General features: G+C 52.7%; 10 protein-coding genes, 1 long non-coding RNA gene and 2 pseudogenes across 19 annotated transcripts in view; 8 read left to right on the top strand and 5 right to left on the bottom strand.

The window, feature by feature from the left end:
• Positions 1–8,334, bottom strand: part of DTNB (dystrobrevin beta) — a gene marked incomplete at its 3' end in the record, with an annotated part of 83,331 nt that extends 74,997 nt beyond the window's left edge. Inside the window, exons 1-2 of the mRNA XM_079298277.1 lie at positions 8,271–8,334; positions 7,339–7,417 (exon numbers count right to left, since the gene is read on the bottom strand). The remainder of the gene's footprint in view (positions 1–7,338; positions 7,418–8,270) is intronic.
• The window catches only part of OST4 (oligosaccharyltransferase complex subunit 4, non-catalytic), a 220,721-nt gene extending 155,259 nt beyond the window's left edge, over positions 1–65,462 (top strand). Inside the window, exon 4 of the mRNA XM_079298346.1 lies at positions 65,453–65,462. The gene's annotated coding sequence lies outside the window, so the exon portion shown is untranslated. The remainder of the gene's footprint in view (positions 1–65,452) is intronic.
• On the bottom strand, positions 17,520–72,050 carry ASXL2 (ASXL transcriptional regulator 2). The gene is made up of 16 exons (XM_079298269.1): positions 71,460–72,050; positions 56,157–56,239; positions 47,374–47,482; positions 46,319–46,460; positions 35,864–35,976; positions 33,068–33,197; positions 31,074–31,214; positions 27,963–28,126; positions 27,821–27,865; positions 27,684–27,728; positions 27,531–27,620; positions 26,467–26,563; positions 25,233–25,338; positions 23,888–24,030; positions 22,980–23,398; positions 17,520–19,670 (listed from the first exon to the last, which is right to left on the bottom strand). Exons 1-16 carry the CDS (start codon positions 71,649–71,651, stop codon positions 17,523–17,525), a joined length of 4,167 nt encoding a protein of 1,388 aa, XP_079154395.1. The 5' UTR covers positions 71,652–72,050; the 3' UTR covers positions 17,520–17,522.
• A 9,738-nt stretch (positions 72,051–81,788) lies between these two features.
• On the bottom strand, positions 81,789–82,629 carry LOC306798419. Of its 2 annotated transcripts, none has more exons than XR_013773338.1 (3): positions 82,364–82,629; positions 82,182–82,261; positions 81,789–82,078 (listed from the first exon to the last, which is right to left on the bottom strand). It is a non-coding gene; the product is annotated as an uncharacterized lncRNA (long non-coding RNA). The 2 variants fall into 2 exon arrangements; XR_013773339.1 differs by having other exon boundaries at positions 82,222–82,261.
• Positions 82,630–84,578: 1,949 nt separating this feature from the next.
• KIF3C (kinesin family member 3C) lies at positions 84,579–95,872 on the bottom strand. Of its 2 annotated transcripts, none has more exons than XM_079297555.1 (8): positions 94,272–95,872; positions 89,355–89,456; positions 88,828–88,950; positions 88,519–88,637; positions 86,992–87,141; positions 86,241–86,349; positions 85,353–85,525; positions 84,579–84,682 (listed from the first exon to the last, which is right to left on the bottom strand). In XM_079297555.1, the coding sequence occupies exons 1-8, from the start codon at positions 95,682–95,684 to the stop codon at positions 84,589–84,591; spliced, it is 2,283 nt and encodes a 760-aa protein (XP_079153681.1). In that variant the 5' UTR covers positions 95,685–95,872; the 3' UTR covers positions 84,579–84,588. The 2 variants fall into 2 exon arrangements, with proteins under 2 accessions (XP_079153681.1, XP_079153682.1); XM_079297556.1 differs by having other exon boundaries at positions 87,025–87,141; positions 94,272–95,870.
• Positions 95,873–106,939: 11,067 nt separating this feature from the next.
• RAB10 (RAB10, member RAS oncogene family) lies at positions 106,940–145,518 on the top strand. The gene is made up of 6 exons (XM_079298342.1): positions 106,940–107,449; positions 133,535–133,595; positions 139,271–139,409; positions 142,714–142,803; positions 143,852–143,953; positions 145,093–145,518. The coding sequence occupies exons 1-6, from the start codon at positions 107,323–107,325 to the stop codon at positions 145,174–145,176; spliced, it is 603 nt and encodes a 200-aa protein (XP_079154468.1). The 5' UTR covers positions 106,940–107,322; the 3' UTR covers positions 145,177–145,518.
• A 5,820-nt stretch (positions 145,519–151,338) lies between these two features.
• Positions 151,339–159,022, top strand: GAREM2 (GRB2 associated regulator of MAPK1 subtype 2; the record flags this gene model as incomplete). The annotated part of the gene is made up of 6 exons (XM_079298307.1): positions 151,339–151,450; positions 152,713–152,853; positions 154,832–154,962; positions 156,038–157,144; positions 157,665–157,828; positions 157,905–159,022. The coding sequence occupies 6 exons, from the start codon at positions 151,339–151,341 to the stop codon at positions 158,755–158,757; spliced, it is 2,508 nt and encodes an 835-aa protein (XP_079154433.1). The 3' UTR covers positions 158,758–159,022.
• Positions 159,023–159,743: 721 nt separating this feature from the next.
• Positions 159,744–180,103, bottom strand: HADHA (hydroxyacyl-CoA dehydrogenase trifunctional multienzyme complex subunit alpha). Its single transcript, XM_079298310.1, has 18 exons — positions 180,002–180,103; positions 178,825–178,958; positions 177,614–177,752; positions 176,602–176,721; positions 176,417–176,519; positions 172,077–172,199; positions 171,419–171,537; positions 170,667–170,723; positions 167,975–168,084; positions 167,159–167,293; positions 166,206–166,377; positions 165,787–165,873; positions 164,280–164,420; positions 163,169–163,237; positions 162,760–162,955; positions 162,317–162,431; positions 161,377–161,522; positions 159,744–160,251 (listed from the first exon to the last, which is right to left on the bottom strand). The coding sequence occupies exons 2-18, from the start codon at positions 178,911–178,913 to the stop codon at positions 160,106–160,108; spliced, it is 2,067 nt and encodes a 688-aa protein (XP_079154436.1). The 5' UTR covers positions 178,914–178,958; positions 180,002–180,103; the 3' UTR covers positions 159,744–160,105.
• Positions 180,104–184,867: 4,764 nt separating this feature from the next.
• HADHB (hydroxyacyl-CoA dehydrogenase trifunctional multienzyme complex subunit beta) lies at positions 184,868–198,475 on the top strand. 3 transcript variants are annotated; one of them, XM_079298322.1, is made up of 16 exons: positions 184,868–185,006; positions 186,633–186,891; positions 187,218–187,259; positions 188,130–188,226; positions 189,199–189,243; positions 189,851–189,950; positions 191,031–191,118; positions 191,842–192,029; positions 193,539–193,719; positions 194,943–195,064; positions 196,044–196,123; positions 196,202–196,249; positions 196,544–196,631; positions 196,706–196,780; positions 197,466–197,630; positions 197,912–198,475. In XM_079298322.1, the coding sequence occupies exons 2-16, from the start codon at positions 186,825–186,827 to the stop codon at positions 197,945–197,947; spliced, it is 1,422 nt and encodes a 473-aa protein (XP_079154448.1). In that variant the 5' UTR covers positions 184,868–185,006; positions 186,633–186,824; the 3' UTR covers positions 197,948–198,475. The 3 variants fall into 3 exon arrangements, with proteins under 3 accessions (XP_079154448.1, XP_079154450.1, XP_079154449.1); XM_079298324.1 differs by having other exon boundaries at positions 184,870–184,994; XM_079298323.1 differs by having other exon boundaries at positions 185,001–185,080.
• A 1,353-nt stretch (positions 198,476–199,828) lies between these two features.
• LOC306798854 (sterile alpha motif domain-containing protein 12-like) lies at positions 199,829–203,380 on the top strand. Its single transcript, XM_079299173.1, has 4 exons — positions 199,829–199,863; positions 200,163–200,261; positions 200,726–200,957; positions 203,269–203,380. The coding sequence occupies exons 2-4, from the start codon at positions 200,202–200,204 to the stop codon at positions 203,271–203,273; spliced, it is 297 nt and encodes a 98-aa protein (XP_079155299.1). The 5' UTR covers positions 199,829–199,863; positions 200,163–200,201; the 3' UTR covers positions 203,274–203,380.
• A 3,323-nt stretch (positions 203,381–206,703) lies between these two features.
• On the top strand, positions 206,704–220,763 carry LOC306798326 (interferon-induced very large GTPase 1-like). 3 transcript variants are annotated; one of them, XM_079298301.1, is made up of 3 exons: positions 206,704–206,723; positions 208,956–209,143; positions 212,545–220,763. In XM_079298301.1, exon 3 carries the CDS (start codon positions 212,547–212,549, stop codon positions 219,852–219,854), a length of 7,308 nt encoding a protein of 2,435 aa, XP_079154427.1. In that variant the 5' UTR covers positions 206,704–206,723; positions 208,956–209,143; positions 212,545–212,546; the 3' UTR covers positions 219,855–220,763. The 3 variants fall into 3 exon arrangements, with proteins under 3 accessions (XP_079154427.1, XP_079154426.1, XP_079154425.1); XM_079298300.1 differs by lacking the exon at positions 206,704–206,723 and adding an exon at positions 207,016–207,108; XM_079298299.1 differs by lacking the exon at positions 206,704–206,723 and adding an exon at positions 207,598–207,710.
• Positions 220,764–233,356: 12,593 nt separating this feature from the next.
• Positions 233,357–244,082, top strand: LOC306798325 (interferon-induced very large GTPase 1 pseudogene; annotated as a pseudogene). Its single transcript, XR_013777910.1, has 2 exons — positions 233,357–233,484; positions 236,594–244,082. The product of XR_013777910.1 is annotated as an interferon-induced very large GTPase 1 pseudogene (transcript).
• Positions 244,083–250,643: 6,561 nt separating this feature from the next.
• Positions 250,644–278,354, top strand: LOC306798278 (interferon-induced very large GTPase 1 pseudogene; annotated as a pseudogene). The gene is made up of 3 exons (XR_013777908.1): positions 250,644–250,724; positions 271,227–271,414; positions 272,677–278,354. The product of XR_013777908.1 is annotated as an interferon-induced very large GTPase 1 pseudogene (transcript).
• Positions 278,355–279,629: the final 1,275 nt, after the last annotated feature.

Here is a 279,629-nt window from a genome sequence, read left to right as displayed (position 1 = left end):
CTGTGCCCCCTGCCTGTGCCCCCCTGCCTGTGCCACCCCTGCCTGTGCCCCCCTGCCTGTGCCCCCCCTGCCTGAGCCATCCCTGCCTGTGTCCCCCTGCCTGAGCCATCCCTGCCTGTGTCCCCCTGCCTGTGCCTTCCTGCCTGTGCCCCCCTGCCTGTGCCACCCCTGCCTGTGCCCTGCCAGTGCTCCAGGGCTCAAGCCAATCCCAACCTGTCCCTGCCTGTCCCCAGCCTGTCCCTGCCTGTCCCCAGGCTGTCCCCAGGCTCAGCCTGTCCCTGCCTGTCCCCAGGCTGTCCCCTGCCTGTCCCCAGGCTGTCCTGTCCCTGCCTGTCCCTGCCTGTCCCCAGGCTGTCCCCTGCCTGTCCCCAGGCTCAGCCTGTCCCTGCCTGTCCCCAGCCTGTCCCTGCCTGTCCCCAGCCTCTCTCTGCCTGTCCCTGCCTGTCCCCAGCCTGTCCCTGCCTGTCCCCAGCCTGTCCCTGGCTGTCCCCTGCCTGTCTCTGCCTGTCCCTGCCTGTCCCCAGCCTGTCTCTGCCTGTCCCCAGCCTGTCCCCAGGCTGTCCCCTGCCTGTCCCCAGGCTCAGCCTGTCCCTGCCTGTCCCCAGGCTGTCTCTGCCTGTCCCTGCCTGTCCCCAGCCTGTCCCCAGGCTCAGCCTGTCCCTGCCTGTCCCCAGCCTGTCCCTGCCTGTCCCCAGCCTGTCCCAGGCTGTCCCTGCCTGTCCCCAGCCTGTCCCCTGCCTGTCCCCAGCCTGTCCCTGCCTGTCCCCAGCCTGTCCCTGCCTGTCCCCAGGCCAATACTACAGGACCTTTGTTAGCAGGTTTCGCTCTTCTTGGAGCTCATCAGCTGTAGGTAACGGCCCCAGGGCAGCACAGCTGGGGTGCCACAGGCACCCAGCACTCACTGGGCTGATTCTGCACTCCCCACTCCTCCTCCAAGGAGCACCCCAGGGAGATCCCCACCCTGGGGTCTGAGAGCCATTTCCAGCCTCACCTGCAGGCAGGAACAGAGAAAGGCTCATTCAGCAATGACTGAATCTGACTTGGTTCACATTCTTGGTGTTGCACATCATTAGCAGAAATAATATCTGATAGCACTGATTCAGCTGCATGAGGGTAAAACTGTGCCCACACCTATTTCTGGTCAGAAATAACCTTAATTAAAATAATCCAGAAAAGCAGTTAGGGCCATGGGCTGACCTGAGCTGTGCCTGGCACAGGGAAGGGGTTCAGTGACTTTTTGCATTTCTCTGAGCAGAAGGAACAGCTGTTCCTGCTGTTCCAAGGGAAAGCTCTGCTCCCCTGTCAGTTCACTCACTCTTAAAAATGTGGCTTTAATAAAGAACAGAACTGGGATGAAGATACTGAATAAAAATTGAGGGCATACCTGTGCTGGCAGAAAAAGTGTCCACCTGCCTTGGCTCTTCCTTGCTTTGGGCTTCTCAACTCACCTGGCTTCAACTGACATTTGATTGAAATCATCTAAAATAATTTCTGAGCTGTCATAAATGTTTTGTTATAGTACAAAATTGAACTGTTGATACAAAGGTGCTTATATTAGTTCATCTCAGACTTCAATAAAATATGAAATATTTTCCCCTCTCTTTCCTAATTTGAACAAGGACCCCACAATGACTGACTGAATCCCCTCCTCTCCCTCTGCCTATCCAAAATATCTGATGCTCTTACTCATTTCTTTGTTCTTCTGGTTCATCTTCTGAATCCCTTTCCTCAGCAGCCAAACATAATTAATCAAAGATACTCCTTTGTTCCCCTGTGCCTTTTCCTAGAAGAGGAGAGACCCAGAAATTATTTCAGGGGGACACATCTGACCCTTGCAAGAGACAAAACAAACCTTTCAACTAGACTGGAAACATCTTTTAAAGCACATTTCAACTATTTCTGACAATTCCTTTAATTTATCTTGAACATTTTAAACTCTGTTCCCATCATTTATAGGATAAGTAACTGAAGTAAAAAGCAACAGTGCACAAAAGTGTGAAAAATACCCTAAAATGTTGTTTCTGCATCTCCAGCAAGTACAGGAGCATCTCTGGGAAGCACCACACACCTTCCAGCAGCAGCTCCCCCAAAACCATAAGGTCTGGATGTTCTCACACATCCTGGACTCAGATGGTTGTACAAGATCTTTACAAACCAAAACTGACTCCTCAGAGGGTGTAAGGAAAAACCCACTTGGTTAAGAGCCAGGAAATGGCCTGGAACTTCCCAGTGATTGCAACTCTAAATAACTCAATGGTTCCTTTATTTTTTCCTCCATAAACTCAAAGGATCCAAAGCTGCTCTGGAAGATTCTGCAAAAACCTGTCCAAAAATGCAGGAAGCTTCATTAAAAATGAACAGGCACAGGCACCAGCACAGGATGGATCCATGGTGGGGTCACTGGGTGAGGACCAACAAGGCCAAGAGCTGAGTCCTGCACTGGGGACACACCAACCCCATGGGATGATCCAGGATGGGAAGGGAGCTGGGGAAGGGGCTGAGCCCCAGCAGAGGCTGAGGGAGCTGGAAAGGGGCTCAGCCTGGAGAAAAGGAGCCTCAGGGGCACCTTGTGGCTCTGCACAACTCCCTGCCAGGAGGGGACAGCCAGGGGGGGTCGGGCTGTGCTGCCAGGGAACAGGGACAGGACAAGGGAAATGGGCTCAGGCTGGGCCAGGGCAGGCTCAGCTTGGACAGCAGCAGGAATTTCTCCATGGAAAGGGTGCTCAGGCCTTGGCAGGGGCTGCCCAGGGAGCTTTGGGGTGCCCATCCCTGGGGGTGCATGTGGCACTCAGGGCTCTGGGCTGGGACAGGGAGGGATCAGGCACAGCTGGGAATTAAAGGATGTTTACAACCAAAACCATTCTGTGATTCCAGGCAAATCCCCAGGGTAAGCCCAGTAACCTCACCTGCCCACCTGGTCAGAAACTGATAAAGCTTGTACTGGGTTCAAGTTCAACAAAGATGGAACAAGTAACAATATTTAACCAGAGGTTTCTTTGAAACCCTTCCAGAACAATTACCACAGGTTGTGTCAACACAACAGAACCAATTCCAGCAGAGTTCCAAACCCCCTGAGTTTGTGACCTCACATCTGTGAGTGCCCAGAACACAGAGCAGACCCAGCCCTGGGGAACCTGCAGCTCAGGGTAAGGATGGTGAGGGTGACAGTGGCACTGCAGGTCCCAGCCCCTCTGCCAAGGTGTTATTTTAAGCTCCCAGCTGTAAATCTCCATTTCCAATCCCCAGGGAATCACTCAGGAGCTCTGAGGGACAGCACTGAGTGTCTCAGCACAGCTTCTGGCACAGGCAGGTGCAGAGCAGCCAGGACACTCAGTGCCCACCACACTCAGGAGTAACCACAGAACCAAACTCTCATCTTCCTTTACTGCCCCAAAGCCTGAGGGGCAGGAAAAAAAAAAGAAATGGGTTTTTACAACCTGCCTGTTGCTCTGCAGGCTGAAGTTAATGTCTGTCTGTGGGATTTACCAGGAGCCTGAAAACAAGAGCAAATCCAGCAGCTGGAATAACTTCCTTGAAATAAAGCAGTGCTGCTGTTGGCTGAGATAAATGAAATGTCACAGGAGGGTTTTTGAGCAGTAAGAAGATGGAAATAATCTAATTAAGAGCTTACCCCTCCCTCTCAGGAAGGAAAGATTTTTTTTGTGGAGGGGATTGCTGAGCCCCCAGTGCTTCCAAGAGAAGCTGGCAAAGCTTTCCCTGCCCTTTTCCCCATTAACCCAGCCTGGGGGATGGAGCAGCAGCAGGTAGCACACACCTGGCAGCACACCTGGGGAGCAGGGAAATTCCAGAGGGGCACTGAGAAACACCTGCAAACACCTGCAAACAGGAACTGCCCTCCCCACCACAACTGACTCCAGCACCAAACAGCTGGCTCAGCTTTCACTCATTCATTTCACCTCCTCCATCACCTCACCATGGCAGATCTTCCTCAGCAGCTTCACAGGTCTAAAGGAAAAGAATGCCAAGTTTGTGAAGTGTTAGATGTTGCTGAAAGGGTGCAGGAGTAGAGGCAGGGACTGCCATGAATCTGCATTTCAAAGTCTCTGTGTCAGTGCCCCAGGCCATGGGAGCTGAACAGCCACAGGGTGTGATCAGTGCAGCTCTGTCTGAGCTCCAGACACCCACAGCACCTTCTCCCTGCTCCTCACTGCTCTGGGGCTTTCCTTCCAAAGAACAGCAGCCTGAAGGAAAAGTCCAACTGATGCCACTGCCTTCTGTAAAACTGACAGTTTTAATCCCATGGGTTTGTCACTTTCTGCTTCAAAAAATAAACGAAAATAAAATAATTAGGGCCTCAGCTCCCTCCCTGTTTGCTCCATGCCAGGACAGCCCTGTGCTCCCCATCTCAAATCACAGAACCACTGAGGCTCTTGGTCACCCACCAATCCAACCTTTGACCTAAAGAAAATTAAAAGTTGCACTGACAAACTGAAAAACATCTCACCTTGCACACAGTGCTTAAGTTACTACAATTTTAAGTTTTGTAACCACAGCAGATCCTTTAGACATCCAGCTCTTTTCAAATGCAGTGATGAATTGGCACCTGCTGCCATAATTCCATTTGTTTCCACAGAAACACCTGGCCCAATATAATGTGCTGGCTGCTGGGGAATTTTAAGGTCTCCTCCTGTTTCCTCCAGATCTGGGCTGCCCAAAGCTCCTCATTACGTAATTTTTTAATAAATCTCTATTGCTTAAGCACAGCTGAGAAGTTAAAACCCACAGGACTAGGAAAGACCCATGAAACTATTTAAACTTAGGTACAGTTTTTGAACAGAAATCTGTTTAAACACTACACCAGAGACAATAAAATCATGGTTTTCTCTCCCTGGCACCAGAGGGAAAACCATGAATGTAATAAAAATATGAAGGATTCCAATCCTTATCACCTGAATCACCTTATGTGAATCCCTCCTTAGGCTCTCTAAAGCTCCTCCAGAGCAGCCCACGCAGGCAGGCTGAGCATGGAGCTCAGGCTGCTTCAGGCACTGCAAACACACCTTTCCATTCCAAAATGCCTCCTGCCCTCCCCAAAAACTGGCACAGCATCCACACCTCACAGCTCAGCACATCCACCTTGGCTTGAAGGGCTGCACAGCTGCTGACACCCACCAGGGCTGGAAAAAGGATAAAATCTACCAGGGCTGCCCAAAGGATAAAATCCACCCAGGGCTGGAAAAAGGATAAAATCCACCCAGGGCTGCCCAAAGGATAAAATCCACCCAGGGCTGCCCAAAGGATAAAATCTACCAGGGCTGGAAAAAGGATAAAATCTACCAGGGCTGGATAAAGGATAAAATCCACCAGGGCTGGATAAAGGATAAAATCCACCCAGGGCTGGAAAAAGGATAAAATCCACCAGGGCTGCCCAAAGGATAAAATCCACCAGGGCTGCCCAAAGGATAAAATCCACCAGGGCTGGAAAAAGGATAAAATCCACCCAGGGCTGGAAAAAGGATAAAATCCACCAGGGCTGCCCAAAGAATAAAATCCACCAGGGCTGGAAAAAGGATAAAATCCACCCAGGGCTGGAAAAAGGATAAAATCCACCAGGGCTGGAAAAAGGATAAAATCCACCAGGGCTGGAAAAAGGATAAAATCCACCAGGGCTGGAAAAAGGATAAAATCCACCCAGGGCTGCAGAGGACTCCAAACCCTCACTCCCCCTTGACCTGTGCTGTGTCTGATGTCATTGAACTGCTGGGAAAGTGAAGTTTTTTGTTGGATCCCAGAAATGTGGAGTTTTTGAGCTTTCCTGGCTGTCAGGCACTGACTCCCTGGAGAACATTGCTTTTGACCTGAGGCATCTTCTAAATTTTAATAATAAAGTTAAAATCATGGGTGTGTAGTTAAATAAAAAGTGTGCACTTACAGTAAAGAGCATTGAATTTAAAGTTTTTATAGAAGAGTAATAGGTGTAAGACAAAATAGAGGATTTGGGGTGGTGTCTTTTTCAGTATTCATCTTAATTCTTCATGAATTTCAAGGAGTAGGTTCTGGTTAGTTAGTCAGTGTCACACTTAAAGCTAAACAATTTAATAGAGAATTAACACTTACATTATTTATACTTTTAACATAATAACTGAATTTCTACCACTCTAAGCTAATTCTTCCTCCATTTTCCTCACTTCTATCAGTAGCTAGAAGTGCTGTCAAGCACTCTGCACTTTCTAATAAAAATCAGTAAACAACCAAGCCCAAACACAAGAAAACCCATTTATTTTGTGTATTTGTTAATCCTAGCTCTGAGTGAAGGCAGAAGAAACTAAGACAAACCACTAATTAGATGCTACAAAACTCCCACTGCTGGTACAGCTTTTCTGTTGCTGCAAAAGTTCTTTTTCTTGCACTGTGGCTCCTTCCTAAGCCCTGCACCAGGCAGCACTCCCTAAAACATGTATTGCTGTTGGTGAGAGGTGCACCAGAGCCCTGCCTGCAGCAGGGCAACACAGCCAACATTGAAGCCATTTCTGTGCCTAAACCCAGCCTGCTCCCAGGGCAGGAGTGTGGGACAGTGCTGCCAGGGCTGCTCATTCCCCAGCAGCTGCACTGAACACTGGGGGTGTCCCAGGGAGCTCACAGGAGCTCTGGATGTGTCCCCTCAACCACAGGAGTGTCAGCAACCAGCCCAGCAGCAGGTCTGGGATGTCCCAAACATGCAGAACAAGACAAGAATCCAGTGTGTGATGATGGGAATGAGCAGAAACCCAAGGAGGATTTAACAGGATAATATGCTCAAGGAAAAGAGACACCTCTGCAGCAGCATCCTGCACACAGGGAAGCATTTCAGGGCCAAAGGAAACCTGGAAATGAAACTTGGGACCTTTTGAACCACTGGATCAGGCACCTGGGATGGTTTGTCACTGAGCAGCTGCAGCAGACAGAGCAGAGAATGACCAAAGGTTTGAGTGGGAAGGGACCTAAAGCTCATGCAGAGGTACCCCTGGATCCTGGGCACCCTGGGACAGTGGAAGGTGTCCCTGCCCATGGCAGGGGCTGGAATTTAATGTTGATTCAAGTCCTTTCCCACCCAAAGTATTCTGTAATTCTATGATTCACCTCCCCAGACAACGGATGTGTTACACAACAAACATAATTGTGGAGGAAGTCTAAACACATGATCCCATCTTTTTACATGATTCTCTTGTTTCATATGTCCAACACATCCCAGAAAACACAGAAGCCACTGCTTCACAACACAAGTTTGTCATAAATGAAAAATGTCAGTATCAGCTTTGTGAGTGTAGAAAATAGCAAATGAATACAAAATACAAGACTAAGGTCAACACCACAGTGCATCTCAACAGATCCCATTACCTGAATCACACTGGGAAGTCTCTCAGGGCAACTTCCACTTTCCTGGCTCACTTCCTTCTTCAGACATTTAAACCACAGCCTAAGGAGATGTGAAAAACACCAATGAGCTTCTCCTCCAGCAGCTGTTCCCCACAGAAAAGTCACATTGCCTCATTTGAGAGCCACAACACGGGGCTGCTCCTGCCCTGGCTGCTGCTCCTGTTCACCCCAGAGCTGTGGAACTGCACATCCAGCTCTGCCTTAACTCCAGAGCTGTGGAACTGCACATCCAGCTCTGCCTTAACTCCAGAGCACTGGAACTGCACATCCCAGCTCTGCCTTAACTCCAGAGCACTGGAGCTGCACATCCAGCTCTGCCTTAACTCCAGAGCACTGGAGCTGCACATCCCAGCTCTGCCTTAACTCCAGAGCACTGGAGCTGCACATCCAGCTCTGCCTTAACTCCAGAGCTCTGGAACTGCACATCCCAGCTCTGCCTTAACTCCAGAGCTGTGGAACTGCACATCCAGCTCTGCCTTAACTCCAGAGCACTGGAGCTGCACATCCCAACTCTGCCTTAACTCCAGAGCACTGGAACTGCACATCCCAACTCTGCCTTAACTCCAGAGCTCTGGAACTGCACATCCCAACTCTGCCTTAACTCCAGAGCACTGGAACTGCACATCCCAGCTCTGCCTTAACTCCAGAGCTCTGGAACTGCACATCCCAGCTCTGCCTTAACTCCAGAGCACTGGAACTGCACATCCCAACTCTGCCTTAACTCCAGAGCTGTGGAACTGCACATCCCAACTCTTAACTCCAGAGCACTGGAACTGCACATCCAGCTCTGCCTTAACTCCAGAGCACTGGAGCTGCACATCCCAACTCTTAACTCCAGAGCACTGGAACTGCACATCCAGCTCTGCCTTAGCTCCAGAGCTGTGGAACTGCACATCCCAACTCTTAACTCCAGAGCACTGGAGCTGCACATCCCGGCTCTCCGTTAACTCCGTAGCACTGGAGCTGCACATCCCGGCTCTCCGTTAACTCCGCAGCAATGGAGCCTACTCGCCGGCTCCCTGCCAGCAGCTGTTCTGCGGCAGGGAGGAACACGGGGGCATGGCCAGAGCAGCAGCCCCACGCCCAGCCCGGTGCCCGCGGCCCCGCCGCTGCGGGCCGTACCTGAGCCGCTGCCGGGGCCGCCGCAGCTCCGGTGCGGCCGGGCCGCCTCAGCCGCCTCAGCCGCCGCCGCGCTCCAACGGTCCCGGCCGCCGCCGCGCGGCGCCTCAGCCAATCAGGGCCCGCCTCCGCCGGGGGCGCGCGGCCCGGCCCCGCCCCCTCGCGCCCCGCAGCCAATCGGCGGCCGGCGCCGCCTGGCGCGCTCCCGCCTCCGCCCTAGCGCGCGCGCGCCGCGCTGCGCTCACCCCGGGGCGCGGCGGCACCGCGCAGGCGCAGCGCGCGCCGCTAGGGGGCGGCCACACCCCCCCGGCCGCCCTGAGGGGCTGGGGCCGCCTGAGGGGAGCGGGGCGGGCCGGGCGGTGAGGACAGAGCTGGGGGCTCCGTCTGCTACGGCTGTGCCCTCACAACCATCCCTCAGCACCGTGTGAGCCATGGCTGTGCCCTCACAACCATCCCTCAGCACCGTGTGAGCCATGGCTGTGCCCTCACAACCATCCCTCAGCACCGTGTGAGCCATGGCTGTGCCCTCACAGCCATCCCTCAGCAAAGTGTCAGCTGTGGCTGTGCCCTCACAGCCATCGCCCCATCGCCCAGGGCTGGAGCCCCTCTGGACCAGGGTGAGAGAGCTGGTGCTGGAGAGGAGAAGGGTCCAGGGAGAGCTCAGAGCCCCTGGCAGGGCCTGAAGGGGCTGCAGGAGAGCTCAGAGGGACTGGGGACAAGGCAGGGAGGGACAGGACCCAGGGAATGGCTCCCATGGGTGGGATCCTGGGCAGGAATTGTTCCCTGGCAGGGTGGGCAGGGCTGGCACAGGGTGCCCAGAGCAGCTGTGGCTGCCCCTGGATCCCTGGCAGTGCCCAAGGCCAGGCTGGACACTGGACTGGAGCAATGGGACAGTGGGAGGTGTCCCTGCCATGGCACTGGGGGGGTTTTAAGGTCCCTTCCCACCCAGAGCCCCCCAGGGTCGGTGTTTCCGTGGCCTGGAATGCAGCTTGTAGGGACTGTGCCCTGCAGGATGTGTCCCCTGCCCCAGGGGTGGCCGCTCCCAGCTGCTGCCATGTCCCACAGCTCCCCTGGCACAGCCACAGCGGCTGCTCCCAACCCCGGCTCCATCCGTGCCCACCCCTGGGGACGGCAGCGCTCTGTGGGCACTGGGGATGGCACTGGGGGTGGCAGGATGGGCTCCATTCCAGGCTCCGTTCCAGCTCTATTCCAGGCTCTATTCCAGCCCCGTTCCAGGCTCCGTTCCAGGCTCTGTTCCAGCCCCGTTCCAGGCTCTATTCCAGCCCCGTTCCAGGCTCTATTCCAGCCCCGTTCCAGGCTCTATTCCAGCCCCGTTCCAGGCTCTATTCCAGCCCCGTTCCAGCTCCGTTCCAGGCTCTATTCCAGCCCCGTTCCAGGCTCCGTTCCAGGCTCTATTCCAGCCCCGTTCCAGGCTCCGTTCCAGCCCCGTTCCAGGCTCTATTCCAGCCCCGTTCCAGGCTCTATTCCAGCCCCGTTCCAGGCTCTGTTCCAGCCCCGTTCCAGGCTCTGTTCCAGCCCCGTTCCAGGCTCTATTCCAGCCCCGTTCCAGGCTCTATTCCAGCCCCGTTCCAGGTTTTGTTCCAGCCCCGTTCCAGGCTCTATTCCAGCCCCGTTCCAGGCTCTGTTCCAGCCCCGTTCCAGGCTCTATTCCAGCTCTGTTTCATGCTCTATTCCAGCCCCGTTCCAGGCTCTATTCCAGCTCTGTTTCATGCTCTATTCCAGCCCCGTTCCAGGCTCCGTTCCAGCCCCGTTCCAGGCTCTATTCCAGCTCTGTTTCATGCTCTATTCCAGCCCCGTTCCAGGCTCTATTCCAGCCCCGTTCCAGGCTCTATTCCAGCCCCGTTCCGGCTCCGTGTCCCAGTGCAGTGTCCCCGCTCCTGCCCAGCGCTGCCTGTGCCCCAAGGGGAGGGGAATTCCCGGGAGAGGAGGGAGCGCTGCGGGTTTGCGGGGCAGGAGGGAGGGAAAGCTCTGTCAGGAACGGGAAATGCTTGGGGAAGCTGCCGCTGCTCATTCGCTCGCTTTGTCCCGGGTCCCCGAGCCGAGCCCGGGGCAGGCGGCGATTCCTGCCCGCTGCATTCCCATCCCAGCGCCTGCTGCAGGGAGAGCTGCTGCAGCTGGCAAACACCAGATGGTGCCGTGGCTTCAGTTTTTGTCTTTATGCCTCTGCCTCCCTCTGCTCTGCGGCTCTGCCCATCCTCCTTCTTCCCAAGGCTCCCAGGGGAATTCAGCCTGGCTGCAAAAAAGGGTTTTACTCACTGAACGACCAGATAGAGCTGTTAATTAGTCACACGGATTAAAAAAGAGAATAAATTAAAGTCTAGTGATGCCATCAAGATGCCACATGAGGGCTGGGGTGCATTATTCCCACTGGCAGGTCTCCAACCCCTTCCATACTTAAAATACAGAACTGTTGATCGTTTTAATGTATTCAGGGAAAAGAAATCCCAGGCTCTTGCACATTCCTCAGTGCTGCTGATTTTACCAAGCTAAGGGCATTCAGAGTTTCCCTGTCAGAAATCAGGTGAGTTGGTCACACACCTGTTTCCCTGAATCCCTCCTTTTAAGGGAAATCAAGTTCCTGTCACTTCATACAGATTTCTTCCTGTTTCTTTCTTTCCCCCAAATCTACAGGTCCATGCTCCTAAAGTGTCCCCAAGAAGTGAGGGAACTGCAGAATTTATTAAGGCTGAGTAATAAATCAACATTTTCCCCTTCAAATGTGCCAAAAGGAAATTTAACAGAGCTTGTAAAGCCAGGGAAGTGCATTTCCCTGTCAGGGGAAGGCAGAAGGAAATATCTGCAAACCATGAGCAGGGCTGAAGGCCACAGCCCCAATGGTTTTAGTGGGGAGAAGGTGGATCCTGATCATGGAGCACACGTGTGCCAGGGCTGGGCAACCACAGGATGGAGGATCCATCTCCAAACAGGGCTCAGGGGAGGAAGAGGAGCAGCACCCACGGGGGGGACACAGGGAAGGGTTTTGTCCTGAGGGTATTGATATTCCAGTGCCAGGTGGGAATGGGATCTCTCTCTGAGACACTGAGACTTTATATATATATGTATGTGTATATATATATATATTATATATGTATATGTATTATATAGATATATGTGTTATATAGATGATATATGTATTATATAGATATATAGATATGTATAGATAGCTAGCTATGTATGTATAAAATATAATGTATAAAATATATCTATCTCCACGTGTGTGCCCCAGGGATTGCCCCTGGGCTGCTTTCCATGCCCAGCAATCACCTCCCTGCCCTGGAGCAGCCTTTGATGCCCTCGCCAGCACCCTGCTGGCTCCAGCGTGGCTGTCACAGCCTGGCAGTGGCCCAGAGGGGGCTGGAGGTGCCCAGGAGTGGCTCTGTGGGCTCACCCTGGGCCCCCTCTGGACACCCCAGGAAATCCTGTGCAGGAGGCTCAGGGCAGCCCCCTTGCCATGGGACATTTCATGTTTTATCTCAGCCATGTACCCAAAGCAGGGAGCTGGTCCCTGTGGGTGCAGGCTGGCACTCCAGGGGCTGCAGTGCCCTCCTGCTCCCAGACTGGCACCAGTGCTGCAGGGCTGAGCTCCAGCTGGGATTTCCAGCACCTGCAGCTGGCTCTGCTCAGCCCCAGGGCTGCTCCCAGTGCCCAGGGACACAAACACAGCCCTGAGCTGGCCAGGGGAGAAACAGGCTGGACATCAGCAACAGCTTTGTCATGGAAACAACCATCAATTCCTGCAATGCTTTGCCTGGGGAGGTGGTGGAGTCACCACCCCTGGATGTGGCACCTGTGCTGTGCTTTAGTTGAGGTGTTGGGCCATGGGCTGGACTGGATGGTCTTGGAGGTCTCTTCCAACCTGGTGATTCTGATTGATCCTGTGATTGATCATGTGATTGATTCTGTGATTGATCCTGTGACTGATCCTGTCATTGATCCTGTCATTGAGCCTGTGATTGATTCTGTCATTGATCCTGTCATTGATCCTATGATTGATCCTGTGATTGATCCTGTGATTGATTGTATGATTGATCCTGTCATTGATCCTGTGATTGTGTTTGATCATGTGATTGATTCTGTGATTGATTTTGTGATTGATCCTGTGATTGATTCTGTGATTGATCCTGTGACTGATCCTGTCATTGATCCTGTCATTGATCCTTGTCATTGATCCTGTCATTGATCCTATGATTGATCCTGTGATTGATTCTGTGATTGATTCTGTGACTGATCCTGTCATTGATCCTGTGACTGATCCTTTGATCCTGTCATTGATCCTGTGATTGATCCTGTGACTGATCCTGTCATTGATCCTGTCATTGATCCTGTGACTGATCCTGTCATTGATCCTGTGTTTGATCCTGTCATTGATCCTGTCATTGATCCTGTCATTGATCCTGTCATTGATCCTTTGACTGATCCTGTGACTGATCCTGTCATTGATCCTGTCATTGATCCTGTCATTGATCCTGTGACTGATCCTGTCATTGATCCTGTCATTGATCCTTGTCATTGATCCTGTCATTGATCCTATGATTGATCCTGTGATTGATTCTGTGATTGATTCTGTGACTGATCCTGTCATTGATCCTGTGACTGATCCTTTGATCCTGTCATTGATCCTGTGACTGATCCTGTCATTGATCCTGTCATTGATCCTGTGACTGATCCTGTCATTGATCCTGTGTTTGATCCTGTGACTGATCCTGTCATTGATCCTGTCATTGATCCTGTGACTGATCCTGTCATTGATCCTGTGTTTGATCCTGTGACTGATCCTGTCATTGATCCTGTCATTGATCCTTTGACTGATCCTGTGACTGATCCTGTCATTGATCCTGTCATTGATCCTGTCATTGATCCTGTCATTGATCCTTTGACTGATCCTGTCATTGATCCTGTGACTGATCCTGTGACTGATCCTGTGACTGATCCTGTCCTTGATCCTGTGACTGATCCTGTCATTGATCCTGTCATTGATCCTGTGACTGATCCTGTCATTGATCCTGTCATTGATCCTGTGACTGATCCTGTCATTGATCCTGTCATTGATCCTGTCATTGATCCTTTGACTGATCCTGTCATTGATCCTGTGACTGATCCTGTGACTGATCCTGTCATTGATCCTGTCATTGATCCTGTGATTGATCCTGTCACTGATCCTGTCATTGATCCTGTCATTGATCCTGTGACTGATCCTGTCATTGATCCTGTGTTTGATCCTGTGACTGATCCTGTCATTGATCCTGTCATTGATCCTGTCATTGATCCTGTGATTGATCCTGTCACTGATCCTGTCATTGATCCTGTGATTGATCCTGTGATTGATCCTGTCACTGATCCTGTCATTGATCCTGTGTTTGATCCTGTGACTGATCCTGTCATTGATCCTGTCATTGATCCTGTGACTGATCCTGTGACTGATCCTGTGATTGATCCTGTGATTGATCCTGTCACTGATCCTGTCATTGATCCTGTGATTGATCCTGTGATTGATCCTGTCACTGATCCTGTCATTGATCCTGTGACTGATCCTGTCATTGATCCTGTGACTGATCCTGTCACTGATCCTGTCATTGATCCTGTGATTGATCCTGTCACTGATCCTGTCATTGATCCTGTGATTGATCCTGTGATTGATCCTGTCACTGATCCTGTCATTGATCCTGTGACTGATCCTGTCACTGATCCTGTCATTGATCCTGTGATTGATCCTGTCACTGATCCTGTGTTTGATCCTGTGACTGATCCTGTCATTGATCCTGTGACTGATCCTGTCATTGATCCTGTGATTGATCCTGTGATTGATCCTGTCACTGATCCTGTCATTGATCCTGTGACTGATCCTGTCATTGATCCTGTCATTGATCCTGTCATTGATCCTGTCATTGATCCTGTCACTGATCCTGACATTGATCCTGTGACTGTGCTGGTTCCCCCTCCTGGGTTTGCTGTGGCTCAGCAGGGGCTGTGGGGGCTCATCACTGTGGGCAGGATCCATCCCAGCTCCTGGCTCATCCTGCTCACCACAAAAACACAATTTATGGCTCTCAAACCTTCCCCAAACCCTTGTCCTGCCCTGCAGAGCTCCCACCCACTCCCCCCAGGCTCCTTTCCTTTGTTTTTGTGATTTTAAACATTATTACATCTCAGATCCAACCAGCTCAAATACTTTTTAATACATTGAAAATGTAAAATAAAGCATATACGAAGTACATACAGTATATATATACACATATTTCAAATACTTAAAATTCTTATGTAAAATATGATTTTTTTTTTCTATATTATTTGTGTAAAAATACATTTTCAAATGGTGTCACCTCGATTTTGCTGTACAGACCCTCAAGCCCAATCGAAGTCCCTTTTAAAAAGGCAAAAAGACAAAGGTTTAGGATTTTTGGAACTGTGTTTACAGGCCTGTTGTCCACACAGGAAAAGCCTCTGGGAAACAGTATTGGATTGCTTCTTTGTGAGAATTCCCATTTTTATTGCATTAATGGCAGGAACTGAAGCTTTTCAGCTGTGCTGCAGTAACCCCGAGGAACTGCCCCTGTCACCTCCTCAGACCCCTCCTTTGTCCTCTCTTCTCACATACTAAAATATATATTACTTCAAATATATTACTGTAAGCTCTGCCAGTCGCTCTGCACGTCCAGCAAACGTTTTAGCAATACCAACCCCCGGCAGCCAGGACTCTGCCCAGCCCTGCAGCTAATTAATTACCTGTGCTAATCAAAGGGATCCTGCCACACCCGCAGCCTCCCACATTCCTGCTGTGGGAAAGCACAGGCTCTGCTCTCCAGAGCTGCCCTAAAACTGCTCCCAATCCACCCAACCAGGATGATCCTCCCCAGGATCCCTCCCACTAACGACCTGACCCAGGACCTGCTGCTCCAGCAGCTGTTTGTGCAACCAAAAATATTAAAAAAAAAAATCCACCTCCCCAACCAGTGCAACTGCTTGGAATCTCCTCTTTTCCTGTAAATTCCCAGAGGGAAAGTAAAACTCCAAATTCCTTCCCTTGCTGCCCACTTGGCTCCAAACATGAACCTGCAGAGCGGTGCTGGCACCTCCTGACTGTGGGGCTGGGGATGGGAATTGGGCTCTAATTCCAGTTCTGTGTCCTGAAAAGGGAAACTGAAACCTCTTCCCTCACCAGGTTCCTTTCCCTGCCACAAACACTCCCACATCAGGCTTTGGAATCCTGGATTTTTGATGCTGCCGCTCCCTGCAGTGCTGTTCAATTCATTCCTGGGGGACCAAAGTCTGATGGATTAAATGTCACGACATCCCTTTATTATAAATCCCGTGTGGAGGGTGTGGGAAGGAGCCTCAGCAGTGGCACAGGCTGATCCCAGCCCAGAACTCTGAGAGCCCTCACCCCACACCCAGCTCAGCACTTGTGGAACTTCAGGGCTTTATCCCTATGCCAGGATGGTTACACCCAGCCCGTTCATCCTGAGCCATCTCCCCACACCCAGTGCCCTCTGCTCACCCTTGGAGATGTCAGGTGGGCACTGAGAGAATCGATTTCCTTAAAAGAAACAGAAGAAAAGTAGCCCAAGCCGAGTGTTGTTCCACGAAATGGAACTAAGGCACTGACAGGTGTGAACTCCCAAGGCACCAGCAGCACCCTGCCCTGGCAGTGCCAGCTGGGGCCACCAGGGATGGACGTGTCAGTCCAGGACTGGGGCAAGGAGCCTCCCTCCTTCCACAGGGGACAGCTCCTGCTCTCACCCCAAACCAGCCCAGCTTCACAAAAATGCAGGATTTCCTCTTCCCCAACAAGAGCTGGCGGTGGGAAGTGGCAGAACAGGCACAGGCTGGGGGTTCCTGGGCTACCACACGCCCACCACGGGTGTGAGATGCTCGTGGGGACAATTCTGTGCAATTCTTTAGATTTTAAAAATGGATTTCTAATCCCTAAATCCTCCTCACCACGGGATGCTCGAGCAGTGGTGTGGAATCACGACAGTGGGGTCACTGCTCTGCAGAAAATTTCAGATGGCAGAACCCAGAGCAGGTGATGCTGCAGCCCCTGAGGCAGGGAAGGAAATGCTCCTGCTACCACGGGATCAAGTCTGCAACTCCCTCTTCCTTGTCATCACCAAATAAATCAGGAATATCCTGTGCTGGAAAGGATCCCCAGGGATCCTCCAGTCCAGTCCTGACCTAACAATCCTCCCTGTGCCTCAGAGTGTTATCCAAAGGCTCCTGGAGCTCTGGCAGTCCCTTGGAAAATCACCCAGGGAATTCTTCCTGCTGCTCACCACCAGTGCTGGGCTCTGGGGAGAAGGGGAGGGGAGCAGTAGTACAAAGGAGAGGGGGAGGGAAGGCTGAGGAGCCCGTGCACCACTCAGCTGTGGGAATATTGCTTCAGCTTTAAAAGGCCTTTGGATTAAAAGTGAATTCAGTGCTTTTCCATCAAAAACATACATAGCTCTGTTCCCTGACCAGGATGCAGCAGGAGGGGAACAGCCCTCGAGTGACTCGTGCTCCATCAGCTCCTCGGCTCCCAGAACACGGGAACACTGTGCTTCGATTTCCTCCAGTGCAAGGGGAGGAATCAGGAACGGCAGGGAGCACAGCACCCCTCCCTCGGCTGGGCACAGCCCCATTTGGTATTTCAAACACAAAGAGCCACCCAGCAAGGCCCAGGCAGACACTGATTTGCCTTTCCCCACAGGCAGAAAAGAGAAAATCTCGGAGAGAAACCGGAGATGTCTGACGAGCTGGATCACCCCGGGGGAGAGCAGAGCCCAGCAAACGTGCTCAGAGCAGGCTGGGGTCACTGGAACTGCAGCACAAGTCGAACACTATCTCCTAAAAGACTGAAAAAATATCTTTCAACAAAATAACGTGGCGTATTTACATAACTCCGTAAGTGCAAACTCTTGTCACGATTCGCGTCGCGGGGCGCGATTTCGACTCCCTGTACAAGGTGCTCTTTCTTCAATGAAAGAAATGGGACTGTGCCTTGCTGGTTCCTGCCCTGCCTCCCCCCGTTACCGCACCACCAGGCAGGACACGCAGAGCTTGGAGGGCCCGATGCAGTCGTCGTGGCAGAAGGCGCCGCAGCCCTGGCACATGATCATGGCTTTCAACCTGCAGTAGCACTTGGCGGGCGGCTCCTCCCCGCCGGCGGCCTCGGCGAACGCCGGCACCGCCAGGCTCTGCCCGTGCCCGGCGCCGCCGCCCTGCCCGGCGGGGATGGCGGTGACGGTCACCGAGAAGGACATGACGCTGCCCATGGAGCTGCTCTCGGCCCCCAGCGAGCCCTGGCCCGCGCCGGCCGAGGTGGAGACGTTGATGGTGCCGCTGTAGCTGGGCGCCAGCAGCTTGGGGGGGCGCGGGGCGGGCAGCAGCGGGGGCTGCGCCGGCTCTGGGGACGGGCTGGGGGGCGCCAGGGGCTCCGCGCTGCCCTGGCCCTTGCCCCTCATGGCCTGGGCCATCTGCTCCTGCGCTGCCTGCAGCAGCTCCCGGGCCAGCGTGGAGCCGTCCAGCACCTTCTCCTTGCCCCCCATGCAGCCCCGCTCCCGCTCCGTCTCCCCCTGCCCGGCCCGCAGCTCCTCCGCCGCGCCGCGCTCCCGCTCGTCCCCGCAGCTCTCCTCATCCGTGTCGCCCTCGCTGCTGCCGCCCGTGTCCCCGCCGTGCCCCGGCTCCGCCCTGGCGCCCTCGGCGGGGCTGCTCAGCCCCAGCGAGAAGCCCCTCCTGGAGCTCTCGGGGCCGCGCCCGTAGGTGGACACGTTGAGCAGGTAGTGCCCGGACATGGCAGGCCTGCATGTCCTCCTGCCCGTGAAGCCCAGCATGAACCTCTGGCTGCTGGAGCTGCTTTCCGGGGAGAAACCTGAGTGCGGGAGGCTCAGCTGCGAGGGCTGAAGGGCGGGCAGCACGTTCTGCCTCTGCACCCTCTTGATGAGGGTCTGCAGGATCTGCTCCTGGGTGGATTTGCTCAGCGCCTCGTGGCACTGCTGCTGCTGCTCAGCACCGGGCTCCTTCCCCGAGGGCAGCACGGTCCTTGCGATGTGGGGCAGGGCTCTGCTCTGGCCGAGGCTGTTCCCGAGCGGCTGCGGGGGCAGAGCCGCTGCCCCCTGCTCCTCCGGAGCGGCCCCGGGCGCGGCTCTCACCTCCGCCTTGCTGAGCGCCCGGGGCAGGATCTGCTCCAGGGGGACGCTCTTGCCCTGGAGCAGCTGCGTGACCAAAGGGTTGTTGGCAGGAATGCTGGAGCTCGCCCTGGGCGCGGCCCCGCCGGGAGGGGATTTAAGGCTGGCGGCTACTGAGGAGCTGCTGGAGGCTGGCACGGGCACACCCAGAGCTCCAGCCGGGGCTGCGGGGCCCGAGGGGCAGCCCGGGGGAGAGGGAGATTTGCTTCTGGAAAGGTCACAGCCGCTCCCTGCTGTGGCCGCGGGTGTCCCTGGGGTCACTGTGGGTGTTGCTGGAGTCACCGTGGCTGTTCCTGGTGTCACTGTGGCTGTTCCTGGTGGCACAGTGGATGTTCCTGAGGTCCCCATGGCTGTTCCAGGGGTCACCATGGCTGTTCCAGGGGTCGCTGTGGCTGTCCCTGGTATCACCGTGGCTGTTCCTGGTGTCACCATGGGTGTTCCTGGTGTCACCGTGGCTGTCCCTGGTGTCACCGTGGGTGCTCCTGGGGTCACGGTGGCACAGCCAGCCCCGTTCCCAGCCCCAGGAGCCCCCCGGGCCGGGGCTGTCCCCGCCCTGTCCCCGCTGGCGGTCCCGGTGCCGCTCCCTATGGCCGGGGCAGCCACGGGGGCCGCTGGCTGTAGCTGTGCTCCAGCAGGAGGGCGAGCAGCTCCCGGCTCCGCCTGCCTGTGCGCTTGGGGGGCGCGGGGCAGGCACCCTCCGGGACCTCCCCCGCCTCCAGCTCCCGCCGTCTGCAGCGCGCTGGCTCCGGGGGCCGCCCCGCCCGGGGGTCTCCCCCCGCCCCCGCCCGGGCCCGGGCCCGGCACGGCTCCCCCGGCGGCGGCGGCGGCGGCCGCTGCCCGCTGAGCCTTGGCCTGCTGCGCTCTGGCCTTGATGTCCGCCAGGGTGCGGGCCCCTGTCCGGGCGGCGGGGCCCAGCGACAGGGGGCAGCGCGGCCGGGGGGAGAGCTGGCCCGCAGGAAAGGGCATCGGCGAGATTCGGGACACGGGGATCTGCAACAGAGCACAGAGGCACGGCTCAGACACCGAGCGCTGCCAGGCACGGGTCAGTGTCACTGTCAGTGTCAGTGTTAATGTGTCATTGTCACTGTCAGTGTCTGTGTTAGTGTGTCAGTGTCACTGTCAGTGTCAGTGTTAATGTGTCAGTGTCACTGTCAGTGTCAGTGTTAATGTGTCATTGTCACTGTCAGTGTCTGTGTTAGTGTGTCAGTGTCACTGTCAGTGTCAGTGTTAATGTGTCAGTGTCACTGTCAGTGTCAGTGTTAATGTGTCAGTGTCACTGTCAGTGTCAGTGTTAGTGTGTCAGTGTCACTGTCAGTGTCTGTGTTAATGTGTCAGTGTCACTGTCAGTGTCAGTGTTAATGTGTTAGTGTCACTGTCAGTGTCAGTGTTAATGTGTCAGTGTCACTGTCAGTGTCAGTGTTAATGTGTCAGTGTCACTGTCAGTGTCTGTGTTAGTGTGTCATTGTCACTGTCAGTGTCAGTGTTAGTGTGTCAGTGTCTGTGTTAATGTGTCGGTGTCACTGTCAGTGTTAGTGTGTTAGTGTGTCAGTGTCAGTGTGTTAGTGTGTTAGTGTATCAGTGTCACTGTCAGTGTCAGTGTGTCAGTGTCACTGTCAGTGTCTGTGTTAATGTGTCAGTGTCACTGTCAGTGTCAGTGTTAGTGTGTCAGTGTCACTGTCAGTGTCAGTGTGTCAGTGTCACTGTCAGTGTCTGTGTTAGTGTGTCAGTGTCTGTGTTAATGTGTCAGTGTCACTGTCAATGTCTATGTTAGTGTGTCAGTGTCACTGTCAGTGTCAGTGTTAATGTGTCAGTGTCACTGTCAGTGTCAGTGTTAGTATGTTAGTGTCTGTGTTAGTGTGTCAGTGTCACTGTCAGTGTTAGTGTGTTAGTGTGTCAGTGTCAGTGTTAGTGTGTTAGTGTGTCAGTGTCACTGTCAGTGTCAGTGTTAATGTGTCAGTGTCACTGTCAGTGTCTGTGTTAGTGTGTCAGTGTCACTGTCAGTGTCTGTTAGTGTGTCAGTGTCAGTGTGTTAGTGTGTCAGTGTATCAGTGTTAGTGTCAGTGTGTTAGTATTAGTGTCAGTGTTAATGTTAGTGTCAGTGTGTCAATGTTAGTGTGTTGGTGTTTGTTAGTGTCAGTGTTAGTGTCAGTGTTAGTGTGTCAGTGTCAGTGTGTTAGTGTGTTAGTGTGTCAGTGTTAGTGTGTTGGTTTTTGTTAGTGCTAGTGTTAGTGTCAGTGTTAGTGTGTTAGTTTTAGTGTCAGTGTCAGAGTCAGCGTTAGTGTTAATATTACTGTCAGTGTCAGTGTTAGTGTGTTAGTGTTACTCTTAGTGTCAGTGTTAGTGTTTGTTACTGTTAAGTGTCAGTGTTACTGTCAGTGTTAGTGTTACTGTCAGTGTTGGTGTCAGTGTTTGTTAGTGTTAGTGTGTCAGTGTTACTGTCAGTGTTAGTGTTACTGTTAGTGTCACTGTTAGTGTCAGTGTGTCAGTGTCAGTGTGTCAGTGTCAGTGTGTCAGTGTCAGTGTTAGTGTGTTACTGTCAGTGTTAGTGGGGTCAGTCTGACACAGCTGGCTGGTGTGGGGACAAACCCCTCTGGAGAAACCCCCCTCCTGTCCCTGCCTGGGGACCAGGGACGTGTCCCACCCTCAGACACCTCCAGGCAGCTCCAGGCTGGCCCCAACCCCAGCTGACCCCTTAAGGACCATCAGACACCATCACCCTCCCTGCAGGGCTGGCACACCCCTGGCCCTCTCAGTCACACTGTTCACATGTAACTTCTGTCCCTTTAGAGGTGTCACCATCCTGCTGGACCCAGCCTTGCTCACCCATCATTTGTCTCCTCAGAGCCTCTGTACAAAGCTGTAATAACCCTCTGAGCTGGAGGACAAATGCCAATAATCTGTTCTTTCCTTCTAAAGCATTTCCCCCAGTGTTCCAGCTGAATTTCCCCATGTTTGCTCTTCCCAACACACCTGCTGAGCCCTGCACTGAGCTTGGTGCTGACCTCTTCCCCTTGCAGAGATCTCAGGGATTTGAGCTTACATTTGTTTTCTATACCATAAAATCCTCACTGAATACCACTGAATTCTGATCAACCACTTCATTTTTGGGGAATGACACATCTTGGGGACATGTCTGTCCCCACTTTCCCCTGCTCTGCAAGGGAAACTATTCTCAGTCACCTTCAGCTCACCCTACTGTTATATTAAATCCCACCTTTACAGCCCTGGCAGCCCAACCCTCCATCCTTCAGGGTACCCCAGACCTCCTTTATGGGCAGTTCTGTGTCTCTGACAATTTCACTGCTTTCCTACCTTTGTGCTGTTCTTAACATGTGACAATAATGAGCTGTTTTTAAAGTTTTGAGTTTGCAGACTTTTAGTACAAAAGGATACGAATAGGGGAGCAGAATTCCTGGGGAATACAGGAATGAATCTTCTGCCTAAGGGCCCAGAGCAGCAGGTCCAGCAGCAGCTGCCTGGTCCTGACCTGGCTCTCAAATCCTGGGATGTTTCTGTGCTGCTGCCTCCCCCTGCCTGTTCCCTCTTCCCTTTCCCAGCTGGGTTCTTGCAAAGGATCTCTGGAGCTGAGGTGTTCCCCAAAATGCTCCTGCTCTGGCCCTGGAGCCTTCACCCCTCTGGCCCTGGCTGTCCCCTCTGGCAGCTCCTGCTCCCCTCTCTGTCCCCACAGCCCTGCAGCCTGGCACAGCAGGAGTGTCCCTGCCCATCACAGGGTGGGATCAGCTGGGTTTTGAGGTCCCTTCCAGCCCCATTTCTTTGGGGTTCAGAGCCCTGAGCAGCTCTGAGGTCCCATCCAGCCCCATTTTTTGGGTTCAGAGCCCTGGCAGTGGCTCTGAGGTCCCATCCAGCCCCATTTTTTGGGGTTCAGAGCCTTGGCAGTTGCTCTGAGGTCCCTTCCAGCCCCATTTTTTGGGGTTCAGAGCCCTGAGCAGCTCTGAGGTCCCATCCAGCCCCATTTTTTGGGGTTCAGAGCCCTGAGCAGCTCTGAGGTCCCATCCAGCCCCATTTTTTGGGTTCAGAGCCCTGGCAGTGGCTCTGAGGTCCCTTAAGCCCCATTTTTTGGGGTTCAGAGCCTTGGCAGTGGCTCTGAGGTCCCTTCCAGCCCCATTTTTTGGGGTTCAGAGCCCTGGGCAGCCCTGGCAGTGGCTCTGAGGTCCCATCCAGCCCCATTTTTTGGGGTTCAGAGCCCTGGGCAGCCCTGGCAGTGGCTCTGAGGTCCCATCCAGCCCCATTTTTTGGGGTTCAGAGCCCTGGCAGTGGCTCTGTCCCTGCTGGGCTCACCTTGAGCGGGGGCACGCGCGGCACCGCCGGCCCCGTGCCAGGAAAGGGCTGCTTCCGAAAGGCCTGGGGCTGCTGCTGCTGCTGCTGCTGCTGGCAGGGCTCAGCCACACGGGGCTTCTTCTCAGGGGTGCCTGGAGCCTCCTCCCTGCTCTCCACCTTCCTCTTGGGGGCTTCCACTCCGACCTCCATGGCCTGGGCTTTCTTCTCCGCCGCGTCGGGGGCGGCCGCGGGGCTCGGTGCCTCGGCCTCTCCTCCAGCTGCCTGGGGGCTCTTTGCTTTGCTGGGGGCACCCAGGGTGTCCTTGGCTGGCCCAGCCCTCCTCTGCTCCCCTGGCTGCTGCCTGCTGCCACCGAGGGGTTTTTGGGGCAGGTTTTCTGCGGGGGCTCTTGCCATGTGCTGCTCTGGGGATGCTTCTCTGGCTGCCACAGGCTGTGGCTCCTCTCTGGCTCTGGCTGTCCCAGGCTGTGGTTCCTCTCTGCCCCTGGCTGCCCCGGGCTGTGGCTCCTCTCTGGCTCTGGTTGCCCCGGGCTGTGGTTCCTCTCTGGCTCTGGTTGCCCCAGGCTGTGGTTCCTCTCTGCCCCTGGTTGCCCCAGGCTGTGGTTCCTCTCTGCCCCTGGTTGTCCCAGGCTGTGGTTCCTCTCTGGCTCTGGCTGTCCCAGGCTGTGGCTCCTCTCTGGCTCTGGTTGCCCCAGGCTGTGGTTCCTCTCTGGCTCTGGCTGTCCCAGGCTGTGGTTCCTCTCTGCCCCTGGTTGTCCCAGGCTGTGGTTCCTCTCTGGCTCTGGTTGCCCCGAGCTGTGGTTCCTCTCTGGCTCTGGCTGTCCCAGGCTGTGGTTCCTCTCTGGCTCTGGTTGCCCCGGGCTGTGGTTCCTCTCTGGCTCTGGTTGCCCCGGGCTGTGGTTCCTCTCTGCCCCTGGCTGCCCCGGGCTGGGGCTCCTCCCCGGGCCGTGTCCCGCCGGGCTGGGCCGGGGCCGTGCCCTGCCCCCGGGGCGGGGCGGGCTCCTCCTCGGGATGGGCTGTCAGTCGCCGCGACTCCTCGGGGCTCAGCCCGGAGCTGCAAGGAAACACAGCTTTGCTTTGGAAAACACCCCTGCAACATCCCATCCCCAGGGAAATGGAGGCAGGATTCCGTAAATAAACTCCCTGAATAAATGCCTCACATCCCCAGTTCTGTGCCACCATCACTTCCCCACTGACAGCCCTTCTATAGGAAGCAGAGATCAGCATCAAGGATTAAAACCAGCAAAATGCAACACATGAACACTGGGGAGCTGCAGACAGCAATTTTCCAGGCTGCAAATCCAAAGAGTTTGGCCAACAGTGAACATGAGACCCCAGCCCCCTCTGCAGCCCCAGCTGCCATGGTGACATTGGCAGGGACACTGAGAAGGGTCCCACCAGCTCTTCAACAGAACAGGGACTCCAATTCCAGTCATGTCTGGGAAAGTTACTCCTTTTGGATTAACTTCCTCCATCCCTCTCAATGATTTGTCAAATTGGGTTTTTTTCCCAGACATAACCCTGAGAAGGTCTGGTGAATCCTGGATTGGCTCTCACCAGACAAGTTCTCAGGAGCTGGAGGAGCTGAGTCCTGCTCTTGTTCATGTCCCCTCCACCCTGTCCTGCTGTCCCCTGTCCCCCTAATGCTCAAGGCTGGGGCTGTTGTCACCTTCCCACGAGCTCAGAGCTGGGGCAGGGGGCTGATGAAGCTCTTGATGAGCTGCACTGCCAGCCTGGTGTATCCCTGTGGCTGTTCCTACAGCCCCTGGCTCACCCTCAGCATCCCATGGAGTACCAGGAATAGCCTGGATGCTCTGCAGGGTTAAATCACCCTGCATGGATGGGAGGCACAGTGGCTGGCAGGGTGAGGACAAACAAAAACCTGCCACAGTGCAGGATCAGAAACTCCTGATCAGTAATTTCCATGTGTGTGCTCAGAAACCCCAAATCCTCCCTGAACATGACAGGATGGGAAAATCCTGAAGTGAGAGGAGGCACAGAACAAAAGCTGTGCAGATTGGGGGCTTTACCCAGGTGGGGTGGGATTGGAGATGTGGGAATGCAGGTGCTGAGCCTGGGGAGGGCTCCAAGCATGGAGGGGAGGAGAGGCAGGACACCTGCACTGGGTAAGGCAGGCAAACACCTCACACCTGGATCCTGCTGGCACTTCCCAGAAACCACAAACCCTCCTGAGGTTCAGGGCTGATGGAACCCAGTGTTCATGGCTGGGGGCCCAGAGCTGAGCTGAGCTCTCACCTCTGCCCATAGTAGCTCTCAAAGAAATGCTCCTTCCACAGCTCCACCTTCTTCTCCTTCTCCAGCTCCTGCCGGATCCGCAGCTGCATTTCTGGGGTGAACTCTCCTGTGGGGTGCCAAAGGCATCTCTGAGACAGGACAGGGGGTGATGGGGCACAGGACAAGGGGGAGCCCCAGGGACCCCAGTGCTGCACCTGCCTCAGCCCCACCCTGAGCCCCAGGGGCTGCTCCAGTGGGATGGGGCAGTGCAGGGAAGGGGCTGAGCCCCAGCAGAGGCTGAGGGAGCTGGAAAGGGGCTCAGCCTGGAGAAAAGGAGCCTCAGGGGCACCTTGTGGCTCTGCACAACTCCCTGCCAGGAGGGGACAGCCAGGGGGGATCAGGACCCTGACAGGGCAGAATTTTCCCCCAGTATCCCCCCTAAACATCCAAAGGGATGGCTCAAGGACTGAGCACCCCATGCTCTGCTCTGGAACTGAATTTCCTTTCTCTGCCCCCTCAGCACTGTCTGTGTTTAGGTGCCACAACTCCAGAATGCCCCAGCTCTAATGGTCAGATGTTAAACACATTTTCCCTTCTTTTCTCATCTTTTCCAGAGATTTGCTTTGTCAGTTCAGCACAGAACTCCTTGTACAGCCTCCAGTTCTGGGCTTGCCTTGGCTCCCACCCTGCTCAGTCTGCAGTGAGTGCCTGCAGAGCTCCAGAATTCCCTCTGTGCTTTCCAGAATTCTCTCTGAGCTTTCCAGAATCCCCTCTGTGCTTTCCAGGAATCCCCTCTGTGCTGTCCAGAACTCCCTCTGTGCTTTTCAGGAATCCCCTCTGAGCTTTTCAGGAATCCCCTCTGAGCTTTCCAGAATCTCCACTGTGCTTTCCAGGAATCTCCTCTGTGCTTTCCAGAATCTCCACTGTGCTTTCCAGGAATCCCCTCTGAGCTTTCCAGAATCCCCTCTGTGCTTTCCAGGAATCCCCTCTGTGCTTTCCAGGAATCCTCTCTGTGCTTTCCAGAATCCCCTCTGTGCTGTCCAGGAATCCCCTCTGTGCTGTCCAGAACTCCCTCTGTGCTTTTCAGGAATCCCCTCTGAGCTTTTCAGGAATCCCCTCTGTGCTTTCCAGGAATCCTCTCTGTGCTTTCCAGAATCTCCACTGTGCTTTCCAGGAATCCCCTCTGTGCTTTCCAGGAATCCCCTCTGTTTTCCCCAGCCCCTCCCCAGCAGTGAGGACTCAGGGGATGTTTTACCTTCTGACAGCCTCTCCTTCCAGCCCTGTGCAGCTGAGGTGAAGAACTCATTGTTGAGAGCAGAGCTGCTGAGCTTCATCAACCCATCAGCCCCGACCTGGGGGAGAGAGAGACAGCCCTGGGCAGCTGCTGGCCACACTCTGCTGGCCACACTCTGCTGGCCACAGCCCTGGGCAGCTGCTGGCCACACTCTGCTGGCCACACTCTGCTGGCCACAGCCCTGGGCAGCTGCTGGCCACACTCTGCTGGCCACAGCCCTGGGCACTGCTGGCAGGGCCAGTGTCCCTGGGCACAGAGCCAGTGCAGCAGTGCCCACAGCCCTGGAGTCACTCAGCACAGGGCCACTGGCCCCAGCCTGGCTGTGCTGGCCAAGGCTGAGGGGAGCAGATTTGTGTCCAGCTCAGGTTTGGTGTCCAGCCCTGGGTTTGGTCACATGGCCAGAATAAAGTGGGGTCACCTCAGTGGGTGACACTGAAAACTTGATACTGGGGGAGTTTATTTCTCCCAGAATTCTGGAGGATTTGGGAACACTCCTACCTCAGTGCCAGCCTGGCCTTGGGCACTGCCAGGGATCCAGGGGCAGCCACAGCTGCTCTGGGCACCCTGTGCCAGCCCTGCCCACCCTGCCAGGGAACAATTCCTGCCCAGGATCCCACCCATGGGAGCCATTCCCTGGGTCCTGTCCCTCCCTGCCTTGTCCCCAGTCCCTCTGAGCTCTCCTGCAGCCCCTTCAGGCCCTGCAAGGTCACAGTTTGGTCACCCTAAGCTGGATTTTGCTCAGGTGCCACAACAGGAAGGGGATCCCCATCTGGAGTTGATCCCTGCAGGTTTAGTGCTCAGGTGTGTGAGTGCTGTACCTGTCCCAGGTGTGTGAGTGCTGTACCTATCCCAGGTGAGTGCCCAGGTGTGTCAGTGCCCAGGTGAGTGCCCAGGTGTGTGAGTGCCCAGGTGTGTGAGTGCTGTATCTGTCCCAGGTGTGTCAGTGCCCAGGTGAGTGCCCAGGTGTGTCAGTGCCCAGGTGTGTCAGTGCCCAGGTGTGTGCCCAGGTGTGTGCAGGGCCATACCTGCCTGTCCACGTCGGGCAGCAGCAGCAGCAGGCGCTGCTGGCACTCGGGGGGCAGCAGGCTGAAGGTGTGTTTGTTGATCAGTGCCCAGGTGTGTCAGTGCCCAGGTGTGTCAGTGCCCAGGTGAGTGCCCAGGTGTGTGCAGGGCCATACCTGCCTGTCCACGTCGGGCAGCAGCAGCAGCAGGCGCTGCTGGCACTCGGGGGGCAGCAGGCTGAAGGTGTGTTTGTTGATCAGTGCCCAGGTGTGTCAGTGCCCAGGTGTGTGCCCAGGTGTGTGCAGGGCCATACCTGCCTGTCCACGTCGGGCAGCAGCAGCAGCAGGCGCTGCTGGCACTCGGGGGGCAGCAGGCTGAAGGTGTGTTTGTTGATCAGGTGAGTGCCCAGGTGTGTCAGTACCCAGGTGAGTGCCCAGGTGTGTGCAGGGCCATACCTGCCTGTCCACGTCGGGCAGCAGCAGCAGCAGGCGCTGCTGGCACTCGGGGGGCAGCAGGCTGAAGGTGTGTTTGTTGATCAGGGCTCTCAGGTTGGTGTTGACCAGGATGGAGTCGGGGGTCTCCACGTCGATGTCGGCGCAGCGTGCTCTCTTCAGCTGCCCTGCACACACAGCTCACCTTGCACTGCCTCTGGGGCTGCTCACCCTGCCCTCCCCAGCCCCTGCACCAGGCTGCACCACTTCATCCATCAGTGCCTTTTTCATTTCCTTCTGTCCTCACTCACAGCCAGCATTAAAGACAAGGAGGTGAATTTCTTGTTCAGACCTGGTGGTTTATTCAATCTTATCTAAACCACTGAGAGTTTTGTAACACTTCCAGCTGCCAGTGAGCCAAATGGAGCTCAATCCAGCTAGTGACCAGGTCTATTTAAAGCTCAACAGTCCAATAGAGAATTAACACCTATATTATTTATATTCTTGACCCAATAGCCAAGCTCCTGTGACCTGCAGTGCCAAAAATCCAACCAAAAATTACTACCTGAAATCATGGAGAATGAAGAAGAAAAGATGGAACAACACCCCAAATCCTCCATCTTGTCCCATACCTATTAACAGATTCTAAAACCTCAAATTCCAAACCCTTCACCATGTGAAATCACACATTTCTATTCTAACCACACACCAGTGATTTTAACTCCATCACTCAGATTTGGAAGCTTCTCCAAGGCCTCAGGTCACAAGCAGTGTTCCCCAGGGGGTCAGTGCCAGAAAGCACAGAAAGCTCAAAAATCCCAATTTTCCAAAATTGAGTGACAGAACTGGTATCACTGGTGTGTAGTTTGAATAGAAGTGTGTAATACCACATGGTGGAAAAGTTAGAATTTGGGGTTTTGGAATACAGCAATATACAGAAAGCAAGAAGAAGGTTTTGGGCCAGAGGTTTTGTCCTTCTCCACCTTCTTCTTCATGGGTCTGGGTGACACTTTTTTAATTGGATGGAAAATGACACACTGAGGGTCATAGATGTCTGGTTATTGGGTCAAAAGTAAAAATAATTTAGGTGTTGGTTCTTAATTGGACAATTAGGCTTTCAAAGACTTTGTAACAAGAGAGATCCATCTCCATTTTTAACTTGTTAGCTGCAAGTGCTGTAGCTCTCACTATAATATTGGTAAGAATTAATAAACATCTGAGTCTGAACATGAAATTCTGTCTCTTGTGCATTTAATCCTGACTCTGGCAGAGGAGAAAAATCAGATTTAAGTGTGATAACACCTGGTCACCCCTCAGCTGCCCCCTCTGGGGTCCCTGACCAGGGAAAGTCACAGTGCCACCATGGGGAGCTGGCCCATGGCTTGTGTTACTTCTGCCACCAACAGAGCCTGAGACACCCAGGAATGGGATATCCCATCATCCCATCCCTGCATCCCTGTATCCCAACCCTGTATCCCTGTATCCCATCCCTGTATCCTATCCCTGCATCCCATCCCTGGATCCCATCCCATCCCTGTATCCCATCCCTGGATCCCTGGATCCCATCCCTGTATCCCTGGATCCCATCCCTGTATCCCTGTATCCCATCCCTGTATCCCATTCCTGTATCCCTGTATCCCTGTACCCCTGTATCCCATCCCTGTATCCCTGTATCCCATCCCTGTATCCCTGTATCCCATCCCTGTATCCCTGTACCCCTGTACCCCTGTATCCCATCCCTGTATCCCTGTATCCCATCCCTGTATCCCTGTACCCCTGTACCCCTGTATCCCATCCCTGTATCCCTGTACCCCTGTACCCCTGTATCCCATCCCTGTATCCCTGTATCCCATCCCTGTATCCCTGTATCCCATCCCTGTATCCCATCCCTGTATCCCTGTATCCCTGTACCCCTGTATCCCATCCCTGTACCCCTGTATCCCATCCCTGTATCCCTGTACCCCTGTACCCCTGTATCCCATCCCTGTATCCCTGTATCCCTGTATCCCATCCCTGTATCCCTGTATCCCATCCCTGTATCCCTGTACCCCTGTACCCCTGTATCCCATCCCTGTACCCCTGTACCCCTGTATCCCATCCCTGTATCCCTGTATCCCATCCCTGTATCCCTGTATCCCTGTACCCCTGTATCCCATCCCTGTATCCCTGGATCCCTGGATCCCATCCCTGGATCCCTGTATCCCTGGATCCCATCCCTGTACCCCTGTATCCCATCCCTGTATCCCTGTACCCCTGTATCCCTGTATCCCATCCCTGTATCCCTGTACCCCTGTATCCCTGTATCCCACCCCTCTCCTGGGATCCTGCCCAGGAGGGTTCTCTCCCTGCAGCTCCTTCTGGCCACAGCCCTTTTCTGCTCTGACTCTCCAGTTGAGGGCAGTTTGCTCCTGGGGGTTTATTCTGGGCTGTCCTGCTCTGTCCTGCCTGTTTTCCACAGGGACACTGAGATGGAGAGCTCAGGATGAGGGAACAGCTAAAGGGGGATTTGGGATGGAGCTCAGGGAAAAGCCAGGGAATGGGCACAGCCCCAGAGCTCCAGGAGAGGTGAAAAAGGAAAAGAAATTCTTCCCTGGATCTCCACCCCTCAGACCCTGCTGGATTTGGCTCCCAGCCTTTTACTGGAGCTTTCTCAGCCCTCCTGTCCTTCCTGGTTCCTTTCACATTCTCCAGGATTGGGATTGTTGGGGTGTCCTGGCCAGCACCAGGAGCTGATTCCATGATCTTTGAGGGTTTCTTCCCCCTCAGGACATGCCATGACTTTGTAAGAATATCCTTAAATTCACCATGGTCAGTCCCAGCCCTGGAAAATGTAAAAGGAACCAGGAAGGACAGGAGGGCTGAGAAAGCTCCAGTAAAGGGCTGGGAGCCAAACCCAGCAGGGTCTGAAGGGTGGAGATCCAGGGAAGAATTTCTTTTCCTTTGTCATGTGTCTGAGTACATTAAAAACCTATAAATGCTGAGGGTGCTTTAGTGCTCTCCAACAGCTGGCAATGGCCAGGAGAGGCCCAGCTGATGATGGTCTGAAGATGGCTTTGTGCATCATTTATCAGCCCCTCCAGGGTCCCTCAGCAGTGGAACTGGAGCAGCCAGGGGCAGCAGGGAATCATCTCTTACGTGCATGGAGCCTGTCAGACCTCGGGAAGGGCTTCTTGGGCAGCCCTGGCAGGGAGTTCTCAAGCTTCACTGAGGGGTAGGAGCTGGATGTGGAGTTTGGGGGGCTGCTGGAATGCCCATCTGCCTGCTTCCCTTCCCAACCTGCAGGAAAGGGCACACTGGAGCAGGGGGAGGCACACAGGGATCCTGCAGCAGGATGTTCCTGTATGGAATGGGGGTTCTGCAGCTCCCAGAGCCACCCCTGCAGCCCAGCAATCCCAGCACAGACACTCCTGTGCTCCTGCAGTGCCTCCTGCCCAGCAGCTGCATGTGGGAGATCCCTTGGAGTCACCAGAACATCCCAAAGCAAAGGCATGCATACACACATCCATTTCCCAGTGAATCCCAGTTTATTTCCCACCCAATCCCAGCCAGGCATGCTCCCATTAACACTGCCAGGGCTAACAGAGCTCCTGGCAGAGCTCACTGGCAGGGAAATCTCTCCATCCCTCTCATGTCCCTGCTAAACTTCACCCTCTGCTGCAGCTTTGTCCTTGCCCACCCTGGGGAATTCCTCCTCCTCTTCCCAGTGCTCAGTTTCCCATCCTGGTTCCTCTCCCTCCCTTCCCTTCCTTACACAAGCTGTTCCAGCTCTGAATAAATCCCTGGAATTGTGGAATCAGTGCCTAGAATGTTGCTCCCTCCCCCATTCAATTTCTGCTCTGTGTCCCCACCTTCTGCTGTCCCTGCTGGGAGCTGAGGGGGGAAAAGGGAATTCATGGAGAAAACCCCACAGGAGGAACCTTCCAGGCTTGGCAGGGAGGGATTTACAGCCTGAGGGGGCTCCTGAACACACCAATCCCAGCTGGGAGCAGCTGAGGAGGAGCTCAAGGAAAAGGCTGAAGCAGGACAAGACCCTGAGCTGAGCTGAGCCTAAGGAAAGCACCCTGAGGCTGCAGTTCCAGAGCAGCAAGGGCAAAGCTCTGCAGGCCATGAACCCCAAACCCTGCCCAGCACAGGCTGAGGCTCAGGGCAGCTCCCAGCTGCTCCTGGAAAACCCTGCCTGGAAAACTGGCTGGAAGTAACTAACAAGAATTTGGGATACCATGGGAAATGTGGTGCTGCCCTGCTGGACCAGCCAGAGCAGAGCAGTGACCTCACTGATTTCTGACTCCACAAATTCTGGAAACCCCTCAAGGATCTTCCATATGAGGACATGGAACCCACCCTGCAGGATGAGGAGCCACTTTGGAAAACATAAATGCCAGGAGAAACTCCCAAATATAAACACCAGGAGAAATATCCAACCATAAACACCAGGAGAAATATCCAACCATAAACACCAGGACAAACCCCCAAATATAAACACCAAGAGAAATCCCCAAACATAAACACCAGGAGAAATCCCTAAACACGACCACCAGGAGGAATCCCCAAACACAGACACTAGGAGAAACAGAAATACCAGGAGAAACTCCCAAATATAAACACCAAGAGAAATCCCCAAACATAAATAGCAGGAGAAACTCCTAAATATAAACACCAAGAGAAATTTCCAAACAGAAATAGCAGGAGAACCCCAAAAAGAAATAACCAGAAAGTGCCAAACAGAAATAACAGAACCCCAAAAAGAAATAACCAGAAAGTGCCAAACAGAAATAGCAGAACCCCAAACAGAAATAAGCAGAAACTGCCAAACAGAAATAGCAGAACCCCAAACAGAAATAAGCAGAAAATCCCAAAGAGGAATAGCAGAAGGGCCCTGCAGGGGGTGCAGGTGCCTGGGACAGTCACAGGGCACTGGGAGCAGTTTTTGAGCAGCTGCACAGTGAGATCAGCCAGGACCCAGCCCAGGTGTGTCCTTACCTGGTGCAGCCTAGCAGAGGCTGCTGATTTCAGAGGCTGCTGCAGGAAGGGGCAGTTCCCATCCCAATACCCCAATACCCCAATACCCCAATACCCCAATACCCCAATATCCCACCATCCCAGAGCCCAGGGTCTCTCCCTGGCCATACCTGGCTTGCTGGCTGTGCTGGCCTTGGCCTTGAGCAGCATGTGCTGGCTGGAGGGCAGGGCCATCCCTGGGGCCATCCCTGCCCTGCACTGCTGCTGCTGCTGCTGCTTCTGCTGCTGCTGCTTCAGGGCCTGCAGGGACAGGGACAGGGACAGGGACATGGCATCAGCCAGCCCAGCCTGGCACACAGCCCTGGCACCCAAACCCAGCCCCACCTGCTCAGTGTGATCAAACTGTTATTAAACTGTTATTAACTGTTCACCTCTGCAGCCACAGGACACTGTCACTGTCACTGCCACTGCCACTGTCACTGGCCATCCCTCCTGTGCTGCCTCATGGATAAAAGGAGAAGCTCAGGGAAAGGATTCCAGGCTCAAGAAGGGATTACACAGAGAATTTCAAAGTAAAGCAGCACCCTGGAGCTCATCCCATCTCCATCTTCCCCACTGCCCCTTAGGGAAGGGCTTTAATTAGAAAATTAACAAAGATCCAAATGCTGAAGAGAACAAAACAAAAAACTTTGGTTCTGGAAAGATTTGAAGCAACATCAGGACTGGGTCCCAAAGGAACCTAGGGCTCTGACAGGTTTGGTTGAACTGCAAACCAAAGTTTGTGTTTGCAAGAACCAAAATCCAAAATCCAAACCCAGCTGACCTCAACAGCAGAAAAATGCCAAGAGATCAAGGATTCCATGGGAAGGGCTGCACTCCACAGGTTCTGAGGGATTTTCCAGCCCAGCCCATTTGGGAATTGAGGGATCTCCAGCAGGACGGGCCAGTTGCAATCCTGACCCTCCAAGTGAGGATTTTCCCAGAGGGTTTGAAGGAATGCAGCCTGCTGCTCTGCCCAGGCTGAGCTCTGCTGTGGGGATGAACCAAATCCTGCTTTCTGGAATTGCCCCATCCACATTCCCAGTCCTGGGGTTAAAGTGTGGGAGCACAGGGCGCACCCCTGGCCTCCTTGGGGGTCTCAAAATCCCCCTGGCAAGGGTCTCAAAGACTCTGAGTGAGACCCTGGTGTCACAGGTGCTGAATTCTAACCCCTGGGGGAAGTTGTCAGCACAAAGAGAATGGAAATAAGCTACCAAAATTTGTGAAGTGTAAATTAGATTGTTAGAACGTAGATAAATAGGTTTTTGGGAATGTTTATGATAAGGGACACGTGGCCAAGATGGAAAATTTGGGGGGTGGACACCTTTTCCTCCTTCTTCTCCATGTCATCCATGTTGGGTGACACGTTGGCACTCTTGGATTGGTTGGGGTCAGGGCTGGACCATTTAATAAAATTGTATTGGTAAAATTTTGTAAACATGTAATACATAGTACAAACTATATAAGATCAGCCCTGCCCTCAGCAGGCAGATCCCACCATGGATGCCAGGCTGAGCAGACCCTGCTGGCCAGGCAAAAGGTCCCTGAGATAAGAAGCAATAAACAATCCTTGGGAAAAGAGAAAACCATCTCCAGCAATCTCTCTTTGGCTGCTTCAGAGAAAACCAGGGTTTGAACCACCTCATGTCCCTCTGGGGTGACCTCAGGGCAAAGGAGAAACCCCAGACTGGGACATTAAAGGTTCTCCCTTAGAAACCCACAGCCCTTCCCTCTGGGAATGCTGGAGCTGCTGGAGAGGGGAGGGCTGAGCCCAACCAGCCCAGCAATGATGGAGGGCACAGACAAATCAAGGACAGGGAGTTGTTTTAATTCCCCTCACTCCCACTGTGTGCTCTCAGCCCCCATTCCCCCATCAGACCAAGGACAGGGAGTTGTTTTAATTCCCCCTCACTCACTGTGTGCTCTCATTCCCCATTCCCCCATCAGATCCAGGACAGGGGGTCCCTTTAATTCCCCCTCACTCACTGTGTGCTCTCATTCCCCCATCAGACCAAGGACAGGGGGTCCCTTTAATTCCCCCTCACTCACTGTGTGCTCTCATTCCCCATTCCCCCATCAGATCCAGGACAGGGGGTCCCTTTAATTCCCCCTCACTCACTGTGTGCTCTCATTCCCCATCAGATCCAGGACAGGGAGTTGTTTTAATTCCCCCTCACTCACTGTGTGCTCTCATTCCCCCATCAGATCCAGGACAGGGGCTCCCTTTAATCCCCCTCACTCACTGTGTGCTCTCATTCCCCCATCAGACCAAGGACAGGGAGTTGTTTTAATTCCCCTCACTCACTGTGTGCTCTCAGCCCCATTCCCCCATCAGATCCAGGACAGGGGGTCCCTTTAATTCCCCCTCACTCACTGTGTGCTCTCATTCCCCCATCAGATCAAGGACAGGGGGGTCCCTTTAATTCCCCTCACTCACTGTGTGCTCTCATTCCCCCATCAGATCCAGGACAGGGGGTCCCTTTAATCCCCCTCACTCACTGTGTGCTCTCATTCCCCATTCCCCCATCAGATCCAGGACAGGGGGTCCCTTTAATTCCCCCTCACTCACTGTGTGCTCTCATTCCCCCATCAGATCAAGGACAGGAGGTCCCTTTAATTCCCCTCACTCACTGTGTGCTCTCATTCCCCCATCAGATCAAGGACAGGGGGTCCCTTTAATTCCCCCTCACTCACTTTGTGCTCTCACCCCCATTCCCCCACCCCAATTCTGTTTTTAGCTCCTTTCTGGGTTCTGCTGCTCCCCTGCCATGGCAGGGACACCCCCCAGAGCCCCAGCTCAGGATTCAGGAATTCTCTGTCCCTGTGCCAGCTGATCCCTGGGAGGATCTACAGGATCTCTCCAAACACTGGGAATAAATGCCATTTTCAGCTGTCTAATCCCAGAGCTGTGATTCCAGACCCCTCACCTGCTTCAGAGCCTTCTTGCTGTGCTTCTGGGAGCAGGAGAGACCCTTGCCTGGCACGGATGGGGAGGGGCAGCCCGACTGGGGGGGGGCTGGGGGGGCCAGGCGGGGAGAGACTGCGGGACAAACACAGGGAAAGAAGAGAAATAGAGAGATATAAATATAATATAGAGATAGAAATAGAAATATAAATATAAATGTGGATAGAGATATAAATATAAATATAAATATAAATATAAATATAAATATAAATATAAATATAAATATAAATATAAATATAAATATAAATATAAATATAAATGTAGATATAGAGATAGAGATAGAGATAGAGATAGAGATAGAGATAGAGATAGAGATAGAGACAGAGATATAGATATAAATATAGATATAGGTATAGATATAGATATAAATATAGATATAGATATAAATATAGAGATATAGATAAAGATATAGTTATAGATATAGATAGAGATATAGATATAAATACACATATAAATATAAATATAAATATAGACATACATAGAGATATAGATATAGATATAGATATAGATATAGATATAGATATAGACACAGATACAGATATAGATATATAGATATAGATATAAATATAGAGATATAGAGATAGATATAGATATAGATATAGATATAGATATAGATATAGATATAGATATCAATACAAATATAAATATAGATATCAATACAGATATATATAAATATAGATATAGATATTAATATAAACATAGATATAAATATAAACATAGATATAAATATAAATATAAATATATAAATAAATTAAAATCAAAAATTAAAAATAAACGAATATATAAAGATTAAAATATTTAAATATAAATATATAAATATAATAATTATTTGGATATAAATGTAAAGATATATGTGGAAATAGAAATAGAAATGGAAATTATTATGTGGATATATAAACATGTATTGATATAAAAGTGAATATAAAGATAAATGTAGATAGAAATATAAGTACCAATATATCAATATATATTGTATATACATAATATATAATGTATATAATATACACATTATTATATGCTATATACATTATTATATACATATGTATATGTGTATATATATAATATGTATATAAATGTATATATGTATAATGTACATATAGATATATCAATATATACCAAATATACCAATATAAATATAGATAGATATGAATATAATTATAAATAAATGCATATAAATATAAAACATTTTATAAATAGATGACAGAACTATATTAATACATGAACACAAATATTTTATAAATATAAATACATATATAAATACATTAATGTAACACTATAGATATATAAATATAGAGATATAAATACACCTATAGAAACATAAATATATAAACGTATGAACACGAATTAAATATAAATATAAACATGTATTATATAAATATGAATATAGATATCAACAGATCAATATATCAACATATCAATATAGAGAGATATAAATATATGTATAAATATGCAATTATAAATTATTTTATTATATATTTAATAGTGGAAATATAGAAATGCAACAATATAGATATATGAATATAAATATATAACCATAAATATGAGAATATATCTATATATAACTGTGAATTAAGTCTAAATCTAAATCTAATTCTAAATCTAAATCTAAATCTAAATCTAAATATAAAAGGCTGGCAGCAGCTGGTGCCCAGGGTGAATCCCAGCCCAGGGACAGCCCAGGGACAGCCCAGAACAGCCCAGAACAGCCCAGGGACAGCCCAGGATAGCCCAGGGACAGCCCAGAATAGCCCAGGGACAGCCCAGAACAGCCCAGGATAGCCCAGGGACAGCCCAGGGACAGCCCAGGATAGCCCAGGGACAGCCCAGGGACAGCCCAGGGACAGCCCAGAACAGCCCAGGGACGCCCAGAACACCAGGGCAGGCCCAGCGATAGCCCAGAACAGCCCAGAATAGCCCAGGGACAGCCCAGGGACAACCCAGGGACAGCCCAGAACAGCCCAGGGACAGCCCAGAACAGCCCAGGGAAGCCAGGGACCAGCCCAGGGACAGCCCAGGATAGCCCAGAATAGCCCAGAACAGCCCAGGGACAGCACAAGAACAGCCCAGGGACAGCCCAGGGACAAGCCCAGGATAGCCCCAGAATAGCCCAGGGACAGCCCAGGGACAGCCCCAGGATAGCCCAGAATAGCCCAGGGACAGCCCAGGGACAGCCCAGGATAGCCCAGAATAGCCCAGGGACAGCCCGGGACAGCCCAGGGACAGCCCAGGGACAGCCCAGAATAGCCCCAGGGGACAGCCCAGGGACAGCCCAGGGACAGCCAGGGACAGCCCAGAACAGCCCAGAACAGCCCAGGGACAGCCCAGGATAGCCCAGGATAGCCCAGGATAGCCCAGGGACAGCCCAGGGACAGCCCAGGATAGCCCAGGGACAGCCCAGGGACAGCCCAGGATAGCCCAGAACAGCCCAGAACAGCCCAGGGACAGCCCAGGGACAGCCCAGGATAGCCCAGAACAGCCCAGAACAGCCCAGAACAGCCCAGGGACAGCCCAGAACAGCCCAGGGACAGCCCAGGGACAGCCCAGGATAGCCCAGGGACAGCCCAGGGACAGCCCAGAACAGCCCAGGATAGCCCAGAACAGCCCAGAATAGCCCAGGGACAGCCCAGAACAGCCCAGGGACAGCCCAGGATAGCCCAGGGACAGCCCAGAACAGCCCAGAACAGCCCAGGGACAGCCCAGAACAGCCCAGAACAGCCCAGGGACAGCCCAGAACAGCCCAGGATAGCCCAGAGACAGCCCAGAACAGCCCAGAATAGCCCAGGGACAGCCCAGGGACAGCCCAGAACAGCCCAGAACAGCCCAGAACAGCCCGGGACAGCCCAGAACAGCCCAGGGACAGCCCAGAACAGCCCAGGATAGCCCAGGGACAGCCCGGGACAGCCCAGAACAGCCCAGGGACAGCCCAGAATAGCCCAGGGACAGCCCAGGGACAGCCCAGAACAGCCCAGAACAGCCCAGGGTAGCCCAGGGACAGCCCAGGATAGCCCAGGGACAGCCCAGAACAGCCCAGGGACAGCCCAGAACAGCCCAGAACAGCCCAGGACAGCCCAGGGACAGCCCAGAACAGCCCAGGGACAGCCCAGGGACAGCCCAGGGACAGCCCAGAACAGCCCAGGGACAGCCCAGGGACAGCCCAGAATAGCCCAGAACAGCCCAGGGACAGCCCAGGATAGCCCAGGGACAGCCCAGGGACAGCCCAGAATAGCCCAGGGACAGCCCAGGGACAGCCCAGGGACAGCCCAGAACAGCCCAGGGACAGCCCAGGGACAGCCCAGGATAGCCCAGGACAGGCAGGTGGGTGCCAGGGCTGAGACAGGGCAGCAGCTCCAGCCCAGGCCAGAGGAGCCCTGCAGGGAATCTCCAATTCCAGGGGACTGAACCTTTACAGAGCCTCACTCAGGACACACAATTCATTGGGAATGGATGGGAATCAAGCTCAGCTGCTGGAAGCCCTTGAGTGGAGCTGTTGGAAAGCCCAGCCCAGGATCTGGGATCCCCCCAGCCCTGCCCACCCTGCCAGGGAACAATTCCTGCCCAAATCCCACCCAGCCCTGCCCATTCCCTGTGTCCTGTCCCTCCCTGCCTTGTCCCCAGTCCCTCTGAGCTCTCCTGCAGCCCCTTCAGGCCCTGCCAGGGGCTCTGAGCTCTCCCTGGATCCTTCTCTTAAAAAGAAAAAACACAGAGTCAGCAAATTCCTGAATTCAGGGGGTGACAAAACCCCAGGGATCAGGAGAAGCCAACAGGGAAGGTTTGGTGGAGGGGTGGCCCTGCCATGGGGGATAATCCAGAGTCACACTTCAGGCCATTAATTAACACTTCCTGAGCAATCAGCCCCCAAACTCCCTGGGATTCTCTGAACACTGAACACTGAGAATTCTGCATTCAAAAGAAAATCTGCTGTAAAAAGAGTTGCCTCAAAGTCCCTGAGAATTTCAACAAAAGGCTTCTGAAATCTGTTGGGCTGTTGCTTAAGAACAAAGAATGGGCAGAAATGATGCTGGCACAGAGGAGAGACCTGAGAGCTCCTGCCAGGGCCCCAAGGGGCTCCAGGACAGAGTGCAAACCAAAATTGTGCTCAGACAAATCCCAACACAGGGATGAAGAATCTGGGCAGGAGGGGAAGCAGCAAGATGGATTTCAGGGTTAATGCTCCCAGGGACACTGCAGGGAAGTGCTGCAAGCAGGATGGACCCAGGGATGCTCAGAGCTGCAGGAGGGAGCAGCTGGGGAGCTCAGCTCTGCTCCCAGAACTGCACAGGAGGGCAGGGATGGCCTCAGGCTGGGCAGGGCAGGGCCAGGATGGTATTGAAAATAAAAATCCCCAAAGGCAGAGGTGCAGGGAGAGCAGAGATGTTCCCAGCCTGAGTGCCCTGAACTGCCCTGGCAGCTCTGCACCCCCTGAGCCACCTCCTGACCCACTGCTGATCCCCTGGGTGTCCCTGCTCTGAGATGGATCTTGGACCAGCCCAACTGCAAATCAGCAAATCACTGGAACCCACAGAGACCTGGGATGGTTTGGGTGGGAAGGGAAACTCAAATCCCATCCTGTTCCATGGCAGGGCCACTTGCCACTGTCCCAGGCTGCCCCAAACCTCATCCAGCCTGTCCCCTGGGCACTGCCAGGGATGCAGTGGCTGTGCCCATGGCCATGGGTTCACCTGCTCCACCTCTGCAGCTCCACGTGGAAAAACTGCACTTCACTCACTTGGGCTCAAAGTAAAGTCAAGCTGAGCTAAAAATAAGAAATCCCCCCTCAACTGTGCAGTCATGAGCTTAAAATATCCTGATTTTAAGCAGGTAATGGGATCCAGATGTGTGATATCAAAGACTTGGAGGGAGGTCATTAAAACACACTTTGAGGAGCATGGAGATGTCTCAGGTTAATCAGAGACCTGGAAGGGTTTGGGTTGGAAGAGCCCATCCAGTGCCACCCCTGCCATGGGGACACCTCCCACTGTCCCAGGGGACTCCCAGCAAGGGACAGGACCCAGGGAACTGCCAGGGCGCAGGGCTGGGTGGGATCCTGGGCAGGAATTGTTCCCTGGCAGGGTGGGCAGGGCTGGCACAGGGTGCCCAGAGCAGCTGTGGCTGCCCTGGATCCCTGGCAGTGCCCAAGGCCAGGCTGGACACTGGGGTGGGACAGTGGGAGGTGTCTGGATAAGAATTAAATGATCTTTAAGGTCCCTTCACACCCAAACCACTGTGAGATCTCTGAGGAAAAAGAGAGAACCCCTGTGCTGCCAGAGCTCATCCTGTGCCTTGGTCTCACCACATTCCTGGGAACTCTCAGGTGTACCAAACCCAGCAGGAATCCCAGCACAGCCAGGGCAGCTGCTCCAGCAGAAGCCAAACCCTCCCCTGATGCTGCCAGCTGGGAAATGTCCCTCACTGAGGGGCTGCAGTGGCTGCCCCACTGCCCCAGCAGTCACAGGACAGCAGAGGATGAGCTGTGCTGTGTTTGCTCTGGAGCAGGAGCCCCTGGAGCCAGCCCAGCCTGCAGTGTGCCCTGGGACTGCCCCAGCTCTGAAACCCCTGGGTGTGACAGAGCAGCTCTTCCTGCTTCTCACACTTCTTCAGAACAAGCCCTTCCCTTTCTGAGTGTCACCCTGGCTGCCTGGGACACCACAAGTGCTGAAGTCACGTCTGCCCCTGAGCCACAGCCAGCCCTGAGCACAGAGAGTCCCTCAGAGCTCAGCAAATCCCAAATCAGCAAATCCCACATGGGTTTGGGTGGAAAGGACCCCTGAGCTCATCCAGTGCCACCCTGCCATGGCAGGGACACCTCCCCCTGTCCCAGCTGCTCCAGCCCTGTCCAGCCTGGCCCTGGGCACTGCCAGGGATGAGCTCAGACTGAATTCAGTTCCCTCTGTGCCACTGAGGGAGTAGATTGGAGCTGCCACTGGCAGAGCAGCTCCTCCTCCTGCAGTTGTTTGGAAAAAACTCTTCCTGGTTCACTCAGGAGCAGCAAGACCTGCTTGTGGAACTCCCAGCCAGCAGCACTCCCAGCTCACAGCCCAGACTGACTTCCATGAAATTGCAAAGGTGCAATAAAACCCCCTGGCAAGCCCAAAGGCTCCCAAATGCTCCCAAATGCTCTCACAGGCTGGGATGCTTCTGGAAGTCAGGAAACTTCTGTGGGCCATGTTCTGAGAGGGCAGGATTAACTATTAACTGATCCTGTAACTATTAACTAGTTCTTCAACTATTAAATAATTCACTGCCCATTGACTCATTGGAATGGAGGATGCCCAAGGCCAGGCTGGACACTGGGAGCAGCTGGGACAGTGGGAGGTGTCCCTGCCACGGCTGGGGTGGGTTTTGGGGTCCCTCCCACCCCAAACCCCTCCATACCTCTCTGAACTCCTGTCCTGGGAGATGACAAATCCACAGGGCACAGGGAGTGTGCCCAGGCTGTCAGTAAGGGCAGAGGTGCCTGGAGCAATAATTTCTGTTCTCCACTTCCAAAGATTTCATTTCCCACACATGGTGAAAACACAACCCAATCTGACAGGAAGGAAAGCCCTGCCAAGAAGCCCAAGTGAAAAGTGTAGCTCCTTGGGAGAGCTGCTCAGAGCCTCAGGAACCCAGGGGATGACAGAGCTGGAAACATGGAGAACCAAAGGAAGCAGTTCAAATAAAAACTGGGCTATGAACTGCTCAGAGTCCTTCAGAGGGGAAGTGTCTGGGCTGGGAGTGTCACTGCAGGTCAGGATTCTGCTGCTACTGAGGGGCAAAGCTGTTCTGAGCAACAAGAGCAGGAGAAATGAGAGAAACCCCAGAATCCCTGAGGCTGGAAAATCTCTCCCAGCCCATCCAGTCCCAGCTTGTCCCCATCCCAGAGCCCTGAGTGCCACATGCACCCCCAGGGATGGGCACCCCAAAGCTCCCTGGGCAGCCCCTGCCAAGGCCTGAGCACCCTTTCCATGGAGAAATTCCTGCTGCTGTCCAAGCTGAGCCTGCCCTGGCCCAGCCTGAGCCCATTTCCCTTGTCCTGTCCCTGTTCCCTGGCAGCACAGCCCAGAGCCTGATCCCACCCAGATGTTCTGGGTCACTTGGGGCAAACCCTGCAACACCACCAATGGTTCTGAGGACTCCTCATGTCCTCACTCAGCATTCTGCATTTCTCTGTAGATTTATTTATGTAGCTTATACACCAAGCTTCTGCTTTACATAACAGTTGCACAGGAAATTCAATCAAACTCAGAGCATTTATAACAAACAAATCCCATCAGAGACAAGATTTGCATGGAGCTGGTGCCACAAACATGAGACACAAACACTCCTGCTCCAAAGGAACTGGCAGCTTGGACAGCAGCAGGAATTTCTCCATGGAAAGGGTGCTCAGGGGCTGCCCAGGGAGCTTTGGGGTGCCCATCCCTGGGGGTGCATGTGGCACTCAGGGCTCTGGGATGGGGACAAGGAGGGATCAGGCACAGCTGGGACTGGATGGGCTGAAGAGAAGCTGCATTAATTAAAAAAGGGGAAAAGGACATTTGTGAATGTGTAGATCCCCAGTGAATTGCACAAGGGGGACCCCAGGAAGCAGCTTCCCCCCAGTCACACACAGGAATTGCTGCTTTTAGTAAAGCAATTCCTATTTTGATATTTCCACCCAGTCTCCAGCAGGAAGGAACAAAGTGTCAGAACCCAAACAGAATCCCTTTTTTTCTCTCAGAAGAGCAGGTGCCACCCTCCAGCTGTGACCTGGCACTTTGCTGGCTCCCAGGGTTTCCTCTGTGCCAAAGGATAATGCACAGATCTCCAGTTCAGAGCAGTGTTTCAGCCCTAATTCCCATTTTCCCATGGCAGGGAGCACAGAGCAGCCATAAATTCACTGCCACACTCCAGAGCTCTTGCTCTGGTCTATTTTAACCTCACCCAAATCTTCCAATCTGTTTTCAGTACCTGACTTTTTACAGACACTGAATCCAGAGATTCTGGACAATGAGCTGGTCAAAGCTCTGGGAGCCAGGAGGGATCCCCAGCTGTACAAAGATTCCAGCCAAGCTGATCCCTGGCTGATGGAGGATTAGCCATAATCTGCCCTGGCTCATTTTCCCTTAAAGTTGGCTTTTCAATCTCGTTTCCCCCCCCGCTATTTTTCTTTTTTAGCACAGAAACTCGGGTTGGTTTTTTGGGGGAGCCCCAGGACTGCAGCTGTGCTCCAAGAGCCACATCCCCCAATCCCTGCAGGATGGGCACTGCATCAACTCATCTTGAGCAGCTTTTCCATGAAGGGATTGTCCCCATGGTGAGCTGAAGCATTTCCACCCAAAACACCTTTTCTTTTAATCCCAAAAATGGTGTTTTTATCACCAAACTCCAGCCATGAGGGAAGCAGCTGCCTCACCCCCAGGTGGGACAGGACATGGGGTCTGTGTCACCCCCATGGCCAAGAGAGGCCCCAAATCCCTGCCTTACCTGCACAGGGCAGTGCCCAGAGCTGCTCCAGGACCATTCCTGCTGCTCCCAGCCCTGCTGGGCCCTGGGGCTGGGCAGAGGCACCCAGGGCTCTGTCCTCCCTCCCAAAATCAGAGGGGTGCTGTGTGCAGCCAGCACACTTGGCTTTTGCACATATAAGGAAGTGGCTGCTGCAAACACTTCCTGTTTTATTGGGGATGACACAGCCCTGGCAGGGAGGGCTGGGGCAGCTCCTGCCTGCCCCACTCTGGGATTTACCCCCATTCCCCCCTGGCACAGCCAAACCCTGCAGAGAGAGCCAGCTGTGCCCTGGCTTCCCACCAAATCCCTGGGATTTGGGATGTGCTGGCTCCCAAAGCACTGGGGATGCCCATCCCACACTCACAGCACAGCCCAGCCCAGCTGTGTTTGGGATGTTCTCCCTGACATTTAGGATTTTGTTAATGAGGAAAGAGGATTTTGTGTGCTGCATGTCCCTGCACTGGGGAATGTGGTGCCTCAGTGGTTAAGAACAGCAAACAAATGGACCAAATGAAAATAAAAGCAGCAGGAAAATGTCTCTTCCAACCTGGTGATTCTGTGAGTTCTGTGAATTAAATGTTACTTTTTGTAGATACTGGTATGTACACATTTGTATGTAGCAAGAGCAGGAAACTGCAGAGTTTGCTGGAGGAAATGGAAAGAACCCTTCAGGATTCATGGAGGAAATTAAACACTGGAAATGAAATTCATTCTAATCATAGAATCCCAGACTGGTTTGGGCTGGGAGGGACCTTAAATCCCATCCATTCCTCACCTCCCACTGTGCCAGGGGCTCCCAGCCCAATGTCCAGCCTGGCCCTGGGCACTGCCAGCACAACTCTGATGTCCATTCCAGCACTGAGAGCTGGAGCAACACTTGGTGAAAATTACCCCACATGTCACTGAGTGCCTGAAGATGGTTATTCACAGAGATCTGAATGTAAGAAATGCTTCAGGCAGAGATAGTTTGAGCTTTACAAAATCCCCAAACCCCTGAGAGTGGAAAATCCTTCCATGGCCACAGAGTCCCAGCTGTGCCTGATCCCTCCCTGTCCCAGCCCAGAGCCCTGAGTGTCACAGGAGAAACTCTCATTTTTTGTATTTTTACTTGCACACTGTCTTGTTTTGGGTACTTCTGGCAGCTGTTTCAGGGTAAGAATTCCATTCCATTCCATTCCATTCCATTCCATTCCATTCCATTCCATTCCATTCCATTCCATTCACCTGGGTTCTTCCTTCCTTTCCAGCTCTTATGTGATGTATAAAACTTTTATCTCAAATTTCTACATAAAGATCTCTCTAAAATATACATAAATTCCCTCACAGGCTTTTACCTAATATTGAAACATTGGAAATATAGGAAAAGAAGCCAGAATCCTCTTTATTGATGAAATATTTTGAGAGGATTTGTTAAAAATGAATATATTTCAACCTTATTGACTATATACTGGTAGAGGATTTATTAAAAATGAAAATATTTCAACCAGGCTGCCTGCAGCTCTCCTATCAAAGGACAGATTCAGAGTCAAGTTGAATTTCTGAGGTTCTTGTGACATTTTCCTGGTGCTTTCACAACTCCACAGAGCAGAGTGTGGGCAGGGCTGGCCCAGGTGAGCCCCTGGCAGGGTCTGGGACCCCTCAGCCTCACCCAGCAGTGCCACTGCAAACACCTCTGAAATCAGCTCCTGCCTCACCCAAGGAATTGTGTGCATGAGTGAGGGGAGCAGGAAAAGAGTGGATTAAAAGTGAACACTTCAACTAAATATCCAAATATTGAGGGGGAGCAGGCTGAAGCAGGGCAGAACTCAGACAGAAACCCTCCAGGAGCAGGGATGGCAGGGAAGGGATGTGGCAGAGCCTGGAGCACACCTGACCTGCAGGAGAGCCCAGGCCAGCTGGGACTGCTCTGAGCTGAGCTGCACAAAGCCCTGCAGCCCCCAGGGCAGGAACTCACCTTTCCTTTTCCACCTGCTCCTCCTGCCCTCCTTGCTGGCACTGCTGGAGCTGCTGTGCTGGGAGCTCTGCGAGTCTGAGTGCCCATCACTGCTCTCCTCAGAGCCCTCTGACAGCTCCTTCAGCCCATCTGGGATGTCCTTCTGCCAGGGGACACAGCACATCAGCCAGCTGCCACCAAACCCCCACAGCCACACGGGTTTTGGTCACCCAGCACCAATTGGGATCCTTTAATGCCCCACAGCTGCTTCAGTGCTGGCCCCAAACCCTCCTGGGCCTCCCTGCAAATGCTGAATGCACTGGCACATCCTCAGCTCTGTCCCCATTGTCACCTCCCAGGTGATTCCTCAGCTGCACCTCCCTGAATTCCCTGATCACCAACTCAAACTGAAGGGACAGGACCCAGGGAATGGCTCCCATGGGTGGGATCCTGGGCAGGAATTGTTCCCTGGCAGGGTGGGCAGGGCTGGCACAGGGTGCCCCTGGATCCCTGGCAGTGCCCAAGGCCAGGCTGGACACTGGGGTGGGACAGTGGGAGGTGTCCCCATGGCAGGGGTGGCACTGGGGGGGTTCCAGAAATAAATCCACAGCAGACCAGCAATGGTGTGAGCCAGCTTCCTTCTATATTTAAAGTACAGCTCATTTTTGAAGATGCCAACCAGCCAATTCCTCATTATTCCCTCTCTGACTGACTCTGAGGACAAGGTGATTTTTCATCTCTAGACACAAGCTTCATTAACATTTTAATTACTCTTTCCCTTCTGGGACAGTAATTACCATCAGCCAACTGCACTGTGGCTAAAGAGGAGCACCTGCAGCCCAGGGGGGAGGGACCAGCTCCCTTTTGGGATTCTCCTGGATAATTTGGACATTGGCAGGAACTTCTCCAAGGAAAGGGTGGGCAGGGAGGTCAGGAGTGCCCATCCCTGGAATTCCTGCCTGTGGGGGCTGGGACAGCTCAGAGTCAAGGATCCCTGTGGGTTTTTCCAGGCTCAGGGACTCTGGGATCCCACCCCACCCCATTTCTGCAGCAGTGCCCCCAGGGCTGGCACTCACCTTGAGGGTGTAGACCCCCATCCTTCCTGGGACCTTGTAGAAGATGCCCTCCTCTCCCCGGGAGTTGGTGTGCAGCATGGCATTCAGGCAGGCCAGGGGGGAGGTGCCACTGCAGGGACAGCCCAGAGAGTCCCCAAGCTGCTGGGGAGCCCCAGAGACCCCCAGGGACCCCCCACCCCACTGCCAAAGGGAACAGAGCCCCAGGGACCCCCAGGGACCCCCCACCCCATTGCTAAAGGGAACAGAGCCCCAGGGACCCCCAGGGACCCCCCACCCCACTGCCAAAGGGAACAGAGCCCCAGGGACCCCCAGGGACCCCCCACCCCATTGCTAAAGGGAACAGAGCCCCAGGGACCCCCAGGGACCCCCCACCCCACTGCCAAAGGGAACAGAGCCCCAGGGATCCCCCACCCCACTGCCAATGGGAACAGAGCCCCAGGGACCCCCCACCCCACTGCCAAAGGGAACAGAGCCCCAGGGACCCCACACCCCACTGCCAATGGGAACAGAGCCCCAGGGACCCCCCACCCCACTGCCAATGGGAACAGAGCCCCAGGGACCCCCAGGGACCCCCCACCCCACTGCCAAAGGGAACAGAGCCCCAGGGACCCCCCACCCCACTGCCAAAGGGAACAGAGCCCCAGGGACCCCACACCCCACTGCCAAAGGGAACAGAGCCCCAGGGACCCCCAGGGACCCCCCACCCCACTGCCAAAGGGAACAGAGCCTCAGGGACCCCCAGGGACCCCCCACCCCACTGCCAAAGGGAACAGAGCCCCAGGGACCCCCAGGGACCCCCCACCCCACTGCCAAAGGGAACAGAGCCCCAGGGACCCCCAGGGACCCCCCACCCCACTGCCAAAGGGAACAGAGCCCCAGGGACTCCCCACCCCACTGCCAAAGGGAACAGAGCCCCAGGGACTCCCCACCCCACTGCCAAAGGGAACAGAGCCCCAGGGACCCCCAGGGACCCCCCACCCCATTGCCAAAGGGAACAGAGCCTCAGGGACCCCCAGGGACCCCATTGCTGTGTGAGCAGAGGAACCATCCCATAGAACCATCCTGATCCCATGAGCATCCAGCCCTTAGGAACCCCCAAAATGCACATGGGAACTTCAAACTGGGCACAGGAACCCCAAATTTGGCACAGGAACCCCAAACTGGGCACAGGATTTCTGGTGCCCAACATCCCCAGCTACAAATACCCAATTTAAGAGACTTCTGAATTTACAGAATTCAGAATTTCACATCAATTGTATTTTTTTTTTTTTTTTACATTTTTGCCCAAACAAGGGGTTTTCATAACTTGCAAATAATTACTCTATTCTGAAAATGATCCTTTCCCACCCCACACTTTCCCTGGTGAGTTGGCAGGGTGGGCACATTCCTGATTGATTGATTTATTCCTGATTGATTTATTCCTGATTGATTTATTTATTCCTGATTGATTTATTCCTGACTTCTGGGGGAGGGAGGGAAGTGCAGGATCCCTTTTCTCTGGGATCCTCTGGATCATCCCTTCCCTCTGGGATCCATCTGGAATCCCTTTCCCCACCATGTCCTCCAAAGCCTCAGGAGGTTTAAAATTAGTATATTTTTTTTTTAATTAGTATTATTGGTTATTGAGAGGAAAAGCTGGCAGAGACACCTTCCAAATAAAAACTGAGGTGACTTTTCCAATCCTCCAAGCAAACCCTCCCCTCAGGATGCATTTGGATTCCCATCCCACTGGCATTTCTCTCTCTCCCAAGGTGATTTTGCTCTCCACTCCCTTTTCCCAGCCCAGCAGAGCCTGGGGTGGTTCTGCAGAACCAGGGAAGGGTCAGCAGGGCCAAGGGAAGCTCCAGACAAAGAAATCCCCAGGAATCATTTCCCACCTCACTGGGACTGAGACTCTGCTCTGGGGAGAATTTCCCATTTTCCCTTTGGAGCATCCCCCTATTCTGGGATTCAGGGGACAATTTCCCATTTTCCCTTGGAGCATCCCCCTGTTCTGGGATTCAGGTGACAATTTCCCATTTTCCCCTTTGGATCATCCCCCTATTCTGGGATTCAGGTGACAATTTCCCATTTTCCCTTTGGAGCATCCCCCTATTCTGGGATTCAGGGGACAATTTCCCATTTTCCCTTTGGATCATCCCCCTATTCTGGGATTCAGGGGACAATTTCCCATTTTCCCTTTGGAGCATCCCCCTGTACTGGGATTCAGGGGACAATTTCCCATTTTCCCTTTGGATCATCCCCCTATTCTGGGATTCAGGGGACAATTTCCCATTTTCCCTTTGGATCATCCCCCTATTCTGGGATTCAGGGGACAATTTCCCATTTTCCCTTTGGATCATCCTCCTGTTCTGGGATTCAGGGGACAATTTCCCATTTTCCCTTTGGATCATCCCCCTATTCTGGGATTCAGGTGACAATTTCCCATTTTCCCTTTGGATCATCCCCCTGTACTGGGATTCAGGGGACAATTTCCCATTTTCCCTTTGGATCATCCCCCTGTTCTGGGATTCAGGGGACAATTTCCCATTTTTCCCTTTGGATCATCCCCCTGTACTGGGATTCAGGGGACAATTTCCCATTTTTCCCTTTGGATCATCCCCCTATTCTGGGATTCAGGGGAGAATTTCCCATTTTTCCCTTTGACCATCCCCTTCCAAGGGGTGCATTCCCCATTCCCAGGGCTGGGAGAGGCAGAGCAGGGCAGGGTTAGGGAACATTTCCCCCCCATGCAGCACAAAGCCCCCATGCAGAGCCCCAGGAGGCAGCAGGACAGGGACACAGCCCAGCTGGGGGAGCAGAGTTACTCTGCCCTTACTCCAGGGTTACTCCCAGGAGCAGGGCAGCAGCAGGGCTTAGGGAATGGCAGGGGGAGCAGCTGGTCTTACCTTCTGCAGGTGGAGTGCAGCCCAAAAAAAAGGAGAGAAACACCCCTTTAACAACTTCAGCACAACAATGGAAGCAGCAGTGACCCACCCCGAGCCTCCCCCAGCCCACAGCCCCACCCAGGGTTTGGGGCAGGGGGCAGAACCTGCACTGGGAATGAATCCTGGGGAATCCACTCAGCCCTTACCCCCCCAGGGCACCCCAAACTCCTGGGGTTTCATGGGGCAGGAGCTTCCTCACCCCATGGGCTCCCCAAAAATGGGAATTATTGCACATCTGGAGTGTCCCCACAGCCCCAGGGGTCTGGGGGGCACAGCAGGAATTTGGGGGCTCCCAGAGCAGCAGATGGAGTTCAGGAGCTCCAAGGAGGAACCTGGGATGGGGGTGGGTGTGGAGGACACCACAAAGCTCCCAGAACACACAAACTGCACTAATTAACAGCTTTAATTAAAGCTCTGTCACACAACCAGATCTATCAGGGACTGAACGAAATCCCTCTCCAGCATTTCCACCCAGGGAATGGGACCCACAGCTCCTGATCCCACAACCTCCTTCCTCCCAGGCTTTTGGGGCCCAGAGTTAAAACTGAACCTCATTGCAAATTTTAACATTGAACTTTTTGGGATCCTCTCTGTATTTCTGCTACAGAACCACAAGCCAGCCTGTACTGAAGGCAAATCCCAAATCCAGCCATTTCTGGATTTTAATTTTTTTTTTTTAATTATTATTTTTGAGGCTCTGGTGTTTCCCAGCTCTGATGTTCCTCACCAACAGAGGAAGCACCAAAAATCAAGTTTTCTATGTGAGAATCTTTAACTGAGGCTGCTCTGTCACTCCCTGGGTAACTCTGAGTTTTGCTTAGGTCAAACTGACCATTCTCTTCATTTTTTAAAAAATTAAAACCACACACTCTTCTCCTTGCAACACTGACCATCCTCCTGGCACTGCAAGAAAACTTCTCTGTAATTTTATCCTGGAAAAACAGCAAAAACTGCCACCAGCAGGCTGGGCAGGGCTGACAGAAGGGGAATGAATATTTTGTCACTTTTGGATTTGATTCTTTGTAAGAGGGACAAGCCCAGAGCCACCTGAGGAGCCACACACAAGAAATAATTGTATTTAATCCTCCCTGCTAATGGCACAACCCAACTTCAAACCAACATTCTGCCCTACATTTATTTATTATTTATGGATTCTACCAATTCATCTCTGTGTTCTGAGTGGTTCAGAACAGCCTGGGATAGTGAAAGGGAATTTTTGGCTTCTGTGCTTTTTTTTTCCCCTTCAAGAAGTGGTTCAAAATTTGTTTTTTATGTCAGAAATCCTGGGGATATTTGAAGTGCAGCAGCCAGAGCACCCTGTCTGCTCATTGATTATTTTCCTTGGGCAAAACCAGCTCCTGTGTCTGGCCAAAGGATGGTGCTTTACATAAAATCCAAGGGATAAAAAAAGAGTATTATTGGTTATTGAGAGGAAAACCAGCAGAGATATCTCCCAAAAATCTCATTTCCATTGGATGCTCTTACACTGACCTGAACACACCCAGGGAGAGCAAAGAAATCCAACAAGAAATGAAAATTTCTGATTTCAAGGTGACTCCTCATCAGCCAGAAGTGATTCCCTGCTGCTGACTCAGCTATCCCACCAATCCCACACCCCACAAAAAATGGGATTTTAGCTCTGGGATGTCTGAGGAACTCACCCCCTCTGAGTCCTCACCTTTACAAATGTCACTAAAATCCTTTGGGTAAAATCCTGAACAAAAAAAAAAAAAAACCACCTCACCAAAGCCCTGCCCAAAACCCCAAACTGGCTGCACATGGCAGGAACCCCCAAAATCAGAAATTCCTGATCTCCTCCACATCCCACTGCAATTCCAGACCCCCCACACCAAACTTGGTGTTTCCAAGCCCTGGAGCTGCTCCTGAGACCCCCAAAAATCAGAAATCTTTAATTTCTTTCCACATCCCACTGCAATTCCAGACCCCCCACACCAGCCCTGGTGTTTCCAAGCCCTGGAGCTGCTCCTGAGACCCCCCAAAATCAGAAATTCCTGATTTTCTTCCATATCCCTCTGCAATTCCAAACCCTCCACTCCAAACTTGGTGTTTCCAAGCCCTGGAGCTGCTCCTGAGACCCCCAAAAATCAGAAATTCCTGATTTTCCTCACATCCCTCTGCAATTCCAAACCCTCCACTCCAAACCTGGTGTTTCCAAGCCCTGGAGCTGCTCCTGAGACCCCCCAAAATCAGAAATTCCAGATTTTCCTCCATATCCCACTGCAATTCCAGACCCTCCACACCAAACTTGGTGTTTCCAACCCCTGGAGCTGCTCCTGAGACCCCCCAAAATCAGAAATTCCTGATTTTCCTCCCCATCCCACTGCAATTCCAGACCCTCCACACCAAACCTGGTGCTCTGCCCCCACACCCTGGAGCTGCTCCTGTCTGAGACCCCAAAAAGGTTGAAGGAGGAGCTGCTTTGTGGGAATCCTGCATTTATCCCAAAATATTTATTTATCCCAAAATATTTCCTTCTTTAACCATTATTTGGGCAAAACCAGCTGTTCTGTTTGGCCAGAGGCTCCCAGGATGCTGCTCCCCATAAAATCCAAGGAAAAAATTGAATATTATTGGCTACTGAGAGGAAAAGGCAGCAGAGTTATCTTTGGTTTTGGCATTTGGTTTATTTAAAAGTCAACTGAGAACAGGCTCCCACAACTCCCAGTGGGAGGATTCAAACCCTCAAAAAAATAAAGGTTTTATTCAAGGTTTTCCTTTAATTAAAGCTGGTTTGTGTTAAGCCCATCTTGTCACAGGCTGTGACTGAGCAGAAGCCCAGCCCAGCACAAATCCTGGCACTGGCTGCAATTTAATTACTTCAAATGTGATAATCCTTCAGTTTCTCAACTAAAAAACCTTTATTACACCTAAAAAACCTTTATCACACCTAAAAATCCTTTATTACACCTAAATAAACCTTTATTACACCTAAAGAAACCTTTATTTCACCAATGTAATATTGAAAAGCAAAGATCTCCAGGCTGACCAGTGAGCTCCAGGCTGACTCTGAGCTGCTATTTGTGAATTTGGATTGACAATATTTAATTTATTTAGCACAGCCCCAGGCTGGCAAGGCTGAACCTCCCTTTGGTCCCTCCCCAGGAGCTGGGTGAGCCCATCTGGGTCCCTGTGAGGGGACAAATCCCACATTTCCAGAGGAGTAAATCCCCCATTTCCCAGAGGGACAAATCCCCCATTTCCCTGTGAGGGGAGAAGTCCCCCATTTCCCACAGGGACAAATCCCCCATTTCCCAAAGGGACAAATCTCCCATTTTCAGAGGAGTAAATCCCCCATTTCCCATAGGGGACAAATCCCCCATTTCCCTGTGAGGGGACAAGTCCCCCATTTCCCACAGGGGACAAATCCCCCATTTCCCACAGGGACAAATCCCCCATTTCCCAAAGGGACAAATCTCCCATTTTCAGAGGAGTAAATCCCCCATTTCCCATAGGGGACAAATCCCCCATTTCCCTGTGAGGGGACAAATCCCCCATTTCCCAAAGGGACAAATCCCCCATTTCCCACAGGGGACAAATCCCCCATTTCCCACAGGGACAAATCCCCCATTTCCCAGAGGGACAAATCCCCCATTTCCCACAGGGACAAATCCCCCATTTCCCACAGGGACAAATCCCCCATTTCCCACAGGGACAAATCCCCCATTTCCCACAGGGGAACAAATCCCCCATTTCCCAAAGGGACAAATCCTCCATTTCCCAAAGGGACAAATCCCCCATTTCCCAGAGGGGACAAATCCCCCATTTCCCAAAAGCACATGGATAGCATTTTAAACCCAATTAAATCAAATTTAGGGTGGCTGTTTAATTCCAAATCAGATAAACAGGCCCAGCCCATCCCCTCTTTTTCTCTGCTCTTAGAGAACAGAAATATTTGTATTTCACATGGGTTATTGCCCCTCACTCACCCCTGGCACAGCCAGCAGGGCCAGGGATTCAGAGTTCCAGGGATTCAGAGTTCCAGGAATTCAGAGTTCCAGGAATTCAGAGAGTTCCAGGAATTCAGAGAGTTCCAGGAATTCAGAGAGTTCCAGGAATTCAGAGTTCCAGGGATTCAGAGTTCCAGGAATTCAGAGAGTTCCAGGGATTCAGAGTTCCAGGAATTCAGAGAGTTCCAGGAATTCAGAGAGTTCCAGGAATTCAGAGAGTTCCAGGAATTCAGAGAGTTCCAGGAATTCAGAGTTCCAGGGATTCAGAGTTCCAGGGATTCAGAGAGTTCCAGAGCTGAATCCTGGAATTCAGGAACTCCAGAGCTGAATCCTGGAATTCAGGAACTCCAGAGCTGAATTCAGGAACTCCAGAGCTGAATTCTGGAATTCAAGAACTCCAGAGCTGAATCCTGGAATTCAGGAATTCCAGAGCTGAATTCTGGAACTCCAGAGCTGAATTCTGGAATTCAGGAACTCCAGAGCTGAATCCTGGAATTCAGGAATTCCAGAGCTGAATCCTGGAACTCCAGAGCTGAATTCAGGAATTCAGGAACTCCAGAGCTGAATTCAGAAACTCCAGAGCTGAATTCAGGAATCCAGGAACTCCAGAGCTGAATTCTGGAACTCAGGAACTCCAGAGCTGAATTCTGGAACTCCAGAGCTGAATTCAGGAATCCAGGAACTCCAGAGCTGAATTCTGGAACTCAGGAACTCCAGAGCTGAATTCAGGAACTCCAGAGCTGAATTCTGGAATCCAGGAACTCCAGAGCTGAATTCTGGAACTCAGGAACTCCAGAGCTGAATTCAGGAACTACAGAGCTGAATTCTGGAATTCAGGAACTCCAGAGCTGAATTCAGGAACTCCAGAGCTGAATTCTGGAATTCAGGAACTCCAGAGCTGAATCCTGGAATTCAGGAACTCCAGAGCTGAACTCAGGAACTCCAGAGCTGAATTCTGGAATTCAGGAACTCCAGAGCTGAATCCTGGAATTCAGGAACTCCAGAGCTGAACTCAGGAACTCCAGAGCTGAATTCAGGAACTCCAGAGCTGAATTCAGGAACTCCAGGAACTCCAGAGCTGAATTCTGGAACTCAGGAACTCCAGAGCTGAATTCTGGAATGCAGGCACTCCAGAGCTGAATTCAGGAACTCCAGAGCTGAATTCTGGAATTCAGGAATTCCAGAGCTGAATTCTGGAACTCCAGAGCTGAATTCTGGAACTCCAGAGCTGAATTCTGGAACTCCAGAGCTGAATTCTGGAATTCAGGAACTCCAGAGCTGAATTCTGGAATGCAGGCACTCCAGAGCTGAATTCTGGAACTCAGGAACTCCAGAGCTGAATTCAGGAACTCCAGAGCTGAATCCTGGAATTCAGGAATTCCACAGCTGGATTCTGGAATTCAGGAATTCCACAGCTGAATCCTGGAATTCAGCTGAGCAGCTCAGGAGCTGCCCCATGCCCACAGCAGATGGTTTTCTTGGAGCTGGCCCTGCTCTGCCCAGGATCAGGAATGTCCCTAAGGAATAATCACACAGCACCAGCAATCAAGTTTTCTATGTCAGAATCTTTAACTGAGCCTCCTCTGTTGCTTTTGTTCTGACCATTCACTTCACTTTAATAGAAAATAATTAAATTTTTGAATGTTTTCTTCCATCCCTGGATCCTGAAGCCCCTGAGCAGGGCTGGGTTATCCTAAAAAAGAGCTGGAGCCAGGTCCTGCACACCTGGGAATCAGGGATGAGCTTTCCCCAGCTCACTGGGGGCTGGTAAATGGGACCCAGACTCCAAACCTGCAACATTTCAGTCCCCAAAGTCCCCAAGAGCTAGGGGTTAACAGCAAACTAAACCACTGAGACACTCAGGGCTTTCCTGCTTCACTCAACTCACCTGATTTCCTTCAGCCCTTCTTTCTGGATGACTTGAAGGATCTCCTTATGGCTCATGGGTGTGTTGGGATATTTCTCCAGGACCTGCCAAGCAAGAGCAGATGGAGAGGAAATTTTGCATTTTGAATTTATATTTAACTGCATCAAAAGTTCAATTTAATGGCCTGGACTTCTCCAAGGATATGACCCAGGGAGAACTAGAGACCCTCAACCCCTCCCCAACACCCCTGCAGGAGCACAGAGGTCCCAGAGATTGGCTCAAGGATTCTCTCAGTGCAATTCCTGATTTTATTCCAGTGTGCAGCCCTCAGACAGCATCCCTGTCTGAGAATGAGATGCTCCCCAGGCAGGAACTGCTCAGACACATTTCCAAAACCCCAAATCTTCAGCCTGACACAGCACTGTGGCCCAAAGTACAGCTGAAGGAAATGAGGTTTGACACTGCTGGGGCTGTTTGAAACTCTCTGCACACGCAAAATCCCCAACTCTGGCCCATTAAAATGTTTTATTTTTTTGTTCAAGTGCCACAATGCCAGCCCTCCCCAGGTCTCTGGGTGCCTGTGCTCCCTCCCAGGAGCTGCAGGGGCTGGCAGCAGTGCAGCTGCAGCAGTGCAGGAGCTGCAGCAGGCAGATGCCACTCACCACATGTCACTGGGATATTTCAGGCCATATTTCGTGCTGGGGAGGGGGATGGGCAGGAAATGCCTCCTTTCCTGTCTTAATCATCAGCTTCTGACCCAAGCCAAGCACATCAAAGGCCAGGCCTGACTTAGGCTGAGCCCAGAGTGCTGGGCACAAAGCCACAGTGACTCTGCACAAGGACAGCAGCAGCTGTGCAGAACCAGAGCCCCCCAGGAACAGAGAGTTATCCCAAACCAGCCCTGTGCACAATCACAGCCCCCCCAGGAACAGAGAGTTATCCCAAACCAGCCCTGTGCACAATCACAGCCCCCCAGGAACAGAGAGTTATCCCAAACCAGCCCTGTGCACAATCACAGCCCCCCAGGAACAGAGAGTTATCCCAAACCAGCCCTGTGCACAATCACAGCCCCCCCAGGAACAGAGAGTTATCCCAAACCAGCCCTGTGCACAATCACAGCCCCCCCCAGGAACAGAGAGTTATCCCAAACCAGCCCTGTGCAGAACCAGAGCCCCCCAGGAACAGAGAGTTATCCCAAACCAGCCCTGTGCAGAGCCCAGAGCCCCCCCAGGAACAGAGAGTTATCCCAAACCAGCCCTGTGCAGAGCCCAGAGCCCCCCAGGAACAGAGAGTTATCCCAAACCAGCCCTGTGCAGAGCCCAGAGCCCCCCAGGAACAGAGAGTTATCCCAAACCAGCCCTGTGCACAATCACAGCCCCCCCAGGAACAGAGAGTTATCCCAAACCAGCCCTGTGCAGAACCAGAGCCCCCCAGGAACAGAGAGTTATCCCAAACCAGCCCTGTGCAGAACCAGAGCCCCCCAGGAACAGAGAGTTATCCCAAACCAGCCCTGTGCACAATCACAGCCCCCCAGGAACAGAGAGTTATCCCAAACCAGCCCTGTGCAGAACCAGAGCCCCCCAAGAACTCCAGGTGATCCCAACCCAGCCCTGTGCACAATCACAGCCCCCCCAGGTGACCCCAGCCCAGCCCTGTGCACAATCACAGCCCCCCAGGACCCTGCCCCTCACTGACCCCTCCAGGAACTCAGTTTATCCCAGCCCAGCTCCCCTGGGAAGGGCTTTGCAAGGCCCTGCTGAGCTGCAGCACCTTCAGAAAAAAACCCACATTCAGCTCTGGCCCCATCCTGGAAAATCTCTTGTTAAATGATGTTAAAGGCTGATTTTTACAGACTCACAGAGTGGTTTGGGTGGGCAGGGACACCTCCCACTGTCCCAGGTGAATCCAGCCTGCCCTTGGGATTTGCAGGGGTGCAGCCACAGCTGCTCTGTAGGATGCAGGTGGGATTTGTTTGCACTGCTGCAGCCTCAGGGGCCCATCCCAGCTCTGCTGTACCTTCACACAGCACAGCAGAAGCTCCAGAGGGACCTCAGCCAGGCCAGGGCAGGGTTGGGTTTGCATCCCTCCCTGACCTGTGTTCACTCCCACAGCCTGGAGCTGCAGCCCAGGGCTGGGAGCCCAGGGAAGGTCAGAAATCCAGCAATGCTGTGCACTTTGTCACCTGTGTCACCCCCTGATGAGCCCTGTGTGGCTCAGACTGGAGCAGCAGCAGCACAATTCATTATTTGTTATTTTTGGGGAACCCCAGCAGCCAGGGCAAAGAGGAAAAAAGCTGCTCCACTTCTGTCCCTCCTGTCCCAGGGAAGCCTTGCCATGTCCAGGGTGAGGCTGCACAGCTCAGGCCTCCTGCCAGCCCTGGGAGGGTCACTGGGGAAGATCAGCCAGCTGTGCCAGGTGTTCCTGCTCTCCAGGACATTCCTGGAAACACAGAACCCCTTAGACTGGAAAAGCCCTTGGAGATCACCAAGCCCAACTCATCCCCCAGCACTGCCCAGGCCACCACTGTCCCCAAGTGCCACATCCACAGGGTTTTTGAATCCTTCCAGGGATGGGACTCCACCCCTGCCCTGGGCAGAATTCCCTGCTGCAGGAGTGTTACAGACACAGAATCCCAGGGTCTCTGAGGCTGGAAAATCCCTCCCAGCCCATCCAGTCCCACCTTGTCCCCAGCTCAGAGCCCTGAGTGCCACATGCACCCCCAGGGATGGGCACCCCAAAGCTCCCTGGGCAGCCCCTGCCAAGGCCTGAGCACCCTTTCCATGGAGAAATTCCTGCTGCTGTCCAAGCTGAGCCTGCCCTGGCCCAGCCTGAGCCCATTTCCCTTGTCCTGTCCCTGTTCCCTGGCAGCACAGCCCGACCCCCCCTGGCTGTCCCCTCCTGGCAGGGAGTTGTGCAGAGCCACAAGGTGCCCCTGAGGCTCCTTTTCTCCAGGCTGAGCCCCTTTCCAGCTCCCTCAGCCCCTCCAGGGCTCTCTTGCCCCCTTAGAAACAGTTTCCCAAAGCACCCAAACCCCAGAGAGCAATGCCCAGAGCAGCACCAGGCTGCACTCCCTGACCCCGGAGCTCTTTCCCACCCAGTGGATCTGTGGCAGCCCAGCTGCTGTGTCCTGGCTCAGTGGGGCTTTGCTAAGCCAGGATCAAAACTGCCCGTGCTGAGCCCACCCAGCCCTGGGCACAGGCAGGAGAGGAGCAGCCCCAGAGGAGGGTGCACTCCCCTGAGAACAGCCTCAGCTCTGCTCTTCAGGAAATGTTTAATATCAGCTCTCAGATTAACAAAGCAGTTCACACCTCCAGCTGCAGCTACTCCTGCTGCCAGACAAGCTGATCCAGCAGAACCAGGAATGATTCAAGAGACTCTTAATGAAACAGATTCACCTTTAAAGCACAGATACACCTAAGGACCTTCTCCCCTCTCCTTTGCCCTTTTAATCCCATAGCACGTTTCACTTGAGTCATTTTTAATCACTGTGTGTAAATAAATAAAATCCACAGGACAGACTCTGAGAGGCAATTCAGCTCTGACCAACAAAAACACAAATCCTGGAATGGTTTGGGTGGGGAGGGACCCAAAAACCATCTCATTGCAAGCCCTGCTGCCCCTGTTTGCTGGTTCCAAAACCCAGGATGACCAGGAGAAAATCCATTTCCCCACTTTACACCTCACTAATGAGCTTGAAGGGCGTTCCCCAACTCAACGATTCCTCCCACCTCTTTTAATTATGGTTTGGCTGAACTCAAAGTCCACTTTCTGCTTCCAGACCAACCTATTGCAACACAGCCCAGAGAATCCTTCCTGCTCTGGCCCTGCTGCCCACTGCCATTCCCAAATTTTGGAACAGAGTGCAAGGATTCAGGAATTCCCAATGGAAAAAGCTGCACTTCCAGCAACTCCCTGTGGGACAAGGACTGGCCCATAGTGAGTGTTCTCCCAGCCTTGAGGGAAAATGTTCCCAGCAGGAGTCTGAGCTTGCTGCTGGAGGCAGAGGGGGACAAGCAGGTCCCAGGCAGCAGGAAGGATGGGCTGGGCAGGAGATGGGGCTGGAAGGTGCTGGAATCTGCTGGAACAGAGGCTGGGCAGTGTTAATGCAATAAAGCAGGCATTTATTAAAAGGCCTTTAAAGAATTCACCTTGGGCAGTGCAAGAGCCTGGCAAGGGCTACACTCAGGGTGGACCCTGAATCAGGAGTTTGCACATTTTTATAAGTTTTGGCTCATTTCCATATTGGGGTTCATTGTCCAGTTCCAGGTTCTGCAGTCCCCCCCTCCCAGATTCTCTCTCAATTCTCTGTGTTTGCACTTTTTGGGGCTGAAGCTGCAGAGCTGTCCTTGGTTCTGTTTGGTGTGTCTGAGCTGGGAGGAGAACTTGGAACACTTCATTTCTAGTTGAAAAGTACAGAATCTGGAAAATATGAAACTAAAACTTAAGGCAGCAGGGGGAGCATTTATGGCAAAGATTTATGCCAAGGTTGATGGCTGGGCAGGCTCAGGACACCTCAGGGATGTGACAGCAGGGCAAGGACTCAGTCAGGGAATGGAGCTGAAAGTGAGTGTGTGATTTGCAGCCAGCACAGCCCCTGACTGGGCAGCACTGGGCAGATCCCAGCTCTGCCCCTGGCAGCAGCAAGAGCTGCCCACACACACCACTGCATCCAGGAAAGCTCTGAGTGATCCAAGCTCTGCCCACGCTGATCTGGCACTGCACTGTGCCACTGCTCAGAATTAAAATGTGTGTTTGAAGTGGTTGGGCTTGTTTTTTACCAGCAATCAGCCCATCAGGGTTTAATCCAGAGATCTCCCAAGACTGGATATGAGCCTCAGAACATGAACAGCAAAAATGCACTTTGGAATTCCTCCTACTGGTTATTCCCTGGTGAAAAGAGGGATTTAAAACTCCTGTTATCAACACAAGCAGCACTCACACTCGGGTTCCTTCCTGGAAATAGAACTTAAAACTTCCTAAATCCAGAATCCACAGCAGCAGGGGGAGTTTCCACCTGGATCAGCACAAGCTCAGCAGAGACAGGCAGCAAAACCTGCTCATCTGGTTGCAGCACAGAGCCATTGCTCCCAGGAGCACAACTCCAGCTGCAGCTCCAGCAGGGATGCATCCCCTGCAACAGCAAGCTGCCAGAGAAGTGGGTCAGCTATAAAAAGCCCCAGTGGATGTGCAATTCCTGCTCACTCACCCTGGGGCAGCCAGAAAACACCAGGGGAGCCCTGGGGGGGAGGAAGGAGCTGACCCAGATCTGCTGCACTCATCCAATCAGCCAAATGCTGCCCCAGGATTTGGGCAGAAAGCAGGTCAGGGGGGATGGACAATCCTGTGTCAGCACAAGCCAGGGGCCACTGAGTGTCACAGGGCTCAGAGCCCATCCAGTGCCAGGGACAATCCCTCTGTGCCAGCTGCCCCAGGCTGGCCTTGGGCACTGCCACAGCTGCTCTGGGCACCCTGCAGGAAAAGAAAATGGGGAGAGGAGAAGTGCTTTAAAGTGGGTTAATTCTGTTATTGAATTTTTCTTTGTAGGCTACTTTGCTGTCCTCTTAATCCCAGCTTGCATCACAAAAATAAATAATTCTAGTAGATGCATTAGCAATTCAGTCAACACTAGACCCACTACATTAAATGAATGCACTAGCCAAAAAATCTCAAATTAACCACCCCAGGATAAAATTCCTTCCCTGTATCACATCTATCCCTGCCCCCTACATTGTATTTGTGATGTTTCATTTCAAATATCTGCCAGAAGGACACTGAAGTGCTTCTTCAAGCAGAAAATTTCTGTCTCAGTGGAAAACCTGTCCAAGCAAAAGCCACCATGACCATTCTGAAAGTGCCCTGAGCTCCCACCAAGCTCCAAACCTCTCAGCCAGTTCCAAGCCCAGCTCCAGAGGAGAATAAACAGCTCCAGAGAATCACAGGATATCCTGAGCTGGAAGGGACCCACAGGAATCCAGCACAGCTCCTCACTGTGAGTTACACCAGCACAGCTTTGCTGCCCAGGATGGATTTTGGTGGGAAAAATCAAGAGTGACCCCCTAGGAAACAACTCAAACTGCTGGTGTGGGAGGCACACCCCTGAATTGAGAGCAGCAGAGAAACTGGGATAGAACCTCTGAGCTGGGGCATCCCTTCAGGAATAATGGGATGAGGAGGGAGAGCTGGTGAGGACCTTTTAAAAAAAAAAATAAAAAACTTCATTTTACCACAGGGTTTGAGAAGGCTGAGGGGATCTAAAAGGTCCCAATTATCAATGAGAGATAATTATTAATTATAATTATTAATTCTTGCTGTCCATTCAGGCACCCCCACACAGCACAAGAATTCAGGATCCACACACAGCAAGCTGCAGCACTTTTTGTACACTGTCAAGCCTCCAGCTCCCAAGTGGTATTTTTAGAATTGAATTCATGTCTGATTCAAGCCCTGCAGCAGCACCTGCCTTCAGCCAGGGGAGCTGGCACAGGGCTGGAGCACATCACCATTCCCCAAATGCCAAATTCCTGGAAATGCAGCTGGAGAGCAGCAGGGAGGAGGTCAGAGTCCCAAAACTGCACAGAACTCTGCAAGAAATCCCCAAAAGCAGCCTTGCTGATCCCCTGCCTGGGCAGAGAGCCAGCCCAGGCCAGCAGCAGCTTCCAGGATTTCTGCAGGATAAGCTTGGCTGTGGCACAGCCAGCCCTGCCAAACTCAGACACGTTGCTTCCCTTCAGTCCCTGCCAGGATTGTCCAAATGTGCTCCTGGAGCTCCCTGATGGGGCTGAAGGGGCTCAGGAGCAGCTCAAAGCAGCATCAGCTCCTGTTTAATTCAGGAAATTGCTGCTGGAGCTTGCCAAGCAGCTTGACACCCTGGTGGGTGCTGGGGACAGAGAGAGGGCAGGGCTGGCACAATGAGGCTGGAAAATCCCCTGGGATCATCACCCTGTGACTGATCCCCAGCTCAGAGCCACCCCAGTCCCCCCTGAAGATAAAGGTGACCCCAAGACCCAGAGGCTCAGGAATCTGAGCTCAGGTGCCCATGGAGGAGCAGCCTGAGCAGGGCAGCTCCTCTGTCCCACATTCCTTCCTTCCCCCCCTGGAGCACAGCAAAATCCTCAGCAGCCATCCCTTCCCCTCAAAGCCAGAGGAACAACAGCTCAGGGATGGACAGCAGCCTGAACTGTCACAATATGTCACAATAAATGGCATTTGAAACACATCAGCTGCCTGGTTAAGGAAGTGCACTGTGTGTGGAGACTGTAAAGAAAACCAGTTTGGTATTGAACAACCCAAAACTGAACTGAGAAAAAGCTTCCTTGCAGAATTTCAGTTTGACAGCAAGAGCAGCAAGGGGCAGAAGGGAAGGGAAGCCCCTCAAATGCTCCCAGCACAAGGAAATAAGGAAAAGCAACACTTCAGGCACTGAAGAGCTGCTGTGCCTCCCCTGTGGGATGTGAATGAGTGTCCCAAAGCAGGAGGTCACACACACACACCTCAGCTCCTCTCCAGAGTTTATTTAGCAGGGGAAAAACCATCCCAGGTCACAGGTGAATGCAAATGTCCCTGCTTGAAGGATAAAGCCCTCAGTGCTGAGCAGGGACAGCTCTCCTGGCTGCCAAGTCTGGGCTCCAGCAAGAGCTGCAGGAGGGGAGCAGAGACACCCTGAACTGCTGTCCCTGTCCCTGGGAGGTTCTGCACAGCAGGGAAACACTGCTGGGCTGAGCTCAAGCTTTAAAACTGCCATTACTGAGCTCAGGGAGAGTTTAATCCTCAGTGAGCCCTTTACTCACCTGTCCCAATGGCAGCTCCAGCACCTCCAGGGATGGAGAAGGTGTCCATGGCAGGGCTGGAGTGAGATCAGCTTTGTGCTCAAGGGCTCCACACCCTGTGCCAGCCCTGCCCACCCTGCCAGGGAACAATTCCTGCCCAGGATCCCACCCATGGGAGCCATTCCCTGGGTCCTGTCCCTCCCTGCCTTGTCCCCAGTCCCTCTGAGCTCTCCTGCAGCCCCTTCAGGCCCTGCCAGGGGCTCTGAGCTCTCCCTGGACCCTTCTCCTCTCCTCTGAGCCCCCCCAGGTGCTGCTGCTGCTGGATCCATGCAGGGGTCTCACCTGGGCACAGGGGAAAACTGAACTGGGCCCTGTTATCCCAGGGGAAGCTAGCAGGGAGAATATTTATTGTTGCTTCTTGCAAGAGGTTGGAGAGCAAATTCCATCTTCCCCACATGGAAAGGAGGGAAGAAAACACAAAGTGCAGGACTGGACAGAAGGAATAGGATGATTTTTATCTTCTGAAATCCCTTTTGAACTCAGGATGCACTGAACCACAACTCAGGCTCCTGCAGGGACAGCACCATCAGCAGAACACCCCTGAGATGGACATGCAGTCACCAGAGGATCAATAACATGATGTTACAGCCAATACCCATGAGGGGCCTGGGAACAGCTCCAGGAGAACACACAGCCCCAGCCATGCTTCTGAAAATGAACTTTTCATGTACCCCTGCCAAGGCCTGAGCACCCTTTCCATGGAGAAATTCCTGCTGCTGTCCAAGCTGAGCCTGCCCTGGCCCAGCCTGAGCCCATTTCCCTTGTCCTGTCCCTGTTCCCTGGCAGCACAGCCCAGACCAGCCTGTCTGGGGAAAGGTGTCCCTGCCCATGGCAGGATGAGCTTTAAGGTCCCTCCAACACAAACCAATCTGGGATTTTATTCCTCCTCCCAGATTTCATCCCCCCTCAGCTGCACAGCTCTGCTCCCTGCAGAGCAGAGTTCTGGAGCACCCCCAGAAGGTGAGCAAAGGGCACCAATTCCCAAAGCTCCATTGCACTGCAGAGGCTGCTCAGCTGCCACTGTGTCCCACTGGGGACATTTGGGTCACAGCACCCCACTGGTGACAGCAGAGATGTCTGAGGGACACTACAGCATGGGACAGTGTCCCAGCTGCTCTTGGGCCTCTACTCTCACTGCTCCAGACACACCCAGGGCAGCAGAACACCTGACAATCCCAGGAAAAGAAAATGCAAATCTCCAGCACGTGGTTCTGTGTGTTTGGCAGTGCTGGGGAGCAGGGAGTGACCCCCAAGGGCACAGGATGGTCCCTGCTGAGCCTGGGCACTGCCCCACACCCACAGCAAGTCACACTTGGTGCCTCACAGCACCTCAGCCTGGGCTGAATTGAATTTCCCCCTTTTCAAAACTAAAAAAGCACCTGAGGACACATCCAAGCACATCTCCTGGAAGCTGCTCCACTCCTCTCAGACACCCAAGTGCTGTCCCTGCAGTGAGCAGGTGCTGCACAGGCAGGGGGGTGATCCCCAAAGTCCCTCCCAAAACAATCCTGGCACTTTATGTTCAGATTTGAGGCTTTGGGTCTCAAAGATTGCACTCCAAAAGCCTTGTCCTGCAATGCCCATGCAGCCTTGCAGAGCTGTGGGATGAGAGCACACCCTGTGCACAGAGAGCTGCACCAACCCCTCCTGCTCCAATGAAATCAATGGCACACACCAAGGCATGGCTGAGATCTGCAGTAAAATCCACACCTACAGCACACTGATGGTGTCAAACAAGCACAGGAATTGTTCCCTGGCAGGGTGGGCAGGGCTGGCACAGGGTGCCCAGAGCAGCTGTGGCTGCCCCTGGATCCCTGGCAGTGCCCAAGGCCAGGCTGGACACTGGGGACAGTGGGAGGTGTCCCCATGGCAGGGGTGGGATGGGATCAGATTTAAAATCCTTCCCAACCCAAAGTGTTCTGTGACTCCATGAATTCAGAGAATGTCTTTGGGATCCTTCATCAGCACTGAATTTCTCTCCTGGAAGACAGCAGTGCTGAGGAAGTGCCCAAAATTCCACCTGAGAGAGGCACTGGGGGCATTGCCCAGCTGGCACAGCCTCTGCTCCCTCCTCCCTGCTTCTCACACCCTGCCCTGCTCAGGAAACAACATTCCAGGATTTTCCAGCTGCACTCACACCCTGGGACAGGGGCTCCACTGCCAAGCCAAGAGCCAGGCCCTGGGGGGGCTTTTAAATGAGGTGTACTGCTAATTATAATTGTAACAGCAATTAAATGAGCCCCACCTCAGCCAGCACAGCCCCAAAGATGGGAAATGGATTTCACTGAGCTCCACAGCACCTGCACACCCACAGCTGCAGGGACAGCATCTGCAGCAACTCAGAACCCTTCAAGAGGTTAAAATTCCCAGCAGGAGAAAAGGAACTTGGAAATTAGTGTTTAAAAGGGCAGGCCAGTAATTGGATTATTGTGACTGGAAGGAGGATTTTGTAGTCTGCTGGTTTGCTCCAGCCATTAGAGGGGATTACACTCCCACCTCATCCTCCACAAGTTCTCTCCCACATAGGAACCATTTCTAAGCCTCCATTTCTCTGGTAGAGATGCCCAGGATGAGCTTAAAGCAGATTTCAGCTCACTGCAACTTCAAGGAGCTGAAGTGCAGGAGGCAGAGGATGAAGCTGAGCTCACACCTGCAAACCCTGGCTCTGCTGGGAGCTCACAGAACCCCAGGATCCCTGAGGCTGGAAAATCCCTCCAAGGCAACAAATCCCAGCTGTGCCTGATCCCTCCCTGTCCCAGCCCAGAGCCCTGAGTGCCACATGCACCCCCAGGGATGGGCACCCCAAAGCTCCCTGGGCAGCCCCTGCCAAGGCCTGAGCACCCTTTCCATGGAGAAATTCCTGCTGCTGTCCAAGCTGAGCCTGCCCTGGCCCAGCCTGAGCCCATTCCCCTTGTCCTGTCCCTGTTCCCTGGCAGCACAGCCCGACCCCCCCTGGCTGTCCCCTCCTGGCAGGGAGTTGTGCAGAGCCACAAGGTGCCCCTGAGGCTCCTTTTCTCCAGGCTGAGCCCCTTTCCAGCTCCCTCAGCCTCTGCTGGGGCTCAGCCCCTTCCCCAGCTCCGTTCCCTTCCCTGGACACGCTGCAGCCCCTCCAGGGCTCTCCTGTCAGGAGGGGCCCAGAGCTGGGAAGAACTTGAAAAAAATTCATGAGAAATACACCCAAGAGCTGCAGCTGCTGAGGGATCTGTGAGAGTGAGGAGTGAAGCAAAGTGCCCTTCTCCATGACTGTGTGACAGGCTGTGCCAAGCTCTGCTCACTCTGGCTCCCTGGCAGCACTGCCAAGGTAATTCCCAGCCAGTGCCTCAGCCCCCAGAGCTGTGGCCACCACCTGCCCTGCCCCTGTCCTTCAGAAACCTCTGCAAAGGCATTTTACACTTGTGACACACCAGCCCTCACCACAGCTCTGTGTCTGCCTTGGAAATTCATCCCTGGGAAGAGCCTGGGAACAGGGGTAGAGCAGTGATAATCCCCAGGGTTTTAAAAACCACAAAAAAAGTATCCAGGAAGCCTTTACCAGCTCATTCCACAAGCTGGCATTAACACCTGAATCTTCTGCAGCATCACCTTGTTCAACACCTCAGTGAGAAGTGAAAAACCCACTCCAGGTTCTCCAGAAACAGCCTGATGTGCTCCAGACTTTTCCCATGGGAACAGGAGGAGCTGGAGCTGCTGCAGAGCCCAGAGGAGGCAGCAGGGGTCAGAGGATGGAGCAGCTCTGCTGTGAGGAAAGGCTGAGAAAATGGGGATTGTTCACCTGGAGAAGAGAAGCTCCAGGGTGACCAAACTGTGACCTTCCAGTGCCTGAAGGAGCTGACAGGAAAGATGGAGACAAGGCAGGGAGGGACAGGACCCAGGGAATGGCTCCCATGGGTGGGATCCTGGGCAGGAATTGTTCCCTGGCAGGGTGGGCAGGGCTGGCACAGGGTGCCCAGAGCAGCTGTGGCTGCCCCTGGATCCCTGGCAGTGCCCAAGGCCAGGCTGGACACTGGGGACAGTGGGACAGTGGGAGGTGTCCCCATGGCAGGGGTGGCACTGGGGGGGATTTGGGGTCCTTCCCCCCAGACCATCCTGGCATTCCCCTCACAAAAGGGTCACCTCAGCCCTCTGTGTCCCTGGCTGACCCAGCCAAGGAGCATTTCCAGAGCCCAACCTCCCCCAGCTTCATGGCACTGCAGCAGGAAAGCCTTTCCTCAGGTCAGCCACGGGGATTTCCCCTGCAAAACCAACACCAGATCCCTTCACCTCAGCCCAGCCCAGCTCCCAGCTCCCTGCCTGCACACAAAGCAGCACAACAGCCTGGCTGGGGCTTGGGGACAGCACCTGTGGCACCAGCACAGGGCAGGGACACTCAGCTCTGCACTCCCTCCTTGGAGGAACGTGCACCCTGAGCTCTGAGCTGAACACAGGGAGAGGAAAAGCAGCAGCTCCAGGACCTGAGCACTCAGAACATGCCACAGAAGTGCTGTGGTTCCTGCCAGCAGGGGAACAGCAGGGCACCCTCACCCCCAGCACGGGGGGGCTGCACTGGACACTGGACACCACAGTGGTGACCATGGAATCACCCAGTGCCATGGCAGGGACCCCTCCCACTGTCCCCAGTGTCCAGCCTGGCCTTGGGCACTGCCAGGGATCCAGGGGCAGCCACAGCTGCTCTGGGCACCCTGTGCCAGCCCTGCCCACCCTGCCAGGGAACAATTCCTGCCCAGGATCCCACCCATGGGAGCCATTCCCTGGGTCCTGTCCCTCCCTGCCTTGTCCCCAGTCCCTCTGAGCTCTCCTGCAGCCCCTTCAGGCCCTGCCAGGGGCTCTGAGCTCTCCCTGGACCCTTCTCCTCTCCCCTGAGCCCCCCCAGCTCTCCCAGGCTGGCTCCAGAGCAGAGGGGCTCCAGCCCTGCAGCAGCTCTGCTGCCTCCTCTGGGCTCTGCAGCAGCTCCAGCTCCTTGTGCTGTTGGAATCCCCAGGGCTGGGGCAGCTCTGCAGGTGGGGCTCACCTGGGCACAGGGGCACAATCCCCCCTTTCCTGCTGCCCACACTGGGGGGGTGGGATGCAGCAGCACTGTACATCCCAGGCACATCCTAAGGCCAGTCCCAGCCCAGATCTCCAAGCCTGGGTTACCTGGGCACCCCCTGGCACAGCTCTGCATGCAGGATCCCAGCCCAGGCTGGCAGCAGCTCACAGTGCAGCCTGAACTCAAGCTGTGCTGTGAGCTGCCCACCCCCAGCAGCAGCAGCTCCCCCTCCTGCAGGTGGGTTTGGAGCTGCAGGGACCCCAGAGCCTGTCCCAGCACAGGCAGCAGCTCCCAGCTCTCTGCAGCTGCACAGGAAATGAGAAAAGGTTGTTTATCAACAGCAACTTCCTGCCCTCATGGGGACCCTTCTGTCACCTCACAGGGCTGTGCCAGCCCCACAGCTCCCCAGAGCAGCACAGCTGCCATCCCCTCACCCCCACAGCTCCCCCAGGCCCTGCCAGCACGGCCTCACTCCCACATCCCAGCTCTGAGCTGCTCCAATGGGTTCAGTTAATTCAAGGATAAATCACCTCCCCAGAACTGGAGGAGACCCAACCCCAAACTCCTGGCCAGGGGGACTGAAGCAGAACAAGAACAGATCAGCACCACAAATTAATTACAAAAACCAGTGGGTTTGGTGGTTTAGCTGCCTCAGCCACCTGTGAGCACCAGTGCAGAGGAAGCAGAGGAGGAGAAGAGTTACCCCAGGAAATCCAGCTGGGATGGCCTGAGGCTGCTCTGCTGGGAGCTGGGGAGGTTCCCAGGACAAGCTTGCCTGGAGTCACTCCTGTGAGGAGCAGCTGAGGGACTGGGGAAGGGGCTGAGCCCCAGCAGAGGCTGAGGGAGCTGGAAAGGGGCTCAGCCTGGAGAAAAGGAGCCTCAGGGGCACCTTGTGGCTCTGCACAACTCCCTGCCAGGAGGGGACAGCCAGGGGGGGTCGGGCTGTGCTGCCAGGGAACAGGGACAGGACAAGGGAAATGGGCTCAGGCTGGGCCAGGGCAGGCTCAGCTTGGACAGCAGCAGGAATTTCTCCATGGAAAGGGTGCTCAGGCCTTGGCAGGGGCTGCCCAGGGAGCTTTGGGGTGCCCATCCCTGGGGGTGCATGTGGCACTCAGGGCTCTGGGATGGGGACAAGCTGGGACTGGATGGGCTGGGAGGGATTTCCCAAGCTGGATGACTCTGATCCTGTGACCAGCACAGCCCCAGGCCCATCCCCTGCAGCCCTTGGGGTCACCCCAGAACCAGCTCAGGGCTCCCTGAGGGACCCTCCACACAGAGGAAACACCTGCAGACAAAAGGGGAGATTCCTGAGCTTGGGGACAGTTTCATGTCACCTCCCAAAAGCAGAACAAGGCACCTGAGAGCTCTGCCATTCCTCAGCACCGTTTTACAACTTTCCCTACAAACCCCAAGCAGCAGCAGAGAGCCCAGCCCAGCACACAACCTGGGACAACAGCCCAGCCACGATTTCAACCCCAAAACACAGAGAAACCCCGGGGAGGCTGGAGCTGGAGTTTGCCCAGAGTCCTGCAGCATTCCTGCTGAGCACACAGATTCCCAGAGCTGCCTTTTGGCAGGGGTTTGCTCCCTCTCCTGCTTTGTTCCCTGGCTCTGGGCAAGGTGCAGCCTGCACTGGGGAGAGGTCTCAGCTCTGCCGAGCAGGGTTTAGCCCTTAAGTGGATTCTGGAAGGGATCAGTGGATGGGCAGCAGCGCACAGAGGCTGGGACAGAGCTGATCCACCTTCCACCGAGATCCTGCCGCTGCTCTTCCAAAAGGAACTGTTAAAATCACACACCAAACCACGCTGAGAGCAATACCAAAGCGTCTGCCTGCAAGCTGGCAAGTTATTCCTTAAAAATCCCCAACTGCACTGCATCTCCTGAGCACTGCTGCTACCCTGATGCCTTTCAAGCTGCAAACACCAATGAATTTATTTATTAAAATATCCCATGCAAGTCTCAGCCGCAGGTTTCTATTTACATTTGCTTCCCAGCCAGACTTTCCAAGTCTTGTTTGAACAGATCCCGCTTGCAGGAGGGCCGGGAGAGCCGCAGCTCCTCCCTGTCTGGGTGAGGGGATTTATCCCGAGCTGAGCGTTCAGCAGGTCACACTTGTGGCACGGCGATGAGAGAGGCAACTCCGCTTCTGAACTTCCCTTTTCTGCACGCCGGGACAGCGAACACAAACCCCGGCACGGCGGGAGGGAACCCGGCTGATTAAAAACTCCTCTGTAGGAATTGGAACTGGCCCGAGCCGGGGCACCAGGGCAGCCCCAGCCTGAGGGAGAACAGCCCCGAAAGCACAGCGAACCCCCCGTCTGTCCCCCGCGGGCGGACTGACTTCCACCCGCAGATCCCACGCCCTTCCCAGGGCGATTCCTCCGGGAAAAAAAGCAGCGGCGAGAGCGGCGCGAACAAACCCGGCCCGACCCGCCCGCGGCCTCAGCCCGCCCCGCGCCCCCCCCCGCGCACCGTCCGGGCGGCCTCTGCCCAGGTCCTGCCCTTCTTCCTGCGGCTTTTCTCCCTCATGTCGGACGCGGCGGGACTCGGCGGCTCTTCCCGGGGTGTCCGGCGGCCCCTAAAGGCGGGCAGCGCCCAGCGCGGCGGCCCCTGCGCCCGCCGCCGCCGCCATGTTGGCTCGGGCTGCGCACGGGCCGCGGTCATGTGACCCCGCCGCGCGGGGGGCGGGGCCTGGGGAGCCACGCCCACGGCGCCTTCCCGCCTCTGGGAGCGGCCGGCAAAGATGGCGGCGGGGCCTGAGGGAGCAAAGATGGCGGCGGGGCCTGAGGGAGCAAAGATGGCGGCGGGGCCTGAGGAGAGCAAATATGGCGGAGGGGCCTGAGGAGAGCAAAGATGGCGGCGGGGCCTGAGGAGAGCAAAGATGGCGGAGGGGCCTGAGGAGAGCAAAGATGGCGGCGGGGCCTGAGGAGAGCAAAGATGGCGGCGGGGCCTGAGGAGAGCAAAGATGGCGGCGGGGCCTGAGGGAGGCAAAGATGGCGGCGGGGCCTGAGGAGAGCAAAGATGGCGGCGGGGCCTGAGGAGAGCAAAGATGGCGGCGGGGCCTGAGGGAGCAAAGATGGCGGCGGGGCCGCTCCACCATGACAGCGGTGTTGCTTTCTCTTCGTGATAACTGACGAATGATTCCTGTTCATGGTGTAAGGAAAATTAAACCACAAAAAGGAGACATAAACTTTATTTTTTTGCTTTATTCCAATAAAGGGACAGGCCATGGGCCATTCCCCTGGGATCTCTCAGATTTTTGGAGGACACAGCCTGTTTTTATCCCAATTTCCCGCTGCTTTTCCCTCTCTCTTTCCCCATGGGCTGAGGTACTCGAGAGGCACAGACTCCCAAACACCTGATATCTGACATTCCCTTCTAATGTACAACCCTTCCTTTTAATTTTTAATTCTTGTACAATTCATAGTTTCCCCCTCTGTTGCTTCTTTCATCTTCTGTTACCCAATTTCATTTACCAGCCAACCTACAGTTTGTTTGTAAAGGCAAATCTCTTTTTCCATTCATCAATCAGTGCAATCCCTCCCATTGTTTCTTTTATCTCTAGGTGCCAACTTTGTCTACCAACAGATCTACAACTTGTTTGTAAAGACAAATGTGACATTCCTCTCAAATTATAATTTGTCAGCCTTTTCTAATTAATACCTTAATCCGTATATAAATTATTTATCTTTTTGTGATAAATAGAGTTTAGGCTTTCACAAAATATTAAAACAGAAGCTATATATGTGTTATATAGAAGTATATATATATTATAGCATTGACTTTTGCAGAAATAATTATAGTTGTAAAATAATAAGTAATGCCTTCATAACTAACTGACAACAATAAAACAGCTAAAATTGATTAAAAATGCTTATAAAAATGGCTAGAATGTCTATATAATAAAATAATATTAAAAAAAACTAAAATGCAAGAAAAAATATACCACTGACCCTTCAACTGTTCAAACCACAAACCAGGGGCCATGTGGAAAAATAAAATACAAAATCTCATCTGCCCTGTAGCATGTACTCTAAGAAAACAAGATCAGAAGATGGATGAGGATAATTACTGGAACATATAAAGTTTAAAAAAATATATATAATTGTCATTAATATGTATTTGACCAATGCAATAATATATTAAAAAGAATTGTTATTGTTGAGTGTTTGCTTCTGACAGCTTGCCAAGCACCAGGGACACTTTTCACTGCTCCAAGCACAGACTCAGGATCTCCTCCTGCTCCCCAACAGCTGTGTTGTTGATGTTTGCCATAGAATAAATCAGATATTTGGTGTCTGATCCATTCTGTGCTTGCAGGTTTCTCTGCTGGAGTGGTGGCAGCCCCGGGGCTCAGGAAGAGTAGAATGTGGAGCCAGGAAAAGGCAGGAGAAGGGACACCTGCTACCAAAGGAGGTGCTGGGACAGGTCAGTGCTGCAATAACTGGTGTCATAAATGAGGAACAAAATCTCGATATTCACCAAAACTTCAGTGGGTTTATTTTATCCAGACAGAGCAAGCAGTGCTGGGGACACCTGGGGGCACTGCCCACTCCATCCCCCTGAGCTTTGCCTTGCAGCTCCCTTTATAGCACGGTTCCCTTGCAGCCATCAACAATTGTTATTTTTGTTGTCATAATTCTGCCAGGTGAGCAGTGGTGGTCGGTGTGTAAGGAAAATTAATCCACAAACACCAGAGGTTTATGTCCAAAAAGGAGACAGAGGAGTCCTTTTTGCTTTATTCCAATAAAGGGACAGGCCATGGGCCATTCCCCTGGGATCTCTCAGATTTTTGGAGGACACAGCCTCCTTTTTATCCCAATTTCCCGGCTGCTTTTCCCTCTCTCTTTCTCCATGGGCTGAGGTACTCGAGAGGCACAGACTCCCAAACACCTGATATCTGACATTCCCCTCTAATGTACAACCCTTCCTTTTAATTTTTAATTCTTGTACAATTCATAGTTTCCCCCTCTGTTGCTCCTTTCATCTTCTGTTACCCAATTTCATTTACCAGCCAACCTACAGTTTGTTGGTAAAGGCAAATCTCTTTTCCATTCATCAATCAGTGCAATCCCTCCCATTGTTTCTTTTATCTCTAGGTGCCAACTTTGTCTACCAACAGATCCACAACTTGTTTGTAAAGACAAATGTGACATTCCTCTGGGGTGGGGTCTCTGGCAATGTGTCACCCACAGAGAACCATCCTTGGTGGATAAATGGCAGGGGTCAGGCAGGCTGCTCTCAGGGATGGGCTGCCATGGATGCCACAGATCTGGAATCCGATTGTGCAGGGTCTGCTGGGCTGTGTGAGAGCCTTGCTCTGCACGCTGTCAGTGGATACAGCTTGTTTAGAAACAGAATATTCCTAGCAGGGGGATTTAACCCAGAATGATTTAATCATATATTTTCCTTTCTTTAGTGTCAGGCTTCATTTCAGACCTAAGTATTCAGGTTTATACAAACCCCAATATTTTATGATTAACACGAATCTTTTATCAATTATCACAGGGATTCCTCTTCCCTTCTGTGGGGTTTTCTCTATTCCCAGCGTCCAGTCACAAAAGTCATGGGATTGCCTGTGACCTAATTAAGAACCGGGCACTGATGATCCCCGTGGGGAAGGGCAGCAGATGAGCACAGTGTGACACAGGCAGAGCACACAGAAATCCCAATTCCTTCCTCCAACCCGCCTTTCCAGCGGCTGCTGTGCATCCCCTGGCACTCTGCCCCCAGCGCTGGCAGTGTTAGAAATAATGAAGAGATCAGGCCAGTTCCTAGCCTGGAGCAGAGCTCCTCCTTTCTTTTCATATTGATGGAGTTTTCCTTCTCTGCGCTGGGCTGGACACAACCATTTGTGGGATTTCGGTGGATGCAGATTTTGGCTTAGGGAGCCAGCAGTGGGGTGCAGTTTGCCCTGAGGACCCGGGTTCTCCCGATTATCGATACTTGCCGGCTGTTCATCGCCTGGGTGTTTCCTGCACGGGCAATCTCCACCGGAGCCACTTTATTTACTTGCTAATTTACCTTCTCCAGCTTTTCTTGGCAGCTGCAGTGTTGCAATGAAGAATCCCTGTTCCTCCCTCGGCAGCTTTATGTTCTAAAGTTTCCTTATTATTTTCTTTACTTATACAAACATGATTTATTTCACGTTAATTACAAACCATCGTGAATTATTTTATAACATATACCACAGGAGCAATCAAACTGCCCAGTGATGGGGAAGGAAAAGGAGCAGAGGGGATGGGAGGGGGCTCAGAATGCAGGGAGCAGCTGGGGATTCCTGCAGCTGGAGGCCAGCCCGTGCTGCTGGGAGGGTCATTCCCTGCAGCTGGGTTCCAGGAGCTGCAGCTGCAGGTTTCCTGCCCACCCTTCAAGGCCAGGCTCCCCGGGTTTCCCAGGGCAGCAGGGAGTCCATGGATGGCTTTTCCCACAGGCAATTGTGCCCAATCCCTTGGGGCTGGGGTGGGCTGGGACCACCAGAGCTGCCGGGCAACTGAGCTCAGCTCAGATCAGCTCAGCTCAGTTCATCACTCTCAGCTCAGCCCAGCTCAGCTCAGCCCAGCTCAGTTCATCACTCTCAGCTCAGCTCAGCTCAGTTCATAACTCTCAGCTCAGCCCAGCTCAGCTCAGCCCAGCCTAGGTCAGCCCAGCCCAGCTCAGCTCAGCTCAGTTCATCACTCTCAGCTCAGCTCAGCTCAGCTCAGTTCATCACTCCCAGCCCAGCTCAGCCCAGCTCAGCTCAGCTCAGCTCAGCTCAGTTCATCACTCTCAGCCCAGCTCAGTTCATCACTCTCAGCTCAGCTCAGCTCAGCTCAGCTCAGTTCATCACTCCCAGCCCAGCTCAGCTCAGCCCAGCTCAGCTCAGTTCATCACTCTCAGCTCAGCCCAGCCCAGCTCAGTTCATCACTCTCAGCTCAGCCCAGCCCAGCTCAGTTCATCACTCTCAGCTCAAGCCCAGCTCAGCTCAGCCCAGCTCAGCTCAGCTCAGTTCATCACTCTCAGCCCAGCTCAGTTCATCACTCTCAGCTCAGCTCAGTTCATCACTCTCAGCCCAGCTCAGTTCATCACTCTCAGCTCAGCTCAGTTCATCACTCCCAGCCCAGCTCAGCTCAGTTCATCACTCTCAGCCCAGCTCAGTTCATCACTCTCAGCTCAAGCCCAGCTCAGCTCAGCTCAGCTCAGCTCAGTTCATCACTCTCAGCCCAGCTCAGTTCATCACTCTCAGCTCAGCTCAGTTCATCACTCTCAGCTCAGCTCAGTTCATCACTCTCAGCTCAGCCCAGCTCAGCCCAGCCCAGCTCAGCTCAGTTCATCACTTTCAGCCCAGCTCAGCTCAGCCCAGCTCAGCCCAGCCCAGCTCAGCCCAGCCCAGCTCAGTTTACCACTCCCAGCCCCTGGATCCCTGGCAGTGCCCAAGGCCAGGCTGGACACTGGGGCTGGGACAGTGGGAGGTGTCCCCATGGCAGGGGTGGCACTGGGTGATTTTTAAGGTCCCTTCCAGCCCAAACCATGCCATGGTTCTTTGCCATTCCATGTCTCCATGATTCCCTGAGGATACCCACCCTGGAGCCTCCATGTAATTTAATTTATTCCCTCACCACTTGAAAGCAGAGCTGTGTCTGGAGCACTGGAGCAGCCCCTGGCAGTTGTGGGGCTCTTCCTGGGAAGGACACTGCTCCCTTCTCCCCACCCTTGGGAGTTCCCACACAGAATTCCCTGGCAGCAGGTGAGCCTGGTTTCCCAGGGGAGCTCTCAGGCTGTGCCTCTGCTCTGCCTCACCTTCCCCTGAGCCACTGCTGAGCTGCAGGAATGATCACATCTCTGGGACTGACTCTGCTGCTGTCATTTGGGAAAGTATTCCCAATAAAATTCAACCTGTTTTCATCCCAGGTTCAGTCTGCTCTCAGCCTGGCAGAGCTCTGACTGTTCTCTTCACAGAAGCACAGAATCCTGGAATAGTTTGGATTGGGAGGGACCTGAGAGCCCACCCAGAGCCACCCCTGCCATGGCAGGGACACCTCCAGTGCCCAGTGCTCCCAGCCCATCCACGTGGCCATGCCAGGGATCCAGTGACAGGATTCCCTGTTCAATTACAGTCTGAGCTACACCTGGAGGAAAAGCCTCTGAGAAAAACGTGGGGACAGAAGAGCCACTGGAGAGGAAAGGAGTGGAATTGTTGGCTGTTTGTGCTGCTACAGCAGTACAGGGGGAAGCCCACAGGGTGTCATGAGAGCGTCAGGGAACAACAAAACTCCCCAAAATAATCCCCAAAGCCTGTCTGCACCAAAGGCTTCCCACACAGCTTCTCTCTTGGGAAGTGCACATGGAGCACTCCTGGTGGCTGTGGCTCCCTTGTGCTTTCAAATCCACTCAGGAGTGAAAACATCTGGCCCTTTAGGAATTCTCTACAAGCAATAAATCCCAGAGCTCTTTGCAGAGATGATAATAAGCTTTAGCACTGCTTTAGCAACAGGAATCATGGAACATCCTGAGCTGGAAGGGACCCACAGGGATCATCCAGTCCAACACACAGACCCCCAGCAATCCCCCCTGGGCATCCGTGGCAGGGTTATCCAAACCCTCCTGGGGCTGTGCCCATTCCCTGGGAGCCTGGGCAGTGCCAGCACCCTCTGGGTGAGGGGAGAGCCCTTCCCTGAGGTCCAAAATAAACCAAGCTTCATCCAGGCTGGCCTTGGACACTTCCAGCACAGCTTTTCTGGGCAGCCTAAGGTATAAACTTCACATTCATGACAGAAAAATTACTGTGAATTGTACTAAGAATGGAACAAAAATTGTTGTAGTGAATTTATCCTGAATTTTCTAGATTTCAATTAAAAACTACTATTTTTTCTGAACTGTCTGCAGATAGGACAAAACCCTTCAAATCCTATTCCTCTAACCTGGTTCAAAATTCTCATAAAAGCTGTGATGTTCTGTAGGACTGCAAGGGAGGTTTTTCCAGGGAAACAAAGAGCTCTTGGATATGACAGGAGATCCCTCTCCCTGCTGCATCCAGGGAATGTCTCCAGCACTGAAAGCACAGCAGATGCTGAGGAGAAGCTGATGTGGGCCTGAGGAAGGAGCAAACAGCACAAAGCAACCCCTGGGTATTCCCTGCCTTGCAAATTTTATGAGCTTGGGCCATCAATATTCATGGCTGTAGGATCTGGGGCCATCCAGGCACACTCCAGGCACTCCTGCCAGGAGCTGAGGAACAGCAGGGACCCAGGAACCACTGCTGGGTGTGAGATTGATCCTCAGCAGGGACCCAGGAACCACTGCTGGGTGTGAGATTGATCCTCTGCAGGGACCCAGGAACCACTGCTGGGTGTGACTGATCCTCAGCAGGGACTCAGGAACCACTGCTGGGTGTGAGATTGATCCTCAGCAGGGACTCAGGAACCACTGCTGGGTGTGAGATTGATCCTCTGCAGGGACCCAGGAACCACTGCTGGGTGTGACTGATCCTCAGCAGGGACCCAGGAACCACTGCTGGGTGTGAGATTGATCCTCAGCAGGGACCCAGGAACCACTGCTGGGTGTGAGATTGATCCTCTGCAGGGACCCAGGAACCACTGCTGGGTGTGACTGATCCTCAGCAGGGACCCAGGAACCACTGCTGGGTGTGACTGATCCTCAGCAGGGACCCAGGAACCACTGCTGGGTGTGAGATTGATCCTCAGCAGGGACCCAGGAACCACTGCTGGGTGTGACTGATCCTCTGCAGGGACCCAGGAACCACTGCTGGGTGTGAGATTGATCCTCAGCAGGGACCCAGGAACCACTGCTGGGTGTGACTGATCCTCAGCAGGGACCCAGGAACCACTGCTGGGTGTGACTGATCCTCAGCAGGGACTCAGGAACCACTGCTGGGTGTGAGATTGATCCTCTGCAGGGACCCAGGAACCACTGCTGGGTGTGAGATTGATCCTCTGCAGGGACCCAGGAACCACTGCTGGGTGTGAGATTGATCCTCTGCAGGGACCCAGGAACCACTGCTGGGTGTGAGATTGATCCTCAGCAGGGACTCAGGAACCACTGCTGGGTGTGACTGATCCTCAGCAGGGACCCAGGAACCACTGCTGGGTGTGACTGATCCTCAGCAGGGACCCAGGAACCACTGCTGGGTGTGACTGATCCTCAGCAGGGACTCAGGAACCATTCCTGGCCATGATCCCAGCCCTGCAGCTGAGCTCTGGTGGGCCAGGGGATCCCAGTGGCCCCAGGGGATCCCAGTGGCCCCAGGGGATCCCAGTGGCCCCAGTGCCCATCAGACACTGCAGAATTTGCAAGGGAAGAGGATTGCTGGGGCCTGGATGATTTTTCCTGCCCTAAACTCACTCTACCCTCACAGGACACACCCTGGACTTTGCCAAATCTGGCATTGCAGAATGCCTTTGGCACCTACAGCTGGTGTGGAAATATCCATTTTTGGCTCCCTCTCCTCAGGGAGGGTGTCAGAGTTGCACCAAAATCCCTCATTCTAGCCCAGATTGTTCCCTCACACCTGCAGGGTCTGCTATTCCAGCAGAGCATGGAGGGATTTCCTTTGGAGCTGCCCATGTTGGTTGTTACCTTCACGAGTTCCCCTGCCAGGATTTTCAGATGAATCCATTCAGTCTTTTCAGGAGTGAAGTTAAATTGAGCAGACATCCCCTCAAGTTCCCCTTTCCCCATTTCAAAGTTATTCCTCATGTTTATCCAGTTCCTGTTGGACACTTGGATCTCTGAGATCTCAACCCCCTCACTGGCAGCTCTGGGGCCACTTTACCCAATTCCCTCTGCAGGAGTCAAACCTGGCCCAGCTGATCTGGTGACACCCAGAGTCCCTGAGAGACCTTTACTCTTTGCTTTTCTTGCTGCAGCCTCAGTCCCTTTTTGTGGCATTTATTGTGACTCACCTGATCACAAGTGACCTTTTCTATGACAACCAGAACAGAACAAATCTCAGCGTGCCTGGAACCACGGACAAGCCCTGGGAGAGCAGAGCCCAACCATTCCCCCAGCAGTGCCAAGGCCACCATGTCCCCAAGTGTCACCATGTCCCCAAGTGCCACATCCACACGGCTTTAACTCCCTCAGAGCTGGGAATGAAACTGCCAGGGGGCAGGGCTGGGTGGGATTTGGGCAGGAATTGTTCCCTGGCAGGGTGGGCAGGGCTGGCACAGGGTGCCCAGAGCAGCTGTGGCTGCCCCTGCATCCCTGGCAGTGCCCAAGGCCAGGCTGGACACTGGGAGCAGCTGGGACAGGGGGGGTGTCCCCATGGCAGGGGTGGCACTGGGTGGGATTTGGGGTCCCTTCCAACCCAACCCCACCCAACCCAACCCATTCTATGCCCTTCCAATGTTTCCTTACAGCTGTTTTAATGCCTAAGCCATGGGAATTTCCCCATTTGAAATGGCAAGGGGAAAATGCAGCACCCCATGGGAAATGACCTGGCCCTTCTCCCCTTTTCCAGTTCCCCTTTTCCAATTTCCCTTTTCCATTTCCCCTTTTCCAGTTCCCCTTTTCCAATTTCCCTTTCCCAGTTACCCTTTTCCAATTTCCCTTTTTCAGTTCCCCTTTTCCAGTTCCCCTTTTCCAATTTCCCTTTCCCAGTTCCCCTTTTCCAGCTCTCCTTTTCCAACTTCCCTTTTCAGCCCCCCTTTACCAGTTCCTCTTTCCAGTTCCCTCTTCCCATTCCTCTTTTCCAGTTCCCCTGTCCCTTCTCCGTGCCGTGTCCCCTCCCCGTGTCCCTGTCCCCCCCCCCCGTGTCCCTGTCCCCTCCCTGTGCCGTGTCCCCTCCCCGTGTCCCTGTCCCCCCCCCGTGCCGTGTCCCTGTCCCCCCCCCGTGCCGTGTCCGTGTCCCCTCCCCGTGCCCCTGTCCCCTCCCGTGTCCGTGTCCCCCCCCGTGTCCCTGTCCCCTCCCCGTGTCCCTGTCCCCCCCCCGTGCCGTGTCCCTGTCCCCCCCCCCGTGCCGTGTCCGTGTCCCCTCCCCGTGCCCCTGTCCCCTCCCCGTGTCCCTGTCCCCCCCCCGTGTCCGTGTCCCCTCCCCGTGTCCCTGTCCCCTCCCCGTGTCCGTGTCCCCCCCCCGTGTCCGTGTCCCCTCCCCGTGTCCGTGTCTCCCCCCATGCCGTGTCCCCTCCCCGTGTCCCTGTCCCCCCCCCGTGTCCGTGTCCCCGTGTCCCCTCCCCGTGTCCCTGTCCCCCCCCCCGTGTCCGTGTCCCCCCCCCGTGTCCGTGTCCCCGTGTCCCCCCCCCCCGTGTCCGTGTCCCCCCCCGTGTCCGTGTCCCCCCCCCCTCTCCTGGACCCCATCCCGGGGCAGAATCCCGGTTGTTTCCCGAGTCTCCGCCGCAGGGCCAAGGGCCGGGCTCAGGACGCTGCCGGGGGTCGCTGCTCACTCTTTATTGTGTCGCTGCCCCCCCGGGGGCGGGAGCGCGGTGAGCAGTGTCCGTGCCGCGCTATGTATAATATATATATATTTATAATATGGCCTGCAGAGTCCTATGGATAGAGCGACAAGGATGGGCCACCACAGTAAACTTTGGATTTCGAAATAAATCACCAGAGCAACAGGCACGAGAATTTGGTCCTAATCGAGGCCCTCACCTTGTCCATGACCCCGGAACAGACCCGCACCCCCCTCCCCGCGGAAAAACGGCCAAACCTGAACCCCAAAAGAACAGCAACAACAACGAAAGGGACCCAGCCCAGCCCCTGTCCCGGGAACAGCCCCGGGACACACGGACACCAGCGACACCCCAGTGCTCCCAGTCTGGGCTGGGACAGCCCCCAGTGCTCCCAGTCTGGGCTCGGGGCTCTGCACCCCGGCTGCTGGGAGTGCCCCATCCCATCCCCTGTGCTCTGCTGGAAGCGATTCCAGAGCTTCCCACCGTGACCAGAGCCCTGCTGGGGCTGTGCCAGGGGCTGTCCCTTGGCTGGGCACAGGGACATGGCATGGACACTGTGGGAAAGGGCCTGGGCACAGCCACCCTTCCCAGGGCACAGCCACCCTCACCCAGGGCACAGCCACCCTTCCCTGGGCACAGCCACCCTCCCCGGGCACAGCCACCCTCCCCAGGGCACAGCCACCCTCCCTGGGCACAGCCACCCTCACCCAGGGCACAGCCACCCTTCCCCAGGGCACAGCCACCCTCCCTAGGCACAGCCACCCTTCCCCTGGGGCACAGCCACCCTTACCCTGGGCACAGCCACCCTCCCTGGGCACAGCCACCCTTACCCTGGGCACAGCCACCCTCCCTGGGCACAGCCACCCTTCCCTGGGCACAGCCACCCTTCCCCTGGGGCACAGCCACCCTTCCCCTGGGCACAGCCACCCTCCCCGGGCACAGCCACCCTCCCCAGGGCACAGCCACCCTTCCCCTGGGCACAGCCACCCTCCCCGGGCACAGCCACCCTCCCTGGGCACAGCCACCCTTCCCTGGGCACAGCCACCCTCCCCAGGGCACAGCCACCCTCCCCGGGCACAGCCACCCTCCCCAGGGCACAGCCACCCTCCCTGGGCACAGCCACCCTCCCTGGGATGCTCCATGGCCCCGCGTGACCCGGGCTTGGGGACACCCCGAGCTCCTGAGCTGTTTCCCACAGCCCGGGTGGGGATGGAGGCAGGAGAAGGTCACTGCTGCATCCCTTTGGGGCTTCCACTGAAAGGGATCTGGGGCTGCTGGAAACCAAGGGAGGGAGGAAATTCCATTCCTGCAGCCCCCCCAAGCTTCTCCTCACTCTGTGCTTCCTGATCCCGACTCCCAGATGCTTTCCTGGAAATGATTCAATGAAGAACCAGCTCTCCAACCACCCTTTCACAGAATCAGGGAATCCCAGGCTGGTTTGGGCTGGAAGGGACTTTAAAGCTCATCCAGTGCAGGGACACCTCCAGCCTGGCCAGGGCTGGGATGGTTCTGCAGGGCCAGCTCACTCTGGGGATGACCCCAGACCACCCTGGCTATGGGGGGCACCTGTGGGCACCCCTGACCCCACACCATGGCAGGGACCCCCATCACCCCTCAAACTCCTTCCCCTGCTGCCTCTGGCCAGGCTGAGCACAGAGGGGGGAGCTCAGTCCCAGAACAACCCCAGGGTGAGCCGAGCCAGGGCAGGGCTGGGGAGACGGGGACAGACATTGGGAGGGACAGAGGGTGTCAGGAGGCACAGCTGGGACAGGGAGGGGGCAGAGGGCACTGATGGGAAGGGAGATGGCCTGAGGCAGTGCAGGATGTGCTGGGCACAGCTGGCAAGGGCAGGGGTGGCTCCACAGCCATGTGTGGAGGGGACAGGGCTGCTGTGGCACCTGCCTGGCTCTGCTCCCCTCTGGATGCTCCATTCCACGCCTGTGCCTCGTCCCTGCCCTCCCTCACCTGTGCTGAGTGCAGGAGGCAGCAGGGGCTGCTCCAACAGCACAGCCCTGGAGCCCCTTCCCTGGGGAGACTCCAAACCCCTCTGGCACAGCCCCGAGTAACTGCTCCAGGGTCCCTCCCAACCTCAAGCCATTCCCTGAAGGAATTCTCTTTGTGCCAGAGCACTTTCCCTGCTGCTGTCCTCTCTGACCTGCCCTCCTGACCCATCTCCTCCCAGGACAGCCAGGGTCACTCCCCCATCCAGGATCTCATCACACTCAGGGATGTCCCTCCATCCCAGGGACACCTCAGCTGCTGCCCTGGAACTGCCAGGACGTGTCTCCACCAGCTGCCTCCATCCAAAATCCGTGTCCTACAGAACACTGAGCACTGTCCCTGTGCCACAGCAGCTGGGGCAGGACCCAACCCCACAGCCCTCGTGCCTTCCCCCCTTCCCCAGCAGCATTGCACACCCACAACCCAGCAGGAGGAGGTGACAGAGGTGGCTCCGTGTGCCATCGCTGCCCCGCTGTCCCCTCCTTGTCCCACGTTTCTCTGCTGCCTGTAGCTGCAGATGGAGCCTCTCTCAGCCCCGAGCTCCAGGGGCAGGGCTGCTGAAGGGACATTTCCCCTCCTGCTGCTGGCAGGGGGGCGTGGGAACCTGCCTGGGGCTGTCTGCAGTGTCCCCAGAGCGTGGCACAGGGGGACACGGCTGGCTTGGTGAGGTGGCTCTGCAAGCCCTGTGCAGGGAGCTGGTGCTCCTGGAGTGGCAGCCACACCCACAGTGAGGTGTCCCTGCTGCCACCACAGCTGATGCAGGCTGGGTGACACTGACCAGTGCTGCCACCACAGTGTCCCAATCCACGCAGAAATCTTCAGTTCCCTGGGATCCAGCAAAGCACCAGGGCTCAGGGCAGCCTCAGCTTCTGCTGAGGGGTCCCTGCAGAGGGACCCGTGCCCCTCCTGCCTGGTGGGACACTGTCCTGCTGCTGTCCCCGTGTCCAGGACTGTGCCAGGCAGTGCTGGGCAAACCCGGGGTGCTCAGCACGGTGCCCACTGCCAGCCTGGGTGTCCATCAGTCCGAGCTCAAATCCTGCCACCCTCTCCATAAATAAATAGGTTAAATAAATAAAGTGACCGATCCGGATCAGGGGGTGGAGGAGGGAGGGAGGGAGGGGCCGCCCTGGCCCGGGGCCGTTGGTGTGGCACAAACACACCCAAAGGAGCTGAGGATGGGCCCCCCGGGGCTCAGTCGGGTGTCCGGGCTGTCACTGCTGGGCCGGCAGGGGGGTGGCACACGGGGAGCTGCAGGCCAGGGACACGTGGGTGGTGGAGGATGGCAGCGACCTCGGCGTCTGGCACCTGGGGACACAGAGACACTCTGGGGCTGCTGCCCTGCCCTCCCAAAATCCAGCCCTTTTCCTGTCACCTGCTGTGCAGGCAGCACCACAGGGCACCTTGCTGGGTGGGAGAATACCTTGGGTCTGGGATTTAGGAGTATCATGGAATGGTTTGGGTTGGGGAGATCTTACAGCTCATCCAGTGCCACCCCTGCCATGGGGACACCTCCCACTGTCCCATTACTCCAGCCCAGCCTGGCCTTGAGCACTGCCAGGGATCCAGGGGCAGCCACAGCTGCTCTGGGCACCCTGTGCCAGCCCTGCCCACCCTGCCAGGGAACAATTCCTGCCCAGGATCCCACCCATGGGAGCCATTCCCTGGGTCCTGTCCCTCCCTGCCTTGTCCCCAGTCCCTCTGAGCTCTCCTGCAGCCCCTTCAGGCCCTGCCAGGGGCTCTGAGCTCTCCCTGGACCCTTCTCCTCTCCCCTGAGCCCCCCCAGCTCTCCCAGGCTGGCTCCAGAGTTGCTCCAGCCCTGGGGCTGGTCCCTCCCGCACAGAGCTCCCCAGGATGCCGCTCCCTGGCACATCCTCGGCCGCAGCTCGGGGCAGGGCCAGTCCCAGCTGTGACTCCTCCTCCTGTCCCACCCGCTGTCCCCGAGCAGGCCCCGCCCTGTCCCCGCCCTGTCGCTCACCAGGAGCGGGATTTGCGCAGGCGGGAGGCCGCCGGCCTCTGCAGGAGGCTGTCCAGGTGCATCAGCCTCTCCAGGTGCAGCGCCCGCGGGTCCTGCTCCGCCTCCCTGCCGCGCTCAAACTCGAAGATGGCCGGGGGGGACAGGTCCAGCTCCAGGAACATGATGTTCTCAGCCTGCCCGGGGACAGCCACAGGCAGGAGAGTCACCGTGGGGAGGGCACGGCTGCAGCTCTGCCAGGGGCACTGCTGGGCACTGGGATCGCCCAGGGCTGCCCTGGCACTGCCACTCTGGGCTCTGCTCTGGCTCTCCCAGCCCCTCCCAGGGCTCAGCAGCTCTGTCCTGTCCAATGGCAGAGCTGCCAGAGCCACAGAGCCAGGAGCTCCAGGAGCTGGGAGGATAAAGCTGGGAGCTCAGACTGGTGTATCCCAGATCCTCATGAGCTGGTTCACTCCATCTTCTCTCCCAGTGTTATCCATCCCTCCACCCATGCACTGTCTGCCTTCATCCATCCACCTCTACTCTCCATTCACCTCCATCCATCCATCATCCATCCATCCATCATCCCTCCATCCATCATCCATCCATCCATCATCCATCCATCATCCATCCATCATCCATCCATCCATCCATCATCCATCCATCATCCATCCATCATCCATCATCCATCATCCATCCATCCATCATCCATCCATCCATCATCCATCCATCCATCATCCATCCATCATCCATCCATCATCCATCCATCCATCATCCATCATCCATCCATCCATCCATGATCTATCCATCATCCATCCATCCATCCATCCATCCATCCATCCATCATCCATCATCCATCCATCCATCATCCCTCCCTCCCTCCCCCCTGTCCCTGCCCTGTCCCTGCTGTACCCTGAAGCGGGGGTGGGCTCTCCTGGCCATGGCCACCCGGGCGTACTGGCTGATGGGTCTCTTGTAGCCCACGGCAGAGGTGGGGCGCCTCTTCATCTGGGAGCTGCTCCTGGGGCACATGGGGGGCACTGTGAACTGACAGTGCCAGGGGCACTGGGGACTGGGGGATTGGGGGACTGGGGGGATTGAGGGGACTGGGGGGACTGAAGGGACTGGGGGGACTGAGGGGAGTGAGGGGATTGAAGGGACTCGGGGGGACTGGGGGGAGTGGGGGGACTGGGCGGACTGGGGGACTGAGGGAACTGGGGATACTGAGGGGACTGAGGGGTTTGAAGGGACTGGGGGGACTGAGGGGACTGGGGGGACTGAGGGGATTGAAGGGACTGGGGGAGACTGGGGGGACTGGAGGGGACTGGGGGGACTGAGGGGACTGGCGATACTGAGGGGACTGAGGGGATTGAAGGGACTGGGGGAGACTGGGGGGACTGGAGGGGACTGGGGGGACTGAGGGGACTGGCGATACTGAGGGGACTGAGGGGATTGAAGGGACTGGGGGGACTGGGGTGGACTGGGGGGACCAGGTAAGCTGCATCAGCCAGGGAAGGGCAGCTCTTCCCATGGGACTGGGCTTGGAGGGGATTCCCATCCATGGGCACCTCCCAGAGTCCCTGGCCCCTCAGCCCTGGGGCCATTCATGCTCATTGGCAGGGACAGGGACACAGGGACAAGGACACAGGGACAGGGACTGTACCCTGGGGACAAGGACAGGGACACAGGGCTGTACCCTCCAGTGGGAACCAGTGGCTGGAATTTCCACTGGTCCTCGTCGCTGTCGAAGTACAGGCGGTTCATGATCTTGTTCTTCTCCTCGGGAGGGATGAAGTTCTCAATGATCAAATACCTGAGGGATGGAGCAGGAGGGGGAAGGAGCAGGAGAGGAAGGGGTTAATGTGACAGGAGACAGAAAACAGGTCACAAAGGCAGAGGAAAGGCAGGAAGAGAAGGAGACATGCAGGGAGAATATCCAGATGTGATGGAAGGGGAGGGCTTGAAGCAATGCAGCCACAGGGAGGGGACAAGCACCAGAGAGGAGATCTGGGGCTCCAGGCAGGAACCTCTCCCTCTCCCTCTCCCTCTCCCTCTCCCTCTCCCTCTCCCTCTCCTCTCCTCCCCCCTGCCCAACCTGAAAATCAAGGAAATCTCAACGATGCCAAGTGGACCCCAGAGGGGATCTTTTTTCCTGTGTGTTTTTTGGGGGCAAGTCGAGCAGCTGTCAAAAACTGTTTTGAGGCAAGGAGATGTATCAGTGAGCTGTGGCTTCCAGCCAGAACCGTGTCAGAGGAGAGAAGGGGCAAAGCTGGAGATGGAATTCTATTTGTAGTGGAACAGTTTCACCCTGAAAATGCTGAAGTGCTTGTAAATATCTGTGGGGGTTACAGAGAGAGGAGTGTTTGAAGTGAGAACAAACCCCCGGGGGTGGTGCAGCAGCAGCTGCAGCTGTGGGAGGGAAACTCTGCTGTGCCAGGGGAGCTGGGGTGACCCCGAGCCCCCCAGAGCTGCTGTGCTCTGAGGATGTGGGGGCCAGGGCAGTGTCCCCAGCCACCACTGCCACCCCCAGGTTCAGACACAGCCAGGCTTTCTGCTGCAGCATTTTCTGCTTTTTGCCCTGGAACATTTTCTGGTTTTTGCCTTGGAATATTTTCTGGTTTTCCTCCTTCCTCAGCAGCTCCTGGGCACCCCCTGTGCTGCTCACCCAGCACACAGCTCCCAGTGGCCACACCTTGTGCCACCACTGACACTGGGCAGGGCTTGGCTGTCCCTGTCCCTGTCTCTGGGTGGGGTCTATCCCTCCAGTTCTGCACCCACTCTGAGCCTCTGAGCACCTCAATCCTGCTTTGAGCCCCTCAGCCCTGCTCTGAACCCTCCAGTCCTGCTCTGAGCACCCCAATCCTGCTCTGAGCACCCCAATCCTGCTCTGAGCACCCCAATCCTGCTCTGATCACCTCAATCCTGCTCTGAGCACCCCAATCCTGCTCTGAGCATCCCAATCCTGCTCTGAGCACCCCAATCCTGCTCTGAGCATCCCAATCCTGCTCTGAGCACCCCAGTCCTGCCCTAACACCCCAACCCTGTTTCAACACACCCAGTTCTGCTCTGAAGCCCCCAGCCCTGCTCTGAGCACCCCAGATCTGCTCCAACAGCCCAGCCCTGCCCTGCACACCCAGTTCCTCAGCCCCCCCATGCCCAGGGGACCCCCAGGCACCCCCCCAACACCTACTTGAGCTTCAGCTCCCGTGTCTGCTCGTTCTGGGCCTCCTCCAGGTCCTGGCGCACGCGGATGTACTCGTCATGCTGGTCCTGGATCTCAGCCTTGACAGCCTGCAGCTTGGCATAGAGCTGGGGAGGGGCACAGTGAGCCCTGGGGAGGGCATCCTGTCCCTGGCCCTGCTCCTGTTCCCTGTCCCCATCCCTGTCCCTGTCCCCCTCCCTGTCCCCCTCCCTGCCCCTGACACTGCCCCTGTCCCTGTCCCCATCCCTGTCCCTGTCCCTGCCCCTGCCCCTGTCCCTGTCCCTGCCCTGCTCTCACCTTCTTCAGTTTCTTGGTTTTGATCTCCACCTCCTGCTGCAGGGAGGTGTATGTCTCCCGCAGCTCCATGGTCTCCTCATCCCTCAGCAGCATCTCCTGCTGCATCTCCCGCTCGCGGCGTTTCTGCGGCACAGGGACGTGTCAGCAGGGAGGGGACAGGGACAGCCTGGCACCCTGTGTCACCCCGTGTCACCCCTGTCATCCCCTGTGTCACCCTGTGTCACCCCGTGTCACCCCTGTCATCCCCTGTGTCACCCTGTGTCATCCCTGTCACCCCCTGTGTCACCCCGTGTCATCCCTGTCACCCCTGTGTCACCCTGTGTCACCCCGTGTCATCCCTGTCACCCCTGTCATCTCCTGTGTCACCCCCATGTCACCCCATCATCTCGTGTCACCCCGTGTCACCCTTGTCATTTCCTGTGTCACCCCTGTCATCCCCTGTGTCAACCCTGTCACCCTGTGTCACCCCATGTCATCACCCCCATGTCACCCCCAGTGTCACCCCAATGTCACCCCGTGTCACCCACCTGCTCGGCGATCTCCTGCCGCCGCAGCTCCAGCATCTTCTGCTGCTCGTTGGTGTGGTCCACGATGGTCCTGCCCCCGATGAGCAGCTTGCTCTCCATGGCCTGCAGGGCACAGGGGATCAGGGCAGGGGGCTCAGGGCAGGGGGCTCAGGGCACAGGGGCTCAGGGCAGGGGGCTCAGGGCAGGGGGCTCAGGGCACAGGGCTCAGGGCAGGGGGGTTAAGGGCACAGGGCAGGGGGCTCAGGGCACAGGGCTCAGGGCAGGGGGGTTAAGGGCACAGGGCAGGGGGCTCAGGGCACAGGGCTCAGGGCACTGCTCCCAGCCCTGACAGTGGGATTTCCCCCACACCACCCTCACTGGGTGGTCACCCTGTGCCCACCCCCAATCCCTGTGCCCATCCCCATTCCCTGTGCCCATCCCCAATCCCTGTGCCCATCCCTGCTCCCTGTGCCCATCCCCAATCCCTGTGCCCATCCCCAATCCCCGTGCCCATCCCCAATCCCCGTGCCCATCCCCAGTCCCCGTGCCCATCCCCAATCCCTGTGCCCATCCCCAATCCCTGTGCCCATCCCCAATCCCTGTGCCCATCCCTGCTCTCAGGGAGGTGGGAACCATTCAGTGCCCAAGCCCTGCTGATGGGAGGCTGTGCACAATTAGGGTGGATATTGGGAACAATTCCTGCTGTCCATCCCTGGCACTGCCCAGGGCAGGGGTGGATTCCCCATCCCTGGAGGGGTCTAAAAGCCCTGTGGATGTGGCACTTGGGGACAGAGGGCAGCGCTGGCCTGGGCAGTGCTGGGGATGGTTGGGCTCCATGACCCTTGAAGGGCATTTTGTTCACGATTCCCTGGACAGGCTGGGACAGCAGCAGTGGCTGCAGGGGCTGCAGGGGCTGCAGGGGCTGCAGTGGCTGCAGGGGCTGCAGGACCGTGTCCCCCCCTGCTCCCAGCCCCGTTTCCTCCCGCACAGCTGCGATCCCAGGGATGAGCAGCAGCTGCCGGCCCGGCCCCCGCCCCGCCCCCGCCCCCGCCTTCCTGCCCCGCTCACACCGGGCTGGAGAGAGAAAAATACACAAATACAGACACAAACACACACACACACCGGGGCTGGGCTGGGGAGACAAAAATACACAAATACTGACCCAAACACACACACACACCGGGGCTGGGCTGGGGAGACAAAAATACACAAATACAGACACAAACACACACACACCGGGGCTGGGCTGGGGAGACAAAAATACACAAATACAGACACAAACACACACACACACCGGGGCTGGGCTGGAGAGACAAAAATACACAAATACAGACCCAAACACACACACACACCGGGGCTGGGCTGGGGAGACAAAAATACACAAATACAGACACAAACACACACACACACCGGGGCTGGGCTGGAGAGACGAGAAAATACAAAAATACACACACAAATACACACACACACTGGGACTGGGCTGGAGAGATGGGAAAATACACAGACCCAAACACACACACACTGGGGCTGGAGAGATGGGAAAATACACAAATAGAGACCCAAATACTCACACACACTGGGGCTGGAGAGATGGGAAAATACACAAATAGAGACCCAAACACAGACCCAAATACACACAGAGATACACAAATACACACACACACACTGGGGATGTGCACACAGAAATATGAAAATGGACACACAAATACACACTGAGATACACACACAAATACACACACAAATACACACACACACTGGGGATGAGCACACAGAAATGTGAAAATAGACACACAAATAACAAATAAACACACTGGGGATGTGCACACAGAGATGCACAAACACACAAATACACACACAGGAGCTCTGCACAAACACACAAGCACACAAATAAACACAGTCTGTACACAAATACAGACACACAAATACACAGAGGTTGTGCACACACAAACAGGGAGCACATCCTGGGCCAGGATGAAGAAGGTCACACCCGTGTGTGTGTGTGTGTTTGTGTCTGTGTGTCTGTGTGAGTGTGTGTGTGTCTGTGTCTGTTTGTCTGTGTCTGTGTTTCTTTGTCTGTGTGTGTGTGTCTCTGTCTCTCTGTATTTGTGGCCTGCTCCCATGTCAAGGTGTCAGTGGGGGACAATCAGGGGGACACCCTGTGCCCCCCAGGGATGAACCCAGATGTCCCCAGGACACCACACACAGCTTGAGGAACCAATCTCCCAGACACAGACACAGCTGGGCCACCACCTCTGAAATGTCCCCTCTGCCACCAGCATGTGGCCACCCTCTGCCCCTGAGGTCCCTCTGCCCCCCCAGATCCAGGGGTCCTGCCCACCCCCTCCCCACATGGCCACTGAGGGGCAGGGGGGCCACCAGGGCACCCCAAGGATGGTGCCAGCCCTGGGGGGCACACACAGTGCTGCTGACACGTCCCTGGGCATGGTCTGCATGGGGGTGCTGTGCCAGAGTGGGGGGCTCTGGCAAACCAGTGACCCTGTCCCCACTGACAGCTGCCTGGGGCAAGGCTCTATTCCCAGGATTTTCCTCTCATTTTCCCCCTTCCAGCTGCTGGGGGCACACTGTGGGTTCTGGGGGAACCCAGGGGACACCCCCACAACTGTGCCAGCACCCCCAGCATCCCCCTGCAGCCATTCAGTGCCCCCCATGGGTGCCCCATCCAGCCCCCCTGCCCCTGGGGATTCCTCCCTTCTGATGGGTGTCCAGGCTGGGTGTTCTGCTGGGGGCTGAGACCCCCCAACAGCAGCCCCCACCCCATCCTGTGCCATCCCCTGCCAGGCCTGGGGGTACTGGGGTGCCATGGGCCCCTCACCCCTTCTCCTCCAAACCCAGTTCTTGGTCCCAGTTGCTCCCCTTGATGCTGAGTGTCCCCTGGGGACCCCACTGGGGTTCAGGGAGGGGACCAGGGGGGTGCTGGGACAATGATCCCACTGCCAGCCCCTCCCTGCAGACACCATCCAGATTAAGAGGCTTCTCAGTGCTGTTTTCTCCCTGCCAGGGCATTTATTCCCTCTAAGGAGGAGCCTCCCAAGCTCCTTTAGCACTAAGCCTCTCCCAGGAGCTCATTTCCAGCCCCCAGAGACCTCCCAGCACTTTCCCTCCTGCTGACCTCAGCCTCAGCCCTGGCACAGGGGAGCACCCACAGCCTGTGCCCAGCTCCCCTGTGGCACAGCCCCTCTGCCTGGGCAGGGTCTGGGCACCCAGGAGCACATCTGGGTGCCCAAATGCACATCTGGGCACCCAGGAGCACATCTGCTGGAGCAGACTGACCCTCTGAGCTCCATGTCCCACATATCCCAGCTGGTGGCAGAGGCAGAGCCCACACCCACGAGTGTGACAACAAGAAGGGTGCAGCGTGGCACCCATGGGTGTGGTGGGCACCCAGTGTCCCCCTGTCACCTTAGCTGCCTTTGCCACAGTCATCATGGAGCCTGTGGCTCCTTGCCTGGCCCCACTGAGTGGCAAAGCTGCCCCTGAGCACCTGAGGCCACCCAGTGTCCCCAGTGTCCCCCTGGGGGGAGTGTCACAGCAGGCTGTGCCCCTCTGGCACAGGGGGGATTTTCTGAGGTGACACCACTCTGCTGTCCCACACAGCCAGAGGGTCCCTGTGTGTGGAGCAGCTCTGAAGGCCACCAAAAGGGACATGGTGTCATCTCCTCTCCGGCCCTGCCTTGTTACTCAGCACTTCCAGGACACACAGTGGCCCTGAGCCAGCCCTGCTGGGCCAGACAGGGAGACTGTGCTGGGCAGCTGCAGCCACAGCCTGCACAGCCATGGGGGATGGCTGCAGGGCCCCTGTGCCAGGATCCTGCTGTGCCAGGACACCCATCACGGGACACCCATCACGGGACAGCCACTGTGCCAGCCAGCAGCCCATGCTCAGCCCAGTGGCACGTCCCAGAGGGATCCCACAGTCTGTGCAGGCATCCAGGCACAGCCCTGCATCCCTGGGCATGGCCACACATCCCTGGGCATGGCCACACATCCCTGGGCACGGCCACACATCCCTGGGTATCATCACACATCCCTGGGCACGGCCACACATCCCTGGGCATGGCCATACATCCCTGGGCACGGCCACACATCCCTGGGCATCATCACACATCCCTGGGCATGGCCACATGTCCCCGGGGCTGCAGCAAACACGACCCTGGCCATGGAAGAGGGTCCAGACCCCTGCCCAGCCCTGGCACCCCGTGTGGTCCTGGCCCTGTGGCCACCATGGGCAGGGGGGAGGGTTCAGGGTCCCCCAGCTCAGTGGGGACAGGAGCAGGGCTGGGGCAGGGGGAGGTGCAGCCCCAGACCCCTGGCCCTGCTGTGCCCCTCTCACCCTCAGCACCCAATCCCTGAGCATCCCTGAGCCAGCGGTGGTGCCCCCATCCACCCTGCCCTGGCTTGGGGTGCCAGGAAGGATTTGGGGTGGGGGATTGGGGTCCCTGCAGAGCTGCCAGGCCCTGCCATGGGCTCACAGCCCTACCCGTGCCCCCCAGAGCCCCCGGAGCCAGGGGCTGGACAGAGGTGGGGGCAGGTGCACCGTGTCCAGCCCCAGCCCTGGGCTCACTCCCGAGGCCACCAGGGACGAATCTGCAGCATCACTCTCATCACTGCCCCTTCCCACACGAGCTGCTTTGTTGTGCTGACAGGGACAAGGGCTGAGCACAGCACACTCGTGCCACCGGTGACCCACTCCCCTAGGGCCCTGCCCTCCACCCCCGCAGCTCCCACGCAGTGTCCCTGGGCCAGCCCAGCTCAGCCCCCCCACCGGAGCTGGGGCTGCCCTTAGGACCCTGCCCTGCTTGGAAATGCCCCCTGGCTGTGCCCTGTGGTGGGCACCTCCCTGCTCAGGATCCATTCCCACTCCACACGAGGGGCTGGGGGCACGGCAGGTGCCCCGGCCCCGTTTGTCACCACACGAACCTTGTACTTGATGGCCAGCAGCTCCGTGGCCTCCTGCTCCTTCCGCAGGTCCTCGATCATCTTCTCCTTCTCCCGGAGCAGCTTCTGCTTCTCCTCACTCACCAGGCTGTGGTCATCCTGGATAGCCGCTTTCTCCTCTTCCAGCCTCTCCTTCTGCTCCTTCAAGTAATTCTCCATGCTCTTCTCCAGGCCATCCTCATTCTCGTCCTCCCCTTCATTGTCCACGGTGCCCTCTCCATCCACGGCTTTCTTCCTCCGGCTGCTCCTTCTCCTCTTCTTGCCCAGCATCCCGCGTTTCTCCAGCTGCGCTTTCAGCCGGACGATCTCCTCCTGAAACTCCCGCAGCAAGGTGTCCTTGGGGTCCTCGTTCACCCGGGGCTTGTTCTTGATGTTCTTGGCCCTGTTGGCGAACCTGAGGGTGGAGAGGCTCTCCTCGTAGCTGTGAGAAGCCGGCCCCAAGGTGGCCACCATGATTGTCTTGGCGTTGCCCCCGAGGGAGTCCTGCAGCAGGCGGGTGAGCTTGGAGTCCCGGTAGGGGATGTGCGTGCTGCGGCCGTCCACCAGCGCCGAGATGACGTTGCCCAGGGCCGAGAGGGACAGGTTGATCTTGGAGGCTTCCTTGGGGCGCTCTCCGTGGGCCCCCATCTTGCTCTGGCGCTCGCTGCCCGCCAGGTCCACGAGGTTGAGCTTGCCCACGCGGATGTGCTCCTCGCCGTCCGGCCCCGTCTCGCTGCACTCGATGGTGATCAGGAAGATGGCGTGGGAGCGCGAGCTGTGCTCGTTCATGTTGGTGCTGCCCACCGAGCGCGTCTGGCTGCCCAGGTTCATCACGTGCTCGATCTCCTTGACGTTCTTGGTCACGAAGGACGACAGGTCCTTGATGTACACCCCGGTCTCGGGGTTCTCCTTCAGCTCCAGCTTCTTGCTCTGGTCCTTGGCGAGGAGGTCCCTGATCTCCTCCTGGTAGATCTCCAGGTACGAGGCCCTCACCAGGTACTGCTGGTTCTGCGAGCGGGAGATGTGGGTGAAGATGTGCTCGAAGGCGCTGGGGATGATGCCGCGCTTCTCCGGCTCCGCCCAGGCGCCCTGCATGGTGTAGGTCTTGCCGGTGCCGGTCTGGCCGTAGGCGAAGACGGTGCCGTTGAAGCCCTGCAGCACCGAGTCGATGAGCGGCCGCACCGTCTCATCGTACAGGTCGGCCTGCTTGGAGCTGGCGTCGTACACGGCGTCGAAGGTGAACGTCTTGGGCAGCTCCCCGGGCGCGGCGCGGGGGTTGCGGATGCTCACCTGGCCCAGCTTCACGTCCAGCTCCAGGACGCGCTCGTATCCCGCCGCCTCCTCCCGCCGGCTCATGGGCCGGCACCGGGCCACCACCCGGAGCGCCTCGCAGCCGCTGCGGGGCTTACCGGCCATGGCGGCGGCGGGCGGGGCCGGCGGCGCAGCGGGGCTGGGGGGCTCAGCCGCGCCGCCCCCGCGGCATCCCCGGGGCCGGGGCCGGGGCCGGGGCCGGGGCGCGGCGGGCGCGGCCGGGGCGGGGGGCGCGGGCGGCCGGGGCGCGGCGGGGCGGCCCCGCCGGGCGCTCGCTCATGGCAGCGCGGCCGCTGCGCCCCGCCCGGTGCGGGGATGGGGCGGGCGGGGCGGGGCGCGGCCGCGCCGCGATTGGTGCGCGCTCCCGCACCCCCCCGAGCGCGCTCCCGCGGGCGCGCCCCCGCAGCCGCGGCTGGGAGCGCCGCCGGCCCCCCCGGGCACGCCGGGAGCTGTAGTGCGGCCTTTGTGCCGCGCACGGGGCGCGGGCGCCGCCGGGTTCGCGGCGAGGGATGCGGGGCTGGGGTGATGCGCTGGAATGCGCCACCGGCATGCGGGACCAAGGATGCGGCACTGGAATGCGGGGTCAGGATGCAGGGTGAAGGATGCAGGTCTGCGGGGCAGGGCTGGCGTGCAGGGTTAGGATACAGGATACAGAGAGCAGGACTGGGAGATGGGATTGCAATTGCAGGAGTGGGATGTGGGATGAAGGATACAGGATGTGGATGTAGGACAAAGGACTGGAATGCAGGACTGGGATGTGGGATGAAAGATGCAGCACTGGGGTCCAGTGCTGGGCTGCAGCACTGGAATGCAGGACTGAGATTTTGGGCTGGGCTGCAGCACTGGAATGCAGGACTGAGATTTTGGGTTGGGATGCAGCATTGGAATGCAGGACTGAGATTTTGGGCTGGGATGCTGCATTGGAATGCAGGACTGAGATTTTGGGCTGGGATGCTGCATTGGAATGCAGGATGAAGGATTCCAGATGAAGGACTGATGGAGGATGCAGGATGTGGCATACGGGATGTGGTTGCAGAATGCAGGATGCAGGGTTTGTGAGAGAGATGGAGAGTACTTTTGTGGAATGCAGGATGTGGGATGCAGGATGCAGGACTGGGATGTGGGAAGCAGGGTGCAGGGTCCATGATGGGGGATTGGGATGCAGGACAGAGGCAGGACAAGCCCAGTCTCAGCACTCTGACAGGAACAGAGTCCTTTCCTCAGACCTGGCAGCCAGCACAGGGATAACTCCCCATCCCATCCCTGTATCCCATCCCTATATCCCATCCCTGTATCCCATCCCACCCCCTGTGGTGTCTGGGGGTCTCTGGGCTGTCCCAGGTTCTGTGTCCCCTGTACATCCCCTCACAGCCCAGTGGGAATAATCCCAGTGCTTTACGGGGCTGCGGGGGGAGATTAAACATTCTTGTGATTAATCAAGTCTGAGCAGCCACCCGTTCCTTTCCTGGAACCAGATTATGCCATAATCGATTAATTAGGGTATTTGCTGCCATGCACAGCCCTGCTGGTGCTATCCAAGTCCTCTGGCTCCAGAAGGAGCTTCCAGGCAGGGACAGTCCCCTCCCCAAAGGCACAGCCCCAGCCATGGAGGGGGACCAGGGGACAAAGGAGGGTGAGAGGGAGGAGAGTGGGGGGGAGATGCAGCAGGGATGGAGGGGAGATGGAATTGGGATGGAGGAAGAATGGAGGAGCCAGTGGAGGATGATGGGGAAGGTGAAGGGGGACAGAAGGGAATGGAAGTTCAGGGGAGGTAGGGTGGGAGGGGGGATGCAGCAGTGATGGCAGGAGGGACGGAGGGAGGATGACAGGGATGATGCAGGGGGATGGAGGTGATGGGGAGGGTGACAAATGGAGGGGCAATAGAGGAGGATGGAGGAACAATGGAGGGGATAGAGGGACAATGGAGAGGATGGAGGGTGTTATGGAGAGGGGTGAAGGCAGTGATGGGAAGATGGGGGAGGTAGAGAATGGCATGGGGGGACAACAGGGGCTGTGGAGGGGTCACTGCTGGGGCCACCCTTCCTCTCCTGCCCCTTCCCAGGGAAGGATCCATCCACAGGGCGCTGGAGCTGGGCCCTGCCAGGGGCACAGCCATGGGGTGGGGACAGCCCCCATGGCACAGGCCACATCCTGGCTCCCCACCAAGCCCTGTGCCATGGGCAGGACCCAGCTGCTGCGTGGCTCTGCCTGTGGCTCTGTCCCTGTGTCCCCAAAGATGAGTTCAAGGCCACCATAGCCCTGCTCCCCTGGCAGCCCCTGGCTGTGGTGGCCCAGCCCCAACATCCCAGGTTGTGGGGACAGCACAGGCAAGTGGGTGGCACACAGGAACAGGAGGGTATGTAGCAGGGCATGAGACATGGCAAAGGCAGGGGACACTCAGGGGCAGGGACATGCAGGGACAGCGTGACATGTCAGGTGGGGTAACCTGTAGGGACACAGTGACACAGGGAGGGTGAGGTGACATGTGTGGGCAGGATGGCAGGTAGGGACAGTGCCAGGTGGGGCAGGGTGCCAGGCTGGGCAGGGTGACACACGAGGACAGTCCCTTGCCCACAGGTGTCAGCACAGGTCCAGAGTGTGCTGGTGGTGGCCAGTGGCCTCAGGGCTGACCCTTGGGACTGTTCCTGGGGTGCTGGGGCTGAGGGGACACTGACCCCTCCTTGTGGCCATCCTGGGCCAACCCTGGGGTGCCTGGGCAGGGAGACTATGGGCAACCACCCCACAGACACCCCAGAGCAGAGCCATGAGCCCCCTCTGTGTGTGGGGTGTATGGGGTGTATGTTGTGATAGGTATATGGGGACATGGTGTGTATGTTGGGATATGGTGTGGATGAGGTGATGAGGTGTCTGTGGGATGATGAGGTGTCTGTGGGATGATGAGGTGTCTGTGGGATGATATGGTGTGTATGGGGTGACATAGTGCGTATGGGGTGACATAGTGTGTATGGGGACATGGTGTTTATGGGGACATGGTGTCTATGGGGACATGGTGTGTATGGGGTGACATGGTGTGTATGGGGACATGGTGTGTATAGGGTGTGTATGGGGACATGGTGTTTATGGGGACATGGTGTCTATGGGGACATGGTGTGTATGGGGTGACATGGTGTGTATGGGGACATGGTGTGTATGGGGACATGGTGTGTATGGGGACATGGTGTGTATGGGGTGTCTATGGGGACATGGTGTGTCCAGAGGGTCCTGGTGGCACAGCTGGTGACATCCCGTGCAGCTGTTGCCATGGGATGGCACATGGGAACTGAGACCTGCAGGGATGGACTGCCAGATCCTGAGCCAGGGCTGACACTGCGCTGGCTGGGGCAGGGGACATGGTCCAGGTGCCACACAGGGTGGGGTGACATTTGGGACCTACATCTGTCCCAAAGTGCTTCAGCAGGGCTGGGGGATCCCAGTTTCTGTGATCTTGGTTTTGCTGTTCCTCCCCATCCTGGGTTCCCACATCCTAAAGCCACCCTGGGACATCCCAGCCATCCCTGGGACACCATGGCCACTTTTGAGACACTGCTGACAAACTTGGGCCACCAAGGGTATCCCAGGACAGCACAGTTACCTCTGGGACACTGCAGCCACCCCTGGGTACTGTGGCCACCCCAATTCCCAGCTCCTGTGGGTGACTGGGGGGATCTGGGGGGGCTGTGGCCCCATGTACCCCGCAGTCACTGGGACACTCAACACCCTTGGCTGGCAGTGAGGGTGGCAGGAGACCTTGGGACCTCCATCCCATGGTCTGCCCTGTCCTCTTGGCATTCCCTGGGCTGGGCAGCAGCATCAGCCAGAGCCAGGCAGATGTGGGAGGGAAGGGATGCCCAGTGCTGGGGTGATGCCCTGCCACCCCAGGGACCCTCTCCCATCCCTGCAGCCTGCATTGCAGGGGAAAGGCTGACACAGGGGACACGGATAAAGGGGAAAGGGACACTCCAGGACCTGCCCCACATGCCCTGTGCCCCACATTCCCTGTGCCACCAACAGCCCTGTTCCCCTTGGGCTGCCCCTGGTGTGGGACTGGGGACCAGTTCCCCCCTCCCAAACCCCTCTGAGATTGTCTCAGAGCTGCTCCCACTGCAGCCTCCCCTCAGGGCCGGGTGCAGTCCCTCATTCCCAGATCCTGGGGCCATTCCCAGCTCGCTGCCATTGCCCAGCCCTGGAACACTTTGTCAAACCAGGGTCATAACAGGAGCACTCCATGGCTGCCAAAACCTTCTCACCTTCACTGTCACCAGGAAATCCTGCTGGAGCCCAGGAACATCCTCTGCTCAGAGTGCTGCCTCTGCTGCTGGGGGTCACAGGAGGCACTGCTGTCCCCAGGGAGAACCCCTTCCCTCTGTGGATGCTGCTGTGGGGACAGATGGAAGCACACAGGCTGGGAACTGGGAACTCAGTCTCCATGTTGGCAGTGTTGGGTTGACATTCCTCAGGCTTTTTCTTGGTCTTTGGCCAACTGGAGAAGAGCCTGTCCTGCCCAGTGGGAAAAGGACACATCCCAGTGTGATGTTCCCATCTCAGGCTGCTGCTCAGAGTGGATCCTCTAATTTCCCCCCACTGATGGCCCTTCACCCTCTCACTGTCTTGGCTTCTACAGGGGGAAGGGATTCTGAGGGTCCAGCAGGCATTTGGCTGCTTTCCCTCAAAACCAGCTTGCCAGCATTGCCAGAGATCCAGTGGTTTTATTTGCCATTTCCCTGCTCTGTGGCAGTTCTGTGGTTCAGCTCAGCTGTTTGTGGCACTCCTCATCCTCCCCATGCTCCTGGCTCCCCTCCTGCTGTCCCCATCTCCATGTGCCAGATTGCTGGTGGGAGAGCTTGGGAAGCAGCAGGGCCTCAGGCTCCAGCCACCCTTTTGGGCTGAGATCAGAGGTTTTGTGGTTTTTCAGACTGTGAACTGAGCAGGGGCTGCCCAGGCACAGCCAGGAGGGCTGGGAAAGGGGAGCTCCCACAGGAAGGGAATCACTCCAGTGCAAGATTCACCCCACATCCACAGTGGGGGAGCTGGAGGGGCCAGCAGAGCTCACAGTAAGCTGGATTTAGGATGGATCAGTTTGCCAGCAGCTGACTCCTCTATAATTAGACAGCAGCAGCAGAACTGGAGCCAGCCCGGGTCACAGAGCTCCAGCATCTCCCCATCCCCAGGCATTCCACAGGACCCTGGGTGTGTAAACAGCCACAGAGGGATGAGCTGTGTCTCCAGCACGAGGAATGGAAGCTGTGCACAGTGCTGCCTCTCCTGCAGGGCTGCCCCAGCAGATGAATCCCGCTGGGATGGCTCAGCAGCATCTTGGCCATGTCCCACTCAGCAGCCACACTCTGCAGCCCTGCCTGGAGCCCACTCGTGCCCACAGCCCCTGCTCTGTGCTCCTCAGCCATGTCCTGGCTCCTGTGTCACCCGGGGGACTCCGTGTGCTCATGCCCAGCTCCCGCAGCTCCGGGCTGTGCCCCACCCTCCCTGCTCCCACCTCTGCCATCATCATCTCACAGGGAGCCGAGGCTGGCAGTCCTGGGGGAGCTGCAGGCTTTTATCTTGGATCCTGCATTCCAACAGATGTGGAGTGAGCAATGTCTGTAAGGCAGCAGCTCAGCTTCGCTGCGCTGAGATTAAAGGATTTCATAATCTGCTGGCAAGAAGGAATTGCAAAAGGCAGAGCTCTGGCTTGCAGCACTCAGCTGATGCACCAGGGCATCCCCACGCTCCCGAGATGCCTCCAAACCTTCCAGCAAGCACAGGAAACCCCAGAGGGCGTGGGGAGGCACTATCCTCCACAGATCCAGGGACTAAACTTCACCTTCCTTCATAGGTAACTATTGTTTTGTCAGTAACAAGCTGCCAGGGAGCTTTTCATTGAGCTGCTGCAGAAAGAATAAGAACTGAAAGTGGCACTGCCTCTGTGCTGGGTACGTGTGGATGTGGCACATGGGGACAGGGATTAGTGGAAGAACTGTTGGATTTGATGCCTCAATGGCTTTCCCAACATCAAGCATTCTGTGATCCCATGACTCTGGGTTCGTGGTGTGTCTCTGGGTACTGAGGGGAGCAGAGCTGCCCTTGCTGGAGGTCAAAGCCTCATTCAGCAGCACTGGGGATCATCCACCAGCCCTGCTTCACTCCCTGCTTCCCAACTGCAGCAAACAAGGCTGGGACTGGCTCTGCACAGCACTGACAACAATGCTGGGCTTCTTCCCCCTCTGGCACTGCAGGACCAGGACTCAGCACAAGAGATGCCACAGGACAGGATTTTTGGCTGCAGACACAGGGGCTGAAGCTCTGGGGGGGGGAAGGCTGTCCTGGAGGGGCAGAGGCATGGGAAAACAGAAGTCCTGAGGCATTAGAGCTGGGAAGGACCCTGTGAGTGCCCTGGGCAGGGAGCTCCTGGAAGTGTCCAGGCAGAGCCAGGCTGAGTATCCCCAGCTGGCACCAGCACACCCGAGACTGAGCTGAGGTGACTGTGCAGAAATCAGAGATGTGCCTGGCCCACAGAGCTGCTGCCAAAAGCACTGGCTTCTGTGTGCCCTTTGTGTCCTCCCTGTCACTGCAAGTGCTGACAAAGTCCTCCTCCTCCCAACAGAGGCTGGCTGGGACAGAAACTGGGGGGCAGTCCCCATTTCAGGAACAAGGAGCTGCCTGTTTGTTCCCCTCACGTGCTCTCTGTGCACCTGCCTTGGGGATGGGTGAGAAAAGGAGGTGAAATCCAAAGTGAGAGGCTGAGTCTGCTGGCAGCAGGGCTAGGAGCTGCTCCAAACACCAGCCTGTCCTGCCACTGCCCAAACAGCCTTAGCAGGAGCCACTCAGTGTGGCTGGGTGGGACAGACAGAGGCAAAAGAGAAAATCTCAGTGGGGGACCCTTCTCACTGCACTGCCATTTCCTCTGCTGAGGATTTCAACATTCTGACAAAGCTTATTTATCACACTGGGCTTTCCTGGGGTGTCTCAAAAATTTACCAGAGCCGAAGAGGCTCAGCCTGGAGAAAAGGAGCCTCAGGGGCACCTTGTGGCTCTGCACAACTCCCTGCCAGGAGGGGACAGCCAGGGGGGGTCGGGCTGTGCTGCCAGGGAACAGGGACAGGACAAGGGAAATGGGCTCAGGCTGGGCCAGGGCAGGCTCAGCTTGGACAGCAGCAGGAATTTCTCCATGGAAAGGGTGCTCAGGCCTTGGCAGGGGCTGCCCAGGGAGCTTTGGGGTACCCATCCCTGGGGGTGCATGTGGCACTCAGGGCTCTGGGCTGGGACAGAACACACTGTGGACACCCCTGCTAAGAGGACAACGTTGTATGGCAGCAGGTGGAGCAAATTCAACCTTTTCTGTCTCTCCTCAGACACCCTGAGCATCTGGGGCTGTTTAACAGCTCCCTGGGGGCTCTGCTCCTTACACAAGTGTGGGTTCCAGACACTCCTGAAGAGCAGGGAGCTGGAGGTGTCCAGGGGCTGGGAGAGTCTCTGCTCAGTAGGAGCTCTTCCTTCAAGGAATGGTGGTGCCAGAAGCTCCTCAGATGGCCTGGCCTGTGCCCATGCCCACAGCAGAGCCCCAGCCCTGCCTTGGCTGGGGGGGAGTGGCAGAACACAGGGCAGCTTGTTCCAGTGGCTCCAGGGTGACAAAGGCTCCTCCATCCCAGCACCACGGGCTGGGCCCTGCTCTGTGGGGCTGTCAGTGAGTAACCAGCAAGCCCAGAGTGTCACTGCTCTGCTCCTGTTGCACAACTGGCTGCTGATTCACAGCTCAGTCCCACAGGCAGCCCGAGGGCACCTCTCCAGAGGGGTGTTGCAATTCCTGCTCACAGCGTCCTTGCAGAGCCCAGGGAGAGGCTGCCAGGTCCTGCTGGCTCTCCCTTTACACCTCATTCCTCCTAATTTGGTAATTTCTTCTGGTCACAGTGTCCTCTGGGGATCAGGACACAAGATCCTGAAGGGTGTTTGAGGGAGGGCTGTGGGAGCTGTTCTGCCTCTGCCTGGACATCTCCAAATCTCCCAGTCCTGCAGTGATGCTCTCCTGACTGAGCCACCAAGAACAAAGGTGTCTTTGTCCTTGTGAGGCATCTCCTGAGGGATTGCTCCCCTCATGGGGTGACATTTAACAATTTGACACCAGGGCCAGCCTTACACAACAGACAAAACCCAGTTTGTCTTGCTTGCAGAGGGAGATGTGAGATTCTCAGCAGGAATTTCTCCATGGAAAGGGTGTTCAGGGGCTGCCCAGGGAGCTTTGGAGTGCCCATTCCTGGAGGTGCATGTGGCACTCAGGGCTCTGGGCTGGGACAGGGAAGGGGATCAGGCACAGCTGGGACTGGATGGGTTCTTCCAACCTCAGGGAACCTGGGATTCTGTGTGGCATCACTTCCTCTCCAGGATCCCAAAGATAACCTTCCTTGAAGTGATGAAGCCCATGGGCAAGCTGTCTGGGACAAAGGGTTCCTGTAAGGAGAGGTGTGAACATGCAGAGCTGACAGAGCTCCCAGGAGTGCCTGGAGCACCAGCCTTGGCTCCCAGGGGGGGTCAGTGGCAGTGCCTGTGCCACAGAGCTCTCCATGGGCACTGCAGCCTCCCCCTGCAATCTGCTCAGTCACAGAGGAAGTGTTTGTGCAGTGCCCTTACACTGCCCCAGCAAAGAGCTAAAAATAACCCTGTGCTGTGAGGCTGTGAGGCTGCAGACTGCTGTGTGTGCTGTGTCAGCACTGAGCACAGCCACTGCTGGCTCAGGGAGCAGGGACACAGCTGGGACCCCACTGCCACCACACACAGCAGGGCTGGGAAACCAAAACACCAAATGTGCCCTGCTCTGTGATCACAGCTGGGCATGGGGAGGGACAGGACCTGCAAGAAATATTTCACAGAATCCCTGAGGCTGGAAAATCTCTCCCAGCACATCCTGTGTCTGATCCCAGCTTGTCCCCATCCCAGAGCCCTGAGTGCCACATGCACCCCCAGGGATGGGCACCCCAAAGCTCCCTGGGCAGCCCCTGCCAAGGCCTGAGCACCCTTTCCATGGAGAAATTCCTGCTGCTGTCCAAGCTGAGCCTGCCCTGGCCCAGCCTGAGCCCATTTCCCTTGTCCTGTCCCTGTTCCCTGGCAGCACAGCCCGACCCCCCCTGGCTGTCCCCTCCTGGCAGGGAGTTGTGCAGAGCCACAAGGTGCCCCTGAGGCTCCTTTTCTCCAGGCTGAGCCCCTTTCCAGCTCCCTCAGCCTCTGCTGGGGCTCAGCCCCTTCCCCAGCTCCGTTCCCTTCCCTGGACACGCTGCAGCCCCTCCAGGGCTCTCCTGTCAGGAGGGGCCCAGAGCTGCCCCAGCACTGGAGGTGCCCCAGCACAGGGGACAGGCACTGCCCTGGCCCTGCTGCCACCCCAGAGCAAAGCCACTGGCCTCTTGCCCACCTGATTTTGTGTCCAGCCACTGCCACTGGCCCCCCCAGGGCCTTTTCCAGACTTACAGACCCTCTGTCCCCATGTGAGTTAAGATAACTCACCCTGCAAACAGCAGGGAGTTACTGACAGTGGGATACTCAATCATGAGAGCAAGCTGCAGTTGGCAGTGTGTTGGATCATACTGTGAGGCATCTCAGGATTTAAAGGCAGAGGAGCATTGGGTCTGTGTAAAACCTGTCATGAGACACCTCCAGCATTTCCATTGCCTTCACTGGTGCTTCCACAGTGTCTCAAGCAGGATTTGCTCCCCTGGGAGCAGGAGCTGTGAGGGAATTCTCTGTGTGCAGGTTGCCACAGGCTCCATTGCAAACACAGCAGGTGTGGCAGGTCCTTGGGCTCCTGAGCCATCCCCTGCAGCTCATCCTGGGAGTGCTGCTGGATGAGAGGCTGGACAGGACCTGGCTGTGTGTGCTGACACCTGAAACCCCCCAGTCCTGGGCTGATCCCCCAGTGTGGGCAGCAGGAAAGGGGGGATTGTGCCCCTGTGCCCAGGTGAGCCCCACCTGCAGAGCTGCCCCAGCCCTGGGGATTCCAACAGCACAAGGAGCTGGAGCTGCTGCAGAGCCCAGAGGAGGCAGCAGAGCTGCTGCAGGGCTGGAGCCCCTCTGCTCTGGAGCCAGCCTGGGAGAGCTGGGGGGGCTCAGGGGAGAGGAGAAGGGTCCAGGGAGAGCTCAGAGCCCCTGGCAGGGCCTGAAGGGGCTGCAGGAGAGCTCAGAGGGACTGGGGACAAGGCAGGGAGGGACAGGACCCAGGGAATGGCTCCCATGGGTGGGATCCTGGGCAGGAATTGTTCCCTGGCAGGGTGGGCAGGGCTGGCACAGGGTGCCCAGAGCAGCTGTGGCTGCCCCTGGATCCCTGGCAGTGCCCAAGGCCAGGCTGGACACTGGGAGCAGCTGGGACAGTGTCCCTGCCATGGCAGGGGTGCAATGAGCGGGGCTTTGATGTCCGTTCCCACCCACACCTGTTCACCATGCCGGCGGCTCCGCTTTCCCGCCGCTCCGGGCCGAATCCCCTCACGGCTCTCTGCCCCCTCACGCCCGCGCCGCCAGGGGGCGCCTCGAGCCCCGCCCGCCGCCGCGCTCTGCCCTCCCCGCGATGACGTCACTCGCACCCCTGGGGGAGGAGGCGAGCGCAGCCAATGGGAGCGCAGAGAGCGCAGCGGGGGGCGGGGCTTTCGCCGGCTCAAGGGCGGGGCCGGCACTCCCCGTGTTCGCGCGGCCGCCGGTGACGTCATCACGCGGGGGTTCTGCGGACCCCGGGGGAACGCACCTGAGCGGGGAATGCCCGAGGATTGGCTCCAAAAAATCCCACCCAGCCCTGCCCCTGGCAGTGGGAGCCATTCCCTGTGCCCTGTCCCTCCCTGCCTTGTCCCCAGTCCCTCTGAGCTCTCCTGCAGCCCCTTCAGGCCCTGCCAGGGGCTCTGAGCTCTCCCTGGACCCTTCTCCTCTCTCCTGAGCCCCCCCAGCTCTCCCAGGCTGGCTCCAGAGCAGAGGGGCTCCAGCCCTGCAGCAGCTCTGCTGCCTCCTCTGGGCTCTGCAGCAGCTCCAGCTCTGCAGGTGGGGCTCACCTGGGCACAGGGGCACAATCCCCCCTTTCCTGCTGCCCACACTGGGGGATCAGCCCAGGCCTGTGGGGGGTTTCAGGGCGAGAGCACATCCAGCCTGTCACCCATGAGCTGCTCTGCCTCTGCTCACCCCCAGCCTGGATCGATTCCAGGGTTGGTTCCGACCCAAGCGCAGCACCAGCGCTTAGTCCCGTCAAACCCCACGGGATTCTGGAGCTTTTCCATCTCCGGACAACCCCCAGGCCGCGAATCAAAGCAAAAACCGCACAAAATAAACGAACTCCGGGGCCGCGCGGTGACGTCACCCGCCCCGCCGCGCGCGGTGACGTCACAGCGGCGTGCGCGCGCGCCCCCGCCGGGCCTGCGCGGTGCGTGAGGCGGGGGAGGCGGCGCGCGCAGCCTCGGCAGCGCCTCTGAGGAGCCGCCGCGAGCCCCGGGGGAGAACCGGGAAGGGCCGGCGAGAACCGGGGCCCATCGAGCCGAGCGCAGCCGGGCGGGCCGCGGGGTTATGAGGGCGGGCGCCGCCGCCTCCCCGTGAGGAGCCGCGGGCGCGGGGAGCGCGCGAGGCCGCCCCGCCACAGGAAGCCATTTTGTGGGCCCCCTCCTCCTCCTCCTCCTCGCTCTCGTCCTCTTCCTCCTCCTCGTCCTCCGCCGTCGCCGCCGCCCTCGGGAGCGGCCGGGCCCGGTGAAGGAGGCGGCGAGGAGGGGCGGCGGCGGCCGCCGCGCCCTCCCCCATGGCGAAGAAAACCTACGACCTGCTCTTCAAGCTGCTGCTCATCGGGGACTCGGGGGTCGGCAAGACCTGCGTCCTCTTCCGCTTCTCCGACGATGCCTTCAACACCACCTTCATCTCCACCATTGGTCAGTGCTTTTCCTCATGGGGGGGGCTGCGGACCCCCCAATTCCCACCGCCGTAACCCCAGCCCCGCTATTGTGATACCCCCGGGGACCCCCAGTGTTCACCCAGCCCCGTTATTGTGATACCCCCGAGGACCCCCAGTGTTCACCCAGCCCCGTTATTGTGATACCCCCGAGGACCCCCAGTGTTCACCCAGCCCCGTTATTGTGATACCCCTGGGGACCCCCAGTGTTCACCCGTTATTGTGTCACGCCCGGGGACCCCCAGTGTTCACCCGTTATTGTGTCACCCCCCATGGATCCCCTGTATTATTTGGGGGACCCCCTGTGTCACCCATCAGCAATCCCCTGTGACCCCCCCCTTTCCCCGCAGGGACCCCCAGCCCCGTTTCTGTGTCACCCCCAGCCCAAATCCTGTATCCTCCCCAGGGACACCCTCCAGGACCTTCCCGTGTCCCCATTCCCGTGTCCCCCCCGGTCCCCTGGCCCTGCACACGGACCCGCCCCGGTGTCGCCCCTTCGGTTCCTGCCTTTGCTGCGGTGACCCTGAGCGACCCTGGCTGTCGCTGCGCTGGCAGCTCGCCCCCCTCGCCCCGTGGCAGCCCCCGAGCCCACCTGGCCCCTTCCATCACTGCTAATCCCCGCTGGGATGCCCGTCCCCGTCTTTGCTCCGCTATTGATGTGGCGATACTGAAGCGGTCGCGCTCGTGGGTGGGGTCTGTTTTCTCGCCCAACAAAACTGTCCTTCCCCCCGCCACGGGATCTTGGCAGAGCTGAGTCCAGCCCTTCCTCGCAGAGCAAGGTAGAGCTGCTCTGACATCATGAAAAAGGGATGTGTCTTTGCTTTCTCCGTGTAAAATGTGCCGTGGGACGGGCCTGGTACCCAAAATCCATCCCAGGTGCATTCAAGGGTTTCCTTTTCCTTCTCCTGACCATCTTGTTCAGGCCAGCAGCTTCTCACCTTCTTGGTGACTGGCTCTGGAAATTAAGGGTAATTCGTGTCTCAGCTTTCTTGCAGCACTCAGTGGTGTAGCATATGCGGATGCCCACGTCTGGATAAAAAAGAAAATTATTTTGAGGTGTTTGAACTGGATCTGACTTTTGTGTTTGCTGTAAATCCCTTAAATCACTGGTCATGCAGGTGTTCACTGAGGGAACGTGGAGTAGATCTTAGTGCTGGGTGTGAATTCACCCCTGTGCACTTCCTCATCTGTGTTGAAACATCACCCAGAAATTGCACCTCGGACTCTAGCACATAAAACTAATCTCTTAAGCAAGGCTTGGGAAATTTAAAGGTAAAAAAAAAAACAAAACCTTCTGACAACTAAGTGTCGAGAAAGTTATTACCTAAAACCTCTTGGGCCCAACTCAGTGTTTTGCTGAATTTTGGGGGGGGCTGTGGGGTTTGCTGCTGTGGCCAGGGTGTATTTTGGCACAGCTTGGCAGATCCTCACTGGGATCACATGACATTCCTTGCCTTTGGAGTTCGGTGGGAAGGTTTATTTCAATTCCCAAAGTTAAAAATAGTCAACGTCATAGTTAAGAAGTCAGCGGGCACACAGTGGCTCCTGCTGCAGACAACTTGTGCTTTTAGTAATTAGTAATTTGGTAATTAGTATTAGTTGTTGGTCTGACTCTGCAGTTTGGGGGTCTTCAAGAGGAGTGTCACCAAGCTGAGTAGGAAGTTTGCACGTGCAGGTTTTGGAAGTGTTTCCCACCAGTGAGACCGGTGGCTGTTTGTTTCTGGAGTGCCTAAACTGGAAGGCAGAGGTGTTTTATTCCCTGAATTCTGAACTGAAGGTGTGGGGATGGGAGCTGTGGAACCCTTTGGTTGCTATTTGGTGAGTCAGGTTTGTGTCTTCACAGTGGAATTTAGCAGGTGTTGGGGTACAAATCGATTTTCTGTGTGGTGTTTAACTGCCCAAGGATGCCTTAAAAATGTGTTGTTTCCATAGTCCTTCCAAAGTTGATGTGGAAACATGGAGCAGACAACATCAGTTGAAATGGAGACTCTCCATTAACACCTTGGGAAAAGCAGCCCATCCATGAGGGAGGAATCCAAACACCTGAGTTCTCAGTTCCCTGTGCATTATTCCCAAGCTGTGCAGCAATCTGGCTGAAAATGGGATTTCAAATGGCCACTGGTGACAGCAGCTCTCCCACTTCCCCAGGCTGGCCCTGCAGCAGCAGTGCCCACCCAGGAGCCTGGGAAGGGGTTCTCCAGGGGTCCCTGCTGTGGGAATTCCCAGCACAAGCCCCCTGCAGCTGGAAGAGCTGAGTTTCAGGGCAAACCTGGGCTGGAGTCTTTGACCTGCAGCAACAAGGAAATGTGGTTTCCAAAGGCCTTGTGTACACAGTGGGTGGCAGGAGGTGGCTGGATCCTTGGCTGAGGCTCTGCTGTGTTTGAATAACCCCAGCAGCTCTGATCTCTGCCTCTGGCTTTGCTCAGAGCTCTGCCAGCAGCCTGGGGTACACATAAAGTGTCCTGGAGTGTTTGGGGAGCACTGGTTCATAGAATCCCAGACTGGTTTGGGTGGGAAGGGACATCAAAACCCACCCAGTGCCACCCCTGCCATGGGGACACCTCCCACTGTCCCCAGTGTCCAGCCTGGCCTTGGGCACTGCCAGGGATCCAGGGGCAGCCACAGCTGCTCTGGGCACCCTGTGCCAGCCCTGCCCACCCTGCCAGGGAACAATTCCTGCCCAGGATCCCACCCATGGGAGCCATTCCCTGGGTCCTGTCCCTCCCTGCCTTGTCCCCAGTCCCTCTGAGCTCTCCTGCAGACACTGGAAGGTTCAGTCTTCAGTTTGTAAGGAAAAGGATCTCAAGGAATATTGGAGCTGGCCTCTGTCTAAGGAGGATGTGTGGGGAAAAGATTTTAATTCTCTAAAACCAGAAGCCTGTTTGCATAGGTAAGGGAATATACATGAATAGAGCATTTCTGCTTCACCTTAGTGACTTCTGTTCACATTTCATCTTTGCACATTGAATAATCCTGATCCATTTTGGCTGCTGGGATATAACTTACTGTCCCTGTAATTTGACATACTCTCACTTTGAGTCACTTCAATCTAATATTTCCTGCTAAAGCAGCAGTTAAGCTCCTGGATGTGCTGAGGTGCCAGTGTGAGTGATTTCACTGCCCCATCTCAGGCACTATAAATATTCCAGATGGCATTTCTGTAAGAAATCCCAGAGTCATTGTAACCTCCCTGGAGAGGGCAGAGCCTCAGCCTCCAGCACTGCCCTGCTCTTTGCAGGTACCAAAGGAATAAATCTTGGAAGGCTTAGTCCCTCACAAACAGTTTTAAATTTTAACTGTTCTTCAGCGATTTTGCAGTGCAAAAATCATTTTTCTGGGGTTTGGTTTTGAGGATTGTGGGGGTTTCTCAGTTGTCTCTAGGGATGTTTCTGGCTGGGTCAGTGGGTGGGTGCAGCTCCCCCTCATTTAATGCTCTCCTTGCTGCCAGCACATTGTCTTCATTTTAAAGGTTAAAAATGTTAGGATAAGTCATTTCCAGGCAGCATATCCTTGAGATCTTAACTTTGAATATCTTTTAATTGGCTGTCAGTGTGCCATGTTGTTGATGGTTTGGAGTGAACTGTGGGTAAAGGATCCACAGGAGCTGTGCACACTTTGAGGAGCTCCTCAGGGTCCAGCCTTGGCACCTGGGAGCAGCTAGGGAGGGAGGCTCTTCTGGCCAGGATGGCTGCTGGAAAATTTGAATGCCAAGACTCAGCCTAAGCATGTAATCACTGTTGTCTGACTAAGTCCAATGCAAATGGAGATGAGTCACAAAAAAATGTTTTCCCATGAAATCTTTGGTAACAGCTCAGGAGAAAAAAGGGGGTGTGAGCATGGGGAGATTCCCCCCCCAGAGCTACTGGTGGAGATAAAACTTCCCTGGATCTTAATCCCAGCTGCAGTTGTATTTTGTATTCCTGAGCTTCACTCACCTGGCTGCAAGTCTGCAATTCCAGAGATAAAAACCAGTGATTTTTGAGATTTGTTTTATTTTGAGCACAGTCAAAGCTGTGCTAGGAACATGCAAAGTTGTTACTTTAAATGTGGAAGCATAGGAAAACTACTTGGATGAAATTATTATTTCTTAAGTATTTCTTTTGCCTTTATTAGAAGTGGGTTTGAGTTGGAGCTACTTGCTTTGAAATTGCTTCCTATCAGGACATTGATGCACTGAAATTTTAAAAAATTAGTCCTCATGTAATAAATCCAAATTTGTTCATGCATCCTGGGAGATTTGTCACTCAGGATTGTGATATATTAATGTTGGAGGGAAGGAGGGATCCCCGGGTAGAGAATGGGGAAAAACTTGGCAGATTTTGGGAAACAAAGGATGATTTGAATGGTGCAGATGCTGTTTCTGTGCAGGGGTTGCAGTGAAGTTTGAAGAACAGGTAATTTCAGGATTCAAATAAACAAGGGGTTACTCCAGCAGTCCTGGCTTGCTGTTCCCTGAGGCTGTGGATGTTCCATCCCTGGAAATGCTCCAGGCCAGGCTGGGCAGCACTCAGAGCAGTGTGGTCTGCTGGAAGATCTCTGCCCATAGCAGGGGGTGAAATGGGATGAGCTTTAAGGGATAAGCTTTTCCAACCCAAACCTTTGCATGATTATATCTTGTTTTTGTATCCTACCTGCAGCCTACAGGAGCAGCAGCAGCTGTGAGTTGTGTTCATGAGCTCAGTCTGCTCCTGGTGTGAATCAGACAAGGAAAAATCCCAATAAACCCATCAAAACCCCCTGATCCCAACTCCTGCTCAGTCATCCCCACGACCTGAAGCCATCAGGCAGCAGGAGAGGCCAAAGTCATTCCCACTTGGAGGTGGCTGTGCTGCAGAGCTGGCTGCCAGGGGAATTTTGGAGGGGAAAAGATGGCAGGGTTCAGAATGAAAGTAGAAAATGGAAGTGGAGCCATCAGATGCTGTGCTCTGGATAGAGGCTGCAGCTCAGGAATCCCCTCAGCTGCAGGTTGGACAAAAAGGGTGGTTTGGTTTTGGTTTTGTTTGGTAGTGTTTTGGGGGGGTTTTGTGTGTGAGTGGGGATTTTTTTTGTCATTTAGGGCAGTGAATAATGAGCAGCAGTTTTGCACATGCCTCACAGAGCTGCTGAGGAGCTGGGGATGGCTGTGGTGAGGAGCTGAGGAACTGAGCTGGCTGCAAAGCTCTTTGTGTAACGTGGCTGTTTTTTCAGCTGAGCTGGATCACTTCCCTGATGGGGCTCCTTCCATTACCCTCCAAATCTCTGCTGGTGGAGTGATAGGGCAGCAGGGGACCTGGAAACAGCAGAGTAGGTGGTGCTTGTACTCACAATCCCAGGATCACTGGGGCTGGAAGAGCCCATCCAGTCCCACCCTGTCCCAGCCCAGAGCCCTGAGTGCCACATGCACCCCCAGGGATGGGCACCCCAAAGCTCCCTGGGCAGCCCCTGCCAAGGCCTGAGCACCCTTTCCATGGAGAAATTCCTGCTGCTGTCCAAGCTGAGCCTGCCCTGGCCCAGCCTGAGCCCATTTCCCTTGTCCTGTCCCTGTTCCCTGGCAGCACAGCCCGACCCCCCCTGGCTGTCCCCTCCTGGCAGGGAGTTGTGCAGAGCCACAAGGTGCCCCTGAGGCTCCTTTTCTCCAGGCTGAGCCCCTTTCCAGCTCCCTCAGCCTCTGCTGGGGCTCAGCCCCTTCCCCAGCTCCGTTCCCTTCCCTGGACACGCTGCAGCCCCTCCAGGGCTCTCCTGTCAGGAGGGGCCCAGAGCTGCCCCAGCACTGGAGGTGCCCCAGCAGTGCCAGCACAGGGGACAGGCACTGCCCTGGCCCTGAGAGGTTCCCCATGGCAGTTCACTTTCTGCTTGCAGTTCCACATTAAGAAACTTCTTGGCAGCAGTTCCAGGCCTTCCCTCCTCCCTGCCTCCAGTATGAACCAAACCCCAAACTGGGCTGCTCCTCTCCTGGTGCTATTGCTGTCAGTGCCTCAGGCAAAGCAGTGAAGGACACAAAAGCTGCCTTGCTGCTTCCTTGGGCACAGTCCTGTGCTGGCAGCCCTGCTGCTGCTCTGTCCTTGCACTGATGCTGTGGATGTGCAGCTGAAAGTCAGGCAGCTGCTCCCCAAATGTGCTGGAGCCCATCAGGAGCTGTGCAGGGCAAGCAGAGTGCCCAGGTTGGCTGCTCCAGTTCCAGCAGTGCTGTTTCCAGGAGGGGACAGAGATGAAGAGTTAGAAGTCACTGATATTTTCTGGGGTGTGTTCAGATTTGGAGCACAGGCCTGCAGCTCCTTGTGACAGGCTCTATGATCTGTGTGCTGCGTGTGAAGTTTCAGAGGCCAAACAAAATGTCTGTTGGTGTCAGGAGAAACTTGTTCATGAGCTCCTAAACAGGAACACAGCCTTTGTTTTAAGTAGCCAATGATTCATTTTTACTGCCTTGTCGAGTGCTAAACAAAACTGGGAGGTGCAGAGAAGTGATTTCCTCTTGTCTCCCTGGTTTATGTCTTTCAAAAGCAAACCTGTTACACTCCTGCAGATTTTCTTCCCTGGCAGGGTGGGCAGGGCTGGCACAGGGTGCCCAGAGCAGCTGTGGCTGCCCCTGCATCCCTGGAAGTGTCTGAGGTCAGGTTGGTCTTGGAGCACCCTGGGCCAGTGGAAGGTGTCTCTGCACGTAGCAGGATGTGAAATGGGATGAGCTTTAAGGTCCCTTCCCACCCAAACATCCTGTGACTCAGAAATTCTCTTTATCCTGAGAAAATACATGATCTTTTCCACTTTTCAAGTCAATACTGGTATTTAATTAGGGGATTGATTGAGAGCCTATTGATGAGAACCTCATGGGGGATAGGAAGAATCAAACCTAACTTGAAGGGTTTAATGCAGATGTTGCTGCCTGTAGTCCAGCAGTGCTGCCTGTGAGAGGTTTTGCCTTGGCATGCCCTGCTCCCTGTCCCTGTTCCTGCAGCCCTGGAGCAGGGTGTGGCCTCTCCCTCCCTGCCTGGGTGCCCTGCTCCTCCTCCCTGCAGCATGGAAAGCCAGCGTGTCCCTGCTTGTCAGTGAGCTGCAGAACCTGGAGAAGGGTGCTGCCTGCTCTGCCAGGAAAATCCATCCCAGAAATGCCCAGACAGGACATGGCAACAGAGATTCTCCAGCAGCAGCAGCCAGTGCCTGTTCTGCACCATGGCTTTTTGAGAAGGATTTCAACCTTGGCTTGTAAAACTCTTGCAAGGGGGTAAGATACTTGAGAAAAGCTTTGTGGAAAAGCACCTTGTAAATTCCTGGTGCTGAGGGAGTTCCCTGTCTGGTTCTGGAGAACAGGGGAGAGACCAGAGCTGCTCTTACAGTTGTCTTGAATGTCTGCTGTTTCTCTGTGGCTTTTCCTTTCTGTGTGGGTTTCACTACAAGTCTTGTGTGGGTTTAACTAAAGTCTCTGCATGTTTTGCTTCTGTTCTGTAGCTGAAACAACTCCAGGCTTTCTCTCCCACTGGGATTGTGCCTGTTCTCTCTAACCTGGAGAAACACTCCTTTGTGTCTTGCATTTCCAAAATCTGACTTCATGCTCCTGGAGAGAGGCCTGCTTGCTTGGGGATAGAATTTCTACAGTGCTATCCATACCTGTACAGCTTTTCCTCAAGGATGTTTCTCAAACTGATGTGTTTTCATGTTTGGATCCTCTGAAGCTGTTGTTGGACTAGGAGGAGTGCTGGAAATGGTCTCTTCCCCAAACCATGGCTCTGGTGTGGCATGCTGCTGCTTGGAGTTCCTTTTGTGCTGGATCAGCACATTCTTGACCCAGAACTGAGCTCCAGAACCTTAAAAAGCAGTGGTTCCACAGGGGGGATGGTGCTCTGCTAAGTTCAGGTGTCATCTCAGCATGTCCAGGTGAGTGGCTGACCTGGGCTGGGTCAGGCTAAGGTACCACCACTGGATTTGTGGAGGGTTCAGGAAAGCTGAGCTTTGTCAGGGCTCATCTCACCTTAAAGAGCAAACTCTTGTCTCTGTTTCCTCACAACATTCCCTGAATGGGTTGTTCCTGGTCCCAAACAAGCTGTTCTGCCCCTGAGATGGTTGTGTCTGGTCTCAAGCACTGTCATGTTCTGCACTAAAGCTGATTTTACATTTCCCTTCAGGTGCTCAGTTATTAACTTAGAGCACCTGCACCTAGAAACTCACCTGTTAGTGACATATTTGTGCCAGGTGTCATCTCCTCCTCACCATGGCCATGCTACCTGTCCTTCCTCACCACCAAATCAGGGCAGGTGATTCCCTGAGGGCACTGCCCTTTCATCACTGCAGATCTGTAATAAATGTCTGACTGAGCTCATTGCAGTGCTGCTAGCAGTACCTGGAAGTTTGCAGTTCCTCAGGTAACAACATTGATTTCACACCTTGCAGGGCTTGCTGCAGGCTGTGTCTCATCCATCCTCTGCTCTTCCTTCTCCAAATGGAATTGTGAAAGTGGTTAGGTTTATTCTTCTGCCTTTACTTAGAGTCAGGATTGAATGCTCAAGAGATGCATTTCTTCTGTGGACTTGGTTGTTTATTAAGCCTTATCTAAAGTACAGACAGGTTTTTATTACTTCTAGTTATTAAGCTAAAAATGAGAGAATGAAGTTGAATTTAGTTGTAATTAAAAGCTAGCATTTATATTATTTATACTTTTGACCCGCACTCTGAGATTTTTTATCCAATCTAAAAACTACTACTTGAAATTATGAAGAAGAAGGAAGAAAGAGACAACACTCAAGAATCTCTATTTTGTCCCATACCTGTCACTATATTTTAAAACCCTAAATTTAAAACTCTTTACCATGTGAAATTACATACATTTATTTTAACTACACACTAGTGATTTTGACTTAATTACTCAAATTTGAAAGCTTTCTTTAAGACCTGAAGTCAAAAGCAGTGTTCTTCTGGGGGGTCAGTGTCAGGAAGCACAGAAAGTTTAAAACTCCTTGGATGTGTCCCAGTGTTCTTGAGACCTTGACCCAGGCACAGAACAGGAGATGGAGCTGCCTGGGTTTGGGTCATGGAATGACAAAATGCATTGGTTTGGAAGGAACATTTCAATTCACCTTAAATGTGGAATCTTCATTCCACCCCTGCCATGGGACACCTTCCACTATCCAAGCTGGCACTTGGGCTGTGTCAGAGACCATCAGGATTGACAGGAACAGAGCTGAGGTGCAGCAGCCCCAGGGTGCCAAACCACAGCACTGACAGTCCTTGTGTCACCTCAGGCAGCTGCTGGGTGACACCAGCTGCACTTGCTGAGAGCAGCACCACACCAGCTCTGTGCCCCCTCATCCTGCTTCTCACCCCCCTGCAGGGTTAGAAGCTCTTTCAAGGCTGGTGGCCTCTGTCAGGTGCTCTGAGCATCAGCAGGGCTTTTGGTGGGATCCAGAGCAGCTGTGACACACTGGGCAGTGGGATCCCACCTCAGGTGCTGTCCTGGCACCCAGGACCAGCAGCAAGGCTGGGGCAGCCTGTGGAGCACACTTTGTGTTGTCTGGGGTCTCTCATTGCCCCCAGGACAGCAGTGCCAGCACCTCTCTGCATTTCTGGTCCTGTCACACACCACCTGCAGCACAACTTTTCCCCAACACCCAGATCAAGTTTTCCTTGTTATGATCAATGTGACCTCCTTTTGTTCTCAGCACTAAACCAGGGGCTGCAGGAGAGCTCAGAGGGACTGGGGACAAGGCAGGGAGGGACAGGACCCAGGGAATGGCTCCCATGGGTGGGATTTGGGCAGGAATTGTTCCCTGGCAGGGTGGGCAGGGCTGGCACAGGGTGCCCAGAGCAGCTGTGGCTGCCCCTGGATCCCTGGCAGTGCCCAAGGCCAGGCTGGACACTGGGGACAGTGGGAGGTGTCCCCATGGCAGGGGTGGGTTCTGATCTCCCTTCCCACCCAAATCATTCTGGAGTTCTGTGAACACAAAACACACCAAACCAAAAAATCCAAACAAGTCTCACAGCCTCCAGTGCTGCCTCAGGAGGTGCCAATGTTCTGGGCAGCAAGAAATTGTGATCCTAGGTATGTCTGTGACATTTTTCCAGTTGTTTCCACATTTTCAAAGGCACACTGTTACTGTTTCTCAGGTTTTTTTTCTGAGAGTTCAGTTAGACTGCTGCAGTATCAGTAATAGCTCAAAAAGGTGATAAAACTTCCTGATAAATGTGATGCTTTGGGGCAATATCATAACAATGAGCCTTTATTTCAAGGTGTTTCCCTGTAGGTGAATTTGAGAGCTCTGCCTCTTATCATCTCACTTGCTGGAGAGCTTAGGGCTTGGCTGGAAACATCTGGAGTTCCAATATTTGACTCCTCCAAGAGCTGGGAGCTGGAGGATCTCTCATGGTCACACAGTGTCCTAAGGCAGATTTGCACCTTTTTTTCTCCTGCATTTAAAGCCATTAAATACTTTTGGCCTTGAGAAAATTATTGCAGGATCTTTGCTAACTGCTACTTGTAAGGAGAGCATCTTGTATCTAAAGGGGAATTTTTTGCTATGAATCTCCAAATATATTTAAGATCTGTGACTCTTACCTTTGAAAGTCTATTGTAAAGTCCTGAAATATGAAATACATGCACAAATAGAGAGCTTGGCATACAGTTGGACTCACCTCCAGCTTGAAAATTAGTAAGATCTGCACCATTCATCCCAAAAACCTTTCCATAAATAAAGCTGAGGGAAGGAAAGGGCTTTGCTGGGAGGTGGAGGGTGGGGAGGCTGCAGGTGTAGGAATTACCTTACACACTCCTGGAACTTGGTGTAGAGCCAAGGTCAGAACTGCTGCCATGCTTTTATTGATGCTGAGGGGTTAATAAATGAGATCTTTTGTGATGTTGAGTTTTCTGAGTTGCTGTTCAGTAAGTGGGAGCATCCCCAGCCATGTGGCAGCTGGTCATTAACACCTTGTTGGGTTATTAACACCCTATTGCTGGGGATATTGATTATTGGAGCCTGGCAGGGAATATCCTGCAGGAGCACTGCATCAGGTGTGTCCTGAATCAGCCTGGAATTGTCACCCAGCAATGCTCCCAGCCCTTTGTGATGTCAGGTCACATGTGGGGTGGCACTGCTGGTGCCAGCAGTGACTGAGCTCTCTGCTCTGGGCAGCCTCTGCAGCTTGCCTTGGGACTCTCTCAGAAATAATGGGATTGTTTTGTCTTTGACTGCTGGAAAACCTGTTTGTGTCCTTCCAGTCATCACATCAGTCCTTTTGGAGCAACCTGGTCCTGGAGAAAGTGTCCCTGCCCAAAATCCTTCCCAAGCCAAACCCTTCTGGGATTCAGTGATTCCATGAATGGCTGAATCCTTTAATGACCTCCCCAAAACAGCACCTTCTCTTTGGTAAAGCTGATGCTTTTCTGAATGAATTCACATCCCTTCATTTCTGTGTTATCTGTCTTGTCCATCTGTTGAGTATAAATTAGTCAGGATAAGTGTTAACTTGAATTTTATTTTTATGGAATTTAAGGGCAAAATTACCATTGCAGCAAGTAGTGACAAATTCAGTGTTTCATAAATAGCAGGCTATGTGAAAGCAGATTCGTGTACTGTATTTATTTGCTAGCTAACAAATATAGCTTAAGTAGGGTGAGACATGCATGAAAACTGATTTAATTGGCTGTAATTGAACTTGAACATATTTAATTCATGGCCTTGGTGGTTTAGAGTAGAATTCCAATTGCAGACTGGGCTGTCTGGAGTCCAGACTTTTCCCTGCTGTGATTCTGGGTGTGGGACCTGCTGGGCTCCTGACCATGGGATTCATGAGGATGTGCAGCTGCTCCATGTGCTGCCCTCCCTAAAAATAGAGGCTGGTGAAGGTGCCTGGACCAGAGTTAATTGAGTATATTGGAAAATGAAAGATGTAATGGCAGGGAATTAAATCAGCCCTCAAACCTGGAATTAACTGACACTGAGCAGAGGTTACTGCTGCATGGGAACAGCTCTGATGGAAGTTCTGTTTCTTGCTAGAGCTTCATTTCTTTTTTTTCCCCTTTAGTACCTTATGAATAAAAACCTTATTGTCTCTCTTGTCTCTTGGTATGCATAAAACATCACTAAAACAGTTCCTTTGTTCATTTTCTTTTGTTTTGTTTGTGGGAGCCTTGTGTAAGGTTTAGCTGCTGGAATAACAAAACGATCAAATTTCTTTTTTCTGGAAGAAATAAGTGCTTGTGTTGAAGCTGTGGTCTCAGGGACCTTAGTGACAGTGTAGGTGGTGTCAGCAGGAACCTGGAGCCTTCTTTCTGCACAGGGATTGTTTTTTTACACATAGATTTGAGCTGCACTTCCATGTGACTTCTGAAATTCCTTCCCTGGGGGGAGTGTGGGTAAGTCAGAGCTCCCTGGACCAAAGTTGTGCTGATGTTTGTGAGCTGAGGGGAGGATGAGGAGGTTCCATGAAGGCTTCTGGCCTCTGGAATGACCTCAGTCTGTGAGCACAGAGCCCCACAGGGGTTCTGCACACAGGTATTTCCATGGGGGTGCCAGGGGATGGTGCCAGGCTCTGCTCAGTGGTGCCAAGGACAGCACAAGGAGCAGTGGCCATGAGCTGGAGCACAAGGAGTTCCTCCTCCACATGGGAAAGGAAGAACTGTCCATGGAGGGTGACAGAAGAGAGCCTGGAATCCTGCCCAGGGAGGATGTGGAGTGCCCCTCTCTGGAGATGCTTCCAGCCCACCTGCTCCAGGAAGATCTCCAGAGGTCCCTTCCAGCCCCAAGAGTTCTGGAATCCTCTCTGACTTTCTCTTGTCTGGGATCCCAGTGTTGGTGTGCATGGCTGGGATGCCAGGTGTGCTCACTGCTCCCAAAACTTCAGCAGCTGTGCCCTGAACACATCTGCTGGGTGCATGCTGAGGTGAAACATCTGGATTCTGAGCTGGTGCAAGAGGCTGTTCCTTCATGTCCAGCTCACAGTGCTTGGAAAATGCTTCATGTTAGGGGAAATGCTCCATTGAATGGGAAATGCTCCATTGAATGGGAAATGCTCCATGTTAGGGGAAATGCTTCATGTTAGGGGAAATGCTCCATTGAATGGGAAATGCTCCATTTTAGGGGAAAGGCTCCATTTTAGGGGAAAGGCTCCATGTTATGGGAAATGCTCCATTGAATGGGAAATGCTCCATGTTATGGGAAATGCTCCATTGAATGGGAAATGCTCCATTTTAGGGGAAATGCTCCATTGAATGGGAAATGCTCCATGTTAGGGGAAATGCTCCATGTTAGGGGAAATGCTCCATGTTAGGGGAAATGCTCCATTGAATGGGAAATGCTCCATTTTAGGGGAAATGCTCCATTGAATGGGAAATGCTCCATGTTAGGGGAAATGCTCCATGTTAGGGGAAATGCTCCATTGAATGGGAAATGCTCCATTTTAGGGGAAATGCTCCATTGAATGGGAAATGCTTCATGTTAGGGGAAATGCTCCATTGAATGGGAAATGCTCCATTGAATGGGAAATGCTCCATTGAATGGGAAATGCTCCATTGAATGGGAAATGCTCCATTGAATGGGAAATGCTCCATGTTAGGGGAAATGCTCCATTGAATGGGAAATGCTCCATTGAATGGGAAATGCTCCATTGAATGGGAAATGCTCCATTGAATGGGAAATGCTCCATTGAATGGGAAATGCTCCATGTTAGGGGAAATGCTCCATCCCATGGCCAATGCTCCATCCCATGGCCAATGCTCCATCCCATGGCCAATGCTCCATTCCATGGCCAATGCTCCATCCCATGGCCAATGCTCCATCCCATGGCCAATGCTCCATCCCATGGCCAATGCTCCATTCCATGGCCAATGCTCCATCCCATGGCCAATGCTCCATCCCATGGCCAATGCTCCATCCCATGGCCAATGCTCCATCCCATGGCCAATGCTCCATTCCATGGCCAATGCTCCATCCCATGGCCAATGCTCCATCCCATGGCCAATGCTCCATTCCATGGCCAATGCTCCATCCCATGGCCAGTGCTCCATCCCATGCTCCATTCCATGGCCAATGCTCCATCCCATGGCCAGTGCTCCATCCCATGCTCCATTCCATGGCCAATGCTCCATCCCATGGCCAGTGCTCCATTCCATGCTCCATTCCATGCTCCATTCCATGCTCCATTCCATGCTCCATTCCATGCTCCATCCCATGCTCCATTCCATGCTCCATCCCATGCTCCATTCCATGGCCAATGCTCCATTCCATGCTCCATTCCATGCTCCATCCCATGGCCAATGCTCCTGTGCCCGTTTATCTGCTGAACTTTGCCCAGGTGCTGATATGGAGAGTGCTGGCTGGGGAATCAGAGCCCCAGATGAAAACTGTGCCACTAAGCCTTGGCCCTGTGGCTCTGCTGTGCCCCTGGGCACTGCCCTGGCACAGGTGGCTGCTGTGGCACATGGCCAGGGCCCTGCTCAGCATTCCCTGGAATGTTCTGGCACAGCTACAGCAGCCAGAGCTCACCCAGCTGCCCTGCCCTCTTTATCCTTGGTGCTACCCCAGCTGAAATCACCACGGGTGTGGTTGTTAATCCCCCAAATTAGCTCTGGCAGGGACTCCTCAGGCAGTGCCCATCCCTGGAGGTGTCCAAGGAATTCCTGGCTGTGGCACTCAGAGCTCTGGGTTAGGGACAAGGGGAGGGTTGGGCATAGTTGGAGTTGGTGATCCTGGAGTGCTTTTCCAACCCAGATGCTTCTGTGGTACCTGAGTTTCTCAGGGTGCCATTGTCCATTGCTGTGAACCTGGAGGAGGATGTGGAGCCTCTCCAGGTAGAAACAGGTTGGTTTGAGCTGTTGTGGATTTAATTTCAGTCCCTTGAGTCCCCTTTCCCTACAGCCCCCCAGGCAGCCACCTCTGGATAATGGTTTTAAGCTCACTCACCCTAATTCCTCCCTTGCAGGAGCTGTCACCTTCACTTTACAGAAAGGTTGCAGTTTATTTCCAAAAATCAGTACAAAATTCATGGCAAGCAGTTTGTGTGCAGGTCAGTATTTGAATAGCTGCAGCTGACAAGGTGAGGGGCCTGGAAGTTGAGGTTGGTGTGGAGCTCTGGGGAGGCCCAGTGTGTCATCACTGAATGGGGAAGAGACATTTGGAAATCCCTCCATGGGATGAGCCCTCAGCTCTGTGTGCTGCATGACACCAGGGCCTTTCCACCTCCTGGACATTTGGGTTTTGACTCCAGGTGTGGCTTTGAACAGCACTTGTCACTGTAATCCATTTATCAGACATGAACAGTGGTGCTTGAGGAGCAGCAGCTCCTGGGAATCCCTGGTGTGTGGGTGCTCTGCTTCCTTACAGCCCTGTGCCTCCCCACACCTACATGTGTGGATAGAACCTGCATTTTTTAGAAGAAAAAAAGTCACATTCAGATGATAAAAAGATCCAATGTGTAATAGCAACTTCTCCCTGTTGGAGGGAGTAAGGCAGAACAAAGATGTCAAGGATTGTTCCTGGAAGTGATTAATATTTTAATTTAGGTGATGAGCAGTGGAGAGGTGAGAGGTTCCCAGTGCCATGGAGGTGCTGTGTGGGTAACACACAGCTCCCACCACCTCTGTCTCCTTCATATTTTTAATTTTTTTTTACATTGCTGCTAATGAAGTGCTCCTAAAGAATTCTTGGCAGCAGTATTGCCTTTAGCTCAGGTGCAAATCTGTGATTTTCCAGCTCCAGGGTTGGAGCATCCCAAATTCTTCCAGCACTGGAGATGGGGATGAATTCCCAGCAAGTTCTTCCCAGATAACAACAACCTGCTGTTGTCTGGGGGGATTAAACCTGGGATTGGGGGGATAGAAGCCAGACTACTGGATTGTTAGTTTTTGTCTTCTTTTTCCTTTTTAGAGTTGTTATTAAAAGGACAAGAGAGGAAATGTTGTGTTCAGACTCAGTTGTTTATTATTAATACAATTTATTAGATTTTTATTTACAGTACAGTGAATGCTAGAGCACTTGTAGCTAACAAGTTAAAAATGAAGAAATGGTGATGGATCTTGCTCGTTACAAAGTCTTTTAAAACTAAATAGTCTAATTAAAAGCTAACACTTAGATTATTTTTACTTTTGACTGAATGACTAAACACCTGTGACCTGCAGTGGGGCATTTTTGATTCAATTAAAAAATACTACCTAAAACTCAAGAAGAACAAGAATCAGGAAAAACCAATACTGTGAAACCTCTATCCTGTCCCATACCTATCACTATATTCTAAAACCCTAAATTCCAAACCCTTCAGCATGTGATATTACACATGGTGTAATGTGATTCCAGTGATTCCAGTTCTGTCCAATTTTGGAAACCTTCTCCAAGGCCTCAAGTCAAAAGCTGTGTTCCCTTGGGGATCAGAGCCTGACAGCACAAAAGTTTAAACTCCCAGATTTTGGGGCTCCAGCACTGGATTTGTGACCATTGCTGTGGGACTGGGAAACAGGCTGGAAGGGCATTTTACACACTGCTGGGAATTGAGGGGTTCAGAGCCAGGGGGTCACTAAGGGGGTGCCAGAGCCTGAGCAGCCTCTTGGGAAGGAGATGCACTTGGCTTTAAGAATATCTCATTTGGCACATGTGTGAAAAGCTGAAGTGCTTCCTTTGGGAATTACTGTATTTCAAAAATTAGATGCTGGATACACACACTCATGCTGGCAAATGTCACTGGGTAAGAGTCTTTAACTTTTCTTTACAGAGTGACATCTGGTTATAATCCCTTTTCTTGATACCTGCTCTGCAAAATACCAATTTTCAGGGTGCTGCACGTCCTGTGGATCCCCAGCAATTGGATCCAGCTCTTCCCATGGGAGTTTTCTCAGTTTTTCTTTTTTACCCAGAAAAAAAGTAGTTTTGTGTGGCTGTTGTGTCATGGTGTGGAGGGTGGAGGCTGCTGACCTTGGGATAAAGCAGAGAATGTTTAGCCAGCTGATAGTTCAGGGGGAAAAGCAAAGGGTGCAGGTTTGGTGAGGGGGTGATGAGAGAGCTTTTGGGGAAGGAGAGGCCTTTGGGTGAGGGTTGGCACCAGGGACTGGATATATGGGAAAAAACTGGGCACTGATCACATCATCAGCTGTGGCTGTGGAATTAAAGTAATTGAATCACTTGATGGTCCTGCCAAGCCCAGCTTGATCCAAACCAGGCTCCTTCACCTTCAGGGGGGAGTTTCTCCTGCCACTTGTGGGGATTTCTTAGACCACTGGCATGATTTGCCTTGGAGATCTCAGAGGTCTTTTCCAGCATGGACAATTCCATGATTTTGCTGTGTGGATGAGCTCAGTGAGCTGACATTTCCCAGGGTCTCAGCAGAGGTGTGTGCTGCTTTATTTCATGTGAGGTGTGTGCTGGCTTTATTCTGATGTACTTCAGGTGCTCTGTCAGTGCTGAGCTGTCATGACTTGAAACCTTGCAGAGCAGGATGAGTGAGTTCTGCTGCAGCTCTGCTTTGCACACTCTGCACTGGGAAAACCTTCCTGCAGAGGAGGTGAGACCCTTGCATTCACTGAATTTCTGCTTTGCTAACACAGAAATCCAGGTTTACTCATGCCTTGAGTTACACTGCAGGTCATGGGATGGCAGAAATGATGGAGCTGAAGGTGGGAAGGGAGAACAAAGAGCCAGGAGCCATTCCAGTGTCACTGTGGCAGTCTCTGGATTGTTTCCAGGGCTGCTCCTGCCTCTCCCCATGGCTCTGTGGGATTCCTGCCCTGCCTCTGCTCATTTCCCCTGTGGGCTCTGAGTCCCAACAAGTCAGGCAGGTTCTCCCCATCCTGCCCTGGAGTCCTGAGTCACTGCAGCTGGGGAGGCTGTCAGGGCACTCCCCTGGCACTGTGTACCTGCCCTGAGTAGTGTGGGAGTAAAACCTGTGTAAAGAGGGCTGGAATGTGCAGCATGGCCCAGCAGATCCACTGAGTGATGCTGCCTGTGTGTGCTGGGGCCCTGCATTATTTATAACCTGTTTCTAAAGCTCTTTGTGTGGGTTGCCTGATGCAGGTGTTGATGGCTTGGAGATCCCTGTTGGCTGCTCTGCTCTCTGGGTAATGCAGGCACATGGTGCCAGGACACAGGGAATGGCAAAGGACAGGGATATTGGGAAGGAATCCCAGCACAGGTTTCCCAGGGAAGCTGTGGTTGTCCCTGGGGTGTCCAAGGCCAGCTTGGATGAGGCTTTTGATGGAAATAGAACACAAACTTCTCCACGTGGGACAGTGGAAGGTGTCCCTGCCCATGGCACCCAGTGGGACAAGATGAGATTTAATGTCCCTTCCACCCAAACCATTGTGGGATTTAATGAATGCTGTTTGTTTATTTCCTTGGAGAATTCCTGGCCACTTGTCAGTGTAGGAAGGATCCATGCAGGAGTGGGTGCTCTCCCAGGGATGTGTGTACACACTCAGCAGCAGGTGAGCTGTGTGTGCAGGGCTCCTGAAGGAGGAGGAGCAGCTGCTGCATTTCCTGAGTTTCTCTGCTGTTTGCTCAGGGGATTAAGTGTGTTTGAGCTCCCAGAGCAGGGTGTGTGCAGTTGGGGCATCCTCCTGGCAAAGGCACGAGCAGAATTGCTGCTGCCTGCTGGGTTTAAACAGGAGCATCTTGTGTTTGCATCTTGTCAGACCCAGAGCATCCACAGGTTTCTTGTTTTGGTTCCATGCCTGTTTTTTGTTGCTGGTCAGGCCTTTCCCTCTTCCCACTGTCCTTCCCAGGTACCTGACCATGCTCCCTCCACGTGGTCAGGGCTGAGCACAAGGCAGAGTTCAATGCAGTGCAGTCCCTCACTCCTGAATGGTGAATAAATGTTCTGTAAGGAAGAGCAGCCATGGCCTGAAGTGTCAGCTCCTAGCTGGATTTGGAAGCTCCTGGTACAGTTTAAAAGAAGCCAGGTGGTCCCAAGCTTTCAGCTTTCCTCATCACCATCTCTCTGATAATTTCTTTGTCAGGGAGTGAGTTTTGACTTTGCCTAGTGACCCTTTGTGCTGTTTTACTGAAGCTTTCTCCTGAGAAAGAGCTCCTAGAGCACTGATGGTCAGAGATCCTGCTGTTAGAGAAGTTGGGATTGGGTGAGGAGGACAATGTGGGTTCACATTGTGGGTTCCAGCTGCCTTTGGAGCCCTGTTCTGGCAGTTCCTCCCCTCTGCAGCTGGGTGCTGTGCTGGCTGCCAGGCAATCCTCCTGATTGCAGGAGGATTTGCCAGGAGTGCCAGGGCTTGTCCCAGCCAGCCTCAAGCTTCCCACTCCCTCCCAAATCAGCTGAGTTTGGCTCCCTGAGAAAACTCAGGCTTTCACTCAAGCCTTTGCCAGAGGATGAGGCTGGGAATGGCTTCAGTTCCCCTTTCCTGAGTGCCCATCTCAGAGAGTTGTGACTCTTCCAAGTGTTGATGGTGGCCTGTTCCTTTCTTATCCCCCATGGATGAGGGAAAGGAGACACCCCAAGGAGCTGCAGGAATTGAGGCTGAGCAGTGTAATCATAGAATGGATCATGGATTGGTTTGTCCATGCCATGGGCAGGGACACCCCCCACTATCCCAGGCTGTGCTCCAAGCCCTGTCCTGGCTGCCCTGGAGCACCTCCCCACACCATCCAACTCAGGCAGGTGCTTCAGCAGCCACGGGGAGGTATAAACCTTGTCTTTACTGCCTCACTTGCTGGAAATTCCTGCACTGGGTGAACAAAGTGCCTGGGCAGGCAGAAGAAAACTGCTGCTGTCTTCACTGAGTGAACAACTCTGCCATTCATGTGTGAAGGAACGAGGCTCAGCAATCCCAGGAGCACAGGCTGTGCCATACCTGGAGTCACTGTGGGGCTGGGATCCCCCAGGTGTGCCCAGAGCTTGCACAGGGGCCAGCAAACAGCCCAAAGTGCCTTTATTTCATAACAGAAATGCAATAAAAGAGAACTTACAACAGCAGCAAGAAGTAAGCCTGGGAGCTTTTAAAATTGCCAAATTAACTTGGTGCAAAGCTTTGTCTGGTCTTTCTAAACACAGAGAGTTCATGCTGAGGCCCCCCAAGTCTGGAGAGAGGTGCATGAACCTAGTGCAGAGTCCCAGAAAAAGACCCCCAAGAGGTTGGAATCCAAGCTGTGCCCATGCCCACCTTGTCCCCAGGCCTCCAGGGATGGGGACTCCCTCTTCCTCCCAAGGGCTGCCCACCCTTTCCAGGAACAAATGCCTCCTGCTGTCCTCCAAACCCTCCCAAACTGCCCAGCTGTGGAACCTGCAGGACTCCAAACTCTTCCAGGACAAAGCAGCTCTTGCTTTGAAGCTTTGATGAGTCATTTGCATAGAGCAGCAGCTGTTAACCTTGGCTATCATTAAGATAACAATTAATGATTTCCTGAGAAAGCTCCAGCAGTAAATCCACTTTCTCTTTGCCAGGAAAGCCCAGCACAAGCGCATCAGGCGAGAGCTGAGAGTTCTACTTTTAATTAAGCTCTTAATGATCTCAGTTACTACTTAAGTCTTTCAAAACATTTCTTCTGTGAGGGAATCAGAGCTGCACAGTGTGGATGAGCCATCCCAAGCCATGCTCAACATCTTTAGTGCAGACACTGCTTTCCAGAGGTTTTCTAGGATCTGTTTCCTGGGAAATCCTTTTCCAGCAGCTGTTTGCTCAGTCCCTCACCCTTCAGAACAAGGTCACTGTAAGTTTTTTCAGTGTTGTCCCCAGCACTGGGCACTGGGACTTTGCTGGGATGGTTTCACTTGCTGTGAGAGGTTTTGGAAGCACAAGCTCAGACAGGAGAATTTCTTTTGGAGGAGTAATAGCAAACCCCAGGCCAGGGAGTCCTTGTGCCTGGGACACTGGCACTGCTGGATTCCAGCTCTGTGGATATCTGTGGAAGAACCTGGTAGGAAAAACCTTAACTCTTCACCTTACTAAAAAATAAAACCCAAAACAAAAACTGAATTCTGTTTTGGTGGTACAGTGACCTCATTTATATCTGACAAATTTACAGACAAGATAATCCAACTAATAATCTCCATCCTTGGCAGTGCCCAAGGCCAGGTTGGGCAGGGCTTGGAGCAGCCTGGGACAGTGGAAGGTGTCCCTGCCATGGCACAGGGTGGCACTGGATGGGATTTAAAGTTCCAAGCCAAACCATTCCATGATGTTATGGTCAGGTGAAGCTCTTGGAGAAGGTGCTGTGGCTCTGAGAAGTTCATTTCCCTCAGGGTGAGCCAGCCCTGGGATGGGCACAGCTGGGCACAGACCCCTCCTGGCAGGAGTGTGCCCTGAGTTCTGCCATGGGAACTCGGGTACTGAGCTGTTCTTGGAGCACACACTTCAAAATCCTGGCTGTTGTCAGAGCCTGTCAGCTTGATCACACAGGATTTGAATTACAGAGTGGAAAAGGGGGCTCAGACCATGCCCAGCTTTTAAACCCCTCCAGGGATGGGCACTCCACCCCTGCCCTGGGCAGTGCCAGGGCTGGACAGCCCTTTCCAGGCAGGAATTGTTCCAGTATCCATCCTGAGCCTGCCCTGGCCCAGCCTGAGCCCATTTCCCTTGTCCTGTCCCTGTTCCCTGGCAGCACAGCCCGACCCCCCCTGGCTGTCCCCTCCTGGCAGGGAGTTGTGCAGAGCCACAAGGTGCCCCTGAGGCTCCTTTTCTCCAGGCTGAGCCCCTTTCCAGCTCCCTCAGCCTCTGCTGGGGCTCAGCCCCTTCCCAGCTCCCAGGATGAATTTGTGCACATTTGCTTTTCTTCCCCAAGCTGAGCACATGTGGTGCTGCTGCAGTGTGTGCACAGAAATTATTAATGAATTACAGACTAAATGCAGTTGTTCCTCCACTGCTCCTGGCCTGTGTTGGGTGGGATGTGTCTGCAGGGTGGGATACAGGGATACAGGGATGGGATACAGGGGTACAGGGATGGGATACAGGGATACAGGGGTACAGGGATGGGATACAGGGATACAGGGATACAGGGGTACAGGGATGGGATACAGGGATACAGGGATACAGGGATACAGGGATACAGGGATACAGGGATGGGATACAGGGATACAGGGATACAGGGATGGGATACAGGGATGGGATACAGGGATACAGGGATGGGATACAGGGGTACAGGGATACAGGGATGGGATACAGGGATGGGATACAGGGATGGGATGTCCCTGCAGAGTGGGATGTCCCTGCAGAGTGGGATGTCCCTGCAGGGTGGGATGGGATACAGGGATGGGATGTCCCTGCAGGGTGGGATGTCCCTGCAGGGTGGGATGGGATACAAGGATGGGATGTCCCTGCAGGGATGGGATGTCCCTGCAGGGTGGGATGTCCCTGCAGGGTGTCCAGCCCCTGTCCAGCCCCAGCTCCCAGCCCTGCCTCCTCCTGCCCTACATTCTGCTTCCTCCCGCCCAGCGTCCTCCCCGTGCTCAATGGGGGCTTTGTTTGGAAGGAATGCAAACAAAATTCGGGCTGTGTGAAAAGGGCCAGCTCATCATTTGTAGCTCTGCAGTGGACTGGAAAATAACTTTTTCTCCCTCTCCTACCGCTGGTCTTGTGTCTGTGCTTGTCAAGAGCAGTCACTTTGTGATTTAGTGGCAGAGGAGATTTAGTGGCTCCTTGGCAGGAGCTTGGGAAGGTGTCAAGTGATATGGAAATGATTATGGGCTTAAAGCTGTTCTGCTGATGCAGCTCCTGGCTCTTCCTTAGCATCTTGTATCTGAGAGGGCTGGAAACACAAATCCCCTGAGCCAACAGTTGTGTGTCCAGCAGGACAGGCAAGGTCTAACCCTGCACAGGTTCAGGTGGGGCTGTGAGCAGTGTTCCTGTGGCTGCAGGGGCCTCACTGCAGGGTCCAGTGGGAGCTGCAGCCCTGAGCTGCTCCTGGGCTGTGTTTGCCATGGCTGGGCAGAGCAGAGTCAGTGTTTGCACTGAGCATCCACTGCTGCTGCTCCTACAGCCTTGGAACTGCCAGGGGAGGAAGGCAGAGATCCATGAGTGCTTTGCCCTTTGTAAACCTGAGTTCAGGTTTGTCACACCTGGGCCTGTGGAATCACTGAATCCCAGACTGGCTTGGGTGGGAAGGGACCTCAAATCCCATCCCATTCCCACCCCTGCCCTGGGGACACCTCCCACTGTCCCCAGTGTCCAGCCTGGCCTTGGGCACTGCCAGGGATCCAGGGGCAGCCACAGCTGCTCTGGGCACCCTGTGCCAGCCCTGCCCACCCTGCCAGGGAACAATTCCTGCCCAGGATCCCACCCATGGGAGCCATTCCCTGTGCCCTGTCCCTCCCTGCCTTGTCTCCATCTTTCCTGTCAGCTCCTTCAGGCACTGGAAGGTCACAGTTTGGTCACCCTGGAGCTTCTCTTCTCCAGGTGAACAATCCCCATTTTCTCAGCCTTTCCTCACAGCAGAGCTGCTCCATCCTCTGATCCCCTGCTGCCTCCTCTGGGCTCTGCAGCAGCTCCAGCTCCTTGTGCTGTTGGAATCCCCAGGGCTGGGGCAGCTCTGCAGGTGGGGCTCACCTGGGCACAGGGGCACAATCCCCCCTTTCCACACTGGGGGTTTTTGGGGCTCTCACCCACCAGCACCCCCAGGCTGCTCTACAGGTGGGAGATGGGATGGGAAGGAAATGCAGAATCATCTGGGAGCTGTGAGGGTCTCCTGTTCAAAGCTGTGCTGAAGGGCACTGAACATTTCCCTCTCTTAATTGGAACATCTGGAATTTATAATGTTTTTGGAAGCCTGGCCCTGTTCTTCCAGGTTTTCCCATGAATTCCAGCTTGTCCTGCTGGAGGTGATAAATATCTTATCAACACTTAATGAGGGAGTCATTTCATGCTCATCTTTAATTCATGAGCTCTTTCATTATCCCCTGTGATGACGAGATGTCTGTTCTTCAGCCACTCAGGTTTTTACCCCTTACCCCCTTCAGCTCTTTCCTGGACTGAATTTTCCTGGAAACCTCCCCATATGTGTTTTCTGGGAATCCTTTGTGTTTCTGCTGTTTATTTTCACTACAGCCACACAGGAGTCTCCTTTTCCTAGTCTCTTAGAACTCCTTTGGAAGCATTTCCAGGGAAATATATTGCTGTTTATAACAACCTTTCTGTTCTGAAGGCTGAGCTGGTATAATGGGATGGGAGCTTAGTCTAACATGGGATTAGAGATTTATTTTATCCTCAAATACTAAATCCCTTGCAGTGAAGAGAAGAGTTAATTTCCTTAGCTGGGTTAATAATTTACTTTATCTTAACACATAAAAAGTGGCTCTCAAACATTCTGCTGCAGCTGGGCACAGCCCAGAGGTAACTGTCACCATATAAAACATTTCATTTCTCATGTTTGGTGTTCATTTGTTTGGTTGTGTTGCTGGGGACACGACAGGGCAGGAAACAACTCCCTGAAATGCTGAAAAAATACAGGGTTGGGTGGATTTGGGGCACTTTTGGCAATCAGTCATTCAGCAAATTTGTATTTCCAGTCATGTTTTGTGATAGTTAATACATTGATTTTTAAATGTAACCTAATTTGAGGGATGCAGCAGTGCTGGGGCTGACTGGAAAATAAAGGAGCACTGGCCTGTGCTGGGTGTTGGCTAAAAGGATTTCAAAGCACAACTCCCATGCAAAACTTCTTATGTAATAGTGCATTTCATAAATTCTCTTTCATCTTTCTTGCTATAAAGTGACCTTGTAGATTTGGGAGGGAAGTTTGAGATTGCAGCTGCTGCCTTTTCAAAAGTCTAAATATAAACAGGTTTTTGGAAAGCATGAGGGATGATCAGTTGTGTTCTCTGATTGGAATTGAAAGGATGGTGGCATCTAATTAATGCCAGAATAGTTTGAGGGGATGGTTGGGAGAATTCCTGCTGCTCTGCTGTAATTCTTGTAGGCAGCTTTGGGAAGAGAAGGTTAAATCCTGGAGCAGCCCTGAGCCCCTCCTGTCCCTCCAACAGCTCTGTGTCCTTCTTACATCAACAATGTCACTGAAAACTCTCTGTAAACCTGCAATCCCTGGGGTTTGTGGCCTCTGAAAGACACTCTGCAGAATGTGCAGCTAATTCTTGTGGTTTTCTAATGAATTCTCAGTTAATTCTCAATATACAGCTACCTGCCATACAGGTTTGTTTAACCACATCTCAGCCATCCCAGCAAAGATCCAGAAGGAGATGGGAACATCCAGGTTGTCATTGGTGTTTTGTGATCATTTTCAGCACATTGTTTATAGACAGCAGCACTGAACAGAGCCCTGGAGGGGCTGCAGTGTGTCCAGGGAAGGGGCTGAGCCCCAGCAGAGGCTGAGGGAGCTGGAAAGGGGCTCAGCCTGGAGAAAAGGAGCCTCAGGGGCACCTTGTGGCTCTGCACAACTCCCTGCCAGGAGGGGACAGCCAGGGGGGGTCGGGCTGTGCTGCCAGGGAACAGGGACAGGACAAGGGAAATGGGCTCAGGCTGGGCCAGGGCAGGCTCAGCTTGGACAGCAGCAGGAATTTCTCCATGGAAAGGGTGCCCAGGGGCTGCCCAGGGAGCTTTGGGGTGCCCATCCCTGGGGGGTTTAAGAGCTGTGTGGATGTGGAATTGAAAGTAAAAACCTTTTTCATGGTCTGTGCTTGGCTGAGTTCTCAGTCTTGGTGACATTTCTGCCAAGGCTTTGGCTGTCCCAAACCCAGGGCTGAGGCAGGGATGGGTCTGGACAAGGAGAGCAAGCTCTGATAATTCACTTTTTCCTGCTGGTTGAAGCTTAGAGTGGCCTGAACCATGGTGTGGAAGCTCAGAGTGTGTTAACCCTGTGTGTGCTGGGTGAGATGGAGCAGGGAGCTCCCTGGAGCAGCTCCCCAGGGAATGAGGCTGCCAGAGCTCCAGCAGGTTTTGGGCAGCTCTCTCAGGCACAGGGGGATTGTTGGGGTGTCCTGGCAGGGCCAGGAGTTGGATCAATGATCTTTATGGGTTCTTCCTGCTCAGGGTGTTCTGAGGCTGTGCTGCTCTCCCAGCTCCTTTCCCATCTCAGTGTCCCTGGACATCTCTGGCAGCTCAGTGAAAGAAGAAAAAAACCTGCTCTTCTACTGCTCTGTCTCAGCTCTTCAGAGTTGATGTGGAATTGATTTTTTTAAAATACATAAATAAATACTAATTACTTATTTATGTGTTTGTTTATTTTAGGGATAGACTTCAAGATTAAAACTGTTGAATTACAAGGAAAGAAGATCAAGCTACAGATCTGGTGAGTAACACACAGCTTCCTTCAGCAGCAGGTGCTGCTGGGGAGAGTTTGCTCCTCCTGAATTCCATTCAGGGATGCAGCTTTGGAGCTGTTTGCAACACTCCCTGTGGAGAGTTTGCTCCTCCTGAATTCCATTCAGGGATGCAGCTTTGGAGCTGTTTGCAGCACTCCCAGTGTGTGCCTGCAGCAGGAGCAGTGTTTGTAACCACTGGGCCTGGCTGCTGGCAAACCTCCTCTTGGGAGGGGGGGAGCATCCTTCCATCCAGGCTGTGATTTAGTGGTTTGAAACTGGAATTTTGAAATGAGGAGTTGCCTGCAGTCTGTGACTATAAATTGACTCGTAGCCTTGCTTTGTGTCAGCAAGAAAATGCAACCCAGGGCTGCACTTGGGCTGGAATTTTCCATGTTCAGCTGCTCTGTGGGAATGGCTGACAAGAGGCAAAGCCTCAGCTCCTTCCTCTCAGCTTCTGTGCTTTGAAGCAGAGGCTTTTCAGCAGCTCAGGGCAGGAGAGCCTGTGGCTTTTGCTGGCCTGTGGGTCTGGCTGGGCTCCCTGCTCACAGAGCTCTGGGCTGCCATTTGTCCCTTTTGTCCCCCTCACAGCAGTCCCATGGCTTTGTGTAGGTGCAGGAGGGTGGATTCCAGTTTGCTCTTTTCATCATTCCAGGATAATTCTGAGTGATTATCCTTCCTCACCAGGGCATGCAGAGTCCTCTTGGCAGCAGCACCCTGAGGAAGTGTTAGAGGTGACAGAGAGCAGGTTTGGATGGGATACTGGACAGGAATTGTTCCCTGGCAGGGTGGGGAGATCCAGCTGTGGCTGCTCCTGGCAGTGCCCAAGGCCAGGCTGGGTGAGGCTTGGAACAACCTGGGACAGTGAGAGGTGTCCCTGCCAGGCACTGGATGAGCCCTGAGGTCCTTTCCAACCCAAACCATCCCAAGATTCTTCAATAAACTTAAAAAGAAAATCATCATGAAATGTAAAAACCAGCAAATATAAGAAAGTGAGGATATTTAATGCATGTATAAAGAGCAAGATTTAATGAAGTTGTACAAATTGTAGAGTTTAGTGACTTAGGGAAGTGGACTTGGGTGAGCTGAGATTTACACAGTGGCAACTTTTAAATGTCACAAAATTGGGAAGTTGTGGCCTGAATCTACTACCTGTTTCTGTCAGGTTCAAGATTGCACATTTGAAATGAAACTTGGCAAGCAGCAAGTGAAGCTCCTACAGAAAACAAAAATAAATTCTACTAAGCTTCCAACTTTTCCTTTAGCAGAAGTTTTGCCCAAGCAGTGGGCAAATGAATCATTATTAATTATTAATCATGAGATTGCCATGGGCCTGGAGCTGTGGATGTCCCTGTCCTTCAGGTGTGACCCCACAGCAGAGCACACAGCAGGACAGCTCCTTTCCTCCTCCTGCCTCTGGAAACAGGGCCCCCATGACTGCCTCACAGCCATGCCTTGAGCTCTGAAATTTAAATTTAGGAGCACAAAGGTCAGGCTGAATTAAACCTGCCTGGGGTGAAAGCAACTTGATACTCAGCTGTTAAGGGTAGGGATGTGCTCTGTGAGGATCAGGCTGGGTTGGAACCTGCTCCAAGTGTGAGTGGGCACATCCATCAGGAGAATCAGAGTGCCAGATTCTGGGTGGAACCACACCCAGGAATTCTGCATCTCCTTGGCTGGGTTATTGTCCAACCCCTCTTGGGGATTGGACAAACTCTTGGGAAGAGGATCCCAAGAATTCTCTTCTTTGGGAGAATTCCTGGGACAGTCACTAATGATGAAGCTGGTGCAGGATGTGAGAGAAAGAAATTGAAACACATTTGGGAGTGGAAACTCTTACAAAGGGTGGGACCTGGAGGGGTTTCCTGAATGTCTGGAAGAATATTATCAATGTCATGATGCAGAGAAAGAATGGAGAACCAGAGTGAGAGATGCAGGAAAAGCAGGTGCTGGCTTTGGGAAAACACTGAGGACTTCAAAGGAACAAGGTAGTAGAGCTAAAAACAGAGTGTGATATCACACATTGAGGAGCTCAGGTAGAGCTGCTTTGAAATGGAAACCAAAGGGCTTTGGCCCTTCCCAGAACTCATTAACATAGTGTGGCATTGAGAAATGAAATGGGATTTTCCTGGTGGTGTGGGCAGGAAGTGAGTGTGGCAGTCCCACAGAACACAGGTCTGATCAGCCCTGACTCAGCTGGAAAAATGAGGATTCTTGAAAATCCTGGATATCCTGAGCCAGGTAGGGAGGGTCTGATAGAACCTGCTGCCTTTTTCTGACACCCAAACATCACCTCTGGCCTGAGGCAGAAAGTGGCACAAGGAAAATGAAATTTTGCTGGCAAACTCCTCATGGGATGTAGGGGTGGCTGCAGGTGCCCATGGATGGATTCACAAGGGATTTCACAGAAGGGATCCCTGCTTCCAGAATTCTTCCAGCACTGGGAAATGGAAGCTGGAAAACCTCTGGGCTGCCCAAATCCAGCTCTGAGGTGCTTGGCAGGAGGCACAAAAAGCAGAGCTGGGTTTGTGATCCAGGCAAAGCACAGGCTCAAAGGAATGTAACTAGCAGCTAAAAATAAATTTTTTTCTTTTTTTCCTGCTTAGCTACTCCTCCAGCTCTCCTATCTTGAATGACATTTGTGTGTCAGCCTTCCTGACTGATTCCAAATTTTAGGAACAGCTTTATGTTTTTAGTGTGCAGCTCCTAGCTGTGTGGAGGACTATAAAACTAACATTTTTTTAAACCCATTTCCATGGTCCTCAGGATCTTGGTTCATTCAGCAATAACAATGTGCTGGGATGGCTGTGCAGCTGCAGCTCCTGCTCTTCCCCAGTCTCTCCAATGCCACATGGCTCTGCAAATGTACCAACAATAAATCACAAAATTCTTGGCATTATTTTCCTAGGAATTCCTTGCTTTAATATGTTGAAAATTTTCATTTTGAGCCACATGGGCTGGGGGGATGCTCACAAATCATCAGATCTAATCTCTTCTTGCTGCTGCAGCCATGTAAATCTTTCATCAATAAATCATAACACATTTCAAGGTTCCTTTAGTCTCTGCCAGGTCAGCTGGAAAGCTGTCCCAGCAATTCCTTTCTCTCCAGGTTCAACCTCTAATATGATCCAGCTTATGCATATTTTAATGTTGGCATGAGAATAATTCAAATAGATTTTGCACTTTCCTCGAGCATCTCCTTTCCCCAGTCCCACAGGACAATCTCCTTTGTCTTCACAAAGCTGAACATCCCAGCTCCCTCCCTCTCCTCCTGTGCTTCATTTTCCTTGCCTGTTCCAATAATCCTTGCCCATTCATGTGAACTGGGATGCACTGGGTTAGTTGTACTATTTAATTAGTGGGTTTTTGGATTTTTTGTGGGGTTTTTTTGTTTCTGTTTTTGTTTGTTTGTTTGTTGGTTTTTTTTTGTTTTTACTTAGAGTTAGGATTAAAACACAAAGGAGATGAATTTATTCTTCAGACTTGGTTGTTTATTAAATTTATTTATAGTACAGAGAGTTTTGTAACACTTCTAGCTACCAGTTAAAAGTGAGCAAAGTGGAGGCTAATCCAGCTAGTTACAAGGTCTTTTAAAGCTAAACAGTCCAATAAAGAATTAAAACTTATATTATTTATACTTTTGACCCAATAACCAAACTGCTGTGACCTGCAGTGCAGCACTAACTGTCCAACCAAAAACTACCTGAAATCATGAAAAAGAAGGAAGGAGGAGCAAAGAGACAACTCCCAAGAACCTCCATTACCATATCCTAAAACCTCCAATTCCAACATGTGAAATCACACTTTTATTCTGACCACACAGCAGTGATTTTAACTCCATCAGCCAGGTCTGGAAGCCTTTTCAAGGCTCAGAGAGCACAGAATCTGCCAGGTTTCATGGTTCCATCCACCTGCCCAGGTGTGTGCCCACACCCAGAGCTTTTGGAGCCTGTGCCAGGGGTTTGCACAGAGGGAAGGGGCAGCAAACAGGAGCTGCCTCCTGCTGTTTGCCCAGGGTGGGTCCAGCCCTGGTGGGCAGAGCCAGGACTCCCTTCCTCTCTTTGCCTCAGCCTGCTCTAATCTGCCTTCCATTAGGAGTTATCTCTGAATAATGAATGGAGAATCCATTCACCAGGGGAAAGGGCAGCTATAGTATTTATAAAATAAAAAAAATAAAAAAAAAAAAAAAGGAAACACTGCAGGTTCTTTGCTTCTCCCCTCCCCAGCTTTCTTTTCCATTAGCTGAGCTCCAGGTGCCAGAAAAAGCAGTGGAGGAGTTAACCAGGCCAGTCAGTTGTGGGATGTGACAAGCAGTGAGTAGCAGCTCCATGCTGCCAAGCTGTGTAAAAGCACTCAGAATTGTTCCTGTGACAGCTGCTGGCCCTGGCAGGAGGGAGGAATCCCAGATCCCAAAAGTCTGCTGGGATGGGAAGGCTTTTCCAGCACTGTCCTGCTTGGGAGAAGCCCCTGGGAGGGAATAACCTGGGGAAGGTGCTGGCAAGTGGGTACAGAGCTGGGGAGAGAGAAAATAGTGAGGTGTGGGTGGAGATATTTTGCAGGAATTTGTCCTGAGTGAAGGACAGAATCCCTCTCTCTCTCTCTGGGATATGCCAGGAAAACCACCAATTAAAGGATTAAACTCCCCCAAATTACTTCATAGAATCCCAGAAAGGTTTGGGTGGGGAGGGACCCCAAATCCCCCCAGTGCCACCCCTGCCATGGGGACACCTCCCACTGTCCCCAGTGTCCAGCCTGGCCTTGGGCACTGCCAGGGATGCAGGGGCAGCCACAGCTGCTCTGGGCACCCTGTGCCAGCCCTGCCCACCCTGCCAGGGAACAATTCCTGCCCAGGATCCCACCCATGGGAGCCATTCCCTGGGTCCTGTCCCTCCCTGCCTTGTCCCCAGTCCCTCTGAGCTCTCCTGCAGCCCCTTCAGGCCCTGCCAGGGGCTCTGAGCTCTCCCTGGACCCTTCTCCTCTCCCCTGAGCCCCCCCAGCTCTCCCAGGCTGGCTCCAGAGCAGCTCCCTGGCCTCCAACAGCTCTGTGTCCTTACATGAATAATGTCACTGAAAACTCTCTGTAAACCTACAATCCCTGGGGTTTGTGGCCTCTGAAGGACACTGCAGAATGTGCAATTAATTCTTCATTTATGGTTTTCTAGTTAATTCTTAGTTAATTCTCAATATACAGCTAATTCCCACCTTACTGCCATAAATGTTTATTTAACCACATCCCACCAAAGATCCCAGAAGGAGATGGGAACATCCAGGCTGTCACTGATGCTTTGTGATCAGTTTTCAGCATATTGTTTATAGACAGCAGCACTGAACAGAGCCCTGGAGGGGCTGCAGTGTGTCCAGGGAAGGGGCTGAGCCCCAGCAGAGGCTGAGGGAGCTGGAAAGGGGCTCAGCCTGGAGAAAAGGAGCCTCAGGGGCACCTTGTGGCTCTGCACAACTCCCTGCCAGGAGGGGACAGCCAGGGGGGGTCGGGCTGTGCTGCCAGGGAACAGGGACAGGACAAGGGAAATGGGCTCAGGCTGGGCTGTGGTTGTGGCTGCTGGGCAGGGCAGGGGCTCAGGCAGCCCAGGCACAGTGCTGGGGCTGTGTGTGTGTGTGTGTGTGTGTGTGTGTGTGTGTGTGTGTGACAGGCTGTGCTGTCTCCCAGGGACACGGCGGGGCAGGAGCGTTTCCACACCATCACCACCTCCTACTACCGAGGGGCCATGGGCATCATGCTGGTGTACGACATCACCAACGGCAAGAGCTTCGAGAACATCAGCAAGTGGCTGCGCAACATCGACGAGGTGGGGGCTGCAGCCAGCAGGGCCACGGGCTGGGCAGGGGGCACAGCTGGGCAGGGGGCACAGCTGGGCAGGGGGCACAGCAGGGCCACGGGCTGGGCAGCGGTACAGCTGGGACACGGGCTGGGCAGGGGGCACAGCTGGGCAGGGGACACAGCTGGGACATGGGCTGGGCAGGGGTACAGCTGGGACACGGGCTGGGCAGGGGGCACAGCTGGGCAGGGGTACAGCTGGGACATGGGCTGGGCAGGGGGCACAGCTGGGACACGGGCTGGGCAGGGGGCACAGCTGGGCAGGGGGCACAGCTGGGCAGGGGTACAGCTGGGACATGGGCTGGGCAGGGGGCACAGCTGGGACACGGGCTGGGCAGGGGGCACGGGCTGGGACACGGGCTCGGCAGGGGGCATGGGCTGGGCAGGGGTCACAGCCCCAGCTGGGGGGACAGGGTGGGAAAAGAGTCCCCAGACTGAGCAAAGGGTCCTCAGGGCTGAGCAAAGGGTCCCTATACTGAGCTAAGGGTCCCCAGACTGAGCAAGGGTCACAGGATGGGCAAGGGTCACAGGATGAGCAGGGGTCACAGGATGGGCAAGGGTCACAGGCTGGGCAGGGGTCACAGGGTGAGCAAAGGGTCCCCAGACTGAGCAAAGGGTCCCCAAGGCTGAGCAAAGGGTCCCCAGGGCTGAGCTAAGGGTCCCAAACTGAGCTAAGGGTCCCCAGGCTGAGCAAAGGGTCCCCAGAGCTCAGCTTCAACTGTGAGAGGTGACACATCCCAAACCTCACCCAAATAGTCCCCAGAGCTCAGCTCTGCCTTCAGCTGTGCCAGGAGGGCTGGGCCATTAAACAGGAGCTGTGAAATACCCACTGTGTACCTGAGCAAACTGTGCTGTGCTGGAGGAGGGTGGGAAGGGAGCAGCACTGAGAACTTTGGGAGCACCTCACACCTCACAGTGAGGGCACACTGTGTGTTGCTACTCACAGCAGCTGTTTCCTCAGTGAGAGCTGGAAATCCTCAAAGGTAATTAAACATCACCATCTCCACCCCCAGTAATCATGGCATGGAATATTTGGAGGTTTCTCATGGCTGGTGCAGGCAGTGTGGCACCTACTGCTGGGAGTGTTTGGATAGGTGAGCATTGCCCTTGACAGAGGAGAACCAGAACAGGGAGGCTGGAAAATTTCAGGCAAGGTCAAGTGAAGCAGAAGGAAGTGATGTGGAAGAATTAAGTGCCTGGTTTATCCTCCAGGAGTTCTGAGATAGCAAGGGAACAACACAGCTGGTGGTTCTTAGTTTTGTCACGCTGTTGCCAAGTGGAATAAATGTTAAATAATGGAACAAAGTTTGGATTTTCCTAGAAAGCACAGAGGTGGCCCTGTAGAACTGAGCACAGGTGGGGCTGTCAGTACTGCTCAGGGCAGCCCTGAGGCTGGGGAAAGCAGCACAGCAAAGGTGGGATGTTGGGATTTGAATTTCCCAGCATGAGAAGTGGGACATGATGGTGTTCATGGAGAAGTGCCCTGTGTGATGGGAACAGAGGGGATAAGGCAGCACAGGAGGAGACTCAGCAATGAGTTGGACTAAACTTGAAACCTCAGTTCTTGGATTCTAGAGCTGCTTTGTTAAAATACTCAGAGGTGTCTCAGGTAAATGATGAATGTCATTGGCACCATCAGGGTTTTTGGTGCCCTCGTGGTTTCAATCTGGGCAGCTGATTTCAGGTACATTCTAGAGGCTACTCAGGGACTGTGGCTGTAAAAGGGACATTTGACACCTTAGGGAGCTGTTTTTGTTGTGGGAAAAGCTCAGCAGTGCAGTGTCTTTGCAGAAATCACAGAGACACTGAGGTAGGAAAATCCTTTGGAGCTCATTGACCCCAGCCATCCCCAGCACTGCCAAAGCCACCACTGCCCCATGTCCCCAAGAGCCACATCCACAGGGCTTTGAAATCCTCCAGGGATGGGGACTCCCCCCTGCCTGGGCAGCTGTGGGGAATAAATTCTTCCCAGGTCCTTTCCTGCCTGGCAGCTTTCCAGCCCCTCTGGATCATCCCATGGGGTTGGTGTGTCCCCAGTGCAGGACTCAGCTCTTGGCCTTGTTGGCCCTCACCCAGTGACCCCACCATGGATCCATCCTGTGCTGGTGTCTGTGCCCAGCTCCCTGCCCAGCATTTCCCATCCCATCATGGATCCATCCTGTGCTGGTGCCTGTGCCCAGCTCCCTGCCCAGCATTTCCCATCCCATCATGGATCCATCCTGTGCTGGTGTCTGTGCCCAGCTCCCTGCCCAGCATTTCCCATCCCATCATGGATCCATCCTGTGCTGGTGTCTGTGCCCAGCTCCCTGCCCAGCATTTCCCATCCCAGTCCCTGGGGTGCCCAGCAGCTCCCCCAGGGTGGTGCCTGGATCCCAGAGCATCCCTGCAGGTGCTGGACAGGATGGGGCAGCCCTGAGCCCCTGCTGCTGCTCCCAGCTCCAGCTCTCCCAGGTTTATCCCAGCAGGGTTCACCTCTCCAAGCCAGGACCAGCCAGTTTCTCCAGGAGAATGCTGTGGGGAAAGGTGCCCAGGCAGATGCACCCACAGCCTTTCCCTCATCCATTAAGGTCACACTGTCACAGAAGGAGATCAGGTTGGTCAAGCAGGACCTGTCACAAAGCCAGACTGGCTGGGCCTGACCTTCTGCTTGTCCTTCACATGTGATCACACCCCAGGACCTTCCCAGTCCAAGGTCAGGCTGACAGACCTGCAGTTCTGGATCCTCCTTCAGCACTTCTTGGAGCCTGGCATCACACTGGCCAAGCTCCAGTGAGACAGGACCTTCCCAGCTCACCAGGCTGAGGAGAAATGATGAGAAATGATGAGAAATGCTAAATGTTGCCCCTCTGGAGAGGCTGCAGGGAATGGGCTGGATCTGGGGTTCCTCATCCCTGACCAGTCTGACACTGTGCAGGAAACACCAATCCCTCTCCTCCCTGTTCCCTTTGGACACCCTGCCCCACTCCCTGGTTTCTGTTTCCCTTCTCTCCCTCATTTCTCTCTTTGGGTTCTGCCCCATTTTCCTCCCCAGTCACTCATTCTCCTCTGGCTTATCCCTCACATTGCTCTGTGGCAAAGTGGGGAGGAGAAAACCATTAACCAGTGCCAGGAAGTCATTAGGAGGCTGGGGTTAATTAACAGCTTGTTCCTGTGCCACTGCAGTGCATGGAGCTCCATTGTGGGCAGCTGTAGGTGGTGGCCTGGCCACAGCAAGGTGAAGCAGATATTTTGGCTGTGCTGGGGAGGTGTGTGACCCTGTCCCTGTGTCCTTCCAGCATGCCAATGAGGATGTGGAGAGGATGCTGCTAGGAAACAAGTGTGACATGGAAGATAAAAGAGTTGTCCCTAAAGCAAAAGGTGAACAGGTGAGTATCAAACAAAAACTTCTTTATCCAAGTCAGCAAATCACTGCCAAGGCTTCTGCCTGCTCCAGGGGGTTGGGATGGCCCAGTGGGATGTGCCAGGGCATGAATGCAGGAGCTGATGGCTGAGAATCCTGGGAATGCTTTCTCTGAAACTGCCATGAATGGGAGAAGTTCAGCTGCAGTTTCTGCTTCCTTTGATAACTCAAAATTCCCAGGCATCCCTGAATTCCTCACTGTGTGACAGTGTGTGGTGTCTGTCCTCTTAGGCCCACACACAGACTTGGATTATTTAGTAGATTCTAATTATTCTGAAGTTGTGAATTTTCTAAGCCACCTCACCTGGCTGGTGCTGCTGGTACTGAGGGGGTCACAGAATCCCTGAGGTTGGGAAGGAGCTTCCAGCCCATCCAAACCAGCCTGTGTCTGATCCCTCCCTGTCCCATCCCAGAGCCCTGAGTGCCACATGCACCCCCAGGGATGGGCACCCCAAAGCTCCCTGGGCAGCCCCTGCCAAGGCCTGAGCACCCTTTCCATGGAGAAATTCCTGCTGCTGTCCAAGCTGAGCCTGCCCTGGCCCAGCCTGAGCCCATTTCCCTTGTCCTGTCCCTGTTCCCTGGCAGCACAGCCCGACCCCCCCTGGCTGTCCCCTCCTGGCAGGGAGTTGTGCAGAGCCACAAGGTGCCCCTGAGGCTCCTTTTCTCCAGGCTGAGCCCCTTTCCAGCTCCCTCAGCCTCTGCTGGGGCTGAGCCCCTTCCCCAGCTCCGTTCCCTTCCCTGGACACGCTGCAGCCCCTCCAGGGCTCTCCTGTCAGGAGGGGCCCAGAGCTGCCCCAGCACTGGAGGTGCCCCAGCAGTGCCAGCACAGGGGACAGGCACTGCCCTGGCCCTGCTGCCACCCCAGAGCTGGCACAGCTCAGGGGCTCTTGCCCACCTGGGCTCATGTCCACTCCAGTATTCCCTGCTTTATACATTCTGCTGATCCCAAAGTGGTGGTGGCACCACTGGAACATCCCCAGGGTCTCTAATCTCCCTCTCTCTGTTTGCTGCAGATTGCCAGGGAGCACGGTATTAGGTTTTTTGAAACTAGTGCAAAAGCAAATATAAACATTGAGAAGGCATTCCTCACATTAGCAGAAGACATTCTTCGAAAGGTAGGTGCTCCTCTGGAACCCAGACCCTGAAATTCACCTCCCACTGTTGGGGTGCTCACCTGAGTTGTTGCAGTTTGACTTTGTTGTGCTGAGGCAAAGGAGTCCCTGAAGCAGCAGGGCTGAGCTTGTGAAGCTGGTTTGGTGTTTTGTTGTTGCTGGGGCTGCCTGCAGGGAGTAACAGCCATCAGAGCCCAGGAGCTGAGATCCTGTTTGTTTGTTTGTTCCTTACACTCACACAGTGTACACAGACCCCCTGTGCTGGAACATCCCTGCCTAGGGCAGGTTTTGGAAGCTCTGTGGAGCTCCAGACACGTGGCTTGGCCACCCCTGGCACTTGTGCTCCTATTCCTGCACAAACAAACCCCATCCCAGGCCTGTCTCATCCCTGCCTTCCTCCCTCTCCCATTTGAATGCTGTGGATAATGTCACCTAGTTGTCCTGAGTCATTTCTTAATCAGTTTTTGACAAGCTTTGTGTGATAAACAGGGTGGAAACCCCTAGCCTTTGGTGAACAGGAGGTCATGCTACAAACCATACCAACCTTTGGTCCATAAATCTTCATTTTTGGCCTCTGTCATTATCCTTGGGGTTCTTTTGCAAGGCTGTGACAAAGAGAGCTGAATCAGGAATGTGGAGACTCAAGTGTGGTGAGGGTTTAGGTTCCTTTCCAGGCAGCTGGAAGTGGATGTTGGTGTTGCATCACACCCACTGCAGTGGGGTTTTGGCTTTGGTGTCACCAAGTTCTGTCCTGTGTGTCCTTCTCTTCCTGGGGAGCAGGAGCAGAGGCTGGGAGCAGGCCCAGTTTATCCATGAAAACTGTGGGGTTTGGAGGTCATTAGTTCAATCATGTGAGTTCAGCTTGTGTTGTTTGTAGGCTGGGATTTCCTCACTCCACCAAACCCAGCCTTGGCTCTGTGCAGCACCCAAAATAGCTCCACTTGACTCAGGGGTGGTCCCAGTTCCAGCACTGGGTTTTTTCCCAGCTTTCCAGTTGTTTATTGAAACCAAACCAAACAACAAAACCCCCTTAAATGGGTGCAGAAGGGGGGAGGGTTCCCTGCATTCTGAGGAGCTCTTTGTGCAGAGCTGGTGGCATCTCCAGAGCCATCTAACCTGTTGTGTGCCTTGTTTCCTTGCAGACCCCTGTAAAAGAGCCCAACAGTGAAAATGTAGATATCAGCAGTGGAGGTGGGGTGACGGGCTGGAAGAGCAAGTGCTGCTGAACCTTCTCCTGCCTCACCAATCGCCATCCTCCCCTTTTTTCTCGCTGCAAAACAAACCACTCTGCCCGTTTTTTAACCTCAAACCAATGGTTTTGTTCCTCATCTTAACCAGCTCCTGCCTCCCCTTGGTTTTCCAGCTAGGACAGCTTTGCCTACTCCAGTTTTCTCAACACATGTATAGGAAATTCATCTCTGTGACTTCATTTCCATGTCCCTGCTCAACTCACCACTACGTTTGGGTTGTATTATAGTCCCGTCCCTCCTGCCATTAAACCCCAGAGCAATCATACTCAACTCTCTTCTGCAAATTGTATAAGAATAAAGGTTAGAATTAACAATTGATTTTGTACAACAGTGGAATTTTCTGTCATGGATCATGTGCTCGAGTCACCATATTTCTCTAGATGCATCAGGCAAGAGCCAGGAAAAACTCATTTTCGCCTTGAGTCCGTGAGTGGGGTTTCTTTGTCCTGTGCCTTATGTGGAAAAAGGAACTTTTATTTTCACTTTCTTTTCTCTTTTCTGGTGGAAGCATGTGCAGGAGACATCCCATCCCCCCGTGCCATTGAGTCCTGACCTCTGTAGTGGTTGCTTTTCTGTAACGTTGGTGTCATGCATCGAGGACAAAGGGTGGTGCAAAACAAAAGCAAACTCCCTGTAACCTGCTGTGTCTCCTCTTGGCAGTCCCGCCCTTCCCAACTCTTCTGCTGCCATTATTTCCTTCACTTTGCAGCTCTTTTTTCCTTTTTATTTTTTTCTTTTTAGGTTTTGTTTTTTTTTTTTTTTGCCTGCATGCTGCTTTGATTTGCATTTCTCCATGGTGTGATGTGTTAATGGAAAGGATGGCAACGCGCTGTGTTTGCCAAAAAATTTAATACAAAGCACTGATTTAGCTTCCGAGGTAAAAAACGTTGAGATCCCTACTAACCCCCCTAGGCCTGTCTGTCACTAGTGACCCCTCCTCCCTCCCCGTCCCATATGGAAGAGTTATTTGCATGCACTAGTTTCTATGGAGGGTGATGTGGTTGTCTATTTTCTGTGTATGAATATAACCTGGATCCCCAAACTGACAGTTCAGCACTTCATCCACCCGAGCTCCCGCCCCGGCCCCGCAGAGCTGGATGGGAACAGAAGGAAAGGACAGGAAAGGACAGGACAGGCAGCAGAGCCAGCCAGAGGGCAGTTTAACTTATTCCCTCCCTGGAAACTTTCATTTTTCCAGCGTGCAGAGCCGCGCTGGGCCGGCGGGATGGACCCGGGCTGGATCCGCGCTGCCGCCGCTGTCCCGAGCTGTCCCCGGTGCTGCTGGCCCTGTCGCAGCCCTGTCACAGCCCTGCTGGCCCTGTCACAGCCCTGCTGGCCCTGTCACAGCCCTGTCGCAGCCCCGCCAGCTGTGCTCGGCAGCGCTGGGTCCCCCCGGGGAATGGTGGCACCGGGAGCGGCCCCGCTCCGCCCCGCCGCTAACGCTGAGTGAATTTTCATGAAATGACGGTGTTTGTTTGAACTCGTGCTCCGGAGCGGCTCCTTCCCGTGCGGGGCTCCCCGAGGTGTCTCCCTGTCCCTCTGTATTTGGCATTTTTGTCCCTGTGTGTGTTAACCCTTCCCAGGCGAGTGGCTGCTGGGGTCGGGCTCAGCCTTGTACAGAGCCCGGCGACTTTTGGCTAAAATCTGCACTTTCTAACGTGATCAAAAAGGGAAAAAAAAATGGCGAAATCTACATCAAGGGTTTGTTTTTTTGGTTTTTTGTTTTTTTGTTTTTTGTTTTTTTTTGTATAATCCTTGTTTTAAACGTAAGCTTTTAATTTGTTTCCCTGGGTGTGCCCCCTTTGTAGACGCCGTGCCCGTTGCAGGCACAGGTGGAGCCCCGGCCACTCCCGGTGCCACTCCCGGTGCCACTCCCGGTGCCACCCCCGGTGCCACCCCCGGTGCCACTCCTGGTGCCACCCCCGGTGCCACCCCCGGTGCCACTCGCTGCCCCTCGTCCCTCCCCGGTCAGTAAATCTGAGCTGTTTCTATCGGGTCTATTCCTGTTCCTGTCCAAGCTCGAGTTGCACCCGCGGGCTCAGGCGGGGCGGGGAGGAGGGAGCAGCACGGTGCCGATGCTGAAACAGATAAAAACCCCCTAAAAATTAATAATAATAACATGAATAATAATCACGTGGGAGGAGTTTGCAGTAACTTGATGTCTGCTGGTATCTCAACTCCCTGCTAGTTCCAAACTAACCGCTTGTGAAACCTGTGCTTGGAACCCCAGCCCAGCCCTGTGGAGTAGAGAAGGGCAGCGGGAGGTGTCAGCAGCCCCTCCGTGCCCCCGGGGGGAGCTCAGCCCTGCCCTTTTGCCACCAAAAAAAAACCAAAAAAAAGCTGTTAAACGATGAAATTGGTCCTTAAACCAAACCTGAGCTTGGCTCTGTGCCACGGCCGTGTCACTCGCCGGGGTCGCTTCGTGCCCTCGGACTCGGACGGTGGAATAAAAAACAGCATCAAGGTCTTGGATTAATTCCCATGCCGACAATTTTTTACTTAATCTTTTAATATTTTTGCTACTCCACTCTGGCTTTTTATTTAAAACACATTCTTTTGTACCACTTACTGTATCAAATTGTATAAAAGATCACTGTCCCATTCTTGGTCGTACCAAGAGCAAATAAAAGCTTTTATAAACTTGCAGTGGTGACTTCCTGGGCCCCTTGAATTCCCTCTGGCTCTGGTGGGGCTGGCCCTGGAGGAGGTGGGATGAGTCCCCCCAAACCTTCAGGCCACCAGGGCTGGTTTTTTTTGGGGTGGAGCTGTTCCTGCCTTTCCCAGAGCATTTTCCGAGGGCAGGGTGGGGGAAGAGCAGCGGAGGCTGCGAGGGTGTCACTCGGTTTGGGGTGTGAGATCTCCTCTGGCCCCTGCCTGGGGGGAGCATTGCCGGTGTTTTTTGGGAAGCTGTTCCCGTTCTGCAGCCCCAGGCCCTGCCGGGGTGGGAATCAGGGGAGGCTGTTCCAGCTCTGCTGCCCCGTGTCCTCCTGCCCTTCCCTGGCCGGGCCCCTCTGCCCCGCTGGGTGTTCCCGGCTCGGCAGCCCCCGGGGCGGGGATGTCCCGGGAGGGACCCTGTGGTGACAGCAGAGGATGCACTGCTGCTGCTGCTGCCCTCCCGCTGCCACGGTGTCCCCAGTGCCACGGTGTCCCCAGTGTCACAGTGTGCCCAATGTCACGGTGTCCCCAGTGCCACGGTGTCCCCAATGTCACAGTGTCCCCAGTGTCACAGTGTCCCCACTGCCACAGTGTCCCCAGTGTCACAGTGTCCCCAATGTCACCGTGTCCCCAGTGCCACAGTGTCCCCAGTACCACGGTGTCCCCAGTGCCACAGTGTCCCCAGTGTCACAGTGTCCCCAGTGCCACAGTGTCCCCAATGTCACAGTGTCCCCACTGCCACGGTGTCCCCAATGTCACAGTGTCCCCACTGCCACAGTGTCCCCAATGTCACGGTGTCCCCAGTGCCACAGTGTCCCCAATGTCACAGTGTCCCCACTGCCACAGTGTCCCCAGTGCCACAGTGTCCCCAGTGCCACAGTGTCCCCAATGTCACAGTGTCCCCACTGCCACAGTGTCCCCAGTGTCACAGTGTCCCCAGTGTCACGGTGTCCCCAATGTCACGGTGTCCCCAGTGCCACAGTGTCCCCAGTGTCACAGTGTGCCCAATGTCACGGTGTCCCCAGTGCCACGGTGTCCCCAATGTCACAGTGTCCCCAGTGTCACAGTGTCCCCAATGTCACAGTGTCCCCACTGCCACAGTGTCCCCAATGTCACGGTGTCCCCAGTGCCACAGTGTCCCCAATGTCACAGTGTCCCCACTGCCACAGTGTCCCCAATGTCACGGTGTCCCCAGTGCCACAGTGTCCCCAATGTCACAGTGTCCCCACTGCCACAGTGTCCCCAGTGTCACAGTGTCCCCAGTGTCACGGTGTCCCCAATGTCACGGTGTCCCCACTGCCACGGTGTCCCCAATGTCACAGTGTCCCCAATGTCACAGTGTCCCCAGTGCCACAGTGTCCCCAATGTCACAGTGTCCCCAATGTCACAGTGTCTCTAAGGCCATGGTGTTCCTGTCCCCACGGTGTCCCCAGTGTCACGGTGTCCCGAATGTCACAGTGTGCCCAATGTCACGGTGTCCCCAGTGTCACAGTGTCTCTAATTGCCATGGTGTTCCTGTCCCCACGGTGTCCCCAGTGTCAGTGTCCCCAATGTCACAGTGTCCCCAGTGCCACAGTGTCCCCAATGTCACAGTGTCCCCAGTGCCACGGTGTCCCCAGTGCCACAGTGTCCCCACTGTCACGGTGTTCCTGTCCCCACGGTGTCCCCATTGCCACAGTGTCCGTGTCCCCACCGTGTCCCCATGGCACCAGTATCCGGGAGAAGCTGGTTTTTTATGGTTTTTTTGTGCTGCTGGGACTGTGTCATGGCCGCGGCGCTCGGCATTCCCGGGGAGGGGGCGAGGCCGTGGGGAGCAGCTCAGGGACCCCAAATCCTCCCGGCGTGGGAGCCCCGCAGTGCCACCCGTGGGTGGGGGATTTTGGGGGGGACTCCCGGATGGTCTCGGGGAGGGGGGACCTGGCAGGGACCTTCCCCACATGGACTCCCAGCAGTTCCCGGTGTCCTGCTGGTCCATGCCACCCCCGGCAGGGAGGTTTGGGATTTCCTCGTCATCCTCCTCCTGCTGCTGCTGCATTCTCCTCGCTGTTCCCATCCCGGCGCTTTTCGCATTCCAGCTCCACCCCCGTCCCTGATCCATCCCCATCCCTGCTCCACCCCCGTCCCTGATCCATCCCCATCTCCATCCCGGCTCCATCCCCATCCCTGCTCCATCCCCATCCCAGCTCCATCCCAGCTTCATCCCCATCCCTGCTCCATCCCATCCCTGCTCCATCCCATTCCTTCTCCACCCCCATCCCAGCTCCATCCCCATCCCCATCCCGGCTCCATCCCCATCCCGCCTCTATCCTATCCCTGCTCTGCTCCTTCCCTGTCCCTTCTCCTTTCCTACAGGTGTTTCCTCCCTTTCCCTGTTCCATTCCCATCCCTGGTTCATCCCATCCCTGTTCCTACCCCATCCCTTTCCCTGTTCCACCTCTGCTCCATCCAATCCCTGCTCCGCCCTGTCCAGCAGCTGTAGGGGACGGTGACGGGGACAGGGGACAGCACACGGTGACACGTCCCCAGGGCCGGGCACTGGCGCTGCAGGCTCCTGCTGCTTCCTCCACTCCTTCATCCTCCTCATCCCAGCCTCCAGCGGCCCAGGGAGCGGGGATGGAGCCAGCAAAGCACCGGGGAGGGGGAGCGGAGCTGGGCCGGGGCTTCTCCAGCCCGGGCTGTGGGTGACCGAGGGCTGCGGGGACACAGCGGGTCCCGTGTCCCCAGCACAGGGTGCCCGGGAGCGCCCAGGGTGCCGAGTGCCCGCTCGGGGTGACGGTGATGTCCCTGCCGAGGGTCCCCCATGACTGTCACGTCCCTGGTTCCCTCTCCCGGTGCCGTTTTTGCTCCGTGTCTGTGCGGCAGCGCCGGGCCGGGGGGTCCCGGCCGGGTCATCGGGGTGTGGGGCGGCATCGGGGTCTCCCCCGTCCCCACTGGTCCCTTGTGCCCCCCGCAGTCCCCGCCTGGAACCCCCCGGCAGCTCCCGGCGGCTCCGCGCTCCAGCAGCGGGACGGGATGGGGGGAGGATTCCCGGGGCGCCCCCGGCCCGTTCCCTCTGCGGCCAGAGAGAGCCGAGCCCCGGGAGCGCGGAGCGAGCCCGACTGAGCTCCCCGATCCCCGCCGGGGGATGCCCGGCCCCGGGGGATGCCCGGCCCCCGGGGGGATGCCCGGCCCGGGGGGGATGCCCGGCCCCGGGGGGATGCCCGGCCCCCGGGGGGATATCCGGCCCCGGGGGATGCCCGGCCCCGGGGGATGCCCGGCCCCCGGGGGGTGTCCCGCACGGGGGTCCCCGCCCGCCGCCGCCTCCCCCGCCCCCGCGGGTGGGGGGGGTTCCGCCTGCCGGGGCGGGCGGGCAGGAGGGGCCGGGGGCGGGCGGGGGGCGGCTCCTCCTGCCCCGCTCCCGCCGCCCCCCGCCCCCGGCCCCGGCCCCGGCCCGGCGGCGGCGGCGATGGAGCCCGGCCCGGGGCCGGCCTGAGCCGCGATGCGATGGAGAAGCTGGCGGCGGGGCTGGCCCGGCTCCGCTGGAGCCCCGCGGCGCTGCCCCTCGACGCCATCGTCAGCCAGTGCCGCCTGCCCACCCTCGTCTGCCTCGGGCAGGGTGAGCCCGGCGGGGGGGGACACGAGCGGGGGGTGAAGTCTGGAGGGACGAGAAGGAGGAGGAGGGAGGGAGGTTAGAGTGATGGGGGGGAGGAGGAGGAGGGTGGGAGGAAGGCTGGAGGGACCAGGGGAGGGAGGGAGGGAGGATGGAGGGACAGAGAGTGGGGCTGGAGTGATGAGGAGGAGGGAGAAAGGATGGAGTGATGAGGAGGAGGGAGGGGTGGAAGGCGGAGGGATGGGGAGGGAGGGAGGAAGGCTGGAGAGTGAGGACGAGGAGGGAGGGAGGTTGGAGTGATGAGGGAAAGGGAGAGACGAAGGACGAAGGGACCAGGAGGAGGGAGGGAGGGAGTCTGGGGCGACGAAGAGGAGGGAGAGAGCCGGGAGTGATGAGGAGCAGGGATGGGGAAGGGAGGAAGGCTTGAGAGTAAGGAGAGGAAGAGGGGAAGGCTTAGAGGGAGGGATGGAGAATGGAGAGATGAAGAGGAAGAGGGAGAGGTGAGGGGAAAGAATGGTGACCGGAGAAGTGAGGAGGAGGAGGAGGGAGAGGAGAGCAGGCTCGAAGAGGCTGAAGGGATGAGGAGGAGAAAGACTGAGGGGGACCAGGAGAAGGAAAGAGTCTGGAGTGCTGAGGAGGAGGAGGAGGGAGGAAGGCTGGGCCAGGTGAGAGCAAACTGCTGTCCCGGCTCCGGGGCTGCTCTGGTCGAACCCCTCCGGGTGCGGGGCTGGGATGGGGGGCCGGGGCTGCCCCTCGGGGGGGTCCCTGAGCTCCTGCCCTGTGGGGATGTGAGGGGGGAACTCGTGGGGCCCCGGCTGCCCCCACTGCCCCCAGCCCCTTTCCCCGCTGTCACCTTTGCCGGGTGACACTGCAGCTGCTGGCACCGGGACTGGGAGCCACCGTGTCCCCTCCCCACCCTCGCTGGGACACGGCCTGGCTGTGACCCCCGCCCGGGCTCAGTGGGGTGCAGGGGGGTTCCGGGGGCTCTGGGGGGTTCCGGGGTCCCTGGGGGTGTCTCAGGGCCCTGGGGGGGTCTCGGGGTGCCGCGGTTCTGCAGCGCTCCCGGGGGGAGCCCGCGCCGGCCCCGACTCAATAAACTTCTTGTTTGCGGCGGCTGCAGCTTTTCAGGGGGGACAAAGAAATTGTTTCCCGGGCAACTGGCGGCTCTTGGCAGCGGCACCTGCTCATCCCTCGCTCCGTCCGTCCGTCCGTCCGTCCAGCGGCGCGGGGGGCGGGGGAGGCGGTGGTGACAGCCCTGTCCCCCGCAGGTGAGCGCGTGGAGGGGGTGACAGCCCAGGACGTGCTGCTGGTCCACTCGTGCCGCCAGTGGACAACGGTGACAGCCCACAGCCTGGAGGAGGGACACTACGTCATCGGGCCCAAAATCGACATCCCGCTCCAGTACCCAGGTGGGGGGCTGGGCACGGCGGGGACAACGGGAATGGTGTCCTGACCCCCCCTCCCCGCTGGGGCCGCTCCAGTAGAGTCCAGTCTGGAGTAGGAGATGCTCTGGTCTGGGGGCTGCCCCCAACCCTGCAGAGCTGCAGGGGCTGCACAGGGAGCGGGATGGGATGGAATGGGATGGGATGGGATGGCATGGCATGGCATGGCATGGCATGGCATGGCATGGCATGGCATGGCATGGCATGGCATGGCATGGCATGGCATGGCATGGCATGGCATGGCATGGCATGGCATGGGATCCAGGGATGGGATCCATGGGATGGGATGGCATGGGATACAGGGATGGGATACAGGGATTGGATGCAGACAAGGACAGGGATGAGGACGGGGTAGGATGGGATAGAGCTGGGAATGGGAGAGTGATGAGATGGGATGGGGATAAGGGACAGGGATGAGCTGGGATAGGATGGGAAAGGGATGGGGACAGGGAGAGTGATGAGGATGGGCTGGGATGGGGCTGGGGAAGAGCTGGGGCTGGGATGAGGATGAGGATAAGGATGAGGATGAGGATGAGGATGAGGATGAGGATGAGGATGAGGATGGGGCTGTGCTGGGGCCGGCAGCCCAGACGAAGGTGCTGAGCTGCCTCTGCCGGCAGCCGCCAGAGCCTTAATGACCCCTCTAAGTGCTCCATGGCGGTAATGAGTCCTGCTAATAAATAAATAATGGGAAATGGAGCGGGGGAGGGGTTAATCACCCGTCCCAGGGGATGGAGGGGGGCTGGGCGGTGTGTTAACAGCGTTCGGGGCTCCCCGCGCCCAGCGCTGCCCGGCCATGCGGGGCTGAGCCGGCGGCTGCCCCAGGGCCGAGCGAGCGGCTCTGCTGTCCCAGCGCTGCCGCCCGGGATTAATATTCCCCTCAGGTCCGGCCCCGGCTGCGGCTTCGCTGTGGCTGCAGCTCCCCCGCTCCCGTCCCTTTCTTTCCCCGTCCCTGCCTCTCCTGTCTCCCATTCCTGCCTTTCCCCTCTCTCATTCCTGCCTTTCCCCTCTCTCATTCCTGCCTTTCCCATTCCTGCCTTTCCCTTCTTCCATTCCTGCCTTTCCTCTCTCTCATTCCTGTCTTTCCCCTCTCCCATTCCTGCCTTTCCCCTCTCCCATTCCTGCCTTTTCCCTCTCATTCCTGCCTTTCCCCTCTCATCCCTGCCTTTCCTCTCTCTCATTCCTTCCTTTCCTCTCCCATTTCTGCCTCTCCCCTGTCCCATTCCTGCCCTTCCTCTCTCCCATTCCTGCCTTTCCCCTCTCTCATTCCTGCCTTTCCCATTCCTGCCTTTCCCCTCTCCCATTCCTGCCTTTCCCCTCTCCCATTCCTGCCTTTCCCCTCTCTCATTCCTGCCTTTCCCCTCTCTCATTCCTGCCTTTCCCCTCTCTCATTCCTGCCTTTCCCCTTTCCCATTCCTGCCTTTCCCCTCTCCCATTTCTGCCTCTCCCCTGTCCCATTCCTGCCTTTCCCCTCTCCCATTTCTGCCTCTCCCCTGTCCCATCCCTGTCTTTCCTCTCTCCCATTCCTGCCTTTCCCCGTTCCCTGCTCCGTGTGTCTCCCACCATGGGGTCACTGCACCCTGGCAGAGCTGGGACAGGATTTTGGGGGGTAATGGGCACCCCTTGCAATCTGGGCTGTTCTGAGTGCATTCTTCCATTCCCAGGAACGTTTTGGGGGTCCCTGCAGCTCCGGGGGTGCCGAGTGGCATTGCTGAGACACTCCCGTGCCTTGTCCCACCCAGAAACCCCCCAGTGCTGCTGTGGGGGGGGAGTGCAGGGCCGGGGGCTGCTCAGGGGTCCCCTTGCAGCACAGAAGTGTCCCTAGAGATGTGGGGGGACCCCGGGCTGCCTCAGGGGTGGCTGTCCCTGTGAAGGGCTGTGCTATGAGGTCCCTGTGAGGAGCCGGGCTCCCCTCACCTCGGTGGGCTCGGGGGGGTCCCTGCAGGGAAATTCAAGCTGCTGGACCAGGACCGGGACCTCCGAGAGCCCGTGCAGTATTTCAACAGCGTGGAGGAGGTGGCCAGCATCTTCCCAGACCGCATCTTCGTCATGGAGGCCATCACCTTCAGCGTGAAGGTCCTGGGGCAGCAGGGGACAGCGATGGGGCAGCAGGGAGAGCTGTGGGACGGCAGGGGTGGGGCAGAAGGGGGATATTGGGGAGTAGGGGTGACACAACTGGGACTTGGTGGGACATCAGGAGAGGACGGTGGGACAGCAAAGGCTGGTGGGGGAGCAGCAAGGGTGAGTGGTGGAATTTTGGGGGTATTGGTAGGACACCACTGCAGGGGGGTGGGAAAAAAGGGATGAGTGTGGGAAAGCAGTGGGAGATGCAGGGACATGAGGAGAGGACAGTGGGACAGCACTGAGTGGTGGTGGAGCATCAGGAATGGTGATGGGATGTCAGAAATGGTGGTGGGATGTCAGGGATAGTGGTGGGACATCAGAGGCAGTGTTGGGGGGTCGGGAATGGTGGTGGGATGTCAGGGGTAGTGTTGGGGTGTCAGGGGTGGTGTTGGGGTGTCAGGGATGGTGTTGGGCTGTCAGGGGTAGTGTTGGGGTGTCAGGGGTAGTGTTGGGGTGTCAGGGATGGTGCTGGGGTGTCAGAGGTAGTGTTGGGGTGTCAGGGGTAGTGTTGGGGTGTCAGGGATGGTGCTGGGGTGTCAGAGGTAGTGTTGGGGTGTCAGGGGTAGTGTTGGGGTGTCAGGGATGGTGCTGGGGTGTCAGAGGTAGTGTTGGGGTGTCAGGGGTAGTGTTGGGATGTCGGGGATGGTGTTGGGGTGTCAGGGGTAGTGTTGGGGTGTCAGGGATGGTGCTGGGGGGTCGGGGATGATGCTGGGCTGTCAGGGGTAGTGTTGGGGTGTCAGGGATAGTGGTGGGCTGTCAGGGATGGTGGTGGGCTGTCAGGGGTAGTGTTGGGGTGTCAGGGGTAGTGTTGGGGTGTCAGGGATGGTGGTGGGCTGTCAGGGGTAGTGTTGGGGTGTCAGGGGTAGTGTTGGGGTGTCAGGGATGGTGGTGGGCTGTCAGGGGTAGTGTTGGGGTGTCAGGGATGGTGGTGGGCTGTCAGGGGTAGTGTTGGGGTGTCAGGGGTAGTGTTGGGGGCTCGGGGGCCCGGCGCAGGGCAGCGGGTGCCACCTTGGGGCTGTCCGGGCAGGTGGTGTCGGGGGAGTTCAGCGAGGACAGCGAGGTTTACAACTTCACGCTGAACGCGGGGGACGAGCTGACGCTGATGGGGCAAGCGGAGATCCTGTGCGCCAAGACGGTGAAGGAGAAGTCGCGCTTCAACACCCTGCTGCGCAAACTGGGCAAGGCGGCCCCGGCGGCGGGGGCGCGGCAGGTGAAGGGCAAGATGCCGTGCCTGATCTGCATGAACCACCGCACCAACGAGAGCCTGAGCCTGCCCTTCCAGTGCAAGGGCCGCTTCAGCACGCGCAGCCCGCTGGAGCTGCGGCTGCAGGAGGGCGAGCACACCATCCGCAGCATCATCGAGAAGGTTCGGCTGCCCGTCAACGTGGCCGTGCCCAGCCGGCCCGCCCGCAACCCCTACGACCTGCACGCCATCCGCGAGGGCCACTGCTACAAGCTGGTCAGCATCATCTCCAAGACGGTGGTGCTGTGCTGCATCCTGCGCCGCGAGGAGCTGGTGCCCTTCCATTTCCTGCTGCTGACCGACATGCCGCGCTTCCAGCTGCCCGAGGGGCTGCTGGCCGGGGACCCGCAGCTGGAGAAGCTGCTGCGGGACAGCGCCGCGTATTGCCACGACCGCTTCAACCCCGACGAGTACTCGCGGGCGGTGCGGGAAGCCAAGCCGGACTTGCTGGAGGAATGTGCGAGCCCGCGGCGCCTGCGGCTCTGCCTGCCCGCCTGCGCCCGCGACGAGCTCAGCCAGCCCCTGCAGCGCCTCTCGCTCTGTGCCTGCGGCTCCGGGGCTCCCCGGGAGCCCCCCGCCCGCTGCCAGCCACCGCGGGGGCTCGGCGGGGGCACCCCGCGCCCGCCGCTGCCCGAATTCCCCGACCCCGAGCGCGAGTACATGACGCCCGACTGGGCCGAGCCCGAGTTCAGGACTCAGGAGCCGCTGGAGATTCCCTACGAGGAGCTGTGGAGCAATCCCAGCCCGGAGAGCTGCTGCGAGCTGGGCAGCAGCGGCGGCCGGCCGGACCTCGTGTCCTTCGGGGCTGTCACCCCGCGGGGCTCCCCGCACCGCCCCGGGGACGAGCCCCGCGGGGACACCCCGCCCCCGGTGCCACCCAAATCGGAGGCGGTAAGAGCCGGCTCATATCCCCAGGGATGGGGAAAAGCATCGCTGGGGTCCTGCCAAACACTCCCCCAGCCCCATGGCAGGGCAGCCCCGACTCCCTTCCTGTCCCCTGGCCCTGCGGTCCCTCCCCAGCTCTGCTTGGTCACCCAAATGTTCAGACCGCAGCTCCCCAAGGCTGCTCATCACCAGATCCTCGGGGACATCCTGAGGTATCCCCGGTTCCCCAGGGCTCTTTGCACTATCGAGTACCAGAAGATCTTGGGCTGCTTGGAACCGTGGGATCCCCAGATCCTCTGGGCTCCCCTACACAATGGGGTACCCAACATTTCAGGCTCCCCTTCACCACGGGGTACCCCAATATTTCCGTCTCCTCGCACCATGGCGTAGGACGGCCCCAAATCTCCCCCCTTGCACCCAGAGCTTCGTGGCTCGGCGGGAGCGGCTGTCCCCGAGCCCCCATCACCCCTCCTGCCGCGGGGATCCCCGGCTCTGCCCGGAGCTGACGGCGCTGTCCCCGTTCCAGGTGAAGGAGGAGTGCCGGCTGCTGAACGCGCCCCCGGTGCCGCCCCGGGGCGGCCGCCCCCCGGCCCCCTGCAGCCCCCCGGCCCCCCTGCGCTGCCCGAAGCTGGCACCCGCGCCCTCGCCCAGCCCCAGCCTCTCCTACTATTCCTCGGGGCTCCACGACGGGTGAGTGGCTCTGGGGACACCGGGCTGGGTGGGGGGTAGCTGGAGCCTGATGGTGACACTGCTCTCGCCCCGGCAGCTCGGCCCCGCGGAGCGGCAGCGGCTCGCCCTCGCCCGACGCCTACTCGCTGTACTGCTACCCCTGCACCTGGGCCGACTGCAAGGCTGCCGAGCCCCCCGGGCGGCCGCTGCCCCCCGCCCAGCCCGCGCCCAGCTCCTGGTCCGACCCCTGGCCGTTCCCCGAGCCGGGGGCCGGGCCGGGCAGCGGCTGCTCCACGCCGCTGCTGGGGGCCGAGCCCCCCCTGAAACCCTTCCGCAGCTGCCCCCGCATCAAACCCCCGCACCCCCAAAAGCGCTTCGCTCCCTTCGGGGCGCTCAACCCCTTCGCCGGCCCCGCCGAGTGGCCCGAGAGTCCCGAGTGGTCCAAGGCGCCTTCGGCCCCGGCCGCTCCTTCCTCCTCCTCCTCGCCGGAGCCCTTCGCCCCCGCCGAGGAGCCGGCGGCTCCCCCTCGGCCCCCCAAGGGCTTGGACGGGGACGGCATCGTCATCCGTGGGGCGGCCCCGCTGTCCCCCGCCGTCCTGCGCGGGGCCGAGGGTGTCACCCGGCTGTACCTGGCCCAGGGGGTGATCGAGGTGCCCCCGGCGGCGCGGGCCGATGGGGGAGCCCCTCCGGCCGCGGCCCGGCCCGGCGGGGACAGCCCGGCCTGGCTGCCCCCCGCGGATCTCTCGGCTCTGTCGCTGGAGGAGGTGTCCAAGTGCCTGCGCTTCATCGGCCTCTCCGAGGACGTCGTGAGCTTCTTCTCCCGCGAGCGCATCGACGGCAGCATCTTCGTGCAGCTCAGCGAGGAGATCCTGGCCGACGATTTCCGCCTCACCAAGCTCCAGGTGAAGAAGATCATGCAGTTCATCAAGGGCTGGCGCCCCAAGATCTAGTGCCACGCCGCGGGGGGGGTCCCCAAATCACCTGGATTAGGGCTCGGGGTGGCCCCACTCCCCTCCCTCTCTGATGCTGCAGCTTCTCCTCCCCCCTTGCCCAGCCCTCCCCTCTTTACCCGTTTTAACACTGGACAGTAATTTTGGCCCTAAGGGGCTGGAAGACACTGGATTTTGCGTCAGCTGGTTTAACTTAATCCTTGTGGATTAGCATAATAAATGTACGGGAGAGTAATGAGCCCCCAGAGAAGGCCTTTGCTCAGGGAGGAGGATGGATGCTCTGAGGGGTCTCTCCCCTGCTTGCAGACCCTTCCCATCTCCTGAGAAGGATTCATATCCCCCTCCAAGGGCAGATGCTGCTGTCAGAGCTGTTCCTTGGGGGGCTGCAAGGAAGCCCCCTCAGCCTGAGGGATCCCAGGCCCTGCTCCCAGAGCAGGGGCAGGTTCTGGGAATGCTGAACTGCCCAGGAGGACTGAAGGCTGGTTACCAGCCCCATGCCTCACCCAGCACTCAGCAGAGGCAGATGAGATGATGTCTTGGCCCAGTTTTAGTCTGGGAGGTTTGAAGGACAGGGAGAGGTGACAGGAAGAGCAGTAGCATTCAGCTCTTGGCCCAAGGCCTGCCAGGGAGCAGGAAAATGGCTGGAAGCTGGAAAGGAAGCCAGGGAGGGGGGGCAGACCAGTGACAGGCGCCTGGAGATTTAAAGCCTTTTAGTTTAACTTGATCTCTCCCCACGGGGGGCCCTTCTGGCCCTTGGCTGCTCCATCTGCAATTACAGGCAGGTCCATCTGCCAGGATCACCTGCCAGGATCACCCTGCAGCAGAGGGAGCTGCAGGCTCCTCACAGTCCCCGAGTGATGGCAGAGGTGACAGTGCTGTCCTGCACTGCTGCCATCCTGCCCCTCCATGGGACCCAGCACACCATGGACACTGAACCATTGCCTGAGTCAAACCCTTCCCTTAGGGAGACAGAGGAGAAGCAGGAGTCCAAACTCAGGAGATGGGGCTTTATTTTGGTGGATGTTTATGGAAAGGCAAGGCCTCGGTTCCAGCCACAAGCTGGATGCTACTGGCCAGACTGGGAGCTCTGGAGGCCAGGCATGGAGGTGGAGGCAGCAGGAATTCCCTCCCCCAGCACAGAGCCCCCAGACCCAGCTGGCACAGGACGGATGTGCCCAACACACAGTGGCTGATAAGGCACTTGAAATGACTACAAGCCATAAGGCAACCAGCTGCCCCCCTCCTTCCCCTCCTCTCCCGGGAGCTTTGGAGATTAACCTATGGAGAATGGGATGTTGTGGGGAGCCAGGGCCCAGCTGGAGGAGCTGTTGGGGTGTCACCAGCCACCTCACTGGTGGAATTTCTTGCTGGGGCTGTTGGCGTGGTCCAGCAGGAGCTGGCAGGGTGTGAACTGGCTGCCGTACACGGCCTCGTACTTGCGCAGTTTGTCCACGAGCCGCTGGGCGCCGTACGAGTCTGCAAACCTGAAAGGACCTGTGGGGACAGGGACACAGCTGGGACAGGGACAGGGACACAGCAGGGACAGGGACACAGCTGGGACGGGGACACAGCTGGGACGGGGACAGAGCTGGGACGGGGACAGAGCTGGGACGGGGACACAGCAGGGACGGGGACACAGCAGGGACGGGGACACAGCAGGGACGGGGACACAGCTGGGACGGGGACACAGCTGGGACGGGGACACAGCTGGGACGGGGACACAGCTGGGACGGGGACACAGCTGGGACGGGGACACAAGCACCAAAGAGCCTGGAAAGGTCCCAGCATCCAGAAGCAATGGCTTTGTCCCATTCATCCTTCTCCACAAGAGACCCCCCAATTTCTCAGCAGGGTAAGGCAGGACTCTGCTCCCTGCTCACCTGAGCTGGGCAGAAGCACTTGAGTGCTGCATGGATGGTTTCAGTGGGAAGGGACCTCAAAGCCCATCCAGTCTCACCCTGCCATGGCAGGGACACCTCCCACTGTCCCAGGTTGCTCCAATCCCCAATGTCCAACCCGGCCCTGGACAGTTCCAGGGATCCAAGGGCAGCCACAGCTTCTCTGGGCACCTTGTGCCACCCTCCAAGGGAACAATTCCTTCCCAATATGCTGTCTAACCATGGGAAGCCACTCCCCATTGTCCTGTCCCTCCAGGTCTTTGTAAGAAGCCCCTTGGGGCTGCTCCCTCAGTCTGAACTTGGTTCAAGGAGGGAGGAGGGAAAGCACCACCTTGGGTCCAAGAGCCCTTGGTGAACTCCAGCAGCAGTGGCAAGAGACAGCATCAGAATCATGGAATTATTTAGGGTGGAAAAGCCCTTTGAGACTATTGAGTCCAAAGATTTCCCAGCAGTGCTGCGACTACCACTATATATATATATATATATATATTTGTACTACCCATGTCCCCAAGTGCCACATGCTTAGAGCTTTTAAATCCTCCAAGCATGGGGAGTCCAGCCCTGCTCTGCACATGAATTATTCCATAAAGGAATTATTCCCAATATCCACCCTCCTTGCTTGGGAAGCCATTTCCTCAGGCTGCAGCTCAAACCTGGCCTTGCCACACAGCTGCAGCCCATGGGGAGCTCTGGAGGCCAAAGCCCAGCTCAGAGCACTCACCTCCCAGGCAGGGGGGGAAGCCCAGGCCAAAGACAGCCCCGATGTCCCCCTCCAGGGGGTTGCTGAGGATGCCCTCCTGCAGGCACATGGCTGCCTCGTTGACAAACCGCGTCACCAGGCGCATCTGGATGTCCTCGTCCGAGCAGCTGTGGGACAGAGGCTGTGACAGCTGGCCAGGGGCAGCACAGGGGGACACAGAGCCAGCCCTGGGAGTGTCCCAGTCCCCATGAGGATCAGGGCTGAGCTCTGTGATGTGTCCTGAGGCAGGCACTCAAAAACAGGCAATGGCTGAGTTTGGAAGGGATCACTGGGGCCTCTTGTCCAACCACCATACTCAAGCAGGGTTTCCTGGAGGATGCCACTCAGGATTGTGTCCAGATGGATTTGGAATAAAAGTAAGGGCTTGATCAGCCTCTGTGTTCAGCAGTGTCATGGAATCACAGAATGGTGTGGGTTGGAAGGGACCTTAAAACTCATCCAGTGCCACCCCTGCCATGGGCAGAACATCTTCCATTATCCAAGGTGGTTCCATGACCCAATGTCCAGCCTGGCCCTGGGCACTGCCAGGGATCCAGGGGCAGCCACAGCTGCTCTGGGCACCCTGTGCCAGCCCTGCCCACCCTGCCAGGGAACAATTCCTGCCCAGGATCCCACCCAGCCCTGCCCCCTGGCACTGGGAGCCATTCCCTGGGTCCTGTCCCTCCCTGCCTTGTCCCCAGTCCCTCTGAGCTCTCCTGCAGCCCCTTCAGGCCCTGCCAGGGGCTCTGAGCTCTCCCTGGACCCTTCTCCTCTCCAGGTGAACAACCCCAGCTCTCCCAGGCTGGCTCCAGCCCTTGAAGCACCATGTCCCTCAAAAACCACCTGATGCACCTTGTGCTGCTGCTTAGAGCACAAGGGGCTGAGCAGGGCAGGAGCCAGCCCCTCACACACAGATACTCACACTTCAGGATTTGCTGGCACCCTGAACTTTTGCAAGATCTCATCCATGCCAGAATTGACACTCCTGTTCTTCACTCCCTCCTGGTACACATAGAAGCCTTTCCCTGCCTTGCGACCTGCAGGGATCAAAGCACACAAGTCAGCTCCTGCCACCTTGGCTCTTGTTCTGGAGCAGCTCCTCCCAGCACTCAGCACCTCAGAGCACACATCTGCTGCCTCAGCATGGGCACAGGGAAGAGACCCAGCTCTACCTCACCCCTTGGCAAGATGCTGCCACTGTGCCAGGCTCTCATGCCTTCTCTAGGTCCAGAGGACCAACAGCAGCACTGCTTTGTGGGAGGGATTCCTGCTCCACTCCCAAGGCTCTACTCCCACCGATGGCTGCTGTTGCCTTCCCTGGAGCAGAGAGGACACCCTTCAGCTGAAACCACTTTAGCAGCTCACCTAAGAATCCCTTCTGCACCATGAGCTTGAAGAGGTCGATGCTGCCCCCTCCGAAGCGCTGGCCGAAGGCCTTGCCCAGGTCCTCGGCCACGTGGGTGGCCACGTCCACGCCCACCTCGTCAATCAGCGTGGCCGCGCCCACCGGGAAGCCGAAAGCCGTGGAGATGGCATCCACCTTCTTTGGGTCGATGCCCTCCTGCAGGATAGGAGGGGAAGGGATGGGATCTCGGGAGGAGGTGCTAAAGAGCCAGTGTGGGGCAGAGAGCCCAGCCCCCGTGACTGACTGCAAACAGGAGCTGAGAGCAGGCTGGGGACAAGCAGCAGACCCAGGGCTGCTGACCCACATCCTGTCCTGAAGCAATTTCCATGACTCATCTGGGGGATGCTCAGTAGCTGAGGACACACTCACCTGGAGAACTCGGACCACCTCGGACAGCATTGGCCCCAAGCACCTGGTGGTGTAGAATCCAGGCCCATCCTGGGGAAAGCAGTGCAGCAGGTGAGCTCTTGGCAGCACCAGAACTGTGGTTCACAGCCCAGGCTGCACTTCACACACCCCAAACCCCAAATCTCCTACACTATGGTACTGCTAGAAGAGCTTTGGGGGCTTTTTTCCCTGTAGAGCCCAGCAGTGTCTGCAGTTTTCTATGAATTTACTCCCCAGAAGTTCCCATCCCAGTGTTTTTATTTGAACTAGTTACACTAGTTTTATTGAACCTGCAGGGCCAGAGCAGGCTGGTGAAGGAAAGGGTGCTCAGCACAAGGTAAATCACCATAAGCCAGTTCCACCTCTGCTGCTCCCCAACAGATGAGCTGCAAACTGCCCTTCAGGGAGGCAGCTGAGGTGGGGATGAGGCTCAGGGAAGCAGCACTGTGTCCCCACTGGTATTTGGAGATGCCCAGAGCACTTTCTGACAAGCCAGCTCTCCCAGAACTGCAGGAGAGACATGTTCAGCATTGCTGGCAACCTCAGGAATCAGGAAAAAGGCAGGGACACTCTCCTCTGTCTCAGGCTGCTCCAAGCCCTGGCTAATCTGGCCTTGGACAATTCCAGGAAAGGGACAGCCACAGTTTCTCTGTGCCAGGGCCTCCCCATCCTCACAGGGAACAATTTCTCCCCAATATCCAACCTAAATCCACTCTTCCATGTATTCCTGCCCCTGTCCCTGAAGATGGAACCCAGCAGAGGGGGGTTCCTGCTCCCTGCCCCTCTGTCCTTGCAGCCTGCCAGGCAGCTGAGGTGGTGACAGCCCTGTGCAGGCTGTCTGGGATGCAAGCTGTGTGGGGCAGGAGTGCCAGCTCCTCCTGCTGGCCCTGCACGTGTGCCTGGTGCCTTCCCATGCTCTGAGGAACATGTGAGGATCACCTGGGCACTTCTGCCCTCCCCTTGCACTTCTCAGAGGAGCAGCCAATCCCAGTGTGCCCACAGACACGTTTCACCCTCCTCTCAGTGCACAAAACCCCTTTCATTTCCTACCCAGCCCCTGCACTGCCCACTGCTGTGTGCAGTGTCCCCTCACCTTCACCACAATGACAACTTTGCCCTGTTTGAGGCCAACAGCAACAGCAGAGGCCGCCGTGTCCTTGGAGGTTTTGTCTGTGGTGATGATTTCCAGCAGCTGCATCTTGTCAACAGGGGAGAAGTAGTGCATCCCAATCACCTGGCAGAGGGAAGAGCTGGCTTCAGAGGGATCCTGGCTCCCAGAGGAATCAGCTGGGCACACTCTGTATCCCTCTATGACAGGAGTGCCCTCCAGTTCCCTTCTCTCTTTTCCCAAGGACACAGCACATGCCCAGGAGCTCTTGCCTTTGAGGATGAAGGTACAATTTTTACAGGAGCACTTTACAGTTAAATCTGCCTGGGAATCCTTGAGCTCATCCCCAGGGAAATGATGAGCATGGTGTGACCTGGAGGGGCACCTGAGCAGGCAGGGCAGCCCCACCCAGCTGCTGTGTGTGCTGGGCTCAGACTGCAGCAGCACTCAGAGCCCCTGTGTGCTGTCTGTGAATGCCTTTGGTGAGGAAGTGAATTTAAGGATGAGATTTAAGGCTTCTATCCAGAAACTCATTAGAGAGGGAAGTGCAGCCTTCAGGGAGCAGTGTTTGAGTGGAGATTATCCTGCTGTGTGAATGTGACCATGCCATCAGTGTGTCACCTTCGTGCCTCCTGGCAGCCACACTTGGCACCAAGCCCTGGGTAAGTCAGAGGCACCTTGCTGAGCTGCAGGCTGCAAAGCTAATTAAAGAAAATGTGCTAATTAGTTAACTGACTTCCTATGAGTTTCCCCCATAAGAGCCATTGCACAGGCAATTTAAACAGCAAGAGGATGTTAATTGGAAGGATGAACAAATGAGGCTCAGTTGGCAATCTGGATGCTACAGAGGTCCCACAGCAAATGAGGAAGAGGCTCAGCAGGGTGACAGGAACCTCCAGCAGGTCACCTCACACTCCCAGGCAGCACAGGTACCCCTGCAGGGCAGCCCACTGTAGGAATCAGTGCTCCTGCTCAGATGGACTGAGGCTGCAAAAGCCCTGCAAGATCACAGAGTCCCACTGTGTCCCCAGCCCAGAGCACTGAGTGCCACATCCAGCCCTTCCTTGGACACCTCCAGGGATGGACACTCCAAACCTCCCTGGGCAATCCCTTCCAATGCCTCACTACTCTTTCCAAGAACAAATTCCTCCTGATGTCCAACCTGAGCCTGCCCTGGAACAGTTTGAGGCCATTTCTTCTCACCCTGTTCCTGTCCCCTGGACCACAGCCCAAGCCCCACTTGGCTCCAGCTTTCCACAGCTTCTCTGTCCCCATGTGCAGCAGCACTTTCTGATGTGTGCTGAGCTGCCCCACCAACATCCATCACCCTTGGGGTGAATCCACCTTCCCCCTGCCCTCAGATCACGAGCTCCTTGCTCAAAGCTTGCACTGGCAGCACAGGAGGAGCTGTGTCATGTCCTGAGGAGAGAGCACAAGGTCTCCAAAGCAAAGCCACCCCACCGTGGACAGCTCTGTGGCTGTAGGGACTCACCTTCTCTGGCCTCTTGCTGGCAGCAGCAATCTGGCTGATGGGGAGGGCAGAGGTGTTACTGGCAAAGACACAGTGAGCAGGGATCACCTGGAGGGGACAAAGGACACTCTGAATAAAACAGAGGGACAGCAGGTGAAGGCCTGCAAGGTGTGGAGATACCAGAGGACATCACTGTCACATCAATCACATTGTCACTGCCACATCAGACAAAGGGAAGGTTTGTTTGGAGCACTCTCAGGAATTGGGGAATGTCAGCACCAGTTCCTTATTGAACAGGGAACTGGTACATTCCCAGTGAACAGAAAAGCTGACCATGATTTAGACCATGTCCTGGTGGTGTAAAGAAGCCAACTGCAGCACAAAGGGGAGGGGACAAGCCCTGGGGACACCAGCCAGTCCTGCTCAGGACTGATACTCACAGCCTCCACCTCCTTCAGCACTTTGTGTTTGATGTTGATGTCCTCAAACACGGCCTCAATGACCATGTCTGCCTTCTCAAAGCCCTTGTAGTCCAGCTGCCCCATCAGGTTGCTGAGGATGGAGTCCCTCTCAAATGATGTCAGGCTCTTCTTCTTCACCTTGCTGTTGAGCCTAGGGAGGGACAGCCCTGTCACAGCTCCTGAGAGGACCAGCCAGGCTGCTGGAGGGGCAGCACAGGGATCCCTCCTGTCTCCCTCCCAGAGCTGGCACCCAAAACTCCATCTCCAGCCCAACAGGACTGTCTCTCTTGTGTTCTGACCCCTCCTTCCACAGGAGAGCTCAGCTCAGCTGAAGGTCAGTCACTGACATTCCTTATGACACACAACTGAGAAATGTAACTGCAGCAATATATCCCAGCAATATATCCCAGCACCCTGCATCAGGGATCACCTGGGAGGGACAAGGGACATGACACAGTGAGCAGGGATCGCCTGGGGGGGGACAAGGGACATGACACAGTGAGCAGGGATCCCCTGGGAGGGGACAAGGGACATGACACAGTGAGCAGGGATCACCTGGGGGGAACAAGGGACATGACACAGTGAGCAGGGATCACTGGGGGGGGGACAAGGGACATGACACAGTGAGCAGGGATCACCTGGGGGGGGACAAGGGACATGACACAGTGAGCAGGGATCACCTGGGAGGGGACAAGGGACATGACACAGTGAGCAGGGATCCCCTGGGGGGGGACAAGGGACATGACACAGTGAGCAGGGATCACTGGGGGGGGACAAGGGATACCACAGTGTCCTTGACACAGGGGACATATTAAAATAAGGCTTTTCTGTGACATCCAGCAGAAAAGCAGTGTCAGGAGCTCCTGATGCTGAGAGCAGAGGAGAGCTGTGACTAAAGGCAGCCCAGAGCAGATCCCCCTGAACTCACATACCCCTTGTAGACCTGCTGCTGGCCTCTGTCCAGACCCTTCTGTGCTGTGTCCTTCAGGATGGTCTTGATGCCTTTATCCACAGAGACCTGGGCAATCCCAGCTCCCATGAGCCCTGCTCCCAGCACAGCCAGAGTCCTGCAGGGAAGGAAGGACCAAGGGGACACATTCAAAGATGGACATGGCTAAACTCTCCTGTCCTCCACCCAGGCACCACCTGAGTGAGGCCTCCAAACTGCAGTGATTCAGCCAAAAGCAGTGTTTAGAATAAAAAATGTACAATATTTAGCTGAAAACACAGTAGATAGTTTTTGTTCATTTGCCTTCAGAAGGTTAATCTGGTATGAACAAAGGTAAAGCAATATAAACCTTAAGGAGCTGAAGAATGGAGCTTTCATGGGCTTGTTATTGATTTTTAATGATGCCAGCTGCCACAAGCAACAATAAAATTGAGAGGTTTTTGTGCATTTTTAAAAAGTACCAAATTTGGACCAAAGCAGTTTGTGTGGTGTTAATTACTGCTTGATATATAAAGTAATTAATGCAAGACTAGTTCCTTCTTTTTCCTTCCATATTTTTGCTATTTTAATGTATCTATGAAGTTCTATTATTATTTCTAAGTAATGATTTATAGACTGTAAGCTGGAGGAGACAAATAATGTTATGATACAGATTCTCTTCCTAGGCATAGAGAATCACTTCCCAGTTGTCCCAAACAGTGAATTGGAAACGTGTGCTCTGATGCACAGCTCAGTCAGTCCCAGCAGCCTTGCAGAGCTCCTCCAGCTGCTCCTTCAGGCACCCCACACTGGCACTTACTTGACCTCTTTCTGAGGGGTCCCAAACTTGTTCTTCTTGCAGTGCACCTGCCCGTGGTAGAGCCCCATCAGTGCCTTGGATTCCTTGGTCATTGCAAGTTGGCCAAAGCTCTGGAAGAAAAGGGAAGAGGGAAGCAGAGGTTTTCCCACTGCTTGTTGGGATTAAACAGCTGTCTCAGTGCCAAACAAAAACATGGCAAGGGGAGAGACAGGCACTGTGTGACTGCACAGGTGAGCAACCTGGAGAGAAAAGGGACAAGGGACCAGCTCAGATCTGAGGAGAGGCACCTTCTGGGCTCAGCACAGCCCATCCTGCACCACCACCTCCTCCCCTACAGCACAAGGAGCTGCTGCAAAGCCCACAGGAGGCAGCAGAGCTGCCCCAGGGCTGGAGCCCCTCTGCTCTGGAGCCAGCCTGGGAGAGCTGGGGGGGCTCAGGGGAGAGGAGAAGGGTCCAGGGAGAGCTCAGAGCCCCTGGCAGGGCCTGAAGGGGCTGCAGGAGAGCTCAGAGGGACTGGGGACAAGGCCAGGGAGGGACAGGACCCAGGGAATGGCTCCCATGGGTGGGATCCTGGGCAGGAATTGTTCCCTGGCAGGGTGGGCAGGGCTGGCACAGGGTGCCCCTGGATCCCTGGCAGTGCCCAAGGCCAGGCTGGACACTGGGGCTGGGACAGGGGGAGGTGTCCCCATGGCAGGGGTGGCACTGGGTGGGCTCTGAGAATGATTCCAGTTCCTCAGAGACAGGACTGGACTTCCCTGACATGAGACCCTTCCTGCCCCACATCCACCCCCCATTAACTGGGGCCACTGTCCCCACAGATCCAGGTGGAAGGACCCTGTCCCCAGGCTTTGACAAAAATCCTTACAAACATGTCAGTTCTCTCTGACAGCAGCAGCCTGATCCTATTTTCAGAAAATCACAGGCAATAAAATCTAAGGCCTGCACAACCTCCCAGCACTCAGCACGAATGTTCTGAGGAACACAAAGCATCAGCACACACAAAACAAAGGCTGGCTGAGCCAGGTCTGCCAAGGAAAAGCAGGGAATGTGGTTTGGAGCAGGCTGTACCTTCCTTCACCACTGCTCTGTGAGTTCAAATACCTAAAACAAAGCCTGGAAGAGAATCTACAAACTCCTGTGCTGGGGGGAAGAGAGGGAGGCAGTAAAAAAGCCACAACACTGACACTTATTATTCTTCAGGGGTTCTGGGAAGATCTCCATCCTGCTGCTGTTCTGGGAGAAAAAACCCCATTCATTCTTTGCTGTAAGGAACAGAGTATCCCAAGGCTTTTATTCAGCACCAGACCAAACGTGGGTGGAATGCACAAGCAGCAGGGATGGGGCACAGCCAGGAGGGCACTGCTGAGGTGACAGCTACAGCTCAGCCCAGCCTTGGCACCAAAAGGAGCTTCAAAGCACATCAGGGAAGAGGGAAATGGATGGATTTCACCAGTATTTAAGGGGAAATGACCTTGGGGATGACCCAAATACAGAGAGAATCAGATGGAAGCTGGCAGTGCCCAGGTAACCCCACCTGTGACTGTGCACAGCCAAAACTGCCTCTGTGGCACCAAAAATAACAAACTGGAGCACAGCTGTGCCAAAACCAGGACAAAATAATTAGGGATGGGTTGTTTATGATGGCAGGGAAAGGCAGGGGTGAAGATGGCTGAGGAAACAAAAACTTTGTGTGTGTGTGTGGAATAGAAAGGTCACACACAAGCTCCTGGGGAGGACACTTGCCTGCTCCAGCCCTGAACCTACCCACCAAATTCTCAATTAAACACCTTCAATTAAACTCTATTCTATTTTTCCATGTGTCCTTGCAAAGCTCAAGCAGGACTGGATGGTGTTTAGAACATGGTCAGATGAGTGAGAGATGAAACATCTACAGCCAGCTCCTAGTGGGGGTGGGGTGTGGAAACCCAAAATTCCAACATGGAACCTCAGTTCTGCTCCCTCACCCAGGAGGAGCAGCATCTATCACCCACAAACTGGGAGTGTTCCTGCCAGGCCAGGCTGGATGGGGCTTGGAGCACCCTGGGGTAGGGGAAGGAACCCTGAAGCCTGGGAGTTTGAAACTTTTTGTGCTTTCTGGCATTGACCCCCAAAATAACACTGCTGTGGACTTGAGGCATTGGAGAAAGCCACAAAAATTAAAGTGATGAAGTTAGAATCACTGGTGTGTAGTTTAAATAAAAATGTGTAATATCACATGCTGAAGGGTTTGGAATTTGGGAGTTTTAGAATATAGTGATAGGTATGGGACAAGAAATTCTAGAGTGTTGAATTCTTCCTTCTTCTTGGTTTTAAGTAGTAGTTTTTAGTTAGATAGAAAGTACTGCTCATACTGTGAGTGTGTATTTGGTCATTAGATCAAAAGTACAAATAATATAAGTGTTAGTTTTTAATTTAATAGTTAAGCCTTAAAACATCTTGTAACAAGCAAAACACAGCTCAAAATGTATTTTGAATTTTGTCATTTTTAACTTGTTAGCTACAAGTGCTGCAGCACTCACTGTAACAGATAAAAATTAATAAACAACTAAGTGCAAACACAAAACTCAGTCTCTTGTACTTCAATCCCAACTCTGACTAAAGGCAAAGGAAAAAAGAAAATTAAAATCTGTGGGTAAACACAGATCCTCTGACCAAACCAGTATCTGACCCTGCCAGGATCTCCTCTCCTTACCTGGGATTCAATGAGGTATCCAGCATCCCTCCCCTGATCCAGACCAGTTTTTACAACCTAAAAAGCAGTAAAGACACACCACAGTTCAGTCATGGGGCAAACACACACTTGGACAGGATTCCCTGTTGTCTCCCCAACATTCAAGGCACATTTCAGACTCCCTGAGTGCTGTCCCTGCTCCCTGAGCAGAGCTGTGTCACCTGTGCTAGCACAGGACAGGTGAGGAGTTTACCACCAGGTGTCATTCCTTGGGGTTTTAGGAACTGTGCTCCTGTCATGTCACTGTTCTCTGAATCCTTCACAGGTTTTAGAGAAGTCTTGGCAACAACTTCAGTAGTGAAAAGTCATTTTACAATAAGGATTCATTCACAGACTGTCTGTAACAGGAAGTCTGTGTAACAGAGGGGACTAATACAGTATTATGTAATTAGTGCTGTGAAAATTGCAGCAATTTCTATTTTTATGGTGCTTAATAGATCTCCTGAATCCCTCAGAGACTGGGGGAAAACTGCAGCTGAAAGTCTCATGGACAAAACACTCCAGCTAAGCCTTCCCTCAGCTGGGATTGCTGCTCTGCCCCTCACTGGTGATCATATTCTGGGCAGTGGTTCTGAATTCTACCCCACAGCCAGCACTCCTCAGAACTGATCTCTGTGAGGATGAGGATGTTGGATGGATTCTGAGGAAGGATCACCCTCCCTCTGCCTGTCCCACATAATCCCACAGATCCAGCTGCCCTGCAGGGGGGTTACCTCAATGATCTTCAGAGGAGCAGGGTAGAGCCCTTTGGTTTGCTTTTGAACTTTGCCCTCCACTGTCTTGTAAACTTGCTGCCTGACGAAGGGAAGAGCCATGGCATAGTCTGTTAGCCCTGCAAGGTGGGACAGAAACACAACAGGGGTCAGCACAGTGCTGCAGCACAGCCAGCCTGCCAGGATGCACTGCAGAGCTAATGGGACACAAATGGCAACATCTGCACCAGAAATGTGCACCTGAAACCCAGGCACAGGCACCACAGCTGGTGACAGACTGAGCCCCAGGAAGCAGAATTCCCAGAGATGTCCCCATTTCTGGGCTGTGCTGCTGAGGATCAGCATGGAGCAGTCCCATGTACTTGTGTTCATGAGTTTGGTACAGAATTTGCCACTAAAACTCTGCATCTGGACAGTCCCTGGAGGTACCTCTGCTCCCTCTCACTCCTTAAGGCCTGGCTCCCTTCCAGCAGCCTCAGAACCCACCATGCCCAGCTCAGCAGGGTTTTCTTTACCACCCCACATGGCTCAAGGGATGATTCCAACATGAAATAACTTGCTTTTGAAATGGAATTAAGCAGGAGCACAAACACATCCTGGAGAAGGCAAGCTGGATGACACTCACTGCTGTCCCTTGGGGTTTTCCATGCTGACTTACTCTGCATGAGCCCTCTGGATTTCTTGGCAGACACAGTCTTGTTAGCCAGTCCCCTGGCAAAGCCAATGGCCACCTCCTCCAGGTACTCAATTGTTCTTGCCTCAGGAGCTGTCAGTCCTGGCCCTGGGGAGAGCAAAAACACAGCACAAATTATCCCTGAGGGATGGGCATGCAGGGAAACCAGCACCAGACACATGATGGGCTTTGAACTGCTCCCACTCCATTGATGTTGGGACCCAGAAAAACCAGGATTTCTGTGCTTTCTGGCACTGACCCCCTGGAGAACACTGCTTGAGACCTGAGGCCTTGGAGAAGCTTCCAAATCTGAGTGATGGAGTTAAAATCATGGCTGTGTAATTAAACAGAAGTGTGTGATTTCACACAGTGAAGGGTTTGGAAGTTGAAGGTTTTATAACACAGTAACAGGTATGGGACAAGATGGAGGATTTTGGGTGTTGTTTTCTTTCTGTCTTCTTCCTTCTTCATGATTTCAGATAGTAAATTTTGGTTGGACAGTGCTGCACTACAGGTCACAGGAGTTTGGTTAATGGGTCAAAAGTATAAATAATATAAGTTTTAATTCTTTATTGGATTATTGAGCTTTAAAAGACCTTGTAACTAGCTGGATTCAGCCCAAATTTGCTCACTTTTAACTGGTAGCTAGAAGAGTTACAAAACTCTCAGTGCTTTAGATAAGATTTAATAAACAACCAAGCTCAAACATGAGAAATTCATCTCCTTCACATTTTAATCCTGACTCTGAGTGAAGACAGAAGAAAATGAAGACAAGCCACTAATGAAGTGGTGCAGACACCACCTTTACACATTCCCTACTCCTGTTTGGCTTTTCCTGGGTATAACCAACACTGGAAAGGGACCATAAGAAAGCCCCAGGGGATTTATACAGAGGGCATTGTGCAGAAATCCTGGAATGACATCTCCCAGTGGGAGAAGGGCCAAGTTACACCCAACTCTGCAACCACATCAGGCTGCTCAGGGACCTTCTACCAGCCTCTGGACACCTCCAAGGACAGAGGTTCTGTGACCTCTCTGGAAATGTGTTCAGCTCCTGACCATCTTTTTGCCACTTGTGCTCTTTATTCCTCAAACTTGACAGAACTGCAGGCACCTGGAATATGAGGGAACTGAAGTCTCCTCCTTTTCTCTCCCTCTCCTCCTCCCCATCCCTGGAAGTGCCTGTGCTGGAGCCAATGTCCAACCAACTCCAACCTTTGAACTCAGTGCAGGAAACCTCTCACCTGCTTTAGTTACTGCAACACCTGGCCCAACTTCAGGCTGTCCCACAATGAAGCAAGCCAGCACAAAACCAGTTTTAGCAGCCTCTGAGGGTGGTTGCACAATTTCCAAGCACTGGGATCCTCATTTCCAGACAATTGTATCATCAGGACAGGAGGACACAGCACAGGGCTGATCAGGGAGCTGTGAGGCTGCCAGGGGCAAACTCTGAGTCATTAATGACAGAGCAGTGCCTGGTGAAGCTGCACAGGGCCCCCAATTGCACCCTGGAGCTAAATGTGCAGCTTTGGGCTGAACAAACCTGGTGAGATCACAACCCTGCAGCTGGGCAGGGCCATTCACCTTCACACAAACTGCTCCAAACACACCCAGACACTGCAGAGTCCTCAGAGCTAAGGGAACACCCCACAGACACCCCAACAGAGGAGACAGGTTAAATCCAAAATGAGAAACTCCCCCCCACTATTCTCCTCCTCCACAAAAGGCTGAGGTCTTCAGCTGTGAGGTTTTAATCACAGAATCTCAGAATTGTTTGGTTGGGATGGAAATGTTAAAGGTCAGGCCATGGCAGGGACACCTCCCACTGTCCCCAGTGTCCAGCCTGGCCTTGGGCACTGCCAGGGATCCAGGGGCAGCCACAGCTGCTCTGGGCACCCTGTGCCAGCCCTGCCCACCCTGCCAGGGAACAATTCCTGCCCAGGATCCCACCCATGGGAGCCATTCCCTGGGTCCTGTCCCTCCCTGCCTTGTCCCCAGTCCCTCTGAGCTCTCCTGCAGCCCCTTCAGGCCCTGCCAGGGGCTCTGAGCTCTCCCTGGACCCTTCTCCTCTCCCCTGAGCCCCCCCCAGCTCTCCCAGGCTGGCTCCAGCCCTGGCAGCATCTCTGTGGCCCTTTTTGTTTCACCTCTCTGTGTAACAACTCGAGGGTTTTCACCCAGAAGCTGCTCCCTGCTGAGGGAGTCTCTCAGCAAGAAGGAGATAAAGCAGCACAAACACCCTGAGAGCTCAGGGAAGCTCCCTGTGGAAGTCTCCCTCCTGTCCTGGCAGAATGTCAGAGGCAGTCCAAGGAAAAACAGGCCAGACTAAACAACACAGTTGATTTAACAGGCAGCAGGCAGAATGTAGCTCAGAGCTGCTGCATAATTCAGCATTGCCTTTCAGCAATGCCCAGGGGGTTTTAGAGAATTCACTGGAAACCTGAGAGCATGAGAGACTTCACCAGCTTCCAAATTCTCTTCTCACCATTCAAGGCTGAGACCCTCAGCTTTATAACTTGATATAAATTCCAATATGTAAACCCCTGATTTCAAATTTTGAGTAGCTTGGATACATTACCAAGTGCTGGATTTTGATACTCTAAAGAAAATTTTCTGAAGAAAATTGCTTTTGTTTTGAAATCTGAGCTGTGAGAACCATTCAGAACCATATGATCCCACATATGTGGGTTTTCTTTACCTGCACTTAACTCCCAGTGTTTTGCTGTGTCCTAACCCTGGAGCTCTGAGCTGTCTGCTCCCATCTGCTTTGTTTTATAAATAGCACATGCCAGAACTGGATCCAGGGGATGCTGCAGAGCTCCCTGCTGAAGGAGAACTGACTGCATGGCCTGAAATTGCCTCCTGATTGATGGTGACTGTCTCCTTGCAAGCTTTCTGTCATCACTTAAAGCATCACCCCAGGTAGAGCTGCTCTCCCCAGACACAGAGTGAACAGGAACCCTCCTGGCACTGCCTGCTGTTTGGATAACAAGGAACACATCCAATATTTGCATGTCATTTGTATTTCTGTGTTCCTCCTACGTGCTTCTCTGGGCTGAGCCAGGATTCCCAGCAGCTCCTCAGAGAGCTCATGTTTCCTTTCAGCAGCTTGGGGTAATTGTGGGTAGAAGCAGCCACATTTGGGAGCTCTTAAAAAACAATTCACTTCTAAGCAAGTAGCAAGTGGGAGAGTTTATCCAGGCAGCAGGAAAGGGGGGATTGTGCCCCTGTGCCCAGGTGAGCCCCACCTGCAGAGCTGCCCCAGCCCTGGGGATTCCAACAGCACAAGGAGCTGGAGCTGCTGCAGAGCCCAGAGGAGGCAGCAGGGGATCAGAGGATGGAGCAGCTCTGCTGTGAGGAAAGGCTGAGAAAATGGGGATTGTTCACCTGGAGAAGAGAAGCTCCAGGGTGACCAAACTGTGACCTTCCAGTGCCTGAAGGAGCTGACAGGAAAGATGGAGACAAGGCAGGGAGGGACAGGGCACAGGGAATGGCTCCCATGGGTGGGATCCTGGGCAGGAATTGTTCCCTGGCAGGGTGGGCAGGGCTGGCACAGGGTGCCCAGAGCAGCTGTGGCTGCCCCTGCAGGGACTGGATGAGCTTTAAAGTCCTTTCCAAACCATTCCATGGGAACCAGCTGAGCCTGTGGCACAGCACAGGCACCAGGGCTCCCCTGGCACTGCTCTGGGTGGGCAAGCAGCAGCTTTTAATTTATTTTCTTTTCTTCAGCACCAGCAGTGTGTTCTGGCCATGCACAGCAGTGCCAGCTGGAGCAGTGGCTGCCATTCTAACTCCTGAGTGGGGCTGATGGCACCTCTTAGGAGGCTCTGGAAGGTTTGGACCTCAAACTCCTCATTTAATCACCTTCTAAGAAAGCTGCCCTAGTGAAAGAGCTCTGGGAGCATGGCATGATTCAGCAGCCTGCTCAGCACTTGGAATCCTGCAGTTTGCAGGGAATTTCTCCACCCAGCTGAGAGCCAGCTGGGAATTCCAGGTGCCTGCTCCTGTCAGGGATCACCATCTGCAGGCTGCACAAACACAGACATCACTCATCTATTGTCCTTCCATTAGAGGCTGCAATCTGTCCTCTGACATGATAAATGACAAATGTGGGCTCTTATCTGGATAATTAGCTTAAAGAGGAGACCAGCAGGCCTGCCCTCCATGCTGACCTCTCCTCTTCACTCAGCTACTGCAGCAGCCTCACATTTCAAGGTCCCTGTGCTTGTAAGGGATTCCCCACAAGATCTCTGCACACATTTTGATGAGGGGAGAGGTTCCCTGACAGGCAGCAGCACATCAGGGAACTGAGGGACACCAATTCTGACCTAGTGGTTCCACCAGCTGGTCAACCAGCCCCATCTTCTTGGCTCTGTCTGCACGGATGTTCCTCCCAGTCAGCATCATGTCAAAGGCAGCAGGAAGTCCCACCTAGAAGGGCACAAAGAGGAGTTCAGAGTGGGAGCCTGCCAGGCAGAAGGGGCTTTGGGGTCAAGTTTTTCCTCTTACTCACCATCTTTGGCAGCCTTTGAGTACCCCCTGCTCCAGGCAGGAGACCCAGCATCACTTCAGGTGTTCCCAAAACTGTTTTCCTGTCCTTTGTTGCTACTCTGTAGTGACAGGCAATGGCAACCTTAAGATGGAAAAGACAAGGAAAGGTTTCCCTGTGAAAGAGAACAGCAGAACTGGGCACCCACCCCACAGCTCTCCTGTCCCAATTCCTGTCTCAACTCCCTGTGTGCTCACTGATGGTTTCTTCTGGGGGATGATACCAATCAAATGTGAGATGAAACATCAAACTCCCAAGGTGATTTTAAATCTCACCTAGATCATCAAGGGCTTAATTAATGCACTACTCCAAAAGCACAGTCCCATCTACAGATCAGCCACAATTCCTGGTTTATCCCTGGACTGCCAAGTCCAGGTGAGTCAGCACAGTGGGTGCAAAAAACTTGAGAAATCACTACAAACTGAAAAGACTCTTCCAAGATGACACTGTTTTAATAACAACTCTGCTCCAGGAATCAGCAGAGCCTTGCAGTTCACAAAATCCTGGATGGAGATGACAAGGCAGAAGACCCAGCCAAGGTGCTGCTGGCAGGGTCCCCACACTCACCCCTCTCACAGCAGCCCCACAGAGAATGGAAGTTGCTGGGATACAAAACTCACTTCATCTGAAAAGCAGCAATTTCCAGGCTGAACTCTGCCAGCAGCATTGAAGCAGATCCAATGCCTGCTGGAAACAACCAGTTTTCCCTTGGACTCTCATCTAAATATTAGCCTGGCTCACACAGCTTCAGATTTGATTTGCTCTCTTTCCACAGCAGCAGCAGAACTCACATGGCAGGGCCCTGAAGCACAACCAAGCCATTAACCTGCCACAAACTCATTTACATGATATAATGAGGCCTCATCAGCTCCCAAATTCATCTCACAGTACCAGTCCTGCTGGAACCATTTGGGTAAGCAGAGAACCAGCAGAGTCAGCTCCCACTCCTGCTGGGAGCCCCAGGATTGCCCAGTACCTCTAGTCCTCCTCCCAGGCAGCTGCCACTGATGGCAGCAACCACAGGCTTTGGAGAGTTCTCAATCTTTTCCAGCATCTTCTGTCCATCCTCAGAGAGCTGAGTCACTTCCTGAGCAGTTTTGCAGGCTTCAAGCATGCTGGGGGGAGGAGAAGTGGATCAGGATGGGAAAAACACCAACAAAGGAACAGGAAAATGAGAGGTTTTGATGAGTTTGTCCCTGTTTCCCCACAATCTCCAGTGCCTGACAGGCAGGCAAGAGCTGTTTAGACCCCAGTTTTTGATCAGACAATACAGGGAGACTAAACCCAGCAGGGTCTGGTCTAAACCCTGCACATGGGCTGTGCCTGAGGCACTGAATGGGATCTCTTGTGCCAGGGCTCTTTGGGAGAGAAGGAAGGGTCACAGGAAGCCTCAAAACATTTGTCAGGAAGGGTGGAGGAAAGAGCCCAGAATCACTCCCCAGAGGAGCAGATGGCCATTGCTCTGATGCCACAGTGCCAATTAGAGACTCCATGTGCTAATTATCCTCCTGGAGGCTCACAGCCTTTGCCAGAGAGGAGTAATTTGGGATCCTGGAGGTGTTGAGGCCAGGAGACACCTCTTAACCACAGCCTGGCCTTTGCTCTGCTCACCTCCTTCCCTGCTGAACAGGGATGGAGCTTTTGTCCCTGGACAAAGCCAACCAAAAATGTCACACATTTGGAGGGTCTATTTTAAATTTACTTTCTTTCCTCAGAGCTTTCTGGCTTTTATTGTCTTTAAGCAACTATTCTGTCCTGTCAGTGTCAGCAGTAGGAGCCAATGACATTCCAGGTGCCACAGGATCATCCCACACCCTGGAAAAGTTACCCTGGGAGGCTGCTCGTGACAGGGCAGAGTGCCAAACCCTGCCCAAAACAGGGGCCAGGCTGGAAGGCTGCCAGGCACTCCAACCCAGCTTAAACCAGCCCTGCATGTGAATTATCCACTCTTGCTGTACCCCAATGGCCACCCCAGAGCCAGGATGGGTTTTCTTGGCTGCAGGAAGGAGTGACCAAGTGGCACAGCCAGGAGGGCTTTAAGGACCTGCCACATCCCTCTTTGCTGAGATCCTCACTTCATCCCAGCTGCTCTGAAACCCCCAGTGTGAGGATTTCACCCCAGGGAGATGTCAGGGCCAAACTGCTGGATTTCAGCAGCTCCATCAGCCCCTGAAGCCCTGTGCTTACTTGAGATCAGCCCCAGCAATGAAGGAGCCTGGCTTGGAGGAGATGAGCACGGCGCTCCTCACAGCCTCGTTGGCCCAGATCTCGTTCATGACATCAGTGAACTCTGCACTCAGCTGCTTGGACAGGGTGTTCACCTGGGAGAGAAGCAGCAAAGCAGCACCAGCAGTCAGCAGGAGCTCAGCTGGAACATCTGCTGCAAGTCACTTCAGCCTTGTGCTAGCACACAACCCACTCCAGGAGAAAACTCTGCAGCAGGGCACCTTCAATTAGGAAGTTTAACCTTCCCAACACTGGGTTTGTGGTCCCAAATGAACTCATAAACTGTTGGTTTTTTTTTTTTTCTGCATAATCACAGAATGGTTTGGGATAAAAAGGACCTTTCAAGGTCATTTCATCCAATTCCCTGCAATGAGCAGGGACACGTTCCCCAGATCCCTCTAGCTTTACTACAAGGCTGCAACAAGCAGGACAAATCCAGCCTGGGTTCTTTAGGTACCACCAAATCCTCACATAAAATAGAATATTTCAAGCCTCAGACTGCTGTTGCTGTTCAAAGAAAAGGAGTATATAAAAACCCCTACTCTGTTACAATTAATGAAAGATTTTTATAGCAGTAGTTAAATCTTTATCTTGTGTATCAGAGCAGCTCAGCTGCTTTGCTTTAAAAACCAGGTTTTGATTGCAAGCTCTACCACTGCTCATAAAGAGCATTTCCATCTGTGAGATGACATCTGAAATTCACTACTGCTTATGAGACTCCAAAATGCATTTTTAGATGTATTCCTTAGATGTCATTTACAGAGTTCCTGCCTCCTGGTACCTGAACAACTGCAACTGTGTTGACCTAGAAAATGAGAATTAGGTTCTATTTATATTGTATTCATGATAATATAATCAAATGCATTTATTGCAAATTACTGAAGTATGGACACATTCTTTTACTGACCTAAATAAAAGAGCTAAGCAAGATTTTATTAAAAAAAAAAAAAAAAAAGTTTTTTTTAAGATTTGGAACTTGTGCCTAGCAGAGATCCAAACGAGCTTAGCACACACAAAAGGCACCTCCAGATGTCTCATTAAAATCCCCAAATCTTCTTTTCCTACTCCTCCTTTGCTCTGAACTCTGTGAGGCTGCAGGTCAGGAGAGTTCTTAGGCTGCAGTGGGAATTTTGGGTACCTTGGAATTTGGTGTGTTGAAGCGCACGACAGCAACATCCCCTTTGATATCACAGCTGACGTGGGTTCTGTCTGCAAGCAAACACAAGGCTGGCCTCAGCTCCTGCTCCAGAGCATTTCAAGGGAAAAAAAATGGATTTTTACACTTCACACTTACTCTGGAGGGCAGTGGAGGTGGAGAGGTTTCGGCAGGAATAACCTAAAAAGGAGAAATCCGAGATGTTAAAGGAGTTCTCAGCCTCACTCTGCCCCAGCTGCCCCCACCTGAGCCAGTCCCTCCCCTCACAGCCTGACCTGTGCCCCAGCAGAGTCCAGAGCACTGCAGTGACTTTCCAGCACAGATCTCACACCCAGCAGGGCCCAGCTGAGAGCAGAAAAATGAAATCTCTCCTCCCAGCCAGCTGCCAAGGGATGCAGCAGGTGGCACAGGGAGCTCTGCCTTCATCATCCTCATTCCAACCTCTTCATGGGGATCCTCCTGCATTGGGGGAGCTGTCAAGGTGCTAACTGTACTACTTAGTGGCTTGCTTTTATTTTTTGTTTTTCTTTATGTAGTGTTAAGATTCAAAACCCAAAGGAGATGAATTTTCTCATGTCTGGGCTTGGTTGTTTATTAAATCTTATTTAAAGTACAGAGAGTTCTGCAATGTTTCTAGCTACCAGCTAAAAGTGATTTAAATGGAGGTGAACTTACAAGCTTTTAAAGCCAAACAGTCCAATAGAGAATTAACACCTATATTATTTACACTTTTGACCCAATAACCAAACTCCTGTGACCTGCAGTGCTGCACTATCCAACCAGAAACTGCTACTTGAAATCATGAAGAAGAAACAGAAAGAAGATAACACCCCAAATCTTTCATTTTGTCCCATACCTATTAACAGATTCTAAAACCTCAAATTCCAAACGCTTCACCATATGAAATCACACATTTCTATTCTAACCACACACCAGTGATTTGAACTCCATCACTCAAATTTGGAAGCTTCTCCAAAACTCCCAGGTTTCTGGGTTCCAACAGGGAGTTTCAAGGTGAATTCCCAGCAGATCAAACACACCTGTCCAGGATATTCCTGTAAAAACACACTCTGGTGTCAGCAAATGGGGCCAGGCCAGGTGTGACCACACAGATCTCCCAAGTTTCTCACTCATGAATCTCCTTTTCCTGCTCAGAAATTGTGCTTGAGCCCACCATCTCTCAGCACATAAATAAACCCCAGCTCCACTCAAACAACCTTGATCTTGACCCTGAGGATCCCCTAAGTCAGATCCAGGATGAATCCCTGCCAAAGCTGCTTAAGTCTGAATTCCAGTAAAAGCCTTAATTCCACACAGCCAAGCAACCAGGGGAAGCTTGTGCTCAACACTGATAAAACCTTCAGGAATGAAACATTCTCAGCAGGGAGAATAAACTGCAAACTGTGTCTGCCCCCAGGCCCATGATGTGGGCTCAGGGCTGCACTTTGGCCTCCTTTCCACCTTGTCTGAGCTGCTGGCAGCAGGGCCTGACCTTTGCTCCCATTCCTGAGCCCAGGATATGCAGTGTGATGCTCTGGGGATGGAAATTCAGTGTCAGCAAGCAGCTCTGGAGTGTGTGTTTGTGTGTCATGTGCCCACAGCAGCATTTTACAAACAAACAAGAGAACTGCTTCCCACTCCTCAGCCATGTTTAATACCCACGTGTGATTGCTTCATCTACAACATTTCCCTAAACTCTTTGTGTGCTCAAGTCAGGCACTTCTGAAAATCAGCACCAACATTCATTTCCCACAAACCAAGTGTGGGCTGACAACAATTCCATTCCTCTGGTGGGAGATGCTGCCCAGCAGAACACCATGCACCTTTCACAGCAATATTTTAACCCAATAAAAGCCATGCAACCCCTTTAAAGAGAATCAAGGGCTGAACTGTCTCCCTGAATTCATTAATTCAATCCTTGCAGCCAGCTGGGATACTGGAAGGTTTCCCTGCCCATGGCAGGGGTGTGCAACAAGATGAGTTTTAAGATCCCTCCCAGCTAAACCAGTTTGACAATCCATGTTTTTTACTCTTTCCTTTCCCATATCAGTTCCCAAACAGATTCCTTCCATGAAAACCTTCAGCCTTCAATTCCACTCTGCCTTTCCACACTCACAAAAAAAATAGATGAAATAGGAAAAAAAAATGAATCAAGGCATGACTGGACAAATCTCACTCCACTTGAATAGAAACTCTTTTGGGAGAGGTGCTGTACCAGTTGGCTAACACTGGAATGAGGTTTCTGCAGCCTGACAATGGTTTAGTTTAAGCCCAGATTATTTGTGGAAAATCTCTTTTGCCAGGAAGCAAAAGCAGCTCCTTGCTCCTGCACATCTGCTTTAGGTGTGGATCCCTCCAGCACTGCAATGGAAATGTGCTAAGACCAGAGCCAGAAAAATCCTCCAAAATGCTGCAGGCAGCAGAAGCTCAGCTTCAGACTTCCAGCATATCCCACCCTTCATTCCAGAATAAAGCCCTGAAAATCACTTCCAGTCTCACTCCAGCTCAAAGACTGGACACCACCACTTCAGGTGCCCCCAGGACTGAGAGAATTCCAGAGAATGGACAGCACCCTCCCCACAGCCCAGCCTGCTCCTTCCCACTTTCTCCTTCCCCTCTTTTACCTCAGCTGCTTCCCTGCCCAGCACTTCCCCTTCCCTCCCTTCCACTCACCAGGATGTGGCACACCACTGGAACTGGGAACAGCCTCCATGGCTGCTGGCTCAAGGAAAAAGCTTTTTTCCAGTGCTGGAGCAGCCCAATCCCCAGCAGGACAGATGGGATGAAGCTCAGGCCACCTGAGCAGGGAGCTGGGAGATGGGAAGCTCCTGGCACACTGAGCTTCCCAACCCTCTGCAGGGACCTGCATGTGGCCCAGCAGGTACAGCCAGCCCTGGAGCTCACCTGGCTGCTCCCTGCCTTTAGGGCTGCCCCAGAGTTTTGCATCACTTTCCTAATGCTTTGCAAGGCAGAACATGGCTATTAATTAATTATGAAAAGTGACAGCGTCCCCAGAGCAGCTCCAGGGCTGTTTGTTGTGAAGAGTTTTAGCAGGCAGAACAAGAATTCCAGGCAGTAAGAGGCTGAGAACTCCCTGGAGTTGCCACAAGTGTCCTCATCAGTGATTGCAGCAATCTGTCACATACAAAGCTGCTCCAAGGCTGCAGGAGCATGGCTGTGATCCCAAAATCATTGAATTGCTCTCACTGGAAAAGTTCTCAGAGCCCTGAGTCCACTCTGAAGCCAGCACTGCTGGGTTTGGGTTTAAATAAAACACAGCTGGATTTTGGGTCAACATCCACACCAGACTCTGAGGCCCTTTAAAGTGCTCAAATATGAGTTTCCAGAACTTCCAGGGCTCCTGGGACTCACTGCCTTGGTAGCCAGGAAGCTCCCAGCCAGCTGTGTGAACAGGCAGGAGAGAGCCACAGCCCTGCCCGAGCTGGGAGGGGACAAGTTTCACACAAAATCACAGAATCACTGAATCCTGGGATGGTTTAGGTGGGAAGGGAGCTCAAAACCCACCCAGTGCCACCCCTACCATGGGGACACCTCCCACTGTCCCCAGTGTCCAGCCTGGCCTTGGGCACTGCCAGGGATCCAGGGGCAGCCACAGCTGCTCTGGGCACCCTGTGCCAGCCCTGCCCACCCTGCCAGGGAACAATTCCTGCCCAGGATCCCACCCATGGGAGCCATTCCCTGGGTCCTGTCCCTCCCTGCCTTGTCCCCAGTCCCTCTGAGCTCTCCTGCAGCCCCTTCAGGCCCTGCCAGGGGCTCTGAGCTCTCCCCAGGCTGAACAATCCCAATTCCCCCAGCCAAGAGGGATTACAGGGATAGCCCTTGCCATGAATACACCTGGAGGGCAGCCACAGGATCCCCAAGGACACGGGGACACCCAGAGCTGGCACTGGGGACAGGCACAAGTGTCAGGGGACAAGGACACTCTCTCCCTGTGGCTCAGCTCACGTGCAGGGACATCCTGAGGTGAATGTGACCCTGTGCAAGGAGTGGCATGGCAGGGTGTCCCCCCTCAGAGACCCCAGGACATGAAGGGACAGACCTTGGGGACCTGCAGGTGTCTGCCAGGCTAAACCCCTGACATGGGGCACAGCCACACACGGGGGCATCTCCCACCCCCCAGCTCCCCCGGGGACCCCCCAGTGCCGGCTCTCATCGAGCTTTCCCCATTTCTCAGAGCCCTTCGGGACACCCCCAAGCCCTGCCACAGCCACAGCAGCAGGAAATCCTCTGTGTCCCCCCCTGTTCCTCATCCTCGCCCGCTTTCCGCCCTCTCGGTGTTTCCCGATCCTTCAGGGCCCCTCGCACCCTCAGTGTCCCCTCCGCCCTCACCTCTCAGCGCCTCCTCACCGTCCCCATTCCCCGCCAGCCCTCAGTGCTCCCCCGACCCTTCACTGTCCCCCTGCCTGTCAGTGCTCCCCCCCTCCCCTCAACGTCCCCTCAGCGCTCCTCCAGTATGTCCGTTCCCCACCCCTCAGCGCTGCCCTCACGCGGGGGACACCGCACGCCGGCCGCTCCCGCTCCCCGCCGTCCCCTGGCTCACCGCGGGGCGCGGTGTGCCTCGTCGGGCCGGCCCTGGCGGCGGCCGGGAGGCGCCCGAGGCTGCCGATAGCCCGCACCGCCGCCGCCATCTTCGCCGAGGTCGAATGAGGGAGAGGCCGCCGGGGGCCTGAGCGCGCCCGCCCCGCCCACACCGCCCCGCCTGTGCTGCCCGCCGCGCTGCCTGCGCATCTCACCGTCTCCAGCACGGTGATAACCGCTGTGTCACAGCTCTTCGCGATGCCCTCGGCTGTTTTCAACCCGCACCGAGCGGGAGCGGAGTGCGGGAGAAGCCGGGGAGAGGCTGCGGACCGGCTGTGGAGGGGGCTGTGCGGATCAGGCGTGCAGTGGGCAGCCCGGAGGGTGGAGGAGGCGCGGGGCCCTTGCTGAGTGGCGGCGCTCGCGGCGGCAGAGACGGGTGAGGGCCGAGGTGAGCGGGGGCAGCGGCCGCGCTGACGGGAGGGGACGGGGCGGTCACCGACTCGCTCCTGGGCTGCGGGAAGGGTGAGAGGAGTCGGGAGTCGGTCCCGGGTAACCGGGTTAGGGGTAGGCGACTCGGGGGTGGAGCAGAGGATCGGGGGTCGGCGCTCGATGCGCGAGGGAAAGATGAAGGGAGTGCGGGGATCGGTCCCAGATGGACGGGACAGCAGTGAGGGGAGCCGGGGGCTCGTTATAGATGGATGGGGAGCAGTGAGGGGAGCCGGGGGCTGGTTTTGGATGGAGGGGGAGCAGTGAGAGGAGCCGGGGGGTCAGTCCTAGATGGATGGGGAGCAGTGAGGGGAGCCGGGGGGTCAGTCCCAGATGGATGGGGAGCAGTGAGGGGAGCCGGGGGGTCAGTCCCAGATGGATGGGGAGCAGTGAGGGGAGCCGGGGGGTCAGTCCCAGATGGATGGGGAGCAGTGAGAGGAGCCGGGGGGTCAGTCCCAGATGGATGGGGAGCAGTGAGAGGAGCCGGGGGGTCAGTCCCGGATGGATGGAGCGGGCTGGGAAACGGTGAGAAGAACCCAGGGGGTCGGTCCCGGGTGGATGAAGCAATTAAGGGGCCGGTCCCGGCTGGGTGAGGGGGTTTTGGGGGCGCCTCAGAGAAACATTTGTGTGTTTGGGGTGTAGCAGGGGGGCGGTGCTGGGTTTGAAATGTCAGGGGAGTGTGGAAACAGGAAGGGAATAATGGCTGTTCACGGAGTTGTGGATTATCCCGAGCTGGAAGAAATCCGGGAGGATCACAGGGTGCAGCTGAGCTGTGGAATCCAGGCAAATCCTGCAGGCTCTGCCCTTGTGATTTGGGGTGCTAGGGGGGCCCTGGCTGATGAAAATGAGGAGGTTTGGGATGTTCTGGGGGGCAGAAGAAGGAGGGAGAAACTTTAGTCAGCTGGGCAGGGAAAATTTAGGGAAAAGCCTCAATCAGGTGTGGGGAGGGAGCTTGGTGGAGAAGGAGGAGCAGGATGCCTTGGAAAGGTTTGGTTTGGGCACCATTGTTGGTAGGAGGAGCCTGGCTCTGGTTTGTGAGCTGGGAGTGGAGGAATGCTGCAGCTGGGAGGTGTCAAGGGGCTGACTGGCAGCTTGTGCTGAGTTTTGGGAGATGTAGAGGGCTGGGTTTGGGACTGTGGGTGCTCCTGTGGCCCTCCATGGAAAAACTTTGTGCTTGAGAGAGAAAGTGCTGGGATTTGAACCCCCAAATTGTGACAGAGGGAGATGAACTTTAGCATGGATCAACCAAAGAGCTGGGAGAGCCATCCTGAGCCCTGGGCAATAACACCTGCAAATGAGGGTTTGTTTATAGGGAAACACGATTTGGGAATGAGCTTTGGGGAAGCTGCAGAGAGATTTTTGGGGGTGAAGGACATGAACTGGCTCTGTTTGCCTCGGGGATGCACAGCAGAAGTTCCTCAGGCTGGCAGCAGGGGTTAACAGGGGGCAGGGGTGCCAAGGACACTGCATCAGGAGGTGCTGCTGGCAGCAGGGCTGCCTGGGCACTGGGACAATTTTCCAGTGGGAAAGTGGTGGAGCAGTTCCTGGGAGGGAATTGAGAAGCTCACTGGGCACTATTTATTCACAGCCACATCCACAAGCCAGGCTCCTCCTGCTCGGACTCTGCCTGGTGGGAGGTGATTCCCTGTGCTGCTGCTGCTGCCCTTGGGGTGTCTGCCCCTCACTTCCTGGCTCTGTGTGAGGCAGGCAGGTCACTTCCCTTGGGATTGCTCCATACAGAGCAGCTTGGACTGAGCCCAGCCTCTCCCTAGACTCCAGAATGAGTTCCATGCTGAGCTCTGCCCTGCGGAGCCTCCCCGTGTCCTCAGCCTGGGCTGCTGGGGCCTGTGAGTACCTTTGGCTTTCACTGGTTGGACTGCTGGGTTTGGAGTGGATGCTGGGTCTCAATTGCCCTGTTCTCACCTTTAAAATGCTGAGAATGTTTGTTTTTTAATCCCTAATTATGTTGTTGCTTTGTTTGTCTCTCCTCCTCATCGTATGGGGAGGAGTCTTGAGTTAACAGCAAGTGTGTCAAGTTTCTGAACAGAATAAACCACCCAATATCCCAGAGGTGTCTTGCAGTGACATTATTTGCTTTTTTTAACCCTTCTTGCAGAGATTAGAACTGTTCTTGACATTTTTTTGTCATTTTTCTCCCTTTGTTGTTTTCCAGTTGCTCGATCGTTCAGCTGCTCCTCACAGTTCCAAGCTCAAGGTAAGGGGAAAACCTCAGGAATCAGTGGGTCTGTGGTGAGGGGAAAACCTCAGGAATCAGTGGATCTGTGCTAGACAATGCTCTTTTGGAAGCTGCCTCCCTTTCCCAGAGTCTTGTTCCACTTAAATCTTAGCAATGGTGCAGAATGCAGAGTGTTTCAGGTGTTCCTGAAAAGCTGCAAGCAAGAAAATCTTCAGGCAAACCAGTGTTTGCAGCAGAGTTCTCTTATTCTCTGAGTGGCCTGGCTCCAGCAGCCATTCCCAGTCTGCCTCTGGTTCCCAGCAGCCATTCCCAGTTTTAGTCACAGTCCACAGTGAGTGGTTGGGGTGATCCATGCTCTGGGTTCACTGTGGGGGTTGCTCAGGTGACTCATGCTTTGGGATTTTTGGGAACAGGCCTGGACAGCAGCTCCCCATCATCCCCTGAGCTTTGGGAAGAGCCTGAAGGAATCTCCAGACAGTGCTGGAGTTTCATCCTGGCACTGGCCTGTGCAGTGATGCAGGATCATGATATCCCTTGTCTTGAGCCTCTCTCATTGGGGAGAGAATTTCTTCCCATTAGAAAGAAATTCTTGTTTGTGAGGCTGCTGAGGCACAGGCCCCATCCCTGGAAGTGTTCCAGGCCTGGCTGGATGGAGCTTGGAGCAACTTGGGACAGTGGGAGGTGTCCCTGCCATGGCTGGGGGTGGCACTGGATGAGATTTAAGGGTCCTTCCCACCCAAACCATTCCATGATTCCAACTCTGGTGTCCTACCTTCCCTTTCACTTATGCACTAAGAAGAGGACAATCTGCTTTATTTTCTAGACATTTTTGCAGGATCTAGATAAAAATTGCTGATATTCTTGTCACCATCACTTCTCTTTTCACAGCTCAGGCCAAGAGTAAGAAGACCTTGGGTAAAACTGGGGTGAAGAATGTGGTGGTGGTGGAGGGTGTCCGCATTCCCTTCCTGCAGTCTGGCACCTCGTGAGTATCACACAGGAGTCAAACACACAAAACATCCCCTGACTTGGGGAATCCTCAGCTCTTCCTGTGAAAAACCTCACTTGTTCATTTTAATGGAGTTGTTCTTGGTAATAAAGGCTCAGGAGGTGCCCTGAGTTGGGCTGCTGCAGTTATTCCAGTTTATTTAGTGCAAAAGTGTGGTTTGAAGTGTGTAGGAATTCTGGGAAGAGTAAGGATTTGTGGAGCAGGTCTGGAGGAAACACTAGGAGAATCTATAGAAGATGAAGCAATAAGTTTCACAAAACTGGCAGGACAGGGGCCAAGAATCTGCTCTGGGCTCTTCCTGCTGGGTTGTTGTGCCACCAAGTGCACAGCTGAGCTAGAGCCACACCTGACTGTCAGGGTGGAGAAGGGATTTCTTTATCTGATCCCTGCTGCTTTTCTGTGGGTTTAGTGCAGTGATTGGAGCCAGCCTGGGAGAGCTGGGGGGGCTCAGGGGAGAGGAGAAGGGTCCAGGGAGAGCTCAGAGCCCCTGGCAGGGCCTGAAGGGGCTGCAGGAGAGCTCAGAGGGACTGGGGACAAGGCAGGGAGGGACAGGACCCAGGGAATGGCTCCCATGGGTGGGATCCTGGGCAGGAATTGTTCCCTGGCAGGGTGGGCAGGGCTGGCACAGGGTGCCCAGAGCAGCTGTGGCTGCCCCTGGATCCCTGGCAGTGCCCAAGGCCAGGCTGGACACTGGGAGCAGCTGGGACAGGGGGAGGTGTCCCCATGGCAGGGGTGGCACTGGATGAAATTTAGTGTCTCTTCCACCCCAAACCAACCTGTGATTCCTTGAAGTGTTTGCTCAGAAGCACAGTGGAACATTTCTGGTCCATCCCCTGTTCTTGCTGCTCCTCTGTTGTCACAGCAGAGTTCTGTCCTGATTTCTATGCTGAGAATTCTACACTAATTCCTCACACCTCTGAGTTTCTTCCTTTTCTCTTCACCTTCCAGGTATGCTGATCTGATGCCACATGACCTAGCCAGAGCAGCACTGCAGTAAGTAAACAGAACACTGGAAGGGCTCAAAATTCTTGTTAAACTGCTGAGATTTCAGGGTTGCAGAGCCAAGGCTTGGCTCTGAATAGCTCAGGTGCTTTATTTTTCCTGGCCTCTCTCCTTTAAGTGGATGACTTTCAGTAGATTTGTTTCAAAGAGATGGTGGTGGTGACAAATTGTAGTGAATTTGATTCCCAGCTGTAGTTTTCCAGACACAGAGATCAGATCAAAGCTGCTGTTGAGGTGTGCTCACATCTGGTGGAGAAAACAGCCTGGGCAACACAGAGGAAATTAAATGACAACAAAGATAATGAGCTAATTCTGTAACCTTTCTGTTCTGAGGGTCATGAGCAGTGGGTTTGTTTGGAGAGTAAAGTAATTGCTTTAATGAAGTTTTATAATGATTTGTAGTGAAATTATCACCAGGATTATTTGCAGCCCATAATCACCTACACTGCCCACGTGCACATGAGATTTCTCCTGAGGTGGGGACAGAAGCTGAGGCTCTGTTGTTGCCTTGTTCTCCATTCCAGCTGTCAGAAACAGGATGTTGGAGAGTTTTTTATTGATGTGATATAAATTCTTTTTGTTTTAATCCTCTCCTCAGGGGCCTGCTGACCCGGACCAGTGTCCCAAGGGATGTTGTTGATTACATTGTTTATGGCACAGTTATCCAGGAGGTGAAAACCAGTAATGTTGCTAGAGAGGTGGGTCCTGTGCAGCTTTTCCCTGGGGCTCTGATTTCTGCAACTGCTCTGAAGCAAATCCTTGCTAAATATGGATTCCCAGTATTATTGTTTGTTTATACATGATTTGAGAGTATGAAATAGTTGTCTGTTAAATGAATTCCTTAAACTACAAGAAAAATTATTTTGTGATTCTCTGCTTCCAGAAATCTGCCAGAGTTTCCATCTAGCATAATTTTTTACCATATTTTCACATTTCAATGCTGTGAAGCCTCTGCCTGACTCTTCCCTGCAAGGGGAGGTTTTGTTGAGGATTGCTGCTCCTTTGGAGGAGCAGAGTGAGCTGTGAGAATTTGCTTTGTTGTGGTATTTATTCATTTATTTGAGTTGGATCCTCAGACACACCATCCACAGGATTTGAAGCAGAGCAGCTTTGGAACCTTTGTTCCAACAGCCAGAAAACACAATTCCTGCATTATCCCCAGAGCCTCTGGAGTCATGTGAGAGGCAGACTTTGCTAACCTGCAGCCTCTGCTGTGCTCTGCACCTGGATAAATGCATGATGTAACCTGGGCTCCCTGTGCAGCCTCAGCCTCGTGAGTGCAGGGCCTGCCTTTGGTCACCTGCCAGTCAGATGGGCCTGCAGGGTAATTTTAACTTGGGAACAACTGCTGAACTTTCAACTAGTTGGCCACATCCCAAGTAGGGAAGGTCTCTGGGCTGCTCAGATGAGTCACTGCTCTGCAGTTTGCTGCTCCCTTGTGCTGAGTCTAAGTCACCCCTTTCACACATTGCCTTTGCCAGTGAGGTGAAGCAAAAATGATGCTGAGTAGTTGGAGCCTCTTTTGATGTGTTTTTTTTAAATGTGAGGGGTGTGATTAGTTTGTCTCTTTATTAAAAAATGTGGAGGGGGCAGTGATTGTTCTCAGTTCAGCCATGACCAGCAGCCTCAGCTCCTGCTCCCCAGTCTGGGGAGGGGAAGAGCTGCTGCCATAATGAACTGGATGAGATTCTTCAGCTCCACCTGGCAAGGTGTGCTGGGCAGGGGCAGCTCTGGCCTGGGGGCAGGTTTAGGTTTAACAGCCACTCTTGTTGTTGTAGGCTGCCTTGGGAGCAGGGTTCTCTGACAAAACTCCAGCCCACACCGTCACCATGGCCTGCATTTCCTCAAACCAGGCCATGACCACAGGTATGGGGGCAGGAAGGACAAGCTGGGGGGTTCACAGGGAGCTTGGGAATTCTTTCACTGCCTTTATTCAACTTGCACTGCTTGTGAATGTAAAAAGCCAACTGAAGAAATGCTGGAATGGAAGGAAAATGGAGTTATTTAGAAAAGGAGGGACTTTGTGGCTCTGCCCAACTCCCTGCCAGGAGGGGACAGCCAGGGGTGGGACAGGACAAGGGAAATGGGCTCAGGCTGGGCCAGGGCAGGCTCAGCTTGGACAGCAGCAGGAATTTCTCCATGGAAAGGGTGCTCAGGCCTTGGCAGGGGCTGCCCAGGGAGCTTTGGGGTGCCCATCCCTGGGGGTGCATGTGGCACTCAGGGCTCTGGGATGGGACTGGATGGGCTGGGAGGGATTTTCCAGCCTCAGGGATTCTGTGGAAGTTTTTTAGCCAAAGCAAAATACAACATGAACAGACATGAATGTCTGCTGTAGGCTTGCAGCAGCATCTCTGCCCAGTGTCTGTGTTTATTTGGGAGGTCAAGACTGACTGAGAAGGAGCAACTTCTTATCTCTGTCTTCACCTGAGCAGGGTTAAAAAATGGAAACACAGCTCCAACCGCCGGGGCTGTGTGACAAGGACAAATGGCAGCCAAGTGTCAGCAGCTGCTGTTGTGTCACATGAGGGGCTGGAGCAGGGCTGTGGCAGGGCTCAGTGTCCCTGCTCTGGCAGTGTCCCTGTCCCACAGGTGTGGGGATGATTGCAGCTGGCCAGTGTGACGTGGTGGTGGCCGGTGGTGTGGAGCTCATGTCGGACGTGCCCATCCGCCACAGCAGGAAGATGAGGAAGACCATGCTGACCCTGAACAGAGCCAAGACCCTGGGCCAGAAGCTCTCCCTCATTTCCAAAATTCGACCTGACTATTTTGCTCCTGAGGTATTTTTTTGTTTTTCAGGTATTTAGGTGTTTAAAAGGTGTGAACAGGTAATTTTTTTTTTTGCCTCGGTGGAGAGGATTTGTGATGGGTCAGGTGGCTCCTGAGGTTCACCATAAATCATCTCTCTCCTCTCCTTTTGGGTTCAAACACTAATTAATGCATCTCACAGCATTTGGGACTCTGCTTTTTCTTCCCACATGTAAACCCAACTTGGTGCAAAACCTTCTGCAACTCCTGGACAAACTTTGCTGCACATGACAGAACTAGGAGTTTTTTCCCCCATAAATATAAAATTTATTCTGAAGTGTCAGAAGAATTCTAGGGTCAGAGGAATTTTACTAGATAATAGAAGTAACCCCTTTAGTATTAGGCAGGAATATATGAATTTAATTAATGCATCTTAAATATGCCCTATGATTCCTGTTCCTGGCCAAACCCTGCCAGGGGCTGGATGTGTTCAGCTCCCCTGAAGAGCATCCACAGATGTCAGGAGCAGAGTGAACCACTGCTCTGTCCTGGAATGGAAAGGGGCAGCAGTTCCCTCCTTCCCACCCTGAGCTCTTCACAAGGAAACTGTATCCATGTCATTGCCTTTAGCGTGAGTGCAGGTCAAATGTGGCAGAGCTGACATCCCAAATCCACATAAGATAGGAAAATTTCAGACTTGAATGAATGCAGGGATTTCCTGTGGAAGAGCTAAAACTAAGCCAAAATCACCTCTGGGCTCTGCTTTTGGATGAGGAGGTGTCTGACAGGAGGTTTGAGGTCCCAGGATGTGGTGTTTGAGCTGAACCCAAAAGTTCTGCTCACCCTTTGTCATGGATTCCCTGTTAAATGCACAGGCAGCTGCTCTCACAGCTCTGTGATGCAGAGAACACAGTTCTGCAATCCCTGGAGTAAACAGCAGCCTGGCCCTCTTTTTTTTTTATTTTTTTCCAAAATCTTGGAAAGGGAAGGTTTCTCTGACACCTTTTGGTTGCTGTGTGTTAATTGTGTAGCTCTGAATTAACAAAGGGCCTCCCTCTGATGTGGGGCTCATCCCTATGTGCTCCCAGGAGGGTTTTGGTTTTTTTTTTTTTTCAAACCTGTGCTTATTTTCCTTCCATGCCTGCAGCTCCTAGCTCTCCACCACTGAGATCATGGGTCACTCTGCCTTAACTCTCTGACTGGAGGGAACAGGGACAGGAAAGGGAAAATGGGCTCAGGGCAGGCTCAGGTTGGACATCAGCAGGAATTTCTCCATGGAAAGGCTGGAGTGTGACTCTGAGGCTCAGCTCTGTGTGCTCCCAGGAGGTTTTTCTTAACCTGTACTGACTTTTCCTCCCTGGCTGCAGTCTGTGTACTCCCAGAAGGGTTTTTTTAACCTGTGCTCATCTCTCCCTCTCTGCAGCTGCCAGCTGTGGCAGAGTTCTCCACCAGTGAGACCATGGGGCACTCTGACTGTGGGGCTCATCTCTGTGTGCTCCTAGGAGTTTTTTTGACCTGTGCTCATCTCTCCTTGCCTGCAGCTGCCAGCTGTGGCAGAGTTCTCCACCAGTGAGACCATGGGGCACTCTGCTGACCGCCTGGCCGCCGCCTTCGGCGTGTCCCGCCTGGAGCAGGACGAGTACGCGCTGCGCTCCCACTCGCTGGCCAAGAAAGCCCAGGATGAGGGGCTGCTGCAGGATGTGGTGCCCTTCAAAGTGCCAGGTGACAGTGCCACTGGGCCACAGCCAGCACTGCTCACTGCTGGCAGCAGTTTTGGGGGGTTGGGGTGGGTTTTAGCAGGGTGTGTTTGTCCCTGGCAAGATGCCGGTGGAGGGTTTTGTTTGTAAAAGGGAGTAAAGGGGGTATCTGAATGTGTGATCACCCAGTGCCAGCTCTGACACCTCTCACTGTCCCAGCCTGCTCCAAGCCCCATCTGACCTGGCCTTGGACACTCCCAGGGACAGCCACAGCTTCTCTGGGAGTTCCATCCCAGCCCTTCCTCACCTTCCCAGGGAATAATTCCTTCCCAATATCCCACCTAACCCTTCCCTCTGTCATGTTACCCCCCTCTGTCATATCTTTATATATCTAAATTCTTTCTTGCCCACCTCACATCTGTGATAATGAAGTGACAGAGCAAGGAAAAGCAGGACAGTTGGACATGGAATCCCCTTGCTTTTCTACCAGGCAAGAGAAAAACCACCTTTACACCCTGGAATATCAACAACACCAAACCAAACCAAATCCCAGCCTGGTAACTCAGGTGCTGCATGGGAAGAGCTGGCATGTGGCAGGTTCCAGTTCACCACACTCCTCACTGGGAGGTGAAACAGTTTTGGGAGAACCTTTGAGCTGTCCTGGTGTCCCCCTCACCCCCCTAGGAGCCAGAATTTGCTGCAATACCTGTTCATTTGGGAGCTCTAATTGGCATCCTGGAGAAATTCCCCTTGTAGATCCATGATTCCATGTGATCTTTATTATACAATTGGATTTTTTTTTTTTTAACAAGCTTATTTAGCAGTTAGCATAGTTGTAGATGGATATATTTGGGTTTTACCAGTGTTCTTTATGCCTCAAACTCAGCACATAAATGTAAACTGATTTAAACCCAGTTCTCCATTTAGGCTTTTTAACCTAAGTTTAAATTCTTTTCTCACCTGGATTTCCCATGTGCTAATTTTTCCTTCCACTAAACAGATGGCAGCACTTTGTTTTTGCTGTCTTCTGAGGAAAAATGAAGTACTTCAATTTTTAAGAGCTATTTTAAGCCACATTAAGCATCCTGATGCCACAAACACATTTTCCTTTTTTCCCTCTTCACGCTTGTCCTTAACCTTACAATTTTCTGTTTTTTTTTTTTTTTTTCCCCTCCTGCATTCTTGATGATGAAATCCTTGTACATTGCTGATTTTTGTAGTTTACATGTACTTTTTTCCCTCCACCAGGCAAAGACACAGTCACCAAGGATAATGGGATCCGTCCATCCTCCTTGGAGCAGATGGGAAAACTGAAACCAGCATTTGTCAAACCCTATGGAACAGTCACAGCAGCCAACTCCTCCTTCCTGGTAATTCCTGTTCCCAGCACTGGCAGCCACAGGGGAGAGCTGTCCCCATGACCCTCTGCCTCCCTTAGCTGGTATAATCTGGGAAATAAGTTTTTAATATTATCTGTTTCCAGATTTTCCAGAGTTATTTTGGAATTCAGTTGTAATCTGCTGAATTTGGATATTGTTTATATAATATATAAAAAAATATGTACAAAATATGGCAAAAATCCACATTCTGAATTAGATTTGTACTGTTTAATACAAGATAGTGCAATCAGAATATCCAGCCAATATTGTCCAATTAGAGGAGCAGTTAATTAACTTCCCACTGGCTTCTGCCCCATGGGAGCTCTCCCCATCTCCTCCCCTACCTTTATCATGTGCAAAATAAAAATCCCTGGAGAAGTAACAGGCAAGACTAAACAATATTTTAGGACTGCATCAATAAGAGTTTGTTTACTGTAGGAAAGAAAGCTGGAGAAGTACTGAAGTTACACCTGAACATTTCATATTCTACAAAGCCACAAATCCATGAAGAATCCATAAAATATAAGAACTTGGAGCAGCCTGGGTTAGTGGGAGGTGTCCCTGCCCATGGCAGGGATGAGGTTTAAGGTTCCTTCCAGCCCAAACTGCTCCATGATTTGATGTGCCAAACCCACAATGCTCATTTTTTTCATGTGATTTCTGGAATTATTCTCACTTTTGAGATGGAGCTGGAAGGCCAGCTGAGTGTTTGGGATGGCCAGCTTGTCCCAGGCCTAGCAGGGCTGTCCTGGGTGCAAGAAGGGGGAATTGTGCCTGTGGGCTGTAAGGAAATGCTGCCACCATTACTGATCACCCACCCTGCAGCCACTCCATCCTTTGGCCCCTCTCTTGGTGGGGTGTCTGGGGGCTGCTCAGAGCTCTCTCTGGGGGCTGTGGGGCTCCTTGTGTGCAGCTCCCTCACCCTCCTCACCCTCCTCACCCTCCCTCTGCTTTCTCCTGCCTGTTCCAGACTGATGGAGCCTCGGCCATGCTGATCATGTCTGAGGAGAAGGCCCTGGCCATGGGATACAAACCAAAGGCCTACCTGAGGTAGGAGGGGCTGCTCCAGTGGCCTCTGCTCCTGCTTCCTTCTCCTCTCCCAGCACTGACAGCCCTTTTCCTGCACAGGGATTTCGTGTACGTGTCCCAGGATCCCAAGGACCAGCTGCTGCTGGGGTAGGTGGAGATGGGGAGCATCCCCCCACAGCCTCTGCTCCCTCAACAGCCTTCTCTTGCCACGGGGTGGTTTTGGGAAGATGTGGCATCTCTTCAGGCCTTCAGGATATGGGAGGGCAAGAACACCTCAAGCATTGCTGGGGCACCTCAGAATAATTCTGGGGGCTGTGCTTGCCTTGGAGAGGGATGGGCAGAGCTGGGCCACGAGCCCAGAGAGAAAGATGTGACTGGAGGAAGGGGGATGATGCTGACAGGGAGCACAGGTGCAAGATTTGTGTTTCTTTCCTCCTTCAGCCCCACCTATGCCACTCCCAAAGTGCTGGAGAAGGCTGGGCTCAGCCTGAGTGACATCGATGTCTTTGAGTTCCACGAGGCTTTTGCTGTAAGTGCTCTAAACCTGGGGTGGTTCCCTGGAGCCTTGGGTCATTACCAATGTCACCCTCTCCTCCCCTGCAGGGGCAGATCCTGGCTAACCTGAAAGCCATGGATTCAGATTGGTTTGCACAGAACTACATGGGCAGGAAGTCAAAGGTAAGGCACAGTCAGGACATTTTCCTCCTTGTCCTGCCCCTCCAGGCCCTTTGTCCCCTCTCCAGCTCTCCTGCAGCCCCTTCAGGCCCTGCCAGGGGCTCTGAGCTCTCCCTGGACCCTTCTCCTCTCCCCTGAGCCCCCCCAGCTCTCCCAGGCTGGCTCCAGAGCAGAGGGGCTCCAGCCCTGCAGCAGCTCTGTGGCCTCATCTGGATCCACTTTTCTCTCCAGTTCAGTTAAACTTTGGGGTTCCTGGGCTTCCTCCTGGCAGCAGCTGGGCTCTGGCTCTGTCCTGTGAGGAGCAGTGATGCTCCTTGAGCTGGGGTTAGCAAGTCCCAGTTGATGGAGTTTCTTTGGGATGCTATTCCCGTTGTCAGCAGGAGGTGGAGATCCAGAGCCACGATCCTCCAAGAGGAGGGAATTAGGAGCAGTGTGAGGGCTCAGTCCTTGCACAGTGCTGGGCTTCCCTGAGGGGCTGCAGCTGAGGCAGGAACTCCTTTGGGGTGATTTTATCCCCTCATCACCCACCTGGATGTGACATCCTGTAGGTTTGGTGTTGGGATTTGGTGGCATGACCCCTTTCCAGCCAGTATAATAATATATGAGGATATATAATATAATATAAAGATGTATAATATAATATGAGGATGGGATGTGTCCCTCAGCATGTTCCTCTGTGTCCCTGCAGGTTGGAGCTCCTCCCCTGGACAAATTCAACACCTGGGGGGGCTCCCTGTCCCTGGGCCACCCCTTTGGGGCCACTGGCTGTCGCCTGGTGATCACTGCTGCCCACAGGCTGAAGAAGGAGGGGGGACAGTATGGCCTGGTGGCTGCCTGTGCTGCAGGAGGGCAGGTAATGGTACAGGGCTGATCCTGCTGCAATCCTGTCTGGTTACCCCAGATCTGGGTGTTCAGAGCTGCCCCAGCACTGGAGGTGCCCCAGCAGTGCCAGCACAGGGGACAGGCACTGCCCTGGCCCTGCTGCCACCCCAGAGCTGGCACAGCCCAGGGGCCTCTTGCCCACCTGAGCTCATGTCCAGCTCCTGTGGCTCATGTTCTTGATGCTGTGTCTGTAATTAGTCTCATCTCTGTTAATGAGCCATTCCTGTAATGTTTTGTCTCTCTCTGTTCCAGGGACACGCCATGATTGTGGAGCTTTACCCCCAGTAACAGCCCTGGGATTGTTGTGCCTCATCCTGTGCCTGGCAATGCCATTTCAATGCACTAATAAATCCTACACCCAATCCTTCTTGGAGGGGGCATTTGTGGCCTTTATCAATCCCTTGTAGCTACTCAGCCAGTAATTTTTATCTAATGAGCACGCTCTATTCCACTTCCAGGAGAGGAGCAGTCAACGTGGCTCTGAGTCTCTGCAGGCTCCTTGTCACTGTCTGATCCCTCTGCTAACTCTTCAGGATTTCTCCCACTGGGGAACAAAGATTATTATTCCAAAGCTCTCTATGGGGAATAAAGTTTGGAGATGAGGAGAAGGTGAAGCAGTGGAAGTGGGTGGGCTGAGAGGGGAGGTAATGCTGTAGGGAGGAGCAGATTTTTGGGGCAGCAGATTCAGTCCCAGGGGCTGAGCTGGGCTCTGAGGGGGCAGTTTGCTCCATGCTGTCCAAATACTGTTGGAATGAGCAAATTGCATCTGACAAATGAATGTTGCTGATGGAACTGCAATAAATTCAGACAAAAACCCAGTTCTGGCTGTTTTCTTTCCCTCCCTTCACCTGAAATGCTTTAGGGACTTCTGTGGTGGTGGCTGTGAGCTGACACCAGCTGTTTGCCCTCTGAAATCATGGAATCACAACTGCTGTGAGTGGGCAGGGGCTTTTAAAGGTCACCTAATCCACCCCTGCCATGGGGACACCTCTCCCTGTCCCAGCTGCTCCCACTGTCCAGCCTGGCCTTGGGCACTGCCAGGGATGCAGGGGCAGCCACAGCTGCTCTGGGCACCCTGTGCCAGCCCTGCCCACCCTGCCAGGGAACAATTCCTGCCCAGGATCCCACCCATGGGAGCCATTCCCTGGGTCCTGTCCCTCCCTGCCTTGTCCCCAGTCCCTCTGAGCTCTCCTGCAGCCCCTTCAGGCCCTGCCAGGGGCTCTGAGCTCTTGATAAACTTCAAATGTGCAGGGCTCTCTCTCTCCCAAGCATTGGGGAAGATGAGACAGTTGTTCTTTTGTTTAATATCCTCGTTATTTTTTTCAGTTATTCCTCGTGGCTTTATGATGCTGAGGGTGGCTGCTCTTGCCTGCCAGGGAGCAGAGTTTCTCCTAAAGCACCTCCCAAACACCTTCGATTCCTTTTTATGACAGCAGCAGTTTCTGCCACCCACCAGCTGCTGCCCAGCCCTGCTCCGGGGCTCGGCTGAGATAAGGGATGGGTGCAACGCCCGGGCTCTCCTGTTCATTCCTCACTGGAAACCTTGTGCTAGAGCACTGCTCCAGGGGGAGAGGGGAACTGCCAGGGCCAGACAAGGGCCGGGATTGGCTCAGAATCACAGAATCGTTCATGGTGGAAAAGAAAACTGGGATCACCATCCAGCCCAGCCACTCCCGCAGCGCTGCCACGGCCACCGCATGTCCGCAAGTGCCACATCCACGCGGCTGTTAAATCCCTGCCGGGATGGGCACTCCAGCCCTGCCCTGGGCAGGAGTTATTTGGGGGGTTTAACCCCTTCCGGGCTGCGGGGGCAGAGCAGCGCCCTGGGGAGCAGGGCAGGGCTGCAGCCCGTCGGATGTGACTCATCCTGGAGGCTCATCCCGCTCCTCCCCTCTCCGCCGCTGTCTCTCCGGTGTCCCCGCCGCCTGCGGGACCCTCGCTGCCCTCGGTACCAGCGTGGCTGAAGCCGCCCCACGGAGTCCCGTGCGGCGTGGCGGGTGCTCGGGGTGGCGGGGTGGGCTGGGGGAGCCCCGGCAGAGCTCCCGGTATGGATGGAGCCCCCTCGACCGCCACTCGGTTCCCGGGGTGCTCAGGGGTCCCTGGTGCCCGGCAGGGCTGTTCGGCCCGTTCGGGGAGCGTTCGGGGCACGCCCGGGGCAAAGGTTCCTTTCGCTCTCCTGGGGCTGGGCACGGAGCCGGAGCGAGGTAGGAGAAGGGGGGATAAGAACGAGGGGGTCACAGCTCCCGGCCGGGTGGGGCCGGTGTCACCTGCGGGCTCAGGGCACGGGCGAGTGACACCGGGGCTGGTGGCCCCGGCCGCGACCCCCGGGAGCAGCCCCCTGTGCTGGGGGGACACGGGCTGGGTGGCAGCGAGAAGCGCGACAGCCGCCGGCTCTGTGTCCCCAGGAGGGACCGAGGGACGGTGGTTTGTTTGCCAGGGTGGGGGGCTGGGGGGTTGTGTGGCAGCAGGGGGGACCCCTCACTGATGGACCCCCCGTTTTCAGGGAGCCTGAACTGCCCCCGTGCCTTGCCCCCGGCCCCAGATGGAGCTGCCGGCGCAAGACGGGGCTGAGGCAGCCCTGGAGGGGAGCCCCGAGACTGAGGTGAGAGTGGGCAAGGGCTGGGGACCCCCCGGGCAACCGCAGTGGGATCCCTGGGAACCCCAGTAACTGAGGAGGGGGGACATCCGTAGATGGGGATGTGAGACCCCCACAGGTGGAAGTTTGGGGACCCCCACGAGTGAAGGATGTGGGATACCCACAAGCGGAGAATGGGGGAGCCCATGGGTAGGGTTTGAGTATCCGGATGGGTGGAGGATGTGAAACCCCCCAGGAAGAGGCTCGGGGACCCCCGAGGGTGGAGATTGAAGGGACCCCCATGGGCAGGATCCCCACGGGTGAAGGATGGCGGATTCTTATGGATAGTTATCCGTGGATCCGCGGGGATGGAGAGGATGGGGGATCCGCACAGGCAGGAATTTGGGGACGAGGGAGCATCAGCGCAAGGATGCGACCGAGGGCTGTGCTCGGGCTGTGGCACTGTGTCTTCCCCCTCTCCTCCCGCACAGGCAGTGGGGCGCTGGTCGGGGGTCCAGGTGGGCTCCTGGCTGGCGGAGCACGGCGGGGCGGCGGAGCTGGCCCGGGAACACGCCCTGACGGGCCGGGCGCTGCTGCGCCTGAACGAGGGGTCCCTGCGGCGCATGGGGGTCACCCCGCGGAGCCGCCGCCGGGAGCTGCTGCGGGAGCTGCTGCGCCTGCGGCTGCGGCAGGAGGTGCGGGAGTTGCGGAGCATCGCTGCAGGTGAGCATCCCTCAGGTGAGCATCCCCGGGGGCAGGTGAGCATCCCCTCAGGAGAGCATCCCCGCAGGTGAGCACCCCCGGGGGCAGGTGAGCATCCCCTCAGGAGAGCATCCCCGCAGGAGAGCATCCCCTCAGGTGAGCACCCCCTCAGGAGAGCATCCCTCAGGTGAGCACCCCCGCAGGTGAGCACCCCCTCAGGTGAGCATCCCCTCAGGTGAGCACCCCCTCAGGTGAGCATCCCCGGGGGCAGGTGAGCATCCCCTCAGGAGAGCATCCCCGCAGGAGAGCATCCCCTCAGGTGAGCACCCCCTCAGGAGAGCATCCCTCAGGTGAGCACCCCGCAGGTGAGCACCCCCTCAGGTGAGCATCCCCTCAGGTGAGCATCCCCTCAGGTGAGCACCCCGCAGGTGAGCATCCCCGCAGGTGAGCATCCCCGCAGGAAAGCATCCCCGGGGGCAGGTGAGCATCCCCTCAGGTGAGCATCCCCGCAGGAAAGCATCCCCGCAGGTGAGCATCCCCTCAGGTGAGCATCCCCTCAGGTGAGCATCCCCGCAGGAGGGCATCCCCCCCCCCCACAGGTGAGCATCCCCTCAGGTGAGCATCCCCTCAGGTGAGCACCCCCGCAGGTGAGCATCCCCTCAGGAGAGCATCCCCGCAGGTGAGCACCCCTCAGGTGAGCATCCCCCCCGCAGGTGAGCATCCCCGCAGGTGAGCACCCCCTCAGGAGAGCATCCCCGCAGGTGAGCACCCCTCAGGTGAGCATCCCCCCCGCAGGAGAGCATCCCCGCAGGTGAGCACCCCCTCAGGTGAGCACCCCCTCAGGTGAGCATCCCCTCAGGTGAGCACCCCCTCAGGTGAGCACCCCCTCAGGTGAGCATCCCCGCAGGTGAGCATCCCCTCAGGTGAGCACCCCCTCAGGTGAGCATCCCCGCAGGTGAGCATCCCCTCAGGAGAGCATCCCCTCAGGTGAGCATCCCCTCAGGTGAGCATCCCCTCAGGTGAGCACCCCCACAGGTGAGCACCCCGCAGGTGAGCATCCCCTCAGGTGAGCATCCCCGCAGGTAGGCATCCCCCCCCCTCAGGTGAGCATCCCCTCAGGTGAGCATCCCCTCAGGTGAGCATCCCCTCAGGTGAGCACCCCCGCAGGTGAGCATCCCCTCAGGAGAGCATCCCCTCAGGTGAGCATCCCCCCCCTCAGGTGAGCACCCCTCAGGTGAGCACCCCCGGGGGCAGGGATCAGGGAGGGCAGGGGATGCACCCCCGGGGATGCTGCTGGGACAAACGAGCCTCACTCTTTAACATTTTAAAAAGTTTAATATGAGACAAAGCAAAATTCACAGCGTGGCTGATGCACACAGTTAACTATAAAAATTCTTATTTATTTATGCATTGTGCTGGTCATTGTTCGTGTTCATGATGATTATAAATACTCAAACATTGATTTGGGTTCCCATGTCCCCAGAATTCTTTAGGTTAGTTTGACCCCTAGCCTCATTTAGAGTCAGTGCCACAATGAAGAGATGATTTTGTGTTTTGTTTCTTCACAAGGCCCCTGGTGTGTCATTTGACAATTATTGATACCTGAAAAGTCAGTTCAAAGTGCCTGGTTCTTTTCAAAGTTATCTTAGCCACTTTGACAGGTACTTTCACTCAATTTTAGCTATTTCACTATTGCCAGTTAGTTACAAAAATAAAGGCATTAGTTATTAATTAATTGTTAAATAATTAGTTATTAATTTAATTAGTTATTAATTTAAGTAGTTATTAATTAATTTCTTCTGTAAAAGTTCATGTTGTAATACACATGACACAGTCTCTATTTTAACATTTTATGAGAGCCTAAGTTATGATATATTTTATCAAAATACATAATAATATATTAATATATACATTATACATAATATATATTAATATATATATAATATAATAATATATTTACAAAATGCATAATCTATACCAGGATTAGGGTATTAACCATAAAAGGCTGACAAATTCTATTGTTCTATTATTCTATTATTCTATTATTCTATTATTCTATTATTCTATTATTCTATTCTATTCTATTATTCTATTCTATTCTTCTATTATTCTATTCTATTCTATTCTATTCTATTCTATTCTATTCTATTCTATTCTATTCTAGTCTATTAAAAGCAGCTAAAAGGTGATTACAACCTACACTAGATCAAAATAATTTGCAAAAGTCAATATGATAGCAAAGTCAATATGATAGCAAAGTCATTATGATAGCAAAAGCCAATAACTACATAATTACCTATAACAGTGTCACTCACCTTCTCCCTCTCCCTAGAGTGAAGATGACCCTGTGGATATCCTGGACTGAGAAGAAAGCAGCTGGGACTGAGCAAAAAATGCAGGAATAATTCTGGAGGAGCCCTGAGATCACTGTGACCCCCCAAAAACCCCAGAGCCTGCCCCGTCCTGAATTGATAAGGACAGCAGAACCCTAAAAGTCAAATTTGATGGGCAGTTGCCCCCCAGCAGTCCTAGAACTGATCATGTGTGAATGAAAAACTTCTGAAATGTTTGCAAAAAATCTGTAATTTGGTCTAAAATGGCTCAGATTGTGCAATCAGGAACCCAACAAAGTGTAGTTTGTTAAGGAAACAACCATAACAAAGTTAACAAAAAAAGGCAAAAAATCTGGAGATGTGCTGGGTGTGCATTGGCAGGTTGGTTTTACTGAATTGCCCAGACAAGGGGGATAAAAATCCCTCCTAGTCCTGATGATTCCCTTTTCTAAATGGCCAAAACCTCCCTTGTCACAGCAACGGGGTTAGGGAAGGGATTAAAATAAAATAATTCCTAGATTGGGGGTATCTTTGGGAATGTCATCAGAGATTCCCACTGTGAGAAACACGGCTCACAATTTAAAATTTTTATAGAAGTTTATTAAGGGATAAAAGGGACAAAATCCAGCGCTGGGGTGTTTTGGTGATCAGCAAAAAAACCACACTGTGAGCTTAAAACAATGTTCATTATATACTGTTACATTTCAGGGAGTCATTGCATATTCATAAGAGATTATACATATTCAAATCTTCCTGTGTGTTTAGGTGTTTAATGAATTTCTGCTTGCTTTTAACCTTTGACTTGTCTGCATGCTATCTTTCAGATTAAATAAATATATTTCATTTTGTTTCATGGTTTTACCCTGTTTTTACACTCTCTGGCAATGAAGAGTCAGTAAATTGGGTTCTGTTTTTTTATGCTGTTATCTTATCATCCAGATGAGATAGTCCACAAAATGGGAGGAACTATATAATTATCTTACACTATTCTCTGAGTTAGTTACATGAATAAAAGCATTTTAACACCAGATAATCTTTATTTTAATGTTACAGCTTAAGATGTAATATGCTTGTATTATATTTATATATTTTTATAAATATTTATATAAGCTATATGGTACATACACAAGCTGACCATTTATTATTATATATAATATATAATATGTAATATATAATATATCATAATATTTAATATATATTATATTATATTATATTATATTATATTATATTATATTATATTATATTATATTATATTATATTATATTATATTATATTATATTATATTATATTATATTATATTATTATTATTGTTTATATAATAACAAATTTATAGTAAAATTATATTGCTCTATTATAATATAATAATAATCATATATATTATAAAAAAAAACCAGTAAAAAGGAACCACAAATTTCACTATATCAGAATCTTTGTGATTGATAATAACTTGCAAAAACAAATACATAAATGCAAAAGCCAATAACTATATTTATTTATAACACCACAATATTGCAGATTTGATACAACAGCTTAGGACAGTTTTGAGAATAACTTGGGATCTTCACACTCCTTATAGACCTCAGTCTAGTGGCAAAGTGGAGTGAGGGAATTACACAATTAAATTCAAATTGGGTAAAATATACCAGAAAACCTCCTTGATCTGGGTCCAAGCCTCACCTGCTGCTCTACTTCAAATTCAGAATTGAGCCATGGGGCACCAGGAAAATCAACCCCTGTGAGCTGCTCTCCTACCAAGTGCCACACTGCAGGAAACACTCATGTAAAAAGGGGGAGATTTGAATAATTTCCTCATTTCTCTCAGTAAAACCTGCCAGGATTTGCAGTAGAGATCCCCAAACTGGTGGGATTGGACACACCAAGGAACAAATTCCCACCAGGAGATTGGGTGTGCTGGAATGACTGGGGAGATGCTCCACTGTAGCCAAGGACCTTTCCCATCACATTTTATTTTCTTTTTTTCTGCCAAAGTCCCTACTTAAATGAGCAAGACAGAATTTCTTGTTTGGACTCAGATGTTTATTAATTCTTATCTGTGTTACAGTGAGTTCTACAGCACTTCAAGCTAACAAGCTAAAAATAAGAGATGTATCTCTCTCTCTACAAGGCCTTTTAAAGCCATACTGTCCAATTAAGAACAGACACCTCAATTTTTTATTTTTAACCCAATAACCAATCACCCGTGGCCCACAATGTGGAATTTTCTATCCAATTACAAAATACCACCCAAACCTGTGAAGAAGGCCAAAACCTCCACCCTAAAACCTCCATCTTGCTTTCTTCATATTGCTATATTCTAAAACCTTAAATGCTGAATTTTCCACCATGTGATATCACACACTTCTATTCCAACTACACACCCACAAACTCAGTTCTATCATTTAATTCTGGAAGCCTTCTCCACGGCCTCAGGCCAAAAGCAGTGTTCTCTTGGGGGTCAGCACAGGAATTTCCAAATTCCCCATTTCCAGGGTTCCAACACTTTCCAAGCACTGCTGACAACTTTTACTTCCTTGAAACTGGACACAGCAAAATTTGGGATACATTGCTCCAGAATTAAAAGGGCCAAAGGCCTTTGGGAAGAAGTCAAGAGCTTGCCACAATCTGTTTTACAAGGCACTAGGTCTTGTTTAACATCACAAGGAGAAAAAAAGCCCCAGGCTCTGTCAAGCTCCTGTTGCCTGAAACCATAAATTCATAAAGTTGGAAAGGAGTCCAAAATCCTCAAGTCCACCTCTCACCAAAGTAATTTTCAGTCCAAACCAAGCAGCAGCAGTTCCACTTTCACACTGCTGAAGGAAAACAGGATTTACAGGAATGCAGTATTTGTTCTCTCACTGCCCTGATAAAAGGAGAAGCAGTTCCCTCCAAAAGAGCTGGGGCTGGGTGGACTGTGCTGGAATTCTTCCAGCTTGGGAGCTGTGGGAGATGGAAGGAGAGGGTAGCTGGTTCTGCTGCCTTTCATGGCATCATAGAACTGTTAAAGCTGGAAAAAACCTCCAACATCCTCAAGTCCATCTCTCACTAAAATATTTTTCACCCCAAACCAGGCAGCAGCAGTTCCAGTTTCACACTGCTGCAGGAAAAGATAAAATTTGCAGGAAAACACATGATTTGCAGGAAAACTCATGATTTAGAGGAAAGCAGTATTTGCTCTCTCACTGCCCCAATGAAAGTGGAAGCAGCTCCCTCCAAGAGAGCCAGGGCTGGCTGAGGCTGTGCTGGACTTCTCCCAGCTTGGGATCTGTGGGACATGGAAGGAAAAGGGAGCTACTTCTGCTGCCTTTCATGGAATCATAAAATCATTGAAGTTGGAGAAGACATCCATCATCCTCAAGTCCATTGTGGAGGCCCAGGAGCCTGCTGGGGATATAGCAACCCAATTACCCTGGAAATCTTAAAACTCCAGGGGCACCTCACTGTTTGGGGCAGAGAAGTAGGTTTAGAAAGCTTCTGCCCCAGAGCCCTTTGCTCTATTATGTAGATAAGTCCAAGTGATATCATCCTTTCGATCATCCTCAATTCCAGAATGTTCTTAGTATCCTGCTCTGCCATTGGCTTCCCTGTTCCCGCTTCTCCACCCCCACATTCCTGTTGGTTGTTTCTGCTGTTCCTCACCTTAGAACCACCCTCGAGCCCTTGCACCATTGGACCTTAGCCCCGTGCTCCTCCCCTTCACACCCCATATTTAAACCAGCTCCTGCCGTAGTCTGGGGTCTTTGTTTCTCGAGGCTTCGACCATGGGGACCCTCGTTGGAGTGCTACACAAAGACCCTTCCTGTTATTTCTCCTGATGCCTCAATATCTCCATCAGAACGTGTGTGAGTACCTGCCTGGTGTCTCTCTGCTCGCTTGGTTCCTCGTGAGTCAGACCCGACTTTCGGGAAGACAATGCCTGGGGTTTGTCCAGGCCTGCACCTCCGCAGCCCACCTCTCACCAAAGTATTTTTTCACCCCAACCCAAGCATCAGCAGTTCCATTTTCACAGTGCTGCAGGAAAACATGGTTTACAGAAAAGTGGGAGCTGCTCTCCCACTGCCCCCGATACAAGGGGAAGCAGCTCCCTCCAAAAGAGCCGGAGCTGGGGGGGCTGTGCCAGAATTCTCCCAGCTTGGGAGCTGCAGGACACTGAGGGAGAAGGTAGCTGCTTCTGCTACATTTCAAGAATTATAGAATCGTTAAGGTTGGAAAAGTTCTCCAACATCCTGAAGTCCATATCTCACCAAAATTTTTTCAAACCAAACACAGGCAGCAGCAGTTTCACTTTCACATTGCTGCAGACAAATCTGATTTACAAGAAATCAGTCTTTGCTTGTGCACTGCCCCCATAAAAGGGGAAGCAGCTCACTCTGAAAGAGGCGGGGCTGGGTGAGCTGTGCTGGACTCGTCCCACCGCAGGAGCTGCGGGACACGCAGGGAGAAGGTCGGGCCCTGGGGATGAGCTGTGCTGTGCTGGGAGCCGGGAGCAGCAGGGAGCGGGATCTCGTTGCTCTCCTGCCTCCTGTTGCGGGTGTTTGCCACGGCTGCGGAGATGGGCGGGCAGGAGAAGAGGGCTCTGAGGGCAGCGGGCGGGCGGTGTCTGCTCCGAGCGGGGGCTGCAGGAAGCCGCCTGTGCTGGAGCCGCTTTGGGGCAGCTCGGGGGAGCCGTGTGCGCTGCGGGGGCTGAGCTGGGAGGGGGCCGGGCTCAGAGCTGGGGCCGGATGGCTGCGCTCCCCGCATGGCAGGAGCCATGGCACTGATGCCGGGGGGCTCCTGGCCCCCGAGCCGCTCCTTCGGGAGCGGGGCAGCTCCGTGGGCATGAGGGGCACGCACGGCACATCCTGCCCTGTGCCCAGCCCGGAGTCACTTCTTCCTTTTCCTCCCCGTGCAGGGAGGGTGGGATTCTCCTCTCTCACAGTCTGAGCGTCACCACCCAGAGCGCTCTGGTCCCTGGCACAGCCCCACAAAGGTGTCCGTGTTCCCAGAGCCCCTTTCCCTGGGGCAGGGCTGGGGAAAACACTCTCGGGGGGCTGTTCCCATGAAACGGGGTGCAGGCATTCCCATGGCAGGTCCTGCTGCCAGCCTTGCTGCTTCCCTCGTTTGCTTCCAAGGAGGAACTGGAATCCGAGTTAAACCCTGAATGTGCTTAGTGCCTCTCTGCGGGCACTGACACAGTCGCTGGGGCTTTTTCCCTGTTCCTGCAGCAATGGGAAGCTGTGCAGGGATTGTCAAGGGTGCCTGGGGGCAGGATCAGGGTGTGGCTGGGCTGGAGTTCATGTTGTCCAGGGCAGCCTCTGGCTCCTGAGCCTGAACCAGCCCTGGCAGTGCTCCAGTGGGAGATAATCTGGGAGGGGACAGGACTGGGACAAGTGTCTCAATTAGACAAGCTCCAGCAGTGACCCTGAGGCAGCAGTTCCCTTCCTGAGCAGCTGTCCCACTCTGGGGCTCTGCTGTCCAGGGAGCAGCTGTACATGTGCCCACCGAGGGCACTTGGTGCCAAAAGTCCCTGCTGTGCTCTGCCAGCACGCCCAGCTTTCCTCTGCTGCTGAACTGCCCTTCTCTCCAGCCAGTGGCTTTTGCTGTCCTGCTGTCCCCAGTGGAGGAGAAGGGTTGGCCTCCAGTGCTCCCTGGGATGGATCTGCCGTGCTCATGGGTTGCCTTCTCCTGACTGGCTGCTCTTCTCCTTTAGGATTTTGGGCCTTTCCTTCGTGGTGTTCTTCCTCCTGAGCTTTCGAGTGGTTCCCATCTTCTTCTCCAAATCCTGCCGTGTGCCCCAGGCCTGCCACTGCTGCTGTGCTGTGTCCCCTGAGCTGGGGCCCTCGGCTGCCGGTGTCTGCTGGAAGCCAAGGCTGGGAGAACAGGAGCATCTGCTGTGAGGTGGGTGAGGGGAATCAGAGCGCACAGCCCTTGCTCAGATTGCCCAAATCTGCAGGGATTCCCGTGGCAGGTTCTGTAAGGGGAAGGGAGCCCTCAGATCACTAGCTTAGTCCAAGCCCCTGGGATTGATACCTGTGCTGGTAAGAGTGTTGTGGCTTTGGTGGGATAGAGGCTGAATGCTCAGAAGGATTTTTAGTAAGGAATAAATGTTTCCAGTATTAAAGTGAACTGCAAATGGGACAATTTTCAGGGTTGTGGGGCAGCATGGAAACCTCAAAGGTTTAAAGGCAGGTGTCCAGTGAAAGCACCAGATCTGTTACGATGAGAATCATGGAATGATGGAAGTTGGAAGGGACACACAAGGATCCTAGGAGAGGCAGGATCAAATACTTCACTGAAATCCAAAGAGCTCAAGTTAACTGGCTGTTCTTTATCAACTCCATGGATTATTGTGTTGTGAAAGAAATTTAGGGTGACGAGGAGGACATTCCCTCTTGATTCCATAGTGGCTGAGACCCATATTCTCTCCATATTACTATAACTTTGAAATTATGGGGCTTCCAGGTAAAGGTAAAGGAAAGGAATAACAGGTATTTACTGGAGTATACATATATATATATTCATATATGTATATAGCGAGAGAAAACCACAACAACTGCAGCGACAAACAAAACCAGAAAACCCATCCTGTTACTGTCACTTTAAGGAAGGGATGGCACTACTTTTGGACTAAAAACAATTTATTCCTCAGATGCACATCAGCCACAAAGGCCATGAGATTTTGTAGGAGCAAAAATTTGGGCATAGCTCAAAGTGGTCACAGGTTTTTTTGTTACAGGTCAATAGATAACATTCTAATCCAATGGCAAGTTTCTAATAAGTTCATTATTATCTTTACTTAATTCTGCTGCACTCCATATACTTCTATCCAATGGGGTACTGTTACTCTTATAGGCTTTTGTTCTAGCATCTAAACTCTTAGCTTACTCTGTACAATTACATTTCTGCACTGTAAAACCCTTCACTATCTTATCCAATACAGTTTCTTACTTAAGCCTTATTTTTACTTACAACAATAGAAACCTAAGTTTTTGCTTAAAGTCAGTGTACTTTTATTTTTACACTAATCCAAGTTACTTCCAAGGCTGCAAATCAAACCCTCCAGTGTCTGTGAAAGTTTCAATCTTTCCATTTCCTACACCATCCCAGCCTTGTCTCACCTGTCAAGCAGCTGCCCCTTGGTGCAGTCCCAGGCACAGCCAGCAGGGGCGCTGGTGGCTCCTGGCTGGACAGGGTGAGTGCCATGATTCCTCCTCTCCTGCAGGGGGCGCTGTGGCGCCTCTCTGCTGGCAATGGCGGCTCTGGCACAGGGCAGAGGAGAGTTGGCTTCCCCTGCACAGCCCACAGGGAGCACCGCTCTCAGCACCACTGCAGACCTGGGATGGTGAATTGGGGTGTAGCAAAACACCCCGAAGGAGTGGGGGCTGGCCGGGGGATCGCTCCTTTGTACGGCTCAGAGGCAATGGCTTCTCCTAAGCTCAGGCCTGGTGGGACTGGGGGCTGCTCCTAGCTCTCAACTCTCAAGCAGCAAAGTGTGGAAGAACTTCGGCGAGGGAAATAAGCAACCAATCAGTGTGATTGATAAAGCATAGTTCGATTTATTGAAGGCACCATCTACATTTATAATCCAAAATATAATGACTTAAGCATATATGGCATAATTTCATTGGTTTTAGGTACATGTGCCTCTCCAACTATTGGCTCTTGCAAGCATGAGATGACCACCCCTTCTGCTTTTTCAGCTATATCTGTGTACATGCTTTTTAGCAGCAAACCTACTGCATCTATTCTCTATATAGCAACAAACTAACCATCTCTTCCTTCTCTCACATCCTCTAGCTGCAGTAGTATCAGTTTTATGAATAGGCTGCTATAGACTGACCTTGCTAATATGTGCAGTTTAGCAGCTAGATTCTTGCACTGAACCCTCAGACAAGCCATTTTCATGGCCTGCTAATAAGGCCTCAGCTGAGCCATGTCCGTTGCTTGCTAGCCCAGCATCAACAGCAAAGAAGAAGAAAAACAAGCTGGCAAGCCCTGGTTACAGTGCTGAAACAAGAAAAAAACAGGAGGGTAACAAAAAAACCACAGGGCAAGAGAATCTCAGGTCAGACTTACTGTGCTGCATGGTCCCTGTGTTGATCACCCCTCCTGGAGACAAGAGCAGCCCCTGGTCTCACCCCACACTGAATCCTGGACCACCATTCATCCATTGTGATGTTTCTCAATCTGTAGGGGAAGCGGGGATGGAGGGCACAGTGAGAACTCCAGACAACAAAATGAAACCAAAACCAACTGGGCTATGGGGTAAGACCCATCCCCAAAACTGGACTCCAGGGCCTTTTGGAGCTGTTTCCCAGGGCCCTCTGTAATTTGCCCCTAAGCAGCATGAAGTCTGCTCACCTCAACGCCAGGGTTGGAGGTTTACATGCACTTTTCCTCCTTTCACCAGGGATTTTAAGCTCAGTGTCTCTGCAGTTGATGTGGCTAAGATGGCCACCAATGGGCACTGGGCTGATGAGACCCTCTGTCCTAACGAGCAGCAGATCATGGAGGGCAACTCTCTGAGTTGTGTCCTAAAGACTCCAGTCCCTCCTGAAGGGACACCAGGATGCTCCAGGCACAGCTGTGGGCAGGGACAACGTGGATTTTCCCAAGTGTGCCAGGAAGCAGCTCCTGGGAAGAGGCGTCAGTGGGGTGAGGGAGGGGCTGCGCTGGCAGCTGGAGCAGGAGCACAGGTCAGAGCCCCTGTGGCCGTGCTGGGTGTGGGAGGAGTGTGTCTGGGGAGTGTGGGGTGCCATGGGGGGAGTGGAGTGTGTGAGCACTGCCTGTGGGTGCTGGGAGCAGCAGGCTGGGCCAGGCAGAGAGCAGGGCAGGCGTGGGGCTGGGCAGAGGGTGCAGGATGCAGGCAGGGCTGTTGGGTGGGCAGAGGGGCTGTGCCAGTGCTGCAGGGAGCCAGGAATGCCCCAGGTGTGTGCATTTGTGGATGGAGGAGTTCAGCTGGGAGGATGTGGGTGATGGTGAAGGCAGGACATTGTCCAGGGCAGGTTGTGAGATTGAGTGAGAGGGTGTGTGTGCGTGTGTGAAAGGTGTGTGTCTGTGTCTGTGTGTCTGTGTTGTCTCTGGGATCTACACTCAGCTTCAGAATTGATCCTACACACAGGAAAGCAGCAGGCACATCCAGGCTGCTGGGAAGGACACCCTGGCTCTTGTGCCATCCCAGGCCGGGCTCCAGCAGCTGGGTGGGAGCAACCCCAGGGCTGCAGCTGCTGCAGAGCCTCTGCCAGGAGGCCGGGGCCTCTGACAACACCTTAGGGAAAGTCTCTTTGCTTCCTCCACAGCCATGGCCTCGCAGGAGGACACACAAGAGGGGGATGCAAAGACAGATGTCCTGGCAGAGGCATTTCAGAAGGAAGGACTGGATGCTGAATACTGGCTGCCAAAAGTGTCCCAAATCCTGGGAATCAAGCGCAGAGAAGCCCTGCAACATCTGGAATATAAAGACTATCTCAAGCTGGAGTGTGAGGTACAGCACCCCTGGGAGAAAAAGGCGCTCCAGAAACTCCTGAAAATAACAGATGACAAAACAGCCTCTAAAGAGCTGCAGAAGGAGCACTTGGAGAAGACAAAGCAAAGGCAAGAAGTGGCCAAACAAGCCCTGAAAGATCTGACAGAAATGCTCAACAGTCGCAGCCACAGCCAGGGTGTGCTCAGGGAGCAAGCAGAGACTCTGTGGCGAGCCATGGAGATTCCCAAAGAGTTCTGGCCATCACCAGAGAAACCCTTGGCAGAAATGCTGGAGAGCATCCATAAGCAGCTGGAGCAGCAGCAGGAGCTGTCAGCAGGCAGGAGGGAGAACATCCCTGACACCGAGGTGCTGAGGTGGGCGTCGGGGGGACTGGCCCTGCAGGGCATCTACAGAACCAGCAGGGCTGGAGATGTGCTGGCAACACGAGAGCAGCTCCTCAGGGTTCCTGAGGGATTCCAGCTCGCTGGTCCAGAGCAAGGATCTCTGCTTGAGAGCAGGGAGTTCTCTTCCTCTGCAGCAGAATCCACTTTCACCAAGTCCATGGAGCAGCTGGGGTTCAGTATGAGCGTGTCTGCCAAATTTGCATTCTGGGGGATTAATCTGGGAGAGAGTGTAGATCACAGCAGCTCCTCGCAGTCCCAGCAGACCCACCAGTCTCACTCTGAGCAAAGCTACTTCTGCACCACCAAGTTCCAGTACATCCCCCTGGCCTCCTGCTACTTCCAAAGGCATCAGCTTCGCCTCTCGGATGCGGCTCTGCGGGAGCTGCAAGACATGGAACCGATGGTGGGCTTCACTCGGAAAGAGGACAACCCCACCTTTGTGAAGATGTGTGAGAGCTTCTTCAGCAGGTTTGGATCCCACATAAACCAGGGTCCCCTTCACTTTGGGGGGATATTCTGGTGGAAGGCGTCCACAGAAGGATTCCAGGCTGAGCAGCGGGAAGAGGTGAAGCGACAAACTTCTGAAGCACTGAACAACTTTGTAGGAGCCAGCTGGGGTGGCTTTGGGGTCAGTGCTGCAGGGGCCCTGGATGTTTCCACATCCAACTCACAGGCTTCTGTCCTGGGAAGAGCTGGAGAGAGTTCCCATACAGCCATTCAGGTCTATGGGGTCAACACAGGGGGCCCAGCAGACACAACTTCTCTTCCTCAGTGGAAAACGGGGCTGGTGTCTGATAACACAACGTGGCGCGTTATCGACCGTGGCTTTGAGCTGATCCCAGTGTGGGACATCCTCCAGTGCAATCATAGTGGGGATTTTAAGTCTGTTGGTCAGATGAGCAGAGCCCTCAGGGATGCGTACAAAGCGCTGACGAATGAGAGCGTTGATACCATTTTTGGAGAGGAACTGGGCAGTGCAGTGCAAGAGGCCAGAGATTTCATGGACACTGTGAAGGCCTGGGAGGTGTCAGTGGACGAAAGGAAGCTGGTTATGCTGATGGAGCTCAAAGATGATCTGAATGCCAAAACCAGGAACCCCAGTGTGTGGATCAATGTGTGCCTGTCACACAGAGCCCTACAGGACTTCCTGGTGAACAGCGTGCGGAAATTCCAGGAGTCACCTACAGAAAGCACCTCCTCTATCAAGGTAATGTTGAGAAGCCTCTTGGATCCTTATATCTACTCGGTTAAGAACTTCCCTGAGGCTTCCTTCATTATGCAGTGGATCTTCCAGACTGAGCACCCTCTTCCCAAATCTCCCAAAATCTCTGAGCTTGAAGAACTTACCAAAACACTGCGGCAAATGAAGGAGCACATCTATGCTGTCACATATGCAGCAGGAACCTCTGCTTCTGCTGTTCATGAAGCAAAGATAAAAGCCACCCTGACCAGCAGCCTCGCCATTTATTCCTTACTCCAGTCTCTCCAGGAACGGGCTGAGAAGGACATGGAATTGTTGGTGCTCTTGATTGCAACAAGCACAGGGTACCAGGTGGAAAGCAGCACTTTTCAGCACCTCCTTGGACACCCAGAAATTCAGTACATGGCCAAGGAAATGGAAGAGGCACATGAGGAGTATGTGAACCTGAAGGAGCAGGATGCTGATAGAGCTGAGGCCTCCCTTCTGCTGAGGGGTCTGACTGTGACACCAGAAAGTCAAAAGCTGTCCCCTGAGCAGAAGAGGGAGCGTTTAGTTTTCATGGAAGATCACATGAAATGTTTGTGGTCCACACGGATACAAAACCTCCTCCAAAAGCACAGTGTGGGGGAAGACTGGGAGAGGCTGGAACAGGACTTGAATTCCTTGATCAGTGGGTGTTTGGATGACAAATGGGACAAACAGAAGATGCAGAACATACTCACAGACCTGGAAGACACTTTTACAACACCTGAGCCACCAAGTCAGTCCCAATCCAAGTCAGACAGCAGCCAATCCAAAGCATATGGAGCCATTGCAAACCAGGAATTCCTTCAGTTGCTCAAGCGCCTTGGACTCGAAAGTCACTATCCAAGAAAAATGGGGATGGGAGATTTCTGCACCATTTGTAAGATATCTCTGCAGGACATCCAGCCCAGCAAGGACAAGGAACTGCCATTATACTTCTTGCAAAAGCTGTTAACTGTGGATTACCAGGTCAGGTACCTGACTGTCTGGGAAGAGAACAACCCAGGCTTTGCACTCCTGCCACAAAGCGGAGAGCAAAAGGACAAACAATCTGACTCCTTTGAAAACTTCCTTGATAATCTGATGGGAGCAGCCCCTAAATGTGCAAGCAGGGACGGCCATGTGCACCCCATGGACCTGCAGATGGCCATTTTCCATTGTGCTGATGACTTCCTGAGACAGACCCTTGCAACCAAGCTGGCCTTCTGCCAACTGGCGCTGCCTCTGCTGCTGCCCAACCCGGGCACTGCACACATCGAGTTCCTGCTCTACGCCCTCAGCCAAATCCAAAGGAGCTGGAAAGAGACAGAGAAGTCAGGAAAGCAGGCCCAAACAAAGAGTTACAATAACAAACTCATCTTCCAGGCACAGACTCCCATCGTGTCCTTCATCCGCATTGGCAGCTCGGCCTCCTCTTCCAAGTCTCAGCTCCTGAACGCTCTGCTGAGCAAACGCAAACACGACACTTTCTTCCACCGCCACTGCAGAGGCAGCACCAGAGAGCGTTTGCTGGTGGAAGGGGTGGTGGAGATCGCCTGGTACTGCCCCCGTGGAAGCCCTGATGACACCTTTGAGAGCTGCGTGGCTTTCTGTAACCTGCATGGAGATGCCAGGGATCACAGAGCACAGCTGCAGTTCCTGCAGGACATATCTGCTGTCAACGTGGCTCTTGTGTCTGATTCAGAACAGATGGACAACAGGGGGAAAAGGCTTCTGCAGGACCTGTGGGAGTCACAAAGGCCTTTGATTTGTCTTCTCACAGAAAAAGAGAACATTGCAGCTGGACAATCCAGCAAAACCATAACAATAGGGATCAGGAACAGAAACGAAGCAGAACTGGTGGACCAGCTGAGCAAAATTATCAGGGATCTCCTGGAAGGGTCTAATCCATGTTTCAGCCTGGACACCTGTGCGGACAAAGCTCGCCAGCACGGCTTTGTGGTGGATGCAGATCAACCTGCATGTGTGACAGCCAAAGCAAAAGCAAAGGAGCTGGTGGACCTTCTGAAGAAGGAGAAGCTGTCTGAGATCAAATCCCAGTTGCTTCCACTTCAAGGAAAACTGTGGTACCAGTGGTGCAAAAAGGACAAAGAACTCACTCGCCTGCAGGAAAAGGGGAACAGGAGCATTGAGCATCATCGCAGCCAAATTGAAAATGAGAAGAAAACAATAAGAAGAAAGCAACTTGACCAAGCTTTCCCTCTCAACCCGCTGATGAAATCCTTCCTCGGCTTTCTCCAGGCTCAGCCAGCAGATACCAAGAAATACTTCCTGCAGTGGATGAAAGTCTTTATGGACGAGCTGTCCTGTGGTCGGCTTGAAGAACTGAGGAGAGACTATCACAGGTTATGGACTGAAATCCTTTCAGGAAAGAAAAAGAAGAAAAATCCCAAGGTGAATGATCCATTACTGTGTCGGTTGGATGCTGTCTCTGATGAAATCAATGATTCATCCATTGGCCTGGAGCATCTTCTGAGGGAAATAGGGCAGATTTATGAAGCTCTGGAATTAATGAACTCCAAGAAAGAAAGTTTTGCCAAACTGCCAGAAATTGCAGCAGAGCTGATGGTTTCAGGGTATCCTGTGGAGCTGATGGATGGGGACGCTTCTTACCTGCCCCTGCGCTGGGTGGGAGCAATCTTTGACAGCTTAATTGAGAGGCTGGGGGACAAACGAGTGTTTGTGCTCTCCGTGCTCGGCATCCAGAGCACAGGCAAGTCCACCCTGCTGAATGCCATGTTTGGTCTGCAGTTCAACGTCAGCGCAGGGAGGTGCACCCGTGGGGCCTTCATGCAGCTCATCCCAGTGGGTGAGGAGCTGCAGCAAGACTTGGGCTTTGATTTTGTGCTGGTGGTTGACACAGAGGGGCTTCGTGCCATTGAGATGGCCAATAAACAGTCGCTGAACCATGACAATGAGCTGGCCACCTTTGTCATTGGTGTTGGCAACTTGACTGTGATCAATATCTTTGGAGAAAACCCATCAGAAATGCAAGATGTTCTCCAGATTGCTGTGCAGGCTTTCCTGAGGATGAAGAAAGTCAATCTTTCCCCAAGCTGCCTCTTTGTGCACCAAAATGTGGGAGAAGCAACTGCCAAGGAGCAGAACATGGAAGGACAAAGGCGTTTGCAGGAAAAGCTGGATGAAATGACCATGGTAGCTGCCCAGCAGGAATTCTGTGACATCTCCTCCTTCAGTGATGTCATTGGCTTTGATGTGAAGACCCACATTCACTACTTTGCTCACCTGTGGGAAGGAAACCCCCCAATGGCACCACCCAACCCCACCTACAGCCACAACATCCAGCAGCTCAAGAGAAAAATCCTCCAGGCTGCTAAGCAGCAGTCCCAGGGCAGGATTTTGAGGCTCTCGAGCCTGAAAGATCGTATTGGTGACCTCTGGAATGCTTTGGTGAATGAAAACTTTGTTTTCAGCTTCAAGAATTCCCTGGAGATTGCTGCGTACAGGAAACTGGAAAGTGCCTTTAGTCAGTGGACCTGGAGGCTGCGGAGTCACTTCTTGGATGTCCAGATGAGACTTAACAACAAAATTCAGAATGGGGACTTGCAGAATGTCACCAGAAAACACCTTGAAGGGCTGGTGCAAGAGACAAGTGATGCCATTGAGAAAGAAATGGAAAAGTATTTCAGGGAAGACAAGGACCGTGAGACACTGGTCCAGTGGAAATCAAGCACCGAGCTGAAGCTGGAAGGACTGAAAGAGACTCTTCTTCATGAAACAAAAAAGAAATGTGAGAATCTTATTGAGCTACAGAAGCAGCAGAGGAAACTGGATGCAAGGAAGTTGGAATATGAATCTGAACTCTTGAGGAGGAGTCGGGAACTTGCTGTAAGTCTGAAAGGCAAGAGCCTCAGTGATAGAGATTTGAAGGACAACTTTACTCTTCTGTGGACCAGCTGGATTGCTGAAGTCTCCCGTTCTGCTCGTCCTCCAGAACGGGTGGATATCGATGCAGAAATTGAAGATGTCCTTCTAGAGCACTTTAAGGAGCCAGGTTTCCATGCACGGATCAGGTCATTTCCCAAAGGCAGAGGATTTTCTTTTGACGTGGAGAAACACGTTACGAAGAAAAAGTATTTCGTCATTTTCTCAGATCCCAGGAGCATTTCCAATGCTGATGTGATCAACTTTCAGCAGATCACAGATGGCATCATAACACGTGTGAAGGCAAACATTGATAAGAAGGAGGAGGAGAAACGGGATTACAGTCAAAATTTTATTCATGAAATACTCAATGAAGTTCAGAAAGGTATGAACTCTGTCCCCAGCAATGCAAAATGGACTCTTAACAGAGAGTACAGCATAGATTTGTCCCTGTATCTGTGCAGAATGGCAGCAGAAAGGTTTAAAGCCATGCATGAAGCATTCCAAAAGGCAAACGACCCAGTTGTGTACCTGAGCAGCAAGAGAGAAGATTTCTTCCAATGTTTCCTAATTTCCTGCCAAGGAGCCACTTCAATCACAACTTTTGTTGTTTTCCTTTGTGACAAGATTGAACCAGCTCTTCGCCGGGCAGTCTTTGAGAGGACGGCTAAAGACATTGCTGAGGACATGAAGAGCAAATTCCTTGATTTCAAGGGCAACAGAGCCAATCTGGAAGTTTGCATCCTGAGATACCTGGCAGAACAAGAAAATTTTGAGTATTTCAAGCAGTACCTTACATCTCCAAAACAGTTTTTTGAGACTTACATTGAGGAACGAGTTAGGAGTCATTGTTTAGATGGGAGTAGAAAGCTGAGGATGTTTTTACATTCCTCTCTTGAATCTCTCTATGGAAACATCCTGTCAGCTGTTTCTTTATCAACCCAAATTGTCAAAGACAGAAAAGACAGAGAAGACAAAATCTCTCTTTGGCTGGATGAATTTTGCAGGGAACTGGCAGAAGTGATCAACCTGCCCAGAAGTGAACTGAAAGGCATCGAGCACCAGGAGGTCACAGACATTGAGTTCCTGAGCAGTGCCATGGCAAAAACTCTTATTGACATGAGGGAGAGGCTCATGAAAGACATGTCTGATGCTGACATGAGCTCATTTTCAAGGCAGCCTCACACCATCCTGGCAGAGCATTTTTCAGGGTGCTGGGAGAAGTGTCCCTTTTGTGGGGCTGTATGCTCAAACACCATGCAGAGCCATGATGGAGACCATCAGCTGGTCTTCCATCGCCCTGAAGCTCTGACAGGATTCATATGGTTTGGGACAAACCATCTGGTCATTGATATTTGTTCCAGTTCTGTTGCTAGTGACTGCCGATTCAGATTTCCTGGTCTCCCATGGATCCCTTACAAAACATACCGTGATGCTGGACCTCCTGTTTCCACTTGGAGGATTCTTCCTGATTCATCCATGCAGGCGTACTGGAAATGGTTTGTGTGTCGTTTCAGGACACAGCTGGAAGATTTGTATAATGGGAAATTTCAGGGCAAAGGAGAAATCCCTGAGGCGTGGCAGAGAATTACCAAGCAGGAAGTACTGTCTGAGCTGGACCGGCGTTAGGTCACATCCATGGGAAGGAAGAACCACAGTGGCTTTACAGTTAGGAGAACTTTGTACCAGGCATCACACAAAATGCAGTTACAATGACAATGTTCTCGAACCCAGTGAAGACAATGGTAACCAACTCTTTCCCAAATTTGGTGAAATAAGGCGCATTACTGCAGCCATTGCTCTGCAATTTCTTCACTTCATGAGAAATCCAGAATCCTCCTGCCTTCTTGCCATAAACATTTCCCTGTGATTTGTCCTAGTGCCAAACCTAATCCCTCCTTGGGGCGATGTGGCTCATGGCCAAGCCTGAGACCAAGGGCCAGGGCAAGAGCAAAGGCAGCTCTCAAAGCAACCCTTGACTCAGCTGCTGTGAGACAAGAAGGGACTCCTCGAGTGTGAAAACTGAGGCCTCTCTAAATCCCTGAGAGAGAACAGTATGTTGGAATTGAATTAAAGGTTTTAGAGAAATTAAAATATATTAAGCCACACAGACATGAAGTAGAGGTGTAAGCTTTAGTTTTAAGTGGAACTATTATTAATTTGCATAGATACAAAGTAAAAGTATCCATCTTAGTTTTAAGTAAGTCAAAGTATGCTTTAAATGTGTTAAGGAACATAAGCCTTAGAATCTAGTGTAAAAAACAAACTTCACAATAAGTTTCAGTGAGAGCTCAAAACCATAGCTTTAGACATAATAAAAGCATAGTAGGAATATTACTTACATTTTTCACATAGAAGAGATTGTCTGCATGCGCACATTATATGTAAACTTTCATATTATAGAAACAGAATTCTCATAGCTCTAGAAGAAATGCTTAGGAAATGCTTCCTGTTTTAGCTCATTAGATAATTTGCAAATAAAAATGTGTGCACTGGGGAGAGGCTCTCTCTTGCTCTCTCTCCTCCTCCACCATCATCATCATCATCAGTACTGTGTTGTAATCTGATACCAGAGGTATAAGAAAGATCTGTCTCTTGGATGTTTTTTGAAATTCCAGACTGCGAATTACAAAATATAAATTCAGTTTTATTTTGGGATAATGTGGGAAATTTATTAACGTCTAAAGTAGAAAAATTTGACTCTAATGCTGCTGTGTTCCTTCCAATATTTTTACAAGTACACAAATGCTTATTAGAAACAGAGAATAAAAGACAGCCACAGACAAGTCCTTTAAACCACCCCCCATCCCTGCCAAACTCCCCTGTCCCTGAAAATAATGAAAAAAGAGAAATACATCAGGAAAATACTAAGCTTCCCCCCCCATATACCCAAGTTCTGAAAATTTTGAACAGCCTGCTCCAGAATTCTCTATATTCCCATCTCTTTCCCCCAGTTTACCTCAGGAACACTGTAATAATAGTTCGACAAGAAACTTTCCTTTGTTTCACAAGGGGGACCGCATGGTCTATAGCAGCAGCCATGCTTTGGCTTCTTCATCTCTTAACCCTTTCTTCTCCTCAATCCCCTTCCTTGCACCCTTCCCTTTCCCTTCTCATAACCCATTTCTGCTCCTGTGTAACCCTACACCCACAGGCTTTCCTAGTCACTTCTTCCCGGCTCAGGTTAAAGGTTCTAATCCTCCTGATTACAGCAAATGCCAGACAGACAGTGATAGCCCAGAGACTGCAGGCAATGGGGGAGGAGAAAATTCAGTTAACAGCAGTGACACTGTCCCTGCAGGGGAGACTGCACTATCTCCCAGGCTAAGAGATAAAGACACACCTAGCCCTAAAGCTCAGAACTTGGAAAACTATGTACCTTCAGCTGCTCCTGTAGTTTATGTGGGTAGAAAACATGGCAAGAGAGTTTATCAACTATTGTCTTACCAGAATAAAAAGGAAATTTGCAAAGTACAAAGAGAATTTGGCCAAGGGAGTGAAATTTTTAAAGGCATGATGAGAGCAACTTTTACTTCAAATGAATTAGTTCCCCATGATTTGAAAGACCTTTTCAGGTGTCTGCTAACTCTCTCAGAATATGATTTATGGTTTAATATTTGGAAGTGTTCTTTTATGGTTCTCTTAACAGAACTTCACCAAAGCCCTGACAATTCCAAAGATTCTGAGGATAATGATATTACACTGGATCATTTATGTGGTGAAGGGAGTTTCCATTGCCCTGAAAAACAAACTCGAGTGTTATCTAAATTTGTTTTAGATAAAGTTTGCAATATAGCTGAAAAAGCTTTTAATCAAATACCAACACTTGATGTAACTGGTAGTTATATTAATGTTAAACAATATGATTCTGAGAATTTTTTGAGGTTCGTGGATTGTCTGCATACACAGGTGGAAAGACAGGTACATGATCCAGCAACCCAGACAGAAATGATTAAAGAAATGGCACAGAGAGATGCCAATGAAGTGTGTCGCAGAGTTATTCTAAGTCTTCCTCTGTATCCAGAACCAACTTTAGCACAAGTGATAGAAGCATGCACCAGTAAAGCAGAACTGTTCAGTGCACCAGAAAAGAATCCAAGGCCAGCACCATCCCAGCCTGCAGCAGCTGAAACACCATGAGCAAAGAAGCAACCAGTGCCACCTGAACAGCTACAGCATGTCACCTGCTTCCAGTGTAAAAAACAAGGACATTTTGCTAAGGAATGCCCTCTTAATCAGAAACCAAAGAATTCAAACAAAAAACTGAGTGGGCAGCATGAGCTTGCTATTAACATAATAGTGCGCAAAGATATAAATACTGCGGGCACTATTTGGCAAAAGCCTCTCTCTTAAAAGCAAAGGGGGAGGATGGGATAAAAGGTGTGGGTATACAAAACAAATTAAATGTCAAATGTTCTATTAGCCACGTCCAGCAGCCTTGTGGCTGTGTCAGGCTGGAGACTACCAAAGGTTTTCATTTCAGGTCTACTGATTGGACAGTTACTACAGTGGGCCTGTCAAGCAGCTTATTAGACGTGACTGTATTTCACATGGAAATGGAGAGTGAGCATTTTGTTGTTGGAGACACAGCACACACACCCTTAGAAATTGAAATAGCTCCTATGATTATGAAAGGAAAAATATCCTGCCTCATAATATTAGCACGCTGTTCTCAGCCACCATTCTACCTAGGAGAAGGGCTGATTTTAACTCAGGCCACTCCCATTCCAGCAGAGGTCACAGCAGATGGAAAATCACCTGAGGCCTACTGGGTAGAAACGGTGGGTGAGGAAAAACCTTCTTTAGCATGCAATCTTACACATAAATCAGATCTACTCCATGTGGAGGGTGTGCTTGATACAGGTGCAGATTATCCTGGAAAGGATATGGCCTTCACACTGGGAACTGCAACCCATGGCTGGAAAAATTCAGGGTATAGGAGGAATTAAATTGGCAAAAATATCAAAAAGCATTGTGCAAATTGAGGGGCTGGATGGAAAACTGGCAAGTATCCGTCTGTTTGGTATAGATTACAAGTGTCCCTTATGGGGTAGAGACACCATGTCACAGTGGGGTATTAAAATGATTATCCCTAAAACTCCTCGGGATTTTTAGAACTGGCCACCGTGGAGCGCCCTGCCCAGAAATTAACATGGCTAAGTGACACTCCAATTTGGGTAGCACAGTGGTCAATGAAAAAGGAAAAGCTTAAGGCGCTTGAGTAGCTTGTAGAGGAACAATTGGCAAAAAAGCACATTGAAGAGAACAACAAGCCCGTGGAATTCTCCGGTCTTTGTAATAAAAAAAACAGGGAAAGACAAGTGGAGATTATTACATGATCTCAGAGAAATAAACAGAGTAATTCAGGACATGGGGTCTCCTCAACCTGGGATGCCATCCCCAATAATGCTTCCCTGAGATTGGCAATTGGCTGTAATAGACATCAAAGATTGTTTTTTCCAATTTCCCCTACACCCTGAGGACGTCCCAAGGTTTGTATTCTCAGTTCCCTCGATAAATGGAGAAGCCCCAATGAAGCACTACCACTGGAAAGTGCTTCCACAAGGTATGAAGTGCAGTCCTTCCATCTGCCAGTGGTATGTAGCCTCATTGCTGTCCCCTGTGCATGCACAGAGAAGGGAAACGATAATATTACAGTACTTAGATGATGTTCTTGTGTGTGCTCACAATAACTTAATACTTTAACACACACTTGACCTTGTGGCTAAAGTTTTAATCTCTGCTGGATTTCAATTGCAGGAAAACAAAGTTCAAAGGATGCCACCTTGGAAGTATCTGGGCTTGGAAATTACTGCACGGGCTATTGTCCCAAAAAAAATTGGAAATCAATTATAATCCCAAAACCCTAGCAGATGTCCACTCCCTGTGTGGGTCTTTGAATTGGGTAAGGCCCTGGCTAGGTCTCACAAATGAGGACTTAGAACCCCTTTTTAATTTATTAAAGGGGGAGAGGGAGTTGGTTTCTCCAAGGGAACTGACCCCAGAGGCAAAAACTGCAATTGCAAAGGTACAGAAAGCATTGGCAGAGAGGCAGGCTCACCGCTATCAGCCTGAGTTGCCTTTCAAATTCATTGTTTTGAGGAAACCTCCACACCTGCATGGTCTAATATTCCAGTGGATTGAGGGGCAGAAAGATTCACTCTTAGTCATAGAATGGGTCTTCCTCTCCCATCAAAGATGCAAAACCATCACTCAGCCACAGGAGCTGATGGCTCAGCTGATTCAGAAGGCAAGGATGAGACTGCGTGAGCTGGCTGGTTGTGACTTTGCATGCATTCACCTTCCGGTCAAACTTGCTGAGGAGGGAAGGAACTCTCCTGAAAGGTTGACCAAAGAGATGTTTGAGCACTTGCTCCAGAGCAATGCCAGTCTCCAAATATCTCTAGACAGCTACAGTGGACAAATATCAGTCCACGGCCCAGCTCATAAGTTGTTCAATGAGGAATTCCACCTCATTCCTTGTGAAAAGAGGAGACGGAGACAACTCGAGGCTCTCACAGTGTTCACAGATGCATCAGGGGCCTCTCACAAGTTGTTGATGACTTGGAGAAACCCACAGACTCAGCATTGGGAGGATGATGTTGAATTTGTGGAGGGTTTGCCCCAAATAGCCAAGCTGGCTGCAGTTGTGAGAGCTTTTGAGAAGTTTTCAGAGCCATTTAACTTGGTAACTGACTCAGCTTATGTTGCTGGAGTAGTGTCTAGAGCAGAGTAGGCAGTTCTCAAAGATATTGATAATGAGCATCTCTTCAGGCTGCTCTCAAAACTAATCTATTTGGTTTCACACAGAGAGCATCCCTTTTATGTGATGCATGTAAGGTCACATACAGAGCTGCCAGGAGAAATCGCAGAAGGGAATCGAGTAGCAGACTCCCTTGCAGCCCCAGCTGAGAAAGCACACCTTCCTGACATCTTCCAACAGGCAAAACTGAGCCACCAGCAATACCACCAGAATGCTCCAGGTCTGGTTTCTCAGTTCCAGCTAGCATGGAGTCAGGCTTGAGCTATTGTGGCCACCTGTTCCAGCTGCCAGCTCCAGGCCATGCCATCACTGGGCATGGGGGTTAATCCCCGAGGCCTTGGCAGCTGTGAAGTGTGGCAAACAGACATTACACACATTCCCAGTTTTGGTCGCTTCAAATATGTCCATGTGAGTATTGACACATATTCAGGTGCAATTTATGTGTCTGCTTATGCAGGAGAAAGGGCTGTACATGCTAAACAACACCTAGTGCAAGTCTTTTCAGTGCTGGGGATCCCTAGAGAAATAAAAACAGACAATGGCCCAGTATACATATCCAAGGAGTTCCTAGAGTTTATCCAGCAGTGGGGAGTGGAACATAAAACTGGCATCCCTCACTCCCCCACAGGTCAAGCTGTGATTGAGCGTGCCCACCAGACGCTCAAACAGGTCCTGGCTAGACAGAGCAGTTCCACTGTGTGGATGTCTCCACAGCAAAAGCTCTGTAAAGCCCTGTTCACTGTCAATTTCTTGAATTGTTCATTTGAAAACATGAGTCCTCCTGTGGTATGTCACTTTAACAGCAGTAAACAGTTCAAATTGTCTCAGCATCCACCAGTTTTGATTAGGGACCCAGAAACATGGGAAACCAAAGGTCCCTATGAGCTTGTTACCTGGGGACGTGGTTATGCGTGCATATCCACTCCCTCAGGCCCTCAGTGGATTCCCCTAAAGTGGGTAAAACCTTTTGTTCCAAAAAATCCAGCTTCAGCAGAAGGAGATGAGAAGCAAGTAGCCATTGCTTCAAAAAGAAGATGCCGCCAGAAAGAAGAGGAAAAATCTTCATAAAGAAGGACATTCTGGCAGACAGAGACTTTTAACATGTTTTAAAATGTTTGTTTTTCCTTTTGTAGAAAACCTACCCTCCACTCAACCCGGTGAAGAACCCCTTCCAAGTTGTCTTGTTAACACTGAACAGTTTGGCAGCGGCGTGGATCGTTCCTCAGCCACGTCAAAACGTTTGGGTGACCCTGGCATAGATGCTCCAACAGGAAAACATATGTCTGTCCACTGCAGAGGATCCTATGTCCACCTGCCTGGTAGGAGTCCCATCTGCAATGCATAAAAGCCCCATAGAAGAGTTGCTGTCCAAGCTGCCCAAAGCAGCTCAGGAACCCCAAGAATTGGAGTTATTGGGTTCCTACCCATCAAAATACTGCATTCATTTTAATATTGTACCAAAACCTACTAACACTAATGAGTTCCATCTCATACGACAATTTCATAAACAATTTATGGCCAAACATTGGTGTAATATTTTAAATCATATTGCAATGGGCACTCCAATGTATTCAAGTCCCAAAAGTCTCCCTAAGGGATTGTTTTTGATTTGTGGAGACCGGGCATGGGCAGGGATTCCTTCTCGGCTTCTAGGAGGGCCATGTACCTTCGGGCAGTTGTCCCTGTTAGCACCCAACAAAACCTTAATTAGTGACTGGACTCACAAGAACAAATCAGCTGGAAAAATACAAAAGAGAAGTGCTGACAATTTGGATCCAAACTGTAATGCTGATATTTTCCATTGGACCAAATAAAAAAGAATTACTGTGTCTGTGTGTTTTCCGTGGGTCACAACAGCCAAAGCTCTAGGTGAATTAGGCCACCTAGAGTGTTGGGTGGTTAAACATGCAAACTTAACATCAACTGACATCAGTTGCCTCCTAGAAGATGAGGAAATTACCAGGCAGGCCACACTCCAAAATCGTGCTGCTATAGATTTTATTCTCCTACTGCATGGACATGAATGCCAGGAATTTGAAGGACTTTGCTGTATGAATCTGACCTCAAAAGCTCCTAACGTCCAAGCTGCCCTCCCAAACATGAACAGATTGATGGGACAAGTAAAGCAAGAATCTGAAGATTGGTTCAATGCACTGTTCAAAGGCTGGGGGTTCTCAGGGTGGTGGACTTCTATAGTTAAAACAATTTTGTTATTCTTTGTTATTGTTTTTCTTGTGATAATGGTGTTCGGATTCCTACGTCACTTATTTTTTAAAGCTATTAATGGTATCATTCCTTCTACCTCTGTAGTCAATCACATAGAAATGAAAAACATAGAACAATCTAATTCTCCCACCAATTACAAATGGTGGGCAAAATCATAATCCCAATCAAAATAAATTTAATATCTTGCTCTCACTTAATAAACAGAAAACTGTGAGATGTTGTAATCTGATACCAGAGGTATAAGGAAGGTCTTACCTGTCCCTCCTGTCTCTATCCTATTGGCAGAGAGTCAAATATCCCCTCCCTGACCCTTTCCTAGAAAAAGCCAAGATCTGAGATCCTCTCTTTCTTTTGCCCTGGGACCACCATGAAATAAAGAAAGGCAAGGAGCCTCTTTTAAACCTTGTGTTTATCTCCATGCTAAGCCTAGCTCCTTCTTATGGATACATAGGAAGAAGTTACAGTATTTAACAGTAGTGCATGAAAGAATAAGAGGAAGAACAGAAGAAAAGTGATCATTTAGTGTCTGCCTCTACTCAGGACTGTGTATTAGACGTCAGCTTCTGCCTCTGCTTGAGACTCTGTACCAGGCCACAGCTTCTATCTCCACCCAGGATTCTGTACCAGAGAGCTGCTGCTCCTGCCTCTGCCCAGGACTTTGCACCAGAGAGCTGCTTCTGCTTTAATGGAGAGTCTATGGTGAAAGTATTAACAGGGACTTAATAGCTTTAGACTCTTGTATTTGAGTCTGATGTGCTCCTGTAATGAACAACTTTACAGAAACCCAGGCCATATATTATTTTGCTTTATTGTTTGTCTCTTAATGTATTTTATTAAACCTTTTTAAATGTACCAGGAAAGTGAACCTCGTTTTTTACAAGCTCTGTGCTGCACACAGGCAGGGACGGGGATGTGGCACTGGGGGAGGGGGTGTGGCAGCAGAGACTCTGCCCCATTCAGGGTCTCTGTTTCAGGAGCAACTTCACTGTCAGCAGAGAGGGCAGGAAGCCCCAAACCACAACATCCAAGAAAACCAGTGGCAGATGCCAGGGGAGGCAGCACTGGGAACCAAGCCTGGCCTGTCACACACAAGGAGGGCTGAGAAGGTTGATCCCAGCCAGGTTCTGTGCTCTGGAGCTGCTCAGATGGGAACCTGCAGGACAAAAGGGGAACGGGTCAAACTCTGCCAAGCCCAGCCCTGGCCAAGCAGACCCAGAGCCAGTGACAGGAGCCAGAGCTGGGCTGTGTGAGCATGTGCTGCAAGGGTTGAGTGCCAGGGACTGGGGACACCTGTGCTGGGAGAGAATTTGGATCCCCCAGCCAGAACTGGGAGTGAAGGTTCCCCTGGCCATGGTGCCACCTCCTGGCTGAGTGGGGAATGTCCCAGTGCAGCTACTGGAGTGAGTGAAGGGACCCAGAGCCACAACTGGGTGCAGGGGAGAGGACCCAGTGCAGCAAAGGGCGGGGGGGTGGCCTCAGGCCTGGGCTGGGGTATCAGGAGGCTGCAGGGTCCCTCACCTGCTCCCCTCACCTGTGCCAGCTGTCCCAGCTCCCTCTCCAGCTCAGCCAGGTTGTTCTCTGCACCTTTCCTTGTCTCTGCCAGGACTCCTTGGCCAAAGTCTCCCTCAGTGGGATCATCTGGCATCTCCTTCCTTGCAGGCCCTGCCGTGGGGAGGAGCACAACCAGCTTAAAGGTCTTTTCCAGCCTCAACAATTCTTGGATGTGGTGCCTTCCAGTGACAGCATCCAGGGATGCAGCAGCTCTGCCAGGCTGCACCAGTTGGGATTGGGGTGGGGGTCCAAAGTCCTCCTGGTAGAAGGGAGTGACACCCGATTTGATCCAAGCCCATCTGTGGTGCAGAGACTGCACTGCTTTGTCCCAGAGTCAATTTAGGAGCTTCCTGAATCAAGAGCACCATAGCTGTGATTGCTCACAAGCAGCTGGGCCATCCTTGGCATAAGGGAATAATTCAAAAGGGCTCCTGTGACATGGCAAGCCCCATGATGGAGCCCTCTTTCATCTTTCCTTAAATAGTTTGAAAGCAGCCTAAGCATCACCAGTCCATCTAATAAAATCTTTTTGGTGAGAGGAATGTTGGATGTCTTTATAAAGGACTTGTGGATTTGCTGGGATAAATGACTAGCACTTAGAGATAAAAGAAACAATGGGATGGATTCCACTGATTGATGAATGGAAACAGATATTTACCTTTATAAACAAACTGTAGGTTTGCTGATAAATGAAACTGGATATTGAAGATAAAAGAAGCAATGGGGAAAAACTATGAATTGTATAAGAATTAAAAATTGAAAGGGAGGGTTATATACTAGAATGGAATCTCAGGTATTAGGTATTCTGGGAAGTCTGTGCCTCTCAAGTACCTCAAACAATGGGGAAAGAGAGAGGGAAGTGCAGCTGGGAAATTGGGATAAAAAGGAGGCTGTGTCCTCCAATAATTTGAGAAATTTCAGGGGAATGCCCCATGTCCTCTCCCTTTCTTTGAATAAAGCAAAAAGGACTCCTCTGTCTCCTTTTTGGACATAAAGTTCTGGTGTTTGTGGATTTGTTTTCCTGACAATGGGCCGTTTTAAAAGCCTAGACAAAGGCTGAGCCAATAATCAAAATTACTGATCCACTGCCTGACCATTGTGAGAAAGGCACACATTTCCCTTACAGTTCATGGCACATGCTCATTTTCCTTTGACCTCAGAGAATCTCAAAGCCCAGGAAGGACACAGTTACTTTCATCACTTCTGTCTTCTCCCTCAAGAGACTGTATTTAATGTTAAAAAGTTTCACAATTCAACAGCTCTTGGTCCTGCTCTTTAGTTCCAGTGCATAGCAGGACATCATCATCATATTGTAACACAGCCCCTTGTGGATTAAAGGACTTCTGTTTTTCTAATTCCTTTGCCAGTTGATTCCCAACACTGTGGGGCTCCATTTCCATTTCCATTTCCATTTCCATTTCCATTTCCATTTCCATTTGTATTTCTAAATGCTTGTGGCAGTGCAGTCCTGCCTGTGGATTTTCCCACTCTACTGTGAATAGTTCCTGGCTGTCACAGCTTAGAGGTGTGCAGAGAGAAGTGTCCTTTGAATCCATTACAGTACAATATTCACAATATTCTTTTAGCATGCTTAAGAGTGTGTAGGGGTTAACTACTATGCTACTTCATTGATTGCTCTAAAACTTTGTAATTTGAATTTCCCCTTCCTGAGACTTGATCTCTGCACCAAATTTTTCCAGTGAGTTTCCTCCTGATAATGGTTTTGGAGAGTCAGGCAGGCACAAAAGGTCCTGCTTCTAATGTCCATCCTTTTTTCAATTTACCACTTTTACCTTCCTCCTGAACTTTCTCTTACATTTATTGCTGTTTTATCTGTGGCTGCAGCTGCCCTTTTTAGTCCTCCATCCACTGGACTTGCAGCTGAATTTAAACATTCTTTCTCTTGACAATCTAAATGCTTAGGGCAGACATTGAACAACAGCATTTAATAATTTTCTTCTTATTGTCCTTCTCTAAAGCCAAAACCAAAGGGTCCGAGGGTGCAGAATTAACTCTAGAATCCTTTGGCGATTCAGGATGATTTCTTCAAAGGGAAAAACATTTCAGCAAACATCACTTCATCCCATTGTTGCTCTCAATGCCAGAATAACATCAGTTGTAACAGGGTGTTATGGTCTAAGGTAGTATTTTGTGGGCGCTTTTCTCACTGAAGAGCTGAGGTTTCTTTTCAAAGGATTGTTCCACCACTCAAAGCCTCAGGCTCTGCCCAGCCCCTGCTGCCTTTCATGGAATCATGGATTCATTAAAGTTAGAAAAGATCTTCAGTATCCTCAAGTCCACCTCTCACCAAAATATTTTTCGCCCCAGACCAGGCAGCAGCAGTTTCATATTGCTGCAGGAAAACATGATGTACAGGAAAGCAGGAGCTGGTCTCTCACTGCCCTGGTAAAAGTGGATGCAGTTTCCTCCAAAAGAGCCGGGCTGGTTGGGCTGGTATGGAATTCTCTCAGCTTGGGAGCTGTGGGATATGGAAGAAGTTAGCTGGTTCTGCTGCCTTTCATGGCGTCATAGAGTCATTGAGGGTGATAAAGACCGTCACTATCAATTCCATCTCTCACCCCAAACTAGGCAGCAACAGTTTCACTTTCACATTGCTGCAGGAAAACATATAATTTCCTGGACGAAACAGATTTTATAGGAATGCAGTAGTTGCTCTCCCACTCTACTGACAAAAAGGAAAGCAGCTCACTCTGAAAGACTCGGAGCTGGGAGGGCTGTTCTGGACTTGTCCCACCGCAGGAGCTGCGGGACACGCAGGGAGAAGGTCGGGCCCTGGGGATGAGCTGTGCTGTGCTGGGAGCCGGGAGCAGCAGGGAGCGGGATCTCGTTGCTCTCCTGCCTCCTGTTGCGGGTGTTTGCCACGGCTGCGGAGATGGGCGGGCAGGAGAAGAGGGCTCTGAGGGCAGCGGGCGGGCGGTGTCTGCTCCGAGCGGGGGCTGCAGGAAGCCGCCTGTGCTGGAGCCGCTTTGGGGCAGCTCGGGGGAGCCGTGTGCGCTGCGGGGGCTGAGCTGGGAGGGGGCCGGGCTCAGAGCTGGGGCCGGATGGCTGCGCTCCCCGCATGGCAGGAGCCATGGCACTGATGCCGGGGGGCTCCTGGCCCCCGAGCCGGGAGCGGGGCAGCTCCGTGGGCATGAGGGGCACGCAAGGCACATCCTGCCCTGTGCCCAGCCCGGAGTCACTTCTTCCTTTTCCTCCTTTTTAGGAAAATTATTCCACAAACACCGGAGGTTTATGTCCAAAAATGAGACAGAGGAATCTCCTCCTTTTTGCTTTATTCGAGTAATGGGAGAGGCCATGGGATATTCCCCTGCAATCTCTCAAATTATTTAGAGGGACGAAGCCTCTGTTTCATCCTGCTTTCCCGTCTGCCTTTCTCTGTCTTTCCGCATTGTCGGAGGTCCTTGAGAGGCACAGACTTCCCGGAATGCCTGACACCTGAGATTTCCCTCTAACGTAAAATCCACCCTTTTAAATTTTTAATTCCTATAGAATTCATGGGTTTTTTTCCCCTCCCTTCTTTAATCTTTCAATGTAAAATTTTATTTATCATCAAACCTACAGTTTGTTTGTAAAGGCAAATATCAGTTTCCATTCATCAATCTGTGGTATCCATCCCATTGTTTCTTTTATCTCTCAATGCTAGGCTTATTTACCAGCAGATCCACAGCTCCTTTGTAAAGACAAATCTGACATTTCTCTCATCCCCGTGCAGGGAGGGTGGGATTCTCCTCTCTCACAGTCTGAGCGTCACCACCCAGAGCGCTCTGGTCCCTGGCACAGCCCCACAAAGGTGTCCGTGTTCCCAGAGCCCCTTTCCCTGGGGCAGGGCTGGGGAAAACACTCTCGGGCTGCTGTTCCCATGAAACGGGGTGCAGGCATTCCCATGGCAGGTCCTGCTGCCAGCCTTGCTGCTTCCCTCGTTTGCTTCCAAGGAGGAACTGCATCCCGAGTTATGCCCTGAATGTGCTTAGTGCCTCTCCGCGGGCACTGACACAGTCCCTGGGGCTTTTTCCCTGTTCCTGCAGCAATGGGAAGATGTGCAGGGATTGCCAAGGGTGCCTGGGGGCAGGTTCAGGGTGTGGCTGGGCTGGAGTTCATGTTGTCCAGGGCAGCCTCTGGCTCCAGAGCCTGAATCAGCCCTGGCAGTGCTCCAGTGGGAGATAATCTGGGAGGGGACAGGACTGGGACAAGTGTCTCAAGTAGACAAGCTCCAGCAGTGACTCTGAGCCAGCAGTTCCCTTCCTGAGCAGCTGTCCTACTCTGGGGCTCTGCTGTCCAGGGAGCAGCTAGACATGATCCCACCGAGGGCACTTGGTGCCCAAAGTCCCTGCTGTGCTCTGCCAGCACGCCCAGCTTTCCTCTGCTGCTGAACTGCCCTTCTCTCCAGCCAGTGGCTTTTGCTGTCCTGCTGTCCCCAGTGGAGGAGAAGGGTTGGCCTCCAGTGCTCCCTGGGATGGATCTGCCGTGCTCATGGGTTGCCTTCTCCTGACTGGCTGCTCTTCTCCTTTAGGATTTTGGGCCTTTCCTTCGTGGTGTTCTTCCTCCTGAGCTCTCACCTGGTTCCCATCTTCTTCTCCAAATCCTGCCGTGTGCCCCAGGCCTGCCACTGCTGCTGTGCTGTGTCCCCTGAGCTGGGGCCCTCGGCTGCCGGTGTCTGCTGGAAGCCAAGGCTGGGAGAACAGGAGCATCTGCTGTGAGGTGGGTGAGGGGAATCAGAGCGCACAGCCCTTGCTCAGATTGCCCAAATCTGCAGGGATTCCCAAGGGAAACCTGACCCTGAAGTCTGTGGATGGAAAAGGAGACCTCAGATCTCTGGCTGAGCCCAAGCTGCTAGGATCAATACCTGTGCTGGTAAGAGTGTTGTGGCTTTGGTGGGATGGAGGCAAAATGCTCAGGAGGATTTTTTCAAGGAATGAGTATCTCCAGTGTCCAAGTGAAGTGAGACCAGGACAATTTTAAGGGTTGTGTAACAGTGTCAAAAATCCCAATGGTTTAAAGGCAGGTGTCCAGTGGAAGAGCCAGATCCATTAGGGTAAGAATTGTGGACGGTTGGAACTGCATGAGTTGGAAGGGAGGCGTCCATTGTCGTGGGACAGGCAGGGCTGAAAGCTTTACTGAAATCCAAAGAGCTCAGATTAAATGGCTGTTCTTGATCAACTCCATGGTTGAAAATGTTGTGAAAGAAATGTAGGGTGACCAGCGGACTTTCCCTCTTGAGTCTGTAGTGGCCGTGACCCATGACTGCCTTGTCCTTCAGGGGTTTTCCATCAAAAGCGACCAGCAGTGATGGACCTGTACTGTTTTAACAGACAGGTGTCTGCCATGGATGGAGGGAACCTTCCTGAAATGGAGAATATAAGAGCTTCTCTTCATATTATTATAATTTTGAAATTATTTCAGGCAAAGATATGGGAGAAGGAAGAGGTAGTATTTACAAGAGTATAAGTACCTATATATCTCCATAAAAACAAACAAGAACAGCAGCAGCAATAAATAAAACTGGAAACCCCATCCTATTATTGTTGCTTTAATGAAGGGATGGGAATCCTATCAGGCTAAAAATTACTTATTACTCAGATTCACATCAGCCTCAAAGGCCATGAAATTTTAGAGGGGCAAAAATTTGGGCATAATTCAAAGTGGTCACAAGTTTCTTTCTTATGGGGCAATAGATAACATTCTAAACCAATGGAAAGGTGCTAAGAAGGTAATTTTGTTTTTCTAACATGTCACCTTTGATTAGTTCTGCTGCACTGCATGTACTTCTATCCAAGGGGCTACTATTACATGTACACACATATATTTCCAACATCTAAACTCTTAGCTTACCTTATACAATTATGTTACTGCACTAGGAAACCCTTCACCATCTTATCCAATACAGTTTTTTATTTACTTAAATTGTATTCTTACGTACAACTACAGAAACTTAAGTTTATAATGTTTTTGCTGAATGTCGGTGTACTTTTATTTTTACATTAATCCAAGTTACTTCCAAGGCTGCAAATCAAACCCTCCAGTGTCTGTGGAAGTTTCTATCTTTCCATTTCCTACACCATCCCAGCCTTGTCTCACCTGTCAAGCAGCTGCCCCTTGGTGCAGTCCCAGGCACAGCCAGCAGGGGCGCTGGTGGCTCCTGGCCGGGCAGGGTGAGTGCCATGATTCCTCCTCTCCTGCAGGGGGCGCTGTGGCGCCTCTCTGCTGGCAATGGCGGCTCTGGCACAGGGCAGAGGAGAGTTGGCTTCCCCTGCACAGCCCACAGGGAGCACCGCTCTCAGCACCACTGCAGACCTGGGATGGTGAATTGGGGTGTAGCAAAACACCCCGAAGGAGTGGGGACTGGCCAGGGAATCACCCTTTGTGCAGACCAGCAGTGATGGCTGGTCCTGAAGTCAGTCCTGGTAAGGCTGGGGGGTGCTCTTGGCCCTGGGCTCCCAAGCAGCAGAGGAGCAGATTAGCAAGTTGGCAAGACCTGGTCACAGTGCTGAAGCAAGGAAAAAACCATAGGGCAAGATGATGTCTGCTCAGACCCACCGTGCTGCGAGGCCCCTGTGTTGGTCAGCCCTGCTGGAGGGAAGAGCAGCCCCTGGCCCCAACCCCAGACAGAATCCTGGCACACTGTTTATCCATTGTGATGTTCCTCAGTTAGTGGGACAGGGGGAACTGTGAGAACTCCAGAAATAAAGCCAAACCAACCTGGCTATGGGCTTAGAACCATCCCCAAGACAGAACCCCAGCAGCTTCCAGAGCCATTTCACAGGGTCCTCTGCAATTCAACCCTGAGCAGAATGAAGTCTGCTCCCCTCAAGGCCAAGGCTGAAGGTTTGGAGGCACATTTCCTCCTGTCATCAGAGATTTTAAGCTCAGTGGCTCAGTGGTTGCTGTGGCCGAGATGGCCACCAATGGGCACTGGGCTGATGAGACCCTCTGTGCTAATGAGCAGCAAATCATCGAGGGCACCTCTGCAAGTTGGCTCACAAAGTCTCCAATCACCCCTAAAGGGCCACCAGGATGTCCCAAGCAAAGCAGTGGGCAGGGACAAGGAGGATTCCCCCCCCTCAGTTTGCCAGGAAGCAGCTCCTGGGAAGAGGCGTGAGTGGGGTGAGGGAGGGGCTGCGCTGGCAGCTGGAGCAAAAGCACAGGTCAGAGCCCCTGTGGCCGTGCTGGGCGTGGGGGGAGTGTGTCTGGGGAGTGTGGGGTGCCATGGGGGGAGTGGAGTGTGTGAGCACTGCCTGTGGGTGCTGGGAGCAGCAGGCTGGGCCAGGCAGAGAGCAAGGCAGGCGTGGGGCTGGGCAGAGGGTGCAGGATGCAGGCAGGGCTGTTGGGTGGGCAGAGGGGCTGTGCCAGTGCTGCAGGGAGCCAGGAATGCCCCAGGTGTGTGCACTTGTGGATGGAGGAGTTCAGCTGGGAGGATGTGGGTGATGGTGAAGGCAGGACATTGTCCAGGGCAGGTTGTGTGGCTGAGTGAGAGTGTGTATGTGTGTGCCTGTGTGTGACAGGTGTGTTCCTGTGTCTGTCTCTGTGTGTGTGGCGCTGCTTGTCTCTATTACTGTGTGTCTGTGTTTCTGTCTTTGTATTTGTGTTGTCTCTGGGATACACACTCAGCTTCAGGGTTGATCCTGCACACAGGAAAGCAGCAGGCACATCCAGGCTGCTGGGAAGGACACCCTGGCTCTTGTGCCGTCCCAGGCTGGGCTCCAGCAGCTGGGTGGGAGCAACCCCAGGGCTGCAGCTGCTGCAGAGCCTCTGCCAGGAGGCCGGGGCCTCTGACAACACCTTAGGGAAAGTCTCTTTGCTTCCTCCACAGCCATGGCCTCGCAGGAGGACACACAAGAGGGGGATGCAAAGGCCCAGCTCCTGGCAGAGGCATTTCAGAAGGAAGGACTGGATCCTGGATACTGGCTGCCCAAAGTGTCACAGATCCTGGGAATCCAGTGCAGAGAAGCCTTGCTACATGTGGAATATAAAGACTATCTCAAGTTGGAGTGTAAAACAAGGCACCCCTGGGAGAAAAAGGCACTCCAGAAACTCCTGAAAATAACAGATGACAAAACAGCCTCTAAAGAGCTGCAGAAGGAGCACTTGGAGAAGACAAAGCAAAGGCAAGAAGTGGCCAAACAAGCCCTGAAAGATCTGACAGAAATGCTCAACAGTCACAGCCACAGCCAGGGTGTGCTCAGGGAGCAAGCAGAGACTCTGTGGCAAGCCATGGAGATTCCCAAAGAGTTCTGGCCATCACCAGCGAAACCCTTGGCAGAAATGCTGGAGAGCATCCATAAGCAGCTGGAGCAGCAGCAGGAGCTGTCAGCAGGCAGGAGGGAGAACATCCCTGACACCGAGGTGCTGAGGCGGGCGTCGGGGGGACTGGCCCTGCAGGGCATCTACAGAACCAGCAGGGCTGGAGATGTGCTGGCAACACGAGAGCAGCTCCTCAGGGTTCCTGAGGGATTCCAGCTCGCTGGTCCAGAGCAAGGATCACTGCTTGAGAGAAGGGAGTTTTCCTCTCCTGCAGCAGAATCCACTTTCACCAAGTCCATGGAGCAGCTGGGGTTCAGCCTGAGCATTTCTGCCAAATTTGTTTTCTGGGGGATGAATCTGGGAGTGGGTGGAGATCACAGCATCTCCTTGCAGTCCCAGGTCACCCACCAGTCTCACTCTGAGCAGAGCTACTTTTGCACCACCAAGTTCCAGTACATCCCCCTGGCCTCGTGCTACTTCCAAAGGCATCAGCTTCGCCTCTCGGATGCGGCTCTGCGGGAGCTGCAAGACATGGAGCAGAAAGAAGATAATCCCACCTTCCTGGATATGTGTGAGAGCTTCTTCAGCAGGTTTGGGTCCCACATAAACCAGGGTCCCCTTCACTTTGGGGGGATATTCTGGTGGAAGGCGTCCACAGAAGGATTCCGAGCTGAGCAGTGGGAAGATGTAAAGCGAGAAACATCAGATGAACTGGACAACTTTGTCAGGAAGAGCTATGGTGACTTCCTGGTACGTTCTGCAGGGGCCCTGGATGTTTCTACATCCAGCTCACAGGCTTCTGTCATGGGAAAAGCTGGAGACAGTTCCCATACAGCCATTCAGCCCCATATGGTCTCCATAGGGGGCCCAGCAGGCACCACTTCTCTTCCTCAGTGGAAAACGGGGCTCATGTCTGATAACACAACGTGGCGCGTTATCGACCGTGGCTTGGAGCTGATCCCAGTGTGGGACATCATCCTGTGCAATCACAGTGGGGATTTTGAGTCTGTTGGTCAGATGAGCAGAGCCCTCAGGGATGCGTACAAAGCGCTGACGAATGAGAGCGTTGGCACCATTTTTGGAGAGGAACTGGGCAGTGCAGTGCAAGAGGCCAGAGATTTCATGGACACTGTGAAGGCCTGGGAGGTGATGATGCTTGAAATGAAGCTGGTCATGCTGATGGAGCTCAAAGAGGAACTGTATGCAAAAAGCAGGAACTACAGTGTATGGATCAACGTCTGCCTGTCAGACAAAGCCCTGCAGAACTTCTTGGTGAACACCGTGCGGAAATGCCAGGAGTCACCCCTAGAAAACACCACCTTTATCAAGGCAATGTTGAGAAGCCTCCTGGATCCTCATATTTACGCTGCCGAGGACTTCCCTGAGACTTCCTTCATTATGCAGTGGATCTTCCAGAATGAGGAGCCGCTTCCCAGATCTCCCAAACTCTCTGAGCTTGAAGAGCTCATCAAAACACTGCGGCAAATGAAGGAGCACATCTATGCTGTCACCTACGCACCAGGAACCTGTGCTTCTGCTGTTCATGAAGCAAAGATAAAAGCCACCCTGACCAGCAGCCTCGCCATTCATTCCTTACTCCACTCTCTCCAGGAACGGGCAGAGAAGGACATGGAACTGTTGGTGCTCTTGATTGCAACAAGCACAGGGTACCAGGTGGAAAGCAGCACTTTTCAGCACCTCCTTGGACACCCAGAAATTCAGTACATGGCCAAAGAAATGGAAGACGCACATGAGGAATATGTGAACCTGAAGGAGCAGGATGCTGATAGAGCTGAGGCCTCCCTTCTGCTGGTGGGTCTGACTGTGACAGCAGAAAGTCAAAAGCTGTCCCCTGAGCAGAAGAGGGAGCGTTTAGTTTTCATGGAAGATCACATGAAATGTTTGTGGTCCCCACAGATAAAGAATCTCCTCCAAAAGCACAGTGTGGGGGAAGACTGGGAGAGGCTGGAACAGGACTTGCATTCCTTGATCAGTGGGAGCATGGATAACAAATGGGATGAACAGAAAATGCAGAACATACTCAGAGACCTGGAAGATACTTTTACAACACCTGAGCCACCAAGTCAGTTCCAGTCCAAGTCAGACAGCAGCCAATCCAAAGCAAATGAACCAATTCCAAACCAGGAATTCCTTCAGTTGCTCAAGCGCCTTGGACTGGAAAATCACTATCCAAGAAAAATGGGAATGGGAGATTTCTGCATCATCTGCAAGATACCTCTACAGGACATCCAGCCCAGCAAGGACAAGGAACTGCCATTATACTTCTTGCAAAAGCTGTTAACTGTGGATTACCAGGTCAGGTACCTGACTGTCTGGGAAGAGAACAATCCAGGCCTTGCACTCCTGCCACAAAGCGGAGAGCAAAAGGACCAACAATGTAATTCCTTTGAAAACTTCCTTGATAATCTGATGGGAGCAGCCCCTAAATGTGCAAGCAGGGATGGTCATGTGCACCCCATGGACCTGCAGATGGCCATTTTCCATTGTGCTGATGACTTCCTGAGACAGACCCTTGCAACCAAGCTGGCCTTCTGCCAACTGGCGCTGCCTCTGCTGCTGCCCAACCCGGGCACTTCACACATCGAGTTCCTGCTCTACGCCCTCAGCCAAATCCAAAGGAGCTGGAAAGAGACAGAGAAGTCAGGAAAGCAGGCCCAAACAAAGAGTTACAACAACAAACTCATCTTCCAGGCACAGACTCCCATCGTGTCCTTCATCCGCATTGGCAGCTCAGCCTCCTCTTCCAAGTCTCAGCTCCTGAACGCTCTGCTGAGCAAACGCAAACACGACACTTTCTTCCACCGCCACTGCAGAGGCAGCACCAGAGAGCGTTTGCTGGTGGAAGGGGTGGTGGAGATGGCCTGGTACTGCCCCCGTGGAAGCCCTGATGACACCTTTGAGAGCTGCGTGGCTTTCTGTAACCTGCATGGAGACGCCAGGGATCACAGAGCACAGCTGCAGTTCCTGCAGGACATATCTGCTGTCAACGTGGCTCTGGTGTCTGAGTTGGAGCACATGGACAACAGGGGGAAAGAGATTCTGCAGGACCTGTGGGAGTCACAAAGGCCTTTGATTTGTCTTCTCACAGACGAAGAGAACATTGTAGCTGAACCGTCCAGCAAAACCATAACAATAGGGATCAGGAACAGAAACGAAGCAGAACTGATGGACCAGCTGAGCAAAATTATCAGGGATCTCCTGGAAGGGTCTAATCCATGTTTCAGCCTGGACGCCTGTGCGGACAAAGCTCGCCAGCACGGATTCCTGGTGGATGCAGATCAACCTGCATGTGTGACAGCCAAAGCAAAGGCAAAGGAGCTGGTGGACCTTCTGAAGAAAGAGAAGCTGTCTGAGATCAAATCCCAGCTGCTGCCACTTCAAGGAAAACTGTGGTACCAGTGGTGCAAAAAGGACAAAGAACTCACTCGCTTGCAGGAGAAGGGGAACAAGAGCATTGAGCATCATCGCAGCCAAATTGAAAATGAGAAGAAAACAATAAGAAGAAAGCAACTTGACCAAGCTTTTCCTCTGAACCCGCTGATGAAATCCTTCCTTGGCTTTCTGCATGCCCAGCCAGCAGATACCAGGAAATACTTCCTGCAGTGGATGAAAGTCTTTATGGACGAGCTGTCCTGTGGTCAGCTTGAAGAACTGAGGAGAAACTATCACGAGTTATGGACTGAAATCCTGATGGAAAAGAAAAGCCGGGAAAAACCCACGGTGAGTGCTTTGTTGTTGAGACATTTGAATGCCATCTCTGATGAAATCAACGATTCATCCATCGGCCTGGAGCACCTTCTTAGAGAAGTAGGGCAGATTTATGAAGCTCTGGAATTAATGAACTGCAAGAAAGACAATTTAGCCAAACTGTCAGAAATTGCAGCAGAGCTGATGGTTTTGGGTTATCCTGTGGAGCTGATGGATGGGGACGCTTCTTACCTGCCCCTGCGCTGGGTGGGAGCAATCTTTGACAGCTTAATTGAGAGGCTGGGGGACAAACGAGTGTTTGTGCTGTCCGTGCTCGGCATCCAGAGCACAGGCAAGTCCACCCTGCTGAATGCCATGTTTGGTCTGCAGTTCAAGGTCAGCGCAGGGAGGTGCACCCGTGGGGCCTTCATGCAGCTCATCCCAGTGGGTGAGGAGCTGCAGCAAGACTTGGGCTTTGATTTTGTGCTGGTGGTTGACACAGAGGGGCTTCGTGCCATTGAGATGACCAACAAACAGTCGCTGAACCATGACAACGAGCTGGCCACCTTTGTCATTGGTGTTGGCAACTTGACTGTGATCAATATCTTTGGAGAAAATCCATCAGAAATGCAAGATGTTCTCCAGATTGCTGTGCAGGCTTTCCTGAGGATGAAGAGAGTCAATCTTTCCCCAAGCTGCCTCTTTGTGCACCAAAATGTGGGAGAAGCAACTGCCAAGGAGCAGAACATGGAAGGACAAAGGCGTTTGCAGGAAAAGCTGGATGAAATGACCATGTTAGCTGCCCAGCAGGAATGCTGTGACATCTCGTCCTTCAGCGACGTCATTGGCTTTGATGTGAAGACCCACATTCACTACTTTGCTCACCTGTGGGAAGGAAACCCCCCGATGGCACCACCCAACCCCACCTACAGCCACAACATCCAGCAGCTCAAGAGAAAAATCCTCCAGGCTGCCAAACAGCAGTCCCAGGGCAGGATTTTGAGGCTCTCGAGCCTGAAAGATCATATTGGTGACCTCTGGAATGCTTTGGTGAATGAAAACTTTGTTTTCAGCTTCAAGAATTCCCTGGAGATTGCTGCGTACAGGAAACTGGAAAGTGCCTTTAGTGAGTGGACCTGGAGGCTGCGGAGTCACTTCTTGGATGTCCAGATGAGACTTAACAACAAAATTCAGAATGGGGACTTGCAGTATGTCACCAGAAAACACCTTGAAGGGCTGGTGCAAGAGACAAGTGATGCCATTGAGAAAGAAATGGAAAAGTATTTCAGGGAAGACAAAGATCGTGAGACACTGGTCCAGTGGAAATCAAGCACAGAGCTGAAGCTGGCAGAACTGAAAGAGACTCTTTTTCATGAAACAAAAAAGAAATGTGAGAATCTGATTGAGCTACAGAAGGAGCAGAGGAAACTGGATGCAAAGAAGGTGGAATATGAAGCTGAGCTCCTGAAAAGGAGTAGGGAGCTTGCTGTGAGTCTGAAAGGGAAGAGCCTCAGTGAGAGACAACTGAAAAGCTACTTTACTCTTGTCTGGGACAGTTGGATTGCTGAAGTCTCCCGTTCTGCTCGTGCTCCAGAACGGGTGGATATCGATGCAGAAATTGAAGATGTCCTTCTAGAGCACTTTAAGGAGCCAGGTTTCCATGCACGGATCAGGTCATTTCCCAAAGGCAGAGGATTTTCTTTTGACGTGGAGAAACATGTTACGAAGAAAAAGTATTTCGTCATTTTCTCAGATCCCAGGAGCATTTCCAATGCTGATGTGATCAACTTTCTGCACATCACAGACAACATTGTAACATGCGTGAAGGCAAACATTGATAAGAAGGAGCAGGAGAAACGGGATTACAGTCAAAATTTTATTCATGAAATACTCAATGAAGTGCAGAGAGGTATGGACTCTGTCCCCAGCAATGCAAAATGGACTCTTAACAAAGAGTACAGCATAGATTTGTCCCTGTATCTGTGCAGAATGGCAGCAGAAAGGTTCAAAGCCATGCACGAGGCATTCCAAAAGGCAAATGACCCAGTTGTGTACCTGAGCAGCAAGAGACAAGATTTCTTCCAATGTTTCCTAATTTCCTGCCAAGGAGCCACTTCAATCACAACTTTTGCAGTTTTCCTTTGTCACAAGATTGAACCAGCTCTTCATCAGGCAGTCTTTGAGAGGACGGCTAAAGACATTGCTGAGGACATGAAGAGCAAATTCCCAGACTTCAAGGGCAACAGAGCCAATCTGGAAGTTTGCATCCTGAGATACCTGGCAGAACAAGAAAATTTTGAGTATTTCAAGCAGTACCTTACATCTCCAAAACAGTTTTTTCAGAGTTACATTGAGAGACGAGTTAAAAGTCATTGCTTAGATGGGACTAGGAGGCTGGGGATGTTTTTACATTCCTCTCTTGAATCTCTCTATGGAAACATCCTGTCAGCTGTTTCTTTATCAACCCAAATTGTCAAAGACAGAAAAGACAGAGAAGACAAAATCTCTCTTTGGTTGGATGAATTTTGCAGGGAACTGGCAGAGGTGATAAACCTGCCCAGAAGTGAGCTGAAGGGCATCGAGCACCAGGAGGTCACAGACATTGAGTTCCTGAGCAGTGCCATGGAAACAGCTCTTATTGACATGAGGGACAGGCTCATGAAAGAATTGGTTAATGCTGACATGAGCTCATTTTCAAGGCAGCCTCATACCATCCTGGCAGAGCATTTTTCAGGGTGCTGGGAGAAGTGTCCCTTTTGTGGGGCTGTCTGCACAAACACCATACAAAACCATGATGGAGACCATCAGCTGGTCTTCCATCGCCCTGAAGCTCTGACGGGATTCACACGGTGGAAGCGTCTCTTATTCTGGGGGTATGACACACACGAATTGGTCCTTGCTATTTGTTCCAGCCGTGTTGCAAGTGACTATAGATTCAGTGTTGGTGATGGCCCATGGATTCCTTACAAAAAATACCGTAAGGCTGGACCTCCTTTTTCCACGTGGAGGATTCTTCCTGATTCATCCATGCAGGCGTACTGGAAATGGTTTGTGTCTCGTTTCAGGACACAGCTGGAAGTGTTCTGCAATGGGAAATTTCAGGGAAGTGGAGAAATCCCTGAGGCGTGGCGGAGAATTACCAAGCAGGAAGCACTGTCTGAGCTGGACAGGCTTTAGGCCACATCCATGGAAAGGAAGAACCACAGTGGCTTTACAGTTCAGGAGAACTTTGTACCAGGGTCTGCACAAAATGCAGCTACAATGACAATGTTCTCGAACCCAGTGAAGACAATGGTATCCAATTGTTCCCAAATTTGGTGAAACAACATGCAATGCTGCAGCCGTCACTCAGCAATCTCCTCACTTCATGAGAAAGCCAGAATCCTCCTGCCTTTCTGCCATAAACATTTCCCTCTGTTTTTACCTGGAGCCAAATCAAACCCCCTCCTTGGGGAGTTGAGCCTCATGGCCGAGCCTGAGCCCAAGTGCCAGGGCAAGGGCAAAGACAGCACTCAAAGCAACCCTCAGCTGCTGTGAGACATGAAGGGACTGTTGGAGTGTGAAAACAGAGGCCTTAGTTCCTCAGAGTAAGAAAAGTATGTACAGATTGAATTAAAGTTTTTAGAGAAATTAAAGTATATTAAGCCACACAGACATGAAGTAGAGGTGCAAGTTTTAGTTTTAAGTAAGTAGAAATATTATGAAATTGCATGAGGTAGGTTTAAAGTAAGTGAAAGTATGCTTTGAGTGCCTTAAATAGCAAAAGCCTTAGCATGTGCTGCAAAAAACCAAAAGCTTCAAAAATAAGCTTTAGTGAGAGCTCACAGACAAAAACAAGCATCAAAAAGAAGTTTCAGTGAGAGCTCTAAAGCACAGTTTAAGCCATAATAAAAAAAGGAAGAATATTGATTATATTTTTCAGATGAAAGAGATAGGCCATATATGCAAATTATACCTAAACATTCATATTATAAACAGAATTCTAAAAGGTTTAGAAAAATTGCTTCAGAAATGCTTCATGTTTTTAATGTAATAAACAACTTTACAGCAACCAACAACTGCTCTGCTCTTTTGAAGACACAAACCCATAACAATCCCAACAAGGGGCAGTGCCCCAGAGGCAGTTTTCCTGCAGCAAGGAGCTGTCCTGCTCAGAGAAAGGGCTGTGGGACATGAGGCCAGCTCCATGCTGGCTGCAAGCTGGGCTGCTTGGCTTTTGGGTGTCATCCTTCCCTCCCTCATTGCAGCCTCCTGGATCAACTGAGGCTGTTCTCCAGCAGGAGCTGTTGTGCCTCTGGGCTCAGGAAAGCAGTGACATGACTGCCCCAGGGCTCAGGCAGTGCTTTCACTCCCTGTCTCTGAGGTGCTGTGTCTGTGCCCAGGGCAGCCACTCCTGCTCAGGTGCCTGGGGCTGCTGCCCTTCCCTCCAGCCCTCAGCCCCAGCAGGAGCTGCTCCTGCCCTTGGCCTCACTGCTGAGCAAAAGCCTTTGGAATGTCCCATGTGCAGAATCCTGTGTGCCAGCACCTGCCTCAGCAGCCCTTGGGGCAGTGCTGGTGCTGTCCAGGCAGGCTGGTGGCACCTGAGCTGTGCTCTGGAGAAGGTGGCACCAGCTGGCTCTGCCCCAGGGAGGTGTGAGGGGCTTTTGCTGTGCAGGTGCTGCAACCCTGCTGGCAATGCCAGGGCCAAGCCCTCCTGGAGAGCTGGCTGAAGGGCTGCTTCAGCCTCATCCCCTGCAGCCTCTGCTAATAAAGGAGTTGATTTGGCCTGTATTGCTCTGTGTCTCCTTTGTGTTCAAGGGATTCACAGCTGGGGCTGAGTCGTGTTTTGTGCACTGCAGACAGGCAGGGGCAGGGGGGTGGCACTGGGGGAGGGGGTGTGGCAGCAGAGGCTCTGCTCCATTCTGGGTCTCAGCTCCAGGTGTGACTTCACTGTCTGCAGGGACAGATGAGAGGGCAGGAAGGCCTCTCATCCAGCAAAAGCAGTGGCAGGTTCCAAGGGAGGTGTTAAAAACAGGGCCAGGGGATAAGGACCAGTATGGGTGGGGGAACTCCAGGGGCTACGCACACCACTGCTGCTCGTCACACTGGATACTGCTGAGCAGGAGGCACCAGCCCAAACCACTGCTTCCACTGAACAGTCAGAGCTTCCATCCTCACAAGGGCTCCTATATACTAAATGTGGCTTACTCAGTCTAGGGGGTCATCCTGTTGTGGTGCTTTTAATGTGATGGTGAGGTGATTGTGGAAACTATTCCTGTGTAGCTTACTGTTTTGCCCACCTAATGGTGTCTCTTGCAGATTCAGATCTTATGCTGGCTCGTTGCTTTTAGGAGTTTTTTGTGTTCACTGAACTTCTGCCTTAGAGCTAAGCATTATGGGAGTCTTCTGATTTGTTTATTATTGTGTGGAGTCAGTGGTTTGATGGGCATGTGGGAAGCAGCAGAGGCCTTGCTCGACAGAAAGTAAGGGGAAAACTGAGGATACAGGAATTGCGGGGGAGGGTACAACTTGGGAGTACAAGAGACCAAAACTGGGGAGTAGATTTAGCAAGAACATCCCAAAACAAATGATAAGTAACAACACAGCACTTTTACAATGCAACACATAATAGCCAACCAGAAAACTGCCACAGCCTGAGGTGGTTTTTTTTTTGTTTGTTTTGGTTATGTTTTTTTTTTAAGGTTTACCCATTTCAGAGGCAGCACTGGGAACCAAGCCTGGCCTGTCACACACAAGGAGGGCTGAGAAGGTTGATCCCAGCCAGGTTCTGTGCTCTGGAGCTGATCAGCAGAGAACCTGCAGGACAAAAGGGGAACAGGCTCAAATTCTGCCAAGCCCAGCCCTGGCCAAGCAGACCCAGAGCCAGTGACAGGAGCCAGAGCTGGGCTGTGTGAGCATGTGCTGCAAGGGCTGAGTGCCAGGGACTGGGGACACCTGTGCTGGGAGAGAATTTGGGCCAGCTCTCCCAGCCAGGCTGGGAGTGGAGCTGTCCCTGGCCATGGTGTCACCTCCTGGACAAAGTGGAATTACTGTTAATTAATTACTGGAATTAGTGGTTCTGCAGGAGTGTAGGGCCCCAGTTCCATCTTTGGGCTTCTCAGTGAATTTCTTCCCATTATCATAATAAAGTTGTTGGGGAGGGGAATAATGGATAGGCAGTGGTTAAGTGTGCTGGTTTAGCATTGAAACCAGCCCACAGAAGTGATTTTTCTGAGAGAAGCTGCTGATAAAAACTGAAAAGACTTGTAACCCTAAGTCTGTTGCCACAGTGCAGGGAACCCAGTGCTGGTCTCCCCAGGCTGTCAGGACCTTCCTAGAGAAGCATCCAGCAGGGGACAGCTGAGAAGGATGAGATCTCCTTTTCTTATAGGCAGCTTCACGTAGTAATGATTCCTTCTCTTACAGCAGCTCCACATAGCACTGACTCCTTTTTCCACTCTCCATGACTGGCTCACCCCAAGCTGTCCCTTTCCCGGCCGCCTAACCCTGACAGTCCCCACACATCATCCCCTCACCATCTCTGCCCCTTGCACAGCCGCATGTCCCTCACCTCCTCACAGCACAGCCAGCACACTCCTGCTCTTACTCCAGCAACTCTCGCTCTCATGCTCCAACTGCAAGTGCCTGCAGCTGCCGGGCAGCTCACCCACTCTTTTCTAGCCCCCACACTGACCGGCCACACCCAGGTGGTCGCACTCCTTGGCAATCAGCACAGCTGCAAGCCATGGGGAAAGATTCCCTCCTGCACCATCCTTTCAGGCCAGCTCTCCACACACGGGCCGGGCGCGATGGATTGCGCGGGCGGAGGAGCGGCAGGGGCGGCGATATTGAAAAGAGAGCCCGGGGAAAAACTGGGAACGGGGGACACCGAATGGCGGGGCCGGACACATCGGCTGCGCCGCCTTGTGCAGCAGCAGCCGCAGCTGGAACTGCCTACAGGGGTGCAGCTTTGAAGGTCAGGGCCAGATCCAGGGCGCTTTGGCCACAAGCGCTGTGGCAGAGGGACAGAGGAGGTCGGGAGAAGTCAGGGCACCCAGAGCCGCCCTGTGCCAAAGGGCTGCGCCCGCCTGCCCATCTTCCCTCAGCCGGGAAAGCGGGCTCAGGAACACGGGGGGAAGGGGGAAAGGGGTTTCTAACTGGGGACTCGATCCCCAAAGCGATCCCCACACACTGCCGGGTTTAACAACAATGTGAAACAAAGAAATAAAGTTAGAGACAGAAAAATTCCCTGGACTTTAGACAGAATAACTCTTAATTCCCACTCGGTCCAAAAAGAATTTGAACGAACAGAATCCCCAGTAGAAACAGGAAAATGCTTAAATTGCAATGAATAAACACTTTAAGATTCCCCCTTCAAAGATTTCTCCCAGAAAAGTTAAAATCTCCCCGAACAAGTGTTCCAGCATTTCATAATAAAAGTCCCTCTCAGCACGAGTAAACCTGCGCTTCCCCTCCCGGCGATCCCACTCGCTTACCGAAGACAAAAAGAGAAAAGAAAAGCAGAAGACACTAATAGAATTCAGTGAGCAGAAAACCCCAAATGAGACAACTTACAATATTTCTTCGGGCGACTCTGTGAACGGGGCCAGGGTGACACCTCCCCTGAACTGCGGAGAAACAGGGATTTATATGGGATAGGCAGGAGGAGGGGTAGAGCAACAGGGTAAATAGTCTGAGGGCTCAGGAACCAAAACAAGGGCAAGAGACCAGCGGGGTACAGGCTATTTACATGAAGAAACAGAACACGGTGGGGGGTAATTTCTTCTCACCAGCACCTCTGCAGGGACCCACTGGGAGGTAAATCTCTGGAGAGCATTGTAGCTCCTTTTGGCCCTCAGGGCTTGCTGCACCAGGGAGCACAGGGAGTTCCTGTGCTGAGGTATTATTGCCATCCACATCTTGTACCTTCTGAGCCGTGCTGTGAATATTTGTAAGACGTAAAATGTAAAGCCTCATTCAAATTAAACTCATGCTGTCTGTATCATATTATCTGCAAAGGGCCCTTGCAAGCAAAATGACAGAGAACAGGTTGTGACAATTGTGACAGGACAAGCAGATTTGTGGCTAAGCAATTAATTCAGCCATAGATAAGAAATGCAATTTGATTAGCCTGGTTCAATATACAGGCCCCTGGGTGAACAATAATAAGATATATTCAGACACAAACAGAGATTCCATCTAGCTACATTCCATCCTAAACTGCAGACACATCACTGATCAGAGAGATGAGCAGCCTGAACTCCAAACCAATCATCTGTCAGGAGCCAGGAAATTTCAACTCTCTGTTTAAGAAGGGTTCAGAAGAATAAAGAGGCTTTTGTCACATTGATCACAGAGGGTCCTGTCTTGGTCTCCAACCCTGACCCCAGTTAACACCATAGGAGCCCAGGTGTGCCCAGGTGGGCAAGAGGCCAGTGGTCCCTGGGCTGTGCCAGCTCTGGGGTGGCAGCAGGGCCAGGGCAGTGCCTGTCCCCTGTGCTGGCACTGCTGGGGCACCTCCAGTGCTGGGGCAGCTCTGGGCCCCTCCTGACAGGAGAGCCCTGGAGGGGCTGCAGCGTGTCCAGGGAAGGGAACGGAGCTGGGGAAGGGGCTGAGCCCCAGCAGAGGCTGAGGGAGCTGGAAAGGGGCTCAGCCTGGAGAAAAGGAGCCTCAGGGGCACCTTGTGGCTCTGCACAACTCCCTGCCAGGAGGGGACAGCCAGGGGGGGTCGGGCTGTGCTGCCAGGGAACAGGGACAGGACAAGGGAAATGGGCTCAGGCTGGGCCAGGGCAGGCTCAGCTTGGACAGCAGCAGGAATTTCTCCATGGAAAGGGTGCTCAGGCCTTGGCAGGGGCTGCCCAGGGAGCTTTGGAGTGCCCATCCCTGGAGGTGTCCAAGGAAGGGCTGGATGTGGCACTCAGTGCTCTGGGCTGGGGACAAGGTGGGGATCAGGCACAACTGGGACTGGATGGACTGGGATGAGCTTGTTTGGAGGCCATGGAGCAGGATTATTGTGTCCACATCCCATGGGAAAAGCAATCCAGGCACCCTGCTCTGGTTGGGTGTTGAATGTCCTCTGCCAATCCCCAGTGCTCTGTTACTGTCAGGTGTGGGATGTCCCCTGCCAAGAAAGCTGCAGCCAGGCACTGTTCCTGCTTTGCTTTCTCTGCTGGAGAGGTGTCCAAGGAAGGGCAGGTTGGACGGTGCTTGGAGCAGCCTGGGACAGTGGAAGGTGTCCCTGGCTTGGAACACTGCTGCTCTGGGAATTCCATTCTCATGAATCTCTCAGGGAACAATTCTGTCCCAGTAACTCATTTATCCCTGCCAGAGGGCAGTGGAAAGCCATTGCCCATTGTCCTCTCTCTGCAGGCCCTTGTCTAAAGTCCCCCTTCTGCTTTTTTTACATGCATGCATATCCAACTATCACAATTTTCAATATTACCAGCAATCAGCACAGTAGTTAACAGTCAGAGGTCTGCAACAGACAAATATTGACTGTGAGCCACCTGAATCAGAGCTGGTGTGGTATTTCAACTGTAGTTCAATCATCTAACCTCGAAAGAGTGGTTCCACTTTAAGATGCTCCTGCACTAATATGCCTTATACCCTGGAGTTACCCCGCTGCCTCTGGAACGGATGAGACCGCACCCAGCAGAGAGCCAGGGCTGCATAACCAGGAAAGGAATTCTCCCATCCCGGCAGCTGTGAGACACGGAGGGAGAAGGTAGCTGCTTCTGCTGCATTTCAAGAATTATAGAATTCGTTAAGGTAGGAAAAGACCTCTAGCATCCTGAAGCCCACCTCTCATCAAAATATTTCTCACCCCAAACAGGCAGCAACTTTCAGTTGTTTTACTTTCACATCGCTACAGGAAAACGTCATTTCCAGGACGTCAGTATTTCCTTGTGCACTGCCCCCAAAAAAGGAAAGCAGCTCATTCTGAAATAGCCGGGGCTGGGTGAGCTGTGCTGGACTCGTCCCACCGCAGGAGCTGCGGGACACGCAGGGAGAAGGTCGGGCCCTGGGGATGAGCTGTGCTGTGCTGGGAGCCGGGAGCAGCAGGGAGCGGGATCTCGTTGCTCTCCTGCCTCCTGTTGCGGGTGTTTGCCACGGCTGCGGAGATGGGCGGGCAGGAGAAGAGGGCTCTGAGGGCAGCGGGCGGGCGGTGTCTGCTCCGAGCGGGGGCTGCAGGAAGCCGCCTGTGCTGGAGCCGCTTTGGGGCAGCTCGGGGGAGCCGTGTGCGCTGCGGGGGCTGAGCTGGGAGGGGGCCGGGCTCAGAGCTGGGGCCGGATGGCTGCGCTCCCCGCATGGCAGGAGCCATGGCACTGATGCCGGGGGGCTCCTGGCCCCCGAGCCGCTCCTTCGGGAGCGGGGCAGCTCCGTGGGCATGAGGGGCACGCACGGCACATCCTGCCCTGTGCCCAGCCCGGAGTCACTTCTTCCTTTTCCTCCCCGTGCAGGGAGGGTGGGATTCTCCTCTCTCACAGTCTGAGCGTCACCACCCAGAGCGCTCTGGTCCCTGGCACAGCCCCACAAAGGTGTCCGTGTTCCCAGAGCCCCTTTCCCTGGGGCAGGGCTGGGGAAAACACTCTCGGGGTGCTGTTCACATGAAACGGGTGTCACGATCCGCTCAACCCGAGCGGGAGTCGTGATGGTTCGTTCGCCCCCAAGGTTGTAAAAGAGAAAACAAGAGACTCAGATTTGTTTAGCAGCAAGCGGGGAGAGGGTCGATAAGCAGCACCCTGCAGCACCATGCCAAGCACCAGGCACAGCTACAAACAGCCCTTGGCCCGCAAGCATCCACCTGGGCCGGGCTGAGCTCCGGGTCAGGGCGAGTGATGCAATCTCAGGGCTCAGTCTCTGATGATGGTCGTGAGGTAAATCAGAGAAAACTTCAGACCGATTCTTACATCACCCCGTGACTCACGATCCTCGACAGCAGCTCTTCTTTCGTGGTGTTGTGGTGAAGTCTTCAGGGCTCGTCCGAGTTGACAGCATATCCCAGAAAATAGCGACAGAAAGTTGGACGGAATAGGAAAGTAGTAAAAAGATAAGGGAAAGGAAAAAGTAGAGAGAAAACAAAACAAATAATCAGTAAATTTTCAATTTCAATTTCTGATTACAAAAAGATAAATAAACAATTTAAATCACTGATAATAATTTTTCCGTTTCAATTTTTTATTTTATTAAAATATAATAATTTAATAATAATTTTTGAATTTTGATTTAATAATAAAAAATATAATAATTTAACAATCAATTGTAATTTGTGATTACTAAAGACAAACAAACAATTTAAATCAAATGTTAATAAATTTTCAATTTCAATTTTTGATTTAACAATAATAATTTCTTGGTTAAAATATAATAATCAGTTAACAATCAATTTTCAGTTTCAATTTCTGATTACAAAGAGATAAATAATTTTAAATCAATGTTTATAAATTTTAAACTACTTGAATCAATATTTAAAAGAGAATGCAATATAATTAAAATAAACAATCTTAATAAATGATAATAAATTTTATCTTTAATATTCATGATGCAATACAACAAAAAAAAGCAATTCTTAATTAAACTAAGCTGCATCTAATTACAATCAGACGTTTTGCCTTGTGTCAATAACTTTAGGGATATCAGTTACAAACGTTTTGTGTGTATCCAATGTATATGTTAATTGTGTCAATTGTTTCATCATTCTCCAATTTATGATGTAAAGGATTGCTGATAAAATGAAACCAATCAAGACCAAAATTAAGAGGACAATGATGGGATGAAACAATTTGTTCAGGACCCCTGTAGCAGTAGGTGACCCCCAAAGTCATTATCCCACCTCCGACGTTCTGCAACTCTTTTTACTCTTTCCAGAACACGATGTATCTCTCTGACATTGTGATGAACAGTTATTAGGGCTTTTTGTCCGTTTTTCTTGATTTTTTCCAAAATTTCAATGAAGTCTTGGTGAAGCATCAATTGCTTTACCAGTGTAAGGTTCATCCCAGTAGAAGCAGGCACTAGATGGTGGATCAATGTGTAATTGGACTGTAGAAGCTGATGAGAGGTAACTGGGGCTATAAAAGAAAAATCACATTCTGCAATTTTAGTAAAGTTGCAGACACAAAGATTTAAATGATTTTTAGTGCTCTCTACTAAATTTTCTATGTAAATACTATTACAAGCAGTTCTTAAGCATACACACCCATTGCCCATATACACCAGTATTGTTTTAGGAATCTCATTTGGATGAATTTCAAAATGACAGACATTCTGTTCTGTGTCTAATCAAACATCTTGAGCTCTGATTGCATTACTTTCACAGATAAACCCCTGTTGTTCCCGGGCAATGCAAGTCTCCAAATTAACAGTTTGCCATTTTTCACCAATTTGATGGGCCCATTCTCTATGCTCAAAAGGATAGAGAATAGCTCCATCATGATTCAGTCCTAATGCAATAACAGGGAATATTGAATGTACTGAAGCATTACATATGGTCAGTGCAAAAGCTGTGGCTATGTTTGTGATGGGATCCTAGGTGAAGTTTACTAAATCCCACCAGGACTGGAAATCTCTTTCAAAAGCAGTGTCACTATCCCAGATTATTTTCAGAATTTCAGTAAGGAAAGTGCCTTCCTCGCCTTCTCTTATAATTGAGGCAGCAACTGACTGCATCCATAAATGAGCCTGGATACAACTGAGGGCCAAAGAAATGTTATTTTGTGTGGCATCGAGTACATCAACAATCAATTTATGGTCATTTGTATTTACCTTTTCCCAATTTGGTAGTATGTTTGATAAGAACCACTGCTGGGTTCCTAAGGCTGTCAAGGATGATTGTAGTGGTTGTTGTAATTTGGTTCAATCTCCAGTTGTGGTAGCCAGTTTATTCATTAGTACTTCTGAATCAATACTATTCAAAATTCCCAATCCTGTTCCCATACACCGGTTATGTTTCTTGTTACTCATTTTTTAGAAGAATTACGCTTTCGCAACCAGGTTGTCACCTTTCAAAGGAAGTTTGTAAGAAAGGTGAACAAGCTGGCTGAACTTCTGAGATATTGCTCTGCATTGACAATTTGACTTGTTTAAGAGACCATGACGGATTAAACAGTAGCTGTTGTTGGTCAGTTTTCCTAATTACATATGGTCCAATTTCAATGATTTTTGGGCTCAGCATAACCGGTGATTGGGTGGTAGGTGTCACAACATTATCAAGTTCCCCCCAGTATTTGGAATTGTTTTTACCACACATGATCTTGTAGGAAAATTGTACAGCAGTTAAGTTTAACCAACAATTTTGATTTTGGATTTCACAAAATAGAACACGACCATGGGGTCCTGTGCCATGACTGTGCACAGGTTCAATGAGGGACCCAGCAATTATTCTGCATGTTATTGAGACATCATCACCTCGTGCTACCATGGAGGAGGGGAAAATATTGTGCTTGTCATCCAACACTAGAGGGGTACTTGCACCAAGATAAGTGATTACTGCAGTCAGTGTGGGTTTTGCCATGGCATTTATTTTGAATCTGTGAATTAGACCTTTAAAATCTGACTTATCAGCTGGGTCATTTTGCCAATTGCATTTTATGTAAATTGGTTTGGTTAGGGTAAAGTTATACCAACAGTCAGTAGATTCATCTCTGCAAAGCTTTGTGATTTCAACATTGTTGGTGCTGGGGTCCAAGGTACAATTCCCAATGTTTTTCTGGCAACAACACAATATAAAGGGAGTTTGTTTGTTACATGTCCAAGCTGTTGTAGGGCAGAGTTTCGCTGTGATGTTGGGGTGCAGATTGCTGGTAACATCTGTTTCTAGTAAATTTCTGGCAATCACAATGGTAGAAGCTTTCTCATGCAGGGCTTTTTCCCACTTTCCTGCATTCTACCTTAATTTCTTCACCAACTAAGCCAGTCAATACCCTAGTCCAGTCCTTCGTGTCCCAGCCCCAGTCATTTGCACGATATACCTCAGAGTCAGGTAGTACCACAGTTGTGAGGTTCGGGCAATGATCACTGGGGTAGGATCCTAGGGCACTGGTATACCTGATGGTTGCTTCAGACCACGGCCACTCAGCTGAGGTTTGGCCATGATGTAGTAGGATGTAGAAGAATTAGTAGTGTTGCCATGGTTGATCTGGTTTTTAAGTCCTTGGTGTTCTTTCTGTGAAAGTAAACACAACAGAGTCTGCCACCAAGCTGCAGGAGATTAGAATGATGGAATTATCCAGCAGGTGTTTATTCAAAGTTCCTTTCCCAAAGCATTGGTGGCTATCCATGCATTTTTATTCAGAGGGGTTTTTAGTGCTAATGGTATTTCTCCTATGGTAGGGAGATCCACTAGAACAGGTTGCCCAGGGTAATGTGGTAGGTTTTGGGGATTATTTGCCCCCAGTATTGTCGGGATTCGGTTTGGGGCTTTTGGACAAAAGGCAGTTATTTTAGGACATCTGTTTATTCCCCATCTATCATTTATACCTTTTATAGCTTTCCATTTCTGCAGATCCCAGCCAGCCTCGTGTGGTTTAAGAAGTCGTTTAAGAAGGCCATTTGTCCTTTCTACGATTCCGTTTGCTTGGGGGTAGTAGGGGGTGTGGAAAGTCCATTTTATTCCCTCATCTTTTACCCAATCCTGTACTACCTTAGCAGTGAAATGGGACCCGTTGTCAGATTGAATTTCCTGTGGCTTTGGGAAAGTTACAAACCATTCTTGCAATGCTTTAGCAGTGTTATTTCCTTTTGAAAGCCTCAGCTTGGACCAAGCCAGATACTATTTCCACTCCTTCCAGTACAAAATTTTTACCACCTGACTTTGTGAAAGGACCAATGTAACCTACCTGCCACACATCCCATAAGCCTTTACCTTTTCTCAAGTGCAGAGGGTCATTTTCCAAAGGATGTCTTTCCAACTGTTTTTGACATTGCTCACAGGCTGATATGCATGTTTTACACATTTGCCTGGTGACAGTCCAGCCACGGGTGAGAGCTTCCTTATACAAATCTTTTGCACCTGTGTGTTGTCTTTTTACATGCAACCATTCTAATAGGTGTTCCCAATCTTCTGTAATTTGTTCCTTCTTAAGGGGACTTAATCTGGTTCATTAATCAACTGCATTGTTCCATTCCCCAGCTGGCTTACCATCTGACTGGTGAGAAGCTACCCACCCAATAGCAAAATACCCTGAGCTTGCAATATCTAGGATTTCCTGCCACTTTTCCTTTTGCCATACTGGAATTCTGTTAACTTCCCAATCATTTTGTTGCCAAAAAGGAAGCCACTATGTACACCCCTTAAATACAGCATAAGAATCAGTGTAAATGCAAATGGGGGAAGTATTCTGCATTTCACATTGGAAAACACTCTGAACGGCTATCAGCTCACCAACCTGGGCACTGCCTTCTCCTTCAGTAATGATTTGTTCACTGGAGAAGTGTGGAGAGCAAGTGCCCTGTATTTCCACGACTTTTTCCCTCTCTTTTGGCAGAAGCATCAGTAAACAAAGAATTTGTTGATTTTTCGGGGGAAAAGGGAGGAACGACTGTGATCAATGAGGCAGGTTTATCTTGGTTGCTAGCCAAGCTCTCAGCCTCTTGTATTGCCAGATTTTTTGCAGTTCCTTCTGTTACTGAGAAGGTGTTACAGTAATGCTCTATCTGGGCATACCACTTTCTAACTGTGGCTCTCTGGGCCACCCCGTCAGGTGGAGGAGGGGTCCCAGTAGTGACCATTTTAATAACTTTGAAAGGACTTCACAATACAATAGGTTGTTGTCGTGCATTTTTTTTGATGTCTATGAGAGCCAAGCTAACAACAAAGAGTCCCTTTTCCCAAATAGTATATACTTTTTCAGCGTCATTAAAGCCACGAGAATAAAAACCAACAGGCCTAGCAGGACCTTCTGGGCCCCGTTGCCATATGTGTATTGACAATCCCGAGATGGCAAATCCTCATTCTACCTGGAAAGGATCTGAGGGGTGAATAGGACCCAGGGCCTGATGAGCTGTAGCTTCAAATATCAACAATTGCAGTGCCTCTTCCTGTGAAGGAGTCCAATCCCATTTTACCCCTTTTCTTAGCAGATTATACAAAGGTCTGGCAATAATAGAATAGTGAAAGTGTATTGCTGCCCTTCCCAAGTGAAAGCAAAGCTGTCCCTATCTTCTTCTTGTATAGGTATCATGAAAAACATGTCTTTGACATCAATAGTTGCCATGATTGAGTGACCTTTTCTTGAATTTAAGTTATTAATTTAGTCAGATTTGGGATGCTCCTGTAAGAGGGTCTGTGTTGGCATTAAGCCTGCGAAGATCTGGGGTTGTGCCATCTTGAAACTAGTTTTGCCAATCTACCTAGTGATAAACCGTTCATGGTTTCTCTGGGGATCCCCTTCTTTATCCCCAAAGTCCACCAATATTGTCTGGAAGAAGGCACTAGTTTCATCTTTTCTGATTTATTGTTGGACGGAGCAAAATATCTCACTCCTTTTGTTTTTTCTGCCTTGTCCTCGGCAAGTTTTACAGGCCCATATTTTCTACAATAGTTTAGTAGCTCTTCTGTTACTTCACTCCTTGTCCAGAGTTTACGGTCACTAGCAGGAGAATGAGATTGTGAGCCTGAAGGCTGCTGACTAGGGGTATTATTGGGAGAAAGATTCATGGAACTAAACTGTTCACTTGGATTCCCAAGAAATCCATCTAGTCTATCTATAGGAGACATAGCTGCAATGGTTTTTTGTAGAAGGATTGCTGTGGGTTTAAGCCATTCAGGGAGACCACGAATTAAGGGAGTCATAATTTCAGGCTTTACTGGTAATTGCATAGGTGATTCAGAGCCAATAATTGATTTTCTTTCGTGAATCATTTGCAAGCAGGCAGCTTTGTGAATGTTTTCTAGGAGTTGGTTAAAACTACAGGGTCTCCCCTTTCCAAGGGGTTGAGACCCCCTGCCCAATAAGCTGTGCGCTGAGTTAGGGATCACGGGGAGCATTTATCTCCTGTTGTTAAGAAAACTCCATGGCCCCAGTACCCACTGGCTTCTTGTTCTGATAATTGGATGTGGTCTCCCCCAGTTAATGACACTCAAAATACATATTCTGTCTCAGACTCATGAGGGAGTCGTCTGTATTCCTTTTTTAACTTAGCCAATTCAGTAGAAGTGTTTTGGACTTCTTTAGAGATTATATGTGGGTTGGTGTCTTCTTAATTGAGATAGTCATATTGTGTTTTAATTACAGGTTTCAATCTAGGGCAACAATATTCTCTATAATTCATCAAAGTTAGTTCCCTTTGAGGATAGATCTTTTCGATATGAGCAATTTCTTTTTCCTCTGTTTCTTCTGGTGAATCAATGTGGTCTAAACTGTGTGTTTTTGTTTTAGGGCAGTTCATAAGGAATGATTCTCATCTCTCAAAGAATTAATCTCATTCCTCAAAATATAATTGTCACTTTAATTGTTTTTGCAAAATCTCCACTAAATTCTGCAGAGAGTCAATGATTGTTTCTTCTTCACTTCTTCACTTAAGGCGAGTTTCTATAGCTGCAGTAAGACAGGCCCCCAAAACTGAGCAGAGAATGGTCTTATTTTTTGCCCAGTTTGAATTTTGTTTCATGTTGCAAGGAATGTACTCTATCAATCACATTTTCTAAATTAAACCAGTTATTGTGTGCCCAGTCTTCCCCCCCTTTGGAGGGTCTGGCATTATACTTAGCTAGTAAAGTGAAAAATGCAGCTTTATTTTTGCATCATGATTTCAAGTCATTTTGAAAGAAGGAAAGTAAAGCCACTCAAGGGAGATCAGCACCTAATTACAGCTTTTGCTGCCTACAAGCCCCTTATTTCAGGGAGGGTAGACACACAGCCTGTGCAGTACCCCTTCCTAACTTTTAGGAAGGGTTAGTACACATGCACACACACCCTATGCAGTTTTCCCCCCCTTATTTTGGGCAGGGTAGACGCACAGCCTGCGTGGTACCCCCTCCTAACCCTTTAGGAGAGGTTAGTCCACATGTCCACACAGCCTACGCAGTTTTTTCCCTTATTTCAGGCAGAGTAGACACACAGTCTGCATGGTACCCCCTCCTACCTTTTTAGGAGAGGTTAGTATCCATGCATACACACCCAATGCAGTTTCCCCCCCCTTATTTCAGGAAAGACAGACACACAGCCTGTGCAGGTTTTTTCCCTTCCTAATCTTTAGGAAAGGTCAGTTCACATATATGTAGTAATAAAGAACAATAACAGCGCAGTTCTGCCTTTTGCATCAAGAGATCTTTTGTGAATTTCTGAAGACAGAATCCTCAAACAAGTGTAGGGATGCTTTTCACTTAGGTGTGTGCAGTTTATGGGAAATCTGAAATGCCCCCCTTGCTTTCTAGTCTGGCTCACCCCTGTTGAGGTGGCCAGCTGGGTGTGGCTGGAGCAAAATGTCCTTTCCCTGTTACAGACTACACACAACCAGCAACCCTTCTGTCTGTCAGAAACCCTTCTGTGTGTCAGAAACCCTTCTGTGTGTCAGAAACCCTTCTGTCTGTCAGAAACCCTTCTGTCTGTCAGAAACCCTTCTGTGTGTCAGAAACTCTTCTGTCTGTCCGTGATGCCAATTTATGTCACGATCCGCTCAACCCGAGCGGGAGTCGTGAGGGTTCGTTCAACCCCAGGGTGCAAAAGACAAAGGCAAGAGACTCAGGTTTGTTTAGCAGAAAGCAGTAATGCAGTTCATTGTGTGCTAACAATCAAGTTCTGTGAGAGAGAGAGAGAGGGATGAAGTAAAAAGGGGAGACAGAGAGAGAAAGGATGGGATATAGCTACCAACAGATGGGACACATCCTTGTGGTTGTCCGACAAGACAAGACAAGACGCGTCTTCAATCCATTGGGGAGAAAGATATCTCGAAGTCTTCTCTCAGAAAGTCACTTTTTATAGTCCTTTTCCAAAGCGAGCGGCCTCTGACCAAAAGGTGGGAAGATTTATGGACTATTTTGTGTGGAGATCATAGCCCCATGATGCAGGTGTGGGGACAGGGTCGATAAGCAGCACCCTGCAGCACCATGACAAGCACCAGGCACAGCTACAAACAGCCCTTGGCTCACAAGCATCCACCTGGGCCAGGCTGAGCTCTGGTTCAGGGCACGTGGTGCAATCTCAGGGCCCAGTCTCTGATGATGGTCGTGAGGCAGATCAGAGAAACATCAGACCGATTCTTAAAACAGGGTGCAGGCATTCCCATGGCAGGCCCTGCTGCCAGCCTTGCTGCTTCCTGCGTTTGCTTCCAAAGCAAAACTGGATTCCCAGTTATGCCCTGAATGTGCTTAGTGCCTCTCTGCGGGCACTGACACAGTCGCTGGGGCTTTTTCCCTGTTCCTGCAGCAATGGGAAGCTGTGCAGGGACTGCCAAGGGTGTCTGGGGGCAGGATCAGGCTGTGGCTGGGCTGGAGTTCATGTTGTCCAGGGCAGCCTGTGGCTCCTGAGACTGAACCAGCATTGGCAGTGCTCCAGTGGGAGAGAATTTGGGAGTGGACTGGGCTGGGACAAGTGGTTCAAGTGGAGCTCTGCTGCCCAGGGAGCAGCTGGACATGATCCCACCGAGGGCACTTGGTGCCCAAAGTCCCTGCTGTGCTCTGCCAGCACGCCCAGCTTTCCTCTGCTGCTGAACTGCCCTTCTCTCCAGCCAGTGGCTTTTGCTGTCCTGCTGTCCCCAGTGGAGGAGAAGGGTTGGCATCCAGTGCTCCCTGGGATGGATCTGCCGTGCTCATGGGTTGCCTTCTCCTGACTGGCTGCTCTTCTCCTTTAGGATTTTGGGCCTTTCCTTCGTGGTGTTCTTCCTCCTGAGCTCTCACCTGGTTCCCATCTTCTTCTCCAAATCCTGCCGTGTGCCCCAGGCCTGCCACTGCTGCTGTGCTGTGTCCCCTGAGCTGGGGCCCTCGGCTGCTGGTGTCTGCTGGAAGCCAAGGCTGGGAGAACAGGAGCATCTGCTGTGAGGTGGGTGAGGGGAATCAGAGCACACAGCCCTTGCTCAGATTGCCCAAATCTGCAGGGATTCCTGAGGGAAACCTGCCCCTAAAGGTTCTGGAAGGGTTCAGGAGCTCTCAGATCTCTAGCTGAGTCCAAGCCTCTGGGATCAATACGTGTGCTGGTAAGAGTGTTGTGGCTGTGGTGGGATGGAGATCGCATGTTCAGAAGGACTTTTTGGAAGGATTAAATGTCTGCAGTATCCAAGTGAAGTGAGACTGGGATAATTTTCAGGTTTGTGTGACAGTGTCAAAAACCCCAAAGGTTTAAAGGCAGGTGTCCTGTAAAAGAGCCAGATCAGTTAGGGTGAGAATCATGGAATGATGGAACGGCCTGAGTTGGAAGGGACACACCAGGGTCCTGGGAGAGGCAGGATGGAGAGCTTTACTGAAATCAAAAAACTCAGATTAACTGGCTGTCCTTGGTCAACTCCATGGGTTAATATGTGTCCCAGTTTGAAGGGCAGGGGTCCGTGTAAGAGCTGAAATGAGGGATGTAGGACTCCAGACTGGCTCTTTAACATGCTGTTTATCCAAATGATACAGCAATTCACAGGTCGTGGGTGGCAAGAGCCCAGCCCACAGCCTTTTCATCCACAGCTGTGAATTCATCTGAAGCCTCCTCTAGTTCTGGTTACAATGCATTATATACTTTTAATTGCAGAGCATCTTGAAACATGGCAATCAATCTATACCCTTCACATTTTGTCTATCACAACGACGAACATTACCACATTCATGTTACTACATTCCCATAACAAAAAAGTTAGTACGTTACAGTTTAAGCTAGAAGTTGTTTTTCAGTTTTCTTGCCCTGGAAAATTCTGAGATCTTTTTTCTACTTGCAACATTGGCTTTCTTGTTTGGCTTTGAAAATAATTTTGCTTGGTAGAAACATCTTTTGTTTGAGGTGAATTTATCCTTTGCTCAGAGTCATTAAAGCCCCTTCCAACTCACCTGCCCTCTTACCCAGCAAGACTGGCTCAGCAATTCTTTTCTTCTATATTAAAACTTGCTATCATTTCTATTCCTTCTTCAGATTCTACATTAAAAGATCTTTCTGTTATACATACATATGAGACATTCCTGTCAAATCCTTATCCTTCCCAACAGCCCTGAATGTGCTTAGTTGTAACTTTGGCTGCTGCTGGATCTGAGACCAAGACACGGCACTCTGTGATCCAGATATGATCATAGATATCATATGATATAAATCTATGATAAAAGTGTTTTATTCTTGTGAATGCTCTTTAAATAGAGAGTTTGGAGTTCCCAGGCAAACACATATGACTGGTTGAGAGTTTGGATTGCTCAGCACTCCGACCAATGGCTTCTGCAGCTAAGGATGGAACTCATTGGGTGAAATCCCTGTTTGGGTTTGAATCTCTCTTGTTATTGTTCACCTAGGGGCCTGCTTATCAAACCAGGCTACTTGAATGAAATGTCTTATTTATGGCAGAATTAACTGCCCAGCTACAAGCCAGCTTGTGCTGTGACAATTCTCCATTTCTTTTTTATTAAAAAACCACAGAATGCAAAATATGCAGCTTGTTTTCTGTTATCTTACCTGCAAAGCTTCTTTGCAGGCAAGATGACATAGACAGCGTAAGGTTAATTTGAATTAAGCTTTTACCTATTTTAATAAACTTGGCTCTCCTATATGGGGATGTGTTCCATGTATTTGAAGCTGCAGTACTTAAGTTCAGGAGCTGTTGGGTATATTTACTACCCTTTGGTTTAGCATGTCACAATTTAACTGCTTAAAGATATAAATTATAGCTTAACTCTATAAACATAAAACTGGAACGTCTTCAACTGGTATTATAACTTAGTCCAATAAATAAATTAGGTAAATGATCATCACCAGATGATTATAGTGATAGGAAGTGATTTAAAATAAGCAGGTTCTGTGACTTTTCTATTATTCTCAAATGATTTAGTGTGTAAACAGCTTTTGTCATCCTGCTCTGTGGGGTCTCACCACACATTCCTCCCTGTTGTTTTTCAAATTTATGTTTTAATGTGCCATGTGCTCTTTCCACGATGGCTTGTCCTGTTGCTATTTTAGGAATACCAGTGTGGTGGGACACACCCCAGATCTCTAGGAAATGTCTTGCTTTCTGTTAAATGCATGTGGGACCATTATTGGTTTTGATGATAGAGGGGATACCTAAAGCAGCAAAGGCAAAATGCCCATGTGCAATGGCATCCCAATTCTTTTCTCCTGTGGGTACTGCAGCCCATATTGCTGATAAGACTGTATCAATTGAGACATGTACATATTTTAGACAGCCAGATTCAGGGATATGTGTTATATCAGCTTGCTGGATTTGCAAAGAACACAGTGCACAAGGGTTTACACCCATCTGCAGTGGTGCAGTGCAGCCTTGGCAGACAGTGCAGGTGTTAACAATGTTAAGAGCCTCTGTGTTTGACAGTTGACATTGCAACTGTAAGGCTTGGACACCTGGGAGGAAGAAATCATGTGACACCTTTGCTTGTGTTGGCATATGTGGTTGTAGTGCTTTTCCAGGCAGAGCAGCGAGCTTATCTGCTCAAACATCACCCTCTGTGATGAAACCTGTACATTTGTCTGACTTCTAATGTGTACTACATAATAAGGGCAACCTCTGACTTGGATAGTGAGGCATAGAGTTTTAAGTAAATTAAATAGTTGTGCATTATCAACTTATTTTAGTAATTCTTGGTCTAATCTTTGTGTGTTGTCAGCTACATATGCAGAATCAGTTACCACATTCAGAGAGGAAAATATTGAAAAGCCATAGCTACAGCCTGTAGATCTACCATTTGAGGTGATCCACTCTCATATCCCTCTAATGTCTGCCAATCACTTTCCTCTTCCATGTTACAATGGCTTTTCCTGCTCTCCCAGAGCCATCTGTAAACACTAACACCGTTTAAGGGTGTGTGGCTACTCAGAGGCTTAAGAGGGAGTGCTGTTTCCTTAAGAAATCTGTGGCTTGGTAAATGATAAGTAATCTGACCTGAGAAATCTTGTAAGGCACTTTGCAAGGCTGTGCAATTGGCCATTTAAACTGTTCTTCTGTCACAGGAATAATGATTTTTGAAGGGTCTCCAGCATTTAATTGCAAACACTTGTGATAACACTTGATAATTAACTTTGCAATTAGCTCAAGGATGGAGGGTGCCATCGTTTTGGGCTGGTGAGCAAAAACATCCATTCTAGTATGTGCAAAGAATCCGGCCAATATGAATTCCACTGCCCAATAATCCCAATAGGATGAAAATTGACAATGAGGATATATACAGTGAGACACACCTCTGGGCATATCCAGTGGACTTGTCTGTTGTGGCTTGCTCTATTGTCTCAAGAGCAGCTTTTACCTCTGGATTTAGTTTCCTGGGAGAGGTTAACTCAGGATCACCCTTTAAAAGGTTGAATAAATGTGCTAATTGTGAGTCAATTAATCCTAGATATTGTTGGACCCAACTGATAGTCCCCAAAAGTTTCTATGCATCATTTAGAGTTTGAATCTTTGTTGAAAATTGAATAGTTCATGGCTGTATGGTCTGATTCATTATTTTGAATCCCAAATATTTCCAGGATGCTTGCTGCTGCTTTTCAGGTGCTACTTGCAGCCCAAATTTTTTCAATGCTTGCAACAGGTTTGGCTGAATCTCTGAAAGTTCACCTTTTGTTTGGGTTGCTACCCAAATATCATCCATACAATGGTAGCAGTATGCCCCTGGAAATTATTCTCTCACAGATGAGAGTGCTTGTGCCCATAACACTGACAGATAGTTGGACTGTTTTTTATGTCCTGCAGCATAACCACTGGAGGGCACTGTAAAACCAAACTAAGGGGCATCATCTAGGTGTAAGGGAATAGTAAAAAAGACAATCTTTCAAGTCCACAATCAGGATCTCCCAGGAGACAGGTATCATTGTGGGGGATGGCATACCAGGTTGCAAAGCACCCATGCTTTCCACTACCAAATTAATTTTTCTGAGATCATGGAGCAACCTCCACTTACCATATTTCTTTTTTATGACAAATACTTGAGTGTTTCAAGGGCTCATAGATGGTTCTATGTGTCTTTGAACCAGCTGTTCCTGTACCAGGGTTTTGAGGGCGTGTAGTTTCTCTTCTGCAAGGGGCCACCATGGAATCCACATTGACTGAGTTGCAAGCTATTTCAGAGCAAATGTGGGATCCTTTTTGTCCTCTAATACAATAGCACCCGTAAAAAATCTGCCCCCACCTGGACTCCACATGCACACAACACATCCCTTCCCCATAAATTCATATTTCCTGCAATAATGTATGGCCAAATTGTACCTGGCTGTCCTTTATCATTTTTGATCAACACAGGATTATCGCTTAAATAGATTTGTGTGGTCCCTCTGATGCCAGCAACAGTAGATCCTGCAAGTGTAGAAGGCCATGATGAAGGCCATTTGTGAACAGAAATGACAGTGACATCAGATCCTGTGTCAACCATCTCCCTGACCTTTATCTGCAAGGATTTATCCTCTGGCATAGTAACAACACACTCTGTAATAGGTCTATCATTACCTATGACCTGACTCCTGTGTACCTCTGGTTGTCCTGTTGATCCAAAGCCTTGGCCTCCTTGTTCCCCAGAATCTGCGCTGGGGACACAAGACTTAAAGACTTAAAGACTTAAAGTTGAGCAATCCTGGCTTTTGCAGGAATAGTTACAGGTGGAGTAGGGGTTGATACCATGGCATGTATTTGTCCTGTAAAATCTGCATCTGTAACCCCAGGGTACACAAATACACCTTGCAGGGTGGCACTGGATCGCCCCAGAAGGAGGGAACTTAGTCCTTTCCCTGTGGGCCCCTGGCCTTGAGGGGGACTTTATGTATCTCTAATGAGTCTATGGTTATTGGGGCTGAGGTGTAAACATCCAGGCCAGCTGATGCCCTTGTCCTTGCTGCGAGCTGGTCACAAAGGCTTGTGCTGGGGCATGAGAAAATGCTTCGGTCATCACGTGGTTCTCCTCTGTGCTCAGTTTCTCATCTCCCTGATCCTTAAGAAGTTGACCATTAATATGATACTTTGTTTTGCCCACCTTGGTTGCATATCTGGGTTTTCCACATTGGTCACAGGTTGAATTTACAATACCCTGTCCTTGAGCCTTCTTCTGTGAAGCAAATTTTTTGGGACAGTTGGCTTTCACATGGCCTTGTTTTCTACAATTGTAGCAGTGTAGTGTAAGCTTTCCCAGAGCTGCAAAAGAATTGGCTAACATATCCATGTTATGCAATCCAGTTCCAACCTTAGCACATGCATTAATAATTTCTCCTAGGGTGGATTTTCTTTGGGTAATGCATTTATAATTTTTCTACAGTCCTCGTTTGCATTTTCTCATGCTAGTTGCAGCAATACATGATTCCTTGCCTCGCTATTTGCATTTAGTTTTCCCATATCATCCTGCAAATGTGCTATGAACTATATGGATAATTCATTGGGGTTTTGTCTTAACGCTTGAGTATCTTTGGGTTGGCATAGACATGTTTGTGACCTTCTTTAGGGCTTGCATCCCGAATTCTTTTGCTTGGGTTAATATTGAAGAGTTCAAGGGAGCTTGGGTTTGTGGATCCTCCATGGAGCATAGTCCCATGAGCTGTGGGACTCCTGTCCCAAAGCATGGATGCTGCTGTGAAAGTCTCGAGTTTTTTTAGCTCCTGTTCCTCAGCATATGATCTCCAGGCTGATACAAACATCATATATTGCACTGGAGCACAAATTTAGCAATTTGTTTTATATCATAGGGTATTAGATCATTAGCAGTTATGAATCTGAGCATGTTTGCAACAGCAGGGCACCCCAAACAGTGTTTAGCAGCTAGTTGGTGTAATTCTGAGAGAACTTGCCAATTAAATAGTACATATTTATCAGGGGTAGTTCCACTACCTCGTATGACTGGGAATGCCATAATTGTCCCCTCCAGCTTTTTGCTAGTCCTGGTGATGAATATATAGGCACAGTAATTAGTCCAGCTCCCTCCAAATCCCCAGTTTCCATCACCTTTTGTTTTACCTCCATCCAGAAAATAACTGGGTCATGAGTAGACATGACTGAAACATCGAAGGGGCTGGAGCTGACGCTGGCATTACTGCAGGTGTATCCTCCCAGGGTTGGCAGCAAGGGGAAGACTTGTGTTCCCTTCCTGGGTGTCTTGGGTGTCCATCAGTGGTGTGGTTTCTTGGGACTGTTCCAGTCTCAGTGGCTGATGTGATGAGGCTGTAGGCACTGTGGTAACAGCAGGATCAGGGCTGATGCTCAGAGTAGGAGAAGTGCCTAGGGCTTTGGTGTTGGTATTTCCAGGTTCTGGTGCACTTCTGGGTGTGTCGCAGGGAGCCTGTAGTGAGATGTCATCTCTTGGCAGTTGTCAGCAGGCATTTCCATAGTGACTTGCAGTGGAGGCACATCTCCTTGAGGCTGGACAGCACCCCACGGAGGCTGCATCAGGGCTGAGACCCTTCCCCATGGAGGCTGGATCGGGGCCAGAGCTGTGCCTCACAGAGGCTGGAACAGAGCCAGAGTCCCATCCCACCAAGGCTGGATTGGAAGTGGAGCCACACCCCACCAAGGCTGGGCCAGAGCCAGAATCCCATCTCACCAAGACTGGATTGGAAGTGGAGCCACACCCCACAAAGGATGGGTTGGAGGCAAAGTCACACCCCACAAAGGAGGCAGGGTTTCTTTTTCCCCACTGGTGGCCATGTGGTCACGGCTTTTCCGGAGGTCCTAGCACATTACTGGGTGCATCCACAGCAGCTTGGGATGGCACAGGGCACTCTGAGCCAGCACAGCAGTCTGGCTGCACTGGCACAGGCTCTTTTTCACCAACAGTCAAGAGTTTGCTGCTCAGTGGAGTCTCTCTGGCAGCGGTGGGCTGTTTACCCACCACTGGGACTTGTTCCCCTGCTTGCCAGATTGTCCCCTCCAGCACCACAGCCTACTGGAGTCTCTGTGCATGGAGAAGGTACACAATCCACCACGCCACTGCTCGTTGGGGATCAGCCCTGTTTCATGCCACCACTCTTGCCTATATCCAGCAACCACCCTCCATTCTACTCCACAATTCACATTTTTATCAATTTTAAGATGAGCCTCCAAGATTTTAAAACCTTGATTGCATTTTGTTCGGCTTTTAAAGTGGCATCTACTATTTGTTCCCCAATTCTAATCCAATTATTCATGTCTAATGCAGTCTCTTTAGTTGGTTCTACACCTTGGTGTTTTGTCCATGATATTAAATCTAAAATAGTTTCGTCCTCATACTCTATGTTCCATTCATTTAAAACCTCAATCCATACCTGGACAACTGGTTGTTCTTCTGCAGAGATGTATCCTCCATATCTTTGGTTGATTTTTCTTCTAGTTTTCAGATTTTCTGCTGTAGGTAAGGGTCTCCTCACCTCGGTTTCTGCTGTCTCTCTAGCTGTGTTTCCCCATCTCTTTTGGAGCTGAATGGATTGCCCATTCTCAGGCGTTTCTCCCAACTCTTGGTTGCTGGTTCCCAGTCTCTTTGGATGTGAATGTTTCCTGGCTCTTGGCCGTGTTTTGTCTCTCCTGCTTTTTGTGCACGTTATGGCTAAATCAGATCATGGCACGGTCACCAGATGTAATGCTGGCTGGTGCCAGGGCCAAGGCAAACACCTGGCACTTTATGATTGGTGTTACAAACACAGTTTACTCTTGTGAACTCTCCTTAAATAGAGAGTTTAGAGTTCCTGGGCAAAAACATATGATTGGTTGAGGGTTTGGATTACTCAGCTTTCTGGCCAATGGCTTGTAGAGCTTAGGATGGAACTCACTGATTAAATCCCTGTTTGGGTTAGAATCTGTCATATTATTGTTCACCTAGGGGCCTATTTATCAAAGCAGGCTACTTATCAGGCTACTGATAAAAGCAGGCTACTACCAATCTCTTATTTATGGAAGAATTAACTGCCCAGCTACAAGCCAGCTTGTGCTGTGATACTTAGTGCTCTCTGTGGCACTGACACAGTCACATGAGGCATTTCCCCCGTTCCTGCAGCAATGGGAAGCTGTGCAGGGACTGCCAAGGGTGCCTGGGGGCAGGTTCAGGCTGTGGCTGGGCTGGAGTTAATGTTGTCTAGGGTGGCCTGTGGCTCGTGAGACTGAACCAGCAGTGGCAGTGCTCCAGTGGGAGATAATTCGGGAGTGGACAGGACTGGGACAAGTGGCTTCAAGTGGACAAGCTCCAGGAGTGACCCTGAGCCAGCAGTTCCCTTCCTGAGCAGCTGTACTGCACCCGGGCTCTGTGCTGCGGTCCAGGGCTCTGCTGCTCTTCTTCCCAGGATGTCACCACCTTCCTGGAGAGGCGTCCAGCAGGGGATGTCCCCAGGGGCACAGACACGTCCCTTAGCGGCGGGTGACTTCAGCTCTGGGGATTTCCAGCTCTCCTGTGGGGTCACTCTTCAGGCAACATGGGGATAAAGGACAGAAGCCTCCTACAACGTTCCACAGAGAGCAAATCCTTTATTATAGCACAACACTCTGCCAAAGGTGCCACTGGCGAGACCTCCCTTGAAGACACAGGGATTTATATGGGAAAGGCAGGGGGAGGGGTAGAGCAACAGAGTAAATAGTCCAAGGGCCCAAAACTGAAAAAGAGAAAAAGACCAACGGGGTAAAGGCTATTTACATGAAGAAACACAGCACTATGGGTGTAGCTTTCTACTCCACCAACTGTAAGAGGACTCCCTTGGGAGGCACATCTCTGGAGAGTCTTTCAGATAATTTTTGGCCCCCAGGCCTCTGTTGGGGGTTGTTTTTTTCCCTTTTATCTATTTTTCCCATTGTCATCCTAAGAAGCTTGTAGGCTACACCCTAGCAGAGATAGCTAGTGACAGGGAAAGGGGAGAAACTCCTGTCCCTTTTTTTTAGACTTTTGTTTTTTTGGAAGTTTCTCTCATAGGGTAGGGGGAGAAGGGTGAGAACACTGAGAGACCAGGATGGCAGGTGTCTTGGGTTGCAATACAGGATGTGACCAACAGTATGTATTCTATCACCATTTGTTGAGACCAGTGGCATCTATTAAAAAGCAAGTGGGGCAATCATCTTTATCTTTCCACAACCCATCCTTCCTCCAAGGAGGTATCTTCTGCTAATGGCCCATTGAGTCCCAGTGCATGTCTGATAAAATTACATCATCCCACTGGGAGATGCTCCACCCAGGGGGAGGAGCCAAGCCTTTCCTACCCAGAGAAAAACTGAGGTTTGGAAGACCAAGATAGCCCTTTTTCTACTGGATTCCAGAGAAAAACCAGACCTTTCCACATCATTCCTGGACCTTCAGAGGGAAACTGCACCTTCTCCAGGAGCACTGCTCCAGCTGAACTACATCTGCCACTGCAGGAGGATGCAGCCACCATTTAATGGGACTGCTGCCACCACCCTGACTGACTGAGAGTGTCAGCTTGGATTCTGACTCTGTTCAGCATTTTGGGTTTTTTCTTTGTAATACTGTATTTCTATTTTAATTTTCCTAGTAAAGAACTGTTATTCCTAATTCCCATATTTTTGCCTAAGAGCCCCTTAATTTCAAAATTACAATAATTTGGAGGGTGGGGGTTTACATTCTCCATTTCAAAGAGAGTCTTCTGCCTTTCTTAGCAGACACCTGTCCTCCAAATCAGGACAGCAGGTAAAGGAGAGGAGGGGGCAGCTGCGCTCACTCTCTCTGTCACTCGTGGAGTTGGAGGAAGACAGCCAGTGCTACTACCTAACAGCCCTGGGCCATCACAACACCAGGACTCATGTTCTCTCCTGTCAGACATCTCACTGCAGCCCTCCCATTTCAGCCTGCTACCTCCAGGCACCCTGTGAGCACTGTGACCTATACCATGAACGGGGGAGTCTCTCCTCCATCCCTCTCCTCTCCCACCCAGGCTGCCACTGCCATCACCCTAGTCCTCCCACAACTGCACAGGACTTGCCCTGCTCCACCTCTGGTAACTGAGAACAGGAAGAGGGTGTCTGTGGTCAAAAAGGACAGGAACTGAGTTACTGTTCTGTTTGCTATTAATTTTAATACCTGCTGCTCCTTTCATTTGTCTCATTAGATAAATTATTTAATAACTGTTATCCCTACCCTCATATCTTTGCCTGACAGCCCCTTAATTTCAAAATTATATTACTTGGAGGGAGGGTAGTTTCTTAGCACACCTTCACAGGAGAGCAGGGTGCTCCTGCACTGAGGGCTTATTGCCCTCCACAGCTCTGCTGTCCAGGGAGCAGCTGGACATGTGCCCACCGAGGGCACTTGGTGCCCAAAGTCCCTGCTGTGCTCTGCCAGCACGCCCAGCTTTCCTCTGCTGCTGAACTGCCCTTCTCTCCAGCCAGTGGCTTTTGCTGTCCTGCTGTCCCCAGTGGAGGAGAAGGGTTGGCCTCCAGTGCTCCCGGGGATGGATCTGCCGTGCTCATGGGTTGCCTTCTCCTGACTGGCTGCTCTTCTCCTTTAGGATTTTGGGCCTTTCCTTCGTGGTGTTCTTCCTCCTGAGCTCTCACCTGGTTCCCATCTTCTTCTCCACACCCTGCCGTGTGCCCCAGGCCTGCCACTGCTGCTGTGCTGTGTCCCCTGAGCTGGGGCCCTCGGCTGCTGGTGTCTGCTGGAAGCCAAGGCTGGGAGAACAGGAGCATCTGCTGTGAGGTGGGTGAGGGGAATCAGAGCACACAGCCCTTGCTCAGATTGCCCAAATCTGCAGGGATTCCTGAGGGAAACCTGACCCTGAAGGCTCTGGAAGGGTTCAGGAGCTCTCAGATCTCTAGCTGAGTCCAAGCCTCTGGGATCAATACCTGTGCTGGTAAGAGTGTTGTGCCTTTGGTGGGATGGAGGCTGAATGCTCAGAAAGATTTTTTGCAAGGAATAAATGTCTCGAGTATCCAATGAATGAAGAGTGAGAAGATTCTTGGTGCTGTGCAACAGTGTCACTAACCCCAAAGATTTCAAGACAGGTGTAAAGTTGAAGGTTTGCAGGCACTTTTCCTCTTGTCACCAGCGATTTTAAGTTCAGTGGCTCCATGGTGGCTGTGGCTGAGATGGCCACCAGTGGTCATTTGGCTGATGAGACCCTCTATGTTAATGAGCAGCAGATCACAGAGGGCACATCTCTGAGTCAGTTCCCAAGTTCTCCAGTCTCTCCCCTAAAGGGCCACCAGGATGCCCCAGGCACAGCTGTGGGCAGGGACAACGTGGATTTTCCCAAGTGTGCCAGGAAGCAGCTCCTGGGAAGAGGCGTGAGTGGGGTGAGGGAGGGGCTGCTCTGGCAGCTGGAGCAGGAGCACAGGTCAGAGCCCCTGTGGCCATGCTGGGTGTGGGTGGAGTGTGTCTGGGGAGTGTGGGGTGCCATGGGGGGAGTGGAGTGTGTGAGCACTGCCTGTGGGTGCTGGGAGCAGCAGGCTGGGCCAGGCAGAGAGCAGGGCAGGCGTGGGGCTGGGCAGAGGGTGCAGGATGCAGGCAGGGCTGTTGGGTGGGCAGAGGGGCTGTGCCAGTGCTGCAGGGAGCCAGGAATGCCCCAGGTGTGTGCACTTGTGGATGGAGGAGTTCAGCTGGGAGGATGTGGGTGATGGTGAAGGCAGGACATTGTCCAGGGCAGGTTGTGAGATTGAGTGAGAGGGTGTGTGTGTGTGTGTGTGTGTCTCTGATCTGTATCTATCTGTCTTTGTTTGTGTCTCTGTGCATCCTTGTTGTCTCTGGGATCCACACTCAGCTTCAGGGTTGATCCTGCACACAGGAAAGCAGCAGGCACATCCAGGCTGCTGGGAAGGACACCCTGGCTCTTGTGCCATCCCAGGCCGGGCTCCAGCAGCTGGGTGGGAGCAACCCCAGGGCTGCAGCTGCTGCAGAGCCTCTGCCAGGAGGCCGGGGCCTCTGACAACACCTTAGGGAAAGTCTCTTTGCTTCCTCCACAGCCATGGCCTCACAGGAGGACACACAAGAGGGGGATGCAAAGGCCCAGCTCCTGGCAGAGGAATTTTGGAAGGAAGGACTGGATCCTGGATACTGGCTGCCCAAAATGTCTCAGATCCTGGGAGTCAAGTGCAGAGAGGCCTTGCAACATCTGGAATATGAAGACTACCTGAAGCTGGAGTGTGAAACACGGCAGCCATGGGAGAAAAGGGCACTCCAAAAACTCTTGAAAATAACAGATGACAAAACGGCCTTTAAAGAGCTGCAGAAGGACCACATAAAGAAGACAAAGCAAAGGCAAGAAGTGGCCAAACAAGCCCTGAATAATCTGACAGAAATGATCAACAGCAGCAGCCACAGCCAGGAGGAGCTGAGGGAGCAAACAGAGACTCTGTGGCGAGCCATGGAGATTCCCAAAGAGTTCTGGCCATCACCAGAGGAACCCTTGGCAGAAATGCTGGAGAGCATCCATAAGCAGCTGGAGCAGCAGCAGGAGCTGTCAGCAGGCAGGAGGGAGAACATCCCTGACACCGAGGTGCTGAGGCGGGCGTCGGGGGGACTGGCCCTGCAGGGCATCTACAGAACCAGCAGGGCTGGAGATGTGCTGGCAACACGAGAGCAGCTCCTCAGGGTTCCTGAGGGATTCCAGCTCGCTGGTCCAGAGCAAGGATCTCTGCTTGAGAGCAGGGAGTTCTTCTCTTTTGCAGCAGAATCCACTTTCACCAAGTCCATGGAGCAGCTGGGGTTCAGCATGACCGTTTCTGCCAAATCTGCATTCTGGGGGATTAATGTGGGAGAGGGTGTAGATCACAACATCTCCTTGCAGTCACAGGACACCCATGAGTCCCACTCTGAGCAGAGCTACTTTTGCACCACCAAGTTCCAGTACATCCCCCTGGCCTCGTGCTACTTCCAAAGGCATCAGCTTCGCCTCTCGGATGCGGCTCTGAGGGAGCTGCAAGACATGGAGCAGATTTTAGGAGTCACTGGGAAAGAGGACAACCCCACTTTTGTGAAGATGTGTGAGAGCTTCTTCAGCAGGTTTGGGTTCCACATATACCAGGGTCCCCTCCACTTTGGGGGGATATTCTGGTGGAAGGCGTCCACAGAAGGATTCCGACCCGAGCAGTGGGAAGAGGTGAAGCGACAAACGTCTGCAGCACTGAACAGCTTTGTCAGGAAGAGCTATGGTGACTTTCTGGGAAGTGCTGCAGGGGTCCTGGATGTTTCCACATCCATCTCACAGTCTTCTGTCCTGGGAAAAGCTGGAGACAGTTCCCATACAGCCATTCAGCTCTACATGATAAACACAGGGGGCCCAGCCGACACAACTTCTCTTCCTCAGTGGAAAACGGGGCTGGTGTCTGATAACACAACGTGGCGCGTTATCGACCGTGGCTTGGAGCTGATCCCAGTGTGGGACACCCTCCAGTGCAATCACAGTGGGGATTTTGAGTCTGTTGGTCAGATGAGCAAAGCCCTCAGGGATGCGTACAAAGCACTGACAAATGAGAGCATTGGCACCATTTTTGGAGAGGAACTGGGCAGTGCAGTGCAAGAGGCCAGAGATTTCATGGACACTGTGAAGACCTGGGAGGTGACAGTGGATGAAAGAAAGCTGCTCTTGCTGACAGAGCTAAAAGATGATCTGTATGCAAAGAGCAGGAACCACAGTGTGTGGAACAACATGTGCCTGTCAGACAAATCCCTGCAGGATTTCCTGGTGAACACCGTGCGGAGCTGCCAGGAGTCACCTCCAGAAAACATCACCTTTATCAAGGCAATGTTGAGAAGCCTCCTGGATCCTCATATCTACTTTGTCAAGGACTTCCCTGAGGCTTCCTTCATTATGAAATGGATCTTCCAGACTGAGCCGCCGCTTCCCAGCTCTCCTGAAATCTCTGAGATTGAAGAACTCACTAAGACACTGCAGCAAATGCAGGAGCACATCTATGCTGTCACGTATGGAGCAGGAACCTCTGATTCTGCTGTTCATGAAGCAAAGATCAAAGCCAGCCTGACCAGCAGCCTCGCCATTTATTCCTTACTCCAGTCTCTCCAAGAATGGGATGAGAAGGACATGGAACAGTTGGAGCTCTTGATTGTGACCAGCACAGGGTACCAGGTGGAAAGCAGCACTTTTCAGCACCTCTCTGGACACACAGAAAATCAGTACATGGCCAAGGAAATGGAAGAAGCATATGAGGAGGATGTCCTGAAGGAGCAGGATGCTGAGAGAGCTGAGGCCTCCCTTCTGCTGGTGGGTCTGAGTGTGACACCAGAAAGTCAAAAGCTGTCCCCTGAGCAGAAGAGGGAGCGTTTAGTTTTCATGGAAGATCACATGAAAGGTTTGTGGTCCACATGGATAAAGAATCTCCTCCAAAGGCACAGTGCAGGCACAGACTGGGAGAGGCTGGAACAGGACTTGCATTCCTTGATCAGTGGATGCCTGGATGACAAATGGGATGGACAGAGGATGCAGAACATACTCGGTGACCTGAAAGACACTCTTGCAACACCTGACCCACAAAGTCAGTCCCAATGCAAGTCAGAAAGCAGCCAATCCAAAGCATATGGAGCCATTGCAAACCAGGAATTCCTTCAGTTGCTCAAGCGCCTTGGACTTGAAAATGACTATCCAAGAAAAATGGGGATGGGAGATTTCCACAACATCTGCAAGACATTTCTGCTGGATAGCCAGCCCAGCAAGGACAAGGAACTGCCATTACACTTCTTGCAAAAGCTGTTAAATGTGGTGAGATACCTCAGTTGTTGGAAAGAGAACAACCCAGGCCTTGCACCCATGCCACAAATCCGAAAGCAAAGACAAGAACAATCAGTCTCCTTTGAAAACTTTCATGGCCATCTGTTGGGAGGAGCCCCTGAATGTGCAAGCAGGGACTGCCATGTGCACCCCATGGACCTGCAGATGGCCATTTTCCATTGTGCTGATGACTTCCTGAGACAGACCATTGCAACCAAGCTGGCCTTCTGCCAACTGGCGCTGCCTCTGCTGCTGCCCAACCCGGGCACTGCACACATCGAGTTCCTGCTCTACGCCCTCAGCCAAATCCAAAGGAGCTGGAAAGAGACAGAGAAGTCAGGAAAGCAGGCCCAAACAAAGGGTTACAACAACAAACTCATCTTCCAGGCACAGACTCCCATCGTGTCCTTCATCCGCATTGGCAGCTCGGCCTCCTCTTCCAAGTCTCAGCTCCTGAACGCTCTGCTGAGCAAACGCAAACACGACACTTTCTTCCACCGCCACTGCAGAGGCAGCACCAGAGAGCGTTTGCTGGTGGAAGGGGTGGTGGAGATGGCCTGGTACTGCCCCCGTGGAAGCCCTGATGACACCTTTGAGAGCTGCGTGGCTTTCTGTAACCTGCATGGAGACGCCAGGGATCACGGAGCACAGCTGCAGTTCCTGCAGGACATATCTGCTGTCAACGTGGCTCTGGTGTCTGAGTTGGAGCACATGGACGACAGGGGGAAAGAGATTCTGCAGGACCTGTGGGAGTCACAAAGACCTTTGATTTGTCTTCGCACAGAAGAAGAGAACATTGCAACTGGAAAATCCAGCAAAACCATAACAATAGGCATGAAGAAAAGAGATGAAACAGAATTGATGGAGCAGCTGACCAAAATTATCAGGGATCTCCTGGAAGGGTCTAATCCATGTTTCAGCCTGGATGCCTGTGCAGACAAAACTCACCAGCACGGCTTAGTGGTGGATGCAGATCAACCCGCATGTGTGACAGCCAAAGCAAAGGCAGAGGAGCTGGTGGACCTTCTGAAGAAAGAGAAGCTGTCTGAGATCAAATCCAAGCTGCTTCCACTCCAAGGAAAACTGTGGTACCAGTGGTGCAAAAAGGACAAAGAACTCACTCGCCTGGAGGAGAAGGGGAATAAGAGCATTGATTATCATCGCAGCCAAATTGAAAATGAGAAGAAAGCAATAAGAAGAAAGCAACTTGAGCAAGCTTTTCCTCTCAACTTGCTGATGAAATCCTTCCTTGGCTTTCTCCATTCTCAGCCAATAGACACCAAGAAATATTTCCTGCAGTGGATGAAGGTCTTTATGGACGAGCTATCCTGTGGTCGCATTGAAGAACTGAGGAGAAACTATCACAAGTTATGGACTGAAATCCTGACACAAAAGAAAAACCAGGAAAAAACACAGCTGAATGCTTTGTTGCTGAGTTGCATGGATGCCATCTCTGGTGAAATCAACGATTCATCCATTGGCCTGGAGCACTTTCTGAGGGAAGTAGGGCAGATTTATGAAGCTCTGGAATTAATGAACTCCAAGAAAGAAAGTTTTGCCAAACTGCCAGAAATTGCAGCAGAGCTGATGGTTTCGGGTTATCCTGTGGAGCTGATGGATGGGGACGCTTCTTACCTGCCCCTGCACTGGGTGGGAGCAATCTTTGACAGCTTAATTGAGAGGCTGGGGGACAAACGAGTGTTTGTGCTCTCCGTGCTCGGCATCCAGAGCACAGGCAAGTCCACCCTGCTGAATGCCATGTTTGGTCTGCAGTTCAACGTCAGCGCAGGGAGGTGCACCCGTGGGGCCTTCATGCAGCTCATCCCAGTGGGTGAGGAGCTGCAGCAAGACTTGGGCTTTGATTTTGTGCTGGTGGTTGACACAGAGGGACTTCATGCCATTGAGATGACCAACAAACAGTCGCTGAACCATGATAACGAGCTGGCCACCTTTGTCATTGGTGTTGGCAACTTGACTGTGATCAATATCTTTGGAGAAAACCCATCAGAAATGCAAGATGTTCTCCAGATTGCTGTGCAGGCTTTCCTGAGGATGAAGAGAGTCAATCTTTCCCCAAGCTGCCTCTTTGTGCACCAAAATGTGGGAGAAGCAACTGCCAAGGAGCAGAACATGGAAGGACAAAGGCGTTTGCAGGAAAAGCTGGATGAAATGACCATGTTAGCTGCCCAGCAGGAATGCTGTGACATCTCGTCCTTCAGTGATGTCATTGGCTTTGATGTGAAGACCCACATTCACTACTTTGCTCACCTGTGGGAAGGAAACCCCCCGATGGCACCACCCAACCCCACCTACAGCCACAACATCCAGCAGCTCAAGAGAAAAATCCTCCAGGCTGCCAAACAGCAGTCCCAGGGCAGGATTTTGAAGCTCTCGAGCCCGAAAGATCGTATTGGTGACCTCTGGAATGCTTTGCTGAATGAAAACTTTGTTTTCAGCTTCAGGAATTCCCTGGAGATTGCGGCATACAGGAAACTGGAAAGTGCCTTTAGTCAGTGGACCTGGAGACTGAAGTGTCACTTCTTGGATGTCCAGATGAGACTGAGAAACAGAATTCAGAATGGGGACTTGCAGAATGTCACCAGAAAACACCTTGAAGGGCTGGGGGAGGATAGAAGTGATGCCATTGAGAAAGAAGTTGAAAAGTATTTCAGGGAAGACAAAGACCATGAGACACTGGTTCAGTGGAAATCAAGCACAGAGCTGAAGCTTAAAGAATTAAAAGAGTTTCTTCTTCATGAAATAAAAAGGAAATGTGAGAATCTTATTGAGCTACAGAAGGAGCAGAATAAATTGGATGCAAATCTGAGCCCAAGGGCCAAGTCAAGGGCAAAGTCAGCACTGAAATCACCCCTTGGCTCAGGTTCTGTGAGACAAGAAAGGGCTGTTGGAGCGTGAAACAGAGGCCTCTTTTATTCCTTTACACAGAGAATGACATGTAGGAATTGAATTAAATGTTTTAGAAAAATTAAAGCATTTTAAGCCACACAGTAGAAGTGTAAGATTTAGTTTCAAGTAAGTAGAAGTATTATTACGTTCCATAGATATGAAGTACAGATATAAATCTTAGTTTTAAGTAAGTAAAAATACACCGTAAGTGCCTTAAAGAGCAAAAGCCTTTGAATCTGGTGCAAAAAAACAAGCTTCAAAATCAAGCTTCAATGTGAGCTCAAAAAGAACAACAAAAGCTTCAAAAGCAAGTTTCTGAGAGAGCACATAAACATAGTTTTAGACATCATAAAAGCATAGTAAGAATATTGCTAACATTTTTAGATGGAGGCGATAGGATATATACACAAATTAAATGTAAGCTTTGGTATTACAGAACCACTAATAAGTTTAGAAGAAATGCTTCATGTTTCTATTTTTAGCTCATTGAGTAATCTATAAATAATTAACCCTGCATTGGGGACAGGCTTGCTCTCTCGCTCTCTCTCTTCCTCTAACATCATCATCATCATCACTACCACCACATGAAAGAAGAACAAGAGAAAAACAGAAGAAGAATGACCAGGGAGCGTCTACCTCTGCTCAGGGCTCTGCATTAGACTGCAGTTTCTGCCTCTGCTTGAGACTCTGTACCAGCCCATAGCTTCTACCTCCAATCAGTATCAGGGTGATTCTGTATCAGGGAACTGCTGCTCCTACCACTGCCCTGTACTTTGCACTAGAGAGCTGCTTCTGCTTTCATAGAGACACGATGCTGAAAGCTTTAACACAGACTTTATAGCTTTAAACTCTTGTATTTGAGACTGCTGCGATCCTGTAATGAACAACTTTGCAGAAACCCAGGCCATATATTCTTTTGCTTTTTTTTTTTTTTGTCCCTTAACATCTTTTAATAAACCTTTTTAAATGTACCAGGAAAGTGAACTTTGTTTTTTACAAGCTCTGTGCTGCACACAGGCAGAGACAGGGATGTGGCACTGGGGGAGGGGGTTTGGCAGCAGAGGCTCTGCCCCATTCAGGGTCTCTGTTTCAGGAGCAACTTCACTGTCTGCAGAGAGACCAGAGAGGGCAGGAAGCCCCAAACCACAACATCCAGGGAAACCAGTGGCAGGTGCCAGGGGAGGCAGCACTGGGAGCCAAGCCTGGCCTGTCACACACAAGGAGGGCTGAGAAGGTTGATCCCAGCCAGGTTCTGTGCTCTGGAGCTGCTCAGATGGGAACCTG

Source organism: Erithacus rubecula, assembly GCF_903797595.1.
Source record: "Erithacus rubecula genome assembly, chromosome: 2".
NCBI classification, from domain to species: Eukaryota; Metazoa; Chordata; class Aves; order Passeriformes; family Muscicapidae; genus Erithacus; species Erithacus rubecula.
Note: the sequence above shows the minus strand (reverse complement) of the source record. Positions and strands in the feature narration are given on the sequence as shown.

What these genes read in the sequence shown, in the direction of transcription:
- LOC306798326 (XM_079298301.1), top strand. Translation starts at nt 212,547, where the DNA reads ATGGCCTCGCAGGAGGACACACAAGAGGGGGATGCAAAGACAGATGTC.
- ASXL2 (XM_079298269.1), bottom strand. Translation starts at nt 71,651, where the DNA reads ATGACCGCGGCCCGTGCGCAGCCCGAGCCAACATGGCGGCGGCGGCGG. An exon ending in GAAGGAGAGGCTGTCAGAAG is followed by an intron (nt 25,339 to 26,466) that starts GTAAAACATCCC and finishes GGCACCCCACAG; the next exon opens with GAGAGTTCACCCCAGAAATG. An exon ending in CCAGCCCGGGGCAGCCAGGG is followed by an intron (nt 23,399 to 23,887) that starts GCAGAGAGGAAC and finishes AGCCTGTGGCAG; the next exon opens with CCAGAGAAGCATCCCCAGAG.
- RAB10 (XM_079298342.1), top strand. Translation starts at nt 107,323, where the DNA reads ATGGCGAAGAAAACCTACGACCTGCTCTTCAAGCTGCTGCTCATCGGG. An exon ending in CACCTTCATCTCCACCATTG is followed by an intron (nt 107,450 to 133,534) that starts GTCAGTGCTTTT and finishes TGTTTATTTTAG; the next exon opens with GGATAGACTTCAAGATTAAA. An exon ending in CTAAAGCAAAAGGTGAACAG is followed by an intron (nt 142,804 to 143,851) that starts GTGAGTATCAAA and finishes TGTTTGCTGCAG; the next exon opens with ATTGCCAGGGAGCACGGTAT.
- HADHA (XM_079298310.1), bottom strand. Translation starts at nt 178,913, where the DNA reads ATGAACGAGATCTGGGCCAACGAGGCTGTGAGGAGCGCCGTGCTCATC. An exon ending in CCAGCTGGTGGAACCACTAG is followed by an intron (nt 172,200 to 176,416) that starts GTCAGAATTGGT and finishes TGCTCTCCCCAG; the next exon opens with GGCCAGGACTGACAGCTCCT. An exon ending in AAGTTGTCATTGTGGTGAAG is followed by an intron (nt 163,238 to 164,279) that starts GTGAGGGGACAC and finishes TGCTTTCCCCAG; the next exon opens with GATGGGCCTGGATTCTACAC.
- HADHB (XM_079298322.1), top strand. Translation starts at nt 186,825, where the DNA reads ATGAGTTCCATGCTGAGCTCTGCCCTGCGGAGCCTCCCCGTGTCCTCA. An exon ending in TTCCTGCAGTCTGGCACCTC is followed by an intron (nt 188,227 to 189,198) that starts GTGAGTATCACA and finishes TTCACCTTCCAG; the next exon opens with GTATGCTGATCTGATGCCAC. An exon ending in CCTGTGCTGCAGGAGGGCAG is followed by an intron (nt 197,631 to 197,911) that starts GTAATGGTACAG and finishes TCTCTGTTCCAG; the next exon opens with GGACACGCCATGATTGTGGA.
- LOC306798854 (XM_079299173.1), top strand. Translation starts at nt 200,202, where the DNA reads ATGGAGCTGCCGGCGCAAGACGGGGCTGAGGCAGCCCTGGAGGGGAGC. An exon ending in AGGGGAGCCCCGAGACTGAG is followed by an intron (nt 200,262 to 200,725) that starts GTGAGAGTGGGC and finishes CCTCCCGCACAG; the next exon opens with GCAGTGGGGCGCTGGTCGGG.
- KIF3C (XM_079297555.1), bottom strand. Translation starts at nt 95,684, where the DNA reads ATGGCCGGTAAGCCCCGCAGCGGCTGCGAGGCGCTCCGGGTGGTGGCC. An exon ending in TCCCTGTCCTTGTCCCCAGG is followed by an intron (nt 86,350 to 86,991) that starts GTACAGTCCCTG and finishes CATGTGCCCCAG; the next exon opens with GAGCAGCTCCCAGATGAAGA. An exon ending in CTGCGCAAATCCCGCTCCTG is followed by an intron (nt 84,683 to 85,352) that starts GTGAGCGACAGG and finishes CTGTGTCCCCAG; the next exon opens with GTGCCAGACGCCGAGGTCGC.